This window comes from Tachypleus tridentatus, chromosome 11, assembly GCF_004210375.1.
Source record: "Tachypleus tridentatus isolate NWPU-2018 chromosome 11, ASM421037v1, whole genome shotgun sequence".
NCBI classification, from domain to species: domain Eukaryota; kingdom Metazoa; phylum Arthropoda; class Merostomata; order Xiphosura; family Limulidae; genus Tachypleus; species Tachypleus tridentatus.
The window spans coordinates 5,337,601-5,625,958 of record NC_134835.1 but is presented as its reverse complement, the minus strand read 5'-3'; the positions used below and the strand labels follow the sequence as shown (position 1 = coordinate 5,625,958).

The 288,358-nt window shown below is 33.5% G+C and overlaps 2 protein-coding genes and 1 pseudogene across 3 annotated transcripts; 1 reads left to right on the top strand and 2 right to left on the bottom strand.

Moving 5' to 3' along the window:
- Nucleotides 1-46,233: 46,233 nt before the first annotated feature.
- Nucleotides 46,234-185,920, bottom strand: LOC143231632 (protein tiptop-like; annotated as a pseudogene). The gene is made up of 2 exons (XR_013017085.1): nt 185,774-185,920; nt 46,234-51,487 (listed from the first exon to the last, which is right to left on the bottom strand). The product of XR_013017085.1 is annotated as a protein tiptop-like (transcript).
- Nucleotides 185,921-224,726: 38,806 nt separating this feature from the next.
- Nucleotides 224,727-227,685, bottom strand: LOC143231635 (uncharacterized). Its single transcript, XM_076466173.1, has 3 exons — nt 227,558-227,685; nt 226,852-226,936; nt 224,727-225,438 (listed from the first exon to the last, which is right to left on the bottom strand). Exons 2-3 carry the CDS (start codon nt 226,904-226,906, stop codon nt 224,849-224,851), a joined length of 645 nt encoding a protein of 214 aa, XP_076322288.1. The 5' UTR covers nt 226,907-226,936; nt 227,558-227,685; the 3' UTR covers nt 224,727-224,848.
- A 6,856-nt stretch (nt 227,686-234,541) lies between these two features.
- Nucleotides 234,542-288,123, top strand: LOC143231634 (alanine aminotransferase 2-like). Its single transcript, XM_076466172.1, has 14 exons — nt 234,542-234,759; nt 245,217-245,306; nt 251,083-251,191; nt 260,061-260,191; nt 266,295-266,408; nt 268,286-268,415; nt 268,735-268,814; nt 269,236-269,369; nt 269,998-270,106; nt 270,731-270,796; nt 271,618-271,773; nt 279,940-280,052; nt 281,906-281,996; nt 283,299-288,123. Exons 1-13 carry the CDS (start codon nt 234,643-234,645, stop codon nt 281,994-281,996), a joined length of 1,440 nt encoding a protein of 479 aa, XP_076322287.1. The 5' UTR covers nt 234,542-234,642; the 3' UTR covers nt 283,299-288,123.
- The last annotated feature ends 235 nt before the right edge of the window (nt 288,124-288,358 follow it).

The window sequence follows — 288,358 nt, the reverse complement described above, 5'->3', positions numbered from 1 at the left end:
AATGGTAAGGCTACATTTAGAGTATTGTGTTAATGGTAAGGCCACATTTAGAGTATTGTGTTAATGGTAAGGCTACATTTAGAGTATTGTGTTAATGGTAAGGCTACATTTAGAGTATTGTGTTCATTCTTGGCTCCTTTCCTAAGAAAATGCACTGAATTATAGGAAAGGGTTTAGGAAAGGCTACTAGGATAATACCTGGGATGGAAAGGTTGTGAGGACGGTTAAGATCTCTAAACTTGTTTGCTCTTGAAAAAAGAAGTAAAATCAGGAGATAAAAGTAGACATTTTGGTAGGGTATGAGTCACTTTCAGCTAAGACAGCTTCATTTTTCTAACAGAGTGGTTGGCTTTGAAGTGGATTTCTTTTTTATATGATGGATGCAGTTAATTTAAGGGAATTTAAATGAGAAGTCAATAATTACTTGAATGATAAGGGCTATCGTTGAGAATTTTGTGGTTTAATTTCAGTTAATGGATAAGTTGCAAACATCTATAGTGGCAGAAAACTGACACACAGCAGAAAGATGTTTGTTATAGAACTACAACTCATTCCGCAACAACACCCTTATCAGCAGTGAAAGAGATCCTTCTGACCTAAAGGGCCATAGTAGTGAAGCTGAATGTATATAGTGTATATTTTGATGCCATTATAAAGACACTAAACAAAACCTTTAATTTAACAAGGGCTCACAAAACAAAAGCATTACAAACTTTTGGTCACATATTCGAGTAGTGAAGCTGAATGTATACAGTGTATATTTTGTTGCCATTATAAAGACACTAAACAAAACCTTTAATTTAACAAGGGCTCACAAAACAAAAGCGTTACAAACTTTTGGTTACATATTCGAGTAGTGAAGCTGAATGTATACAGTGTATATTTTGATGCCATTATAAAGACACTAAACAAAACCTTTAATTTAACAAGGGCTCACAAAACAAAGCGTTACAAACTTTTGGTCACATATTCGAGATCAATGGCTGTTCTCATAAAGACGTAGACCACAAACCTGTAATCACACCACATCATTCTGTCAAATGCTTCAACTTACCCAATCATCGTCGATCAATTATCGTGCATTTGGCCTGTCTAGTGAATGATAATAACTCGCGAAATCAGAATTACAACAAAGTCATTGCTGAAGTTAATGAAAAATTATACTTGAGATTTAAAGTGAGAATTTTAATAAAGATGTCGGAACTAGATGAAACATGTTATGTTACAGGACTGCGTTTACTGTTCTTACTTCACATTGCTGTTTCGAGGTATGCTGGTACTTACCAGTTACAAGTACAGTAACACCTACATATAACACAATATTATCAATTACAAGTAGTAACACACGAAGATAACCCTAAATTATCAGTCACAAATACAGTAACATCCGAAGATAGCACTATATTATCAGTCACAGGTACAGTAACATCTGAAAGTAACACTATATTATCAGTCACAAGTACAGTAACATCTGAAAGTAACACTATATTGTCAGTCACAGGTACAGTAACATCTGAAAGTAACACTATATTGTCAGTCACAGGTACAGTAACATCTGAAAGTAACACTATATTGTCAGTCACAGGTACAGTAACATCTTAAAGTAACACTATATTGTCAGTCACAGGTACAGTAACATCTGAAAGTAACACTATATTGTCAGTCACAGGTACAGTAACATCTTAAAGTAACACTATATTGTCAGTCACAGGTACAGTAACATCTTAAAGTAACACTATATTATCAGTCACAGGTACAGTAACATCTGAAAGTAAGACTATATTATCAGTCACAGGTACAGTAACATCTGAAAGTAACATTATATTATCAGTCACAGGTACAGTAACATCTGAAAGTAACACTATATTATCAGTCACAGGTACAGTAACATCTGAAAGTAACACTATATTATCAGTCACAGGTACAGTAACATCTGAAAGTAACACTATATTATCAGTCACAGGTACAGTAACATCTGAAAGTAACATTATATTATCAGTCACAGGTACAGTAACATCTGAAAGTAACACTATATTATCAGTCACAGGTACAGTAACATCTGAAAGTAACACTATATTATCAGTCACAGGTACAGTAACATCTGAAAGTAACACTATATTATCAGTCACAGGTACAGTAACATCTGAAAGTAACACTATATTATCAGTCACAGGTACAGTAACATCTGAAAGTAACATTATATTATCAGTCACAGGTACAGTAACATCTGAAAGTAACACTATATTATCAGTCACAGGTACAGTAACATCTGAAAGTAACACTATATTATCAGTCACAGGTACAGTAACATCTGAAAGTAACACTATATTATCAGTCACAGGTACAGTAACATCTGAAAGTAACACTATATTATCAGTCACAGGTACAGTAACATCTGAAAGTAACACTATATTATCAGTCACAGGTACAGTAACATCTGAAAGTAACACTATATTATCAGTCACAGGTACAGTAACATCTGAAAGTAACACTATATTATCAGTCACAGGTACAGTAACATCTGAAAGTAACACTATATTATCAGTCACAGGTACAGTAACATCTGAAAGTAACACTATATTATCAGTCACAGGTACAGTAACATCTGAAAGTAACACTATATTATCAGTCACAGGTACAGTAACATCTGAAAGTAACACTATATTATCAGTCACAGGTACAGTAACATCTGGAAGTAACACTATATTATCAGTCACAAGTACAGTAACATCTGAAAGTAACACTATATTATCAGTCACAGGTACAGTAACATCTGAAAGTAACACTATATTATCAGTCACAGGTACAGTAACATCTGAAAGTAACACTATATTATCAGTCACAGGTACAGTAACATCTGAAAGTAACACTATATTATCAGTCACAGGTACAGTAACATCTGAAAGTAACACTATATTATCAGTCACAGGTACAGTGACATCTGAAAGTAACACTATATTATCAGTCACAGGTACAGTGACATCTGAAAGTAACACTATATTATCAGTCACAGGTACAGTAACATCTGAAAGTAACACTATATTATCAGTCACAGGTACAGTAACATCTGAAAGTAACACTATATTATCAGTCACAGGTACAGTGACATCTGAAAGTAACACTATATTGTCTGTCACAGGAACCGTAATACCAGATTATACCACTATATAATAAGGAAGTAGTTAGTGGATGATTGAATTTTGTGTTGCTTTTTTCATATAATATATTTTGGTTTACAATATATAGCGGTTTCTGTTAATCTGTGTTACGACGTTTCAGTTTTAGAATAGTATGTCGGTGGGACAGAGGTAGATCTAAGAACTTACAGCGATAAAATCTGGGATTCGATCCACCAAGATCGACACAGCAGGTAGCTCAGTGTAACTTTGTTTTCACGCTTAAACAAATTATAAAACTTAATATAAAGGTTAAAACAGAAGACAGACTACAAGTGGTTGAAAGTCAACATTTCGCATGATATTAAATATTTTTGTATTGTTTTGTAAATATACTTTATTTAGCTTATTTGTTCTCATAGTGGATTACAACACAAATAATATCTCATGTTACCATTGTAGTTTTAAATATGACAAAACATTTAATATTTTTGCTTGATTTGTAATATTAATTTCAATTGGGTGTTTTATTTCATGGTAGACCGGTAGGCACAACATTTTAAATTATTTTCTACACTTAACACGTTTTTAAGGAATTACACATCTATATATATATTTATTATTTATTGACCTTCCAGCCGTGTCAGATTAATATTATAGACGTTACAATAACGCGACACACGTGCATTCATATTACTGTTTGTTTTGTTGGTTTGTTTTTTTTTAATTTCGCGCAATTTAGCAGCGTAAGACTAGAGGGAAGGCAGCTAGTCATCACCACCCACCGCTAACTCTTGGGCTACTCTTTTACCAACGAAAAGTGGGATTGATCGTCACATTATAACGCCCCACGGCTGAAAGGGCGAGCATGTTTGGCGCGACCGGGATCCGAACCCGTTACCCTCAGATTACGAGTCGCACGACTTAACACGCTTGACCAGGCCGGGCCCCTCATATTACTGTATCCAATAGTTTAAAGCTTATCTTTAAAATGTATCTGTCTTGACTTTGTTCTAGTAGACTAGTATTTTGTAAAATACATTATTACTATTTACAAATAAGTTCTTAACTTTCAATTATTTTCCTTAAAATGTATAACTGTAATAAAGAAGTACAGAAGACTATGATCTTTTCTACTTACGACATTTGTACTGTAGGTGTACGTATAAATGAAAGAGGTTGGTACGGCCGTACAGTAGGTGTAAATATAAATAAAAGGGGTTGGTACAGCCGTACAGTAGGTGTACATATAAATGAAAGAGGTTGGTACGGCCACACTTGCTTCCAAAAAACGTGAGATCGAAAACACAATTAAACAAACTAACGTAAAAATAGTAGTAATACGTGAAACTATACTAACATCACGTGAAACTATACTAACATACTTCTATCAGAAAAAATAGAATAAAAAAACCAGGATATTAATGAAAACTAGCCTCACTGTACAAGCCAAACCTGTTTACAACGAAAATACAAATAGACAGCGACAACTAATGCTAAACAGATGATGTTTTCCTAAACAACCAAATGTATGTTACAGTAGCAAGAATTTGTTGTTTCCCAACAAACCAAATAGATACAGATTTTACTTGATAATATCCCACAATAAAAATTCCATTTTTATAGGAGACAGACCTAAGTAGCAAAACATACGCACTTTAGACGTAAAAATGACAAATGCTAACAGAAGAAAATTTACAGAGTTTATCGATAACACCAATATAGGCTTACTGAGTGATGATATCAGAGTTTATCGATAACACCAATATAGGCTTACTGAGTGATGATATCAGAGTTTATCGATAACACCAATATAGGCTAACTGTGTGATGATATCAGAGTTTATCGATAACACCAATATAGGCTTACTGTGTGATGATATCAGAGTTTATCGATAACACCAATATAGACTTACTGAGTGATGATATCAGAGTTTATCGATAACACCAATATAGGCTTACTGTGTGATGATATCAGAGTTTATCGATAACACCAATATAGGCTTACTGAGTGATGATATCAGAGTTTATCGATAACACCAATATAGGCTTACTGAGTGATGATATCAGAGTTTATCGATAACACCAATATAGGCTGAGTGATGATATCAGAGTTTATCGATAACACCAATATAAGCTTACTGAGTGATGATATCAGAGTTTATCGGTAACACCAATATAGGCTGAGTGATGATATCAGAGTTTATCGATAACACCAATATAAGCTTACTGAGTGATGATATCAGAGTTTATCGGTAACACCAATATAGGCTGAGTGATGATATCAGAGTTTATCGATAACACCAATATAGGCTTACTGAGTGATGATATCAGAGTTTATCGATAACACCAATATAGGCTTACTGAGTGATGATATCAGAGTTTATCGGTAACACCAATATAGGCTAACTGAGTGATGATATCAGAGTTTATCGATAACACCAATATAGGCTGAGTGATGATATCAGAGTTTATCGATAACACCAATATAAAGCTTACTGAGTGATGATATCAGAGTTTATCGGTAACACCAATATAGGCTGAGTGATGATATCAGAGTTTATCGATAACACCAATATAGGCTTACTGAGTGATGATATCAGAGTTTATCGGTAACACCAATATAGGCTAACTGAGTGATGATATCAGAGTTTATCGATAACACCAATATAGGCTGAGTGATGATATCAGAGTTTATCGATAACACCAATATAAGCTTACTGAGTGATGATATCAGAGTTTATCGGTAACACCAATATAAGCTTACTGAGTGATGATATCAGAGTTTATCGGTAACACCAATATAGGCTAACTGAGTGATGATATCAGAGTTTATCGATAACACCAATATAGGCTAACTGAGTGATGATATCAGAGTTTATCGATAACACCAATATAGGCTGAGTGATGATATCAGAGTTTATCGATAACACCAATATAAGCTTACTGAGTGATGATATCAGAGTTTATCGGTAACACCAATATAAGCTTACTGAGTGATGATATCAGAGTTTATCGGTAACACCAATATAGACTTACTGAGTGATGATATCAGAGTTTATCGGTAACACCAATATAGACTTATTGAGTGATGATATCAGAGTTTATCGATAACACCAATATAGGCTTACTGAGTGATGATATCAGAGTTTATCGATAACACCAATATAAGCTTACTGAGTGATGATATCAGAGTTTATCGATAACACCAATATAAGCTTACTGAGTGATGATATCAGAGTTTATCGATAACATCAATATAGGCTGAGTGATGATATCAGAGTTTATCGATAACACCAATATAGGCTTACTGAGTGATGATATCAGAGTTTATCGGTAACACCAATATAGGCTAACTGAGTGATGATATCAGAGTTTATCGATAACACCAATATGGGCTAACTGAGTGATGATATCAGAGTTTATCGATAACACCAATATAGGCTGAGTGATGATATCAGAGTTTATCGGTAACACCAATATAAGCTTACTGAGTGATGATATCAGAGTTTATCGGTAACACCAATATAGACTTATTGAGTGATGATATCAGAGTTTATCGATAACACCAATATAGGCTTACTGAGTGATGATATCAGAGTTTATCGATAACACCAATATAGGCTTACTGAGTGATGATATCAGAGTTTATCGATAACACCAATATAAGCTTACTGAGTGATGATATCAGAGTTTATCGATAACATCAATATAGGCTGAGTGATGATATCAGAGTTTATCGATAACACCAATATAGGCTTACTGAGTGATGATATCAGAGTTTATCGGTAACACCACTATAGGCTTACTGAGTGATGATATCAGAGTTTATCGATAACACCAATATAGGCTTACTGAGTGATGATATCAGAGTTTATCGATAACACCAATATAGGCTTACTGAGTGATGATATCAGAGTTTATCGATAACACCAATATAGGCTTACTGAGTGATGATATCAGAGTTTATCGATATCACCAATATAGGCTTACTGAGTGATGACACCAACGCATACATCGTATGGAAACAGCAACAGTCATATTTTTGACCTGTGCTTAACCTCAAACAACAAGAGTCAGAAGTTTGGAAAACATGTATGACAGACAGTGATCTTTTACGAATCTAGTGTTGTGTAGCAGAGAATGATCTTTTACCAATCTAGTGTTGTGTGACAGACAGTGATCTTTTACCAATCTCGTGTTGTATGACAGACAGTGATCTTTTACCAATCTAGTGTTGTGCAGCAGACAGTGATCTTTTACCAATCTAGTGTTTTTTCAGTCTCATCCCGTATAGAAATATAACCCATCAAACATAAAGAATTAATTACAAAAAAGTAAAATGGCAGGAATATCAAACAGTACTAGAGAACTTATTAACTATTATAATAAATCAAACAGCTACACACCAATCTGAAATAGGTAAGTATTATTAAAGAAGCAGACAAACAAACAATACCATTACACTACCACACAACTGATACCTCTCATCAAAAAAACGAAGACAATACATGGAAAACAGAGACCAAGCAATAAAAACACAAATAGACACAATAAGAAATAAAATACAAACAGAAGTTAAATTGTTAAAACAAGAAAAATGGGGAAAGTTCTGCTCCCAATTAAATGAAAAACAGAATTCAAACAATTCTGGTCACATTTATTAAGAAAAAATGATTCAGAACTAGAGAAACAAAACAGATACAGTAAAAAACCAAAGCCTTGAAATAAGATAGTCAATTTAAATAAAATAGAAGAAAGCTCCAGGAAATGATAATATGCGATCCTTTTCACAAAAACGTTCTGTGAAAGTATTTGAACATCTGACAACAACGTTGAATTTATCCCACTTGGAAGAATGTATTAATGTTACACAAAGAGGGAAAGTCAGCAAAGAAACCAAGTCACAATCAACCAGGCAACACATTCCCAAGTCATAATCAACCAGGCAACGCATTCCCAAGTCACAATCAACCTGGCAACACATTCTACCCATTCCTAGAGATAACATCAAAATTACCTGAAGTACAGAATGGATTCAGAAAATTCAGAGAAACAACCGATCACTTAGTTAGGGTAACTGAATCAATATTAGACAGCTTTAATAAAAGAATGCAATGTCGCATCCCTTTCTCGAAATCAAGAAAGTTTTAGACAATGTGTAACACAACGGTTTCCGGTCCCTAATGACAGAAATGGGACTGTCGCGTGGAATTATTCAGTGGATCTCAAACTTTTTGGAAAACAGAAAATGTAGAGTAAATGTAGAGGAAACCTTTTCAGAGTTATTTACTCTCATGGAGTGGAAGTTAGTTTCATCATGTATGTTAACAACATGCCTATGAACGATCCAAATCATGATTACTCGTCACAGTTTGCTGATGATGTAGAGGTTTGGAAAAGTACCCCCGCACCATCAATAATAACTGCAAATATACAACTCCAATTACATAGAATAAGAAAATACTGCCAAAAATAAATAATTCAAACCAATATACCAAAACACCAACTAGTGGTTTTCACAAAATTAACCAAACACAATAAAGAACAACCAGAGTTATATATAAATGGATCACTTCTTCACACTGCTACATCTGCCCAATTTCTGGATTAACGTATGACTCAAAACAAACATGGATAAACCACCTAAATAATACTGGAACCAAATTTGGCAAAGAAACTATGCTAGGAGTCTAAAAACTGGTAACAGTGGAGAAACAGCTGACAACATATTTAAAATTTACAAAAAAGACCCGTAACGTATAATTGGCCACAAAAGACCCGTAACGTATAATTGACCACATACATAACAAAATAATTAGGCGAAACTATCTTAGTAGAAAAAATTGAGGGAAGACAGTTTGCCATCAGCACCCACCATCAACTCTCGGGATACATTTTTACCAACGAATAGTGGGATTCACTATCACATTGTGACGCTTCCACAGCTGAAAGGGCGAGCATATTTTGTGCGACGGGGATTTGGACCCGAGACATGAATATTACGAACCGAACACCCTTACCATCTGACAATGCCAAGCTAAAGTGATAAAGCTCTAAAGAGCAAAACATGATCACCATTTAGGTCAACACAAGGTACGTCACCATAATCAGAGGAAAACGTGTGTACCATTCAAGTTGACAAGAAGTACTTCTTCAAGAACAGATAACATGAGCGTACCGTTCATGTACATATGTACCATTAAGGTCAACAGAAGATACTTCATTAAGAACAGATAACACATGTGTACCTGTTGACCTTAATGGTACATATGTACATTAAGAACAGATAACACATGTGTACCGTTCATATACATATGTACCATTAAGGTCAACAGAAGATACTTCATTAAGAACAGACAACACATGTGTACCGTTCATGTCGACATGCGAGAATTCATTAAGAACGTATAACACCTTACCGTTCAAGACGACAAAAGAAACTTCATTGAAAAGAGATAAAACAAGTATAGCATTTAGGTCGACAATAGATACTTCATTAAGAACAGATAACGTATGTGTACCGACTAGGTTGACGAGTGTGTGCCGCTTAGGTCGACAAGAAATACTTCGTTAAATAGATATAACACATCTTGTGAAGGACACCTTTACAAATCGAACGTTATCTCTTCTTAATAAAGTGTATTTTGTCGACCTAAACCATATGCATGAGCTATCTATTCTTAATAAGGTATCTCTTATTGACATGGACGATACAAATCTGTTATCTGTTCCTAATGAATTTTCAACCTGTGTAATACACATGTGTTACTCTATTCTTAATGAGGTACGTCTTATCAACTTGAATAGTACTAGTGTGTTACTATGTTCTTAATATTGTAACTTTTGTAGATCTCAACAGTACATATATCTTATATATTTATTCTTAAGGAATTTCCACACGTCGACCTGAACGGTACACATGTGTTAATTGTTCTTAAACAAGTACTTCTTGTCGACCTGAATGGTAGTTAATTTGCCAAATAAACAGCATAATTTACTAGAATAAATAAGTAAGGTATAAAAATGGCAAGTTGGAAATTATTTTTATCTAATGTTCGCTCATTAATCTGCTGTTGATTTGTTGTTTCGTTGTCAGAAGTAAATAAAGTATGTGGCCAAAGTGGCAGAAGTTCTAGCCACAACATAATACTGAAAATTCCCTATTCTTTCAAACGTGGTAACATTTAACTACACTCGCTATTCATTTAAATTAGGTGCATAAGAAAGGCTATTACTAATGGGTGGCCTGTCTCTTACCAGCAGACTTTAACGAATTTTAAATCCCATTATGTGCTCACTTAGCCCATATATTGCATAAGTTGCTGTCCAGGTTTGACATCCCGAGCATCAATATAATTGTTTCCATCTAGAAAACTAAATTTAGCATCAGTTATTTTTTCCATTAACTTTTTACAATACACAGGACCTCTGACATGTTACATCATTGTGAAAATCCTGAAACAATAAACCACATTTTATTTCGTGATGTAGCCCCCAGATGACAGAGGCATATTTTACCATTATATGAGTAATTCATTAAAATACCGTATTAAGATTTTGCCCTTGTTTCTACACAGGAGCCGCTGTTCGCATTATTAACATGCTAGTGTTTGTACTGTTAACTTGTTTTGAGGATATTAAATGCGGGACAGGGAAAAGGCTGTGATTTGATATATTTAGATTTTCTAAAACATTTTGACAAGGTACCTGTTAGAAGAGTGGCTGAAAATAACTTCGGTGAAGGATGGGAAAATGCTAGTTAGTTGAGTTGGACTGCGGTTGGAGAAAACAAAATATCTTGATGTAAATGGAGACTAATTCAAGTCAGAAAACAAAATATCTTGACGTAAATGGAGACTAATTCAAGTCGAAATTTCCTTCCTAGCGACGACGGTTTGTTATTACAATTATAATGTCACTAATCTTTAAATGACGTAATGTTAATATTGAGTTTAGGGCTAAAAATGTCCTTAATATGTAACAATGCAGTGTAAACTTTGCAAGTAAGAACAATATAATTACTTTTAGCGACATTCATTACCAGGTAGACATTTTATTTGTCTTTAAGTAGGTTAGCTGTTTTGATCGGAGGTCGATCCCAGCAATTTATATAAGAATTTCAAATAATATCCTAATCTATCTACGAAAAACAATATTAATATTGCACAGAATAATAGGTTTAAATTATAAGCCTATTTAATAAACGATTTTTATATTTTTGTCTTTTATAACTATAGTTACCTGTTAAATAAAAAAAATAACCTAAACTTAAACCTCAAATTAACTTAAAACCTAAACTACTCTTTTGTGATAAACTGTTAGCACAAAGACCAGGATGACATCATGACACTTTCAGTTTGTAGGATCCCTCTGTGGATCAGCGATAATTTTTTAAACTTACATTGCTAACATCCGAGGTTCGATTCATTGTGGTGGACAGAGTGTAGATAGCCAACTGTGTAGCTTTATTATGAAGAGGATACTTCAAAGTGATGAAACTGGTTTTCCAGCTTTTCTGCAAATATTTTATTCCAAAGCGTGGTTTCATTATTGACGTTAATAATAGTAGATTACTTTTAATAATGTTAGATCTCAGAAAAGGAGAAAAATCTCTACGTTTAGGGTTTTAGTATATTTTATCGAGAACTCCATTAAACATGTTCTAAAAAATAATATTCTGTATTTATAAAACTGTTTTACATCCGTCTTCTTACAGCAAGGTATACTGTCCAGTCTGTTTGTTCGCTATCTCTTTCCATAGTTTTTGTACGGCAAGGTATACTGTCCAGTCTGTTTGTTCGCTATCTCTTTCCATAGTTTTTGTCCAATCTTCATCAAAGTGAGCCAGGATAGTAATGCTGTCCCAAAGAGTGTCCTAATGGACTTAAATGTTAGAATTACGTTCGTGAAATAATCAAACTCAAACGCAATTAAGTGAGCAAGATGTGGGTGCTCAAGCTCAGAATGTTTCACATCTATATCACCCTTCACTGCCTGCAGTAATTTCTATTTCTAATTCTAATTATATTACTATTATTTATTTCTTATGTGAGACTGGCGAATGGAAGTTAAGACTGATAGACGGTGTATCCCCACCGCTAAGTGGGTCCTACTTCTCAGTCACCTCCAAAACCTACGGTACATTTTACAATCCCACATTGTAGCTTGTACCCGAGGATCTTTTCAGTTCATTCGTCTTTTTCTGTTTAATTTGTTTTGTTTCGGCTTGTTTTGAGTTAAAATAGCATATTGAGTATATAAATATTCATAAACTCTTTTAGTTATTTGGGTCTCGTTTCTTTTACACACTGGTTTAACATGGGCTGGTAATTCGGACATTCAACTCGCAATTCGTGGGTCGTGGGTTCAAATTCCGTCCCTGAACATGTCCTTCGGCCGTGGAAGTGTCATAATATAACAAGTATGTCTGCTTGTAGTTCTAATAGATAAACTTAAGTCTGATTATTTATTTCCTTTCTTTCCTGTTATGCCGCTTGTGATAATTACCGAAAGTTATTGATGGGTGTTCTTCATGCATAAACTATATCTAGTTACTATCAGGTGTCTTATAATATATCACTATGAAAAAATTTATCCCAATTACCGCCAGATGTTTCTATAAACTATTTTCATTTTCTATAAACTATTTTCATTTTCCATAAACTTATCTCAGTTACCACCACTCTTGTTTAAGTGTCAGAAAAAGTGTACCATTGGTTGAAGCAGTTATGTATTATGTAATGACAGTTTAAGACATTTGTAGTTACTTAGCAACATGTGCTAATGTTAGCTGGTTTTTAGTGAAATTATAGTTCTTCACACAATTCAAACAGGCACATGTCTTCTTTCAAATTTAGCCCGAGTTTCTGAATGGTATGGGTGGTGGTTGGGAGATATACTTGTTTGGACAGCTGGATGGGACTCTTCATGCTGGTATAGTTCGTTTGCTGTGTTGTCAGTTAGTGCATATTTGTCATATTGGGGACTGGAATGCTAGCATCTAGAGGTAAGTTCTCATCTTACTTACCCACAAGTGGTAGTATCTTATTTCTTTATTCTATTTTATTTTTTATTTCAATTAATTCTTTACTTGGGAGAGCTGTAACCTTCCCACAAGTGTCTGCAGGCAACGAAGGGTGATATAGATGTGCGACGTTGTGGGCTTCACCACCCACATGTCACTCTCGTAATTTCTATTTCTAATTTCTGTATCTATTGCTATTCTTTATTTCTTATATGAGACTGGCGGGTAGAGGTTAAGACTGATAGATGGCGTATCCCCACTGCTATGTGGATCCTACTTCTTCAGTCGCCTCCAAACCCTAGGGTACATTTTATAATTCCACATTATAGCTTGTACTCTGGATTTTTTCTTCTGCTTATTTTCGAGTTAAAATAACGAGTTATATATATATATATATATCACAGATTGGATTATCAGTTAATTCCATTTCAGTTCATGTGTGAGATCATTATAATTTCATTAAAAACTTAATTGTTTTATATAAGTGTTTTGGGTTTAGTAAAATCTGCACTACTTCAAATTGTGATTATACTTTTAAGTGTTTGATGCAGTGCATTACGTAAATTGTTGAACAAATGTTGGTGTTTAAAATAAATTGGAACAATACACATGTGTGTGTCTTCTTTATATTAGCTATTTTAACCTTGTAGCCAATACTCTCTAAATATATCCCGAAATAAATTTAAAACTTTTAAGTGTTTCGACGGTATTTTCTACAATTCTTTCCTCAATAAAGTTGTTTTAGTTATGTGATAATGTACCTAATACTCCAGAGATGGCGCTGCATGCATTACGAAATGTTCCAATTAAAACATCTTTGGAATACCGATATTTTATGAAAGGTCAGATTAAAACTACATATTTTCTCATCACTCGTAAATTTCAATTATGAAATTGTATTAATTCTGATTTATCAGTTGACAGAGGAAACCAAGAACAATTTCGAGATACAGAAATGTGCACAATGAAGAAGTACTATGAATGTGTCTCATTCTCTCAACATTAAACTACGGAAATGTAAGGCTCACTTTATCACTACCATGATTCGCTATACTAAATTGTACTGGTTTCGAGTAACTGTACCCCTCAAACAAAATATTTGTAATATCCAGACATTAATTTATGTTAAAATCAAAAATCTAACGGGGAAGATAGTTCAATGTTACATGGAATACGACTCATTGTAATGAAAAATTCGGTTCATTATAACTAGGATATATGTTTATTTATAACCAATATGACAGGTCAAAATTACCAGGAACATACCTCATTATAACTGGTAAGACAACTCAAGGTTACCATGAATATGTCCTCGTTATAACAAGGAAGTGTCTTTATTATAAACAGTAGGAGAGTTCATTATAACTAGGAATACATTTCAATGTTATCACGAATATAATTTATTATAATGAAGAAGCTGGTTCATTATAACCAGGGAATGAGTCGTTATAACCAGTAAGACAAGACAATGTTACCAGGAATATGTCTCATTATAACAAGTAAGTCAAGCCAATGTTACGAGGAATATGTCTCATTATAACCAGTAAGACAAGCCAATGTTACGAGAATCATGTCTCATTATAACAAGGAAGACGACTCAATGTTCATAGATTGTCGTATTTTAGGAAGTTAAGTAATTATTTAGTTGCTTCTAAATATAGAACAACGAAACAATATATATATTTTTAACTAGAGTATATCTTGTTATACCATATCTGTAAACAGAAAAATTAAATTATGTTTATGAACGAATGAGAAAAAAAAGATATAAAAGATGGTTATTTTGTATTTAAATAAATGTTTACATTTGGTATATTTACTGTTTTGCTGTGTATATTTGCTGTTTTGTTTTTCCAAGGCAGTATTTCCGTGTTAGAGCTTTTACTTCCAACTAACTACCCATTTTATGTTGAGCTGATGGTACTCAAACAATCCAACTAACCATTTTATGTTGAGCTGATGGTACTCAAACAATCCAACTAATCATCTTATATTATATTCAATTAATCATTTTACGTTGAACTGAGGGTACTCAAACAATCCAACTAGCCATTTTATGTTGAGCTGATGGTACTCAAACAATCCAACTAATCATCTTATGTTATATTCAATTAACCATTTTATGTTGAACTGATGGTACTCAAACAATTCAATTAACCATTTTATGTTGAACTGGTGGTACTCAAACAATTCAATTAACCATTTTATGTTGAACTGAATGGTACTCAAACAATCCAACTAACCATCTTATACTGAGTTGCTGGTACTCAGAGAATTCAAGTAATAACATTATACTGCATTACTGGCACTCAAAGACTTCAAGTAACCATTTTATGTTGATTTACTGGAGCTCAAAGATTTCAACTAACAATCTTATGTTGCATTAGAACCTGTGGTCCTATGGCCCACATTTACAGGAACATTAAAATGTAAATTTGATACTTCAAGTACAATTTTTTTAGTTTAATCATTACTGCTATAATACAAATTTAATTTATTTAACCAAGTTATAACAGTAGATAATATATTTACTTATTTACGTGCTGTAATGTAAATCAGTGCCAAATTTGGGTTCCGTATTAGGAGAATCCTGTAAAACATTTCTCTGAAATAGCCGGGTTCTTTAAGGGGTTGGAAGAAAAGTTTAATTTTTTGTAAACTACGGAACCGAGACGATAGTCTGGAATCCAAGTCGGTGAATCCAGCAGTTTAGGAGAAAGGGTTTTAGAGAATTCCCGGATCCTCTAGGGAGTGGAAAAAATATTATCTTTATGTAAACCTCGGAACCGAAACAGTTAGTTTTGTACCACTCAGAAGCTGGCAGGAAGAGTTTTGTAAAATAGACATTGAATCTTATTTTATCAACTGTTAGTACTGAAAGCTATTCACCTTTATGGCACAAGCAAAGTCTCCCCCTTCATTTAAACTTTATAATTTAAAAAAAAATTATTGTTAAAAGTTGAAGATAACTTCTTAATGTTTCAAACAAACCCAATAGTCTAACCACCAGAGCTGTAGTAGACAGATATATGACAATGATGTGGAGTGTTTCGTGACGTACCACTGGGCTTCATCAATGAGAATTAGCTTGAAAACTTTACTGTAGGGCAGAGCGAAATGGATCCTACGGGAACAAACAGGTCAATTGAGAAAGAATATTTGATGGGATTTATTTTCTTCTGTTCTAACAAGCTCTCGAAACGACGCCCCAGTGACAGGAACGAGGAAAATCACCGAGTGATGAACTCTCGACGTCTTAACTTCGATAATTACATGGAAAGAAGAAATGTTAACCCCCAACGGTGGTCGTTTTCGATGCACTCATTTTGTTCTTACTCATTTAAATCAGATTACACTGGTAGAGGGCAAAAGCTTTTCGAATTACTACATCAGTGCAGTACTATATAGAAAATTTTACTTAAAAACAGCTGTGTAAACGAAAACCTTTAGCAATGAGCCTATTGTGTTCAGTTTACGAAAATTTGATTAGAACGTTTCATACATACAACAAGAGAGAAGCTAGAATACAGCGATTATCAACATAAAGAAGTTAAATACAATAGGAACCACGTAAAGATGAAATATAAAGTTAACAACACACACAGAATACTTTTGATCATGTTTTATTCTTATTCCCACTGGGTCGGGCTGCAATTTAAATATGAAATGTAACTAATTTTTCTCCACGTTTTGTGTCTTAACTTACTTTTATATTACATCTTTAAATTAGCCATTCTTATATACAACTTTGCTCCTCTTTTCTCAAGTCACATCACATAATTCTCTTACTTCACACGGTTGTCTCACATTACACATTCACACGTTCCTTTTATATTACAACTTTACATTGCTCTCTTACATTACACCTTCAGTTCGTTGTTGTATATCACACACTTACACAGTTCTGGTATATCACATCTTTACTTGGATGCTGTATATCACACCTTTACACAGTTCTCTTATATGATTCTCCTCTTCAGTCTAACTTGACTATTTTTGTACATATAATATTTTTTAATCACCTATCAACGTTTGTGTTTTTATTATAATTTTCAAAAACAGAAAAACTTGAATTTAAAGAAAAGCATTTTCTTCTATTTTCGTACAACTTGGTTTTAGTAAATTACGAACTTCAGGACAACAGAGAAAAAATATTGTATCGACGTCTGTGGAACAGAATGACCATTGGAACAGAATGACCATTAACACCTTTGTTATTTTTTCTATTTCATTATCACACATATTAAACCAAGCAAAATTTCTTATCTTAAATCAGTTTTCATCTGTGAGGGGTTTGTGCTCATGTCCTCACTTTGTTTATTTTAGAATTTTTTCTACAACTCTTGATGGACAGGTATGAAAATAATGAAGATATCTGATATATCTCTTTTCCTTCTTATTCGACCTTTCTCTTCATCAGGGGTCACCGTTCTTCGCATTGTTACCTATCTCCAATCGTCTCTGTTCATTGCTGTTCCATTTCTTTGATCCAATCTTTACTTATCTTTTCTGTGTGCTCTTGACGGCTACTTCCACCTCCTTAATGTTCATATCAATCTTTTCTCTTTCAACGACATCTACAATAATTATTTCAGCAGCTTAATTTGTATTCTTATCAACAGACCTTTTTGTTTTCTCATAAGGGTCCAGGTTTCGGTTCCGTAGAGAAGCACATGTCTAATCCGGATCGTTTTGGTTTTCAGTGACCTTTTGTTAGAGACGGCATTTATAAGATACGTATAGACAACTCAAACAAGATTGAAAAACATCGCCATCCAAACGATAAATATGTTTCGCTAATGTTAATATGGTATCATCAAATACTTTAAACAACAGAATATTTCAATGTACCTAACTGTGACGTAATGAGCATAACTTTGATTCTAAATTAAGTATGAATTTTCTCCTTCCATTTTATTTATTGTAGACAGTTTTGTTATAATAACTTCTTTTCGATAACAAACTTCATTTTTACCTTGATTAAAATCTCAATATCAGTCTCTTTAAACATTGTAACTGATACTGAAAAACAGATATAACAATATGGTTATAATATTTTAAAACTAATTTAGAAAAAGATTTTCGTCTTATGGAATTCGAATTTCCACTGTTTTCATAGTATATTGATACAGATTTAGACCCTCATTTTACAATTTCTCTCACCTCCTAGCTACTGAAGTCAAGTCATTATGGTTATTTAACAATAACCTTCCTTCAGGATAATATACAAAAACTGAATTTTATTTGATGTACATTTCCTTTATTTACTTGAAGTGTTGAATCTTCAAGAAGGACAGTAATAAAAACAATAACTGAACATCTTATTGATAGCTAGTTTCTGTTAATCAAATGTATGTTTTCATTGCGATGTAAGAGTGTTTCAATCTGTTCAAAAATATGAGAAAATGATAATTTTAGCATCTGAACAAACAAGACGATATCCAAAGGCTTGACAAACAGTTCAATCCCGCATATTCATGGAAGTGTGAGTCAGTCTTTCTAATGTAGCTGAAGCCTATAGATTTGAAAATGTAGGTTTTCATCAGACTCAGAAAAGGAGCTGTTATTAATCTAACAGATCAGAAACATCGTATGGAATGAGCAGGAAGGATCGTAACAAAAGACAACAACAACCACCGAAACACAGATTATAATAAGTGGACACATCTAAATGTTTGTTTGTTTGTTTTGGAATTTCTCACAAAGCTACTCGAGGGCTATCTGTGCTAGCCGTCCCTAATTTAGCAGTGTAAGACTAGAGGGAAGGCAGCTAGTCATCACCACCCACCGCCAACTCTTGGGCTACTCTTTTACCAACGAATAGTGGGATTGACCGTCACATTATACACCCCCACGGCTGGGAGGGCGAGCATGTTTAGCGCGACGGGGGCGCGAACCCTCGGATTACGAGTCGCACGCCTTACGCGCTAGGCCATGCCGGGCCCACATCTAAATGAACACGTTTTATAGTTTGTTATGTGCAATTATTCGGGCATACGTCAGGCAATAAAGAATACAATGTTACAATGGATTTAAGCTTAGAAATAATGGTTAAAAATAGAATAGAACCAAAGTTATAATTGCACGTGTTAAACATAGTACACAGTGTTAAAATGGCTTAAGCTCAGAATTAACGTATGCCTCCGAATTTAAAATTCATAAAAGTTGTTTTGATTTAATAACGGATTTTCCTTAATTCATATGTTACGTAAGGATTTTATATAAATCGTGAAGAAAAAAAACTCTTACTTAGATCAAATTTACAACATATTTACCACAGACATAACAGAATATGTTGGGGTAACTTACACAAACTCTTGTTACCATAGAGACAAACAAATAATATTGATAAGAAACAAAAATCAAAGTGCACACACAAACAAAAACTATCCAGAAATGACACCTCATGCAGCATGTTAATCGTTTATATACTAGCGGTGTGTTTCTCAAGGATTCTAGAACTATCAATAAAACTCTCACATCACAATGGACCAGGGATTCTAGAACTATCAATAAAACTCTCACATCACAATGGACCAAGGATTCTACAACGATCAATAAGACTCTCACATCACAATGGACCAAGGATTCTAGAACGATCAATAAAACTCTCACATCACAATGGACCAGGGATTCTAGAACGATCAATAAGACTCTCACATCACAATGGACCAAGGATTCTAGAACGATCAATAAAATTCTCACATCACAATGGACCAAGGATTCTAGAACGATCAATAAGACTCTCACATCACAATGGACCAAGGATTCTACAACGATCAATAAGACTCTCACATCACAATGGACCAGGGATTCTAGAACGATCAATAAAACTCTCACATCACAATGGACCAAGGATTCTAGAACGATCAATAAGACTCTCACATCACAATGGACCAAGGATTCTAGAACGATCAATAAAATTCTCACATCACAATGGACCAAGGATTCTACAACGATCAATAAAACTCTCACATCACAATGGACCAAGGATTCTAGAACGATCAATAAAACTCTCACATCACAATGGACCAAGGATTCTACAACGATCAATAAGACTCTCACATCACAATGGACCAAGGATTCTAGAACGATCAATAAAACTCTCACATCACAATGGACCAGGGATTCTAGAACGATCAATAAGACTCTCACATCACAATGGACCAAGGATTCTAGAACGATCAATAAAATTCTCACATCACAATGGACCAAGGATTCTAGAACGATCAATAAGACTCTCACATCACAATGGACCAAGGATTCTACAACGATCAATAAGACTCTCACATCACAATGGACCAGGGATTCTAGAACGATCAATAAAACTCTCACATCACAATGGACCAAGGATTCTAGAACGATCAATAAGACTCTCACATCACAATGGACCAAGGATTCTAGAACGATCAATAAAATTCTCACATCACAATGGACCAAGGATTCTAGAACGATCAATAAAACTCTCACATCACAATGGACCAAGGATTCTAGAACGATCAATAAAACTCTCACATCACAATGGACCAAGGATTCTAGAACGATCAATAAGACTCTCACATCACAATGGACCAAGGATTCTAGAACGATCAATAAAACTCTCACATCACAATGGACCAAGGATTCTAGAACGATCAATAAAACTCTCACATCACAATGGACCTAGAGAAATCTATAGCTAGTGGTTCTCAACATTTTAAGCATAAGAAAATGTGACCCGATTTCATTCAAAATTATTCACTTATGTAAAAGTACATGCAATGGTTTGTGAAAAGTGTGGACGCGATAGAGAATAATGGGTGTCATTTTCAGAGTTAGCATAAGTTACTGTAGAACATGTAAGAATTTCAAAACAATAAACTATCGTAGGCCTCTGTAATTGTTAAAAGGTAACATAATACAAAGGTTTTATTTGCACGTGTTTAGCGTGGTAAACACAAACAAAAATGCTATTAAACTTATTACGTAAACAGCATCAAAGTTAGCAAGATTATGAAAAAAAAATAGAAGCATTCTATAAAAAAGAATAGATTTAGAAATGTAAACATAGAAAAATAATAAACGTAAGTTCGCAAAATAATAAAGCAATAAAACTGGAAACAAAATACAGAGGAAGAATTATGGAAAGGAGAAGGAAATTTGGTTAATGTGGAAGATGTTAAGAGAAGAAAAATTATAAATAATAGACAAAATTAAAATTATATAAATAACTAAATAAAATATTCATAATGTTTTTGAAATTGATATGGAGGCTAATATTCATGCTATATGAGAGAATGAATTGATATGGAGGCTAATATTCATGCTATATGAGTGAATGAATTGATATGGAGGCTAATATTCATGCTATATGAGAGAATGAATTGATATGGAGGCTAATATTCATGCCATATGAGAGAATGAATTGATATGGAGGCTAATATTCATGCTATATGAGTGAATGAATTGATATGGAGGCTAATATTCATGCTATATGAGTGAATGAATTGATATGGAGGCTAATAATCATGCTATATGAGAGAATGAATTGATATGGAGGCTAATATTCATGCTATATGAGTGAATGAATTGATATGGAGGCTAATATTCATGCTATATGAGTGAATGAATTGATATGGAGGCTAATATTCATGCTATATGAGAGAATGAATTGATATGGAGGCTAATATTCATGCCATATGAGAGAATGAATTGATATGGAGGCTAATATTCATGCCATATGAGAGAATGAATTGATATGGAGGCTAATATTGATGCCATATGAGAAAATGAATTGATATGGAGGCTAATATTCATGCCATATGAGAGAATGAATTGATATGGAGGCTAATATTCATGCCATATGAGAGAATGAATTGATATGGAGGCTAATATTGATGCCATATGAGAAAATGAATTGATATGGAGGCTAATATTCATGCTATGTGAGTGAATGAATTGATATGGAGGCTAATATTCATGCTATATGAGTGAATGAATTGATATGGAGGCTAATATTCATGCCATATGAGAGAATGAATTGATATGGAGGCTAATATTCATGCTATGTGAGTGAATGAATTGATATGGAGGCGAATATTCATGCTATATGAGTGAATGAATTGATATGGAGGCTGATATTCATGCCATATGAGAGAATGAATTGATATGGAGGCTAATATTCATGCCATATGAGAGAATGAATTGATATGGAGGCTAATATTCATGCTATATGAGTGAATGAATTGATATGGAGGCTAATATTCATGCCATATGAGAGAATGAATTGATATGGAGGCTAATATTCATGCCATATGAGAGAATGAATTGATATGGAGGCTAATATTCATGCTATGTGAGAGAATGAATTGATATGGAGGCTAATATTCATGCTATATGAGTGAATGAATTGATATGGAGGCTAATATTCATGCTATATGAGAGAATGAATTGATATGGAGGCTAATATTCATGCTATGTGAGAGAATGAATTGATATGGAGTCTAATATTCATGCTATATGAGAGAATGAATTGATATGGAGGCTAATATTCATGCTATGTGAGAGAATGAATTGATACGGAGGCTAATATTTATGCCATATGAGAGAATGAATTGATATGGAGGCTAATATTCATGCCAAATGAGAGAATGAATTGATATGGAGGCTAATATTCATGCCATATGAGAGAATGAATTGATATGGAGGCTAATATTCATGCTATGTGAGAGAATGAATTGATATGGAGGCTAATATTTATGCCATATGAGAGAATGAATTGATATGGAGGCTAATATTCATGCTATATGAGTGAATGAATTGATATGGAGGCTAATATTCATGCTTTATGAAAGAATGAATTGATATGGAGGCTAATATTCATGCTATGTGAGAGAATGAATTGATATGGAGGCTAATATTCATGCTATATGAGTGAATGAATTGATATGGAGGCTAATATTCATGCTATATGAGAGAATGAATTGATATGGAGGCTAATATTCATGCTATGTGAGAGAATGAATTGATATGGAGGCTAATATTCATGCTATATGAGTGAATGAATTGATATGGAGGCTAATATTCATGCTTTATGAGAGAATGAATTGATATGGAGGCTAATATTCATGCTATGTGAGAGAATGAATTGATATGGAGGCTAATATTCATGCTATATGAGTGAATGAATTGATATGGAGGCTAATATTCATGCTATGTGAGAGAATTAATTGATATGGAGGCTAATATTCATGCTATGTGAGAGAATTAATTGATATGGAGGCTAATATTCATGCTATATGAGAGAATGAATTGATATGGAGGGTAATATTCATGCTATATGAGTGAATGAATTGATATGGAGGCTAATATTCATGCTATATGAGAGAATGAATTGATATGGAGGCTAATATTCATGCCATATGAGAGAATGAATTGATATGGAGGGTAATATTCATGCTATATGAGTGAATGAATTGATATGGAGGCTAATATTCATGCTATATGAGAGAATGAATTGATATGGAGGCTAATATTCATGCCATATGAGAGAATGAATTGATATGGAGGCTAATATTCATGCTATGTGAGTGAATGAATTGATATGGAGGCTAATATTCATGCTATATGAGAGAATGAATTGATATGGAGGCTAATATTCATGCTATATGAGAGAATGAATTGATATGGAGGCTAATATTCATGCTATGTGGGTGAATGAATTGATATGGAGGTTAATATTCAGGCTATATGAGAGAATGATGAAAAAGCTATAATTTTTCGAAGTGATGTTTCATTAAGACCTCAAATGGAGCCACAAATTGCAGACATATAAATAATTATGAGAATGATGGATGATTTTTGGGTAATAATCGAAAGTATTGTTAAAGGGGGAACTTTCTGCCAAATTATTAAAATAAAACAGTTTGTTCAAGATCTTCCTTCTGAAACTGTTCTGAAAAAGAGTAGCTACTAATGTGACTCTTAGTGTTAACATAAGGTGAGGTTGAAGAGGAAAATTTTATCAGGAGTAAGAGATAAGAGAAAGCACATAACTAAACGTTTCACCCTTTAGCTGCTGTTGACATAATATGAAGCAATCATTTTGCGAGTAGCATTTGAACGGCTCGTTACAAACGGCGTGGTAGTCAAACGTACACTGTCATAAATGAAGAGAGCAAATTTTGATAAAACTTTAACGGAATTTTATAATTTTAATTTCGTAAGAAGACACGGTATTGAGTTGGAAGATACGACGGTATACAAAAGTTTTTTTCTAAGTTAATCTATTTTCATTTGTATTACAATATCATTAAGCATAATGGTTACTTTTGGAAAGTCTTATGATCTGGGTGTATAAATATTTTGCAACCAAAACGATTATTACTTTTCTCAAAAGCAGTAATTTTTCTTTTGCAACACACTATCTACAAATAATGTCAGAATGTGGTTCTCTTATATGTCATATTTCCACTGCGAATTCATATTGCGTTGTATTTCTACGTGACTGATTTGCGTACTCGAATGTGTTTCAAAAGAATGTATTCTCCACTATACGTAGTACCTTTGGATCGCAAACTGTGAATCAGTTTACATTAAATAAAATAATGACTTACATTAAATTTGAAATAAACTATTGTTATATGTAAAAATGAAGTATTTGTTTGTTTGTTTGTTTTGAACTTCGCGCAAAGCTACATGAGGGCTACCTGCGCTGGCCGTCCCTAATTTAGCAGCGTAAAGCTAGAGGGAAGGCAGCTAGTCATCACCACCCACTGCCAACTCTTGGGATTCTCTTTTACCAACGAATAGTGTGATTGACCGTCACATATACAACGCCTTCACGGATGAAAGGTCGAGTATGTTTGGTCTGACGGAAATTCGAAAGTATCTGTTTAGTAGTTTCTACGTTTGGCGATGTAAATTACTCAATTACTTTTATATGTAAAACAGCTCATTGTTTAATAACTTTACCTGTAAAAAGGGTCTATGAGTTACAGTTTTATCTTTAAAAAGATTATAGTCGCTATTACTTTATTTGTAAAATGACTCTTAAGTGCAACAGCTTCTGTGAAAGAAATAACAAGTTCAGATGAACAGTTTAAATTTTTGTGAAATAACTAATTTCTTGCGTTATTTTATATATCTGGTGGCTAAGTTTTGTTACTCTGAAACAGTAAGTGTATTCTTAATGTTTATATTGTTACATTTATTTTTAGTATGATAATTTTTGTACATGGCTTTCCTACAATATTCATGTACAAACTCTTATTTCAAACTATATTCTTATAGAATGAAAGATAACAGTCTATTGTGAGCCACTGATAACTTTGAGGACATAGAACATAAGAACCTAAGATTCGGTTTCTCGTGTAGACAGAGCTGAGTGTAGCTTTTTACTAGAGGAAAACAAAGAGTTAGTTCACAAATTAAGTGTTTAAACCAATCACCGTCCTGTGATATTTTCAACTGTTCCATAAAAAACGCGGTTTTACGTTATTCAATTCTGGAGAATGTTTTCAACGGTGTAAATGTTAGTAACATTTATGTTACTAAATTGAAGATTTGATACAGAAAAAACAACAACCCATACACAAAGAATATTAGCTTATTAAAACATTTAGCAGGTAAAAAGTTGGTTCACAGTCACTTCATTCCGAGAAGAGTGGGTTAACATTTCTGGGTTGTCTAACTACAAGCTTCGTGACTTGTATTTTTGTAAAAAACGTTTCCCATGTTCCCATCGAGCGATATGAACCTATCATAAAGAATTTTCATCATGTCAGAGGCAGGACATGTTTCTAGAAACACGACATAAATTTGAGTGACAAGATGTACAGTGTTCCAACGTACCTGATCTTTTGAAACTGTCGAAGCGGATGATGGATGGTTGATCTTCCTAGACTGTCATACTTCTCTGTTGGTATGGTATTAAACGTGTTGTTTGGTTGCTCATAGTGAGCTGTTGCTAATGTTGACATTGCATGAAAATTCATTACTGAAGGAACAGAGCCAATCTCGAGTCATATATATGTGCAGATTTACTTCTAACGACTCGGTGATAGAAAATTCATCAAACCCAAACAAACATAAATACAAAATCTGGAAAATGCATCACGATTCATTATAGCAACTCCACTAATAAATAACTCTATACTGTATAGCTGGTTGTTTTAAAACCAGTAACTGGAAACTCTATGCTGTACAGCTTCGTGTTTCAAAACCAGTAACTGGGAACTCTATACTGTATAGCTGGGTGTTTTAAAACCAGTAACTAGAAACTCTATACTGTATAGCTGGGTGTTTTAAAACCAGTAACTAGAAACTCTATACTGTATAGCTGGGTGTTTTAAAACCAGTAACTAGAAACTCTATACTGTACAGCTTCGTGTTTTAAAACCAGTAACTGGAAACTCTATACTGTATAGCTGGGTGTTTTAAAACCAGTAACTAGAAACTCTATACTGTACAGCTTCGTGTTTCCAAACCAGTAGCTAGAAACTCTATACTGTACAGCTTCGTGTTTCAAAACCAGTAACAAGAAACTCGATACTGTACAGCTTCATGTTTCAAAACCAGTAACTAGAAACTCTATACTGTACAGCTTCGTGTTTCAAAACGAGTAACTGGAAACTCGATACTGTACAGCTTCGTGTTTCAAAACCAGTAACTGGAAACTCGATACTGTACAGCTTCGTGTTTCAAAACCAGTAACTGGAAACTCTATACTGTACAGCTTCGTGTTTCAAAACCAGTAACTGGAAACTCTATACTATATAGCTGGGTGTTTCAAAACCAGTAACTGGGAACTCTATACTGTACAGCTTCGTGTTTCAAAACCAGTAACTAGAAACTCTATACTGTACAGCTTCGTGTTTTAAAACCAGTAACTGGAAACTCTATACTGTACAGCTTCGTGTTTCAAAACCAGTAACTAGAAACTCTATACTGTATAGCTGGGTGTTTCAAAACCAGTAACTAGAAACTCTATACTGTACAGCTTCGTGTTTTAAAACCAGTAAATGGAAACTCTATACTGTATAGCTGGGTGTTTCAAAACCAGTAACTAGAAACTCTATACTGTATAGCTTGGTGTTTCGAAACCAGTAACTGGAAACTCTATACTGTATAGCTGGGTGTTTCAAAACCAGTAACTTGAAACTCTATACTGTACAGCTTCGTGTTTCAAAACCAGTAACTAGAAACTCTATACTGTACAGCTTCGTGTTTCAAAACCAGTAACCAGAAACTCTATACTGTACAGCTTCGTGTTTCAAAACCAGTAACTAGAAACTCTATACTGTACAGCTTCATGTTTCAAAACCAGTAACTAGAAACTCTATACTGTACAGCTTCGTGTTTTAAAACCAGTAAATGGAAACTCTATACTGTATAGCTGGGTGTTTCAAAACCAGTAACTAGAAACTCTATACTGTATAGCTTGGTGTTTCGAAACCAGTAACTGGAAACTCTATACTGTATAGCTGGGTGTTTCAAAACCAGTAACTAGAAACTCTATACTGTATAGCTTGGTGTTTCGAAACCAGTAACTGGAAACTCTATACTGTATAGCTGGGTGTTTCAAAACCAGTAACTTGAAACTCTATACTGTACAGCTTTGTGTTTCAAAACCAGTAACTAGAAACTCTATACTGTACAGCTTCATGTTTCAAAACCAGTAACTAACTCTATACTGTATAGCTGGTGAAACCAGTAACTGGATACTCTATACTGTACAGCTTCGTGTTTCAAAACCAGTAACTAGAAACTCTATACTGTATAGCTTGGTGTTTCAAAACCAGTAACTGGAAACTCTATACTGTACAGCTTGGTGTTTCAAAACCAGTAACTGGAAACTCTATACTGTATAGCTGGGTGTTTCAAAACCAGTAACAGGAAACTCTATACTGTACAGCTTGGTGTTTCAAAACCAGTAACCAGAAACTCTATACTGTACAGCTTCGTGTTTCAAAACCAGTAACTAGAAACTCTATACTGTATAGCTTGGTGTTTCAAAACCAGTAACTAGAAACTCTATACTGTACAGCTTCGTGTTTCAAAACCAGTAACCAGAAACTCTATACTGTACAGCTTCGTGTTTCAAAACCAGTAACCAGAAACTCTATACTGTACAGCTTCATGTTTCAAAACCAGTAACTAGAAACTCTATACTGTACAGCTTCGTGTTTCAAAACCAGTAACTAGAAACTCTATACTGTATAGCTTGGTGTTTCAAAACCAGTAACCAGAAACTCTATACTGTACAGCTTGGTGTTTCAAAACCAGTAACTAGAAACTCTATACTGTATAGCTTGGTGTTTCAAAACCAGTAACTAGAAACTCTATACTGTACAGCTTCGTGTTTCAAAACCAGTAACTAGAAACTCTATACTGTATAGCTTGGTGTTTCAAAACCAGTAACTAGAAACTCTATACTGTACAGCTTCGTGTTTTAAAACCAGTAACTGGAAACTCTATACTGTACAGCTTCGTGTTTTAAAACCAGTAACTGGAAACTCTATACTGTACAGCTTCATGTTTTAAAACCAGTAACTGGAAACTCTATACTGTATAGCTGGGTGTTTCAAAACCAGTAACTAGAAACTCTATACTGTATAGCTGGGTGTTTCAAAACCAGTAACTGGAAACTCTATACTGTACAAAACCAGTAACTAGAAACTCTATACTGTATAGCTTGGTGTTTCAAAACCAGTAACTGGAAACTCTATTCTGTATAGCTGGGTGTTTCAAAACCAGTAACTGCGAACTCTATGGTGTACAGCTTGTCTTTTAAAACCAGTATCTGGGAACTCCAAATTCTACAGTTTGGTGTTCTAAAATCAGTAACTCTGAACTATATACTGCACAACTTGGTGCTTAAAAATCAGTAACTGAGAAATCTATTCTGTACAGCTTGGTGTTTTAAAATCAGTAACTGATAAATCTATTCTGTACAGCTTGGTGTTTTAAAATCAGTAACTGAGAAATCTATTCTGTACAGCTTGGTGTTTTAAAATCAGTAACTGAGAAATCTATTCTGTACAGCTTGGTGTTTTTAAATCAGTAACTAGGAACTCTAAATTCTAGAGCTTGGTACTTAAAAACCATAAATTGGAAACTGTAAATTCTACAGTCTGGTGTTTTAAAAAGTAACTGGGAACTCTATTCTGTACAGTTTGGTGTTTTAAAACCAGTAACTAAGAAATCTATTCTGTTCAGTTTGGTGTTTTAAAATCATTAACTTAGAACTCTAAACTCTACAACTTGGAGTTCTAAAACTAGTAACCCTGAACCCTATAGTGTACAATTTGGTATTTTAAAACCACTAACTTGGTAGTGTAAATCCACAGCTGGGTATTTTAAAACTAGTAACTTGGAAAGCTATACTGAACAGCTTGTTGTTTTAAAACCATCAACTGGAAACTCTCAACGTTAAAACTTGTTTTAAATCCAGTCGCTGGGAACTCTATATTGTACAGCTTGGTGTTTTAAAACCAGTAACTGAGAATGATATACTGTGCAGCTTCGTGTTTTAAAACAAGTAACTGGTAACTCTATTCTATACAGCTTCGTGTTTTAAAACCAGTAACTGGAAACTCTATACTGTACAACTTGGTGTTTTAAAATCACTAACTTGGAACTGTAAATCTACAGCTGGGTATTTTAAAACCAGTAACTGGAACTCTTTTCTGTACTACTTGTTGTTTTAAAACCTGTAAAAGAACCTTTATATTGTAAGAATTGGTGTTTTAAAATAGTAATAATATTCTCTATACTATACAACAAGGAGATTTAAAACGAGAAACTGGGAACTCTAAACTCTACAGCTTGGTGTTTTGAAACCAGTAATTAGGAACTATATAGTGTTCAGCTTGGTGTTTAAAAACCAGTAATTATGAACTATATGGTGTTCAGCTTGGTGTTTTGAAACCAGTAATTAGGAACTATATAGTGTTCAGCTTGGTGTTTTGAAACCAGTAATTAGGAACTATATAGTGTTCAGCTTGATGTTTTTAACCAGTAATTAGGAACTATATAGTGTTCAGCTTGGTGTTTTGAAACCAGTAATTAGGAACTATATAGTGTTCAGCTTGGTGTTTTGAAACCAGTAATTAGGAACTATATAGTGTTCAGCTTGGTATTTTGAAACCAGTAATTAGGAACTATATAGTGTTCAGCTTGGTGTTTTGAAACCAGTAATTAGGAACTATATAGTGTTCAGCTTGATGTTTTGAAACCAGTAATTAGGAACTATATAGTGTTCAGCTTGGTGTTTTGAAACCAGGAATTAGGAACTATATAGTGTTCAGCTTGGTGTTTTGAAACCAGGAATTAGGAACTATATAGTGTTCTGCTCTGTGTTTTGAAACCAGTAATTAGGAACTATATAGTGTTCAGCTTGGTATTTTGAAACCAGTATTTAGGAACTAAATAGTGTTCAGTTTGATGTTTTGAAACCAGTAATTTGGAACTATATAGTGTTCAGCTTGATGTTTTGAAACCAGTAATTAGGAGCTATATAGTGTTCAGCTTGGTGTTTTGAAACCAGACTGAGAGCTGTGTATACTACATCTTAGTGTTTTAAAACCAGTAACTTGGAACTCTATGCTGTACAGGTCTTTTATAAATCCAGTAATTTGGAACTGTATACTGTACAGCTTGGTGTTTGCGATTACTAAAACATAGTTGTTTTTTCATCCAGAACGAGATCAAACTCCTAATTAAAATACTTTATCGTGATTGTGGTTGACAACCAATGGGGAAAAGGTCGGGGACATGGAATGGCATATAGACTTTTCAGGATACTATCGTTGTTTATAGTACATATACGTGTTGATAGGAATAGGGTGTTTTAACACGAATTTTTAATGATGTTTATCGTAATAGAAATATTTAGTGATCACACTGAGTGCCATTCCTGGCCAATAACAAAACTTTTCTGTATAAGGAATACACCGTGCATCAAACTGTCTGTTATTCGCTACAGACTATTGTGTCTCTAGCAACAACATATAGACGTCATTGCCAGTAAAGAGAACGAGCAGTATTACAGAGATTTTCATGCCACGTGAAAAGAGTTATGTCTATGAAGACCTCGTTGTAATAACTTGTTTGGAGCTTAATTCAGAACGAATTGATAATTTTTGGCAGATTTCAAACTATTTAGGTGCATCTAGAAATTAAAGAGAAAAACTGTCTTTCACAAATACAGTGATATCTTTGCTTTTAAGCAAATCATTCTGTTACATTAGGAAGTTCATATTTCCCGTCAGTAACGGTCGACAAGTACATTTACAATACAAAATGCCTCCCCGTGGCACACTGGAATGTATGCGGAATCACACTGCTAAGAACCTGGTTTCAATACCCGTGATGGGCAGAACACAGATAGCCCATTGTGTAGTTTTGTAGTTAATTATAAACAAACAATACAAAATTGTACTTATATAAATATAACTACTGTCTGTTGCGTGTTCATATAACTACTTCACAGGGTGTAGATGGATCTTCACCAAAATTGATATAAAGGTTCATTAGATCCATATGGAGGTACATATAAAAAGTTTCAGTTTTGTAACGGTGTGTTTATTACCACTACTGAGTACCCTGTAAACGGACCCTCACCAAATTTGATATGGAGGTTTAATGGGTACATGGGGAGAAACATAAACATATTCAGTTTCACAATTTTGTTTTTGCAGTTTTTGTTTGGGCGTTTTTGCTATTATATACATGTTAAGGAACTTTTCATGTCCTAAGATAATCTTTCATTAAACACGAACTTACGTAACTTCCATTCAGGTGAGCAGCGCTACAGCTAGTTACAAATATTTTACTAAAACGTGGAAAGTCTAAAGGCATACTTTCGACTAAATACATTACTAAACATTTAACTACAACATACGAAGTTGTTAAGCTTCAAATTTTGTTTATGATGCATGTTTAGTAGTTTGGTTTGATTTTTTTTGTTAATTTCGCGCAAAGCTACTCAAGGGCTATCTGCACTAGCCGTCCCTAATTTAGCAGTGTAAGAATAGAGAGAAGGCAGCTAGTTATCACCACCCACCGCCAACTCTTGAGCTACTCTTTAACAAACGAATAATGGGATTGACCTTAACATTATAACGTACCCACGGTTGAAAGGACGAGCATGTTTAGTGACATTTGTTTAGTAAAAAAAATGGAATAAAATATTTGCTAGAAAAAATGTAAAACAGAAATGTGACATTTGGCTAAATTATACGAGAGAACCGAAACGATAATTGAAATAATCGTTTTAAAGAATCTAATACAATGAAAACATTAATTTTAATAATTGTTTAAAGAAAACTAGTATCATTTAAAATTTAATTTCAATAATTGTTTTCTAGCAGCTGTAAAGTTTGTGGTCCACTTTCAGTAAACACGCGCTGATGATTATACAGTAGATTACAATAGTACTATGGGTAACGTTTTACTGATTCTTCTAGAATAAAAACCATACTTTCAGTAAATATTTATTGATGCTTCCTGAATGTAAACCATACTTTCAGTAAATATTTACTGATGCTTCCTGAATGTAAACTATACTTTCAGTAAATATTTATTGATGCTTCCTGAATGTAAACTATACTTTCAGTAAAGTTCCATTAAACAAAGAATAGTTATCTAGGTGGGAAATCTACAGCAAACACTAGAAAGATATCTAGGGAGGTTCTCCACAATAAATTCGGAGTGGTTATATGGAATTTATTCCGCAGTAAATAAAGAATGGTTATCTAAGTAGGGTCTTCACGGTAAGAAGTGAATCTTCTGCATAGGTTCTCTACAGTAAAATGTGAATGGTTATCTAGGAAGGCTCTCTACAGTAAAATGTGAATGGTTATCTAGGAAGGCTCTCTACACTAAAATGTGAATGGTTATCTAGGAAGGCTCTCTACAATAAACCCGGAATGGTTATCTCGGAATGTCCTCTATAATAAACCCGGAATGGTTATCTAGGAAGGTTATCTACAATAAACCCGGAATGGTTATCTCGGAATGTCCTCTATAATAAACCCGGAATGGTTATCTCGGAATGCCCTCTATAATAAACCCGAAATGGTTATCTAGGAAGATTCTCTACAATAAACCCGGAATGGTTATCTAGGAAGGCTCTCTACAATAAACCCGGAATGGTTATCTAGGAAGGCTCTCTACAATAAATCCGGAATGGTTATCTAGGAAGATTCTCTACAATAAATCCGGAATGGTTATCTAGGAAGGTTCTCTACAATAAACCCGGAATGGTTATCTAGGAAGGCTCTCTACAATAAACCCGGAATGGTTATCTAGGAAGGTTCTCTACAATAAACCCGGAATGGTTATATAGGCAAACAGTAAGTAGTTATCTGCGTAGGGTCTCTATAGTAAAAAGTTAATGGTTATGTAGATAGGGTCTCTACAGTAAAGAGTTAATGGTTATATAGGCAGGATCTGTAAAGTAAAGAGTTAATGGTTATGTAGGTAGGGTCTCTACAGTAGAGTTAATGGTTATGGAGGCAGGGTCTTTATAGCATAAACTGAGTGGTTAGCCACTGAGCTGTCTTTACAATAAATAATAAATGGTTATCTAGTAAAAGTCTCAACATTTAACAGTGGTCCTCCAGTGACACAGTAGCATGTCTGTGAACTCACGCTGCTTGAAACCGGGTTTCGATACTCGTGGTGACTAAAGCACAGATAGCCCATTGCGTCGCTTTGTGATTAATTCTAAACAATCAATCAGTTAACGGTGAAAGGTTATCTTGGAGGACTCTCTAGAGAAACAGTAAATGTATATGCAACTACTGCCACTTCAGTAAAGTGAGAGTAGTTTCTTAGGTATAGTCTACAGAGTAAGCAGTGAAAGGTTATCTTGGAGGACTCTCTAGAGAAACAGTATCAGTTAACGGTGAAAGGTTATCTTGGAGGACTCTCTAGAGAAACAGTATCAGTTAACGGTGAAAGGTTATCTTGGAGGACTCTCTAGAGAAACAGTAAATGTATATCCAAGCACTGCCACTTCAGTAAAGTGAGAGTAGTTTCCTAGGTATAGTCTACAGAGTAAGCAGTGAAAGGTTATCTTGGAGGACTCTCTAGAGAAACAGTAAATGTATATGCAACTACAGCCACTTCAGTAAAGTGAGAGTAGTTTCTTAGGTATAGTCTACAGAGTAAGCAGTGAAAGGTTATCTTGGAGGACTCTATACAATAAATAACAGGTATTTATCTCGATAGGCTTTCTAGAGTGAAGGATTATCTGTTTGGAGTCTCTAAGTTAAACAGTGATATGTTGTCTAAGAAGGCTCAGTATAATAAACAAGAAATAATTATCTTGGTAGGGTATTTACATCAAACAATGAATGGTTATCTAAGTAGGATCTCTATAGTAAAAGGCGTATGGTTATTTAATATGTTTTTTTTTACTCGAAAGAAAGAATTGTCTAGTTAAGGTCCTACGTTAAAGTTTGGTCTCTAGAGTAGTGAATGTTTATCTAGGTAGAATGTCTACAGCATAAAGTGAATGTTTATCTAGGTAGAATGTCTACACTATAAAGTGAATGTTTATCTAGGTAGAATGTTTACAGTATAAAGTGAATGTTTATCGATAGGCTTTCTAGGTGAAGGAATGTCTACAGTGATATGTTGTAAGAAGGTCAGAATGTTTATCTTGGTAGGTAGAATGGTTATCTAAGTAGGATCTCTATAGTAAAAGGCGTATGGTTATAAAGTGAATTGTCTTAGTTAAGGTATACGTTAAAGTTTGGTCTCTAGAGTAGTGAATGTTTATCTAGGTAGAATGTCTACAGCATAAAGTGAATGTTTATCTAGGTAGAATGTCTACACTATAAAGTGAATGTTTATCTAGGTAGAATGTCTACAGTATAAAGTGAATGTTTATCTTGGAGGACTCTATACAATAAATAACAGGTATTTATCTCGATAGGCTTTCTAGAGTGAAGGATTATCTGTTTGGAGTCTCTAAGTTAAACAGTGATATGTTGTCTAAGAAGGCTCAGTATAATAAACAAGAAATAATTATCTTGGTAGGGTATTTACATCAAACAATGAATGGTTATCTAAGTAGGATCTCTATAGTAAAAGGCGTATGGTTATTTAATATGTTTTTTTTTACTCGAAAGAAAGAATTGTCTAGTTAAGGTCCCAGTCTACAGCATAAAGTGAATGTTTATCTAGGTAGAATGTCTACACTATAAAGTGAATGTTTATCTAGGTAGAATGTCTACAGTATAAAGTGAATGTTTATCTAGGTAGAATGTCTACACTATAAAGTGAATGTTTATCTAGGTAGAATGTTTACACCATAAAGTGAATGTTTATCAGGTAGAATGTCAGGTACAGTATAAAGTGAATGTTTATCTACAGTATAAAGTGAATGTTTTTACCAGGCAGTAGTATAAAGTGAATGTTTCTCTAGGTAGAATGTATAAAGTGAATGTTTATCTAGGTAGAATGTCTACAGCATAAAGTGAATGTTTATCTAGGTAGAATGTCTACAGTATAAAGTGAATGTTTATCTAGGTAGAATGTCTACAGTATAAAGTGAATGTTTATCTAGGTAGAATGTCTACAGTATAAAGTGAATGTTTATCTAGGTAGAATGTCTACACTATAAAGTGAATGTTTATCTAGGTAGAATGTTTACAGTATAAAGTGAATGTTTATCTAGGTAGAATGTCTACAGTATAAAGTGAATGTTTATCTAGGTAGAATGTCTAGAGTATAAAGTGAATCTTTATCTAGGTAGAATGTCTACACTATAAAGTGAATGTTTATCTAGGTAGAATGTCTACAGTATAAAGTGAATGGCTATTTAGGTAGAATATTTACAGTAAAGAGTGAATGGTTATTTAGGTAGAATGTTTACATACTAAAGTGAATGGTTATTTAGATAGAATGTTTACATAGTAGAGTGAATGGTTATTTAGATAGAATGTTTACATAGTAGAGTGAATGGTTATTTAGGTAGAATGTTTACATAATAGAGTGAATGGTTATTTAGATAGAATGTTTACATAATAGAGTGAATGGTTATTTAGGTAGGATATATATAGTAATGAATGTATTGTTATTTGTGATGGTTCTATCCAATGAATTCGTAGTGGTTGTCTTGGAAGCGGAGTTCCTAGAGTAAAATGTAAATAGTTAACTAAGTTGTCTACAGTAAAAATTATATGTTTGTTTGGAATGAAGCACAAAGCTATATGTGCTCTACCCACCACGGGTATTAAAACCCAGTTTCTATGAGTGTAAGTCCGCAGACATACTTGTTAGCCACTGGGGAGGTGGGTAGTAAAAGCTAAGATGCTATTCATAGAAAATTGTCTAACATATACTGAGATTTAGATGTCTGGTGAATAAAATTAGAGTTTTTCATAAAACCAAAATTATATTTTAAATTTAAAAAAAAATAAGAAATTTTCAATTATTAATGTCTAGAAATTTTAGTTATAGAATATACATGACACAAATAAATCTATGCTGTCATGATTTCTGTTGAAAGTTGGTGTTAGGGCTTTCAGCCTAATATGCGTTTCGAAATTCCGGTTTTTATTCAGGTTGAGTGTTTTCTTTAATGTTTTAATACTTAATACTTTATTGTAACATTTTTACGTTTTGTCCTCTTCCATCATACTTTAAGTGACCACGTTATATGTAACAGTGACGGGTGAAGTTGACTGGTCACTCTAGCTGATTGGCATATAGATTGTGAAAGTGCACGTTAAAGGAAATTACAAAGGTGTTACCTTGGTAACAAGCAGGGTAGGGCTACATGTGAGGGCGGTACCCTGCACGAACTGTGTCAATTAAGAGGAGTAGCTTTTTGTGCTTACAGCGCGTGGCCGAGTGGGTGGAGTTTGATCACGAGCAAAATATGTAGGCCAAGAGATGAACCCTAGACTCTCAAAAAATACAAAGATAATATTAGTTTAAGATGATATACCAAAAGCAGGTGTTATAGCATGAACATAGAAAATAACGTTGGTAAAGAATCAGTTTTCCAGGGATGTTTGACTCATTTTTTGAAGCTTTAAATATAATGGCCTGTGAGTCGGATTATCTACGGTTTTAGTTATATATTGCTCAAGCCACCTATGGGCATAGTTGTGCATTACCACGTCATAAGTACAAAAGAACAAGGCATTCAGGGCGTAAAGTTAACCGTTTAGTCAGTGGAAAACGACAAAAAGACTATAACTTATAATAGTATATTATAACTTGTCTTGTAGAAATTTGGATCCTCACTAACTGGTAGCGGGGAAAGAATGATCAAATGTGACAATGTCATAACCGGGGGAAGAAGAACCATGCAGGACAATATAATAGTCAGACGTAGTTATAAGATGCGAAGAAGAACCATGCAGGACAATATAATAGTCAGGAGTAGTTATAAGATGCGAAGAAGAACCATGCAGGACAATATAATAGTCAGGAGTAGTTATAAGATGGGAAGAAGAACCATGCAGGACAATATAATAGTCAGGAGTAGTTATAAGATGGGAAGAAGAACCATGCAGGACAATATAATAGTCAGGAGTAGTTATAAGATGGGAAGAAGAACCATGCAGGACAATATAATAGTCAGGAGTAGTTATAAGATGGGAAGAAGAACCATGCAGGACAATATAATAGTCAGAAGTAGTTATAACATGGGAAGAAGAACCATGCAGGACAATATAATAGTCAGGAGTAGTTATAAGATGGGAAGAAGAACCATGCAGGACAATATAATAGTCAGGAGTAGTTATAAGATGGGAAGAAGAACCATGCAGGACAATATAATAGTCAGGAGTAGTTATAAGATGGAAAGAAGAACCATGAAGGACAATATAATAGTCAGGAGTAGTTATAAGATGGGAAGAAGAACCATGCAGGACAATATAATAGTCAGGAGTAGTTATAAGATGGAAAGAAGAACCATGCAGGACAATATAATAGTCAGGAGTAGTTATAAGATGGAAAGAAGAACCATGCAGGACAATATAAGAGTCAGGAGTAGTTATAAGATGAGAAGAAGAACCATGCAGGACAATATAATAGTCAGGAGTAATTATAAGATGGGAAGAAGAACCATGCAGGGCAATATAATAGTCAGGAGTAGTTATAAGATGGAAAGAAGAACCATGCAGGACAATATAATAGTCAGGAGTAATTATAAGATGGAAAGAAGAACCATGCAGGACAATATAATAGTCAGGAGTAGTTATAAGATGAAAAGAAGATTCATGCAGGACAATATAATAGTCAGGAGTAGTTATAAGATGAGAAGAAGAACCATGCAAGACAATATAATAGTCAGGAGTAGTTATAAGATGAGAAGAAGAACCATGCAGGACAATATAATAGTCAGGAGTAATTATAAGATGAGAAGAAGAACCATGCAGGACAATATAATAGTCAGGAGTAATTATAAGATGGGAAGAAGAACCATGCAGGACAATATAATAGTCAGGAGTAGTTATAAGATGGGAAGAAGAACCATGCAGGACAATATAATAATCAGGAGTAGTTATAAGATGGGAAGAAGAACCATGCAGGGCAATATAATAGTCAGGAGTAGTTATAAGATGAGAAGAAGAACCATGCAGGACAATATAATAGTCAGAAGTAGTTATAAGATGAGAAGAAGAACCATGCAGGACAATATAATAGTCAGGAGTAGTTATAAGATGAGAAGAAGAACCATGCAGGACAATATAATAGTCAGGAGTAATTATAAGATGGGAAGAAGAACCATGCAGGACAATATAATAGTCAGGAGTAGTTATAAGATGGGAAAAAGAACCATGCAGGGCAATATAATAGTCAGGAGTAGTTATAAGATGAGAAGAAGAACCATGCAGGACAATATAATATTCAGAAGTAGTTATAAGATGAGAAGAAGAACCATGCAGGACATTATTCAAGATTTATATCAGTAGGTGATATAAAGGGAAGAGACGGACGAGAAATAATAATTTCATAAGCAGGATCAGCTACAAGTTTACTGCAGGAGATATGAAAAGGACAGAAGGGCCACAAATGATATATTTATAAGAGGATAAGCTATGTGTTTGGAATAGATGATTATGAGAAAAGAAGATCCACAAATAACATGTTTGTGACGAAGAGCGACTAGAAGTTTCTTGTAAATGATGATGAGGAAAAATAGACCACATGTAAGAGTATTACAGTTAGGAGCAACTAGTAGGTGACCACATGTAAGAGTATTACAGTTAGGAGCAACTAGTAGGTGACCACATGTAAGAATATTACAGTTAGGAGCAACTAGTAGGTGACCACATGTAAGAGTATTACAGTTAGGAGCAACTAGTAAGTGACCACATGTAAGAGTATTACAGTTAGGAGCAACTAGTAGGTGACCACATGTAAGAATATTACAGTTAGGAGCAACTAGTAGGTGACCACATGTAAGAGTATTACAGTTAGGAGCAACTAGTAGGTGACCACATGTAAGAGAATTACAGTTAGGAGCAACTAGTAGGTGACCACACGTAAGAGTATTACAGTTAGGAGCAACTAGTAGGTGACCACAAGTAAGAATATTACAGTTAGGAGCAACTAGTAGGTGACCACATGTAAGAGTATTACAGTTAAAAGCAACTAGTAGGTGACCACATGTAAGAATATTACAGTTAGGAGCAACTAGTAGGTGACCACATGTAAGAGTATTACAGTTAGGAGCAACTAGTAGGTGACCACATGTAAGAATATTACAGTTAGGAGCAACTAGTAGGTGACCACATGTAAGAATATTACAGCTAGGAGCAACTAGTAGGTGACCACATGTAAGAATATTACAGTTAGGAGCAACTAGTACGTGACCACATGTAAGAATATTACAGTTAGGAGCAACTAGTAGGTGACCACATGTAAGAATATTACAGTTAGGAGCAACTAGTAGGTAACCATATGTAAGAGTATTACAGTTAGGAGCAACTAGTAAGTGACCACATGTAAGAATATTACAGTTAGGAGCAACTAGTAGGTGACCACATGTAAGAATATTACAGTTAGGAGTAACTAGTAGGTGACCACATGTAAGAGTATTACAGTTAGGAGCAACTAGTAGGTGACCACATGTAAGAATATTACAGTTAGGAGTAACTAGTAAGTGACCACATGTAAGAATATTACAGTTAGGAGCAACTAGTAGGTGACCACATGTAAGAATATTACAGTTAGGAGTAACTATTAACTGACCACATGTAAGAATATTACAGTTAGGAGTAACTATTAAGTGACCACATATAAGAGTATTACAGTTAGGAGCAACTAGTAGGTGACCACATGTAAGAGTATTACAGTTAGGAGCAACTAGTAAGTGACCACATGTAAGAGTATTACAGTTAGGAGCAACTAGTAGGTGACCACATGTAAGAATATTACAGTTAGGAGCAACTAGTAGGTGACCACATGTAAGAGTATTACAGTTAGGAGCAACTAGTAGGTGACCACATGTAAGAGAATTACAGTTAGGAGCAACTAGTAGGTGACCACATGTAAGAGTATTACAGTTAGGAGCAACTAGTAGGTGACCACATGTAAGAATATTACAGTTAGGAGCAACTAGTAGGTGACCACATGTAAGAATATTACAGTTAGGAGCAACTAGTAGGTGACCACATGTAAGAATATTACAGTTAGGAGCAACTAGTAGGTGACCACATGTAAGAGTATTACAGTTAGGAGCAACTAGTAGGTGACCACATGTAAGAATATTACAGTTAGGAGCAACTAGTAGGTGACCACATGTAAGAATATTACAGCTAGGAGCAACTAGTAGGTGACCACATGTAAGAATATTACAGTTAGGAGCAACTAGTAGGTGACCACATGTAAGAATATTACAGTTAGGAGCAACTAGTAGGTGACCACATGTAAGAATATTACAGTTAGGAGCAACTAGTAGGTGACCATATGTAAGAGTATTACAGTTAGGAGCAACTAGTAAGTGACCACATGTAAGAATATTACAGTTAGGAGCAACTAGTAGGTGACCACATGTAAGAATATTACAGTTAGGAGCAACTAGTAGGTGACCACATGTAAGAATATTACAGTTAGGAGCAACTAGTAGGTGACCACATGTAAGAATATTACAGTTAGGAGCAACTAGTAGGTGACCACATGTAAGAATATTACAGTTAGGAGCAACTAGTAGGTGACCACATGTAAGAATATTACAGTTAGGAGCAACTAGTAGGTGACCACATGTAAGAATATTACAGTTAGGAGCAACTAGTAGGTGACCACATGTAAGAGTATTACAGTTAGGAGCAACTAGTAGGTGACCACATGTAAGAGTATTACAGTTAGGAGCAACTAGTAGGTGACCACATGTAAGAATATTACAGTTAGGAGCAACTAGTAGGTGACCACATGTAAGAGTATTACAGTTAGGAGCAACTAGTAGGTGACCACATGAGTATTACAAGAATATTACAGTTAGGAGCAACTAGTAGGTGACCACATGTAAGAGTATTACAGTTAGGAGCAACTAGTAGGTGACCACATGTAAGAATATTACAGTTAGGAGCAACTAGTAGGTGACCACATGTAAGAGTATTACAGTTAGGAGCAACTAGTAGGTGACCACATGTAAGAATATTACAGTTAGGAGCAACTAGTAGGTGACCACATGTAAGAATATTACAGTTAGGAGCAACTAGTAGGTGACCACATGTAAGAATATTACAGTTAGGAGCAACTAGTAGGTGACCACATGTAAGAATATTACAGTTAGGAGCAACTAGTAGGTGACCACATGTAAGAATATTACAGTTAGGAGCAACTAGTAGGTGACCACATGTAAGAGTATTACAGTTAGGAGCAACTAGTAGGTGACCACATGTAAGAATATTACAGTTAGGAGCAACTAGTAGGTGACCACATGTAAGAATATTACAGTTAGGAGCAACTAGTAGGTGACCACATGTAAGAGTATTACAGTTAGGAGCAACTAGTAGGTGACCACATGTAAGAATATTACAGTTAGGAGCAACTAGTAAGTGACCACATGTAAGAATATTACAGTTAGGAGCAACTAGTAGGTGACCACATGTAAGAATATTACAGTTAGGAGTAACTAGTAAGTGACCACATGTAAGAATATTACAGTTAGGAGTAACTATTAAGTGACCACATGTAAGAGTATTACAGTTAGGAGCAACTAGTAGGTGACCACATGTAAGAATATTACAGTTAGGAGCAACTAGTAGGTGACCATATGTAAGAGTATTACAGTTAGGAGCAACTAGTAAGTGACCACATGTAAGAATATTACAGTTAGGAGCAACTAGTAGGTGACCACATGTAAGAATATTACAGTTAGGAGTAACTAGTAGGTGACCACATGTAAGAATATTACAGTTAGGAGCAACTAGTAGGTGACCACATGTAAGAATATTACAGTTAGGAGTAACTAGTAAGTGACCACATGTAAGAATATTACAGTTAGGAGCAACTAGTAGGTGACCACATGTAAGAATATTACAGTTAGGAGTAACTATTAAGTGACCACATGTAAGAATATTACAGTTAGGAGTAACTAGTAGGTGACCACATGTAAGAATATTACAGTTAGGAGCAACTAGTAGGTGACCACATGTAAGAATATTACAGTTAGGAGCAACTAGTAGATGACCACATGTAAGAATATTACAGTTAGGAGCAACTAGTAGGTGACCACATGTAAGAATATTACAGTTAGGAGCAACTAGTAGATGACCACATGTAAGAATATTACAGTTAGGAGCAACTAGTAGGTGACCACATGTAAGAATATTACAGTTAGGAGCAACTAGTAGGTGACCACATGTAAGAATATTACAGTTAGGAGCAACTAGTAGGTGACCACATGTAAGAATATTACAGTTAGAGCAACTTGTAGGTGACCACATGTAAGAATATTACAGTTAGGAGCAACTAGTAGGTGACCACATGTAAGAAAATTACAGTTAGGAGCAACTAGTAGGTGACCACATGTAAGAATATTACAGTTAGGAGCAACTAGTAGGTGACCACATGTAAGAATATTACAGTTAGGAGCAACTAGTAGGTGACCACATGTAAGAATATTACAGTTAGGAGCAACTTGTAGGTGACCACATGTAAGAATATTACAGTTAGGAGCAACTTGTAGGTGACCACATGTAAGAATATTTCAGTTAGGAGCAACTAGTAGGTGACCACATGTAAGAATATTACAGTTAGGAGCAACTAGTAGGTGTCCACATGTAAGAATATTACAGTTAGGAGCAAATAGTAGGTGTCCACATGTAAGAATATTACAGTTAGGAGCAACTAGTAGGTGATAACAAAAAGAAAAAATTACAAGTGATAATATCCAATTACAAGCAACTACACGTTTTTATTAGGTAACACAAAGAAAAATAAAGGGCCACAGATATTAATATCGTAATCAGAAACAACTTTTAGAAAAGAAAGGCCACAAATAAATAATAATTTCATAATCAAGAACAACCACAAGTTTTAAATATTTTACAACGTGAAAAGAACGGTCATATATGATAATACTGTAATTACGGTACCTGAAATTTCTCAGTAAGGGATATAATCAGAAAAAAACGGTCGCATAAAATATATCATGAAAAAAAAACACTCTTAAGTACATATAAGAATTTTTATTTTTTCTGGTAAACTTTTCTAAATTAACAGCATGTTTTTCCTACTTGTTAATGTTCAAATTGTAATTACAGGCACTGTCTATCAGATAAAAATTTGATTCAACAGTTTTTCACTGGAACTCTGTCATGCGACTGAAGTTTAAGTTATAAAAGATTTAAATATGGTAATCGGAGATAGATTTTCTTGTTTGATTTACCTAACTATAAAAATAACGGAATAGTTTCCGCAAATGAGTTGTCAAATTTTTATCGTTGTTTGTTGTTTAGCACACAGCTACAGAATGAGCTATCTGTGCTCTGCCCACTATGGGAGTCGAAACCCGGTAGTTTCTAGCTTTGTACGTCCACAGTTGTGTATTGTGGTTTACTGCTATCTGTTTTGGTTGTAATTATTAAATACACTAAAGTGTTAATTTCATTTCATTTGTGTTGTTTTCTGTACATTTGTGGATATGATACATTATTCTGATAAGATTGTGGTTTGTTCTGTTTGTCTCTCCATCAAACAAAATAACAATACAGCATTTATCACGACTGCTATTTGATGTACCTTCACACTTGTAGCCGTTTAGAATGGAAGACAACAGGTCATTACTTATTGGTCCAACGTATTGAATCAATGTATTGTCGAACTAATGATTAGAGAGTTTGACTCGCAAATTGGGAGCGGTGGGGTCGAAATCCGTTGCCAAACGTACTTAACCATTCAGCCGTGGAGGTGTTATAATATGAAGTTTAATTCTACTATTTTTTAGTTAAAAAACAGCCCAAAAGTCGGCGATAGATTTTGTTCCTTCTAGTCTATCACTTCAAAATTAGGAACGGTTAACGTAGATAGCCCTGGAGTAACTTTGCTTAAAATTGAAGAAACAACACTCTTTTGGCAGCCACCGGTGCCACACCATAGTGACTCAATTCAACGCGACATCGAAATTTCGTGACGTCTTTACCTAATATGTTGTAGTCTGGCATGGTTCGACTCGCGAAACATGTTTTCCCTTTCTGCTATGGGATTGTTTTTATGTTACGATCAATCACACTATTCGTTGGTAAAACTCAGTTGTTGGCGGAGTGGTGGTAATGGCTAGAAGCCTTCCATCTAGTCTTTCACTGATAAATTAGGTATGTCTATCGTAGATAGCTCTTCTATAGCTTTGACACTTGGAAATTGCGTTAGGACTAGCTTGTTTGCCAACACACTGAGCTCCTGATTGCTCGTTAAACCAGGCGTTGAGCGTAGAATATTTTCTTTTTCTAAGTATCAATACATACTTGAATTTTATATTAGCATTAACAAGACAGTATTGAGTATTACTGACTTATTAATAGAGGTTTTGTATCTTTGTAAGTGAAACAAAAGTTTAGCCTACGTGAAGCAGACAGAACGTGTAGTGATACACAGTTTCGTACAACAAGGATTAACATCTTCAACCGTGTATAACACGTAAAAATCATTAGTCGCAGAACATCTCCAAATTCTACGAAACATTCTTTTGCTTACACTGTTTATCTAAGTAAGTAATATATATACATATCTAAGTTATATGTGTATATATAAGAACGTTGAACTAATACTTAATGACAATCACTTAATATCATTAAAAACGTTCTATAGACGGTGTGAAGTGGTTGTTATTGTAAACGTCACACACTTATATGTAAATATTTCTGTCTATATAATAAGTTTTAAACGTAACTGATTTGTTTTATATTTCTGCTTTGGTGTTATTTCTTAGCGTATATCTTTATAACAAATTATCTACACTTCATAAACGTCATGAAACTGAACCCTGGATTTTAGCGTTGTAAATCTCAACATTTAATTTGATCCACCGGCAGGGAGCACTTCTGCTTAAAGATATTATTTAGTTCTAACTCAAATATGTTATGGTCTTGTCTATATGCTTGTTTGCTTCTAACAAAGCCACATCGGGCTATCTGCTATGTCCATCAATGCGAATAAAGTTGTGTAAACATACAACTGGTAAGTGGATTTATAATGAGTTACTATTAGTTTTTTCGTTTTACCTAGTTTTATTAATTAACTGTATTCATATGCAGGTTATACGATCATGACTTCTAATGTCATTAATAAACATTTAGTACTAACTGAGATTTCCAGACAATACCGTGTACATAAACTATGGAATCTAAAGCTGTAGTTAATACTCAGCTGTAGAAGATACTTGATCAGTGTTCACTGAATGCAAAAAAACAAACCAAAACTATGTCTAATTAACATTTTAAAATTAAACCATTTAATTTTCTCAGTAAAAGCATACATAAACTAATGCGTTCTTGTTTTAATGAACGTCGATTTTAACCCTTTACTTTTTAATAGCATGTAATGTGAAAAGCAACTTAAAAGTAACAAACACCAGGCAACAACTTTTGACAAAACATTCTGTTTAATAATTCATAAGAAACACCAGTGGGTGAGATAGAGTAATAAATAACAACATTATCAAGGCTTACACTCTCGAAACCATGGCTATTTACAGTGAGATTAAACAGGTGGAAGCACTTGGCAAATGAGAATTTTTCAGCTAAAATTGAAGAAAAAATTAAGTACAAGTGTTTACAAACATCCACACAACCTTCTGTGTTATATACAACAATCTTTTATCGTTTTCATTACACGCTAATCAAAGTAATGAAACTTATAGATAAACCAATATATATATATAAATATCCAGAAACTGATATGATTCCTCACGTGCAGAAAAACAGATGTTGTTTTCTATACGATTTTGTAAATGTGTTCTATTTGTAAAAATGGTTATAAATATGCTCCAAAAGTTATATATATATATATATATATATATATATATATACCTTAAAACACTAACACAAAACTAAGCTATAAAAAACAAACATGCTTCTATTCTGCCTGCATCTTATTGAAAGCCGAAAATAAAATGTTCAAAATAATGATCATTGTGAACTGCGATCGACAAACATCTACGATAACCTTGATATCCTATAGTAGTTTAAATATAAAAACAAATAAGGGGTAGAATCTTATCGCCCACTGTGAAAGATGAAACATTCATTATTATGAATTGTGAAATCTATTGAATTTTTCAAAATTGCGTATACATAGATTCTACAGTTTATCAAATTTGTTCGTCACTTTCTTCATTCAGAAGATCTGCAATTTTTGGAAATTGTATAATTTACGAATTTTGCAACTTTTCGAAATTCTTCATCAAAAACTAACAGTAATATTTTAACCTGTAAAAAGAGTGACGTATGTTAATATGTAATATGTTAATGTGTGACAAGTGATCTATATAGTATTTTGTTTTGTTTTTAAGGAACATCACATATTTTTATCCAAAATGTCTTCATTTGTTACAGGTTTATCCACTGCTGATCTCGTGTTTTCCGTAGTGGAAAAGAGAAACCAAATTGTCGCTTTGTGATGAAACAAACCATTAAATAAACAACATTCTTACACATAATGAAACAAGTTATTTTCAGATCTAATGTTTACACTATTACATTTCGATATTTATACAGCAGGTAACCATGGGGGGGGGGCGTGAGTTCGAATTCTCGTCCCACCAAACATGCTCGAAGTTTCAGCCATGGGAACGTTATAATGTCACAGTCAATCCTACTAGTCATTGGTAAGTAGTGAGTGGCGATGACTAGCCCTCGCGTAGATCTTCACAAAATACAAAATAAACAAACCAAGACTTAGCCTACTAACCAGATATGGATACTTTCATAAAATTATTTATGGATTTCAATCATCTCTAAAACTGACAATGAATACACGGCTGTTAAATAAACCCATGATTTCAAACAGTTATTTGATAATTTGACAATGTGGAAAAATATCGACAATTTTATAAAATAAAATAAAAATAGTTACCAGTCAGAGAAATCTCTGTAAGCTAAAAAATACTGTTCCACTCACTTTACCAGTTGAACATTTGAAATTTCGATATATTTCCGACACTAGATACTAATGATACAATTCCTTGTTCTTATCGGCAAGTTGACTCAAACCCTGATCATCTATTTCACACCCAGAATTCACATTTTCATGCTTGTCAAGTAGCTTAGAAAAAGAAACAATTCTTAGAAATATTAATTAAAATCAAATTGTAAGAAGTCCTACAAATTATTTTGCACTTTTATACACAAAAAAAGTGTTTAGGATCAAAATTACATATTGAGCTGACCACATGATTATTAATGGTTTAAACCTGTATATATTTCTTAACAATTACGTAATCAATTTTGTTTTTGCTCACAATAAGTTTGATTAAAGCATGTTCTTATTAAGCTTTAGCATATTTAAATCATGACAGTAATGCTAAGAGAATGTTAAACGGAGAGCATTTCTTAAATCTTCAAAAAAAAAATGTCATCGTACTGTCTATAGATGCCTAACGTTTTCAGTCTTTTAAAAATTACAAAGTTCCACGTTAATAGGTTCACACGTATTTGCTCGATAATTGTTTTGCTAATTCCGTGTACTTTATAAACTTATAGTGAGGACTTTCTTCCGTAGACTGTGTGGACTCCTTCACGAGAGCGGGAGGCTCATGAAAGTCCTTTAAGTTCCAAGAAGAATCATATCCATCTTTAACAAAGTGGGCTTTACTTAGATGGTGCCTGTAGGCACCTTTAGAAATAAAATGGGTGTCACAGAAGGCACACTTCATAAGTGAGTCTGAAGCTGCCGCTTCATTACATGCCCAAGAAAATTCGAGGATCGAACCTTGTGATATCTCGTGGTTAGGTTTGGTAACTCTAACATTAGTTTTGTCTAAAAGTTTTTGCAGCTCTTTCAGAGGGTGCTCTGATACTTCTTCGTGTCTTTTTTCTTTTATGTGGTTTAATTCTAAAGGTGGGGATTCTGATGAGATAAATGGCGGGTTTTTCTTGCTCGAAGAGCCTCTACCTTCCACTGTGGTAGGATGTATTTTTTCACTATTAAGTGCTTCACTATCTCTTACTGTGGTAGCATATAGTTCTTCACTATTAAGTACTTCACTATCTCTTACTATGATAGGGTGTATTTTTTCACTATTAAGTAATTCACTATCTCTTACTGTGATAGAGTGTCTGTTTTCATTATTAAGTACTTCACTATCTCTTACTGTGGTAGGGTGTATTTTTTCACTATTGAGTTCTTCGCTATCCTGGTGTTCGGAAATTGAAGGCTTAGACGAAACTGAGATACTACTTGCGCTGGATCTGGATGCACTACGTACGTCAGTAATACGGCTAGAGCCTCCAGTTTCAGAAAATGCTTCTTTACAATCACTGAAACTATCACATGCTGATGGACTACCTGAGTCCACATCAGATTCTGCTGGAATTGGAACTGTTAGACTGGCATATGGGCTAATCTTCGGTGATTCTGCACTGATCGACTTAGTATTGGAAGTAAAGTCATCATTCTCAAGTTGGTAACAAACCGTCTTGCTATTAAATGTATCTACAGCAAGTGAATACGACCAGGATTCTTGGTTGTTAGCTGAAGTTTTTGAACATGGTGGCGAATGTGATGATCTTCCTCGGAATGCTAACAAATAACTTTCTTCGAGTCGAGTGTTTCCAGATAAGGATGCCTCTTCTTCTGTTGATATTGGGTCAGGTGTTGTGCTCTGACCCTTTTCTAATCCTGCTGAGGAGACCAAAGATCTAGAGTTTTCAGTAACATACTTCGAATTCTTGGGTTTTGTAGAGATTCCTAAAGAATGCCACGGAGGGTAAATGTCTTCATCAATACCTAACCTTTGTAATATTCCAGTAGAACGGAAATTATTATTCTTGCTTTTATCTTCAAAACTCTTTTCTATCAATTTTTCGATTTTATTTAATACTGAAGAACAACCAGTTAAACCACCTTCACGTTTGTCTATCACTTCGACTTGTTCATTTGATGACTCTTTTGTGATATCTTCAGTCTTTTTTATCATATCAGATTTAACTTGATCAGGACTAGAACTAGGAACAAACACAGCTGTTTGGTCAATCTGCAAGCTTCCAGGACTGTCATACTCACTTGCATTGTTGGACTGCGTAATTCCTATGTCTTGTGTTTTGGAACTTTGGGAACAACTTTTGATATGATATATGAAATCTTTTGCGTCCACCTTTTCCCCACATTCTTCGCAAGATATTCTTCCTTGAATGGGTTTTATTTTGGAAAATGTGTCGTTATCTTGACCTTTTACTCGAGCGGATGTGTGTAACTCCATACGTTCAAGTTCCAAAAGTTTTCGTACAGGAAGGGATTTCTTCCTCCTTTCCTTGGTCTGTCGACGACGACCTCCTCCTTCTGTGATTGAACGCAGTATATGTTCTTTATAGTGGGAATTTTTCACAATATGGTAACTTAGCTCTTTAAGGCTTCCAAAGGTATGATCACACACTTTACAAGTAAGAACAGCGTTTAGATTAGAATGGGAGGCCGCCTTGTCCTCTGTACTCCTCCAGGAGACGAGCTGATCTTGACTGATGATATTTATGTAGTGCTGGGTGATCCGCATGTGAGTCGTCATGTCTGCCAAACTCTTGAATGACTGTCCACACCACATGCACTTTAAAATCTCCTTTGTTTGTTCTGCACCTTTACCAAGCCAGATATCTTGCCCCGAACAAGTTTTCGGGGAAGTGTCATGGACTCTTTAACCAAGAAATTTCTGCTTCCAATTGAAGTTGAGCCTTTCGATCCATGAATTAGAGACACAGATGACGACGGTGTTGTAGGGGATAAGCAAGGGTCTTGAATGCCAGCCATGCCACAGCGGGAACTGTTCTTCATATGTTGTGTCATATCTGCTAAACTCGGAAAAGAGTCATTGCACCACACACACGTGAAGACATCTTTAGTCTGCTCTCCGCTTTTACTAATCCACTGACTTTGCCAAGGATTCTGTCGGGTCCTTTGTCGATAACCGTCAGTTTTAGATGACACCTGAACTACCGAACTGATCTCCTCCAGGGTACTGCTACTCCTGATGTTAGTGCACAAAGGCTGATTCTGAACGCCTGGATACTGCATACTGGAGCATGGGGATGTTAAGTCAGACTTGGAAACTGATTTAAATGGTGAGTTAGAGAAATTAGAAAGTTTACTAGGACTCAGTTTACCACCCATTTCGAAGGCGTTAAAATGAAAACAGTTATCGTGGACAATAACTTCTGCTGAACTATCAGTCCATGCGTCATTGGGATTGGTAGAGTTTACTTCAGTACATTTCACCTTAGTACGAACAGGACAGTTATTGTTTACAACTTTTCTCCGCGAGACAGACAAATCTAGTGGCGCGTCTTGCGTCTCCGAACTGTGCCCATTTTCAATAGATCTCGAAAATCGATTATTTACTCTTGGCTTTGGAAAAGCTCCTCTTCTCAAGCTAAAGTCTAATGGACTCTCCTCAGCCATCAGTGAATAGTTCAGTTCTAAGCTCGTATCGTTACAAGGTTCAGTTTTCTTACGTTCACATATCCTAATCATAGAAGTTCTTTCTACTGAGGATCTTAATGTTACTTCACCCGTAGTTTCCACAGCAGTAGGTTCAGTGAATGGTGTAAAACCGAGGTCCGGATTTGAATACCTTTGGACATCTGTTTTTTTGTTCATCTGTTGATTTGAAATAATTTTCGAAACATTAGAAGGCACTAATGTCGTGGACTCGTCGTTTCTTCCGTAATCGGCTTCTTCAACTGAAAAGTAAAAACAAAGGTGTTATTACATGATTTATTTAATGAACTCTATAGGAATATATGAAGCAATCCAAGTTAAAGCACTTATTATCACTCTAAAATCAATAATATTGAAACTCGCGAGGTCTCCTGCTCTGAAACTTTATTACGTGGCGCAACACTCTTAGTCTTACGGATACCCAATACTACAACATTTACACTTTATTAAAGGGTGTAGCCGGGTGCCCAGTACTACAACATTAACACTTTATTAAAGGGTGTAGTCGGGTGCCCAATACTACAACATTTATACTTTATTAAAGGGTGTAGCCGGGTGCCCAGTACTACAACATTTAGACTTTATTAAAGGGTGTAGCCGAGTGCCCAGTACTACAACATTTACACTTTATTAAAGGGTGTAGCCGGGTGCCCAGTACTACAACATTTACACTTTATTAAAGGGTGTAGCCGGGTGCCCAGTACTACAACATTAACACTTTATTAAAGGGTGTAGTCGGGTGCCCAGTACTACAACATTTATACTTTATTAAAGGGTGTAGCCGGATGCCCAGTACTACAACATTTACACTTTATTAAAGGGTGTAGCCGGGTGCCCAGTACTACAACATTTACACTTTATTAAAGGGTGTAGCCGGGTGCCCAGTACTACAACATTTACACTTTATTAAAGGGTGTAGCCGGGTGCCCAGTACTACAACATTTACACTTTATTAAAGGGTGTAGTCGGGTGCCCAGTACTACAACATTTATACTTTATTAAAGGGTGTAACCGGGTGCCCAGTACTACAACATTTACACTTTATTAAAGGGTGTAGCCGGGTGCCCAGTACTACAACATTTACACTTTATTAAAGGGTGTAGCCGGGTGCCCAGTACTACAACATTTACACTTTATTAAAAGGTGTAGCCGGGTGCCCAGTACTACAACATTAACACTTTATTAAATGGTGTAGTCGGGTGCCCAGTACTACAACATTTATACTTTATTAAAGGGTGTAGCCGGGTGCCCAGTACTACAACATTTACACTTTATTAAAGGGTGTAGCCGGGTGCCCAGTACTACAACATTTACACTTTATTAAAGGGTGTAGCCGGGTGCCCAGTACTACAACACTTACACTTTATTAAAGGGCGTAGCCGGGTGCCCAGTACTACAACATTAACACTTTATTAAAGGGTGTAGTCGGGTGCCCAGTACTACAACATTTATACTTTATTAAAGGGTGTAGCCGGATGCCCAGTACTACAACATTTACACTTTATTAAAGGGTGTAGCCGGGTGCCCAGTACTACAACATTTACACTTTATTAAAGGGTGTAGCCGGGTGCCCAGTACTACAACATTTACACTTTATTAAAGGGTGTAGCCGGGTGCCCAGTACTACAACATTTACACTTTATTAAAGGGTGTAGTCGGGTGCCCAGTACTACAACATTTATACTTTATTAAAGGGTGTAACCGGGTGCCCAGTACTACAACATTTACACTTTATTAAAGGGTGTAGCCGGGTGCCCAGTACTACAACATTTACACTTTATTAAAGGGTGTAGCCGGGTGCCCAGTACTACAACATTTACACTTTATTAAAAGGTGTAGCCGGGTGCCCAGTACTACAACATTAACACTTTATTAAATGGTGTAGTCGGGTGCCCAGTACTACAACATTTATACTTTATTAAAGGGTGTAGCCGGGTGCCCAGTACTACAACATTTACACTTTATTAAAGGGTGTAGCCGGGTGCCCAGTACTACAACATTTACACTTTATTAAAGGGTGTAGCCGGGTGCCCAGTACTACAACACTTACACTTTATTAAAGGGCGTAGCCGGGTGCCCAGTACTACAACATTAACACTTTATTAAAGGGTGTAGTCAGGTGCCCAGTACTACAACATTTATACTTTATTAAAGGGTGTAGCCGGATGCCCAGTACTACAACATTTACACTTTATTAAAGGGTGTAGCCGGGTGCCCAGTACTACAACATTTACACTTTATTAAAGGGTGTAGCCGGGTGCCCAGTACTACAATACTTACACTTTATTAAAGGGTGTAGCCGGGTGCCCAGTACTACAACATTTACACTTTATTAAAGGGTGTAGCCGGGTGCCCAGTACTACAACATTTACACTTTATTAAAGGGTGTAGCCGGGTGCCCAGTACTACAACATTTACACTTTATTAAAAGGTGTAGCCGGGTGCCCAGTACTACAACATTTATACTTTATTAAAAGGTGTAGTCGGGTACCCAGTACTACAACATTTATACTTTATTAAAGGGTGTAGCCGGGTGCCCAGTACTACAACATTTACACTTTATTAAAGGGTGTAGCCGGGTGCCCAGTACTACAATACTTACACTTTATTAAAGGGTGTAGCCGGGTGCCCAGTACTACAACATTTACACTTTATTAAAGGGTGTAGCCGGGTGCCCAGTACTACAACATTTACACTTTATTAAAGGGTGTAGCCGGGTGCCCAGTACTACAACATTTACACTTTATTAAAGGGTGTAGCCGGGTGCCCAGTACTACAACATTTACACTTTATTAAAAGGTGTAGCCGGGTGCCCAGTACTACAACATTTATACTTTATTAAAGGTGTAGTCGGGTACCCAGTACTACAACATTTATACTTTATTAAAGGGTGTAGCCGGGTGCCCAGTACTACAACATTTATTAAAGGGTGTAGCCGGGTGCCCAGTACTACAACATTTATTAAAAGGTGTAGCAGTGGTTGATATTTTGTCGACATCCTCCTTGACCATAATTTGCGTTAAAATCACAAACCACTTCCGGCCCACCAACCTCCACTTCTTAAGTTACTCTACTAGGGTGAGACGTGTTGTAGCAGGTCTTAACTCACAAGAGCTCTTAACAGTCCCGCCAGGTACACACATTAGAGGGTGGCATGGGATCAGGCACAATGACAGAGAGCTTTCAAGGAAAGACCTCTTTCTATGGTATAGATTGTAAATTATCGTCACTAACTCTTATTTGTATATTCGTAACGTGGTCGTTCATAATAAACAACCCTCCAGCCATAACGAATCAAAGTTCTAGAAGAAAACAAAAACACGTTATATAGTGTAAATTATCCCTAATTTTAACCACAATGTGGCAGACGTGAAGATCTACGTTAAGTGTTTGTCATAACAGCAGGTGTCAATTCATGCAAATCATTCATGTGAACTAGTTGTACTGTTAAGCAAAACCGTTTATAAAAATAACTGTTGCTACTTACATTATTAACTACTGTCACATTCCACATTTGTCAAACTCCTTGGCCCAGCATGGCCAGGTAGTTGAGGCGTTAGATTAAAAATATAAGGGTCGCGGGTTCGAATTCCCGTCGCACCAAACATGATCACCTTTTCAACTATGAGAGTGCTATAAAGTGACGGTTAATCCCACTATTTGTTGGAAAAAGAGTAGCTCAACAGTTGGCGGTGGGTGGTGATGACCAGCTGCATTTCTTCTAGTCTTACACTGCTAAATTAGGGACATTTAGTGCAGATAACCCTCGTGTAGCGTTGTGCGAAATTATAAAAAAAACAAAACCCCTTTCACACACGCAATCTTATGAATTTAATGTTTTTATGTCGAACATCATAAACAGTGTTTGGATACATTACCACGAGCTTCATATACTATCAGTACGTAGATTTTTTTAGATACATCAATACGAGTTTTGTTTGCTGCTACTGTATAATATTGTTGAGACACATTAACACGAATTTCATATATTGTCAGTAAATAGCATTGTTGAGATACATCAGTATGAACTTCGTACATTGTCAGTAAATAACATTGTTGAGATATAGTAACATGAATTTCATACATTGCCAGTTAATGGTATTGTTGAGATACATTAACACGAGCTTTATATATTTTCAGAACACAATATTGTTTATATACATTAAAACCAACACACTGCAAGTACATAACACTGTTGAGATGAGGTTTATTTACTGTTCATACGTAATATTGTTTAGATGCGTTAGCACGATCTTTGTTCATTTTAGTTAAATTTTTTCAGTCATCTTCTTTTATAAAACAAATATTATTTCAATACATTGCATCAGTCATTTCTGTTTTTATTATAAGTTTCAGTGTTAGTGAATCTCCCTATCTTTTATCTCTCTCTGTGTTTGTGTTTCTATCTGCCCGTTTATTCATTTAATAAAGATGCGATGTTTGCATGCTTTAGTTTTCTGACTCCAAGGGCATATTAAATACTGCCACGTCTGCAGCACCAATGACTTACTATTGGCCGTGAATCAGCATCTAATATCGTGTTATCTTTAAGAGAGTTAGTACCAAGCCAGGTGAGGGTAAACAGGTCCTCACGAACTTTTTAACCTCCTAAGCGATTGATAAACATCAACAAGCACGCTAGGATACCTGTTTCTTTAGGCACATGTAATCCACTTCAAAATGTACATCATTTCCGATTTGTACAAAGTCCTTCTTTTTACTTGCTTCAATTTGTTTTACAGTCCAGGTGAAGCTTTAAAACATGGCTTTTTACATGATGCTAATGGGTTAGTATGTAATTATTTATAGAGATTTCTATTGTGGGTATAACAGTTACTTCTTCGATAAAGTAATATATTTTACACCTCTAGTGAAAATCAGTGAAATATATGCTTCCGTTCATAAACCTTAACAACCAATCTTCCTCTTTAATACTTTATACAAATAACCACAAAATAAATTAAGTTTAATGAGAGGGAAATTTGATATTCTTAATGTTAAACGCAAATAATAAAAACTACAAAACTATATAATAAAGCATAGGTTATAATACGAAATAATACATTCTTTTAACAGAACTGAACGCTTTTTCCACACCCTACAAGTATAGTTAATTTTCGCTACGAAAAGACATTTTAAAGATTGTACTTTGCAAAGAAGAATAGCAGTAAAAAACGGATTACATTTGTTTGCAAAATCATTTTCGAATTACTTAAGAATGAACATTAGTAGTTGCTTCATTGCAATGTGCAACTTAAAACAACGTCATCATAGTTGCTACTAATTGCAACGTAAAACAACATCATCATAGTTGCCACTAATTGCAAGTTAAAACACGACACCCTAATAGTTGCCTGCTGGTTACAAGTTAAAACGACACCTTCATAGTTGCTACTAGTTACAAGTTAAAACAAAATCCTCATAATCGCTATTGGTTACAAGTTAAGACATGACATCCTCATAGTTACACCTAGTTACAAAGTAAAAATGACATCCTCATAATTGCTGGCGGTTGGTTACAAGTCAAAATACAACATATTCATAGTTTCTACTAATTACAAGTTCAAAATACTTCCTTGTAGTTGCTTGTAAACTTGTAAGTTTTAAACATAAAATTCAGAATAAACAAAAAACAACAATAGAATATTTTACTCTTCAAGATATCACTAAGTTTTGTCCTCACATGAATGAATAATTAGAGAACAGTGTGTGGTGTTGATATCGTATCTACTGATTTCATCTCACTTCTGTCGCTTGATGATCGATGTTTCCCATTCATCACCAAAGACAATATTTAAACTATGCATTTTTTGTAAGGTAAATGGTCCAGTAGTGCAGTCAACAGCTGTCTTTTTGATATTATCTTCAGTTCAAACAAGAAAAACTGGGTCATAGTAATATTTCCGAGCGATAGCTTCTAGTATTGTAACTGAGGGACAGCTTCTAGTATTGTTACTGGGGGACAGCTTTGTATTGTTTCAGAGGGTCAGCTTGTAGTATTGTTACTGTGAGACAGCATACTCAGTATTGTTTCTGAGGGATAGTTTGTAGTAATGTTCCTGAGGGACAGCTTCTAGTATTGTTACTGGGGGATGGCTTCGTATTGTTTCGGAGGGTCAGCTTGTAGTATTGTTACTGTGAGACAGCATCTTCAGTATTGTTTCTGATGGACAGGTTCTAGTACTGTTACTAAGGGACAGTTTCTAGTAATGTACTGAGAGAACGTTGCTCATGTGAGTTTTTACAGAGGATGGTAAACACACTTCGTTTTTTTTTCTTTGACAGGTAAATACAGGAGCAATCTTTACCCAAAACATACGACTAATTTTGTTTGTTCATGTAATCCTATTCACTTTAGAGTCACACGAATGTTACTGTACAAAACAAATTAATTGGCAATTTTTAAGTTTAAAATCTACTAATATAGTACGAGTTACATTAAACTTGATTAAAATCTTCACGAGAAGGCCTCCCCACACCTGAGATAATACATAACGTTGGTGGCTTGTCGTGGATATCAGTTCGTGACCTTAAAACTGGATACTCATTCGACTTATACGCGCATCCATCTTTAAAAAAAAAACAGACAGATAATGTTCTCCAATAAATTCAGGAAACGTTAATCAAACAGTTCAACTTTCCTTAAGACAACGGAGAGAATATTTTCTGTACAAAAGGTTCAGTAAACAAAGCTCAAATAATGTACATGAAGTTTGATACAACGGAGAGAACATTTTCTGTAAAACAGGTTTAGTAAACAAAGCTCGAATAATGTACATGAAGTTTGATACAACGAAGAGAACATTTTCTGTAAAAAGGTTTAGTAAACAAAGCTCTAATAATGTACATGAAGTTTGATACAACGGAGAGAACATTTTCTGTAAAACAGGTTCAGTAAACAAAGCTCAAATAATGTACATGAAGTTTGATACAACGGAGAGAACATTTTCTGTAAAACAGGTTTAGTAAACAAAGCTCGAATAATGTACATGAAGTTTGATACAACGAAGAGAACATTTTCTGTAAAACAGGTTTAGTAAACAAAGCTCTAATAATGTACATGAAGTTTGATACAACGGAGAGAACATTTTCTGTAAAACAGGTTCAGTAAACAAAGCTCAAATAATGTACATGAAGTTTGATACAACGGAGAGAACATTTTCTGTAAAACAGGTTTAGTAAACAAAGCTCAAATAATGTACATGAAGTTTGATACAACGGAGAGAACATTTTCTGTGAAACAGGTTCAGTAAACAAAGCTCGAACAACTAAAACAATTTTATAAAGATGATCAATGAAAAAAACAAACCGTGGCAGTTATTTAGTTTTTAAAGGAAAGATACACTTGTCTAAACTTAGGTGTTCAAGGATACTAACATCATTAATATCTTCTGCTGGCGAAAACTAAACATTTGTTAAATTCATTGAGTTAAAAGTTTTTTGTATGACGCATAAATTGTTTTCTATATAATAGATTCAGTAAACAAAGCTCGAACAATTCAAAAATTGTTTTATGACACAGAGAATGTTTTGTAAATCTCAAAGAATTCGCTACAGAACAATCAAACAAGGAGGGACACTGGGTCTAGTCCTATCATAAGCGATTAATATACACGTTATTTGTAAGGGGAGTTGCTTGGTTCACAAAAGAAGGAGTTGTAGTATATCGTACATTAGCACTTGAAGCTCGCTGATATGCATAAAAATAAAGTTTATTTTAAACACCTGTAACCATGATCTTATAATCTCCTTACTGTTGACCGGCTAACAAATATGACGTAAGGATTTAAATACACCCCAACAATGCTTATTTTTCACACCCATCCACGTGAATTAATTCTAGCTTACACCATTTCTGAAAGGCCTAGGAAGGTGATGGCAGTCAGTGCCTTCTGTAATTCGGATAGGTTAAACATTATTTTAATGAAGCTTGTTGCTTATTTATTTAGTGACGGTGAATAAATTTAAAGTTAACAATTTATACTTTAAATGTAGGGGCAATGGTGTGCAATACATAACGCAAAAAGTATATATGTGGAAAAATAGAATGTACGTCTGAATGAAATCTGAAAGTTATTATTATAAAATAACACAATATCATGTGTGTGCAGCAGTTAGAAAACACAAAGTAGCAAAGTAAACGGAATAAGCTATTAGCAGTATTTATATCAGTGAAACCAGTTTCGAAACATTCACTAAAAATACTCTACAGTCTCATGTTGTCTTATGTCAAGAAAATGATTAACAATGCTCACTAAAAGTATTTTGTAGCATTATACGTGAGGTTAAAACAAGCCACACGAACCCATCTCGAGTCTCTAGTGTAAGATGCATTATTCTGGTTCATTTTCTATGAGTTTGTTACACTCTGACCAGGCTTAACTGCAAAACAACTATCAGACGAGCATAACGCCTCATACAGCGAGTCAATTAAAACCGAACCCATCAAGGTACGCCCCCAGTTAATCCTAACAGGCTGGTAGAAAGTCACGAACACATTTAAAACACAAAGATTGTTCAAAAAACTTCCTTTACGAGTTCATAAGAATCAGTTTAATAAACAAACAAAATTATCTTGTCTCAAAAATTGGCTTGTTTCTTAACGGTGTGGTAAAAACAGTAATGTGCTTTCGTTGGAAAATATATTTCGTAAGAAATTTACTAAACAAACAACAAATGTTCTTACTATTTGTTAAATTATCCTATAAGCACGCTTGTAACACTCATAAGTCACTATTTTATAAAAAAAGAATTGCTTAGTTTCCACTCAAATATATACTCTGTATCTTTTGAGTTTTTCTCATAAATTACGACATAACATACTGGGAAAAATACGTTTCTCGGGTCATCATAACTGTTCGAAACAAAACCACCAACTAGTCTCTCAAACAATTTTCGTTTCCATTCCATACATTTGCATAATATATTTGATTTCAGTGCTTTAGTGTAACAACATCATTGAAATGTTGAAATTGACCACTTTAGAAGAATACGTAGGTTCAAGAAGTCTTCATAGAAATGAATTAAAAATACTGCAAATGAGTGCTTTCGAAAAGTAGACCCTTGTTCTTCAACGGCAAACTCAAATATTGATATTTATGGAACTCAAATTAATGTGATACTCGTCAAGTGTAAAAACAACACTGGCGTATTGATACTGACAGTCTTATGCAAACAAGGTACTCGTTCAGTGTAAAAATAACATTGGCGTCTTCATACTGATAGAACCTGTTGAAATAAACTACTCGTTTAGTATAACAACGACATTGGTGTATAGATACTCATAGTACTTATGCAAATAAGGTTCTCGTCCAGTGTAACAACAACACTGAAGTATTGATACTGATAGTACTTATACAAATAAGGTTCTCGTCCAGTGTAACAACAATACTGAAGTATTGATACAAACAGTACCTATACAAATAAGGTTCTCGTCCAGTGTAACAACAACACTGAAGTATTGATACAAACAGTACCTATACAAATAAGGTTCTCGTCCAGTGTAACAACAATACTGAAGTATTGATACAAACAGTACTTATACAAATAAGGTTCTCGTCCAGTGTAACAACAATACTGAAGTATTGATAAAAACAGTACTTATACAAATAAGGTTCTCGTCCAGTGTAACAACAACACTGAAGTATTGATACTGATAGTACTTATACAAATAAGGTTCTCGTCCGGTGTAACAACAACACTGAAGTATTGATACAAACAGTACTTATACAAATAAGGTTCTCGTCCGGTGTAACAACAACACTGAAGTATTGATACAAACAGTACTTATACAAATAAGGTTCTCGTCCAGTGTAACAACAACACTAAAGTATTGATACAAACAGTACCTATACAAATAAGGTTCTCGTACAGTGTAACAACAACACTGAAGTATTGATACAAACAGTACCTATACAAATAAGGTTCTCGTCCAGTGTAACAACAACACTAAAGTATTGATACAAACAGTACCTATACAAATAAGGTTCGTCCAGTGTAACAACAACACTGAAGTATTGATACAAACAGTACCTATACAAATAAGGTTCGTCCAGTGTAACAACAATACTGAAGTATTGATACAAACAGTACCTATACAAATAAGGTTCTCGTCCAGTGTAACAACAACACTGAAGTATTGATACAAACAGTACTTATACAAATAAGGTTCTCGTCCTATTGTTAATGATTGTACTTATAATGTGATATGGATGATTAACAAGTTAAAGATTGCAAAAAGATAAATGCACTGATGCACTGATAACTTGTTAAGTTATAGTTTTAATTTATACATAGGTATGTTTGAGGAGGGGTATCACAGGGAGAAACAGTATAGGGCGGAAAAATATATCCAGGTGGCCTGGTCGTAATAGCGCCCCCAATGTTGTGAGTTGCACCGTTCATAGACCATGCTAGTTGTCTAGTAGCCTTGAATGACTGTGATGACCTGACATTTGTTTCATAGCATAATTAATATGGATGTGTTGTTGTTTTTCATAGTGTTACTCTTTATAAATCCATACACAATACAATTTTATTCGCTGTTTGAAAAATGTATTTGTGCTCTAACACGTCTGTATAGGACAAAGACGCCACATGTTAGGTTAACAAAAGGATTGGTTTGTTTTGAATTTCACTCAAAGATTCTCTTGGGCTGTTTGCGGTAGTCGTTCCTAATTTAACAGTGTAAGACTAGAGGGGAGGCAGCTGATAGTCATCATCACCCACCGCCAACTCTTGGGATACACTTTTACCAACGAATAGTGAGATTGGCCGTGATATTATAACGCCCCCAAGGCTGAAAGATCGAGTATGATTGGTGTGACGAGGATTACGAGTCGAGTTCCTTAGATTCCTGCCATACCGGGCCTTTAACAAAAAGGACGAATTTCAAATAAATAGATCCTGGTAACAAGGTTTATCATTCAATGATATTACACTAATAATTTAAATATGATTTATTTCAATGACATGTAAAGGTTTATCAATAAATCATATTTTATGATCGGATTTCCCGCTCATGAAGCTAATAAAATTGTTTCAAATTCAAATTAATTATTTCGAAGGAAGGGGAAATTATCTTCGAATTTGTCTAGTAAGGCACAGTTACGACAGAAAGTGTTCGTACCCCTGCGTCCCGAGTGGTTTTTTTGCTCATAACTTAAAAAAGTATCACGATTAGGCTAATAGAAGTATAATATATTATGAATATTATACTAACATACATCTATATAAATTTTATGTAAATTAAACGACAAATAAACTGTTTATAAACAAATAATCAAAAATAGGAGGAGCAGAAAGTGTTCGTACAGTGAAGAACGTGTGAAAAAAACTGATATTCGCGTAAAAATATTGTTTAGTTTGACGAATACACTACATTATACCATTCCAGAACTAAATACTGGGTTCATAATTATTGGAATTTAGTTAGCAAAAAATGTACTTCTTTAGCGCCGTCTTCGTCATTATCTGCTTGGTCATCATGGCGAACAGGAAACAACTGTCCAGCGATTTAAAAAACCGAATTATTGTAAAATAAAAGTCTCGTGTGTCTCTTTCCGGTATTGCTACACAACTTAATGTGCCAAAAGCTACTGTTCAAAGCATAATTGCCAAGTTTAAGCTTACAGGATCAACTGCTAACCTCCCTCGTTCCGGACGCCCCACCAATATTCCAGAGAAACCCAAGAGGAAGGTTCTCAGAAAAGCTAGTAGGAACCCTCTTTTAACACGTAATGACATACAGAAACTGGTAAGGAAAACTGAGGTCGAAGTAAGCACCTCTACAGTTACGAACATGTTACGCTCTTCTGGGTTTAAAGCATACCGTCATCGTAAAACTCCATATTTAAAGCCTGTTCATTTAGAAGCACGATTGAGGTATGCAAGACAGTACGCAGATAAATCATTTACCTACTGGAAGAGTATTCTTTGGCCAGACGAGACTAAAATCGAGCTTCGCTATATTTTCCGTAGAAAGGGGAACGAAATCTTCCAAAGAATACAGTCCCTACAGTTAAACACGGAGGTGGCTCGATCATGCTATAGGGTTCCTTCAGCTCTTCTGGTGTAGACAGCCTTCACCGCGTCAACGGAATCATGAAAAAAAAAAGAGTACGTTGATATATTAGGCACTTATATCAAGAATGATGCTCGGAACTTGCGGCTTGGGCGTCGTTGGATCTTCTAGCACGACAATGACCCTAAGCACACATCGAAATATGTGCAATCCTGGTTGCAGAGGAACCATATAAGCGTTCTGGAGTGACCATCGCAGTCACCCGATCTCAACCCAATTGAAAACGTTTGTCATCAGTTGAAGACCAGGGTTCATCAGCGTCATCCAAAAACTTGCAAGAGTTGGAGGCCTTCTGTAAAGAAGAATGGAAGAAAATACCAGTCGAGTACTGTCAAACGATCATGGAGGGCTATGAGGAGAGATTGCGCCAAGTAATTCACCTGAAAGGCTACACAACTGACCATTAAAGTAGACACACGAACACTTTCTGCCCCTCGTATGTTTGGTTATTTGTTTATAAACAGTTTATTTGTCGTTCAATTTATATAAAAATTTATGTAGATGTGTGTTAGTGTAATATTTATAATATAATTTACTTCCAATTTCCTAATCTTGATACTTTTTAAGTTATGAGGAAAACACTACTCACGACGCAGGGGTACGAACACTTTCTGTCGTTACTGTAGCCCTGGAAAACATATGTGTATCAAATTACGTATGTGATGAGACTAGGAAAAGTTGTTTAAGTCTACAGGTTTCATAATACTGTGATAAGACTGAGTTATAGCCCCTGACAGCAACGTGAGCATCAACTTCCTGTTTCACTTCGGACTCCGAGATGTAATAAGTAATTTTCACGACTTTTTCTGACACGACGTCTCTGATAAAGAATTAAATATATGCACATATTTTTTTCGTTTAACCCTCTAATTAAGCAGTACTCTACTCGTAGCTTTAAATATTCAAGAGATCATGAACGAACTGACCTAAATAAACTCATGTAAAGACCACAAACGAACAACTGGGACGCGACTAACACTGAAGAGGTAATTGTTCAACTCCAAAGTTACCGGTTCTAGGTGGTGACCGAAAGTAACGAGTCTTCAAGGTACACAAGCCATCACGTGCGTGCATACACAACACTCACTTTCCTCGCATGTCACCTACAGGTTTTCATAGTCACACCCGCTCAATTTCTAGCACCTTATCAGTAGCTGAAGAGATTGGGATTTGGTTGGTCAAGCTCTGAAACAAGGAGATTGCAAATTGCCAGATGAAGGGTTTTGTGTGGAAGACGGTTCAGTAAAACTCACAGTAATAAAATATAAACAGAAGGATCTTAAAGCCTGACGCCATATCAGATGTGTGAATACGTCACACCTTGGTTACATAACAATCTAATAAAAAACACAGCCGGTGTGAAACATAATGAGGCCGAAAAGGAATTGAACGCGCGACTTGAAGTTGATGGTCAAACTAGTAGCCAAATGTGTTGCATTCATAAGACTTTTACAGTAAACATTCATTCAGTAATTAGTTAGACTGCGTATTTTTTATATTTCTCCACATGCTCAATTATTTTTTGTTCACATTGAGGTGTTTTTCATTAGATATCACGGCATTTTCTCATTACACACCAACAGAGCAAAGCAAGTAAGAAAATGACACTTGACAGTGACCAAAATTAGCTTTAATATCACAACCCTATTTTTCGGAACATACTTAAACCTTACAAAAACAACCAGATTTTTAAAAGTATGTGGTGATCATATTTTTATCTCTAAAACAGTGTCAATAAGGTTCTTTGTAGCAACACCGTGAAAAGTAAGTTAGCAGTTTCATGTCATCACCCGCATGCACTCGGTACAGCTGTATCGAGCAAAATTATTTGTATTAATTGCTTAAACTAATATCACATGATACTAAATGTTTCATGAGAATTTCATAACATTTAGCAACTTTATGACTAAAAGTTGGCAATGAATAATCAATAACAACCATCCACTCATATGATTCTGATGAAAATGTGAGCTAAAAACTAGTTTACTTGGCCTAATCAACATTTATGAACCTCCACGTGCTTTCACAGTGTAGCTTTACTACTGTGAGTTAGCCGTCTTTAGTCCGATTGACAAAAAAACTGCAAATATTTACCTTTACTCTTAGATTAAGTTGTATGAAAAACTTTACATCACAAGCTCACGTGAATATTTGGGTAAGCGTGTGCACATATTTTCGTTAAATTTGAGTGGTTTTTGTTGAATAACTTTGCACGTGTGGCTAATATTTACATCAAATTTCAGACCTAATTGTAGTTGTAAAAATCTACCAGTGTAACAACTATGAACAAAAATTCATAAAACTTAAGTATGCTTTAATATTAAATAAAAATTCAATAACAGACGGATATTTTATATTTCATGTATTTTTAATGGATTACTTTGAACTTTTGTATGGGAAGTAAAGATCCACTAGTGAATATTCACAGAATCGTTTGGATTACCACATCTTCCAAGTTACAGAAAGTAGAAAACTGTTAAACTACACAGTGTGTCCACTAGAGAATATTCACAGAATATATGATCGTTTGGATTACCACATCTTCCAAGTTACAGAAAGTAGAAAACTGTTAAACTACATAGTGTGTCCACTAGAGAATATTTACAGAATCGTTTGGATTACCACATCTTCCAAGTTACAGAAAGTAGAAAACTGTTAAACTACACAGTGTGTCCACAAGAGAATATTCACAGAATCGTTTGGATTACCACATCTTCCAAGTTACAGAAAGTAGAAAACTGTTAAACTACATAGTGTGTCCACTAGAGAATATTTACAGAATCGTTTGGATTACCACATCTTCCAAGTTACAGAAAGTAGAAAACTGTTAAACTACACAGTGTGTCCACTAGAGAATATTCACAGAATCGTTTGGATTACCACATCTTCCAAGTTACAGAAAGTAGAAAACTGTTAAACTACAGTGTGTCCACTAGAGAAGATTCACAGAATCGTTTGGATTACCACATCTTCCAAGTTACAGAAAGTAGAAAACTGTTAAACTACATAGTGTGTCCACTAGAGAATATTCACAGAATCGTTTGGATTACCACATCTTCCAAGTTACAGAAAGTAGAAAACTGTTAAACTACATAGTGTGTCCACTATAGAATATTTACAGAATCGTTTGGATTACCACATCTTCCAAGTTACAGAAAGTAGAAAACTGTTAAACTACACAGTGTGTCCACTAGAGAATATTCACAGAATCGTTTGGATTACCACATCTTCCAAGTTACAGAAAGTAGAAAACTGTTAAACTACAGTGTGTCCACTAGAGAAGATTCACAGAATCGTTTGGATTACCACATCTTCCAAGTTACAGAAAGTAGAAAACTGTTAAACTACATAGTGTGTCCACTAGAGAATATTCACAGAATCGTTTGGATTACCACATCTTCCAAGTTACAGAAAGTAGAAAACTGTTAAACTACACAGTGTGTCCACTAGAGAATATTCACAGAATCGTTTGGATTACCACATCTTCCAAGTTACAGAAAGTAGAAAACTGTTAAACTACATAGTGTGTCCACTAGAGAATATTCACAGAATCGTTTGGATTACCACATCTTCCAAGTTACAGAAAGTAGAAAACTGTTAAACTACACAGTGTGTCCGGCCGGTTGTTTACACACTACCATGTGTTGAACATTATATAAATAGAGAGCAGAATGTCAGTTCAACAAACATTACAACTGTTCCAGCATTACTCAACTTTATCAGCTTATAAAATTGTCATAAGTTTTGTTAATACTTATCCCTGGTTTTGACATGCTTTATTAGTACCTATTAAACATAAGCACGTTTTTTGTCGGTTGCAGCTGTATTTAATAAATATTTCTTCTTAGCTGATAAAATAGAAGGAGTTGTTACTAAACACTAATAGACGTTAAACACGTAATGATATTACTGGCAGTTCTCGTGAACTCGGAATCACTTTTATCACAGAGCTAACTAATTACGATAAGAATACTGTTTTTTAAATGCTAACCAAACTTTAGTTTATATTCACTTTGCAAAGAAGGACCACAATAACTATATAAATATAACAAGATAATATGAATGTACAGTACCAACATAACGATTGTTACAGTTCTAACCGGAGTGCATATGAATGTACTTTACCAACATAATTACCGTTACAATTCTGACTGGATTACATACGACTGTACTTTACCAACATAATGACCGTTACGTCTAACTACATCGCATCACTGCACATTAAAATAATGATTATTACAGTTCTAGCCAGATTTCATACCACTGTACTTTACCAACATAATCATCGTTACTTCTAACCGGATTATAAATGACTTTACCAGTATAATAATGCTACTTCTAAGTGGATTAAGTCTGAGTGTAATTTTATAGTATATTTTGCCGGGTTTTCATATATTTTAGATAACTTAAATTTATGAAAGATATAAGCTGTACCTTTGTCTTTGAAGGTTATTCGAATAAAATTGCAAAATAATGTAATGTTGGAAGCAAATATAAAGTTCTCTACGGACTAACAACTGCAACAGCTGTCTTTATAATCAGTAGAGACTGAAGTTTAACCCGGTGTAAAACATATATATATGTAGGTTCACAATCTGAAGAATCATAATTAGGCCTCATGTACTCGGTGGAACCACACTTGATAAGTGATTTGAAAATGTCGTTGCAACTGTGAGCCAGGTTTAGCATTTCTAAAGTTGATTTAAATAAATTTGTAGAATTCCATGGCAAAATGGCGCAAGGTTGGAATTTCTGTTTGGAAGAATATGTTACAACCAATTTCGGTATAAATATTTGTGTAACGAAATTCGTAGCACTGTACTGCTTGAGCACAAAACGCTGAGAAGAAGGTACCCATGAGTACTTTCTTTGTAAACTAAAAATAAAAAACTTGCAAGAGAAACATCCGTGATAACAACGAAACCATGCTGTATATTCAAAACATCTTAATCCACATATAAAAAGATGTGGTTACAAACTCTTTGACTCAACAACAATTGTGATGACGCTGACGTTGTTACAAAACCACAAATGAGGACAAAAAGCCGACTAATGCTTACAATTCAAAACTTTATAAGCTTCAAACTTAATACATTAGTTTTTTTCTTCCCATCAGTTTAGTCCACTGGATCATCCATTCCAGACAGTTTAGTACGGATTGGAACTATCTTAGGTGGCACCATGGTCCTAGGAAGTTCTGTCTCCTTAAATGTTTTCTAGGCGACATCAATATGTAGGGAAGTTTAACTCGTTTAAGGATAAACCCCTTCGACTGGACAGCGGACTAACAATGCTAAACTCCGCGGTTCGATTCCCTGTGGTGAACACAGCAGATAGTACAACGTGGCTTTGTTCTAAAACAAAAAAATAAGCATAACACGGTCTTCAAGGTTTCAACTATACCCTACATGTGTTTCAACTATACCCTACATATGTTTCAACTACACCCTACATGTGTTTCAACTACACTCTACATGTGTTTCAACTATACCCTACATGTGTTTCGACTATACCCTACATGTGTTTCAACTACACCCTACATGTGTTTCAACTATATCCTACATGTGTTTCAACTATATCCTACATGTGTTTCAACTATACCCTACATGTGTTTCGACTTGAGAGACTAGATATGACTCTGACAACTCATACTCTAAATGGCGTTACGACAACCTTAGTTGTTTTTAATAGATATAACGTACTCGCTAAGGCAGTAGTAGGCAACGCACAACACGCGTGTGGTCTTTTGAGATGAACCTGAAACCACCCTACACCCTACACCCTGGAATTATTTCTTATACAGCTCATTTTTATTCAAACGTACGATGGTTGGTTTGTGATCGGTAAAAGGGTTTTGTGATCCTTGGGGTGGTTCAAGACAGAACTTGCACCCCATGTATTGTTAGGTTCCAACTAACTATAAAATATCTGTAGATGAAAAGAGGTTAATATTTCAAGTGATAACATGATTTCTTAGATTACGGCTTCATAACTAAAATATTTTATATAGTTTTGAGTAACACTCTTTATGGCTTTAGGGTTAGAATATTTTTTTATATAATTTATGTAAATAATTGTTACGACTTTAGAACTAGAATAATTTTATAAAGTTAATACTATAGTTGCTTTCAGTAGATAACGTGCTCTCTTATATATTCCAACGAGCCTGTTTTCAGTGGATAACACGTTTTCTTATAGGTTCCAACTACCATAGTTATTTTCAGCGGATAGCATGCTTTCATAGGGATTTCATTACTCCAACTGTTTTCTGGGATACTATACCCTCTCAGGGTTCCCACTACCTTATTCTGACAGTGACTGTTGAAGTGATTCCAAATATCTTATGAAGTGTTCTAGACGCTCCTTATCTTTAATTACGTGAAGGGCAGAATGTCGTGATATTGAAGTAGTTACGACTATTACTGAGTCTTACTACACAAGGTCGTCTCATGCTTGCGGCATTTTTTAATTGGCCTAAGCATTAACCCTTTAAGCTGAAATTATTCGTCGTGTCAAGAAATCAGCGTGGTCCTTAAATTTATTAGTTAGACTCAGTTGTCTCAACAGGAGGCAATACTAGGCCTAACAACAACCAAGAAGGCAAGTACTGAGCGTGAGAGAACCAGGACCCTGTCTTCAAAACATTTAACTTTTAAATCTCGTTAGAAGGTTTCTTTTGGGCTAACGTTTACTTGCCTTTATACTTGATACTACTAGGCATCTTATTCGTGTTAATATAACAAATGTGTGTGTGTGTTTTTTTTTCTTATAGCAAAGCCACATCGGGCTATCTGCTGAGCCCACCGAGGGGAATCGAACCTCTGATTTTAGCGTTGTAAATCCATAGATATACTGCTGTACTAGCGGGGGTCATAACAAATGTGACAACGGAAGAGAAACTCAATGTTTTATCCACAAATAAAATATTGCAGTAGTAAGTACAGTAATTTCAAGTGGTTTATTTTATTATGATTCTGAAGAAAAAAAACACATGTACTTCAGCTAATATGACAAACGTTAACTTTACACTACAAATAGACATCTTCATAATTTTGTAGTCAAAACTGCTGAATTTATTTTTCATAATCAGAGGTGTCACGAGGTGCTTCAAAGATTCGGAGCTCAGGCCAATGAATCCTGGAATTTTCGGCGTTTCTGTATGATATCCATTATGGTTTTCTATTCTAATTTTGAAAGACACCGATTGGGAATTCGGGGCACGAGCATCGCGCGCAAGTGCCAAGCGACGTCTCTGTTATTAAGATAATGAGTAATTTTCTAGTGGTTTAAATCTATCTTATTATTGTCTCTGTGAGAGCCAGAAATGAGATATCAGCAAAATATAAAATGTACGTAAAGTTCTTGCTTTTGTCACTGTATATTAGGCTTAGTTGAGCTATACCCAAACTAGAGTTTGGAGTTTTATGCACATCTGTATTGAGAATTATTTTTTTAAAAAAAAGTATGGATAATTTAAGAGAAACAAAATCGTTCATAGTTTCTTTGTAAAAAATTTCCAAATTAATTATAAACCTGATTTCCGAGAGTAAATCTAGAGTTTGTAAATTATGGAAAACAAGCATAATATACGTTACTCGTTCATGAGAGATTATTACGTTTAATCACTTTAAATGACTGCAAATATTCTAGTTCCAATATCTGAAAGGATATTGTAAACTTAAATTACAGCCAACAAAGCAACCAAGTGCCCGAACGCGTGAGATTGCTGCATTAATACCACCATGAAGCAAACTCTGCTATTCTACCTTACACACACACACCCTTGTGATTACTTATAGTCCTGCTTACGTTTTATTGCTTCCTACGCCTATGGACTGCTCTTTTGAAAATGAAATGAAACGAATAGTGAGAACCTCACGTGAGAGCTTAAGATTGCTTCTATTTTCTGTAAACCAACTTAAAACTCACTAGTCGTATAAAGCTGTTTTCTAATTACACAGCACGATTTCAAGTCTACATTTTTATTCTTCTTTATTGTCTTCTGTTGACAATAAAGCTCTTTTACAAGGTAAACAAAGGCTATTAGTCTACGAAGGAATTGCAGATTAGTCTACGAAGGAATTGCAGAAGATACGTGTCCGGTCGTCTTACAATGTATTCTGATATTGGTTAGACTTTAATTTTAATACACAAAGAGATATAAAGAATTATCTCTCTCGCCAAAAGCAGCATCGAGAATTCGTTGTTTCGAATTAAGTATTTAATCAGAGAGACAGACGTATAAAAGTGTACTGAAAGGAATAACTGAATAACAGAGAAAATAAAAATAAAAGTCACAATTTTTACTAAATAAAATGATGCGGACAATAAATGTAGAGAAAATTTTAAGATGAAGGTGTCACAACTAACTAGCTAGTTTACATTAAATATAATAAAGATAAAAATAAGACTGTCTCAGTGGAATTATCATATAACAACATTGGATATACATACCTAACGAAGACCTAAACTACCGTGGTGTTGACATATATATATATATATATATTTAATACATAAGTAAAGTATAAAAAATACAATAGCTCAATATAATTAACTTCTAACACCACTGGTCAAGTAAAAACACAACATTACTGGGTCAGTAAAGTCAACAAAGAACAACACCAGTTCAGTGACCTGGAGACGTAACACCACTAGTTCAGTAATATGAGGAACACCTAACTGTACTAGAGTACTTAGGTCAGCACTCTATTATCCAAAGGATGACGCCCTATGTTGATTGGCTGCCTGAGGGAGGGGAGATGATGCCATCATAGATGATAAAGTCATAGTTTCACATGGTTTCCAAAGGAACGTTGTTATGGATGCTGTGCCACCATGACGTCATAGACCAACAAAGTGCTACCAGATGGCGCAGTGATATTAGATGAGCTGAAATTATACTTCGATACCAGACAGACGGCTATGAAGAAAATAGTTCCAAGAAATAAACATAGCTCCACTGAAATAGTATTAATTGGATGAACATGACTATAATTGCTACAGTTGATTTAAATCACTAATTAAACTTTCTGAATATTCATATCTAAATCATCCTAGTTTATTAACACTAGTTTATTATTAGTTCCACACATTTCCTGACCACTTAAATCATCTTAAAAGGATGACATCATAAAATAATCAAAACTTATTATCTGATGTATAAACATAACTATAGCTATGTTAAACATTTATATGTCCTAAAATGGACGATATCATGAAATATCATACATTAATTAAAACTTACACTTTCACTGGTTTGACTCTATAATTAATATAACTTGGTAAAACAATTCATTTACATATGTTTTACAAAGGTGAATGATGTTCTACGTATACATTGTATTACTAAAGCAAATTGTTTTTCAATTTGTGTCAACATTCCATACGTCATCAACAAAACATTTATTAAATATCATGTAATAATTAGTCTTATTCTTTTACTAATTTGACTTTATTTTATAACATATGACACTTTATATTTTTATTTTATGTAAGTTTTACAAATGTGGACACTATGCTACTACATTTGATGAACGTCTATATTAAAACCATTACTTTAATGACTGTCCACAGGACTTTAATCAACATCCTGTGACAGCATTACTATTCTTATACATGTGATTACATCATTGATGTCTAAACTTAGTTATGGTAACAACATTATTTGGCATATTTTAACATCTGTGTTAATAAAATTTACCCCAACTACAAATAATAAATGAATCACTTCCTGTTTATCCTGTTTACATTTTCTGTAAACCTATTTATCGTTGACAAAACACACCTTCAAACTTCTTTGGTTACACAAATCTTGTGAAAGTATAAAATATATTTCTAAACTGTTCATAGCTTCTTTCAGATAATATTTAGGTTTCACAAGTAAAACCTGAATATTGGCGACAATTACTGGAACTATAACGTCTTCGTCTTTGTTTGCATCATCCATGCTCACCATTTCCATGAGGCACACAATCCCTGTGAGATGACATTCTTTTGACGGAAAGTGGAGCCCTAAATAATTACTGGTTCAGGAAAGTGAACACATGGTACTATTGGTCCACTAAAGTGAACATATAATACCAACGGTAGAGTGAAAGCACAACACTACAGGTTCAGCAAAGTGAACATATAACATTGCTGGAACAGCAAAATAGATATATCACATTGTTGGGTCAATAAAGGAAACATATAAATTGGCCACATAACGCTACTGGTTCAGTAGAGTGAACATATAACCCTGCTGGTTCAATACAGGGGCTACATAACACTACTGGTTCAGCAAAGTGAACATATAACATTGCTGGAACAGCAAAATAGATATATCACATTGTTGGGTCAATAAAGTAAACATATAAATTGGCCACATAACGCTACTGGTTCAGTAGAGTGAACATATAACCCTGCTGGTTCAACACAGGGGCTACATAACACTACTGGTTCAGCAAAGTGGACGTATCATGTTGTTAAGTCAGTAAAGTGAACATATAACACCACTGATTAAAATAAAGTTCAATTACTGCTTACAGATTCAGTAAACATATAACACTGCTTGTTCAATAAAGTGAAAACATAAATCTGCTGATTCAACAAAGCAAACACATAATACTACTGGTTCAGCAAAGCTGACACATTACACTACTGGTTCAGAAAACTGAATATATCACATAGTTGGGTCAGTAAAATGAGCATATAACTCTGCTGGTTCATTAAAGTGGACATATAACGCTGGTAGTTCAATGAAATGGACACATAACGCTGCTGGTTCAGTAAAGTGGATATATAGCATGGTTGGGTCAGTAAAGTGCACATATTGCCTACATACTCAGTGAAGTGAGCATACAACACTACGGGTTTAACAAAGTGGACATATGACCTTGCTGGGTAATTAAAATGAACACATAACCCTGCTGATTCAGTAAAGTGGACATATCATCTTGATGGTTTAATAAAATGGATACGTTACAATACTGGTTCAAAAAAGTAGATATATCACATTGTTGGGTTATTAAAGTGAACATATAACACCACTGATTAAGTAAGTTTTACATTCTTCCCACAGATTCAGTAAAGTGGACATATAACATCACTGATTAAGTAAATTTTACATTCTTCCCACAGATTCAGTAAAGTGAACATATAACACCACTGATTAAGTAAGTTTTACATTCTTCCCACAGATTCAGTAAAGTGAACATATAACACCACTGATTAAGTAAATTTTACATTCTTCCCACAGATTCAGTAAAGTGAACATATAACACCACTGATTAAGTAAATTTTACATTCTTCCCACAGATTCAATAAAGTGGACATATAACACCACTGATTAAGTAAATTTTACATTCTTCCCACAGATTCAGTAAAGTGAACATATAACACCACTGATTAAGTAAATTTTACATTCTTCCCACAGATTCAGTAAAGTGAACATATAACACCACTGATTAAGTAAATTTTACATTCTTCCCACAGATTCAGTAAAGTGGACATATAACACCACTGATTAAGTAAATTTTACATTCTTCCCACAGATTCAGTAAAGTGGACATACTACATTACAACGGTTCAATTAGTCTTGAGTGCAGTTTTATTCATTTCTCTTTTATCATGAAAGCCAAGTGTATTAATTAGTTTGAAATTTCAATCAAATATTAATTTACAAAGTTACATCATTCTTATCGAATGTTAGTGTTCCTTTATTTGCAGCACTTTATTACTCGTCTTATCTTTGTTATTAAATTACACCATTATCCATCAAAGTTTTATTCTACTATTGAATATTAGTCATTATTTTTTACACAAGTCTCCAACAATCTTACTCTTATTTTTATCATTTTTATATTTTTATTTATCGAATTATGTAAGTCTTTGGTAGTGTTCCATTTAATATCATTATTTGTATTGAATGATATCAGGCTTTGGCGAGGTTAATTTATTTTAGATAGATCCTCATTTCATGTTGAATTAGATAAATCCTAGTTTTATTTTGAATTAAATAGGCTCTCATTTCATGTTGAATTACACAGGTCCTGATTTTATACTTTGATTCATGACTGTTGTTTTTCATTATCAAACTATACCAAACTTCATTAAGGTAAGTTTTGCCCTCTTCTTTTTAGATAGTTTAAGTCAAAACTAGTGACTAATTTGCATTCTTAAGAATTTTTTATTATTATTATATTAAACTTGCACTTTTTTATGCTTTCAATTACTGATTTATTTGCTTTAAGATGATTACGTTTATTATACAAACAATGTATATATATTTTCTTTTAACATTGAGTGTTAGAAAAATTAACCTTGGAAGTCTTAAAGATTCCAGTATACACTCTAAGAATCTATATTAAATGTAGCCTTGACGCAGTAGAAGTATCTACACATTTATAACATAGATTTTCCATTAGAGTTACATTGGCTAGTGAGAGTTAAAATAACACGTTTACTATACAAAACATAAATAATTATTAATATTAAAGACAACAGTCATGTATTTGAAACTATCTAGTGTCCTAATAGCAAACGAAACATGTTATCTGTTTCACAGCAAGAAGACACTTTTACACTATCTTTACACGACGTAAAACTACGATCATCTTTTTTACAGACCTTTCTTTACTTCTTTTGTTTCTTACTGGTTGGTAGTGAGGGTCTGTTAGCCCGAGATCCAACGTACTAGTTGGTAGTGAGGGCCTATTAGTCTGAGATTAGATGTACTCGTTGGTAGTGAAGGCCTGATACTCCGATATCCTACATACTGATTGGAAGTAAAGACCTGATTGTTTGAAATCCTACATACAGGTTGTTAGTGAAAGCCTAATGGTCTGAGATTCAACATACAGGTTGTTAGTGAAAGCCTAATGGTCTGAGATTCAACATACAGGTTGTTAGTGAAAACCTAATGGTCTGAGATTCAACATATAGGTTGTTAGTGAAGGCCTGATGGTCTGAGATTCAACATATAGGTTGTTAGTGAAGGCCTGATGGTCTGAGATTCAACATATAGGTTGTTAGTGAAAGCCTAATGGTCTGAGATTCAACATATAGGTTGTTAGTGAAAGCCTAATGGTCTGAGATTCAACATATAGGTTGTTAGTGAAGGCCTGATAGCTTGAACTCCTATATACTGGTAGTTAGGAAAACATGATGGTCTGAGATCCTACATATTGGTTTTTAGTGAAGGTCTGATGACCTGAGATCGTACAACCTTCTACAGCTTGAATGCTTCCGGAATCTGTCAGGTCTATTAAGGTTTGCGGATTCCGCCAACACACATTCATAGCTCGTGTGGCGTGCGCTAGTTACCTGACAAAACCTCGTGGCATCAAGTGACCTTCCATATAAGCACGAGTACGCATTATTGACCGAACTTCTCACTTTGCTGAGATTGTAAACGATGCTTCATTGGTTCGTGCACATAGGGATTTCGATCGCTGCTTATCCATCAGTCTATGAAAACGTTACGTAGAATCTCTGTAGTTAACCCTCCTCCCACTTCAGGTTCTTTGGTTCTTAGATTACACCGGATAGTTACACTCGAAATTGTGTTGACAGCTTCAAGCACCTCTGGCAGTGTTGACAGTTTATTTTAGGGGCTGTGAACCTCTTGGCTACCGAGCGTCAACACGGCACTTTATAATCTCTTGAGTGCTAAGCCCCACCAATAATTTCAGTACACGAATTATTACTTTAGTTGTTTCTTTAAAGAGAAATCTTCGCGACGTTTCTCGATTGTGGTAGATTTACTTAAGGCAGAATCAGTTTTCTTCTAGCATTAGGATTACTTGACAAAACAAGGTTGTTTACGAGAGATAGTTGGATGAATTTATTGATGGGAATGAGATGCACCATATAGTGCTACTGCAGCAACTGTGACGTCACACAAGTTCTCACTTTTTATAATCACAACGTATATGTATTGTGCCTCAAAGGTGACACCACACTTAACCCGCAAATCACTCACTTGTTTTATTATACATTTCGCTATAAACAGGGCCCACATATTGCTTTTGTTACGTATTATAACTTATCTCGGACGAATCTCAGATTTATTACGTTATGTATTACGATTTAAAATAGGCAGAAATTTTAACCTTTTAGTTAAGAAATTAACTGAATGTCGATATTTATCAAATTAATGATATTTGCCAATAAGATTGATACGCATAACTTTCTTTCTTAACACAAATATATTTTAATGTACAAACAATTATACAATTTATATTAACGGTTCTATATACAAAATTTTACAGACTTACCAACAACATTAAGTTTTTTGCCCGGTCTGGAGCTGAATATTTTATCGACGGTTCACGACGAGCGAATTAATTCTATGTTGATACACAGCTACATTTTCCTTTACGGAAAGCTAGCTACCTTCTTTACACGTGAGTGGTTTTTTTTTTGTTTTTCTTTCCGACAAAGAATCTAATGTTCTCGTGGAAATACTAACATACGGAGTTACTTCACTGAGTTAAACAGTTTTGTAATATTCGAAATCTATAAACGTTCCTGGTCGAATTGTGGTAGTTTCCCGACTGAAAAACGTTAACAGGATCCGAGGCTTATAGTATACTAACTGTAGCAAACCAACAATATATAAAACTGTCTCTCCGCGTTGTGTTGATTTCCTTTTATAAGCCTTAAGGCGAAGTTCTCGAAAGTTCAGTTGGCAACAATATTCGAAGATACGCTAGTGCTTTCGTACAACATATATTGTTAATTCTTACGTTCGAAAATCTTTAAAGATTTAAATAACAGGCGGAACATTTGCAAAACAGATTTAACAATATAAGTCAGACGCATTTCTAAAAATATATATATAACTGAAACAAATATCGTACTAAAGTAAATATACATTAGGAAAATCTGTTACACTTTGTTTGTATACTGTTTACTCACAAACAGAACCCATCTATTGCTTTTATTTTTACACTGTTTACTACAGACAGAAGCCCCATGTTGTTTGTTAATATGGTTATTTTTTTCTGTTACAATACTCAGTGAAAAAGAACTTGGTAAAAAAATATTGGATGAGATCGCTGGTGTTCTACTTGAAATACACAAGCAGTTATTAGTTAAATTAATTGCGTAGTATTTCTATGTTAGTGTTACGTTGTTAAGAATCCAGTAATTAAGTTGTCTGGTGCATAAAAAATAACTTATAAAAATGTGTTTGAAAACCCTAATGGGTCCATATGATTCGTGGTTCTTTCTAAGATTGAATGCTTGGGTCTGTATAAACGGTATACAGTGTTTGGAAAGTGTAATTATTTCTGTTTTGTTGTAGAAAGCTTGTGTATGTAATGTAACGCTGCTGGAAGTCAACAGAAACGGTGTCACTTTCATACTTTAGAATTACACTATTCTAGGTAGTTCATATTATAACACTTTTAGTGTGAAAAAACGACCCGTACTTCACAATATAACACTTGTTTGTTTGGTGGTGTCAAACACAATGCTACAGAACGAGCTGGCTATTTGTTCTGTGCCAACCGCAGGTATATAAATCCCGATTGTTAGCCTTATAAGCCTTCATACTTGCAACTAAGTCACTGGGAAGCCAAAAGTTTTATATCTCGCAATATAACACTTTTAGTGTGAAATATTGTGTTCTTCACACTGTAGCACCTCGAGTGCGAAACATTCCCTACTGGCAGTATGAAGCTTGTAGTATAAAATATTCCGTATTTCAGAATATAATACTTCTAGTATTAAATATTGTAGTATTCCGTATCTCAATCAATATAACACTTCTAGTGTTAAATATTGTGGTATTCCGTAACTCAATCAATATAACACTTCTAGTGTTAAATATTGTAGTATTCCGTATCTCAATCAATATAACACTTCTAGTGTTAAATATTGTGGTATTCCGTATCTCAATCAATATAACACTTCTAGTGTTAAATATTGTGGTATTCCGTATCTCAATCAATATAACACATCTAGTGCTAAATATTGTGGTATTCCGTGTCTCAATCAATATAACACTTCTAGTGTTAAATATTGTGGTATTCCGTATGTCAATCAATATAACAAATCTAGCGTGAAACTTACTTCATAATACAATACTTCTAGTGTATGTTTATAATATCTGAAAGTATAACGGTCGTATTAACGCAATACAAAAGTGATCTGGATTTTCTTCTCTACAGGTCTTCAGAAACTACATATGTAAAGCCACCCGGTATATTCACAAAATCTCTGGTGTATACGCAGCTTTTCAGGCGTTCCGCAGTCGAAAACAGGCGAATAGCCCAAACCAACATTTCTTATTTTCGTTCGTCTAACGCCTACCTAGTTTTAGCTATGACGATAATTTTATCATTATGTGATAGATTGTTTTGAATTTCGCACAAAGCTACTCGAGGGCTATCTGTGTTAGTCGTCCCTAATTTAGCAGTGTAAGACTAGAGGGAAGGCAGCTAGTCATCACTACCCACCGCCAACTCTTGAGCTACTCTTTTACCAACGAACAGTGGGATTGACCGTCACATTATAACGCCCCCACGGCTGAAAGGGCGAGCATGTTTGGTGCAACCGGGATTCGAACCCTCGACCCTAAGATTACAAGTCGAACGCCTTAACCCACCTGGCCATGCCGGGCCTATGTGATAGAACAAACAGCCTTTACAATATGTGACCAGCTGTATTACTATTAGCTCACAATAGAGCTCTTCTAGTGTGAAATGTTCCGATAAAATCCGGCAAATTAAAGGAACGATATTCCGTTAATTCTGACGTGCTTTGTGAAAACTTCAGTATGTAACACTTGTGTAGCACCTTTAGATATAAGTTATATGTTGGTAACATAACTGTTTCTTGTTGATTATTTTTATGGCCATAACTGTTATCGTTTGAATCAGCATTCAACTCAAAAGTCCAAAAATCGTCAGTGTTAACACAATAAATATTATTGAATGATAGAAAGTAAATTTAACACGATAGAAATACAAAATAATTAGGAAAAAAAGCTAACTGAATACCAATGATATAATTCAACATACACATCAATGTTACGAATAATGGACAGTCTAATAGGTGGCTATAGATTCGGTTATTTCCTGGGCCACTTTTAGTATTTTTTTTAAAGTTAACATATATTACACATGTAAAACATCGCAATTCATCAGTAGGTTTCAACTGGATTTTTGGATTTTAAATGAATTTGTCTGGAAATACTTTTTAAACATTGGCTTAAAATCAGATAACCAGGCTATTAACTCCAAATCGCCTAATTTCACTTATTAATGTGTTGTCTTTAAACCGGGTCATCAACACTAAAACACCTAAATTTAACTTTCCAATTTGCTATATTTAAACCGGGTCATCAACACTAACACACCTAAATTTAACTTTCCAATGTGCTATATTTAAACCGGGTCATCAATACTAAAACACCTAAATTTAACTTTCCAATGTGCTATATTTAAACCGGGTCATCAACACTAAAACACCTAAATTTAACTTTCCAATTTGCTATATTTAAACCGGGTCATCAACACTAAAACACCTAAATTTAACTTTCCAATTTGCTATATTTAAACCAGGTCATCAACACTAAAACACCTAAATTTAACTTTCCAATGTGCTATATTTAAACCGGGTCATCAACACTAAAACACCTAAATTTAACTTTCCAATTTGCTATATTTAAACCGGGTCATCAACACTAACACACCTAAATTTAACTTTCCAATGTGCTATATTTAAACCGGGCCATCAACACTAACACACCTAAATTTAACTTTCCAATGTGCTATATTTAAACCAGGTTATCAACACTAACACACCTAAATTTAACTTTCCAATGTGCTATATTTAAACCGGGTCATCAACACTAAAACACCTAAATTTAACTTTCCAATTTGCTATATTTAAACCGGGTCATCAACACTAAAACACCTAAATTTAACTTTCCAATGTGCTATATTTAAACCGGGTCATCAACACTAAAACACCTAAATTTAACTTTCCAATTTGTTATATTTAAACCGGGTCATCAACACTAAAACACCTAAATTTAACTTTCCAATTTGCTATATTTAAACCGGGTTATCAACACTAAAACACCTAAATTTAACTTTCCAATGTGCTATATTTAAACCAGGTTATCAACATTAAAACACCTAAATTTAACTTTCCAATTTGCTATGTTTAAACCGGGTCATCAACACTAACACACCTAAATTTAACTTTCCAATGTGCTATATTTAAACCAGGTTATCAACACTAACACACCTAAATTTAACTTTCCAATGTGCTATATTTAAACCGGGTCATCAACACTAAAACACCTAAATTTAACTTTCCAATTTGCTATATTTAAACCGGGTCATCAACACTAAAACACCTAAATTTAACTTTCCAATGTGCTATATTTGAACCAGGTTATCAACATTAAAACACCTAAATTTAACTTTCCAATTTGCTATATTTAAACCGGGTCATCAACACTAAAACACCTAAATTTAACTTTCCAATGTGCTATATTTAAACCGGGTCATCAACACTAAAACACCTAAATTTAACTTTCCAATTTGCTATATTTAAACCGGGTCATCAACACTAACACACCTAAATTTAACTTTCCAATGTGCTATATTTAAACCGGGTCATCAACACTAACACACCTAAATTTAACTTTCCAATGTGCTATATTTAAACCGGGTCATCAACACTAACACACCTAAATTTAACTTTCCAATGTGCTATATTTAAACCGGGTCATCAACACTAAAACACCTAAATTTAACTTTCCAATGTGCTATATTTAAACCGGGTCATCAACACTAAAACACCTAAATTTAACTTTCCAATTTGCTATATTTAAACCAGGTTATCAACACCTATACACCTAAATTTAACTTTCCAATTTGCTAAATTTAAACCGGGTCATCAACATTAAAACACCTAAATTTAACTATCCAATGTGCTATACTTAAACCGGGTTATCAACACTAAAACACCTAAATTTAACTTTCCAATGGGCTATATTTAAACCAGGTTATCAACTCCAAACAATTTAAGTTTTCATTTCCAAAATGTTTTTGAACCAGGTTTCCAACTTTTAACCAATATCAAACACAATTGGATTCACCCCCAACCTTGCGAGTTATTCGTCTTTCGTAAAATAAAAATTCAAACTTATTTAACATAAGCCAACACAGTTAGCTCATTAATTAACTTGTTCAAAGAATCTCCTTCTGACAGGTTATCGTGTTCTACTTGGCCCATACTGTCATATGTACTTATAAGGAGTAATCAATAAATGTTTACATTATAAAACGATAACTTATTCTTTAAACGTTGTGACATGAAACTTCACAATACTTAGACGGCCACTAGTATTGTATTTATTATATACGGCTCTCGAAAAAGACAGAAATGTGGTCGTATATCCACAGCTATCAAAGGACACAAGAACTGTTTTTGTCAATAGGATGAGAAATGAAAGTCTACACATGTCCACCAAGTTTTGATGGGGAAGGTAACAACACTATAACACATTCTACTGCATGACTTCGTCAGTATATTTTAGAAAAGGAAACACGTCACAACGTGATAACTGTCAACACATGTTAAGAAAGTATTACTAAGAGGCACATTTCTACATACACTAAAAACGCACTATTACGGGACTCATTTCTACATTCGCTAGGAACACTATTATGTGGCACAGTTCTACACACACTAAGAACGCGTTACACATTTCTGTATGCGCTAGAAAGGTGCTATTATTCCTCCATATACTAAAAACGTGTTACTATGTGATTCATTTCTACAGCATTACCATGTTATGTATTTCAACACATTATTTTAAAATATTATTATATAATTCCCCTTTGAATACACTTTAAGTAAGAGTTAACAGTGACCTATTTTCACATATTTAAGAAAAGTTAATAGTGACATATTTCACTATGCTTTGGGAAAAATACTATGCAATACATTTCAACACACTCTTAGAAGGCAATATTGTTTGGTTTTTTTAACTACGCGCAAAGTTACACGAGGGTTATCTGCGCCAGCCGTCCCTAATTTAGCAGTATGAGACTAGAGGGAAGACAGCTAGTCATCACCATCCATCACCAACGCTTGGGCTACTCTTTTACCAATGAATAGTAGGATTAAATGTCACATTATAATGCCCCCACGGTTGAAAGGGTGAGCATGTTTGGTGCCACGAGGATTCAAACCCGCGACTCTCATATTACGAGTCAAGCGCCTTAACCACCTGGCCATGCCGGGCGGCAATACTACGAGGCACGATTAAACATATCTTAAACATTTTATATGAAACATTTCAACACATTCTAGGAAAGTCTTACAATATACATTCCAACAGACTTCAGGACGTGGTAAATCGCAGTGTAACTCAGTAAGTATTACTACATAATATGTTGTTATTATTTTAGGACATTATTTCCTTCTGGATCACTTCACTGATCATATTACAGGAATTTAACATGCGATACGTTTTGTAGAGCTTTATGTAACAAACCAAAGTACGTTTTAAAAACTTACACATTCAATAAAATATGTAACAATTTATAACACTTTTCAGTTAGAACAATGACAAAACGGATTCGAAACTCAAAATTCTTTAGCGCAGATGTCTCGTTATCTTATGGTATCTTATGAATAAGATATGTTAGTGCAGTGTATAAAACAACTTTGCATTGTAAATTGTTTTCGTTTTTCATTCTACTATTGAATGAATCGCTATAGGTTTACGAACCTTAAATATTTGCTCCAGTGCGTTCACAGTTTAAAAGTTATTTGATAGCTTTGAAAGCTTCTGTGGAATGTTTTGTTGTTGCTGATTAGAGAAACAATGATAGCAATCAGGCAACAGGGATATCTCGAGAAGGAATTAGAATTACCGTTAGCCTGGAGCAGTATCTTCAATTACTGCTAGCCTGGAAAAGGACCTTGAAATACTGTTAGCTTGGAGAAAGACCTTATAATGCTGTTATCCTGGAGAAGAATTTTGGAATACTATTATATTGGAGAAATACTTTGTAATACTGTTATCCTGAAGTCGGATTTTGTAATACAGTTAGACTGGACATTGTAATACTGTCAGCCTAGTAAAGGAACATGGAATGCTGTTAACCTGTAGAAGGATTTTGGAATACAGTTAGACTGGACGTTGTAATACTGTCAACCTAGTAAAGGAACATGGAATGCTGTTAACCTGTAGAAGGATTTTGGAATACAGTTAGACTGGACGTTGTAATACTGTTAGCATCTTATTCTTTGTAATTATAGCCCACGTTTTAAACACCAAACTAATTACATTATTTTTGAAGTGTATAGCACTAGCGACAGAAAAATAGAATCTTGTTTAAAGTAAAATATTACCAAATACAGACTTACAGGATCGTTAGGCAGAAAAAAAACCAACAAGAAACGTTTCTAAGGTTACGGATTGCGATCTGTGGGAGATTATTTTACTTTTCAAACGACGGCGGCTTTAAGTATGACTTTGAAGTCTTGAAAATAAGGCTTGGTGAATATTCTTGTTCTTCTTAATATATATATATATATATATATTTATTTTCAATAAATCCATTAGAGGATCTTAATAGAAGTACAATTTACGATTTTGGCTCTGTTATGCATGTATATATATATATATACATTTTTATAGATTTAGATTTTATTGTTTCTTGGTACAATTAATTAGGAAATAGTTAATATTTTTTCACATCTTAAGTAAAATTTATTGATGCGTTTCTTCTCAAGCGGTTGTTGTTCTGTTCTTCCAGACTTTATGTTACATTTATAGTAATGTAAAAGAACAAACTCTACATGCACTCCATGAGTATAACTTAACCATTAAATGGAGTTGCTAATGAAAATATAACACTCATGAAAAAAAATATAAAACAATGAGAGTCCGTTGATTATGGTTCAGTAAACGAGCCGTTATGTATATTTTACACAATAATTCCAATAACACCTCACTAGGTTCAACCAGGTTAGAAGAATTAGGCTTGTCCTAAATCCATATGCTAAGCTAACAATGCAGAGTAAAAATTATAATAATATATAAGATATATAAATATGTGTGTGCGTGTGTATATATAAATATTAAACATTTCAACATTATAAGCAGAAGAAAAAGTTTTATTAATGGTAGAACGTACCATTTGTTAGTACAGATTAATATCTGCCTACCTTATTATAACTGATACTGTAAGTGAAACAGATTAACGAGAGAGTGGAACCAAAGTTACTTACGAAACGCAGGACTAGTTGCTTACTTCCAGTGAGTTTCTAACAACACTTACAACAAAATTAGCAATTATTCGTCCAGAATAGCAATTCAAGTGTAAATTTAAACAAATAAATATTCACTCTGACAAAGATTTGTTTTAAATGTCATACTAGTGGTACTCTGGTGTTGAATATGTGAAGATTCGGGTGACTGTATGGGGTAGGGCTGATTGTAAACTAACAGAGTCTATAATCAATCATCACCACCACTTCATCCACCAGGGTTTAGTGATCATTTTCATCCCCCCCCCCACACACACACAACGCACGTTTTCTCTCTCCCTCTCCAAAGGAAAAGGGGGAAGAGACAAAAACGTTTGAAATGACGCCAGGTGTATATGTCTCAAAGTATAAATCATTTATATCTAAGCCGGGTTTCTTTGTCACTATTTTGTAAATTACAAAGCACAACAAAGACCAGAAATAGATGTTGGCTTTAATTCTATGACACACTATTCCCACGAATGCTTAAAAAGACGCCCACCAGAGGGCGTTTAAAATAAATAGCTGATAACAAAGAACATTGATTGTGATGAACCATATTTTTAAGAGTAAATTCTTGATTAGATACTGTGGTTGAAGGTTTAGGTAATTTGTACCAGTATATGTTTTGTTTTGTTAAAAAGGGGAATAAAAAACTACGATTAGTAAATAAGTTAGTTGAAGAGTTTCTGTTAGTTTGATAGCAACATATAAAACCAGCTAATATTAACCACAACATATAAGCAATTATGACTCCATCAGCGAATGAACCACTGTTGACACCATACAAACTACAGTCAGACTAACGAGTAAATCCATTACTAGGTCTAAAAAAAAACAGTCTCTTTCTTGTGCATTCTGAATTCTAATGTTAAACATGAAACTTATATTGTTTTGTAAACTTTGAATATTATACGATGAGAAACAAAGTAAAAAAAGACGAGAGAATAAAATGTCTGGTGTAAGAACTATGTTTCAGTTGATTGGATTTATGGCCAGGGTTGTCGATAGTCAAGTGGTGGCTTACTTGACATTAGATAAATTGTGTTTTGTTTCACCGTTCTGAAAGCCAAGAATCATACATTCCAGTTGCTGAACTGACAAGTTCAAACCGACCATGTATATTCAGACGTCTATAAAAGGTGTTTCTTTCGTTTTTGTTTTCACTCTTGCTCTGTCTTTCGAGTTATGCAAAAATGAATAAGACACGGTAACAAAGTATCTTAAAAAACAATTAAAACTACTTATATAGTGTCAGACACACTTCTGACGTCACTAGCTTCAGCATCCTTGCTATCATTAACAGTTTCTAACACAAGTGTAAAAAGGTCTGCTATACGTGTTAAAAGTATCTGATATACAGGTATGTGTTAGAAGTGTCTTAGATGTGTGTAAAAAAGTGTCTGATATGTGTACAAAATCATATGTGTGTTAATAGTATCTGATGCATGAGTAAAAGGTCTAACGTGTGTTAAAAGTATCTGATATATATATATGGAACACTTGTATGATGTATGTGTTAAAAGTATCTGATATATATATATGGAACACTTGTATGATGTATGTGTTAAAAGTATCTGATATATATATATGGAACACTTGTATGATGTATGTGTTAAAAGTATCTGATATATATATATGGAACACTTGTATGATGTATGTGTTAAAAGTATCTGATATATATATATGGAACACTTGTATCATGTATGTGTTAAAAGTATCTGATATATATATATGGAACACTTGTATGATGTATGTGTTAAAAGTATCTGATACATATATATGGAACACTTGTATGATGTATGTGTTAAAAGTATCTGATACATATATATTTTTAAAGAGACACACACAATGTTTGTAGAAAAGAAACAATATTTCAATTAGAAGATAATCGACAAGGTCATATTTCAAATTGGTTTAAAAGTTAAATTTAAATCATTAGCTCATGTGTACCAGTCATCATTGTTCTACCAAATAATTGTCTTACAGTTGTCGGCTGTTCCGAATATCTTACATTCAGTATGCACTATAAATAATTTTACATCTTGCTACAGGTTTTATCCAGTCTGTACACTGTTAGTTTTGATACGTACACCTATCTTATCCTTCGTAATATAAGCTGATGTGTCGTCATACTAATTATTATAAGTTATTTTTCAAATGCATATCTTATTATCTTACGTCTAATGAGATAAACAAATGGCATCCATTGTTTAATGTAGCTTTAGTCACCCACATCCAACTGTAATAAATACGGATTCATTTGAGCATCTCTCTCTTCTTAGATGGATGAAAGAGTGAGTTAAGTGACAACATATAATACACGAATGCACATTAAAGTGATATACGTGTTGTAATAATAACTTATTATTTTCGTTAACGATAAATATATCAGGAATGTTAACTTTGCCTTTCTGCACAATTAATTCCATCATAATTCTCCCCTCTCCTAAAAGATCACTTTCGCCCACATAAGGGCACGCTCAACACTTTGGGAAACCCTAGATTATGGATTGTTTTATTTGGTGAGGTTATTGTGGAGGCCTGTCTTAAACTTCCAGCTGATAATTAGTTCTTCAAATATTTCCCAAAAAAACAGTTATAAAAAACATTTTATGTCATGTTCAAACAACCTCAGTAAAAAGCTTGAAGGCACGTATTCCTAACAATCGGGATTCGTATTAACAGTTGGCACAACTCGGCAAGCCCACAGTGTATTTGCACTGTTGAAACAGTGCAAAAATAGACAACTGCGTATTGGTAAAAAAGTATTAAAGTACCGACAACGTATAGTTCGTGATAAAGTCATTTTAACTTTGTTTTATCACGAAGCGTGTACCTTTACATTACTTTAATCATTCATTATAAGTACACTGTTGTTGATTTTTGCAGTGTTTAAAAACTGGATATTCCAGGGCAAACGTTTCTATTGAGCAACAGTAATAATTATTTTTTATGGATTCTTTGTTACCTTTACAAAGACATGTTTGCTGTTTCAGATATCCGAGAAGTACTACACAATAGCTATTTTCGATAATCGTTCATAGCTCTTGAACTGATAGGCAAGAGGAATGACAACTATTGAACAGAAAACACCAACAAGTTTTCAGAGCTACTCTGATAGGATAAAAGTATTTGATCATGAACACCATAGCGCGCGCACAGCTTCGTGTTATGCTGAATGCGTTAGTTTCGTTTTTGTATTGACGGGACGCTATACTTTGTTATTTCTGAAATTCCAAGCTTAATTCGTTACGTGTCAAAGGTAAACATATTTACTTGTTCATACTACAGTTTGAATTTTCTTGAGTTACAGCTCAGATTAAAGCCAATATCACACCAGATGATGATCAATGTAACACATTATTCAGTCTCTACATTTTAGCGTTCTATGCCACAGTATACATAAAGTAGTAGACAAACTGTACAAGTTCAACACAACAAGTACTAGTATACATAAAGTAGTAGACAAACTGTACAAGTTCAACATAACAAGTACTAGTATACATAAAGTAGTAGACAAACTGTAAATGTTCAACACAACAAGTACTAGTATACATAAAGTAGTAGACAAACTGTACATGTTCAACACAAGTATTATTAATGTTTGGGACTTCTGTGAAGAGGGAGATTACATCAAAACTGGCCATTAAGGCTTTATGATTTAGTTGATTAAGAATAGATTTAAAGTTAAAAGAGTATTTGAAAAAAAGGAGCCGGTTGATGTTACATATTTAGAAAATGACCACGGTATATATGTACCGAGGTTGTAGTTAAATGATTCATAGGTTGACATTATTGGTCGTAGTGGACAATCTGGTTTGTGAAGTTTCGGGTGCCGTATAGCTGTGGTGTGCGTGAGTCGGTCTTTCGTAGGTAAGAATAAAGGTATTCTGAGATCGTATTGTTGTTTTTCATTGGTAGTAGTATATTGTTTACTTGGTTTTCATGTGTTTTTGTTGGATTTCTGTGTATTAATTTAAATGTTTTAGTATCTGATAAGATGTTCATTCTTTGAATGTAGTCATTTGATTTAACTTCAACGGATTAACATCGAACATTAGTATTTTTACAAAAACTTTATATAACTTCAACGATGAAACAGATCAACGTGTAGCTAGCGAGGAAAGAATAATAAAGAGCTAGTTATCTGGTTTACATCTGTACCTACATCAACTTAAATAACATCTCTCATTGTGAACCTTCGATAAGATATTAAGGAAGTTCCAAACAGATAGAAGGCTCAGTATTGTTTGTAATTACGTAAAATTTGTGTACTTTTGTAATAATAGTTACTGTAAATTGTGTTTTCGTTTGTATATTAAAATATATTTGCATTACAAAGAAAACTCTATGTATCAGTATCGTTGGCAAGTATCATAGATTGGATAATTTCAAGTTAACACAGCATCAGGCTATTTAAAAAAGTAATACATAATATAATAAACGGAAGGCTCGTCCATGATCTGAATCAGAGACAAATTCGATCTAAATTCAAATTCAAATCTTAATTCAATTTATATTTATCAGTGCCAACAAGATTCGATCATGTCTCATTAAAAAGGTTTTCTTGGATTACCTTCCCTCGAACAGCTGGAAAAATATAACAAAAGTGAACTACTGAAAACTACCAAAGTTTTAAAACTCGACGTTACGAAAGAAATGAGAAACAAATGAATTAAAAATGTATTATTGAAATACTAGTCGGTGATGATTTGTTGTCTGAGGAAGCATTATGGGAATATTGTAGTGTTAATGGTCCTTTTCATAATATTTAATTAACATCAGACCTAGTTTCGGAACCAGTTGTGGTTGGGGTAAGGTCCACTCTGCCAATTATGGATGTATCATCATTGTTGGGAAACGACTTGATTGTAGGTAAAAGTTGTTGCCGAACCCAAATTGGTTCGCAAGCTAATCACTTTGTCATTAAAGGATGATGCTTTTATTGAGGAGAGTCCCAATGTAATTCCTCTGTGTGCTGTGACTCGAACTCAGAATAAGAAATTTAACGAAAAACAAATGATAGAAACGTATTTAGAGGACGATATTATAGATATGTCTCAAACATTTTTTGGATCCTACGGGAATCTTGTGGATAAATATCCTACTAATAATTCCTCGGTGAGTGACAATGATGGACGTGAGGGATCTGTTTCAGCTAGTGACGTTCCGTTTGCAAAAAGTTGTTACATATTATATATAATTAATCTGGGACGAGTCTCCAATTTATTATGTTACGTATACTACGTATTAATATTTAAAATAATCGGAAATTTTAATTTAGAAATTAATTAAATATTCACATGTATCAAATTTATAATATTTGCCAACAAGTTTGATACACACAATTTTCTTTATTAACATAAATATATTTTAATATACAAAAAACAATACAATTTATAATTGAATATTTAATCTACGATCCAGGCCCACGACGAGCAAATTAATTCTTAGTTGATAATGTCACACCTCACTTAAGCTAGTTAATTTCGTTGTCCTTAAGTTCTTTATAAGTTGACTTTTTACTGATGACGATATTAAGCATCCTCGTAGAAATACTAACGGTTTGTAATGTTCGAAATCTATAAACTTTCCTGGTCAAATTCTTTAGTATTCCGATTAATAAGCGTTTATCCCAATTATAGCTTCCAAGAGTTATAATATTCTGACTGTATCTAATCAACAATTTTCTATTATTGTCTCTCGACTAGCTGCTTTTATACGAATCACGCGAGATTCTAGAATGTTCAACAATGTTCGAACATCTTAGCGTTTCGTAAAATAAATATTCATGATTCTTATTCTCAAGAATCTTCTACATATTTAGAGAACAGTCGGGACTTGCGTAATATACATCTAACAGTATACATCACATTCATCAAACATATAACGGCAAATCCGTTACAATGTAAATTGATTGTCTAGCCAGAAAATTATCCAGAGATGTCTTTGCTATTTAAATATGCACTCTCAAAATGTGAACTATGAAAGGTTCCAAATGACTAATTTTTGCAAAAATTGTGTGCTTATGAAAAAATGTAGCCTACAAGATGTGCCAGCTTAGAGGACTGGATCATAGTTTATCAGATCGTTGTTCCTCAAATACTAGAAATACCTGGACAAAAATTCCTGTTTTTCCTTTGAAATCTATCACAGTTTTTGAAGAACTCTTCAGTAACGTGATTGTGGATTGTGTTGGACCTTTACTAAGAAAACTCGATAATCAGTATTTGTTGACTACCATGCGCATATCCACTCGATTCCTTGAAGCTATATTTTAGAAAAAAAAATCTCTAAGGCTTTGATTAATTTCTTTACTTTTGTTAAAAGAAGTTGAGTGTGATCGACTTTCATGTCGGGTTCTTTTAAAAACTTGTTCATCAGCTCGGTGATAAATAAATCAAATCTAGTTCCTATCACCCAGAATTGTTTAGTGCTCTTGAGAGGTTATATTCTACCTTGAAAAACACTATGCATACACACTGGATAAATAGAAGGACTGCAATGACGGAGTTAATTTATTATTATTTGCTCTTCCTAAGTCGGTTCAGGACTTGTTAGGGTTTAGCCCGTTTCAGTTGTTGTTTAGCTATTCAGTGCCTGGACCTTTAAAGCTGCTGAACGAACAATGGTTAGAAGGTAACCCATAAGAAATGCATATATTGGATTACGTTTCCAAGTTTCGTCTCGACACATACGCGCTTTGTGATTTGGCTCGATAAAATTTGAAGTATTCCCAAGGTAAAATTTAAAATGTGCATGACTAAAGAAAGTAAGTTCTGTCCCGGTGACATGATCTCAGTATTGTTACGCACTATGGAACATCCAATCAAAGCTAGATATCATGATCCCTTCGAGGTTGTTAGTTAGTTAGTTATCACCATTAGATTCCATCAAGGAACATAGGGCCGCAATCGCTGGCGGATTCTTCAACAGGTATTTAAGTGAGTAGCCCGCTGCACCGAGCCGTCCCTAATTTAGTAGTGTAAGACTAGAGGGAGGGCAGCTAGTCATCACCACCCACCGCCAACTCTTGGGCTACTATTGTACCAACGAATAGTGGGATTGACCGTGACATTATAACGCCCCCACGGCTGGGAGGGCAAGCATGTTTAGCGCGACACGGGCGCGAACCCGCGACCCTCGGATTACGAGTCGCACGCCTTACGCGCTCGGCCATGCCAGGCCCCGAGGTCGTTCTGAAAATTAATTATATGTAGTTAATACAGTTGGTCGTCGAAACTTCAAATCTTTAATTTGCCCTATATTGATGACATCTGACTTTGATAAACCTTTGAGATCAGCTGTTGATGCCAGCTATTGCAATCAGACAACAAGTTATTTAATATCCTTCTTATTATTTTTCTAAAATCTTTAGTGTCACCAGAAGAACTGTTCAACTATGGAAAAGGAAACATTGGTTTTAGTGTTAGCTTTAGAACATTTCAGTGTATATGTACCTGCATCATAACATGTACACTGATCATAAAGTACTGATGTTTTTTAACCAAATCAAGGACAAAAACAGAAAGCTGTTAAATAGGAGTTTAAGGCTACAACAGTATGATTTGAAAGTAATCTATTTCAAGATGGTTTTGATAACATATGAAAGTACATCATCACTTTCAGATAGTATGTAATTTTTCTGATCGTAGGTTACTTGTGTTATACATGCCATGATAATTAGAGTTCTATAATTTTTCGATAAAGTATTGTATTTAATGTATTATTGTCAATGTATGTACATGTATATAACATCTTCGTTTAAAACTGTCAAAGAACGAAGATGTGACGGATTTACTATCATGTATCTGGCTTAATGTTTGTTAAAGTTAAATTTATATTTATAAATGTACATAACTTATACTCTAAAATGTGTGTTGCGAAATTCCAGTCTGTTCACTAAACTTCTAGAAGATTTTCGAGTGTAAGAACCAATAATATATATGTATGTGTACATAAACATATGTGTATCATCTGTATTGTTGCGCAGGCTAAAATTACTAAAAGCTCTCCTCAAGTCTATAATTCTAACCAATGCAACGCGCCAAAAGACAGTATACATTATTGGTTTGCTATAGTTGGTGTACTGCAAAATTTGGAAGTTGTAACTGTAATTAACACTCATTAATCGGGAAGCTACAAATAAGATATCAAGAAATTTCCAGGCCAGTTAAAATATTCAATATTGTTTGTAATTGTTTTGTACGTACATCATTATTTCTACTAATGGTTGTTATAAATTTTGTTATTGTTTGTATATTAAAACATATCTGTCGAAAAAAATAACTTTTTGCATCAATTTTGTACGCAAGTATCGTAAGTTGAATACGTATCAACATTATTTTAACTACGTTATCAATTAGATAAGTCTCACGCTATTTGAAATTGTAATATATAACACTACAGTTGTAAGCAAACTTTCAATCCAACAAGTACTGATATATATATATATATATAAAGTAGTATAAATAAATAGAAAAATACGAAGGATTAAAATAAACGAATTAGACTTTTATAAACAAATCACCGTTACAAATTATGGTAATAATTTATTAACTTGGCGACGTATAGAGGAAACTCCTTTTATAGCGAGAAACAAGAGTGTTGGTTATTAACTTGGTGACGTATCGAGGAAACTCTCCTTTTATAGCGAGAAACAAGAGTGTTGGTTATTAACTTGGTGACGTATCGAGGAAACTCTCCTTTTATAGCGAGGAACAAGAGTGTTGGTTATTAACTTGGTGACGTATCGAGGAAACTCTCCTTTTATAGCGAGAAACAAGAGTGTTGGTTATTAATTTGGTGACGTATCGAGGAAACTCTCCTTTTATAGCGAGAAACAAGAGTGTTGGTTATTAACTTGGTGACGTATCGAGGAAACTCTCCTTTTATAGCGAGAAACAAGAGTGTTGTTATTACCTTGGTGACGTATCGAGGAAACTCTCCTTTTATAGCGAGAAACAAGAGTGTTGGTTATTAACTTGGTGACGTATCGAGGAAACTCTCCTTTTATAGCGAGAAACAAGAGTGTTGGTTATTGAAAATTTAAGGAATGTTTTGAAACTAAACGATACACGAAAAAGAACGTGAAGCGAGATAAAACAACGAGTATCAAACAAAATGGTAAAAACATTATAACAAAAAACTCGTGACTAAAACACAGTATTAACAAGTATTAGAAATACGAAACTTAACACAGCAAAGAAAGAAATAACTTAAACATTTTAAAATGGTAAAAGAATGTTTGTTTGGAATTTCGCACAAAGCTACTCGAGGACTATCTGTGCTAGCCGTCCCTAATTTAGCAGTGTAAGACTAGAGGGAAGGCAGCTAGTCATCACCACCCACCGCCAACTCTTGGGCTACTCTTTTACCAACGAAAAGTGGGATTGACCGTCACATTGACCCTTGCTGCATGGGGTCGTATATTATCCTGGTGTAACATAACACCTTTACACTTGACCAAAGCAGGCCTCTTTTCTCTCAGTGCAACATTTAAGCGCTATAATTGTTGACAATTTAAGTCTGATGTAATCGTTACGTTGAGTGGTAGCAACTCAATATACCACCAAACGCTTAACAAGACTTTCCTAGGGTGGAGGTCCATTTTGGGCTGTGCTTTATCCAGTTTATCTGCACTGAGCCAATGTCTGCGGCGCTTTATATTTTTACAATATAGCCAGTTTTCATCTCCAGTCACTAACCTGTTCAGAAAACGTGAGTTACGTTTACGAGAGTGCAGAGAAGTGCAAATGTCCACTCTTCCTCTAAGGTTGGCGTTTGTCAAATCATAGAGGACTCATTTTCCAAGTGTTGACAACTTTCCAAGCTATTGCAGATGACGGTGAACTGTTGAATGTGTTGAATAAAGCTTCTGTACTAGTTCTTTAACTGTTACAGCACAATCTTCATCAAGTGTATCCAGCAGCAAGTCAACGTTAAACTCATCAAGATGACCTGAACGTGGGGCATCACTTAAGCTGTAGCCACCTGATCTGAACTTTTGAAACCACCTTTGACATTTTCTTTCATCATGAGACTCCGCACCATCAACACCTTGAACGTTTCATGTAGTTTCTGCTGCACTATTGCCTTTCTTAAACTTATAAAACATTGTATGTTTAATGTGCTCCTCAAACACATCCATCTTCATAAGAGTTTATTTGATTAATGATCTAAAAAAGTGAAATTGGATGAGTTTCTTTTATTTGTCTGAAGATTTTTATACACGTCCTACTATATATTTTACTCATTAAAGCCTTCTACAAAAACAGAAATGATGGTGCACTTTGTGCGTTAAATTTTCGGACATTACTTATGGGATGATCTGATATCTTATCTTTAATGTGGTAAAGAATATAAGTAGAGTAGCCACGTTTATTGTTAGTATGTATATTATATTTAGTGTGGTTAGAAATATAAGTAGCATAGCCACGTTTAGTTTTCATATGTAAATTATCTTTAGTGTGATGAAGTAGTGTAGCAACGTTTAGTTTTCATATGTAAATTATCTTTAGTGTGATGAAGTAGTGTAGCAACGTTTAGTTTTCATATGTAAATTATCTTTAGTGTGATGAAGTAGTGTAGCAACGTTTAGTTTTCATATGTAAATTATCTTTAGTGTGATGAAGTAGTGTAGCAACGTTTATTGTTTTTATTAAATTATCTTTAGTGTGATGAAGTAGTGTAGCAACGTTTATTGTTTTTATTAAATTATCTTTAGTGTGATGAAGTAGTGTAGCAACGCTTATTGTTTTTATTAAATTATCTTTAGTGTGATGAAGTAGTGTAGCAACGTTTAGTTTTCATATGTAAATTATCTTTAGTGCGATGAAGTAGTGTAGCAACGCTTATTGTTTTTATTAAATTATCTTTAGTGTGATGAAGTAGTGTAGCAACGTTTATTGTTTTTATTAAATTATCTTTAGTGTGATGAAGTAGTGTAGCAACGCTTATTGTTTTTATTAAATTATCTTTAGTGTGATGAAGTAGTGTAGCAACGTTTAGTTTTCATATGTAAATTATCTTTAGTGTGATGAAGTAGTGTAGCAACGCTTATTGTTTTTATTAAATTATCTTTAGTGCGATGAAGTAGTGTAGCAACGTTTATTGTTTTTATTAAATTATCTTTAGTGCGATGAAGTAGTGTAGCAACGCTTATTGTTTTTATTAAATTATCTTTAGTGCGATGAAGTAGTGTAGCAACGCTTATTGTTTTTATTAAATTATCTTTAGTGTGATGAAGTAGTGTAGCAACGTTTATTTTTTTATTAAATTATCTTTAGTGTGATGAAGTAGTGTAGCAACGCTTATTTTTTTATTAAATTATCTTTAGTGTGATGAAGTAGTGTAGCAACGCTTATTGTTTTTATTAGATTATGTTTAGTGTGATGAAGTAGTGTAGCAACGCTTATTGTTTTTATTAAATTATCTTTAGTGCGATGAAGTAGTGTAGCAACGCTTATTGTTTTTATTAAATTATCTTTAGTGTGATGAAGTAGTGTAGCAACGCTTATTGTTTTTATTAAATTATCTTTAGTGTGATGAAGTAGTGTAGCAACGCTTATTGTTTTTATTAAATTATCTTTAGTGTGATGAAGTAGTGTAGCAACGTTTAGTTTTCATATGTAAATTATCTTTAGTGTGATGAAGTAGTGTAGCAACGCTTATTGTTTTTATTAGATTATGTTTAGTGTGATGAAGTAGTGTAGCAACGCTTATTGTTTTTATTAAATTATCTTTAGTGTGATGAAGTAGTGTAGCAACGCTTATTGTTTTTATTAAATTATCTTTAGTGTGATGAAGTAGTGTAGCAACGCTTATTGTTTTTATTAAATTATCTTTAGTGTGATGAAGTAGTGTAGCAACGTTTATTTTTTTATTAAATTATCTTTAGTGTGATGAAGTAGTGTAGCAACGCTTATTGTTTTTATTAGATTATGTTTAGTGTGATGAAGTAGTGTAGCAACGCTTATTGTTTTTATTAAATTATCTTTAGTGCGATGAAGTAGTGTAGCAACGTTTATTGTTTTTATTAAATTATCTTTAGTGTGATGAAGTAATGTAGCAACGTTTATTTTTTTATTAAATTATCTTTAGTGCGATGAAGTAGTGTAGCAACGCTTATTGTTTTTATTATAATATCTTTAGTGTGATGAAGTAGTGTAGCAACGCTTATTGTTTTTATTAAATTATCTTTAGTGCGATGAAGTAGTGTAGCAACGCTTATTGTTTTTATTAAATTATCTTTAGTGCGATGAAGTAGTGTAGCAACGCTTATTGTTTTTATTAAATTATCTTTAGTGCGATGAAGTAGTGTAGCAACGTTTATTGTTTTTATTAAATTATCTTTAGTGTGATGAAGTAGTGTAGCAACGCTTATTGTTTTTATTAAATTATCTTTAGTGCGATGAAGTAGTGTAGCAACGTTTATTGTTTTTATTAGATTATCTTTAGTGCGATGAAGTAGTGTAGCAACGTTTATTGTTTTTATTAAATTATCTTTAGTGCGATGAAGTAGTGTAGAAACGTTTATTGTTTTTATTAAATTATCTTTAGTGCGATGAAGTAGTGTAGCAACGTTTATTGTTTTTATTAGGTTATCTTTAGTGCGATGAAGTAGTGTAGAAACGTTTATTGTTTTTATTAAATTATCTTTAGTGTGATGAAGTAGTGTAGCAACATTTATTGTTTTTATTAGGTTATCTTTAGTGTGATGAAGTAGTGTAGCAACGTTTATTGTTTTTATTAGGTTATCTTTAGTGTGATGAAGTAGTGTAGCAACGTTTATTGTTTTTATTAGGTTATCTTTAGTGTGATGAAGTAGTGTAGCAACGTTTATTGTTTTTATTAGGTTATCTTTAGTGTGATGAAGTAGTAGCCATGTTTATTGTTTTTATTAGGTTAACTTTAGTGTGATGAAGTAGTGTAGCAACGTTTATTGTTTTTATTAGGTTATCTTTAGTGTAATGAAGTAGTGTAGCAACGTTTATTGTTTTTATTAGGTTATCTTTAGTGTAATGAAGTAGTGTAGCAACGTTTATTGTTTTTATTAGGTTATCTTTAGTGCGATGAAGTAGTGTAGCAACGTTTATTGTTTTTATTAGATTATCTTTAGTGCGATGAAGTAGTGTAGCAACGTTTATTGTTTTTATTAAATTATCTTTAGTGTGATGAAGTAGAGTAGCAACGTTTATTGTTTTTATTAAATTATCTTTAGTGTGATGAAGTAGTGTAGCACGCTTATTGTTTTTATTAAATTATCTTTAGTGCAATGAAGTAGTGTAGCAACGTTTATTGTTTTTATTAAATTATCTTTAGTGCGATGAAGTAGAGTAGCAACGTTTATTGTTTTTATTAAATTATCTTTAGTGTGATGAAGTAGTGTAGCACGCTTATTGTTTTTATTAAATTATCTTTAGTGCAATGAAGTAGTGTAGCAACGTTTATTGTTTTTATTAGATTATGTTTAGTGTGATGAAGTAGTGTAGCACGCTTATTGTTTTTATTAAATTATCTTTAGTGTGATGAAGTAGAGTAGCAACGTTTATTGTTTTTATTAAATTATCTTTAGTGTGATGAAGTAGTGTAGCACGCTTATTGTTTTATTAAATTATCTTTAGTGCAATGAAGTAGTGTAGCAACGTTTATTGTTTTTATTAGATTATGTTTAGTGTGATGAAGTAGTGTAGCACGCTTATTGTTTTTATTAAATTATCTTTTGTGTGATGAAGTAGAGTAGCAACGTTTATTGTTTTTATTAAATTATCTTTAGTGCGATGAAGTAGTGTAGCAACGTTTATTGTTTTTATTAAATTATCTTTAGTGCGATGGAGTAGTGTAGCAACGTTTATTGTTTATATTAAATTATCTTTAGTGCGATGAAGTAGTGTAGCAACGTTTATTGTTTTTATTAGGTTATCTTTAGTGTGATGAAGTAGTGTAGCAACGTTTATTGTTTTTATTAGAATATCTTTAGTGCGATGAAGTAGTGTAGCAACGTTTATTGTTTTTATTAAATTATCTTTAGTGCGATGAAGTAGTGTAGCAACGTTTATTGTTTTTATTAAATTATCTTTAGTGTGATGAAGTAGTGTAGCAACATTTATTGTTTTTATTAGGTTATCTTTAGTGTGATGAAGTAGTGTAGCAACGTTTATTGTTTTTATTAGGTTATCTTTAGTGTGATGAAGTAGTGTAGCAACGTTTATTGTTTTTATTAGGTTATCTTTAGTGTGATGAAGTAGTAGCCATGTTTATTGTTTTTATTAGGTTAACTTTAGTGTGATGAAGTAGTGTAGCAACGTTTATTGTTTTTATTAGGTTATCTTTAGTGTAATGAAGTAGTGTAGCAACGTTTATTGTTTTTATTAGGTTATCTTTAGTGCGATGAAGTAGTGTAGCAACGTTTATTGTTTTTATTAGATTATCTTTAGTGTGACGAAGTAGTGTAGCAACGTTTATTGTTTTTATTAAATTATCTTTAGTGCGATGAAGTAGTGTAGCAACGTTTATTGTTTTATTAAATTATCTTTAGTGCGATGAAGTAGTGTAGCAACGTTTATTGTTTTTATTAAATTATCTTTAGTGCGATGAAGTAGTGTAGCAACGTTTATTGTTTTTATTAGATTATCTTTAGTGTGACGAAGTAGTGTAGCAACGTTTATTGTTTTTATTAAATTATCTTTAGTGTGATGAAGTAGTGTAGCAACGTTTATTGTTTTTATTAAATTATCTTTAGTGTGATGAAGTAGTGTAGCAACGTTTATTGCTTTCATTAAATTATCTTTAGTGCGATGAAGTAGTGAAGCAACGTTTATTGTTTTTATTAAATTATCTTTAGTGCGATGAAGTAGAGTAGCAACGTTTATTGTTTTTATTAAATTATCTTTAGTGTGATGAAGTAGTGTAGCAACGTTTATTGTTTTTATTAAATTATCTTTAGTGCGATGAAGTAGAGTAGCAACGTTTATTGTTTTTATTAAATTATCTTTAGTGCGATGAAGTAGTGTAGCAACGTTTATTGTTTTATTAAATTATCTTTAGTGCGATGAAGTAGTGTAGCAACGTTTATTGTTTTATTAAATTATCTTTAGTGCGATGAAGTAGAGTAGCAACGTTTATTGTTTTATTAAATTATCTTTAGTGTGATGAAGTAGTGTAGCAACGCTTATTGTTTTTATTAAATTATCTTTAGTGCAATGAAGTAGTGTAGCAACGTTTATTGTTTTTATTAAATTATCTTTAGTGCGATGAAGTAGAGTAGCAACGTTTATTGTTTTTATTAAATTATCTTTAGTGTGATGAAGTAGTGTAGCACGCTTATTGTTTTTATTAAATTATCTTTAGTGCAATGAAGTAGTGTAGCAACGTTTATTGTTTTTATTAGATTATGTTTAGTGTGATAAAGTAGTGTAGCACGCTTATTGTTTTTATTAAATTATCTTTAGTGTGATGAAGTAGAGTAGCAACGTTTATTGTTTTTATTAGATTATCTTTAGTACAATGAAGTAGAGTAGCAACGTTTATTCTTTTTATTAAATTATCTTTAGTGTGATGAAGTAGAGTAGCAACGTTTATTGTTTTTATTAGATTATCTTTAGTGTGACGAAGTAGTGTAGCAACGTTTATTGTTTTTATTAAATTATCTTTAGTGCGATGAAGTAGTGTAGCAACGTTTATTGTTTTTATTAAATTATCTTTAGTGTGATGAAGTAGTGTAGCAACGTTTATTGCTTTTATTAAATTATCTTTAGTGCGATGAAGTAATGAAGCAACGTTTATTGTTTTTATTAAATTATCTTTAGTGCGATGAAGTAGTGTAGCAACGTTTATTGTTTTTATTAAATTATCTTTAGTGCGATGGAGTAGTGTAGCAACGTTTATTGTTTTTATTAAATTATCTTTAGTGCGATGAAGTAGAATAGCAACGTTTATTGTTTTTATTAAATTATCTTTAGTGTGATGAAGTAGTGTAGCACGCTTATTGTTTTTATTAAATTATCTTTAGTGCAATGAAGTAGTGTAGCAACGTTTATTGTTTTTATTAGATTATGTTTAGTGTGATGAAGTAGTGTAGCACGCTTATTGTTTTTATTAAATTATCTTTGTGTGATGAAGTAGAGTAGCAACGTTTATTGTTTTATTAAATTATCTTTAGTGCGATGAAGTAGTGTAGCAACGTTTATTGTTTTATTAAATTATCTTTAGTGCGATGGAGTAGTGTAGCAACGTTTATTGTTTTATTAAATTATCTTTAGTGCGATGAAGTAGTGTAGCAACGTTTATTGTTTTATTAAATTATCGTTAGTGTGATGAAGTAGTGTAGCAACGTTTATTGTTTTTATTAAATTATCTTTAGTGTGATGAAGTAGTGTAGCAACGCTTATTGTTTTTATTAAATTATCTTTAGTGTGATGAAGTAGTGTAGCAACGCTTATTGTTTTTATTAAATTATCTTTAGTGCAATGAAGTAGTGTAGCAACGTTTATTGTTTTTATTAAATTATCTTTAGTGTGATGAAGTAGTGTAGCAACGCTTATTGTTTTTATTAAATTATCTTTAGTGTGATGAAGTAATGTAGCAACGTTTATTTTTTTATTAAATTATCTTCAGTGTGATGAAGTAGTGAAGCAACGTTTATTGTTTTTATTAAATTATCTTTAGTGCGATGAAGTAGTGTAGCAACGTTTATTGTTTTTATTAAATTATCTTTAGTGCGATGAAGTAGTGTAGCAACGTTTATTGTTTTTATTAAATTATCTTTAGTGCGAAGAAGTAGTGTAGCAACGTTTATTGTTTTTATTAGATTATCTTTAGTGTGACGAAGTAGTGTAGCAACGTTTATTGTTTTTATTAAATTATCTTTAGTGCGATGAAGTAGTGTAGCAACGTTTATTGTTTTTATTAAATTATCTTTAGTGCGATGGAGTAGTGTAGCAACGTTTATTGTTTTTATTAAATTATCTTTAGTGCGATGAAGTAGAGTAGCAACGTTTATTGTTTTTATTAAATTATCTTTAGTGTGATGAAGTAGTGTAGCACGTTTATTGTTTTATTAAATTATCTTTAGTGCAATGAAGTAGTGTAGCAACGTTTATTGTTTTATTAGATTATGTTTAGTGTGATGAAGTAGTGTAGCAACGATTATTGTTTTATTAAATTATCTTTAGTGTGATGAAGTAGAGTAGCAACGTTTATTGTTTTTATTAGATTATCTTTAGTACAATGAAGTAGTGTAGCAACGTTTATTGTTTTTATTAGATTATGTTTAGTGTGATGAAGTAGTGTAGCACGATTATTGTTTTTATTAAATTATCTTTAGTGCGATGAAGTAGTGTAGCAACGTTTATTGTTTTTATTAAATTATCTTTAGTGCGATGGAGTAGTGTAGCAACGTTTATTGTTTTTATTAAATTATCTTTAGTGCGATGAAGTAGAGTAGCAACGTTTATTGTTTTTATTAAATTATCTTTAGTGTGATGAAGTAGTGTAGCACGCTTATTGTTTTTATTAAATTATCTTTAGTGCAATGAAGTAGTGTAGCAACGTTTATTGTTTTTATTAGATTATGTTTAGTGTGATGAAGTAGTGTAGCACGATTATTGTTTTTATTAAATTATCTTTAGTGTGATGAAGTAGAGTAGCAACGTTTATTGTTTTTATTAGATTATCTTTAGTACAATGAAGTAGTGTAGCAACGTTTATTGTTTTTATTAGATTATGTTTAGTGTGATGAAGTAGTGTAGCACGATTATTGTTTTTATTAAATTATTTTTAGTGCGATGAAGTAGTGTAGCAACGTTTATTGTTTTTATTAGATTATGTTTAGTGTGATGAAGTAGTGTAGCAACGTTTATTGTTTTTATTAGAATATCTTTAGTGTAATGAAGTAGTGTAGCAACGTTTATTGTTTTTATTAGAATATCTTTAGTGTGATGAAGTAGAGTAGCAACGTTTATTGTTTTTATTAGATTATCTTTAGTGTGACGAAGTAGTGTAGCAACGTTTATTGTTTTTATTAAATTATCTTTAGTGCGATGAAGTAGTGTAGCAACGTTTATTGTTTTTATTAAATTATCTTTAGTGTGATGAAGTAGTGTAGCAACGTTTATTGCTTTTATTAAATTATCTTTAGTGCGATGAAGTAATGAAGCAACGTTTATTGTTTTTATTAAATTATCTTTAGTGCGATGAAGTAGTGTAGCAACGTTTATTGTTTTTATTAAATTATCTTTAGTGCGATGGAGTAGTGTAGCAACGTTTATTGTTTTTATTAAATTATCTTTAGTGCGATGAAGTAGAGTAGCAACGTTTATTGTTTTTATTAAATTATCTTTAGTGTGATGAAGTAGTGTAGCAACGCTTATTGTTTTATTAAATTATCTTTAGTGCAATGAAGTAGTGTAGCAACGTTTATTGTTTTTATTAGATTATGTTTAGTGTGATGAAGTAGTGTAGCACGCTTATTGTTTTTATTAAATTATCTTTTGTGTGATGAAGTAGAGTAGCAACGTTTATTGTTTTTATTAAATTATCTTTAGTGCGATGAAGTAGTGTAGCAACGTTTATTGTTTTTATTAAATTATCTTTAGTGCGATGGAGTAGTGTAGCAACGTTTATTGTTTTATTAAATTATCTTTAGTGCGATGAAGTAGTGTAGCAACGTTTATTGTTTTATTAAATTATCTTTAGTGTGATGAAGTAGTGTAGCAACGTTTATTGTTTTTATTAAATTATCTTTAGTGTGATGAAGTAGTGTAGCAACGCTTATTGTTTTTATTAAATTATCTTTAGTGTGATGAAGTAGTGTAGCAACGCTTATTGTTTTTATTAAATTATCTTTAGTGCAATGAAGTAGTGTAGCAACGTTTATTGTTTTTATTAGATTATCTTTAGTGCGATGAAGTAGTGTAGCAACGTTTATTGTTTTTATTAGATTATCTTTAGTGCGACGAAGTAGTGTAGCAACGTTTATTGTTTTTATTAAATTATCTTTAGTGCGATGAAGTAGTGTAGAAACGTTTATTGTTTTTATTAAATTATCTTTAGTGCGATGAAGTAGTGTAGCAACGTTTATTGTTTTATTAGGTTATCTTTAGTGCGATGAAGTAGTGTAGAAACGTTTATTGTTTTTATTAAATTATCTTTAGTGTGATGAAGTAGTGTAGCAACATTTATTGTTTTTATTAGGTTATCTTTAGTGTGATGAAGTAGTGTAGCAACGTTTATTGTTTTTATTAGGTTATCTTTAGTGTGATGAAGTAGTGTAGCAACGTTTATTGTTTTTATTAGGTTATCTTTAGTGTGATGAAGTAGTGTAGCAACGTTTATTGTTTTTATTAGGTTATCTTTAGTGTGATGAAGTAGTAGCCATGTTTATTGTTTTTATTAGGTTAACTTTAGTGTGATGAAGTAGTGTAGCAACGTTTATTGTTTTTATTAGGTTATCTTTAGTGTAATGAAGTAGTGTAGCAACGTTTATTGTTTTTATTAGGTTATCTTTAGTGTAATGAAGTAGTGTAGCAACGTTTATTGTTTTTATTAGGTTATCTTTAGTGCGATGAAGTAGTGTAGCAACGTTTATTGTTTTTATTAGATTATCTTTAGTGCGATGAAGTAGTGTAGCAACGTTTATTGTTTTTATTAAATTATCTTTAGTGTGATGAAGTAGAGTAGCAACGTTTATTGTTTTTATTAAATTATCTTTAGTGTGATGAAGTAGTGTAGCACGCTTATTGTTTTTATTAAATTATCTTTAGTGCAATGAAGTAGTGTAGCAACGTTTATTGTTTTTATTAAATTATCTTTAGTGCGATGAAGTAGAGTAGCAACGTTTATTGTTTTTATTAAATTATCTTTAGTGTGATGAAGTAGTGTAGCACGCTTATTGTTTTATTAAATTATCTTTAGTGCAATGAAGTAGTGTAGCAACGTTTATTGTTTTTATTAGATTATGTTTAGTGTGATGAAGTAGTGTAGCACGCTTATTGTTTTTATTAAATTATCTTTAGTGTGATGAAGTAGAGTAGCAACGTTTATTGTTTTTATTAAATTATCTTTAGTGTGATGAAGTAGTGTAGCACGCTTATTGTTTTTATTAAATTATCTTTAGTGCAATGAAGTAGTGTAGCAACGTTTATTGTTTTTATTAGATTATGTTTAGTGTGATGAAGTAGTGTAGCACGCTTATTGTTTTTATTAAATTATCTTTTGTGTGATGAAGTAGAGTAGCAACGTTTATTGTTTTTATTAAATTATCTTTAGTGCGATGAAGTAGTGTAGCAACGTTTATTGTTTTTATTAAATTATCTTTAGTGCGATGGAGTAGTGTAGCAACGTTTATTGTTTATATTAAATTATCTTTAGTGCGATGAAGTAGTGTAGCAACGTTTATTGTTTTTATTAGGTTATCTTTAGTGTGATGAAGTAGTGTAGCAACGTTTATTGTTTTTATTAGAATATCTTTAGTGCGATGAAGTAGTGTAGCAACGTTTATTGTTTTTATTAAATTATCTTTAGTGCGATGAAGTAGTGTAGCAACGTTTATTGTTTTTATTAAATTATCTTTAGTGTGATGAAGTAGTGTAGCAACATTTATTGTTTTTATTAGGTTATCTTTAGTGTGATGAAGTAGTGTAGCAACGTTTATTGTTTTTATTAGGTTATCTTTAGTGTGATGAAGTAGTGTAGCAACGTTTATTGTTTTTATTAGGTTATCTTTAGTGTGATGAAGTAGTAGCCATGTTTATTGTTTTTATTAGGTTAACTTTAGTGTGATGAAGTAGTGTAGCAACGTTTATTGTTTTTATTAGGTTATCTTTAGTGTAATGAAGTAGTGTAGCAACGTTTATTGTTTTTATTAGGTTATCTTTAGTGCGATGAAGTAGTGTAGCAACGTTTATTGTTTTTATTAGATTATCTTTAGTGTGACGAAGTAGTGTAGCAACGTTTATTGTTTTTATTAAATTATCTTTAGTGCGATGAAGTAGTGTAGCAACGTTTATTGTTTTTATTAAATTATCTTTAGTGCGATGAAGTAGTGTAGCAACGTTTATTGTTTTTATTAAATTATCTTTAGTGCGATGAAGTAGTGTAGCAACGTTTATTGTTTTATTAGATTATCTTTAGTGTGACGAAGTAGTGTAGCAACGTTTATTGTTTTATTAAATTATCTTTAGTGCGATGAAGTAGTGTAGCAACGTTTATTGTTTTTATTAAATTATCTTTAGTGTGATGAAGTAGTGTAGCAACGTTTATTGCTTTCATTAAATTATCTTTAGTGCGATGAAGTAGTGAAGCAACGTTTATTGTTTTATTAAATTATCTTTAGTGCGATGAAGTAGAGTAGCAACGTTTATTGTTTTTATTAAATTATCTTTAGTGTGATGAAGTAGTGTAGCAACGTTTATTGTTTTTATTAAATTATCTTTAGTGCGATGAAGTAGAGTAGCAACGTTTATTGTTTTATTAAATTATCTTTAGTGCGATGAAGTAGTGTAGCAACGTTTATTGTTTTATTAAATTATCTTTAGTGCGATGAAGTAGTGTAGCAACGTTTATTGTTTTATTAAATTATCTTTAGTGCGATGAAGTAGAGTAGCAACGTTTATTGTTTTTATTAAATTATCTTTAGTGTGATGAAGTAGTGTAGCACGCTTATTGTTTTTATTAAATTATCTTTAGTGCAATGAAGTAGTGTAGCAACGTTTATTGTTTTTATTAAATTATCTTTAGTGCGATGAAGTAGAGTAGCAACGTTTATTGTTTTATTAAATTATCTTTAGTGTGATGAAGTAGTGTAGCACGTTTATTGTTTTTATTAAATTATCTTTAGTGCAATGAAGTAGTGTAGCAACGTTTATTGTTTTTATTAGATTATGTTTAGTGTGATAAAGTAGTGTAGCAACGCTTTATTGTTTTATTAAATTATCTTTAGTGTGATGAAGTAGAGTAGCAACGTTTATTGTTTTATTAGATTATCTTTAGTACAATGAAGTAGAGTAGCAACGTTTATTCTTTTTATTAAATTATCTTTAGTGTGATGAAGTAGAGTAGCAACGTTTATTGTTTTTATTAGATTATCTTTAGTGTGACGAAGTAGTGTAGCAACGTTTATTGTTTTTATTAAATTATCTTTAGTGCGATGAAGTAGTGTAGCAACGTTTATTGTTTTATTAAATTATCTTTAGTGTGATGAAGTAGTGTAGCAACGTTTATTGCTTTTATTAAATTATCTTTAGTGCGATGAAGTAATGAAGCAACGTTTATTGTTTTATTAAATTATCTTTAGTGCGATGAAGTAGTGTAGCAACGTTTATTGTTTTATTAAATTATCTTTAGTGCGATGGAGTAGTGTAGCAACGTTTATTGTTTTTATTAAATTATCTTTAGTGCGATGAAGTAGAGTAGCAACGTTTATTGTTTTTATTAAATTATCTTTAGTGTGATGAAGTAGTGTAGCACGCTTATTGTTTTTATTAAATTATCTTTAGTGCAATGAAGTAGTGTAGCAACGTTTATTGTTTTTATTAGATTATGTTTAGTGTGATGAAGTAGTGTAGCACGCTTATTGTTTTTATTAAATTATCTTTTGTGTGATGAAGTAGAGTAGCAACGTTTATTGTTTTTATTAAATTATCTTTAGTGCGATGAAGTAGTGTAGCAACGTTTATTGTTTTTATTAAATTATCTTTAGTGCGATGGAGTAGTGTAGCAACGTTTATTGTTTTTATTAAATTATCTTTAGTGCGATGAAGTAGTGTAGCAACGTTTATTGTTTTTATTAAATTATCTTTAGTGTGATGAAGTAGTGTAGCAACGTTTATTGTTTTTATTAAATTATCTTTAGTGTGATGAAGTAGTGTAGCAACGCTTATTGTTTTATTAAATTATCTTTAGTGTGATGAAGTAGTGTAGCAACGCTTATTGTTTTTATTAAATTATCTTTAGTGCAATGAAGTAGTGTAGCAACGTTTATTGTTTTTATTAAATTATCTTTAGTGTGATGAAGTAGTGTAGCAACGCTTATTGTTTTTATTAAATTATCTTTAGTGTGATGAAGTAATGTAGCAACGTTTATTTTTTTATTAAATTATCTTCAGTGTGATGAAGTAGTGAAGCAACGTTTATTGTTTTTATTAAATTATCTTTAGTGCGATGAAGTAGTGTAGCAACGTTTATTGTTTTTATTAAATTATCTTTAGTGCGATGAAGTAGTGTAGCAACGTTTATTGTTTTTATTAAATTATCTTTAGTGCGAAGAAGTAGTGTAGCAACGTTTATTGTTTTTATTAGATTATCTTTAGTGTGACGAAGTAGTGTAGCAACGTTTATTGTTTTATTAAATTATCTTTAGTGCGATGAAGTAGTGTAGCAACGTTTATTGTTTTTATTAAATTATCTTTAGTGCGATGGAGTAGTGTAGCAACGTTTATTGTTTTTATTAAATTATCTTTAGTGCGATGAAGTAGAGTAGCAACGTTTATTGTTTTTATTAAATTATCTTTAGTGTGATGAAGTAGTGTAGCACGCTTATTGTTTTTATTAAATTATCTTTAGTGCAATGAAGTAGTGTAGCAACGTTTATTGTTTTATTAGATTATGTTTAGTGTGATGAAGTAGTGTAGCACGATTATTGTTTTATTAAATTATCTTTAGTGTGATGAAGTAGAGTAGCAACGTTTATTGTTTTTATTAGATTATCTTTAGTACAATGAAGTAGTGTAGCAACGTTTATTGTTTTTATTAGATTATGTTTAGTGTGATGAAGTAGTGTAGCACGATTATTGTTTTTATTAAATTATCTTTAGTGCGATGAAGTAGTGTAGCAACGTTTATTGTTTTTATTAAATTATCTTTAGTGCGATGGAGTAGTGTAGCAACGTTTATTGTTTTATTAAATTATCTTTAGTGCGATGAAGTAGAGTAGCAACGTTTATTGTTTTATTAAATTATCTTTAGTGTGATGAAGTAGTGTAGCACGCTTATTGTTTTATTAAATTATCTTTAGTGCAATGAAGTAGTGTAGCAACGTTTATTGTTTTTATTAGATTATGTTTAGTGTGATGAAGTAGTGTAGCACGATTATTGTTTTTATTAAATTATCTTTAGTGTGATGAAGTAGAGTAGCAACGTTTATTGTTTTTATTAGATTATCTTTAGTACAATGAAGTAGTGTAGCAACGTTTATTGTTTTTATTAGATTATGTTTAGTGTGATGAAGTAGTGTAGCACGATTATTGTTTTTATTAAATTATTTTTAGTGCGATGAAGTAGTGTAGCAACGTTTATTGTTTTTATTAGATTATGTTTAGTGTGATGAAGTAGTGTAGCAACGTTTATTGTTTTTATTAGAATATCTTTAGTGTAATGAAGTAGTGTAGCAACGTTTATTGTTTTTATTAGAATATCTTTAGTGTGATGAAGTAGAGTAGCAACGTTTATTGTTTTTATTAGATTATCTTTAGTGTGACGAAGTAGTGTAGCAACGTTTATTGTTTTTATTAAATTATCTTTAGTGCGATGAAGTAGTGTAGCAACGTTTATTGTTTTATTAAATTATCTTTAGTGTGATGAAGTAGTGTAGCAACGTTTATTGTTTTATTAAATTATCTTTAGTGCGATGAAGTAATGAAGCAACGTTTATTGTTTTTATTAAATTATCTTTAGTGCGATGAAGTAGTGTAGCAACGTTTATTGTTTTTATTAAATTATCTTTAGTGCGATGGAGTAGTGTAGCAACGTTTATTGTTTTTATTAAATTATCTTTAGTGCGATGAAGTAGAGTAGCAACGTTTATTGTTTTTATTAAATTATCTTTAGTGTGATGAAGTAGTGTAGCACGCTTATTGTTTTTATTAAATTATCTTTAGTGCAATGAAGTAGTGTAGCAACGTTTATTGTTTTATTAGATTATGTTTAGTGTGATGAAGTAGTGTAGCACGCTTTATTGTTTTATTAAATTATCTTTTGTGTGATGAAGTAGAGTAGCAACGTTTATTGTTTTATTAAATTATCTTTAGTGCGATGAAGTAGTGTAGCAACGTTTATTGTTTTATTAAATTATCTTTAGTGCGATGGAGTAGTGTAGCAACGTTTATTGTTTTATTAAATTATCTTTAGTGCGATGAAGTAGTGTAGCAACGTTTATTGTTTTATTAAATTATCTTTAGTGTGATGAAGTAGTGTAGCAACGTTTATTGTTTTTATTAAATTATCTTTAGTGTGATGAAGTAGTGTAGCAACGCTTATTGTTTTTATTAAATTATCTTTAGTGTGATGAAGTAGTGTAGCAACGCTTATTGTTTTATTAAATTATCTTTAGTGCAATGAAGTAGTGTAGCAACGTTTATTGTTTTATTAAATTATCTTTAGTGTGATGAAGTAGTGTAGCAACGCTTATTGTTTTATTAAATTATCTTTAGTGTGATGAAGTAATGTAGCAACGTTTATTTTTTTATTAAATTATCTTCAGTGTGATGAAGTAGTGAAGCAACGTTTATTGTTTTTATTAAATTATCTTTAGTGCGATGAAGTAGTGTAGCAACGTTTATTGTTTTTATTAAATTATCTTTAGTGCGATGAAGTAGTGTAGCAACGTTTATTGTTTTTATTAAATTATCTTTAGTGCGAAGAAGTAGTGTAGCAACGTTTATTGTTTTTATTAGATTATCTTTAGTGTGACGAAGTAGTGTAGCAACGTTTATTGTTTTTATTAAATTATCTTTAGTGCGATGAAGTAGTGTAGCAACGTTTATTGTTTTATTAAATTATCTTTAGTGCGATGGAGTAGTGTAGCAACGTTTATTGTTTTATTAAATTATCTTTAGTGCGATGAAGTAGAGTAGCAACGTTTATTGTTTTTATTAAATTATCTTTAGTGTGATGAAGTAGTGTAGCACGCTTATTGTTTTTATTAAATTATCTTTAGTGCAATGAAGTAGTGTAGCAACGTTTATTGTTTTTATTAGATTATGTTTAGTGTGATGAAGTAGTGTAGCACGATTATTGTTTTTATTAAATTATCTTTAGTGTGATGGAGTAGAGTAGCAACGTTTATTGTTTTTATTAGATTATCTTTAGTACAATGAAGTAGTGTAGCAACGTTTATTGTTTTTATTAGATTATGTTTAGTGTGATGAAGTAGTGTAGCACGATTATTGTTTTTATTAAATTATCTTTAGTGCGATGAAGTAGTGTAGCAACGTTTATTGTTTTTATTAAATTATCTTTAGTGCGATGGAGTAGTGTAGCAACGTTTATTGTTTTTATTAAATTATCTTTAGTGCGATGAAGTAGAGTAGCAACGTTTATTGTTTTTATTAAATTATCTTTAGTGTGATGAAGTAGTGTAGCACGCTTATTGTTTTTATTAAATTATCTTTAGTGCAATGAAGTAGTGTAGCAACGTTTATTGTTTTTATTAGATTATGTTTAGTGTGATGAAGTAGTGTAGCACGATTATTGTTTTTATTAAATTATCTTTAGTGTGATGAAGTAGAGTAGCAACGTTTATTGTTTTTATTAGATTATCTTTAGTACAATGAAGTAGTGTAGCAACGTTTATTGTTTTTATTAGATTATGTTTAGTGTGATGAAGTAGTGTAGCAACGTTTATTGTTTTTATTAAATTATCTTTAGTGTGATGAAGTAGTGTAGCAACGTTTATTGTTTTTATTAGGTTATCTTTAGTGTGATGAAGTAGTGTAGCAACGTTTATTGTTTTTATTAGGTTATCTTTAGTGTGATGAAGTAGTAGCCATGTTTATTGTTTTTATTAGGTTAACTTTAGTGTGATGAAGTAGTGTAGCAACGTTTATTGTTTTTATTAGGTTATCTTTAGTGTAATGAAGTAGTGTAGCAACGTTTATTGTTTTTATTAGGTTATCTTTAGTGCGATGAAGTAGTGTAGCAACGTTTATTGTTTTTATTAGATTATCTTTAGTGTGACGAAGTAGTGTAGCAACGTTTATTGTTTTTATTAAATTATCTTTAGTGCGATGAAGTAGTGTAGCAACGTTTATTGTTTTATTAAATTATCTTTAGTGCGATGAAGTAGTGTAGCAACGTTTATTGTTTTATTAAATTATCTTTAGTGCGATGAAGTAGTGTAGCAACGTTTATTGTTTTATTAGATTATCTTTAGTGTGACGAAGTAGTGTAGCAACGTTTATTGTTTTTATTAAATTATCTTTAGTGCGATGAAGTAGTGTAGCAACGTTTATTGTTTTTATTAAATTATCTTTAGTGCGATGGACTAGTGCAGCAACGTTTATTGTTTTTATTAAATTATCTTTAGTGCGATGAAGTAGAGTAGCAACGTTTATTGTTTTTATTAAATTATCTTTAGTGCAATGAAGTAGTGTAGCAACGTTTATTGTTTTTATTAGATTATGTTTAGTGTGATGAAGTAGTGTAGCACGCTTATTGTTTTTATTAAATTATCTTTAGTGTGATGAAGTAGAGTAGCAACGTTTATTGTTTTTATTAGATTATCTTTAGTACAATGAAGTAGTGTAGCAACGTTTATTGTTTTATTAGATTATGTTTAGTGTGATGAAGTAGTGTAGCACGCTTATTGTTTTTATTAAATTATCTTTAGTGCAATGAAGTAGTGTAGCAACGTTTATTGTTTTTATTAAATTATCTTTAGTGCGATGAAGTAGTGTAGCAACGTTTATTGTTTTTATTAAACTATCTTTAGTGTGATGAAGTAGTGTAGCAACGCTTATTGTTTTTATTAAATTATCTTTAGTGTGATGAAGTAGTGTAGCAACGCTTATTGTTTTTATTAAATTATCTTTAGTGCGATGAAGTAGTGTAGCAACGTTTATTGTTTTTATTAAATTATCTTTAGTGTGACGAAGTAGTGTAGCAACGTTTATTGTTTTTATTAAATTATCTTTAGTGCGATGAAGTAGTGTAGCAACGTTTATTGTTTTTATTAAATTATCTTTAGTGCGATGGAGTAGTGTAGCAACGTTTATTGTTTTTATTAAATTATCTTTAGTGCGATGAAGTAGAGTAGCAACGTTTATTGTTTTTATTAAATTATCTTTAGTGTGATGAAGTAGTGTAGCACGCTTATTGTTTTTATTAAATTATCTTTAGTGCAATGAAGTAGTGTAGCAACGTTTATTGTTTTTATTAGATTATGTTTAGTGTGATGAAGTAGTGTAGCACGCTTATTGTTTTTATTAAATTATCTTTAGTGTGATGAAGTAGAGTAGCAACGTTTATTGTTTTTATTAGATTATCTTTAGTACAATGAAGTAGTGTAGCAACGTTTATTGTTTTTATTAAATTATCTTTAGTGTGATGAAGTAGTGTAGCAACGTTTATTGTTTTTATTAGAATATCTTTAGTGTAATGAAGTAGTGTAGCAACGTTTATTGTTTTTATTAGAATATCTTTAGTGTGATGAAGTAGTGTAGCAACGTTTATTGTTTTTATTAAATTATCTTTAGTGCGATGAAGTAGTGTAGCAACGTTTATTGTTTTTATTAAATTATCTTTAGTGGGATGAAGTAGTGTAGCAACGTTTATTGTTTTTATTAGAATATCTTTAGTGTGATGAAGTAGTGTAGCAACGTTTATTGTTTTTATTAGAATATCTTTAGTGCGATGAAGTAGTGTAGCAACGTTTATTGTTTTTATTAAATTATCTTTAGTGTAATGAAGTAGTGTAGCAACATTTATTGTTTTTATTAGGTTATCTTTAGTGTGATGAAGTAGTGTAGCAACGTTTATTGTTTTTATTAGGTTATCTTTAGTGTGATGAAGTAGTGTAGCAACGTTTATTGTTTTTATTAGGTTATCTTTAGTGTGATGAAGTAGTAGCCATGTTTATTGTTTTTATTAGGTTAACTTTAGTGTGATGAAGTAGTGTAGCAACGTTTATTGTTTTTATTAGGTTATCTTTAGTGTAATGAAGTAGTGTAGCAACGTTTATTGTTTTTATTAGGTTATCTTTAGTGTGATGAAGTAGTGGCCATGTTTATCGTTTTTATTAGGTTATCTTTAGTGTGATGAAGTAGTGGCCATGTTTATTGTTTTTATTAGGTTATCTTTAGTGTGATGAAGTAGTAGCCATGTTTACTGTTTTTATTAGGTTATCTTTAGTGTGATGAAGTAGTGTAGCAACGTTTATTGTTTTTATTAGGTTATCTTTAGTGTAATGAAGTAGTGGCCATGTTTATCATTTTTATTAGGTTATCTTTAGTGTGATGAAGTAGTAGCCATGTTTATTGTTTTTATTAGGTTATCTTTAGTGTGATGAAGTAGTAGCCATGTTTATTGTTTTTATTAGGTTATCTTTAGTGTGATGAAGTAGTAGCCATGTTTATTGCTCTTATTATATTATCATTAGCGAGAGGAAGTAGTGTATTCACTTTTATTTTGAGTATGAAGATTATTTTTAGTGTGATGAGGTAGGGTAGGCCCATTTATTGATTTTATAAAGATTATCTTTAGTGTGATGAAGAATACAGTAGGGTAGCCACGTTTTTTGAAAAAGTTGAGTATATTGATATATTTGTTATAGCAGTTGTAGTGTTTACTTCAACGCCTGTGTAATCTGGTGAGCTGGGATTTGGGAATGTTTCTCTTGACATACTGAAGACGATGCCTGGAGTGAAAATGTAACTAGCTATGTTTGTCCGCCGGTTTTCAATGTAAAGATTGTCATTACGAGTCGCGAAAATATTTATAAATAAATGAAATAGTTTGGTGAGAAACCTAAGACGTGTTTTGGAAAGAAAGAAAACCAGTATATCGTCAGTGTATGTATCTACACTGTAAATATAATCAATATATATATATATATATACACACACACAGTATTAAGTAGAAAGAGTGCCTGGGTAGTTCCTATATGTGCGATCTTCAATATAACCAACAAATATACTCTTTAAAAAAAGAAACGCAAAAGGCAAAATTTGAGACAAATTGTTAACAAGTTTATCCCGGGTAGTTCTGTATGACATGTGCGAAACTTTGCACATTCACTGCTGAACATCCAAAGTCTACAAAGGCGAAGTCCACGCTCATTAGTTGAAGTTTAACGTCACTCAACGTCAATAACGAGTATGCCCCCCGTGAGCATCAATAACTGCTTGGCATCTCCTGCCCATGGAAGCGATGAGATGACGAATCACATCCTGTGGAATGGCTGTCCACTCAGCCTGCAAAGCTGCTGCAAGCTGAGGTGGAGTCTGCGGTTGAGGTTGTCGCCGTCGCAGACGTCGGTCCAACTCGTTCCAAAGATGTTCGATGGGGTTTAAATCTGGTGATCTGGAGGGCCAGGGAAGAACGTTGATGTTGTGGTGTCTCAAGAAGACAGTGGTGAGTCGGGCTGTGTGAGGACGGGCGTTGTCATGTTGAAAAACGTCGTTGACCTTCACCATGATGGGTTGCACATGGGGCCTAAGAATCTCGTCGACGTATTGTTGAGCCGTAAGATTCCCTCGAATGTGCAAAAGGTCTGTTCTGGCATTGTAGGCGATGGCAGCCCACATCATGACGCTGCCACCACCAAATCTGTCAACATCCTGCACACAGTTTGCTGCAAAACGTTCACCTCGGCGACGGTAAACACGGGTCCTTCCATCCTGCCTACGAAGCATAAAACGTGATTCATCGCTGAACTAAACATACCTCCATCGTCGATGAGGCCATACCCGATGTGCCCGAGTCCACTGCAGCCGTGCTTGACGATGTTGCTGTGTGAGGATGACGCCTCTGACTGGACGTCGATGTCGGATTCCTGCATCTCGTAGACGGTTGCGTACGGTCTGATCGGAAATTCTATGCAACCCTGGTATGGTTGAGGCAGTAGACGTCGCAGTGTTGGTCCTATCATGAAGGTGACGTAACCAGATGTTGCGAACTTGTGCGGGTGTGGTCACACGAGGTCTGCCAGATCGTGGACGGTCACAAGTTGATCCATGTTGTTGGTGACGATTCCATAGCCTTGTGATGGTGCTTGGGTGGACATTCACAGCTCTGGCAACATCTGATTGAGATTTGCCTGCTTCCAAGCGACCAATGACGTTGTTGCGTTGTGCTTCAGTCAGTTTAGGCGTAACTGTATTGCGTGTCGGTGGCTTAACACTGAGCTATGGAAACCGAGAACCTGTCACTTTTATAGCGATTTTGCACATGTTGCACTTGCAGAACATGCAGATCTCTCAAACAAATTTATTGGACACGCATGCGTTTTGGCGAAAAATCCGATGTTTTCCTCCGTTTTCGAAGTGCACAACTTTTATTGTCATTTTGGTCGGACAATCAGTGCCTTAACACGTGTAACATCACATACTCTGAGCTTGTAACGTTATTACATATATTTCTCTTTAAAATAAAAAATATCCCTTTTGAGTTTCTTGTTTTGAAGAGTATATATTAATCAAGGAACGACCCATTTTATTTTGAATGGCTACACCCTTCACTTGTTCATATGATATGGAAAAGGGGTACAGCGATACAACCCAGTAAGTTAATCTAATCTGGATTTCAGTAGGGTGGTAGGGTATCTCTTCTGTGAAGGTATGGTTTTAAGATCTTGGGTCTATTTTTATGTGGAATGAACGTATACAATGAGATTAGTTCTGAATAAACTAATATATTGTGATTTTGGCTTAAAATTTTGTTATTGTTTGTCAGGTATCATTGATGTCTTGAACGTAAGTAGGTTGTTGATGAACTAAGGGGTTTATGATGGAATCAAGAGAACCAGAGATAAGTCTAGTTTATTTATCTTAAGTACAAGATAGAATACATAAAGCCTTGGAATGTTTAACAATGAAATACTTAGTTCTAACCGAAGGTAGTTAAATCGTGTCATTAGTTCTGTGGTCGAATTGACATTCTGTTCGTATTAATCAAGAGGATAGTTATCACACATGGACATTCTGTTGGTATTAATCAATAGGATAGTTATCACACATGGACATTCTCTTGGTATTAATCAAGAGGATAGTTATCACACATGGACATTCTGTTGGTATTAAACAATAGGATAGTTATCACACATGGACATTCTCTTGGTATTAATCAAGAGGATAGTTATCACACATGGACATTCTGTTGGTATTAAACAATAGGATAATTATCACACATGGACATTCTGTTGGTATTAATCAAGAGGATAGTTATCACACATGGACATTCTGTTGGTATTAAACAATAGGATAGTTATCACACATGGACATTCTCTTGGTATTAATCAATAGGATAGTTATCACACATGGACATTCTGTTGGTATTAAACAATAGGATAGTTATCACACATGGACATTCTGTTGGTATTAATCAAGAGGATAGTTATCACACATGGACATTCTGTTGGTATTAATCAAGAGGATAGTTATCACACATGGACATTCTGTTGGTATTAATCAAGAGGATAGTTATCAAACATGGACATTCTGTTGGTATTAAACAATAGGATAGTTATCACACATGGACATTCTCTTGGTATTAATCAATAGGATAGTTATCACACATGGACATTCTGTTGGTATTAAACAATAGGATAGTTATCACACATGGACATTCTGTTGGTATTAATCAAGAGGATAGTTATCACACATGGACATTCTGTTGGTATTAATCAAGAGGATAGTTATCACACATGGACATTCTGTTGGTATTAATCAAGAGGATAGTTATCACACATGGACATTCTGTTGGTATTAATCAAGAGGATAGTTATCACACATGGACATTCTCTTGGTATTAATCAATAGGATAGTTATCACGCAAGACATAAGATGATTGGTCTCATTGTTGTCAATGAGTTTCCTGAGATAAAGTTCTTTCTTCAAAAAAAAAAAGACTATTCTTTTGTCAGTTTGTTTAATTAGAACGTCGTTATGGGAAAGAAGATTACGTAAAGCTGTTTCTTCATTTTTAGAGAAATATCTAACATTGTCATTGTTGTCGAATCTAGGTTGTAAATTTCCTGTCGACTCCATGTAGTAATCAGGAGAAAAAAATTCTCTGGCTGGGGAGTCAAGTGTTGGTTTGTTCTGTAGCTCAGATAATTGTGATTTATTGTTATTGATTTGTTTCTGTAGCTGAGGTAATGACGACTTTGTGCTGTCCGTTTGTTTCTGTAGCTGAGGTAATGACGACTTTGTGCTGTCCGTTTGTTTCTGTAGCTGAGATAATAGTGACTAAATGTTGTTATTATCTCAGCTACAGAAACAAACAGACAGCAGTAAGTCGTCATTACCTGAGCTACAGAGACAAATGTTGTAGGTTTGCTTTTGTAGCTGAGATAATTGAGACTTTTTTGTTTGCATGTTTCTGCAGCTGAGGTAAAGGTGACTTAATGTTGTTGGTTCGTTTCTGTAGATAAGATAACGTCTTTTGTTGTTGTTTGTTTATATATCTGAGATAATGGAGACTTACTGTTGCTGATTTCTCTCTCTAGCTGAAATAATGGTGACTTTTTTGTTCTTTTGTTTCTGTAGTTGAGATAATGGTGACTTACTGTTGAAGGTTTGTTTATGTAGCTGAGATAATGGTAACTTAATATTCTTCCTGTGTTTTAGTAGTTGAGATAATGGTGACTTGTTGTTCTTAGTTTGTTTCTGTAGCTGAAATAATGGTGACTTACTGTTGTTGGTTCGTTTTTGTAGCAAAGATAATTGTGACTTTTATGTTGGTTTATTCTGTAGGTGAAATAATGACTTTTGTTATTGTTTGTTTCTGTAGCTGAGATAATAGTGACTAAATGTTGTAATTATCTCAGATATTATCTGAGATAATGGAGACTCACTGCTGCTGGTTTGTATCTGTAGCTGCGGTAATTACGACTTACTTTTGTCGGTTTGTTTCTGTAACTGACCTAATGGTGACTTTTGTTGTTCTTTGTTTCTATACCTGAGATAATGGTGAATTGTTTTTGGTTTGTTGCTTTAGATGAGGGCCCGGCATGGCCTAGCGCGTAAGGCGTGCGACTCGTAATCCGAGGGTCGCGGGTTCGCGCCCGCGTCGCGCTAAACATTCTCGCCCTCCCAGCCGTGGGGTGTATAATGTGACGGTCAATCCCACTATTCGTTGGTAAAGAGTAGCCCAAGAGTTGGCGGTGGGTGGTGATGACTAGCTGCCTTCCCTCTAGTCTTACACTGCTAAATTAGGGACGGCTAGCACAGATAGCCCTCGAGTAGCTTTGTGCGAAATTTCCAAACAAAACAAACAAAAAGCTTTAGATGAGATTATGGTGACTTTTTATTGGTTCGTTTCTGTAGATGAGATAATGGTGACTTACTGTTGCTGATTTCTCACTATAGCTGAGGTAATGACGACTTATGGTTGTCGGTTTCTTTATGTAACAGAGATAATGGTGAATTCTTTCTTGGTTTGTTGCTTTAGATGAGATTATGGTGACTTACTCTCTCTGTACGTGACATAATGAGTTTTGTTGTTCGTTTGTTTCTGTACCTGAGATAAAGGTGACTTACTGTTGATATGGTTTGTTTCTGTAAATGACGTAATGACGACTTACTTTTGTCGGTTTGTTTCTGTAGCGAAGATAATGGTGACTTTTTTGTTCGTTTATTTCCGTAGTTGAGATAATGGTGACTTACTGTTATAATTTCGTTTCTGTAGATGAGATAATGACTTTTTTATTGTTGGTTTCTGTACCTGAGAAAATAGAGACTTACTGTTAATGGTTTGTTTCTGTAGCTAACGTAACGGTGACTTTATGTTTTGTTGTGTTTTACTTTTTGAGATAACGTTGACTTGATTTTGTTACTTTGTTTCAGTAGCAGAGATAATGTTGACTTGTTTTTGTTAGTTCGTTTCTATAGCTCAGATAATGACTTTTGTTGTTGCTTTCTTTCTGTACCTGAGATGATGACTTTTCTTGTTGGTTTGTTTCTGTAGCTGAGATAAAGGTGACTTATTGTAGTTTGTTTGTTTCTGTGGCTGAGATAATGGTATTTATTTTTTTAGTTCGTTTCTGTAGCAAGGTAATGACTTTTATTCTTGCTTTGTTTCTGTACCTGAGATAATGACTTTTGTATTGGTTTATTTCTGTACCTGAGATAATGACTTTTGTATTGGTTTGCTTCTGTGCCTGAGATAATTATGACTCACTTTTGCCAGTTTATTTCTGTAGTTGAGATAATGGTGACTTTTGTTGATGGTTTGTTTATGTAGCTGAGATAATGGTAACTTTTTTTTTGGTTCGCTTCTGTAGCTGAGATAATGGTGACTGACCGTTGCTGATTTGTCTCTACAGCTGAGGTAATGACGACTTACGGTTGTCGGTTTGTTTTTGTACCTGAGATAGCGGTTACTTACTGTTGCTAGTTTGTATCTGTAGCTGAGGTAATGACAATTTATTGTTGTCGGTTTGTTTCTGCAGCTGAGATAACCTTCACCTATTTTTGATGGTTCATTTTTGTAGCAGAGATAATTTTGCCTTTTTTGAAGGTTTTTGTTTTCTGTATTTGAGATAATGATGACTTAATATTGCTAATTTGTCTCTATACCTAGGGTAAAGACGACTTCCTATTGTCGGTTTGTCTCTGTAGTTGAGATAATGGGGACTTTTGTTGTTTGTTTGTTTCTTTACTTGAGATAAAGGTGACTTACTGTTGTTGGCTCGTTTCTGTAGCTGAGATAATAGTGACTAAATGTTGTTATTATCTTAGCTACAAAAACAAACAGACAGCAGTAAGCCGTCATTACCTGATCTACAGAGACAAATGTTTTAGGTTTGTTTCTGTAGCTGAGATAATTGCGACTTTTTTGTTTGTTTGTTTTTGTAGCGGAGATAATGGTGACTTTTTTTCTTGGTTTGTTTCTGTAGCTGAAATAAAGGTGACTTAAAGTTGTTGGTTCGTTTCTGTAGATATGATAACGTCTTTTGTTGTTGTTTGTTTATGTACATGAGATAATGGAGACTTAATAATGCTGATTTCTATCTCTGTAGCTGAGATAATGGTGACTTTTTTGTTCTTTTGTTTCTGTAGTTGTTATAATGGTGACTTTTTTGTTCTTTGGTTTCTGTAGTTGTTATAATGGTGACTTTTTTGTTCATTTGTTTCTGTAGTTGAGATAATGGTGACTTTTTTGTTCTTTTGTTTCTGTAGTTGAGTTAATGGTGACTTACTGTTGAAGGTTTGTTTCTGTAGCTAACATAACGGCAACTTATTGTTGTTGTTGTGTTTTACTTTTTGAAATAATGGTGACTTATTTTTGTTAGTTTGTTTCTGTAGCTGAGATAATGGTGACGTTTTGTTGCTTTGTTTCTTTAGCTGAGATAATGGTGTCTTATTGTTCTTAGTTTGTTTCTGTACCTGAAGAAATGACGACTTGCTGTTGTCGATTTGTTTCTGTAACTATATAATGGAGTCTTACTGTTGTTTGTTTATTGTTGTAGCGGAGATAATGTTGGCTTTACATGAGGTAAAGGTCACGTACTGTTGCTGGTTTATTTCTGTGGCTGAGATAATGATTACTTGTTGTTGTTGGTTGGCTGCTGTAGCTTAGATAATGGTGACTTATTTATTGTTGGCTCGTTTCTGCAGCTGAGATAATGACTTTCGTTGTTTGTTGGTTTCTGTAGCTGAGATAATGGTGACGTACTATTGTTGGTTTCTGTAGCTGAGATAATGGTGACGTACTATTGTTGGTTCGTTGCTGTAGCTGAGATAATGGTGACGTACTATTGTTGGTTCGTTGCTGTAGCTGAGATAACGGTGACGTACTATTGTTGGTTCGTTGCTGTAGCTGAGATAATGGTGACTTACTGTTGCTGATTTCTCTCTCTAGCTGAAATAATGGTGACTTTTTTGTTCTTTTGTTTCTGTAGTTGAGATAATGGTGACTTACTGTTGAAGGTTTGTTTATGTAGCTGAGATAATGGTAACTTAATATTCTTCCTGTGTTTTAGTAGTTGAGATAATGGTGACTTGTTGTTCTTAGTTTGTTTCTGTAGCTGAAATAATGGTGACTTACTGTTGTTGGTTCGTTTTTGTAACAGAGATAATGGTGACTTACTGTTGTTGGTTCGTTTTTGTAGCAAAGATAATTGTGACTTTTATGTTGGTTTATTCTGTAGGTGAAATAATGACTTTTGTTATTGTTTGTTTCTGTAGCTGAGATAATAGTGACTAAATGTTGTAATTATCTCAGATATTATCTGAGATAATGGAGACTCACTGCTGCTGGTTTGTATCTGTAGCTGCGGTAATTACGACTTACTTTTGTCGGTTTGTTTCTGTAACTGACCTAATGGTGACTTTTGTTGTTCTTTGTTTCTATACCTGAGATAATGGTGAATTGTTTTTGGTTTGTTGCTTTAGATGAGATTATGGTGACTTTTTATTGGTTCGTTTCTGTAGATGAGATAATGGTGACTTACAGTTGCTGATTTCTCACTATAGCTGAGGTAATGACAACTTATGGTTGTCGGTTTCTTTATGTAACAGAGATAATGGTGAATTCTTTCTTGGTTTGTTGCTTTAGATGAGATTATGGTGACTTACTCTCTCTGTACGTGACATAATGAGTTTTGTTGTTCGTTTGTTTCTGTACCTGAGATAAAGGTGACTTACTGTTGATATGGTTTGTTTCTGTAAATGACGTAATGACGACTTACTTTTGTCGGTTTGTTTCTGTAGCGAAGATAATGGTGACTTTTTTGTTCGTTTATTTCTGTAGTTGAGATAATGGTGACTTACTGTTATAATTTCGTTTCTGTAGATGAGATAATGACTTTTTTATCGTTGGTTTCTGTACCTGAGAAAAGAGAGACTTACTGTTAATGGTTTGTTTCTGTAGCTAACGTAACGGTGACTTTATGTTTTGTTGTGTTTTACTTTTTGAGATAACGTTGACTTGATTTTGTTACTTTGTTTCAGTAGCAGAGATAATGTTGACTTGTTTTTGTTAGTTCGTTTCTATAGCTCAGATAATGACTTTTGTTGTTGCTTTCTTTCTGTACCTGAGATGATGACTTTTCTTGTTGGTTTGTTTCTGTAGCTGAGATATTTGCGACTTTTTTGTTGGTTTGTTTCTGTGGCTGAGATAATGGTATTTATTTTTTTAGTTCGTTTCTGTAGCAAGGTAATGACTTTTATTCTTGCTTTGTTTCTGTACCTGAGATAATGACTTTTGTTTTGGTTTATTTCTGTACCTGAGATAATGACTTTTGTATTGGTTTGTTTCTGTGCCTGAGATAATTATGACTCACTTTTGCCAGTTTATTTCTGTAGTTGAGATAATGACGACTTACTGCTGTCTGTTTGTTTCTGTAGCTGTAGATAATAGTGACTAAATGTTGTTATTATCTTAGCTACAAAAACAAACAGACAGCAGTAAGTCGTCATTACCTGATCTACAGAGACAAATGTTGTAGGTTTGCTTCTGTAGCTGAGATAATTGTGACTTTTTTGTTTGTTTGTTTTTGTAGCGGAGATAATGGTGACTTTTTTTCTTGGTTTGTTTCTGTAGCTGAAATAAAGGTGACTTAAAGTTGTTGGTTCGTTTCTGTAGATATGATAACGTCTTTTGTTGTTGTTTGTTTATGTACATGAGATAATGGAGACTTAATAATGCTGATTTCTATCTCTGTAGCTGAGATAATGGTGACTTTTTTGTTCTTTTGTTTCTGTAGTTGTTATAATGGTGACTTTTTGTTCTTTTGTTTCTGTAGTTGTTATAATGGTGACTTTTTTGTTCTTTTGTTTCTGTAGTTGTTATAATGGTGACTTTTTTGTTCATTTGTTTCTGTAGTTGAGATAATGGTGACTTTTTTGTTCTTTTGTTTCTGTAGTTGAGTTAATGGTGACTTACTGTTGAAGGTTTGTTTCTGTACCTGAAGTAATGACGACTTGCTGTTGTCGATTTGTTTCTGTAACTATATAATGGAGTCTTACTGTTGTCGGTTTGTTTCAGTATATGAGATAATGTTAACTTACTGTTGTTTGTTTATTTTTGTAGCGGAGATAATGTTGGCTTTACATGAGGTAAAGGTCACGTACTGTTGCTGGTTTATTTCTGTGGCTGAGATAATGATTACTTGTTGTTGTTGGTTGGCTGCTGTAGCTTAGATAATGGTGACTTATTTGTTGTTGGCTCGTTTCTGCAGTTGAGATAATGACTTTCGTTGTTTGTTGGTTTCTGTAGCTGAGATAATGGTGACGTATTATTGTTGGTTAGTTGCTGTAGCTGAGATAATGGTGACGTACTATTGTTGGTTCGTTGCTGTAGCTGAGATAATGGTGACGTACTATTGTTGGTTCGTTGCTGTAGCTGAGATAACGGTGACGTACTATTGTTGGTTGCTGTAGCTGAGATAATGGTGACGTATTATTGTTGGTTAGTTGCTGTAGCTGAGATAACGGTGACGTACTATTGTTGGTTTCTGTAGCTGAGATAATGGTGACGTACTATTGTTGGTTCGTTGCTGTAGCTGAGATAATGGTGACGTATTATTGTTGGTTAGTTGCTGTAGCTGAGATAACGGTGACGTACTATTGTTGGTTTCTGTAGCTGAGATAATGGTGACGTACTATTGTTGGTTAGTTGCTGTAGCTGAGATAACGGTGACGTACTATTGTTGGTTAGTTGCTGTAGCTGAGATAACGGTGACGTACTATTGTTGGTTTCTGTAGCTGAGATAATGGTGACGTACTATTGTTGGTTCGTTGCTGTAGCTGAGATAATGGTGACGTATTATTGTTGGTTTGTTGCTGTAGCTGAGATAATGGTTAGTTACTGTTGTCGATTTGTTTTTTAGGTTGAGATAACGGCGACTTACTTTTGTTGGTTCATTTCTGTAGCTGAGATAATGTTAACTTACTGTTATTGGTTCATTTTTGTAGCGGAGATAATGGTGACGTACTATTGTTGGTTCGTTGCTATAGCTAAGATAATGGTGACGTACTATTGTTGGTTCGTTGCTATAGCTAAGATAATGGCGAGTTGTTGTTGTTAGTTTGTTTCTGTAATTGATATAATGTTGACTTACTGTTGTTGGTTTGTTTGTGTAGCTGAGAAAATATTGACTTACTGTTGTTTGAAGTGTAGAATGGTGTTTTGTATGGAACTTATTAATTTATTTCTTAATGGATACAATATTTAGGCCTATCTTTGAAATAGCGATCTCACTTTTGTTGACTTTAAGTCTTGGGATATTTTAACAACTGAAATTGGTAGTGTGTTCACTGTTACATCATCATGAGTAATATATGGCGATTTTTTTATATTTTGACGAAGGTAAGAAACTCCCATCCGATACACAGACTTCAGATTAAAGTATTGGTTGAGTTTAAATTCCCCATTCAATTGTAATACAGATATTCAGTTTATATACTTTATTATGCAAGTTTTGTGCAATAACGTGATCAGTAGGTTCGTACAAACGACAATAATGATAGCAAAGTTCAAGTGTAAAAGTTTTTCTTTTGGAACAAAATGTCATTCATGTATCACGCATCAAATCAATAGAACATTTCTTCAGTCTATTCTCTACTATAACTTTATCATGTGGAAAGAGGTAATTGAATTTACGTTTCACACCTCGAGGGATTAACCTTAAAGATGAAAAAACACGGAGAAGAAACACGTGACTGCAGTACTTTGTGTTTCAAACATGTAACTTTCAAGTGAGGAAAAGACGAGAACGAGACAGTTGAGTAGGGTAGTGACGAAGGTGGTTAATCATTTTATTACTAAGGCTGTTGTATGTTCTTATAGAAAGTGACAAGATGTTGAAATAGTCGCCTATGAATGCAGCGAATAAACAAGTAGAAAAAAACGAAGATAATAAAATAAAGAAATCAGACTTTTAGAGAAAAAACACTTTTAAAACCTGTGTTAATAATTTATTAACTTAGCCACGTGTTGAATAAACGCTCCTTTAAAGCCAGAAACAAAACTTTCGGTTAATGACAACGGGAACGTTTCGAAAGTATTGTTTGTTTGTTTTTGAATTTCGCACAAAGCTACTCGAGGGCTATCTGTGCTAACCGTCCCTAATTTAGCAGTGTAAGACTAGAGGGAAGGCAGCTAGTCATCACCACCCCCAACGCCAACTCTTGGGCTATTTTTTACCAACGAATAGTGGAATTGACCGTCTTGGGCTACTTTTTTATCAACGAATAGTGGAATTGACCGTCACATTATAACGCCCCCACGGCTGAAAGGGCGAGCATGTTTAGCGCGACGGGGATGTGAACCCGCGACCCTCGGATTACGAGTCACACGCCTTAACACGCTTGGCCATGCCGGGCCGTTTCGAAAGGAAATAATATACGGAATTTTAACACAGCTGATAAATTGTCTTTAACATTTTAAAGTTCTTGTCTTACGTCATGCCCTATCCAATACCAATAAAAGAACCAGAATTGAAAACAAAATAATTTTGAATCGGGTTGTTCAAGTCATTTGGTTCAGTTTTTTATAATATTTTTAAATGCCTATCTTTTATTATCTTAAAATGTTTAAGTTATTTCTTTATTTGTCATGTAAAGTTGTTTTATATTTCTAATAATTGATAATACTGTTTTTTTAACTGCTAACTTTATTATATTGTTTAATTCTCGTAGTTCTATCACCCGTTATATTGTGTATTGTGTATTGTTCCATTTCATTCCTGTAATTGTCACTAGCCGACATCCCTAAATTCGGGATACATATCAGCATCTTAGAATCAAACAAATATACTTATGTCCTTGAAGGAAGGAAAAACCAGCGAATAAGCCAGAAAACTATAGACCGATCACTTAACTATTATATACAATATTTGGCAAAATTTTAGACAGAATAATTAGCAACATGATCTCAACTTTTCTAGAGGTCACATCAAAATCACCTGAGTTTCAAATGATTTCAGAAAATTTCGGCGAACAACTGATCATTTAGTTAGGCTTACTGAAACCATAGCAGATACCTTTTACTGAAACCATAGCAGATACCTTTTACTGAAACCTTTTACTGAAACCATAGCAGATACCTTTAACTGAAAACTTTTACTGAAACCATAGCAGATACCTTTAACTGAAAACTTTTACTGAAACCATAGCAGATACCTTTAACTGAAACCTTTTACTGAAACCTTAGCAGATACCTTTAACTGAAAAGTTTTACTGAAACCATAGCAGATACCTTTAACTGAAACCTTTTACTGAAACCTTAGCAGATACCTTTAACTGAAAAGTTTTACTGAAACCATAGCAGATACCTTTAACCAAAAGAAATGCGCTGTCGCTTGTTTTCTCAATGTGGATAAGGTATTTGACACTGTATACCATAATGATTTAGTATTCAAATTAAAATAAATAAAATTACCAACAGAAGTTATTCGGTGCTTATCATTCTTTCATGACAAGAGTAAATGTTAAAGGCACCCATTCGGAGCATTTTACTCCAGAGGTGGGTGTTTCTCAGGGAGGGGTGGTTAGTTCTATCTTGTACAAGTCATTAAAACAATATTATTTGTAGTTCGGCTTCACAGTTTGCTGATAATGTGACAGTTTGCTGTTAAAGTGACCATCTGGAAGAGCTCAAACACACTCTCAACAGCAGTTAACAGTCAATGTTAAAACAAATAGTCGAATACTGCCAAAAATTACTAAAAAAAATAAAACTAATGTTATTCGCAAAATCGAACAAACTTAGCAGAAACCATCCGCAACTAGATATAAATGGAGCTTTTCTTGATGTCCGGTCATCGGCAAGAGGTATTGGAACAACTTGTGATTCCAACAAACGTGGGTTAAACATACTTTTGAAAAAAGGAAATATGTGAGACAACTAGAAAACTATCTCATAATATTAATAAGCGAAACGAAGAAGCAAAAAACAGAAAACGTAAGTAAATTTCTACACAAAATATTAGACAAGTGATCGAATATACATAACCAGCATGGCTGAATGTAGTAAAAAGAAATTTTAAGAAATTATAAACCATTCAAAATTCTATAGTACCACAATAAACTAATTCAACATTTTCACTTAGTAATATAAACGTAATGCTGCTACTTTAACAAAGACTTATACAAAAATGATTTCCTATCCGAAATAGATTGTAATATCATGGATTAAGTTAATAGGGTTAAGTGCTTCTCCTCTATAAATTTCTACTTTAAGAAAAACCTCACCAGCACTTGACATTAAAATTGTCACGAAGATTTAGATACCACCCAAATATTTAAAAAAGGGTATTTTGTGTATAAATACCAGCTGATCAATTTATCTTATGAACAAGACTGGTATGATTTCCGAACTGTTTGTGATCTTACACCATCAAATAAAGCGAAATACTACGGTATGACTGTATGCAACTGTGCGTGACCAAATTAAAAAAAGAAACGTTTAAAGTTGCTACATTATATTAAAGACCCTGAAATGACTAAGATAAATCGGTGGTCAGTTCTCGGCCAAGTATACGAAAAATTCCTGATGTTTCGAATATTATTAGTAGCATTTGTCAGTCTCAAATAGAATGGAGGAAGAGGTCGCTTGAAATCTGGTGCTGAATATGCGAACCGACATTCTTGAAAAAGACATTATTTTCTAAAGTTGTTTTCTTCTCTAAAATACTATTTTTGTATATAAAGTAGCAAAACAAACCGTATAAATATTTAACAGAAAAATGTTCTACTACATAAAGTAGTATAGAAGCTAGATACGTTCAACACAATCCCTCGTTCTACATACATTAGTAGCCAAACTGTAAATCTTCAACACAACAAGTACTGGTCTAAACATATTAGTAGACAAACTCGATATGTTCAGCACAAGAAGTCCTGGACTAAACATATTAGTAGACAAAAATCAATATGTTCATCACAACAAGTACTGGTCTAAACATATTACTAGACAAACTGAATATGTTCAATAAAACAAGTACTGACATACATACACTAGTAGACAAACTGAATATGTTCTATAAAACAAGAACTGGTTCAAACACATTAACAGACAATCTGAATATGTTCAACACAACAAGTACTGGTCTAAACATATTACCAGACAAACTGAATATGTTCAATAAAACAAGTACTGATATACATACACTAGTAGACAAACTAAATATGTTCTATAAAACAAGAACTGGTTCAAACACATTAACAGACAATCTGGATATGTTCAACACAACAAGTACTGGTCTAAACACATTAGTATATACACTTTATATGGCCAATAAAAGTTCTGGTATACACGCATTAGTAGACAAACTGGATATGTTCAATACAACAAGTACTGCTCTACACACATTCGTTGGCAAACAGAATATGTTCAATAAAGCAACTACTGGTCTACTATACACAGCAGTATTGTAACGGATTTACTGTTATATATTTATTTTAATATCGATGTGTCTTTTAATTAAAAATATATTTAAAAATGCAATTAACTTATACTGTTAAATGTGTATTTCGAAAATCCCGCCTGTTCTCTAAATTTGTAGAAGATTCCTTAATGTAAGAATCAACAATATATCATGTTTATATGTAATACTGGCGTTGTCGGTATTGTTCCCAACTGAACTTTCGAGAATCACTTCTGACTAATATAAAAAAATAACAATCTCAACCCAGAGAGACGATTTATATTGTTGTTTTTTTGCAGCTGATATAATGTAAACCTCGGAAACTATAACGTGATTAACGTTATTAATTGGGAAACTACAGAAACTTTACTACAAACATTTATAGTTTCAGACTTTACAAATAGTCTAACTTTGGCGGATCAACATTGGACGTTAGTACTTTTAGAAAACCAATGTATAACTTCGGCTGTAAAAAACTCACGTATGATCAGTGAAGAAGCTAGCTAGCTTCCCATTAAGTGAATTGTGCCTTCATCAACTTGAAATTAATTTACTCATCGTGAATCGTCGATAGAATATTCAGTTACAGACCAGGTAAAAAATTCAGTATTGTTTTTATATTACAATATTTAAGTGGTAAGAAAGAAATATTGTATGTATCAATTTTGTTAGCAAATATTATAAATTTGAAATATATCGACATTTAATTAATTTCTTAATAAAAATTACAGTTTTATTCAGTTCAGGGTGTTTGACATCGTAACATAATGTATGTAACCATAAAGTGGAGACGCGTGCCAGATGAATTATAATACGCAGCAGTATACAAAGTACTGGAAGTCCAATATTGCAGAACAACGTCCAGTGTAAAAGTATTGTAACAAAACTAGGTTTAATAAATTTTTTTAAGCATTATCAGCAACTCCTAACGAATACTTGACTTCTCAGCCTTGAATTTTTTTCGTTGTTGTTATTACATTTAGATGAAAGGAACATTCAACTAACCTTTACACGTACTTGTGAAAACAATGTAAAACTGAGGATTTTAAAATTAGCATGTACGCCCTCACTTCTTGGGTACACGTGCGTTTTCTTGTAAGTCGTCTTTTCACACACGCAGTTGTTAAAATATATATATATATAGGTTCACTGTAATAATCGTTATTCTATTACGAAAGCAAAACTATGTAGGCTGCTGTACGTGTGTGATTGTTTGTATGACTTAGTTTAGAAGGACGATTAAAAGCAGAAACAAATAAACGAACAGTAATTGTACACAATTTCTATTAATAAACCTCAATCTATAAATTATATCATACTGTATAGAAACCATATCGAAATAATATAAACTAAATCAAAAAGAGCGTATCAGTGTTGAAATCTACCTTAGAAGAAAGAACGAACTGTATAGGAAACTTTAACTACAGAAGAAATGAGGTACATCAGTTCTTTTCATCTTTGTGTAATCTACATCTTTATCCCTAGTTCCGTTTTGTCATTGTAATATTCTTCTTCATCACTAGTTCACTTTCATCTTTGTGTAGTCTACATCTTTATCACTAGTTCTGTTTTATCATTGTAATCTACATCTTCATCATTAGTTCTGTTTTATCATTGTAATCTACATCTTCATCACTAGTTCTGTTTTATCATTGTAATCTACATCTTCATCACTAGTTCTCTTTCATCTTTGTGTAATCTACATCTTCATCACTAGTTCTCTTTCATCTTTGTGTAATCTACATCTTCATCACTAGTTCTGTCTTATCATTGTAATCTACATCTTCATCATTAGTTCTCTTTCATCTTTGTGTAGTCTACATGTTCATCACTAGTTCTGTTTTATCATTGTAATTTACATTTTCATCATTAGTTCTCTTTCATCTTTGTGTAGTCTACATCTTCATCACTAGTTCTGTTTTATCATTGTAATCTACATTTTCATCATTAGTTTTCTTTCATCTTTGTGTAATCTACATCTTCATCACTAGTTCTCTTTCATCTTTGTGTAATCTACATCTTCATCACTAATTCTGTTTCATCTTTGTGTAATCTACATCTTCATCACTAGTTCTGATTTATCATTGTAATCTACATCTTCATCACTAGTTCTCTTTCATCTTTGTGTAATCTACATCTTTATCCCTAGTTCCGTTTTGTCATTGTAATCTACATTTTCATCATTAGTTCTCTTTCATCTTTGTGTAATCTACATCTTCATCTCTATTTCTTTTTGATCTTTGTGTAATCTACATCTTTATCCATAGTTCCGTTTTGTCATTGTAATATCTTCTTCATCACTAGTTCTCTTTCATCTTCTTCATCACTAGTTCTCTTTCATCTTTGTGTATCTTTATCTAGTTCCGTTTTGTCATTGTAATCTACATTTATCACTAGTTCTGTTTTATCATTGTAATCTACATCTTCATCATTAGTTCTCTTTCATCTTTGTGTAATCTACATTTTCATCATTAGTTCTCTTTCATCTTTGTGTAATCTACATCTTCATCATTAGTTCTGTTTCATCTTTGTGTAATCTACATCTTCATCTCTAGTTCTGTTTCATCTTTGTGTAATCTACATCTTCATCACTAGTTCTGTTTCATCTTTGTAATTTACATGTTCTTCACTTGCACCCACCGCCAACCTTTTGGGCTACTGTTTTAAAAGGAAGAGTGCAATTGACCGTTACCTAATAATTTCAGAAAGGTAAAAAGACGAACATGTTTGTTGAACGGGGATTCGAATCCACGGCCGTCACGTGCCTTCTAACCAACTGATAGCTTTATTTTCGCTCTGAAGGTTCTATTGCACACTTTCCTCAACTAACCGTTGTCAATGGGTAATTCAAGAACACAAAGATGTGGAAATTGGAAATAGAAATCCGACGAATACTGACTAGTGAAAGGCAAGATGTGTGTAACATAGACGTTTCTTACATGGACGAACAATTAATGAACAACATAGTTTGAGAATCCGATTTATAAATGATGAACTACCTCGACAACCAGACATGAGCTTTGTTAAGACAGGAAACTCAGGTAGGTTAGACCCTGAACTTACTCATCCCTGGAAATAAACTGATTTATGTGTTTAGCGCGAGCATTAAACAAGGATTTAAAAAAAGGAATTAGAGATAATAACTACGAGGATTCCTGGTGACGAGACATGCAGATAACGAAATAAACTATGTTCTTGGTGCTTAGTTATGAACTTAACTGTCCTGTACAACTAGCGGATGTATGTCAGAAAAACAAAACAAAAACATGTAAGTGGGGCTGTAGCACGTACGACGAACATACGTTCAAATCATTTGTGCCTTGACATAATAAAATACCGAATGAACTCACCAAACACCTACCAAATAGTGAACAAGTATTTTGAAACACCAAATACTGCGAAACTGGTATTCCAAAATATATAAAAGACATTTGTTGTACTTTCTTAAGTAATATAAAATCAAACATGTCATAATCCATTTTCCAATAAAACATCACACCTGTCACACTTGACTACTAAATAAAAATCCAACCCACATAAATATCATGATATAAAAAAACAGTCTACTAATCTGTATGAACACAATATCTACTTTACTTTATTATGGTGTATTCTACCAGCTTACATGAAACACAACATATTCTCTACATCCTTATGACGATGTATTCTACCAGCCTACATGAAACATAACATGCCCTCTACATCCTTATGACGGTGTATTTTACTAGCCTGCATGAAACATAACATGCACTCTACATCCTTATGACGGTGTATTTTACTAGCCTACATGAAACATAACATGCCCTCTATATCCTTATAACGATGTATTCTACCAGCCTACATGAAACATAACATGCACTCTACATCCTTATAACGGTGTATTTTACCAGCCTACATGAAACACAACATGCACTCTACATCATTATGACGGTGTATTTTACTAGCCTGCATGAAACACAACATGCCCTCTACATCCTTATGACGGTGTATTTTACCAGCCTACATGAAACATAACATGCCCTCTACATCCTTATGACGGTGTATTTTACCAGCCTACATGAAACATAACATGCACTCTACATCCTTATGACGGTGTATTTTACTAGCCTGCATGAAACACAACATGCCCTCTACATCCTTATAACGGTGTATTCTACCAGCCTACATGAAACACAACATGCACTCTACATCCTTATGACGGTGTATTCTACCAGCCTACATGAAACACAACATGCACTCTACATCCTTATAACGGTGTATTTTACCAGCCTACATGAAATACGTGTCCTCCATATCTTTATTAATGACCTAATGTACTGTATTCTACCTACCTATGTTTTCACATTTGTAATAACCTCTGTCTTATATTACATTGTTTTTATTGTAACTAAATAACTGTCATAACAAAATGCTAACCTTTTATTTCAATACGGTAATTCGCTGTAATAAATCTTCATGTAAAACTATTGAATTTAAATAATGAGCTGATGCATATTGGCTTTCGGCCTGGCATGGCCGAGCGCGCAAGGCGTGCGACTCGTAATCTGAGGGTCGCGGGTTCGCGCCCGCGTCGCGCTAAACATGCTCGCCCTCCTAGCCGTGGGGGTGTATAATGTGACGGTCAATCCCCTATTCGTTGGTAAAAGAGTAGCCCAAGAGTTGGCGGTGAATGGTGATGACTAGCTGCCTTCCCTCTAGTCTTACACTGCTAAATTAGGGACGGCTAGCACAGATAGCCCTCGAGTAGCTTTGTGCGAAATTCCCAAACAAACAAAACATATTGTCTTTGAATTTGTTTATATCAATACTTCCAGTTTTTTCTATGTTCTGTGGTATTTGTTTTTTTATTAGAGATCCTGTTAACTTGGTGAGTTCATGTTCCGTGTTTTTTTTTTTTTAAACAGAAATAAAAATGGACAAATACAGCTGTATCCAAACTATACATACGTAATAAAAACATAGTTGGGGACGCAAATATAAATAAAGATGGACAGACAAAGCTGTGAATTTTTATTAGATGAATGCAGAAAAAAACTGACGCACTTTATTGGCAGATGCACCGACAATAAAGAGAGAGTGAGTTGGAAATGCACAAACATTGGCCAAACTTTGATCGTGGGCACACACAGAATGGTGGGATCAAAACTGACGGATATTGTCAAGTATGGACAGACCTGAGTGGATGGATATGCAATTTATAAACATAGCTGTAAAAATTGATATTAATAAATGGCTAGAACTAGGTAAGTAGGTATACAGGTGATAATTATATATGAATAAATGGGTATACAAACTATAGATAGAGATTGGTGGATGGATAAAAAGTGATAAAATTATTGGGATAAATGCATATATCAGCTGTGGATAAAGAGGTGGATAGATTAATATATGTATGGAAATGCTAAGAGTGCAAATGTTTACCAAATCATGACATTTTTCACAACGTGGAAAGTTACAGCGCAGAATTAACATAGCAAATAACAAATAACAACCGATCACAATTATTGTACTTCGGTCTCGGTGTCACGTGATGTCTGAGTTTAAGCGTACTCATCCAATTCAACACTAGCTAGATTCTTCGCATCACCATGACGTAAATCACACGCTGAGTGGTTTTCGCCATTTATTTCCACTAACTCAGCCACAGAACTGGCATAAGTAACAACATAATTATTGTTAGTGACAAGGTAAATTACAGAATATATAAGCCACTTCTATTTCTTCTTTGCCTGGTAATAACTTTCTGTACAAAATTCCCGACTTTCTGTTGTGTCAACACTGAACTTTAATTTACAACAGAATTTTTCCACACCAAAGTTAGCTTGCTACAAGGAATATCAGTGTGCTAGATGGCTTGTAATACTGATTTACGTGAGTTTATAAAAGTGTTTTGCTTAAGTTATAAGAAGCGTTTCAGGCGACGAGTTGGTGAGTTTAATTTTTGACATTCTAGTTGAATCATAACTTTCACTAACAGTAAGTAATTCTTATAAAAACTTAGGCCAAGAAATATTACTCATAAATAATTAAATTACATTAATATTTAACATCAAAACTGAAACGGAAAGTGCCTGATAACCAAAATGCTTCAAGTTCCCACACGAGAACACTGGCAGGAGAAATTGATTATTAGATAAAACTTGTAAGAGTGACCTTAGGATCAAACCAAGGAAACAACACATTGAATACAAACACAAAACATTTTCACAACAAGCAGTAAAAAGATTGATTGTTTGTTTCTGAATTTTGCGCAAAGCTACACGAGGGCTATCTGCGCTAGCCGTCACTAATTTAGCAGTGTAAAACTAGAGGGAAGGCAGCTAGTCATCACCACCACCGCCAACTCTTGGCCTACTCTTGTACCAACGAATAGTGGGATTGACTGCAACATTATAACTCCCCCACGGCTGAAAAGGCGAACCCGCGACCCTCAGATTACGAGTCGCACGCCTTAACCCACCTGGCCATGCCGAGCCCAAAAATATGGAAGTAATGTTCAAGTAAAAGAAAACGAATTGATTGAAATTAAAGTGGATTTAACAAAAAATTAAAAGAACGTTCTTATATGTTTGAGACCAAAACTACACTGAACTATCTGTTCTGTACACTACTGGAATCGAACTCCAGATCTTAACATTGTAACTCTTTAGTTTTGCCTGTGTGATCGTGAGGGATCAAGAAAACTTCTGTAACTGAATTTAAGTGAGTTTAAAAGATGAAATAATTCATGTAAACATAATAGGAACTTAAAATAGGAGACAGTAATCCTGACATCAGGCAGGGTGGCAGTAAAACTACGAAAAACTCACCTGCTTCGTGGAAGCAATTTGCCTGACTCAGATGTTAAATTTCATCTTAGAAAGCCTGGAAATTTCCACCCAAGAAGCGACAATTAAAAGAATTTTACAAAACGTTTCTTGGAGTAAAAGAAAAAAAACTGACAAAACGTTGACCACCAAACACAGGGTATCCAGAGAGAGTGTTAGCCACCAAACACAGGGTATACAGAGAAGGTGCTAACCACCAAACACAGGGTATCCAGAGAGAGTGTTATCCAACATACACAGGGTATCCAGAGAAGGTGCGAACCACCAAACACAGAGTATCCAGAGAGAGTGTTAGCCACCAAACACAGGGTATCCAGAGAAGGTGCTAACCACCAAACACAGAGTATCCAGAGAGAGTGTTAGCCACCAAACACAGGGTATCCAGAGAAGGTGTTAACCACCAAACACAGAGTATCCAGAGAGAGTGTTAGCCACCAAACACAGGGTATCCAGAGAAGGTGCTAACCACCAAACACAAGGTATCCAGAGAGAGTGTTAGCCAACAAACACAGGGTATCCAGAGAAGGTGTTAACCACCAAACACAGGGTATCCAGAGAGAGTGTTAGCCACCAAACACAGGGTATCCAGAGAAGGTGTTAACCACCAAACACAGGGTATCCAGAGAGAGTGTTAGCCACCAAACACAGGGTATCCAGAGAAGGTGTTAACCACCAAACACAGGGTATCCAGAGAGGGTGTTAGCCACCAAACACAGCAGAGAAGGTGTTAACCACCAAACACAGGGTATCCAGAGAAGGTGCTAACCACCAAAACACAGAGTATCCACCAGAGAGTATCCAGAGAGAGTGTTAGCCACCAAACACAGGGTATCCAGAGAAGGTGTTAACCACCAAACACAGGGTATCCAGAGAGGGTGTTAACAATTTAAGGAAATAAAGAAGAAGTTCTGTTTACAACAACAGCTGGAAGTTCAAACGTTTCGAATATTCGAGCAAAGCTACACAAGGACTATCTGTGCTAAATTGTACCTAGTTTTGTGCTAACAGATTAAAGAGAAGAAACGTATTCAGCAACACCCACTTCAAACGCTTTGGCTATTCTAATCGAATAGTGGGATTTTATTGCACCCACAACTCAAAGGCGCGAAGTGCATTTTTATTGGCAACAGGACACAAATTACGAACCCATTATATTCACAGTCGGCACGCTAACCTTTGAGCCACACCTGGGCACACTTCTGCTTAGTAACCAACCTTCTAAGATCGTGTTTCATATCTCATGACTATATCCAGGTTTAAGAACTATTGAAGAAAGAAAACTTTCAAATTTATGTTTATTACTTCACTAGTTAAATTGGTAAAGTAATGAAGAGAATGAATCATCACACAAAGTTATATATAAATGACTGAACAGTAAACACATGTAAGGTTAATCTCACCACGCAAGGTTATATATAGATAACTGAACAGTAAACACATGTAAGGTTAATCTCACCACACAAAGTTATATATAGATGACCAAACAGTATATATGTGTAAGGTTAATCTCACCACTCAAGGTGATGCATGGAAGACTGAACAGTGAAAGTTGTGGTTACGAAACTGAACCATTCAGCTCAAAACGATTGTGTGACGAAGTTGGACGTACAGTCATGTGAAAAAGTTAAGACACCCTATGAAAGCCTGTGTATTTTTGTAACATTTTTGGATATATAGATATTTAATCTCAATTTTAACAATACTGAGAGATTATAGGAATATAACTAAACAATTAAAACTGAAGAAAAAACTTTTTAAGATCTTCTGTAAATGTTATGCTACAAAAATGTATATTCGAACTGAGGAAAAGTTAGGACACCCTACCCCCTAATAGCTAGTGTTACCCCTTTGGCTGAAATAACTGCAGTGAGACGCTTTTTGTAGCCATCCACCAGTCTCTGACATCGGTCGGAAGAAAGTTTGCCCCACTCCTCAATGCAGAATTCTTTCAGTTGTGAGATGTTTGAGGGGTTTCTTGCATGTACAGCCCGTTTCAAGTCACCCCACAGCATCTCAATGGGATTAAGATCTGGACTTTGGCTCAGCCATTCCAGGACTCTCCATTTCTTAGTTTTTAGCCAGTCCTTGGTGGATTTACTGGTATGTTTTGGGTCATTATCGTGTTGCAGGGTCCAGTTCCGCTTCAGCTTTAATTTTCTTACAGATGGACTCGCATGTTTTCTCAAGCACCCTCTGATACACAATAGAATTCATGGTGGATTCTATGAGCTGTCCAAGTCCTGCTGTGGCAAAGCAGCCCCAAACCATGACACTTCCATCTTCATGCTTCACAGTTGGTATGAGGTTCTTTTCCTGGAATGCTGTATTTGGTTTACGCCAAACATGTCCTCTGTTCTGGTGTCCAAATAATTCAGTTTTGGACTCATCTGCCCAAAGAACATTATTCCAGAAGCCCTGGTCTTTGCCTACATTCTCCTGACAAACTTCAGTCTGGCCTTGATGTTTCTCTTACAGAACAAAGATTTCCTTCTTGCACACCTCCCATGCAAGTTAAACTTGTGCAGTCTCTTTCTGATTGCAGAGGCATGCACTTTCACATCAACAGTAGCCATGAGTTTTGCTGTAGGTCTGATCTCGGGGTGAACTTGCTTGACGACTAGACCTGGGCATGTTGGCAGTTGTTTTGAAACCTCCACTTGTTTAGCATCTTTAGAATGGGTCAAAATTTTGGGGTCTTTTTAAATCCCTTACCAGACTCATAAGCTGCTACAATTTTCTTTCTGAAGGCCTCAGACAGCTCCTTTGCTCTCACCATGGTGTTCACTCTCACTTCAACAGTCAGGAACACACCAAACTTTGTCTAAGGTTTAAATAGGGCAAGCCTCATTCACAATGCTGAGTAACGATCTTCTAATCACGTGCACCTGGTGTGATACACCTGTGTGTGGGTTGAGCCATTTTATGTGGATATAAATGTGGGGGTGTCCTAACTTTTTCCTCAGTTAGAATATGGATTTTTGTAGAATTACATTTACAGAAGATCTTTAAAAGTCTTTCCTTCAGTTTTAATTGTTTAGTTATATTCCTATAATCTCTCTGTATTGTTAAAATTGAGATTAAATAATTATATATCCAAAAATGTTACAAAAATACACAGGCTTTCATAGGATGTCCTAACTTTTCACATGACTGTATCTCCAAGTACATTATTAATATAATAAAAGAGGACTTGAAATTGACGAAGATTCCTGAACCGACTGTTTACATGCTTTCATCCACACCTACAAATCATAGCCAGTTTTCAAAGATTGGTAAAACTGGAACTTGAGAAATTTCATTTCACCACATACCTATTAAATCCTGTAAGGGACTCTTGCAATTGTATCCACTTAATTTCGGTTTTTCAAGCCATCTTCCAAGTATACATTAAGAATGTAGGCTCTATGGAAAGTTTGACAAGAGGCATGGTCCATACGATGGACTTCAGTAAGCATTGCAATAGGTTGTTAGTATAGAAATTACAACATTGGTAATAATGCGTATTGTGGTTACTCGAATAAAGCTAGTAGATGTTAGAGGAAGTAGGTAGAAGAGAAGCACTATATATATATATATATATATATATATATATATATGGAACTACATATTCACGAATTATGTTCAAACTACAGCTTTGTACTCGATAGATGCCGTTTTATTCCTTAATATGTTATAAGCATCTAAATTAGAGTACTAAAAACTAGCTGTATTACACAGACTATTTTGAAATGCACACATCAACATAACTAATGCATTGTTTATAAGGGCATATTGTTTCTATAGTATTGTAAATACATGGTATCAACATGAACCTGAAGAGGAAAGTTAAACAACCAGAAATTAAGAATGGCGTCTGTTCCACAAACTGCGCTGGATAGTAGAATCTTTAGTTTAAATTATAGTATTTGGAACTGTGCTGTACACATCTGGTTCTGCAAACAAATACACCCAACACGTCGCCCTCTACCAGGGACTTAGTGGCACAAGAAATTGTCATAAATATTAATAAACAATGATTATTTGTTTGTCAAGATGTAGTTTTGAATAGACGACGTAGTTCACCAACAGTGAGGCTAATATCAACAGCAGGAGTCACGTTCTGTTCCTACCGTTGAATTGGTAATAAGTAAAAGCTATGGAGAATTGGTCTAATAAAATGAATTTCGTGAAACTGTGTTCTATGTAATTAAACAAGGCAAACTTTCATGTTTTCCTAGTCTTTTACTTTTATTTATGGAAAATGTTCATGTGTTGATTCTACTTTTTGTTAGACAAACGGACAGGAAAGCTTGTGTATCAATGTATTTATTGTAACTTTGTTTGTTTATCGTTAAACAGAAAACTACACAATGTGATATCTGTACTATGGCTTCCACGAATATCAAAACAGCGTTTTTAGCGTTATAAATTTTGAAACTTACTGATGAGATACTGGTAAGATGGAAAGTATTGTAACGAACCGACTTTGTAAGAAAATAATTAGAATAAAATATCACATTGATAAGTTCAGAAAACTCTCAGCCACAATGAACGGCCACAATGAACGTAGAGTAAGAAGCCAGAGTACGTAACTATTTTCACAACTGTAGTCTGATGTTATCTATTATAAAATATTCACTATTTTAAATCAACGTAATTATTATTACAACGGCTATAAAATAATCATAGAGTAACAATGGTGACAACCAAAACTCACTTAAACTAAGGACGTGGTGCATAAGTAGAAATGAAATTGTTTGTTTTTTTAATTTCGCGTAAAGTTACACGAGGGCTAACTGTGATAGCCGTCCCTAATTTAGCTATGTAAACGTCAAGAGAAAACAGCTAGTCATCAGCACCCGCAGCCAGCTTTAGGAATACCCTCTTACCAATGAATAGTGAAATTGAATATGACATTATAACGTTCATACGGTTGAAAGAGCAGGCATATTTAGTGTGACGGGGACTCGAAATCCCTAACCAAATAGTCATGGGGGCCCATTAGATAAAAGAAACAAACTTGAATAAGCCGTAAAAACTCTCTACATATATATATGTATATCCAGCAAACTGTGAAGAGTGGACAAATATCGGTGAATCTACTTCTGGAGAGCATGTGTCATCATGCTATGTTTATTTCCTTCATATTCCGTGAAACAGGATACAGGTACAATATTTTAATAATGTTTCGAGACAGCTTGAACAGCTAGTGAAAAAAGATGTACTTCGAGCAACAAATGTATAACGTTTGTGATCATCAGATGCTAATGTTGTTTTAAATATGATACATCAGAACGCAGCAACGTAAACTTAAATGTCGGGTTTGATGTTTAGAGTCAGCACACATTGCACAAGTAGTCTAAGTTCACAAGAAGTCTTAGTTAAAAGTGGCCTAGGGAACAAGTAGTCTAGGTTACCTAGCAGTATAGATCACAAGTAATCTAAGGTGCAACTATTCTAAGCGTAGAAATAATCTAGGTTACAAGTAGTCTAGGTCACAAGTAGTTTAAAGTACAATTAGTCTAAGTTTATAAGTAGTCTAGGTTATAAGTAGTCTAAGTTTACAAGTAGTCTAGGTTACAAGTAGTCCAGGGTACAAGTAGTCTTAGTTAAAAATAGTCTAGGCCACAAGTAATGTACGTTTAAGAGTAGTCTAGATTACAAGCATTCTAGGGTACAAGTAGTCTAATTTTATAAGTAGTCTAGGTTAAAAGTAATCTAGGTTACGAGTAGTCTACATCACAAGTAGTCTAGATTACAAGTATTTCAGGGTACAAGTAGTCTTAGTTAAAAATAGTCGAGGCCACAAGTAATGTAAATTTAAGACTAGTCTAGGCCACAAGTAGTCTAAGTTTAGAAGTAGTCTAGGTCACAAGTAATCTAGGGTATACGTAGTCTAAGTTTAGAGGTAGTCTGGGTTACAAGTAATCTAGAGTACAAGTATTCTTAGTTAGAACTAGTCTAGGGTACAAGTAATCTAAGTTATAAGTAGTCTAGGTTAAAAGTAACCTAGGGTACAAGTAGTATTAATTACAAAAGTCTGAGTTTATAAGTAATCTAGGTTAAAAGTAAGCTAGGGTAAAAGTAATTCTAGTTTCAAGTAGTCCAGGTCACAAATAGTCTAAGTTTACGAGAAGTTTAGGGTACAAGTAGTCTTAATTACAAGCAGTCTAAGTTTATAAGTAATCCAGGTTAAAAATAATCTAGGGTACAAGTAGTCCAGGTTACATGTGGTTTAAGTTTACAAGTGATCTAGGTTATACGTACTAAACAACAGCATTTATGAAAATATTGTTCTAAAATACTTTTAACCAAGTTCTTGTTTTTTCAAACTAAATTTGTACAAATCTTAGAAACGCCATTTAACAGACTTAAAACAGTTAATTTTTAAACGTAACACAATAATGACTTTGTTAAAGTTTCCAATAATAACGATGTGGGTGATACATAGACATATAAAAACAAAAATCTCCCATATGCTTGGGAATGCTTTCTAAATCAAACAACATCGAGAGAGCTATATGTGCTAGCCGTATGTAATTCAGCATTTGTATACTAGAGCACCTGGTAAGTAGTGCAATAAATACCCAATAAACCAAGGATATCTTATGTCCAGAATACATGTTTTGACACTCTTTTGAGTAACCATGCATACAACAACTGAAGTGCACTGTGGTTAAGTTGTTTCTCTTCTGCTCTCGAAATAGATGAATGGAAAGATAGATAGGTAGGAAGATAGACAGGTAAGCAGACAGACGAGAGACGGATTGACAGACAGACAGAAGTATTAATGACAATAGTAGAGAACAATTATTGATTATAATTTACAATTTCCATGGAAACCTAAGATTCAAAGACGTGAATGTGTAATTAACAAACAGGAATCGTAAAACTGGATACAATGCGGTCGAAAAATACATCATAATATATATCGTAATTACTACTTATTAAAATCTGGGGAAAGCTCTAAATTCATGGAAGGATAAGATTACAAGACATTAAATATACAACGTTTTTCTTATGACCATTAAGCCTTTAGTACGATTGAAACAGAAACGATACATTTATGTTTATTTTAAAAAATAACATTAGTTTTAATATAACGGTCAGGGTTTTCAGTTTTCACCGGCCCGTTTGATGACTGGTCAGTCACAGACAAATGATCTGCCACATTATTAGTGTCTTTGTAGTCGCACGTTTATCTATTCAGTCGTAATGTTTGGCTTAAGCATAGGACCAGACATACTTATTTTAAAACCATTCATACCTGTATCAATTCTACAAATATTGTGGGTTATTGTAAAACCACTGTCACCTGCATTATCAATTCTCTGAACAAATGAATTGTTTCTTTGTTTATTTAATTTTGAATTTCGCACAAAGCTACACGGGAACAATAATTTAGCACCGAAAGATTAGAGGGAAGGCAGCTACTAAACACCACCCACCGCCAACTCTTTGGGCTACTCTTTTATCAACGAAGAGTGGGATTGACCGTCACGTTATAATGCCTGCATGGCGGAAAGGGTGATCATTTTTGGTGACGGGGATTCGAATCCGCAGATTGCAAGTCCAGTGACCTAACTACCAAGTCATAACAGGCCTTTGGGCATTTGTTGTGTGTGTGTGTTTTTCAACAGGAAAATGCTAATGCATTAGACAATCAAGTCGTTATAACACAACCACCCATAGGAAACTTTATTTTCATTATTTCTTAACATAAAATTTTGTGTATACGCTCAAAATAAAAGTCACAGAACATTAAAATTATATGTGAAACCACTTCATAATACGTTTATGTTTTCTTTTTATTCTGATAGAACAACAGTAAGTTTACGAACTTATAACGCTAAAATCTGAGGCTCCATTACCCGCGGTGGAAACATCAAATAGTCCAATGTGGTTTTGCTAAAAAATAACCAACCGACGTTTTTTTTTCTCTTTTACACACCAAGATATTCAAACATTTTAATAACATATTATTGTATCTTGTTTTAAACATTTGTTAATAAAAGTTTTGAATATAACGCTACAGGGGCGAAAGTGTTAATTAATAATACACTTGTAAAGATCGTCCACTGTCATAGAGAGTACTTAATAAAAGTTTTGTTTTAACCACTTAATGGTCGTACCTGGAGAGCTAACGTTTTTTGTTTATTAAGGTTTTCTATACTTTGTCAAATCATATGATTTAAAAATAAAGGCCACAAATATAAGGATAAGCATTAAAGAACGATTTACAAAACGACTTCCCACGGAGAGGACAGACACTAACTGTGGAGGACATGCTCGGGTGCTTTACTATGGCACGCGCCAACGGACAACTGTGTTGCCATGACAACAACCTTCAGGAGGCAGATAATGAGCCAGTGTAGACTGCAAGATAGACAGGAACTATAAATCACGGTGCACTGCTGCTAGTTTGTATTTACTGCTGTTGGCCGACAGTACTTATGGACTATCACCCCTTTGGGAACCTTCCCACAAGCCTTTGCTCTCAGATTTCGTACGAAGAGTCGCTGAAGAGCGATGCATTATTTGTAACTATAAATACTTTCAAGTCCGCGCGACCACGTGAATGATGGATGCAGGCCTCGGGGAGTGGCATCAAAGCGCGTGTTCTGTCACCTCGTGCTGTCACATGGTGACACGAGAGCATGTGTTTGTGTGTCTGTGGGGAAGTGGATAAAAAGGAAAGTTATAGAAAACCGTGTGTGTAGATTGATAAGCAATTTCAAGTAGCAGCATTAAAACGCAAAAATAAATCTTTGTAACGGGACTTAACTAAAGTTTGTTGTTAGTTAAATATGGTAGCTAAACTCTTATCTCATTTTATAATTGTTTCAGATTCTGTTTACTTATACTAAATTTTCTCTCACTTAAAAAAAAACAAACAATAACTAGATATCATGAAATTAAAGGAAAGATGTGACATTCAATTCTTTGTTTGTAAATCGGTCACACCAAACATGATCGCCCTTTCAACCGTGGGGGCGTTGTAATGTTACGGTAAATCCCACTATTCGTTGGTAAAAGAGTAGCCCAAGGGTTGATGGTGGGTGGTGTTGAGTGGCTAACTTCCCTCTAATCCATCACTACTAAATTAGAAAGGGTTAATACAAACAGTCCTCGAAATTTAAAACAAATAACCAAAATATCGGTTAATATAGTTATTAAAATCAATTTTAATAGTTAAAATATTAAGGTAATTTAATAGCTATATTAATTTTAATAGCTATATTTAAATAGTTTGGTTTAAAAATAATTTTTGAGCATATCTAATTGTTTCCCAGTTTACGAGGTTCTTGCTACGAGAATTTTGTGTGAAAAAAATTGATTAGCAAGCTTTTGACTTAATAAAGAATTATCCAGGGATTCCAACATTGAACTAGAGGAGGGGGAGTTAAGCAATATCATTGTAACGTCTTCTTTTGTTTTACAGTTTTGTTTTGCTTTCAGATTATTCGTTAAAAGTTGAATAATGTAAAGTCCAGTCCACTTAATTAAAACAACGAAATATCTTTGATTATCGGTTGTACAAATAGAAAGTTCTAATTAATTAATGACGGGCCTAATTGTACGAATAAATGACGCCTAAACAGAGATTCCCTTTAATCACAAACTTTCTCATAACCTTGTTTATTCGTTATTAAGCATAAAGCTATACTATGGTTCTATATGGACTGTGCCAAGTGCAAGTATAGAAACTCAGTTTTTAACTTTAAAGGCCCTGGCATGGCGAGGTGGTTAACGCACTCGACCCGTAATCTGAGGGTCGCGGGTGCAAATCCCTGTCACACCAAACATGCTCGCTCTTTCAGCCGTGGGGGCGTTATTATGTGTCGACCAATCCCGCTATTCGTTGGTAAAAGAAGAGCCCAAGAGGTGGGTGGTGATGACTTCCCTATACTCTGGAAAATTAGAGAGACAGCACAGATAGCCCTCGTGTAGCTTTGCGCAAAATTTAAAAACAAACAAACTAAACTGTACAACGTCAACGCGATTTGTCTTGGCTATTATTAATGTTATCATAAATCACAATAATTTCCATTTCTCTCATTAATTATATGTCACTACAATCTCCATTTTTCTCACTAGTTCCTGTCAGCGGGTCTGGCATGGCCTAGCGCGTTAAGGCGTGCGCTTTGTAATCTGAGGGTCGCGGGTTCGCGCCAAACATGCTCGCCCTCCCAGCCGTGGGGGCGTCTTTATGTGACGGTCAATCCCCTATTCGTTGGTAAAAGAGTAGCCCAAGAGTTGGCGGTGGGTGGTGATGACTAGCTTCCTTCCCTTTAGTCTTACACTGCTAAATTAGGGACGGCTGGCACAGATAGCCCTCGAGTAGCTTTGTGCAAAATTCCAAAAAACAAACAAACAATCCTGTCAGCGGACTCAGCAGATAGCCCGATGTGGCTTTACTATAAGAAAACATACATTCTCACTTGTTATATGTCACTATAATCTTCATTTTCCTGGCTAGTCATATGTCGTTACAATTTCCCTTTTCGTCACTGCACTCCTACGTCATCCTCAGCTATTATAGAAACAAGTGCCATATTACATTTTCTCTCCTCGATACAACACTGATGGTGAAAGAAAAAAAGCAACAAATACAGCGATTATGGTGGTCCAAATAAGAACCATTTAGCATACACGTTTCTAGCTTCTCACCAGAACAACACTGTTCTGATGGAGCTGAGAAAAAAATCAATAGGCATCACTGATACAAACTGTACGTTATCTGAGTCTTATAATAATCTTGTCGTACAACTTTTAAATATGCTGCTTAGATACTGAGGAACTAAGAATAACAAAATAGATATTTAAAATCACGTTTTGGAAGACAGAGAAATCACAAAATATGGTTTACCGAATACTTTTTCTTGTATTAAGAATATTACAAATTAAAATATGAACGGTTAGTAAATTTAGTTTTCATAAATGACTTTCAAATATTAACTACCGTATAAAGATCTAAAGACTTTATCTGTACAGTCGCCTAGGAAGAACAAATAAAATATTTAGATTTTTATCTTTTTAACTTGTTCTACTTTAATCATTAAACGAACCATAATACATTTATAGAGAAAATTCAAAGTTACCCTATTCCTTTCATCAAGGACTGAACAGATAAAAAAAACCTTTAGTGAGAAGAGAGTAAATCAGCTATGCTTAGTTATTAATCGAGTCTCAACTAGACAGAAAGAGCATTTGTTGAATTGAAGGAGGAACATCAACAGCCCATCCTTGGGGTTCTCTAATCAAATAGTGGGGTTTGATCCTGACTCTTATATCGCACTTAAAACCACATAATGAGGAGTGCAAATTTGAGGCAACAGAAAGCAAGTCATGGTATTACTGTCCGGTAAAAATGCCCCTTGACCATGTCCGAACCACAGTACGTTGTATAGTAAGGTTTTGTGTCTTTACGTTCTACATTCTACATAAGTACCATTTTTGTGTTTGTTTTAATTTTCTTTATTGCAAACAAAAGTTGTTTGAGGAAAGAACAGTAATGTAGAGGTATCGGTTTCTTATTTTTATCTTTTCTTTTTATCATTTGGGTTTTCCAAAAAGTTCTTGTTAACATTACGTAAATCCAAAGAACTACATTCAATCAATGCGATTCGTATTAATTTTGTAATTATTTTAAAACACTACTACATTTTAAGAAAATGTCCTTCTATTCTTATTTCGTAGATTACAGCACGACTACTTGTATATTATGAAAGTTAACTCTGACTCAAGTTATAATCAATATTTATTATAGATAACAATATTTTAGTCTTTCATTAAAAAAGAAGTAAACAAATGGAAACATTTTACTCATGTTTTGAAACCCCCATCGACCCTAAATTTACTCATGTTTTGAAACCCCCATCGACCCTAAATTTACTCATGTTTTGAAACCCCCATCGACCCTAAATTTACTCATGTTTTGAAACCCCCATCGATCCTAAAGTTACTCATGTTTTGAAACCCCCATCGACCCTAAATTTACTCATGTTTTGAAACCCCCATCGACCCTAAATTTACTCATGCTTTGAAACCCCCATCGACCCTAAATTTACTCATGTTTTGAAACCCCCATCGACCCTAAATTTACTCATGTTTTGAAACCCCCATCGATCCTAAAGTTACTCATGTTTTGAAACCCCCATCGACCCTAAATTTACTCATGTTTTGAAACCCCCATCGACCCTAAATTTACTCATGCTTTGAAACCCCCATCGACCCTAAAACACTTCAAAAGAGAATACACTTAACGTATACTAAAAATATTGTACACATCAACTGGGATCAAATTCTTTAAAATCACATGTACTTTAAAATCCCCATCGACCCTAAAACACTTCGAAAGAGAATAAACTTAACGTATACTAAAAATATCTGCGCACCAACTGGGATCAAATTAATTGAAAATGTCACGTACTTTAAATCCCTACGGATCTTAAAACATTTCAAAAGAACGCAATCGTAATGTATAATGAATGCATTTTGAAAACTACAAACGCTGTTTCTAGATGGTATTGAACAAAGATGTTAATATTTTTTAAACTTTTGTTAAAAATATAGATGGTGTGTTGGTTTAATCTTGTCTGTTGATGTTGTTTTTCAGGTAATGATACACGCGCGTGAATTAGTCTCACGTTTACACGACCTCATATTTATATTAAACAGAAATAAAATTCAGCATTCTATTCCACAAAGCTTCACACAACATTCTAGCTCATCGCATGGAACAAAACACAAAGACAATCAAGTAGTTTTACAACACAAGCGCTCGTATTTTAGTTACTAAAATGTTGAAGTGTGACATGAAACTAATTCATACTATTGTTAAGTTAGCTAAGATGTTGAAGTGTAACATGAGACTAATTCATACTATTGTTAAGTTAGCTAAGATGTTGAAATGTAATGTGAGACTAATTCATACTATTGTTAAGTTAGCTAAGATGTTGAAGTGTAACATGAGACTAATTCATACTATTGTTAAGTTAGCTAAGATATTGAAATGTAATGTGAGACTAATTCATTCTATTGTTAAGTTAGCTAAGATGTTGAAATGTAACGTGAGACTAATTCATACTATTGTTAAGTTAGCTAAGATGTTGAAATGTAATGTAAGACTAATTCATACTATTGTTAAGTTAGCTAAGATGTTGAAGTGTAACATGAGACTAATTCATACTATTGTTAAGTTAGCTAAGATGTTGAAGTGTAACATGAGACTAATTCATACTATTGTTAAGTTAGCTAAGATGTTGAAGTATAATGTGAGACTAATTCATACTATTGTTAAGTTAGCTAAGATGTTGAAACGTAATGTGAGACTAATTTATACTATTGTTAAGTTAGCTAAGATGTTGAAATGTAATGTGAGACTAATTCATACTATAGCTAAGATTTAATAAAACTGATTAGAAAAGAAATATAGAACAAGCTACTGTTGAGAGAAACCAACAGTTGTTTGCTGTTTAAATCCACACCTAGACGTATGTAGACGTTTGTGACTATTCTCACACACCGATGGATGAACTAGTGAAATCCACATAGGAAATATATCTCAAAAAGTATACCAATATTTTGTTACTGATTCTTCAGTTACACATGGCTCCAGTATGAGTAGATGTCTATTTAATTCACTAGAACAACTGTGACTATTCAGTTAAAACTGATTTCCTAACACTTATAGTGTGGCTGTAGGTTGTTTAGCATCAACGATAGGTACCTCTGGCGTGTCAACAGTAGATGGGAAAATTAAGAAAGTAAAGCGTTCACTTTAGAACAAACAAATACGGTTTATGATTTTTACAAACAATAAAAGGTTATATAATATTATAATAACAATTAATTAACCAAAGTAATTCAATAAAGAGAAGCTACAATTCCTGGCGTTTTACGTAGGGGATAGAGGGGGCTCAGCCTTAGAGCCCGTGATCTTAATGGGAGCCCATTGATAATTTTATTCTATGTACATTTGCATGGGATGTAGCGCCCACAAAAAATTGACTAACCCCTGAGCCTACATACCCTTAAATCCGCCACTGGTTATAATAGTTATCTGATAACAAAGTGAAATTTTGGTTTATTACAACTCTACAACCTGTAGCTAATGTCACAATAGTTACCTGAAGTGGACCAAAACTTGGTTTACTACAACTCTACAACCTGTAGCTAATGTCACAATAGTTACCTGAAGTGGACCAAAACTTGGTTTACTACAACTCTACAACCTGTAGCTAATGTCACAATAGTTACCTGAAGTGGACCAAAACTTGGTTTCTACAACTCTACAACCTGCAGCTAATGTCACAATAGTTACCTGAAGTGGACCAAAACTTGGTTTGTTACAACTCTACAACCTGTAGCTAATGTCACAATAGTTACCTGAAGTGGACCAAAACTTGGTTTGTTACAACTCTACAACCTGTAGCTAATGTCACAATAGTTACCTGAAGTGGACCAAAACTTGGTTTACTACAACTCTACAACCTGTAGCTAATGTCACAATAGTTACCTGAAGTGGACCAAAACTTGGTTTGTTACAACTCTACAACCTGTAGCTAATGTCACAATAGTTACCTGAAGTGGACCAAAACTTGGTTTGTTACAACTCTACAACCTGTAGCTAATGTCACAATAGTTACCTGAAGTGGACCAAAACTTGGTTTGTTACAACTCTACAACCTGCAGCTAATGTCACAATAGTTACCTGAAGTGGACCAAAACTTGGTTTGTTACAACTCTACAACCTGTAGCTAATGTCACAATAGTTACCTGAAGTGGACCAAAACTTGGTTTACTACAACTCTACAACCTGTAGCTAATGTCACAATAGTTACCTGAAGTGGACCAAAACTTGGTTTGTTACAACTCTACAATCTGAAACTAATTTTACAATAGTTACCTGAAGTGGACCAAAACTTGGTTTGTTACAACTCTACAACCTGTAGCTAATGTCACAATAGTTACCTGAAGTGGACCAAAACTTGGTTTGTTACAACTCTACAACCTGTAGCTAATGTCACAATAGTTACCTGAAGTGGACCAAAACTTAGTTTGTTACAACTCTACAACCTGTAGCTAATGTCACAATAGTTACCTGAAGTAAACCAAAACTTGGTTTGTTACAACACTACAACCTGTAGCTAATGTCACGATAGTTACCTGAAGTGGACCAAAACTTAGTTTGTTACAACTCTACAACCTGTAGCTAATGTCACAATAGTTACCTGAAGTGGACCAAAACTTGGTTTGTTACAACTTTGTAATCTGAAACTAATTTTACAACAGATACCTGAAACAAATGAAAAGTTGGTTTCTTACAACTCTGTAATCTGAAACTAATGTCTTAATACCTGAGGTAAGTCGAAAGTTGGTTTATTACAATTTGACCTGACAATATGACAATAGGTATTTCAACTTAATCAGAAGGTTGGTTATGAGATACACAGCCTAAACTTAGTTTAATTATAGTATTGATATTTTAAATATCCAAGAGTTTGTTTTAAACCATCTCAAAGGACAACAGTATAAAAAAATACCAAAGTGCTAAGAACACTTTTCAAAATTCTTGGTGTCAATAAGTTTGATGTCTTTTTACTACACGCTTGTGAACGTGCATGACTACATACAAACCAACCAATCAGGGTATATCTTCAGGTTTAGAAGGATCGTGCCAGACTTTACGGTCTAGTAATTCACAGCAGTGTTTCCAGTACTCGATTGAACACTATTTATTGCACGCATGAATCCCATGCGTTCCATGAAGTTCAGTTCGATTTCAACTCAAAGACGTTTCAATTGCAGTGAAATCTCTGACTACAAAAAAGAAGACCAATAGTTGTTGAGTATAAGTGTGTGTTGAGTATTGGAATACATTAATTATGCTTAATGTGAGTGACATTTTCCGCTAAAACAGCTACCACTAGAGAGAAACGTATAGAAGACTAAAGTTTGACATCATTTGTGTGTCCTACGCTAGGCAAAATTTTAAACTTTGACGTGAAATTCATTTTGAAAGGGAACAACAAATATTCCATATACAAACTCGTTCATCATGTACGTGTCATACGCTAAGGAACATTTTAAATTTGACGTGAGCTTTATTTTGAAAGGGAACAACAAATATTCCATATACAAACTCGTTCATCATGTACGTGTCATAAGCTAAGGAACATTTTAAATTTGACATGAGCTTTATTTTGAAAGGGAACAACAAATATTCCATATACAAACTCGTTCATCATGTACGTGTCATAAGCTAAGGAACATTTTAAATTTGACGTGAACTTTATTTTGAAAGGGAATAACATTTCATTTATCGCCCAAGAGTTGGTGGTGGGTGGTGATGACTAGCTGCCTTCCCTCTAGTCTTACACTGCTAAATTAGGGACGGCTGACACAGATAGCCCTCAAGTAGCTTTGTGCGAAATTCCAAAAAACAAACAAACAAACATTTCCTTTATCATCCAAAATAATTAATTTCTCCCTCCACCATGAGGATAAGACGTGACCGTAGAAGTTGGAGTCATATTCAGAAGAGTAGTTTATGCACAACATAAGTCTTTCAGAATAATCACTATATTAGAGACATGTAAAAGTCTGTATACATATCCCGATTAGAGAAAGAAATCATATATATTGTTTTGATCTAAATATGTTACTAGTTTTACATTTTCTTTCTTTCCTCTATTTCACATTGGCCCGGCATGGCCAAGCGTGTTAAAGCGTGCGTTTCGTAATCTCAGGGTCGCGGGTTCGCATCCCCGTCGCGCCAAACATGCTCGCCCTTTCAGCCGGGTGGGCGTTATAATGTGACAGTCAATCCCACTATTCGTGATAAAAGAGTAGCCCAAGAGTTAGCGGTGGATGGTGATGACTAGCTGCCTTCCATTTAGTCTTACACTGCTAAATTAGGGACGGCTAGCACAGATAGCCCTCGAGTAGCTTTGTGCGAAATTTAAAAACAAACAATATATTTCACATACAACACTAAGTTATAAGATTAGTTTCGTTGAGTATGAAACAGTTCTGTTGACAATACTGAAATGTTTCAATAGACGATCAACATTTCGTATTATCTTTCAGTTATTATTATTTTATAATTAATTAGAAGATTCGTTGTGCCTTTTGAAACAGTTATTATTTTGTTTCCTTACAGCACAGATATTTGACCTGCCAAAGCGTGGTTTTATTATTCAGTTCTAATTACAGTTCGATGTTTCCTCCAAATAATTACAAATCACATTCCTAATGTTAAACACTTTCTTATTATTTGCTTCCACTTTACCGCTGTATTTATACTGTTCCTGCTAAATTACAACGTCATTTGTTTTTCAACTAACTGATAAGATATAGTAGTATTTTTATTTCACTTTCACTTCGATTCTACTAAATACATTTTATTTTGTTATTGAAAAGGCCACACAAGTGTGAAAAGTGCAGATGGTGTTTGATTTTATTTCCGTCTTTCAGTCAATATTTTGCAGACCCTTCTGGAATGAGGGCTCGCGGGCATGGCTCGAACTGCCCAAACGATAGCGATGCTACGACTAGGAAATCCGATATCAGTTTTCTACTACACTACCACGTTTATATCATTTCTACAAATTATTACATGTTCAATTTCCCAGTAACAGATTACATTTCATTGTTATACTATGTTACCACTGTTACTTTATTTCTACCAATTATTACATGTTCAATTTCCCAGTAAGAGATTACATTTCATTGTTATACTATGTTACCACTGTTACTTTATTTCTATAAATTATTACATGTTCCATTTCCCAGTAACAGATTACATTTCATTGTTATACTATGTTACCACTGTTACTTTATTTCTACCAATTATTACATGTTCCATTTCCCAGTAAGAGATTACATTTCATTGTTATACTATGTTACCACTGTTACTTTATTTCTACAAATTATTACATGTTCCATTTCCCAGTAAGATATTACATTTCATTGTTATACTATGTTACCACTGTTACTTTATTTCTACCAATTATTACATGTTCAATTTCCCAGTAAGAGATTACATTTCATTGTTATACTGTGTTACCACTGTTACTTCATTTCTACAAATTATTACATGTTCCATTTCCCAGTAAGAGATTACATTTCATTGTTATATAATGTTATCTCTGTTACTTTATTTCTACGAAGTCATCAGATATTTTTTCAGCAATTGTTTTGATATAACATAGAATATCTCTCCTTGGATATCTCAACACAAACGTGAATAGTTACCAAAGTATTCAAAAACGCAATATTATTGAATTTGCGTCTGTGTGTTTAAATAGCATTAGGTATATTAAACAATCAGATGCTGTACATATAGATGTTTTGAAAGCCGATTATTTACTTGATACATTATGCAGAAAAGAGAAAAAAAACAAAAACGATCACGTTCACTACTTTGGACGTTATAAAAGTAACAGTCAAAGCCCACTACTCAATATGACAAGAGTAACTCCAGAATTGTAGGTTGATGGTCTTGACTATCTGTCTTCTCTATAGAATATAAGTTCGATGTTAAGAACTGCTGGTGGCCGTAGTTCTCGTGAAGCTTTGCGAGATATTTTTTAAATGAAAGCAAATAACGACGTATCTTGTGTATTTATTGTTGTTCCTAGAATCCTTGAGGATTTATCTTAGGATTAATGCCGCTCTCGTATTAATTTATAATCTACCTGACCTTTATCTCACAATCATGAGAATTTGTGTTTGTTTTTGAATTTCGCGCAAAGCTACATGAGGGCTATCTGCGCTAGCCATCCCTAATTTGGCAGTGTAAGACTAGAGGGAAGGCAACTAGTCATCACCGCCCACCGCAAACTCTTGGACTACTCTTTTACCAACGAGTAGTAGGTTGATCGTCACTTATAACGCCCCCACGGCTGAAAGGGCGAGCATGTTTGGTGTGACGAGGATTCTAAACTGCGATCCTCAGATTGCGAGTCAATCGCCTTAATCACCTGGCCATCTCGGGCCACCTGAGAATAGCCCCAAAGCGTAGTTTCAATTTCAAAAGGATCGTTGTAAGTCTGTCATGTCCAAAACGGTGACAATCCTTCTATACATAATCCATCTCTCACACAAAAATAACAGTTTTCTACTGCTAGTTTTAACAGTCTGATTACACAAAAATTTAAAGACGAATGGAGTTGTACGTCTTTACATTGAATAATATGTGCATCTGATTATTTTCTACAGCTGCTTGAAGTCTGCAACAGTTGAACAAGAAGATATGACCCCAAGTTTTATCTAGGGAAACAAATACTCTGTTCTTTGTTTTTTTATTATGTTTCTTTCTGTTGCCTGGGGAATATTTTACACATGTTCTTCCTGTTATAAGACGCCTTAATTTCTTTTCTCTTTTGCCAAGGTTGTGGTACGATTTGTTGGAGGTCTTTTTGTGGGTTGTTCTGGTGCTTCAAGGTGATTCATACTTCTTTGTTTTCCCACGTTATCAAGTGCAAGGAATATTCCCATACTGGAATTGCGAATACTCATCTGACCATATGTTTATGATATCGGTTTATGAATATTTTGTAGAAGGCCATTAGTTGCTCTCCATGCGACCAATCGTTGTCGTTGGTAGCAACACACTGCACATGAAAATGTCAAAATGTGGTTGTGATACATGTCATTTCATCACGAAGGTATGTCCGTTATAATTGTTAGGCGACTTACTGATTTGCGTATTCAATATAAATTTGATATAACGTACTTAACTTTGTATCATAGAGTGCAAATGTCATATGGTCGGGGGTGATATCAATATACATAATGTCACTGATATATGGCCGCGGGTGATATCAATATACATGATGTCACTGATTCTTGCAACATTGCCAGATATAGGTTTGCAACCTCCAAAAGGCTATACAATCAGGAACTCTGGGAAAAAATATGATTCAGTATTTGACTTCGATGAGCTAAATAACTCAAAATTAAACTTAAATGAGCACATAAATGAAATAGTACAAAACATAATTCAAAGTTTACGATTTATCATCTGACATTTACAAACGTTTAAGTAAGTGGCAAACAGTTATTGTGTTATATAGTAATTTTTCAGGACTTAATTTGAACATAACTTTGAATCCAAATTATTGTAACCAGTAATGTTCCCGAGCTATGTAAGGTAACTATTCCACTGGCTATACAGGAGCGGAAGGACTTCATGCATGTGAGTCATTCGCCGTATGTCTTCTGATCGCTAACATAAGAATTTCTGAAAATTATTCAGTGGCGTTATCTGAACTTTCAGATGCCCTAGAGAGCTGGGCCATACCCACAAATGTTTGAGAGTTTCATTGTGATCAGAGGTTGGAAAACTAAAACATTTTCAAAACGCACATACAAACACTCCTTTTATTGCACATAACTGTGTGTCGCGGCAAGTTTGTGAGGATGTTGCGAAAGTTTCGCCAAACGACTTATTTACTTGTTTTTTATTTTAATTCCCGTCACACCAAACATGCTCGCCCTTTTAGCCGTGGGGTCATTATAATCCCACTATTCATTGGAAAAAAAGTATCCCAAAAGATAGCGGTGGGTGGTATGAACTAGCTTCCTTAGCTATTAATAGCTAATTATAGCTAATTCTATAAATTAGGGACGGATAGCTCAGATAGCGCTCGTGTAGCTTTGTGTGAAATTCAAAAACAAACAAACATTAGTCCAGAATAGAGCAAAGCCATGATGAATCAAAGTCAGGATTTTATCGATATAAGTCTACCGAAGTACTACCAGGGAACGTCAACAAACATGGAATATTTTTAGAACATAAAAAACAATAAAACTGTTATATGTGGTAGCAGAGATGACGCGCAAATCAAGGGGAATGAATTAGGACGTCGTCAGTGAAAAAGGCTGGAAACCAGCTGATTAAAACACAGTAGTAAAGACAGTACTTAAATAGTTGTATTAGACATGTTTATTACAGAAAGGTAATAATTATTCTCAGTATATTTACCACCGTATTTTTTATAATGAATTTAGGGGGAAAAAATGTTTTATTAATGACATTAAAGTACAGTACGTTCACCGTCGATGATGAACTGAATGGATGTTGGGTGCATTCATTTACTTTGAAGTGGAGGTCTGGCGAAGTTGTTTTTTTTTTAGTTTATTTTTGTAGCTTGGTATAAAACTTTTAACGATGAATAATCCGATGATTATCACGTTTTATAGCATCTTTTAAATACATATGTAAATGTACGAAACTCTTCTCATATTTTGAAATGTAACGTAAAACACTTCCTTACGTATATAACCAGTAGTAACAATACCAGAAAATCAGTATCGATGTTTGAAGTAATACAGTCTGCAGTAACAATACTGGAAAAATAAGTAGCAATCTTTGTTGGAACACTTCCCTTCCGTTCTGCCACTTCTTTCTTTTCCTCCACTGATCTGCAATCATCAGTGAAATATAAACTAACATTTTCTTCATTCACTCCACTTATTTATCCAGTTTTACACTGCAAGAAGGTCAAGGATCTAATATGGAAAACGAAGTTTCGTGTTGCTGACATCGAAGAGTAAAAATCAAATAACCGATAATTTCATATATAATTCCAAAATGCCTCTAGTGGCAGAACTAGGGAAATGATTTCAATACCCGTCGTGGGCAGAGTACAGATGGCCCATTGTGTAGCTTTGTACTTAATTCGAATCAAACAAACAAATCCGTAATTATATTCGGGGGTGGAGGGGAGTGCAGGTGTTTATCCGCCCCGTTTCACTTTAGAAACAAAGATGTAGAGACAATTGATAACAATATTTAGAGTTTCATGTATTTACGTTACATATTGCCATATATTCATTTAATATCAATATTTAAATACGTTTGTTTGTTTGGAATTAAGCATAAGGCTGCACAACGAGCTATCTGTGCTGCTCTCACCACACGTATCGCAACCTTGTTTCTAGCGATGTTACACTGAGAGCATTTAAATACATAAAGGTGCTGAGTTTTATGTTTTCTTTTGTTATAATACACTGTGTCTATAAACTAATCAATTATATTTTCACATTAAATACTGAGTTATTATTCTACTATATCATTATATGTGCATTGGGTCTATTAAGTAATCAATACTGTTTTCACATTAAAATTTATTGTTCTACTCGTCCATTATATGTATATTATGTTCATTATCTAACCAGTTCTATTTTCGCAATAAATACTTAAATGTGAGCAACTTCTTAGCCCAGACTGAAAAGCACGCCATAGATACAAGTCCCGGATTGCAGTACGTTCAGAGAGTCAAAAAAAATCTGAGGTTCTTTTCTGCTCGTTGAATGAAGACAGTTTCAGAAGATGTGACACTGTCGTCAATAGCTAAGAATCGTACATGTGATTACTGAGTTATATACAGAAAAGAACTGAATAACACATGAAGATTGGTGTCTCCTGTGGTGGAAGACACGAAACCTATGGAACCATAAAATCTGGTTTAATTTAGAGCACTTTATGTTGACATTTTCAGGCTTCTAGTTTTGCCAGTAAACAGCGATGATAACATTACTTCCTTGTCAAATCTATTACAATAGTTTTTTTACGTCCAACACATACTTACCATGGTGCATAAAATAGATGAAGTTGATCGTATCTATTATATTTTAGTTTTGTAGAATACTCAAAATAATGCTTGGAGGAACTACGAAGACACTTATATACCATTTGAAAATAACAAGCAGGAGAATATAAAGGGGAAAAAATGTAAAGGGAAAAAACACAACTAACTGTTTACACTAAAGTCAGGGGAATGTGGACCAAAAAAAAAAAGAGGGTAAATATAAAAGATAGGAAAACTTCATCACAGTTAACAAGTTAATAAAGAAATGGAAAAATGGAACTGTAAATAGAAGAAAAAGTGATGTAGGGGGCAGAAAAACATAAAAATTAAGGAAAATAAATGTGAGGAAAAAAATAATTCGTAGAACTTTGTGCTTAAACACAATCATGAACAATAGAACTTGAAGTACACGAAATAATAGTTATCATAACACAAACAAAACTCAGAGTATGTGAAAAATGCCTCATGTTTTTAATATTAACGCTATCAAACGCTATTAAAGCTAATATTGACTCTTTGAAGCACTATTAATGTTCATTTTGACTCTGTGAAGCACTGTTAGTGTTAATATTGACTCAGTTAAATTAAACAGTTAATATTAGTATTGACTCTGTGGAACACTGTTAATGTTAATATTGAATCTGTCAGACACTGTTAATATTTATACTGACTCTGACAAACATTGTCAACGCCAATAATGACACTTTCAAGCACTGCTAAGGTTAATAACGACATCTCTAAACACTGCCAAAGATAATAATGAATCTTTCAAACACTGCCAAAGTTAATAATGACTTTATGAAACATACTAAGGTTAATAATAAATCTACTAATAATGGCTCTGCCAAACGCTGCTAAAATTAATAATGACTCTACCAAGCACTGCTAAAGTTAATAATGGCTGTGCCACATACTAATCAGGTTTAAGTCGATTTTTTAAACTTAATAAATGTTAATAATGACTCTGACAAACGCTGTTAATGGTAATATTGCCGTCATAAATTGTTAGTGTTAATAATGACTGTGTCAAACACAGTTTAGGTTAATATTGACTCTATCTAACACTTTTAAGGTTAATAATGACTCTTTCAAATATTATTCAGGTTAACAATGCTGTTAAGATTATTACTGAGTACTGATTCTGACGTACACTATTTAGGTATATTGACTCTGTCAAACACTGTTAATAGTGACTCTGCTAAACACTGTGAGGGTTTTACTCTGTTAAACATTTCTGCATATATTAGAATGGGCTCAGGACTATGTTTCCATGATACCTAGAAGGTTCTGACAGAGCTTCTAAAATGGTCCTAAAGTTTGGTAGTGGTTGGAGAGGTAAGTGGCAGCTACTTCTGAAAAGAAATATTCATACAGTGTCATTATCAAATGATTTACAGACAAGGAACACGATTTAGAAGAAAACAAATTTGTCCAGCAGAACGTTTAGAACAAAACGAAGTTACGAAACCTCAGCCAAGGCAAATGAAAAGATAAACATTTACCTATAAAATGAAGGCTATTGTTACGAAAGAGGACTCTCCAACTCAAAATGACACTACGTGAAAGTTTAATTTTTTGGGAAAATCAAAAATGTAATAAGAATTTCAGGTTAACAAAGTTCGCTTCTAGCTATTGTTTGAAACCAATGGCTGTTTTTATAAACATTATTGAGAGTTAAACTAAAATTGCAGCAACATCAGTCGATGTTATACACGCCAGTATCTACACTGGATTTTTGTGTTTTTGATCTACTGACGCTTGGACATGGAAGTAGTAAGCCTAAGACCAGTTTGTTAATGTTGTGCGAGAAAGGAAGTTGTACGTTGAATACGATCGCGAGATAAAAACAAAAAATCAAAAGAAACCCGATCTCCATAACTAGTATATCAAACTCAGCTACAGCTTCCAAAAATTGTAAGTTATATTCCACGTAATGTATCCAAACATGTTTCCGACGAAAACGGAACAACATTATGGTTTGATCAACAATGTTCTCTTGAAATTTTTAATAAAACATTTGTTTTCTTATAAAAGTACAGCTAAAATAGGACAACTGTTAATTTATGCGATAAAATACTAGTACGTTTTAACAATCTAGCGAAATAAAACACCCTTAGCTTACATACAAAATTAGATTACATAAAACGGGTTTAAAACAATACTTGTAAGGTATAAAAGTATATATGAATTTAACATAATACGCCTCACATTTGCTTAACAGTAAGTCCAAAGGCTTAAAATGCTAAAATTCGGGTTTCGATACCTGTCGTGAGCACAGCAAAGACAGCCTATCGTGTAACTTTGCACTTAACTACAGAATCCACACAATACCCATCAGAATCAACACATTATTAAATATAAATTAATTCAATACAATACCGGTCAGAATTAAGTATAAAGAGATTAAACAAAGCATTCATACGTATGTGTCTATAGTCAAAAACGAAGATACAAAACGTGCTATTGGCGTTGTGACCTCCGCGATTATCCAATTCCGAAATTTAACGACACCAGCAATTGGTTTGGTTGTTTTCAATCTCGGGCAAAATTAAACGAGAGCTAACTGTGCTAGCCGTCCCTAATTTAGCAGTGTAAGACTAGAGGGAAGGTAGCTAGTCATCACCACCCACCAACTCTTGGGCTACTCTTTTACCAACGAATAGTGGGGTTGATCGTCACATTACAACGCCCCCACGGCTGAAATGGCGAGCATGTTTGGTACAACGGGAATTCGAACTCGCGACCCTCGGAAACGCAAACAAATCCTCAAGTGTATCTTCGAGCCACTGTGAGGAAGCGCTTTTTAATAAATATTTTTAAATGTATATATTTAACATATAAAAGTGATATGTTTGTTTCTAACATTTATGCAAAAATACACAAAGGTATACGTGATAGTTGAGGTTAATTTTGAAACGACAGTCAAGGAGGAAATCAGCTAGTCAACAGCACTTATTACAACCCTTAAATTACTATCTTTTGACCAAATAATGGGACTCGAATGTACTTTAATAAAGTGGGGAGCGATTTTGAGGTAAATGGCAAGAACCATAAAACAACACTGTAGCAATTAGGCCTCGCCAGGTCCAAAAAACTATGTTTGCCAACGTTCTTTGAATTATTCGATTGTTAACATGACTTGAAACCTACACCTAACAATAGAGTCCTCTAGTATTTAATAAATTTAAAGCACAAATTATAAATTAACTCAATACAATACCGGTGAGAATTAAGAATAAAAACAATAAAAAAGATTACTAGATTATTTAATAGACATTAGAGTTTATATAACCAAACACTAGGATCTCTCTTTGTTTGTATATCTCAATGTGTATACGTGTGAGTTTCTGTAATTTCAGTGAGGACTAAAAAACACACAAGATAAACACACTAAATAACACATAGTTGTGTTATTTTTAATAGTCTAAAATGAAATGCCATCCAACCCGACTTTTCTCCCCAGTCAGCAACTTGAAAGCAGATGAAAGTCACTCACTGATCGCAGACTAAGAATATATGTAGAATCCAGAATTCGACAGAATTAGGATATAGATACCTTAATGTGTTTCTAATCTGATATTCGTACTGATATGCACAAAGTTAAGACACATTTATTACCCAGTGAGTTGACTAATAACTCATTGTTAGCTCTGTCAGTGCAACGTGTCAGACAACACGCTCTCTCTCTACCAATTGCACAACATCTACTGCAGATAAAACGGAATGTTTGACATCTACCAAAGGGTCGCCCGGATAACTCCACGGATCCAAATCCGTACTTTCATTCCGTCGTTATTTCTATCATTTCCGCTAGTCTATTATTCAGCACTCAGTATCTGAGAACGAACTTTATTTTCTGTGCGTGACTCCGTATGGTTAAAGAATGATACAGATGTACCTTCTGCTTTACCAAGAACCTCTCATTCTGCTCTCAGTGTTATTATATTTTGGCTTTACGCATGCGCACACGCACGCTTCCAGGTCAATGCAAAGTCGATTGTGGGTCCCCAGATAGATCTTGGCTCGTGCACAAAGGGATGACGTGAGCTAAGACCATTAACAAAGAAAAAAACTGAGCTTGCTGACCGCCGAAACAGAACGAAGAGGGGGGGGGGGTTGGCTGACAGCTGTCAGTTATTGAAGGCCGCCAAGATAAATAAGGCGCCATTAGTGAGCTGGCAGAAGCTTACCAAGCAAAACCTTTCCTGACACCAAGATCAGAACGTTCTGCGATCACGGTTCTCCTACCAATCAATCTGGCAGACAACAAGTTTATTCTTGCTGGCCCTCGGTCAATGCCAGTTTTAACAAGATGATATCAATGTTGACATTCGACTTTCTGTTTTTTTCCCAAGAAACGTAAAAAGTCTGGATACGCTAATAATTTTACTGTTAAATCTATGATGTACAAATAAAGAAAAAAACGTATATTTTAAAAAATACATGTTTTGTTTTTAATTTTTACGAAAATTCAGAAGGAGAAAAAAAAAAAGAAGCCATTGAAATACGTAATAATAAACAGTTGCGTTAAGTGTGCGAAGTCAGAGTTTTAAACACAAATTCGTTTTTCGATAACATTGACAAAGAGAAGGTTCTAATTTACTGCATCAGATTGGAAAACTTTATCACTAACTACAAATTTCAGTTGACGCTAATACACAAACACACATAATGTGTTTAGACCAGGAAAAACTAAGAAACAATCATCCACAAGTAGATACACCTACGTGAAAACTATAATTGTAAAACGACAGATGTTTATTTCTAGGAACCGAGAACGTTAAGATGAAATTGAGACCTCTCATTTCTTACTTGATGTGTTAATTTATCATTCGCTACTAACTTCACTGAAAAAGGGAAATTATATATTACCCTAAATTAAAAAATTGATTGGCAAACCTTTCAAACAGCGTAGAGAAGTACAAGTAAAATTTCCAGCAATCAATATGCCAGTACTTGTGCAAACGTTCTGCACGTGTCTTGTTGTTATAGATACCTTCTGCACGTGTCTTGTTGTTATAGATACCTTCTGCTCGTGTGTTGTTGTTATAGATACCTTCTGCACGTGTCTTGTTGTTATAGATACCTTCTGCTCGTGTCTTGTTGTTATAGATACCTTCTGCTCGTGTCTTGTTGTTATAGATACCTTCTGCTCGTGTCTTGTTGTTATAGATACCTTCTGCACGTGTCTTGTTGTTATAGATACCTTCTGCACGTGTCTTGTTGTTATAGATACCTTCTACTCGTGTCTTGTTGTTATAGATACCTTCTGCACGTGTCTTGTTGTTATAGATACCTTCTGCTCGTGTCTTGTTGTTATAGATACCTTCTGCTCGTGTCTTGTTGTTATAGATACCTTCTACTCGTGTCTTGTTGTTATAGATACCTTCTACTCGTGTCTTGTTGTTATAGATACCTTCTGCTCGTGTCTTGTTGTTATAGATACCTTCTGCTCGTGTCTTGTTGTTATAGATACCTTCTGCTCGTGTCTTGTTGTTATAGATACCTTCTGCACGTGTCTTGTTGTTATAGATACCTTCTACTCGTGTCTTGTTGTTATAGATACCTTCTGCACGTGTCTTGTTGTTATAGATACCTTCTGCTCGTGTCTTGTTGTTATAGATACCTTCTGCTCGTGTCTTGTTGTTATAGATACCTTCTACTCGTGTCTTGTTGTTATAGATACCTTCTGCTCGTGTCTTGTTGTTATAGATACCTTCTACTCGTGTCTTGTTGTTATAGATACCTTCTGCACGTGTCTACTTGTCAAGAAAAAACAGTACGCCTGTAGTGTTAAACAGTAGTGTTAATTATAGCTTCAATTTCAGTTATTGTTTCTACAAAAGCATGAAAGTGTAACAGGCCATGGTGTTGAGACAGGACTACTAGGGCTACCTAGTAACCAGATAAGCGGGGTAACCAAGCTGGTTATTAATGTTGTTAACACGTTAACAACGCTTGTACTACCGCTGGGTGCATAGCTTGGACTTACTGCTAAGTGAAATAATGATGTTATGCCGGATCAAGTCAATATATTAATAATGAACTAAGGGAGAAAAAACCCAAGCGACAACCAATAGTCAAAACGGAAGAAACTATGATTGACTTAAAGTCGATAGTGTTAAATTGAGTTGAGAAACATAATAACACAATAAGCAAAAATGGATGTCTGAGCGTTCCACGTGCTGGTCATTGATTCAGTCTTCCACAATTCAGGAATATTTCCAACCACAAAGTAAACAAATTATAAAACGTTTTGTTGAAATAAGTACATATTAATGTAAGACAATTCCGCATAACAAAGTAACTAGAATACCTTATATTATAACTCAATGTAATGAAAACCTAAAACCTATAATAATTAAACATAAGTTCACCATCTCGATAACATCGTTGGTAACGACACTTTCGGCATTAATCCCAATATCTTCTGAGATTCGGCTTTTTTAGGAAATTAGGTAGGTCTGAATTTTAAACAAAAAGTCATTAATGCAAAATATTTAAGTATAAGATAATAATAATTACGAAAAACTATTTATAAAACATGACCGAAAATATTTAACGAAACTAACTATATGCCGGTCTTTTCTATTTAAATCACACATCTTACCAATCTACATGAACCTACTTGTAAACTTTCAAAAACTGCCAGTCTCTATATAGTAGTTGTTACTAACATTTATAAACAAATTTACATTAGTTGACTAAACGAAACATGTTTGATTGTCATATTACTGACTTATTAGTTAAATTTGATACAAGATATAAACGAACCTTCATCAAGTGATCTGATGGGTGGGGAGATCTGTTATCCTTATACAACATTGTTAAGTAGACCATTTTGATGGTGGTTCAACTATGACGAAGGGAAACAACATTATGAAATGGTCTACACACATCAATTTGTGCTTCTGAAGTACGAATATATTATTAGCGTGGCACTAAGACTCTTAAAAGTAGTATCTAACTTTAGCTTAGTTGCTAGAGTAGATTCTCAATAGTAGTAGCTAACTTTAGCCTAGTTGATAAAGTAGATTCCCAAAAATAGCAGCTAATTTTTGGCTAGCTGGTAAAGCAGATCCCCAATACCAGTAATTAACTTCAGCCTACTTTTTAAAGTATATTATCGATATCAGTGGCTACCCTTAACCTCGTTGTTAAAGTAGAATCCCAATAGTTGTAACTAATATTAGTCAGATGTTAAAGTAAAATCCCAGTAGTTGAAGCTAACATTAGTCAGATGTTAATGTAGGATCCCAGTAGTTGCACCTAACATTATTCAGATGTTAATGTAGAATCCCAGTAGTTGTACTTAACATTATTCACATGTTAATGTAGAATCCCAGTAGTTGTAGCTAACATTAGTCAGATGTTAAAATAGAATCCCAATAGTTAATTTTAACCTATTTGTTAATTTAGATTCCTAATAGTCGCAGCTAACTTTAGCCAAGTTCTTAAACCAAATTCCCAATAAGTGTACCTAACTTCAGCTTAGTTGTTACAGGAAATTCACAACAGCACTTGAAAACCTTTACTCTGACTGGGAGGACAATTTGCCAATTGTTGCAGCTAAACATTTAGCTCCGTTTGTAGAGGAAATTCACAACAGCAGTAACTAAATCTTTATTTATTTATTTTTTTAATTTCGCGCAAAACTACACGAGGGCTATCTGCGCTAGTCGTCCTTAATTTAGCAGTGTAAGACTAAAAGGAAGGCAGCTTGTCATCACCACCTACCGCCAACTCTTAGGCTACTCTTTTACCAACAAATAGTGGGATTGACCGTCACATTATAACGTCCCCACAGCTGACAGGCCAGCATGTCAGGTGCGACGGGGATTCGAACCCGCGACCCTCGGATTACAAGTCAAACGCCTTAACCCACTTGGTCATGCCGGGCATAAATTTTTATTAAAGTTGCTAGAGGTATTCCCAATAGCAATTTTTAACCTTTTAGTTCACTTGGCACAACACATTTCCAAAACAAGAAAATATAAAAATGGATTGAGGAGTAACACAAATTTCTCAAGAACATCGCCTGATCAAAAATATTCCCTTAGGTGTAGTGTACATTAATGACCGAGAAGCGTTTTGCCATAATTAATTCCTGAACACCTGTTTTGCCAAACGTAACTCCTATAGACAAATTAATTCAGTTAGACCTAGATTTTAACGACTTGAATACAAAGTGACTCCTATAGACAAGTTAATTCAGTTAGACCTAGAGTTTAACCACTTGAATTTGAAGGAATTCATGTCTCATTGGCTTTAACCAACAGCAAAGTAATTCACTATTCCATTTAGCTGATAAAAACAAAGTTCTTGTAATGTATTTCTACAAATACGTCGTACTTAACGTCAACAACAACATTTTAATAGCCAATGGTGGCAGTTCAATTTTTTGTTTCCCCATTGGGTAAGCAGTAAGTTTAAGGTTGTACAACGTAAAAACTCATGGTTCTATTCTCTACGGAGGATAAAACGCAATGTGTTTGTGAGTTCTTTACGCCGCTTCGCGCTAAAGAACGCAAACTGTTATTAATCTGTCTTGGCGTTTTCTAAAAGATGGTCATACAGAACATATGTGAACATTATAAGTTACAGATGAGACGGTTATACAAATTACGTATGAACATAAGCATAACACAAATAAAGGTCTATCTCTGCTCTGCCTACGACGGGTATCGAAACCTGTTTTCTAGCAATATAAGTCCACATACATATCGCTGTGCCCCTGCCGGGCACAAAACATAGATAAGTAGGTTATAGGTAACATGTGTGAACGTTTTAAATCATAAAGAACAAAGTTATACAAAATAACCTGTGTAAATACGTATAACACAAATAAGGTGTATCTGTAGAACATATACGTATAACATAGACAAGTATGTCACACAAAACATGTGAAATTCAAGTATCTGTTAAAAAAAGGATATCACAAGTAAGAAAATCTCAGTTGTGTCCAGCAACACCTAATGCGGTCAGCTAAATGGATGTGACAACATTTCTCCTGATGTAACAGACATCATGAGCTATTTCATATTTCTTGAAATATCAGTGAGTCAAAAAGATTTCTCTGATACTTAAAGCAACAGTTCATAATCTCTGTGGTTACTCGTGAGTCCAAGAATGCTTGCATTATGTATACAGCTGTCATTTACTGGGCCTTTATCACGTGAGCCTAACTCATTTGTGACACGTTAGCACAAGAATACCACAACAAAAACTACAAATTTCATTGTTTTGGACACAGTCAGACCAGAACTTCCTTCAAGACAAGAACCTTCACAATATTCGTTTGTTCTAGCCTGTCGATCCAAATTAACGAATTCTCTTGTAGGCCAGTCACAAAAACATTATCTTATGTCACGTGCAGCCCCCTCCAACATTAAAGGTCACTGAACATCAATACAAAATTAAATTCCTCTATGTGAAACAAAATATTTTATTTGATCATTGGCCATATTTGATGGTAAAGATCTGACATTTTCCATAGATTTTCTCTGAATCAGTTATCATAAGCTAGTAAGAAAATATTAACACTCCTACGAAAAGACGTTTCTAGTCCTGATTTCTCCAAGCCCGTTCCCCTGGCTGTGGTTTCGCTAGATAGTAGATAGGAACAGTGGGAATCTCGTTAATCCATTCATTACTGGATTTAAATGGCAATTTCATTTAAATACAAAATTATTAGACTAATATTAATAACCTTTCAAGTTGCTCTGGGGCCTATTAGGCCCCAATTTTCGTAGGAGTGTTAATATCTGACACTTTGTATGAGCTACACAAATCGACTTCATGTTCTGTGATTATTCACCGGATCAACATGACCTTTCACAAACACCTTGCAATGAGTCAGACGTAACAATTAATTTATATTTTCCCCTTGGATCATCATAAGATTAATGTATTTCATCATCCTATCAGTCGATTAGCAAGGTTTCATAATCAAATCTTAAATCACTCAGGATTAGTGTTAATTCGTATTCACTCTTATTAACGCCTGGGATTAACAATAAACTACAACACCCCGATGGCCCATCAACAGATTAATATTAATTAACATCCATTCCCTAAATTAACTACAGATCAACTTCATGAATGTTATAACCATCCTTGTGATTAGTCTGAAAGTAGTTAACCATTATCTTACCTATTCATGAATACAAGAACGCCTGTGCTATAGCTATCTTTTATTTTGAATACCTGTTCTTTTATATTTACCCAAATATCTAATGTTTATCCAGATTTTAGATTAACTCTTAATCTTATTTGTTCTTCAGATTATCTAAGGTAAAAACCAAACACTCACAAGATATTGAAACGAGTTTGACGAAAATATAATGACAACAAGAGATCATTCACCAATACGGAAATAAATTCACTAAACTTAGAGCTTTAGAAAAGTTTATCATTTACCTTATTCAGGAGTAAATGATCCAATTTTCCAAAGTACTGGGATTATTAGGCATATTTCTAATGCGAACTTGTTTCTGTTCATCTTTCTTGCTTTTGGATGTCTGGAGCGCATAAAATTATCTTGTTTTGTTTTGTTGTTGAATTTCGCGCATAGCTACGCCAGGGCTATCTGCACTAGCCGTCCCTATTTTAGCAGTGTAAGGCAACTTGTCATCACCACCCACCGCCAACTCTTGGGCTACTCTTTTACCAACGAATAGTGGGATTGACTGTAACATTATAACGCCCCCACGGCTGAAAGGGCGAGCATGTTTGGGGCGACCGGGATGAGAACCCGCGACCTTTAGATTACGAGTCGCACGTCTTAACCCACCTGGCCATGCCGGACCTAGAATTATCTTAAAGTTCTCACAAAACTAAACTAGATTTTTCTTTGTTTTTAATTTTTCTTTTTTTTTTTTTAAATAGTACTCTGTGTACTTTAAAACACTGAAAAATTTTGGATTTTTTCCAAATATTCCATTATTCGTTTTTTGCATATGATCGAATTCATTCAAAATGGCGAAGCACCCCAATTACGTTCAGAAATATAAAGAACAAAACAATAAAAACTGGACCTCAATAGACGTAAACAGAAGCATTGATCGTTGAGTAACGGTCGCTCAAAAATATTCTGTTAAAATTATACTTTAAACTCTGACAAATATACGTGTACAAACAAAAATAAAACAAGGGAACGTGTAACTCACACTATCAAAACACATCTGAATCAATACCACACAAAAATCGTGTAATATTTAGTAATCACAGTTGAATTGATGGACGTTTTATGGACAGCTTGACTGACTGCAACGTTCGGCTTCTTTTTAACATTGAACTAGTTTCTCCACCTTAAATATTCTTAAGTAAACGTAAATAACTACACTGCACAAGCCATCTCCAGAGAGAACTTGACTGACATTATGGGATGAAGTACACAGAGCAAAAAGCATCTACAGCAATTCCCAAAAGAAGAGCCATATTATAACTATGGTTATGTTTCAACAATGACTGAAAAATGAAGTTATATTATAACTAGATTTTAGCGATGTCAGAAATCATTTCTAATTACTACTCACTTTTGCACACTTTTTTAAATAATTCATTAAACACCATAGACTGTGGAGTACTGTCAGAAGGACAGTGTTCGAAATATAAGTACCTAAAATCACAATTATTTCATGTTTATAATAATTTAATTTGCCTCAGTCATTAAAAAGTGAGTTTTTGCAACAACTTTGTGTAAAACAAACACTGACAGCTAACTAAAAACCAGTTTTATCAATGGTTGGTGGAGATAACAGTAGGCTTTGAGGGATTCAGCCCCCTCACGTGCCTACATTGAGGCTTCCAAGAATTCTCGACCTGGAATCGTTCCCTCATATGCATGATTTTGTTTTAACAACAGAATCAAAACTAATATAAGTTATAACACTGGTAACGGAAGTTCGAGAAATGGCTCAAGAAATTTATTTTTTCCTGAATATATTAGTTGATTATCACTGCGCATGCGCGTGCTTAGCAACACGTCAATACATAATGTATGAAATGTAGTGAAGATTTAATTGTTCACGGACATTGACAAAGGGACGTTGTGAATACCAATGACCTGCCTCTCGTTATCACATTAAATCTAAGGTGTTGTGAGCATTTAATTAATAACTACCATATTCGGAATAAAACCTTGGATAACGAAATATTTTTGGAATCTCAAGTCATTTTAATTCACCTTATAGTAACCTAAATTAACTTACATACGTGTAAAATATTATAACATTGCATGAAATTTATTATTCAGTGTTATTCAACGGACTGGCAATTTAACGGTTACATTACATATTCCTTTTAGTTCAGCCAGAGTTAAAATAGAAAATATAATGTGTCATAGGTATAATAAATATTTTAATTCATCATACACTGCTGAATAAGCGATATTATTAACCATAGACCACTGTAGCCAGACATTTATTTATATACGAGTACGATATTATGGTTACTTGCTTCTTAAAAATATAGCGATTTCAATAAACTAAAGAAATAGAATTCTTTATTAACACATTAAATAAAATACGTGGCAACTGTCGTGTTTCACAAAGTAGTGTATTTAATATTTAAAGGTAGTGATTACAAAATACAATGTCATTATTCACACGGTTCCTGTGAAGCACGAGAAGCGCAGAGTTCAGAATCAAACCAGTTTTCTATTGTTCACACTTATGACATTAACGTTTGGACTACACATTAGTAACACATTGAATTCTGAACTATATAAGCACTGAAATAAGAAAAAAAAAGTCAATCCTAGTGGTACAATATGATGAAACATGAGTTTTATACGAGCAGAGTAAATGGAGACTTTGTTACAAACTGATATTCTTGAGGTGTAATTTATCATAAAAGACTAAGCTAGACATGTGTAGGTCAATAATTTATAAGCTAAAACCTCAGGGTGGAAATTGGAGAACACCTGGGTGCAAATGATCGTTGTTCTATTAGGTTCGATGATTTGCTGCACATAAAGATAAGAAATGCTGATATTTTGGATACAAATTTGGATGCTACAAAAATTATCTGTTGTGAATTGCAAAGCTGAATTGTATGGAGACGCTGATGAGATGAGGAAAATTTTGTAAATGTTTTTTTTATATATTCAAGAGAAACATGTTCCTTACAGACAGAAAAGGGTGGCTTCAAGTGAATCAAAACAGATTACCTCACAAAGAATGTGAGATATAAAACTTAAGAAATTTAAACTGACTGCTTTGAGAGGGGACTTAGAATATCATAGAATATCAAGAAAAAATGGTGAAACAGAAAGTTAGGACATCGAAAATATTGGCTGAAAATGTAGAAAATGACAGTAAGGATTTATTTAAATACACTGAGGGTAAATAAAATGTTAAAATTAGGTAGGACTCTCAAGAGATGATAAAGAAAGACTCGTATCTTGTAATTATGAGATGACCAGGTTACTATGCTTTGTTTTCCTTCGTTTTTTACTAATGAAGATTTAAGAACAGTCAATAGATGAAAAAAGGTTTAACAAGTAGAATGTATTAATTTCATATTTGCTAAGACAAAATTTGAAAATTTAAAGATATTTCTCCAAGAATATTCAAAGAGGTTAAAAATGGGATATTTGAGCCACTTGCTACTATTTTTTGCCAGTCATTGAATAGTGGGTAGGTACCACTGGCTTAGGAACTAGTTAATGTAACTACTTTATTCAAGGGAGATGTTTAAAATTGTTCCAGTAGTTATAGACCTGTTAGTCTTACATCAGCTGTGTGAAACGTTTTGAAAAGTCTAATAAAATATTCTTTGCAAAGTCACTTAACAAATTTTAGAAATTTATTGGATAGTGAGCATGGTTTCACTGGGATAAAATATGTTCTTAAAAAATTCTACATTTTTCGAAAAGGTTACTGCTTATGTAGATGAGGGTAAAGGTGTATATATCTGATATATTTCTATTTTCATAAAACATTTGGCAAGGTACTGTGCAAAAATACTTGTAAAAATGTATATATAGGCGTGGAGAATAAGCTAGAAAATTGGATAGAAGAGTGGTCTGATGTTAGAAAGCAGAGAGTTGTAATAAATGGAGTTCAACCAAACTCTATCAGTGTCATAAGTGGAGGACCTCAAGGCTCAGTCTTAAAACTTTTGTTGTTTTGATTTACATCAGTGACATCAATAAATGTATAAATAAAAGAATTATCAACAAATTACTTAAATTTGCAGATGATATTTAGGCCATAGGTGTTGCCAGCTATAAAGAATATGTTGCTGATTTAAAAAAGGATTTAGTGAGTTGGTCAAATAAATGCCAAATGGATTTTAACTATAATAAATGCAAGATGTGTTATTATACTTTGAATTACAAGTATAATTAGAATGGGAATAACCTTAACAGTGTATTAAAAGAAAAGTATCTTGATTTAACAGTTGATCAGTCCTTAAAGCCATCCAAGCAGTGAGCTGTTGTTAATGGTAGGGCAAATAGGATTTTAGCTTGTATCTAGAGAAATATTGAATATAAGTCGAAAAACGTAAGCATTTCATTATAGGTCACTGGTTAGGCCACATTTTGAATATTATGTTCAGTCCTGGGCTTCTTACCTTAAAAATGACGTTGAATTGCTGGAAAGAATTCAGAGAAGGGTCACTAGAAGAGTGCCTGGGATGAAGGTTGTTGTTTTTTTCATTCGAGGAGATGTTGAAATCTCTCAAATTGTTTTCGTTTGAAAAAAAGAAAATTTGTGATAATTGATTGAAGTGTTTAAGATTATAAATGGAATTGATAGTAATTATACATCACATTTTTCATATTTAACATTGATAAAAGTAGGATCAGGGGACACGAATATAAAGTTTGGCAGAGTAGGAGTCATATTTAACTAAGACAGTTTTGTTTTTCTAAAAAGGTGGTTGACCTTTGGAATGAATTTCCTTCGAATGTTATGAAGGCAGTAATATTAAATGAGTTTCAAATATATCAATGATATAGGTTATTTTTAGGGTTTTGCATATTAATTTATTAATATATTTAGTTTAGTTTAGAGAATGGAACAGCCGAAATGAACCAATGTATCACGAACTTTTGTTAACTGTTTCAGTACGTGTGATAAATGTATTATTTTGAATTTATGATTTCACACTTAAAAATTGATGAACAATTATAACATGTGATACGAATCTTATTACTATATAAAAGTAAAAAAATAGACTGATTGTTTAAACTGAAATTATCAACACTACCCAAAAACAACTAACTTTGTTACAATTCATTGTACAATGACATATCTTGTACATCACCTGTTAATATCTGACAGACTACTGAGTAGGAAGCAATAATTGTACGCTAACTGAAACGTCCAATCAAATACTGAGAAATATAATATTGTGAATACACATTTAGTGTTTTGTATAACTATGTTTAGTAACTCTTAAATTCAGTGGCATACTAAAGCTCTATTTAAAGTATGATGAACATTCAATATATGTAGAAAATACATAACTATGTAGAGTTTGAATCCTTTCTTCAATATTAAATTTATTGTAACTACATAGATAGTGACTTGTACTACATAGTAACATTGTAACTACATAGATATGACTTGTAACTGCATAGATAGCGACTTCTAACTACATAGATATGACTTGAAACAACATACATGGAGACTTGTAACTACATAGATGGCGACTTGTAACTACATAGATATGACTTGAAACAACATACATGGAGACTTGTAACTACATAGATGGAGACTTGTAACTACATAGATGGAGACTTGAAACAACATACATGGAGACTTGTAACTACATAGATGGAGACTTGTAACTACATAAATAATGACTTGTTTAACTTTTGTTTAAGTAAAATTTGTCTGCCATATTGATCATCCTTTTCTTTTAGAAAAACTTTGAGTCAGATATTACAACTCTTAAATCAGGGGTTCGTTTCCCCTCGGTAGGCTCAGCAGATAACCCGATGCCCCCCCGGTGGCTCAGCGGTATATCTGCGAATTCTCAATGTTAAAATCCGGGTTTTGATACTCGTAGTGAGCAGAGCAGAGAGAGCCCATTGTGTATCTTTGTGCTTAATTCAAAACAACAACAACCTTGAGTCAGATATAATGCTCTACATTCAACCAAAATCATTATCTGGTTTAGCTAACATAAAACATTAAAATATTTTCTCAACTTGACGTATTGCCCTGTATATATTTTCTAAAATCAAAGTTTATCGAGCTGGTTAGTGGTCTTGAATATCACAAATATGTCAGGTATAGGCTAAGAGAAACCAAGCTAAGTATAAACCATACGCAGTTAGTAAGGAACGAGTTCTAGACAAAAAGTTATAACAGTAATTGTTATTTGCATAGATTTTTTTAAACTCAATTGAATTACAATGCTAAACATGAAAATAAGCGTCCTTTACAGGACATTCGTGTGCTAAACATAGAAACACTAAGTTTACTTGTTATCATAACACTGTTTTCTATTTATCGGCTATATTTTCTGAGCGTATGAAAAGTTATAACGTGATAATTAAATTGAACTTCAACTGATTGTTCACAATCATTTATAAACTATAAAAATATTACACACTGAGCTGGAATAAACATAATTTATCTGGACGCTAATCCAATAAAATTATCAGATGTGATTCTCATAGCACCTGAAATGTTGTAAACTATTTATGAGAAGGAACTGGGCTGTGACAAAACGTGAATGCAAGGACCACATACGTGTATGTGTGGACAATATAATATGTATTATGCTTGCTATTATTACTGAAATGTGTCGAAATTAAAGCTCCTACCTACAGTTGGATCACGTAAAGTTACTACTGATATATTTGTTCATAATTTGTTTACAAAAGTTTTTCCATGTAATTACGTTTTTAACGGACCTGTCTTTTTATGCAGATCAGATTGTAGAATATTTATTTTGAGAAAACTGATAAAGTTTTAACAATAAATATCTTGTGTGGAATCTTTTCTTGTGTTACATCAATAATAGTTTTAGATGTGTTTAATCTAGACACTGTTGACACATTGAGACAATGAGCACATCACTCTTTGTTTAAAGACAAGTCCTCATGTGGCTTTGCACGAAACTAAAACAAACAAACAAATAGTCCCTGGACTTCCTGTACAAGTGCTGTAACAATTAAGTCATTAGGCCTATTTATTGTGAATCAATCAAATTATGTTTATTTTATATTGAACTTACAAAACTCATACAGAATCATTATAACAAGCACTGAGTATAGATACACCGGTTAAGTAACCATTACAAAACCTCAACTGTATAAATCAAGGCTTAGGAAATAATATTACTGTACCCCTGCTTCGCTTCACGTGTGCATCACTTCATTCATTATGATATTGTACGGTATCACCTGGACTTTACATCAAGCGAACGATTCGTCTGCTACTGTCCCAGACAATGGAAAGGGGTTGTCATCGCCCACTTATAGCATTACTTTTTAAAGTCGACATTTCCAGGTACCTTGCTAGTATTATCAAAATTATCTATTAATTATTTTGTCAAATAGTTTGGTAACACTGTCTGCACGTGTTACCACGTGACGACCTTCTAACAACATCTGTCTTGACGTCAGACAATTTGAAGTTCTATAAAAGAAGAAATTTTAATCTCCAAGTCAATGTTCTATATAAAAGGTATAGATAAACATTACGTACGCGTCATATTCATGACCTCAACAGTATGTAAAGTAATTTATTGATTATAATACCTGTCTCATTCAAATAATGATAATAAAGACTAATATATATTTTAATAGTGGTCTCGTTGACTTCTGAAAGTGAAACATTAGTGGTGTCCTATGGAATGTCTACCTGAAGTAACACTATCCTTATTGATGATAACATCTTTGGCCCATAGGAAATTTAAAAAGTGCATAAGTACATATCTTACCAGGAACATAGTTATACATACAAAGACAAAATAGTGAAAGTGCATGATATTTAAATAAGCGTCCTTTTCAGATTTTAATTATAAAATTATGCTTGAATATAGGAAATAAAATTATAATCTGTATGTGTTAAATGTGTACTAAATCATACAAAAGCAACCGGCTGTCTTGTTCAATATTTATAAAATATACTAAGTATGATAAATTCCTTTAAGATGTGTATTAAAAACATTATCATCCTATATCAAACTTGTATGTTGTCCTACAGAAGTATAGAATTACCTTTGTAAAATGTGCACAATTAAACATGAGTTGAAATCCATATACAATCCTTAGTAACATTGTCCACCATTGCAAAGCACGTGCAATATATGAAACAAAACAAAAAACGTAAGTTGAGACCTGTCTGCAGCTCTATGGGACTTTTCACCTTTGTAAGTTATATTTAATGATATACTTATGTAAAATGAAAGTGTAAACATATGGTTATAGAATTACAATAAGGTATTAGTTTTAAAACTTTGTTAATACAATATAATTTTGATCTAAACCCACCATTATGCCCTCTGATTATACTTCGTGGAACTAGCAACACGTTTTTCTGGACAAATCTTCCTGTTGTTATTGCCGCTTGTCATGGATGTCTAGCAAAGCGCCCTCTCGTGATAAGTCATAATCTACAATTTTTTTGAGCTGGCATACTTTTGGTGTTCTATAGCAACATGTTGCGCTATCTCTGCCGTAACTACTAATCGAATTACAATTATACTGTTTGTCATAAAATCAAGTTACAGTTGTATTTTTTTTATGAAACCAGTTTATAACTGCACTGCTTTTCATGGAAACGAGCTACAACTGTACTCCCTTTTTCATAAAACCAGATACAACTGTACTTTCCTTCTCATGAATTATAGTTACAACTATATTATTTTAAAAAAGTGTCAAACTGATTGTCATCTAATCTGTGTTAAAACATTATTTCTAATTAAACGATTATGTTTTTAGATATAATATTTTCTACATTTTTCTATAGCAGTCGTGTATGAAACATCACTAAAGGAAAGAAGTGAGCCTCTTTTTACTAAATGTCTTGAATACATCAGCAAAACTTTCTTTACTACATCATTTACCTTTCTCAGGTGGAAGTTAGATTAAACTAACATTTCTCTTTCTCCACTTCTATCAGCGGTGGGGTCGTCATAATGTGACGGTCAATCCCACTATTCGTTGGTAAAAGAGTAGCCCAAGAGTTGGCGGTGGGTGGTGATGACTAGCTGCCTTCCCTCTAGTCTTACACTGCTAAATTAGAAACGGCTAGCACAGATAGCCCTCGAGTAGCTTTGTGGAAAATTCCAAAATAAACTTCTTGATCAAAGGTTTTATAAGCTTTTTGTTAACTAAGAAGTTTCTGATTAAGGAAAATAAAAATAGCACATATCTACGAGTTGTTTTTTTTTCTAACAAACTGTATTTTTATTTTTATTTTAAGCACACATTTGTATCCTTTACTAACGTAGCAACATATAAGAAAAACACCTAGTTACTTAATTAAAGTCATAGGACAAAATTGTTTCTCTATTGATTTAATACATGTAAATAATAACGTTCATAATGTGGTAATTTGTAGTGTGAGGAAAACGATAGAGCAAACTCAGTAAAAAACATTACCTCTCCTAATGAGGAAACTTGTTTTTCTGTTGCTGTGCATGAAGCTACTCAATGAACTGAGTGTGAAGTACTCATCGCAGGGATCTAATCCCACAATGTAATGTTATAAGCCACCAGGAGGTATTAACAAAGAAAAAGTAAGCTTCCATACGGCTGATATAGGTATTAAAACTTTAGTTAAAATAAAGTACAGAACAACGTTTCGACCTTCTCAGGTCATCTTCTTTGTTGACCTGAAGATGACCTAAGAAGGTCGAAACGTTGTTCTGTGCTTTATTTTAATTAAAGTTTTGTTTGTTTGTTTGTTTGTTTTTTAATTTCGCGCAGAGCTACACGAGGGCTATCTGCGCTAGGGTCGCGAGTTCGAATCCCCCTCGCACCAAACATGCTCGCCCTTTCAGCCGTGGAGAAGTTATAATGTGACGGTCAATCCCACTATTCGTTGATAAAAAAGTAGCCCAAGAGTTAACGATGGGTGTTGATGACTAGTCTTACGCTACTAAATTAGGGACAGCTAGCGCAGATAGCCCTCGAGTAGCTTTCATCGAAATTAAAAAACAAACAAACAAATCATCATAACATTAAAATAACAAACGTTCTTAGAGCTCTGATATTTTCCATAGAATATATCCATAAGTAGAGAAAATCTAAAATACTCCTTAAAACACCATACAAAGGCTTAGCGTTCTATAATGTCGAAAATGTTTTTCATTTATGGGAAAGAAAACTTAAAATTATTGACAAAATTGCAGTAGTCTTTTAATTAGTCACAGTTGAGACAAAACTAGCTGATTTAGCTACTCCCTAACAATTACGTTGCCGATCACGTACTTAAGGAAGATGGTGTTATTACAGAAGTTTCGCGCCACTTTTCACGATGTCCCAGCATGCCACTCCTTCTCTATTACAGGTGCTCTTAGATAACCACATTTTCTAACAGAATTACTCCAGCTAATCCGTAATAAACCATGAAGTTTGGCAGCCTAGCTAGCTAGAGAAATGTGAAAAGGGTCACTTTCTTATTGCGCTGGCCGGCGGTGCCACTAGAAGTGTTAATACTTACATAAATCGCCATATGGTCTCAAATTTCTGATGACCACCACCACACAGTGCATGGTTATCACCTGATTAGCTACAGACGGAAGTGGTTATTCTTGCTCCGAGAGAGATAACAAAAAACGTCTTTCAGTAATAACTCTAAAAACGTTTATTTCACAACAATTGTGAAAAATAGTAAGCATGATAGGATGTCAAAATGTTACTTTTCTAATGGGTTTTAACACAGTTTTCATCGTTATAAGTCTAAGTACCTCCCACACCAGTCACTCCTTCATTAGACTACAAAACAAAAAATCAGACACGGGTTGTCCACACAAGTGTGTCATTTCTTCTTTAGATACGTTCCAGCAAACAATGACGTACAAACAGCTTGCCTCAACATTTCCATGAACACTTCCCTTACAAAAGTTACATCAAACAATGATGTACAAGTACATTGTTTCAATATGTGTGTGCGATCTTCATTTAGTTAAGTTTCATCAAGTAATGGTGGGCAAATTGGCTGTTTAAACATGTCAGTCAACTCTTCATTTAGTTAAGTTTCATCAAGTAATGGTGGGCAAATTGGCTGTTGAAACGAAAGAATGATGCACAAACATATTTTACTCTAATAGAAAGTAGATAAGAGCTCTACCAAAGAACGATGTACAAACATATTTTACTCTAATAGAAAGTAGATAAGAGCTCTACCAAAGAATGATGTACAAACATATTTTACTCTAATAGAAAGTAGATAAGAGCTCTACCAAAGAACGATGTACAAACATATTTTACTCTAATAGAAAGTAGATAAGAGCTCTACCAAAGAACGATGTACAAACATATTTTACTCTAATAGAAAGTAGATAAGAGCTCTACCAAAGAACGATGTACAAACATATTTTACTCTAATAGAAAGTAGATAAGAGCTCTACCAAAGAACGATGTACAAACATATTTTACTCTAATAGAAAGTAGATAAGAGCTCTACCAAAGAACGATGTACAAACATATTTTACTCTAATAGAAAGTAGACAAGAGCTCTACCAAAGAATGATGTACAAACATATTTTACTCTAATAGAAAGTAGATAAGAGCTCTACCAAAGAATGATGTACAAACATATTTTACTCTAATAGAAAGTAGATAAGAGCTCTACCAAAGAACGATGTACAAACATATTTTACTCTAATAGAAAGTAGATAAGAGCTCTACCAAAGAACGATGTACAAACATATTTTACTCTAATAGAAAGTAGATAAGAGCTCTACCAAAGAACGATGTACAAACATATTTTACTCTAATAGAAAGTAGATAAGAGCTCTACCAAAGAACGATGTACAAACATATTTTACTCTAATAGAAAGTAGATAAGAGCTCTACCAAAGAATGATGCACAAACATATTTTACTCTAATAGAAAGTAGATAAGAGCTCTACCAAAGAACGATGTACAAACATATTTTACTCTAATAGAAAGTAGATAAGAGCTCTATCAAAGAATGATGTACAAACATATTTTACTCTAATAAAAAGTAGATAAGAGCTCTACCAAAGAACGATGTACAAACATATTTTACTTTAATATAATGTAGACAAAAGTTCTATTACAGAATGGTGTACAAACATATTTTACTCTAATAGAAAGTAGATAAGAGCTCTACCAAAGAACGATGTACAAACATATTTTACTTTAATATAAAGTAGATATTAGAATAACAATATTGAGAACTTTGCGTTTAGCTGCCACACACGTCAAGACATGTAAATTTACTTGAAAACATACAGTATAAAGTATGTGACGGTCGGTTAGCCAGTTTATATCAATCTCAGTTGATAACCAAAAAATTAAAACCAGTGTTGGCACTAGTGTTCATTCTGTAATATATATATTTGTGAGACACTCAGGTCTTCTACTTTAATACTATCAGCTATGTGAGTTATGATACAACGAAGTTCAACCGCAACTTTAATATAAAAAGTTTGACTGTGCTTAACTTTCTTCATTAAGAATTCGATTTGTGAATTACTATTTCGAAAAGTCTGTGAGTTTGAAGTTAAGCACACAGTTACACAATAGACTATCTGTACTCTGCATGCTTCGAAATCCAGTTTCTAGCGTTGTAAATCCACAGATATACTGCTGTGACACTGGGGCGTTTCGAATAGAAAGGACTTAATCTGTTGCACATAGTGAAATTTATCGTACTGTGGAAATTATTTTGTATAATCTTCTATCATTGATGTAAGACTTTTATATGGTTCGGTTCAATGGCAAGTGATAGTGTCGAAATGTCTTTCAAATGTCCGGCATTTTTATTAAATTGAATTGAAACAGGTTTTAAAAGTTCTCTGTACATTGATATAAAATCAAAATTCTAAATAAGATAATTCCCATGAATTGTTATTCGATCAATGAGTGATATTCGCTCTTCTCCGTAAGCTAGCTGGCTTTAAAGTATGGTTTTAATTTTCCCAATGTTGGCCTTAAACAATAAATGGTATTTTATTTTCTGTACCTTATGTTATATTGTAATTTGCAATATTATGTTAAATATCACAACATTCAAATAAATTAAAATAAACTCAATAAACAACTAGAAGTGTCCAACTGAAGTTTTATTTAAATTACCCACAAAGCTACACAAGAGCTATCAACGCTAGTTGTCTCTAATTTAGCAGTGTAAGACTAGAAGAAAGGCGACTAGCCATCACCATGAACAGCCAACTCTAGGGCTACACTTTTATCAACGAATAGTGGGATTAACTTTCACTTATAACGTCTAAACGGCTGAATGGGCGAGCGTGTTTGGTGGGATAGGAATTCGAACCCTCTACCCTCAGATTACAAATCGAGCACCCTAACCACTTGGCCATGCAGGGTCCGTCCAACTGAAGTGGTCTGTCATAGGCTGGTAGTTGAGGCCTGGTATGGCCTTGAGGTTTGAGGTATGAACTGATGGTTAAGGTCTGGCGTGGCCTGGAAGTTACGGTCTCCCATGCCCTGGAGGCTAGAGCTTGACATGGATTGTTAGTTAAGTTCTTGCGTGGCCTGAAACTTTGGCCTGCCATGGTCTGATGGTTAGGGTGTTTTATTGTCACCTTGATAATTCTGGGTTCGAATCCCCATCACCGAACGTGCTTGCTCTTTCTGTCGTTGAGCGTCATAATGTAACGTTCGATCCCACTATTAGGTAGGCGATGTTAAATAGCTCCCTTCTCTCTGCCATTGCTAAATTAGGGAAGACTACCTCAGACTAGATTAGGGAAGACTACCTCAGACTAGATTAGGGAAGGCTACCTCAGACTAGATTAGGGAAGGCTAGCTCAGACAGCTTCCGCGTAGCATTAGGGGAAATTACAAACAAATCTGATATTTCACTAGTCTCGACCTTCCTTTGTACTCTTTTAAAAAATAATATTTAATTCTGCCAAAGTTTTTCAGTTTAATAATTGACTTTTTTATATCTTAGTTTAGAGAAAGTTGTCTTTCTGGTGAAAAGTTTTCATAAATTGTACAAGGTATTTTTGATTTCCAGTTACAGATATCAGTATATTAGCTTTGTAAAGTAAAATAAGGTGCAAACAAAAAAGAAAGAATTATATAAAAATGTTTAAATAATGCAATGACATTTGATGATTCTTTAAATTATACTTTAGCTTTGATGAAGAAAATGGAGAAACTAGACAAACTGTTAACAATAGTTTAAGTGTCTTAGTACAGTTGATAACTAAACAATAAACATTTTTATCTTCAACATGCAGGAATTTACAACAGGCATATTTCAAAATGTCCTGATCACATGGACATAAAAGTGATTCGTTATTACTGGCCTGCACTAATACGAGAAACTACGTGCATATCTTAATTATTCATCCCTTCTGACATAAGAAACTATACTGGCTAACTTCAGCTGGTTGTACCTTCTTACACGAGAAACTAAACTGGTTAACTTCAGTTGGTTGTACCTTCTTACACGAGAAACTAAACTGGTTAACTTTAGTTGGTTGTACCTTCTTACACGAGAAAGAAAACTGGCTGTCTTCAGTTAGTTGTACCTTCTGACACGAGAATCTAAACTGGTTAACCTCAGTTGGTTGTACCTTCTGACACGATAATCTAAACTGGCTGTCCTCAGTTGGTTGTACCTTCTGACACGAGAATCTAAACTGGTTAACCTCAGTTGGTTGTACCTCCTTATATGCAAAACTAAACTGACTAGCTTCATTTGGTTGCATCTTCTGACATGAGAAACCACCCTGTTTTTCCTCATCTATTTTTACCTTCTGACATGAGAAACCACCCTGCTTTTCCTCATCTATTTTTACCTTGTGACATGAGAAGCCACCCTGTTTTTCCTCATCTATTTTTACCTTGTGGCATGAGAAACCACCCTGTTTTTCCTCATCTATTTTTACCTTGTGGCATGAGAAACCACCCTGTTTTTCCTCATCTATTTTTACCTTCTGACATGAGAAACCACCCTGTTTTTCCTCATCTATTTTTACCTTGTGACATGAGAAACCACCCTGTTTTTCCTCATCTATTTTTACCTTGTGACATGAGAAACCACCCTGTTTTTCCTCATCTATTTTTACCTTGTGACATGAGAAACCACCCTGTTTTTCCTCATCTATTTTTACCTTGTGACATGAGAAACCACCCTGTTTTTCCTCATCTATTTTTACCTTCTGTTGTGACAAACTAAACTAGCTAACATCACTTTGTTGTATCTTCAGACATGAGAAACCACACTGTTTTTTTCTTATCTGTTTTTACCTTTTGACATGAGAAACCACCCTGTTTTTCTCACCTGTTTTTACCTTCTGTTGTGACAAACTAAACTAGCTAACATCACTTTGTTGTATCTTCAGACATGAGAAACCACACTGTTTTTTTCTTATCTGTTTTTACCTTTTGACATGAGAACCTGGCGCACCAATGTTATTTGTATACACCTGATTAAATTTGATTATAAAGCAGAATCGTTGTGCAGTTGAATATAAATGAGTAACTCTATTTATTGAAGTAAACTAGATACTAATTATTTTCTGGAAACCGCTGCTGTTATATTAGACACAAATAAAGCCACGAAACGCGCTTGACGTTGTTCTTCGAGATAATTTATAACGAATGTCTCAAGAGACTATGAGAAGAAAGTTATTATATACTAAACAAAGGCTCTAAATCATTTTGGTTTGGTAGATAAGAAGACTTCTGTCACCCAGCCCGGACGTCGTCATGATGCATGACGTTATTGGTGTAACCATAAATCTGAAACAAAATTCGAGAATATATGCTTCATCTCTGGTTCCGTGGCTACAGCAGCCGTGCAATGCCAGGAAGGCCCATTAAAGAGCCCGGGACCTGACGATCTGCGCCTCTTTGATGGATGATAATGTAGTTGCAGCGGCACGAGGCCGACAGGTTTAGCCCCGGAACAGTCCGAAATATTCCCTGACTCTGTTTTTATTTTTACATATCTGAGGAGAGACTGTATTTACCAGGTCTGCGGAAACTTTGATTTTGTGTAATAGGTTTTCTATGATGGACGGTGAGGTAGCAGACAAAACTAGAGTAGCGTTTGATTGACAGTTTCGCTGGATAACATTGATTGATATAAATTATTACGGCAGTTCGCTTACTGGCCTTTTGCAAGACCACTACGTCCAAAGGAACTCTAGTTGATTTAAACATATAAAGATCATGAACGTTTTGACGACTTACACACATCAATTCAAACAATTTTAAAATTGAAAGCTTAATGATTCAGTGAAACTGACAAACACGCTTCACCTATATGTGTTAGTTAGTAGCTGACATTCACACTTACTCTCTTCAAGTTACTTACGTTTCATCCGTTTCGGTTGGTGTTGTTTACGTCTAGGCATACTGTAGTGTTGCACGGGAAAAGTTCGCTAAGGGCGGCAGTCTTTCACAGCAAAAAGCCCTCCTAAAGCAGCGAGAGCACCCACCACTTCCCACTGCTGACCTTCCATTCGGTACACTGAGAGTTAAACCTGTAACGTCAGGAAGACAGACGTCTAAGAATCATGGGCATTCCTGTCGCCGTAAACACTTACATTGCCATCTAGTGAGTACTTTTTAAAGTGCAACATAATATGCTGTAAAAAAAAAAAAGAGGATATAATTGAGGTTTAATGCTATACTTTGACTGTGTACACTATGAATGAATTTACTGTATGATATAATTAAGAGACAAATCTAAAACCTTAATACTCAGCTTGCTAAAAAACGACAGTTCATTATAAATTTATTTTTTTGAAGAAAGTTTGGTTTTTGCTACAATACCATTTCTACTCTTACGTAAGAAACAAACAAAGAAATGTGTCATTTTAATCGTCACTTTAGTCTAATTTGCTAACAGAGCTCAGACTCAAAATATAATTGTAATTCTCTGTTATTTGATCACTAGACGGTATGCATCATTTTCATGATAAATAAACAAATGATTAAAGCCTCCACTTTAGTTGATTGTTTTAAAATTAACTTCAAACGTATAATCAAGAGAAATAAATTTATTCAAGAGGTTTTATCTTTACCATGTACTAATTTTACATTTAAATCATTAGCAAGTATAATACAGATTTCAGTCGAGGACATTCAAATACTCAGGACGTAAAGGTAAAAAAACCTCTGATGTATCTCTGTGAGTCCTGATTCCTATTTGCCACACTCCTCCTATGCTAGAGTCAAATTACGCAACTCACGTAAATACGATTTGTATTTCTAGTGTCGATTGTTAAAAGAAAACTCTAAACTTTCACACGTATGTGAAAAATGTATACAATACGTGTATGAATAACTTGTATTTCGAGTTCCTGTCGTTATGACTAGTGAGTGAAAATAACGTGACTACATTAGTTTCTAGTCATGTAGAGAATGTATCTAAATAAAGTGAGAACATTGGTCCTTTATCGCCTTAAGAATAGTTATCTGAGATTGTTACATGAGTTCCTGAGTGTATAGGTCAATATGACTTCATGAATTCCACGTCACATAAAGAATATTAAGTAAAAACAATTGACTACATAAGTTTCTGGTCGTATAGATATTCTATGTAAATAACAAGGCTATAGGAATTTCTGACGTCATACAAAACTAGTAAGTAGTGAGACTGCATTACTTTCTGGTGTTACATATTACGATTTATCTCGAACAAGCCTCTACTTTATTACGTTACGTATTACATTTTAGAATTTAGAATAGTCAGAAATTGAGTAAAATGATAACTCATTTTTATAAGTTAAATAAATGCCGATATGTGTTAAAGTTATCATATTTGCCAGTCATATTGGTCAACATAGTTTTGATTCTTAACACAATTATAGTTTAATATACAATCATTAATACAATTTATAATATCGGTTATTACAAATAATGATTTATGTGCAAAAGTTTCACTAAATTGCAAACAATATTGAATCTTTTATCTGGTCTGAAATTGGATATTGTATCGAGTGCTCACGATGCGTGAATTAATTTTGAGTTGATATAGGTACAATTCACTTAACAGGAAGCTATTTAGCCCTGCGTCGAGTTTTTTACCGATGAAGGTATATAATGTTTTCGTAAAAAAAAAAACTGATGTTTGATGTGAATCCACTGAAATTATAGGGTTTGTAATGTTCAAAATCTATAAACGTTCCTGGTAAGGTATCTGAAGTTCCCGATTAATAAGCTTTAATCACAAATTTATAGAATTCCGAATGTAACAAACCAACAATATATACTGTTTCTGACGCGTCGCGTTGTTTATATTCACACGCGTAAGAAGAGTTTCTACATATTTCAGCCTGCACAACAACACTGATCACAAATTAGTGTTTATTTATAAACACACATTTTTAATTCTTACACTCGAGAATATTCTATAAATTTAATGAGTAGGCGAGAATTTCGCAATAGAGATTTAACAGTAGCAGCCATGTACATTTCTAAATATAAATGTAACTTAAACAAACTTCGATATTAAAATAGATACATGAAAGTAAATCTGTCACTCTGACCAGTTATATAATGCGTGTAAATAAAGATGAGTTACGGATCGTATAGAGAACATGAGTAAATAACGTTATTACATAAGTTTCTGATCATATAGAGAAGGTGCGTACATTACATGACAAAATGAGTTCCTAATCTTATAGAGAATGCATGTAAATAACGCGTGAGCTTGATCGTACAAAAAATGAGTCAAAATCACCTGACTACATAAATTCCCAATCGTATGAGGAAAGTGTGCAAACAACGAGCTTACACGAGATACTGATCGATGAACGCTATGTGTAAATTACATGAGTTCTTTCTTGTGTAGATAAGGTTTGTAAATAAGGACTCTATATCATGAGGTCCTCGTGGTATAAGTAGTATTATTACATGACTTACAAGTCGAATAAAGAATGCATGTATATAACGTGTTACGTGACTCTAATAAATAACGAAATCATATTTCTGATCATATAAAAAGTATCTGTAGATAAAGTTATTGTATGAGTTACTAGTCGAATAAAGAATGTGTGTAAATAACGCGAGTCCATAATAGTACAAGGAATATGTGTGAGAAACGTGAAACCATGAAACCATGTGTTATTAACTCTATAGACAATGTGAATAATTCATATGAATTACATGACTTCCTGATCGTATAAAAAGTGTGCAAATAATGTGACTACATCAGTAGAGAGAATGTGTGCAAATAATGTGTGTATCATATGTTATAATAACTTGTGTGTATCACATGTTATAATAACGTGTGTGTATCATATGTTATAATAAGGTGTGTGTATCACATGTTATAATAACGTGTGTGTATCACATGTTATAATAACTTGTGTGTATCACATGTTATAATAAGGTGTGTGTATCATATATTATAATAACGTGTGTGTTTCACATGTTATAATAACGTGTGTGTATCATATGTTCTTGTTTTATTTCAGAAAGTGTAAATACATGAGTTCCTGATCCTACAGAGAGTATGTTTAATATCATGTATTATGTATTACTTATTATACAGAGAATGTGAGTGTAATTAACCTAACTAGATGAGCCACTGATCCTATAGAGAATGTGTGTGTAATTAATCTAACTAGATGAGCCACTGATCCTATAGAGAATATGTGTGTAATTAACCTAACTACAAGCACCACTGATCCAATAGAGAATGTGTGTGTAATTAATATAACTACATGAATCAATGATCGTATAGAGAATATGTGTGTAATTCACCTAACTACATGAGTCACTGATTCTATAGAGAATATGTGTGTAATTAACCTAACTACATGAATCACTGATCCTATAGAGAATGTGTGTGTAATTAACCTAACTACATGAGTCACTGATTCTATAGAGAATGTGTGTGTAATTAACCTAGCTACATGAGTCACTGATTCTATAGAGAATGTGTGTGTAATTCACCTAACTACATGAGTCACTGATTCTATAGAGAATGTGTGTGTAATTAACTTAACCACATGAGTCACTGATTCTATAGAGAAGAATGAGTCACTGTAGAGAATGTGTGTGTAATTAACCTAACTACATGAGTCACTGATTCTATAGAGAATGTGTGTGTAATTAACCTAACTACATGAGTCACTGATTCTATAGAGAATGTGTGTGTAATTAACCTAACTACATGAGTCACTGATTCTATAAAGAATGTGTGTGTAATTAACCTAACTACATGAGTCACTGATTCTATAGAGAATGTGTGTGTAATTAACCTAACCACATGAGTCACTGATTCTATAGAGAATGTGTGTGTAATTAACCTAGCTACATGAGTCACTGATTCTATAGAGAATGTGTGTGTAATTAACATAACTACATGAGTCACTGATCGTATAAAGAATGTGTGTGTAATTAACCTAACTACATGAATCACTGATCGTATAGAGAATGTGTGCGTAATTAACCTAACTACATAAGTCACTGATTCTATAGAGAATGTGTGTGTAATTAACCTAACTACATGAATCACTGATCCTATAGAGAATGTGTGTGTAATTAATATAAATACATGAATCAATGATCGTAGAGAGAATGTGTGTGTAATTCACCTAACTACATGAGTCACTGATTCTATAGAGAATGTGTGTGTAATTAACCTAACTACATGAGTTACTGATTCTATAGAGAATGTGTGTGTAATTATCCTAACTACATGAGTCACTGATTCTATAGAAAATGTATGTGTAATTAACCTAGCTACATGAGTCACTGATTCTATAGAGAATGTGTGTGTAATTAACCTAACTACATGAGTCACTGATCGTATATAGAATGTGTGTGTAATTAACCTAACTACATAAGTCACTGATCGTATAGAGAATGTGTGTGTAATTAACATAACTACATGAGTCACTGATTCTATAGAGAATGTGTGTGTAATTAACCTAACTACATGAGTCACTGATTCTATAGAGAATGTGTGTGTAATTAACCTAACTATATGAGTCACTGATCGTATATAGAATGTGTGTGTAATTAACCTAACTACATGAGTCACTGATCGTATACAGAATGTGTGTGTAATTAACTTAACCACATGAGTCACTGATTCTATAGAGAATGTGTGTGTAATTAACCTAACCACATGAGTCACTGATTCTATAGAGAATGTGTGTGTAATTAACCTAACCACATGAGTCACTGATTCTATAGAGAATGTGTGTGTAATTAACCTAACCACATGAGTCACTGATTCTATAGAGAATGTGTGTGTAATTAACCTAACTACATAAGTCTTTGATCGTATAGAGAATGTGTGTGTAATTAACCTAACTACATGAGTCACTGATTCTATAGAGAAAGTGTGTGTAATTAACCTAACCACATGAGTCACTGATTCTATAGAGAATGTGTGTGTAATTAACCTAACTACATGAGTCACTGATCGTATAGAGAATGTGTGTGTAATTAACCTAACATGAGTCACTGATCGTATAGACAATGTGTGTAAATAACAATTAAGAGTCAAATTACCTTACTACCGGTCAAAGTCATACCAATTAAATGTAATACTAAGCATGTTATTCTATGGTAAGTAACCTCACAATACATCACGAGTTACTGAGCATGTAGAGAAAAGTGAAGAAACTAACTGTATCATGAGTTCTTATAAAGATTCCAATTTACATCGCGAAGTTTAACGTTATAAAAAACATGTGTGCGGATAATTTTTTGTTTTTGCAGACGTTGATAGAAAAACTAAGCTGAACAGCATCAACTGATTTGTTTTAAAAAACAAAGTACCTTTATCGGTAGAGAGTTCTATCAACGGACCTAGAAACCGGCTTTTGATACTCGTGATGGGTAGAACACGGATAGTCTTTCGAATAGTTTTGTGTTTAACAATTAATAAACAAAAATAACTGAAATAGACTACTATATAAATAATAACACTAATATTTAGTTTTAATTAATTCTATCCTCAATTAAACACAATGTTTCAGTTCCTGATAATTACAAATTAAATACAGGGAAATGCCTTCTCGTCAAACATCCACAGTCCAGTTGTTATCTCATAATACAGTGAAATGCCTTCTCGTAAAACATCTACAGTCCAGTCGTTATCTCATAGTACAGTGAAATGCCTTCTCGTCAAACATCCACAGTCCAGTCGTTATCTCATAGTACAGTGAAATGCCTTCTTGTCAAACATCTACAGTCCAGTCGTTATCTCATAGTACAGTGAAATGCCTTCTTGTCAAACATCCACAGTCCAGTCGTTATCTCATAGTACAGTGAAATGCCTTCTTGTCAAACATCCACAGTCCAGTCGTTATCTCATAATACAGTGAAATGCCTTCTTGTCAAACATCTACAGTCCAGTCGTTATCTCATAGTACAGTGAAATGCCTTCTTGTCAAACATCCACAGTCCAGTCGTTATCTCATAATACAGTGAAATGCCTTCTTGTCAAACATCCACAGTCCAGTCGTTATCTCATAATACAGTGAAATGCCTTCTCGTCAAACATCCACAGTCCAGTCGTTATCTCATAGTACAGTGAAATGCCTTCTTGTCAAACATCTACAGTCCAGTCGTTATCTCATAGTACAGTGAAATGCCTTCTTGTCAAACATCTACAGTCCAGTCGTTATCTCATTATACAGTGAAATGCCTTCTTGTCAAACGTCTACAGTCCAGTCGTTATCTCATTATACAGTGAAATGCCTTCTTGTCAAACGTCTACAGTCCAGTCGTTATCTCATAATACAGTGAAATGCCTTCTTGTCAAACATCCACAGTCCAGTCGTTATCTCGTAATACAGTGAAATGCCTTCTCGTCAAACATCCACAGTCCAGTCGTTATCTCATAATACAGGGAAATGCCTTCTCGTCAAACATCCACAGTCCAGTCGTTATCTCATAATACAGTGAAATGCCTTCTCGTCAAACATCCACAGTCCAGTCGTTATCTCATAATACAGTGAAATGCCTTCTCGTCAAACATCCACAGTCCAGTCGTTATCTCATAGTACAGTGAAATGCCTTCTTGTCAAACATCCACAGTCCAGTCGTTATCTCATAGTACAGTGAAATGCCTTCTTGTCAAACATCCACAGTCCAGTCGTTATCTCATAGTACAGTGAAATGCCTTCTTGTCAAACTTCCACAGTCCAGTCGTTATCTCATAGTACAGTGAAATGCCTTCTCGTCAAACATCCACAGTCCAGTCGTTATCTCATAATACAGTGAAATGCCTTCTCGTCAAACATCCACAGTCCAGTCGTTATCTCATAATACAGTGAAATGCCTTCTCGTCAAACATCCACAGTCCAGTCGTTATCTCATAATACAGTGAAATGCCTTCTCGTCAAACATCCACAGTCCAGTCGTTATCTCATAGTACAGTGAAATGCCTTCTCGTCAAACATCCACAGTCCAGTCGTTATCTCATAATACAGTGAAATGCCTTCTCGTCAAACATCCACAGTCCAGTCGTTATCTCGTAATACAGTGAAATGCCTTCTCGTCAAACATCCACAGTCCAGTCGTTATCTCATAATACAGGGAAATGCCTTCTCGTCAAACATCCACAGTCCAGTCGTTATCTCATAATACAGTGAAATGCCTTCTCGTCAAACATCCACAGTCCAGTCGTTATCTCATAATACAGTGAAATGCCTTCTCGTCAAACATCCACAGTCCAGTCGTTATCTCATAATACAGTGAAATGCCTTCTTGTCAAACATCTACAGTCCAGTCGTTATCTCATAGTACAGTGAAATGCCTTCTCGTCACAAAAAAACTCTAATTCATTTTAACTTTATACAATGAATTATTGTGAATACTGTTGAAATCGTCAGCTGTATCTAAACTTTATTGTACAAACGTTAATAAATATTTGCATTACTTCTAACGAGTGTTTTCAATAAACAAGCAAATCAAAACGAGAACTACAATGTTACAGAGTTATTGCTGGTTCATGAAACGAGAATTTTATATATTTCTGTAACATTAACATTCGGAAAAAAAGAACGTCATAAGGTTTAACAGACTCACCAATATATCAGATATAATTAATAAGAACATTGGTAATTGGGTACTTTTGAAAGAATTAAAGGAAATATAATGGTACTCCGTTGCATTCTGTTGCCATGGAAACGCAACTCTATTTTGGAACCTGGGTGCTTTATAAAAGAGTCACGTGAGCTTTGTAGTTATCTTCCAATTTTATACAACGTATTGTACATGTTAATTGTTTCAATCACGTGTTAGTGGCACTCCTAATTAGTTCATAATACCTGTGTGATTGTTTTTGTTTGCCGAAACTTTTAATATGTCACTTTTTAAAGCACTTTATATTAAAGTGACTTTGAATTTGCAAATCGCCAAATCTGTGATACCCAACTAATATAAAATCGTTGTGGAACAATATATTGTTGTTGTATTTTTTGTTTAATTTAGTGTAATGCTACTTGTGAGTTATCTGCGCTGGTCGTCCCTAACTTGACAGACCAGAGTGAAGGCAGTTTGTACTGGCTATCCCCCCCCCAAAAAAAAAGAGAAAGAGATTGACTTTTACTTTATAATACTCTCACAGCAGATAGGATTACTACGATCGGCAACAGGTTTCCACCCCGTGGCCCATGACTTGTGATATATCAGAACTACATTTTGATGTTGCTTGGTATTTAGTTGGTAATGTTATGTCGTCGAAAATTGTTCGATTTAGTGAAAGATATGTAATAGCCATTTGTGACGCAAAATGTTATCACACTCAAATGATAAGGAACTTCCAAAAGTGGGATATTCTTGTACTTAATGGTACTAAATGGTACTTTATTCCTTTTGAATAAAGAAAGATCAGCCTGGATCTCCCATGTCCATCCAGAAGAGACCTAAGACAAGTTGCACCCAAGCCTTAGTCAGATAAGTGCAGCAAAAATTCTTGTAACAGGTGAGAATCAAATAATACAAAGGTCAGCATAAAAGCCGTTCACGTTCCCCATCCAACAATACACAATATTTAACAATATTAACTGTAAAAGCGATACAAATCATATGTATACAATTTGCTTATATGGGATATCTGTTCCACTACTGGTAAAAGATTAACCCAAGAGTTGGCGGTGGGTGGTGATGACTAGCCGCCTTCCCTCTAGTCTTACACTGCTAAATTAGGGACGGCTAACGCAAATAGCCCTCGTGTAGCTTTGCGGGAAATTCCAATAACAAACTGTCGTCCCCCGCTAGTACAGCAGTAAGTCTACGGATTTATAATGCTAAAATCAGGAGTTCGATTTCCCTCGGTGGACTCAGCAGACAGTCCAATGTGGCTTTGGTAAAAGAAACACACACAGAGACATATAAAATTAATTATTATACGTTCTTGCTGTATTTTTACCATGTGCATGTTAATAGCTACTGAGACCTGTGTAACTTACAAACAATGTTTTATATGCAAATTTCAGAAAATATGACTGGGAAAAATTTTCAAACATGCAGAAAACATCCTTTATGTATCCTAAGTATATCTATGTACATATATCATTTATATTTTTAGAATACAAAATTCGTGCTGAAAGGATTAAATATTTAATCCCTATGAAAACACCTACTTTTTCAGGTGTGATAATCACGCCGCCAAGCGGCAAGAAATTAGCGACCTTAGTAAAAACAAGCAACTTGAAACCTTAAAGTAAGATTACATATGTGTATACGCTATCTTTATTGCATAGGTATAATAACAGAATATATTTTACAAAAATATCAAATATGATTCATAGTCAGTTGAAACATTGGAAATTTCGGTTTAAGCTTATCTGTGAATTACTAATACACTTAAGTAAAATTCTAACCATGATCTAAAGTACAAGTGAATTTGTTCAGAATACTCTTTGTACATTCATAGAAAAACTAGGCGAGAACGTTGCATTGTTTTAAATCTATATTTGACGAGTCTCTACACTGTGATGACGAAATGTGAGAAAAACATCCGTAAAATACTTTGCTGGAAGTTCAAAGGATCATTTGGTATCAGAAGAACCTACAAATATCAGAAGAACCGTTTAATATTAGAAGAACCATTTGATATCAGAAGAACCTTCAAATATCAGAAGAATCGCTTAATATTAGAAGAACCTACAAGTATTAGAAGAACCATTTGGTATCAGAAGAACCTACAAATATCAGAAGAACCGCTTAATATCAGGACATCTGCTTATAGTAATAAAATTCTTCAATCATAACTTCTATTGTTATTAACCAGTCTATACTGAGTTGGAAGGATGCCGACAACTGTAAACATGAACAAGAGGAGAGATGCAGGAAGGGGGCTTACTTTGATGCAAGAAAGGACACGTAACGTCACAAGTCCATATAACGATGCCAAAGGGTAGTCATATATCATACAAGTCGGCCCCGGCTTGGCCAGGTGGTTAAGGCACTCGACTCGTAATCTGAGGGTCGTGGGTTAAAATCCTCGTCACACCAAATGTGCTCGCCCTTTCAGCTGTGAAAGTGTTATAAAGTGACGATCAATCCCACTCTTCGTTGATAAAAGAGTAACCCAAGAGTTGGCGGTTGGTGGTGATAAGTAGCTATCTTTCCTTTAGTCTTATAACGCTAAGTTAGGGACGGCTGGCAAAGATAGCACTCGTGTAACTTTGCGCGAAATTCAAAATAAAAATCATAAAAGTTACGTTACAAAATACAAAAAAAACTACTATTTCATCGTTGTATTTTTTAACACAATGGTACTTTTGATATTATCGTTAGAGTAAATGATATACATTTACTTTGATATCCGTAATAAAGAAAAAAAGCATTTTAATACTTCAAATTCATATTTTATGTTTTGTTGTTTGGTCAGTTGTATAGCGTACCTAAAGGTTTACACATATATCCGTTTATTTTACGATTTAGTCCTGAAAAGAACTATTTTTTTCTACATAAAGTATTCACATTCCAAATATTTATTTTATGCATCATACTCTTATTAAATTTACATCCTCGGTAGTACTGAAGCTGTCTGTTTCACTCTCTTTTTCTTTTCAGTAAATCTCCAGGCTGTACACAAATATCATATTACCTAAATTAATGCGGTACGTTCTAACTTTACGGTTTACCTATATTACTATACATACACTAAAAATGTTTTATAAAGCACAATATCAGTGTCACTATATTTAGTTGGATCAAACTGATCATACGAAGTTTATGGGTAAAAACAGAAATGAGTGTGATGAGCATGAATATATAGGTCATATTTAAATAAATGCAGACGTAATACTAGTTTATCATTTTAACGTCCCCTTAGTATAGCTTTAAGTCTACGGAATTACAATGCTGAAATCAGGGGTTCGATTCCCCTCGGTGGACTCAGCAGATAGCCCAATGTGACTTTGCCATAAGAAACACATATAGACGCTAGTTGGACATATTGTACACCTTTTACTTTATATGATCCAGACAGTAATATCTACAGCTTGATCATATTGCTTATAAAGAAATTTGAAATAGGCCGTTTCAAGTACGTGTAGACTGTAAATTAAATTAGTACATGGATACGAATACGATGTATGTGATAAATAACTAGAGAGTTGATGCTTTAGGTTAACACGAAAACAAACTCGTATTCAGGAATTTGTATTCGGAAAATAAACTAGTTTATGTAAAGAAATGTATGCAAACTGTCACCTGAAACTATACTAAACAATTAATAAGCTGCTTGTTTGAAGCTTTGTGATGCAAAGCAGCAAAATTTATAACCTTCTAGGACTAAATTTTACAAAAAATAAAAGTTGTACCTAATACTTTTCAGATGGCGTTAGTGACGTGAATATTTTTAAGTACATTCTGTTTGAGAACCAGAAGTGCTTTGTTATTATTAGTCATATGAAATAATTTTAGTGAAATAGGTAAAGAAAAACACAATACTTTAATTCAATGGTTATATTAAAACCTTCTTTGCTCCATTGTGTAAAAGTCGTCTTCTGAAGTTACATGTAACAATTTCCTATGAACACGCCCCATAGTGGCTCAAAGGTAAGTCAACTTGTAACGTTAAAAATGAGATTTAGATACCCTTGGAAGACACGGGATGGATAGATCGTTGTGTAGCTTTTTGCTTAACTACAAACAAATAAATATATAAACAAGAATTTCTCAGAAATTTGTGTATATCTAAAACCATACCACTATTGAGTACACATGCTAACTAGTTTTTTGAACATCTTTTGCTTCTTTGTTCACGAAATAAAATTTTCTAATCTTACACCTGAACGGAAACACAGCTGATTAAAGAAAAAATAGCAGCAAAAAGTAGCTACTTTATCTTGTTATTAAATATAAAACTATGAACTAATTATGCTGTGCCTACTGCATGAATAGAACCTCGCATTATAACTTATCTTACTGCCCCAAATATAACTACCTGCTAGCATCGACTTGAAGAACACTTAAAACTAATTAAACTAATTACAACTAATTAAATCAGTACCAACACATATATACATTATCAAAAGTGTGGCAAAAGAGGGTTTAATTTATGAACATTTAAACTATAATGCACCAAATGTACTAATTATTACAGAAATTTGTACTTCATTGTCTATTTGTCCGAACAGAGTAATCGTCTTAATATTGAGTGCCAAAATACCGCACATATATTCGTTTATGGATATGTTTAGAAGATGTTAGATTTGAATTATAAATGGATTGGTTTTGAATAATTGTTGATTTTTGTAGAATATTGTACATCATTGGGTTTAACACTTCCTTCTTGAGACAATGTGTGATTAAAAGATATTTTTTCACTATTAGTATAAGGGATATCAGATAAAATTAAGTAACTTTAACTACGGTAAACAAACGTTTGAAAGCCTTTCTTTAGTGACAACTACTGAATGAAAAGTATGTGTTTTTGAAGAGGAATTAAATACTTGTGTACTTCATTAAGTTTGTTTGTTTTGTTGTTAAGCACAAATCTTGCCGTTGAGTCATTGAGAGAAAAAATAGATTGAGCTTTTCATATTTAACACTAGATGGCAGAAAAAAATGAAACATTGAGATATTTTTTCACAAATGTTATCGATACAAAAGATCTTTTCTTGATGTGCCTGTCTATGCATATAACATTCAAAACCAGATTTCGATATTTGTGGTGAGCAGAGAACAGATAACCTACTATGTGGCATTATCTTTGACAACAAATTAACTTTTTCCGATGTCTTATTCCTTGGTTGTTAAATTATGTAACTCATGAGTTTTAGTTGTTCTTAAATTAATCAAAATTTTCAAAGCATATTCACAATCCATCCAATATGTGACCATATAGATCTATAAAATTATTTTATTGATTGAATGTTTGTATATGGAGATTTGTATAACGGTTTTTACTAAGGTTTTAAATATGGAATGTAACATTGGCTTGAGTAAAACACTATAAACTAATTGAAATTATTCTATTGTTGTTTTGTGAAAAGCAGAACAAAAAATTGACTTAGTTTTTACTTAGTTCCTGTGGTAACATACCACTGAAACAAATTAATAAAAAATGTCTCGTTCATGTGTGATTTGAAAATACAATACCAGCCATAAAACAAAGAATGTCCACCATTTATACAGAATTATGTTTATACCTATATTTAGATACTTATAGGAAAAGGTAGTACACACATCTATTTTCAAATAGAAGTACAATTGTTGTGTTTACATATATCTAACTAACGAAGGAAGTCCAGACATTATTGAATATATGTACAATATTTTCTCAACCCAAACGAGCCGTTTTTGCATATATAATTTTCTACAAGTGGGTTTTCTCGACATCACTGATGAATATAATATGATATTCTATATTTATTATTACTGAAAACAATAACGACAGAAAACATCTTTTTAATATTTGCTGGGTTAAAGGAGTTAATACTTTCAAAACGCGAATTAAACAATGTTTTGATAAAGATAAGTTACATAAGAGAAAGGAACGTTCGGTAAGGAATGTTTAGAGAGTTTAAAATGAAATAATAATAATTCTATACTGACCAGCATTTATTTTATGTTTTCGGCATATTCGACTGACGCTTGGTTAAAATTTTGACAGTTTTAAGAGATACAGATAGTTTTGTGTGTTTTCTTTTGGAATTTCACACAAAGCTACTCGAGGATTATCTGTGTTAGCCGTCCCTAATTTAGCAGTGTAAGACTAGAGGGAAGGCAGCTAGTCATCACCACCCACCGCTAACTCTTGGGTTACTGTTTTACCAAAGAATAGTGGGATTTACTTTTACATTGTAATGCCCCCACGGCTGAAAAGGCGAGCATGTTTGACGCGACGGGGATGCGAACCCGCTACCCTCAGATTACGAGTCGCACGCCTTAACGCGCTTGGCCGTGCTGGGCCCGATACAGATAGTATACAGTTTTATGTAACGCCCAGTACAAAGACTTAATATAATAGTTTGAGTATAATATGGTATCTCAGACATTAGATGTTGTTAGGCTACTGTGTCTAAGGAAAACACACTTCATTTACATTTCATTGTTTATTTAAATCAATGCGGATATTTGATTACAAAAAAGTTTAGCGCCATCTGTTGACATATTGGCACACTTTTCTTGCTTACAGGTTGTTTGTGTTGTTTCTCAACACACAGAAATAATTCGTTACAAAACTATTTTTCACTAAATTTATTTAACATTTACATCTCATAAGAAAGACAAAACAAACTGAAAAAGTATGATAAATTATCCAATGAAATTAACAGAGGAAAAGAGGTTACTATAGCACACATCCTAACTTTTACGCATAAGAGCAGTGGAATGAAACAATAAATCAGACAGAATCTGCTAGTTCAAGTAGTTACTCTAGTAAACAGTTACGTTGTCCTTTATATTTAGAAAACGAAACAACACAGGTTGTTCAATAGTGGCAGTGTTTAAAACTAATAGATATTAGATAGGTTGGTAATTAAATTGACGTAATACGGACTTACAATACTAAAATCCGAGATTCGATTTCCCTCGGTGGACATAGCAGATAGTCAAATATGGCTTTGCTCTAAAACAAACAAATACATAAACTTAACAGGTGAAATGCGAACTATAATCATACTTAAAAATACGAGGAAGATTGATTAAACCATTAATGCATTTATATAAAAACCAACGTAAACAGAACTTAAGATGTTTTGCCTGACAACTAGTTACAAACATGGCTGTAGATTTTGTGACGATCAGGATAAAAATTATACATTTTATAGAAAACATAAATAATAAATTGATTTTGAGTAAATAAAATGCTATTAATATGTTCGAACTAATAGGATTAGCATACTCACAATTAAGCACATAACTAATTTTTATTGTAAGTAAAGAAACAATCAGTAAATATTTACTGTTTCATATTATGAGACTGTATTTACTATTATTTCAATATGATTCTCATCAAATTAATTACCAAGATCCTTAACTGCAGAAATAAATCCTAAAAGTCGATCCACCATAGTATGGAAGCGATAACTTTATTACGTCTATAAAAATTAAATACTATAACAATTATACTTATTCAGATACGCCACCTTCGTATACTGAAAAGCTTAAGCCTATTTATATTTTAGCTTGCAGTTCAATACAATACTTTAAAGTACTGAATTATTTTATAAACATTTGAATTCTTTACAATCAATTGTAACTCAGAATAAAAAATAGAATTAAGAATGTCATCCCTAAACGTTTTAAAAAGTAATAGGTCCAAATTAAAGCCCTGGATATATCTATTAAAACGGTATATTAACAGAAAGTTGAGAATGACGAACACCGCCCGATATGGCCACGTGGGTTAAGGCGTTCGACTTCTATTCTAAGGGTCGCGGTTTCGAATCCCCGTCGTACCAAACATGCTCGCCTTTTCATCCATGACGGCAGTATAATGTGACGGTCAATCCTACTATTCGTCAGTAAAAGAGTAGCCCAAGATTTAGCAGTGGGTGGTAATGACTAGGTGCCTTCCCTCTAGTCTTACACTGTTAAATTAGGGACGGCTGACGCAAATAGTCCTCATGTAGCTTTGCGCGAAAATTAAAAAACAAACGACGAGCCTACTTTTTAAAAAATAAAAGTTTTAAGACGGCTTGACTGAGTAATGAAAAACTTTATTATCAATCAAACGTCGCACACTTCTTATAAATTTTTTTTTCATTACCCAACCAAGTTGTCTCAAAATTTTTATTGTGTCTCAATAGATTTTACAGTCTGGATGTCATTTTGAAAAGAAAGATTGACAAAAAAAAATGAAATAGTGTTTAAAAAATACACACATTTATTAAGCCTTTTCTCAATACACACAAACTAACAAATTAAATAGTAATAAGGCAAGTTCGATTGGAAAGAAAACTCTTCTTCACATGATAAACTAAGCCTATAACAGAAAATCATATTTCTCATAGTCTTAAAAACCAATGTTAATATCAAAGAATTAAACAACTGTAATCAAGAAAATAATATTTTAATTCTATATTATTTTATTATTAATACTTGTAATTTTTATAGATAATAATGAAGGTGATAACTCCATACACGATAATATAGAAAGAATGAAATAGGCGTCTTCTTCGCAGATTATATTTTCAATTTTACCTTTAGTTAAATAAGAGAACTTGCAATACAATTATTAATTTATCGAATAATAACTGAGACTTATGCCACAATATTCAAAAACTCAGTTAATGCTGTTACGTATTCTAATTTCATTCAGCCTAAAACTGAGTTAAATGATAATTTAGACTTTCATTTTAAATAAATGTCGATACGTATCCAATTTATGATGTTTGCTAACAAGGTTGATATACACAGTTTTTTCTTTTCTAAAACGAATATATTTTAACATACAAATAATTATATGTATAAAATTGTATATATACAAAAGTTTGGCAAACTTATAAACAGTGGTGAGTCTTCTATTTGATCTGGAACTTGTTTGATATCTTATCGATGGTTCACGTTAAGGAAACTAAGTTCGAGCTGATTTAGATACAATTCACTTACCGGGAGTTAGCTAGATCTTCGCTGATCACATATGAGTTTTTCACAGCTAAAATTATACATTGTCTACGTAAAAGTACTAACGTCCGATGTTAATCCGCTGAAGTTAAATTGTTTATAATGTTCGAAATCTATAAACGTTTCTGGTCAAATGTCTGAAGTTCCCGATTAAAAATCGTTAATTACAGTTATAATTTTCGAGGTTTATATGATATTAACTATAACAAATCAATAATATATTTTGTCTCTTGGCGAGTTTCTAGAAATTTCAGCCTGCACCAACAATACTGACGACACACTAGTGTTTGTGAACAAATATATATTGTTGAATCTTACACTCTGAAATCTTCTGCATCTTTAGTGAATGGACGGGAATTTCACAATACAGATTTAACAGTATGGCTTGTGTATATTTATAAATACAAATTTCAATCTTAATCAAACATTGGTATTAAAATTAGTATATAATAGTAAATGTGTCACACCTCCCTTGCTAAATAATTAAAATTAGTGTTAGACAGTTTTTAACTAAAATATTATGTATAAACATTGCGAATAATAGATTAAATATAATACATTGTCAAATAATTATAAAACCTCAGTAACCTTGACAGTATACAACATAATCGATGCAAATAACTTTATGATTATAAAATTTGATGGCACGTGAAAGTGCATCAACACAAATGTTATTAACCCCTTTAAAATGGATTATCTTCAAGCAATATTCTTGTAATGATAAACTCAGTGTAAATAACAATAAGTTGTTGTGTTTCAGATATTCACACATTGAAATGTTCTAACACTAAAGCCAATGTTTCTTTTTCTACAATAGAATAATTATTTTAGTGAAAATTAGACTTTTCAAAAAATAACAAACAGGGTGTTCAATACGTTTATCGTCTGATTGTAATAGAATGGTATCAATAACTAATGCAAAAGGCTTATAAAAATTAGGTACCATCAATACAGGACAAGTGCACAACAAATATTTGGCCGTTTCAAAAGCAGATTGGCATGTTTCAGATCACTTGAACTTTCGATCTTTCTTCAATCGGTTTATTAATGGTAATATAATGTTAGCAAAGTTTTTATAAACTTTCCTATAATAACTAGCCATTCTCCCAAATCTCAAACTTTTCTTGTTGGTAGGAAATGAATAATTCACAATACAATCAACTTTAGCTTTCATGTCAGAATTACCCAGTTTTATGTTCCATCAATTTCTTATATTTTGAAATTTACGAGTATCTGAGTGAAAGTAACTGTCTTCAGATAAGAAGAACACTCATTGGATTAAATATTTTGGGGTGCATCTTGAAAGTGATAGGGATTCAACATATTAAAATGAAAGAACTGGATAGCCTTTTGACAATCAGGCGTTTTTACAATATAATTCAGCATACTTAAATTTCTAAACAACTCCATATGGCCCATGATACCTGTCTTTTAATGTATTTCTCACAGTGGATAACAATACTATAAACATGTCACTAGAATGGTACTTATACTCTTCAGCCTTGTGAAGAGTATATCTCATTTTATCATGGGATAACTTCAAATTTTCTCGAGCAAATTCATAAGTAGGTAAGCTTCTGGACTGAAATTTGGAAATGTAGTACAATAAGTGCATTTCCTTCGGGTCATTTTCTAACCATTGTTCCTTCAGCAACTTCAGAGGTCCCTGTAATAAGTGGCTGAGCATCAACTCAGATACGCTAAACCCTAACGACTCGTTGAATTAACTGACGAACAGAAAATAATAACAAGTTAACTTCTTCATCCCAATCCTTTTTTCATCGAGACTGTATCATATCTATTAAGGAAGAATGAAATATTTCAAGAGAATCTTGAAATTCGGAATGCTATGCAGTAGAGTTGATCTGTTTAACATCAAAATGTATACAACCCATTCAACCAACCTAGACATAAAATTCAAAATCTGATCAGATTGATTGTTTTTAACAAGCTAATAAAAGTAAATAAATTAATCCAAGCCTTAAAATATTTTGAGCTGAAACGTTTGTCAAAGGGATAGCTTTAGGGAATCGAGTGGATGCACTCATGATAGTCAAAAATACTGGTCTTCTGATCGAATGTTTGATACAGGCCCAACACAATCCACAGTCACACTACCGAAGAGTTCTTCAAAAACTGGAATAAGTTTCAAAGGAGCAACAGGAAGTTTTGGTTGTGTTTTCCGAACAACTAACATGCATAATAAGTTTTACAAAACTGAAATCATCTTGCCTAATTTTTGTCCAAAAGCAATGTTTCATAATTTTGTCACGTGTCTCGTTGATACCTAAATGACCTCTCACATGATGTCATTTAGGTGTCAACAAGACATCTGAATCTCACATATGATGGTCTCTATTTCCTCACAAGCACCACATTGTTGAAAAAAGTAACCACGTGCAATTTTTCCAAATTTAAATATTGAAGAGATCTTTAGATCTTTTTATTGCTTGATGATCAGTTTAATTTTAGCAGAAAGAACTTCTTCAGCTGAATCATATCTCTCACATATATCGTACTCACTCACTGAGGAATCGTCAGTAAAATAACTATTCATAAGGATCCAAAAAATGTCTGAGCGAAATCTATAGTATCATTCTCTGAATACGTATGTATCATGGTTTTGACTGAATTTATGAGCCTCAGCTTGAATCACAGCACATGAGGGAACACATTGGGATTTTCCTCAACAACAATATCGTCTTCACACTAAACAGTGATTGGTTCGCTAAACATTTTTGTTTCGGCAATACTTTTTCCGAGCCAAAATATTTCTCAAAAATAATGATACATTCTTAATTGGCAGAGTAGATCTTACACCAATCACGTCCACTCCCCAAGCTAGGGCTGATGTTAAATAAATGTTATAGAAAGTGATATTAAGACCCTGAGCAGTAACAGACTTACCACTGCCAGAGCTCGAATCCAAAGGCAATATACCTTCTATCAAAAATCACTGAGTCACCCGAGTATCATATAATATACGTATTGGTATGAGATTACCAACGTCATTTGTCAACAACACAAATCCAACAGACACAAAAGGTGTAAACTCCTCCCTGGCTGAATCTGTCTTTATATCAGTGGCCAATCATCAACACTGGGCGATCTGGTAAAACTATGCTCATATATGGACACTAACGCACAGGGTGTTGCCTCATTTGGTTTCTTCTTTTTCAAACACCAACAACTGGACATAACATGACCAAATCTTTTATAAAAATGGCAGACAAACCTTGATGGTTTTGATGAAGGTTTATACTGAATATCAGAATTTTGCAATACAGATTTAAGAGTGTAAGTTATGTACATTTATAAATATATTTAAATTGAACTTAAACAAACATCGATATTAACATTTATATAATAATAAATCCATCACAATACTAAAAACTAATTAATATTCTTGTGTTTATGTTCGCGCAACTTCTCTGATTCACGAACATTATTCATGGAAAGATATGTCGCTCATTGTGATCTAATTAAGAGATCTAACTGTGTTGAAAGGGAAGTAGTTAGTTTTAGCACAGTCATGTCACGTTCTTTTCACGTGCAGTTCTCGGGGCTTTTTTCTCTTATTTGAATCTTCATAAGATTGTCAACTGACATATATGATAAGTAAGGTATAACATTTATTGTACTACTAATTACACGCATATTCGTTCATAAGATCATAGAAATAAAAAGTAATAACTGTTTCAGCATATTACACAATGACACGAACTTCAGCACAATAACTGTTGAAAAGCAGGATTTTTGAAATATAGGAAAATTTAACCCACTTCTTTTTGTACAAGATGTTAAGAAATCAATATTGAATGCACAAGATATTGAATGTAAAACATCAATCTATTCTTTACAGATAAAAAGTTTCACTAATAAATAATGTTACAACGTAGACCTGAGCTTCAGCGGCCAACATTGTTTAACATAAACTAAGCAGAACTTAACTGAAGTATAAATCTAGAGCGGGTGTGGATAATTTCTAACCAAGCACATCATTCCTCTTAGAATTAACTGTTTAACGTTGGACGGGTGTTGGAAGCGCTCTTCAATTAACTAGTACTATTATACTTGACCTTATATATAACAAGAGTTTGGATTATTTTTTGTTGTAATCTTTCAGTTTTGTGATTAAGATAAAAGAAGGAAAAAAAGAAGTTCTTTCGGAAATTTCAAAATATACTTTGTCTTTAGCAAAATTTATTTTGAAAGTTTTGGAAAACACAGCAAGCAAGGGTGAAGGAATCAACTACGAAATAAAATCTAAAATAAACATAAATGTAAAGCATGTAAACAAGATAAGGAAAATCAGGAAGTTTGTTTGTTTGTTTTTTGAATTTCGCACAAAGCTACTCGAGGGCTATCTGTGCTAGCTGTCCCTAATTTAGCAGTGTAAGTCTAGAGGGAAGGCAGCTAATCATCACCACCCACCGCCAACTCTTGGGCTACTCTTTTACCAACGAATAGTGGGATTGACCGTCACTTTATAACGCCCCCACGGCTGAAAGGGCGAGCATGTTTTGCAGTATGTTGATTGACACTAACAGCTATAATTCCATCACCTAAATTAGTTAATGAAAGATGGCAAGTTTCCTTAGGAGTTGACCCGGCATGGCCAAGTAGGCAAATCAGGAAGTAGATGATACAATATAAAAAGTAGAATCAAATTATGATAGAAGAGGTAAAACCTAGGTTTTTGAAAAACGGTTAAAGTTGCAAAGGTCGCCTAATACAAGTTCACAGTAAAGTGAGAATAACAGAAAGAAGATGGAATAGAAAGGAAATAGTACGAATGTACAGTAATTGTGGAAAACGTGCAGTGATAACATACAAACAAGTAGAGGACGTATGAAAACTATTCTTTAAACCTAAATTAGTACGGTGAGAACTGAAAATGTATTTATTAAACCAGAAGATGTGTTAATATATTAAAATTGTTGGAAACATGCCCTATAAAAATTCTTAAAAGTGCCAATCAGCATAAGGTTACCGTACAAAATATAAGGCTAAAAAAGTATAGTTATTAAGGGAGTTAATCATGCAGTTAAGATTGAAGATAACCAAGAGTTAAAAATCAAGGCTTGGATAGCACTAGTACTAAAGTTGAAATAATAATCGGCAGGAAGACTCCATGAAGAAAAAACTATAAAAATACTTTTAGTGACTGAAGATAATGCTTCTAGTTTGGTTGAAAATAATTTTAAAATATAATATTGACATTTTAAAGTTGAGGAGTATAAACATTTATTCCAGTTACACATCCTAAATGTCAGTAATTTGAACATGTGTCTGACACTTTTATAAATATTATAACATTAAAAATACGTGAGATGAGTCGATGGTAATCCTGAAGTTAAAATTTGTCCAGTATCAATAGATCAGACAGTTTGTGTGAACTGCGATAGAAATCATCATATATAAGTTCTAAATTTTACAGTTATTATAAATAGAAAGAAGGAAGTAAATATAGAAGCATATCAAAAACCGGTGGAAGGAAAACATGTGCTGGAGTACTTAGAGAACCTCCTTATTGTACATCTAAATGAGTGTTGGAACAAGTTTGAATTATTTAGAATGTGAAATATTGCAGAGCTGGAATCTTAATTAAGATCAAAGACACCAAAAGAAGTGACATGGTAATGTAGGTATGTGATACTTTAATAAATTGGGTAGATCTCAAGTTGGATCCTATAATGGTATATTAGAAAGTCACTACTTTACTTATGAAATCCAATCAACAATTAACACCTGGAATAAATTAAATCTCTGTAGAATAGTTAATTTAGGAACCATATACATTAATATTCGTGGTAATATCTAATATAATAATCTATAAAGGTTGGATGAGTTTCACTATTGTACGAAAGTTAATAGAATTAAAATAATACGTATATCATAAATTATGTTAACTAACTGTAAAACTGTTAAAAGTTGTTTAAAGGTCTAACGTTAGGTTGTAAAGTAACTTTATGTTTATTACTTGATAATATTAAGCACGCTAAAACTTTAAACAATAACTAAAACTACAACGGATACAAGTTAATCTGTAACTTGTAGTGTTAACTTATCTTTTTATCGAATATAGACAATGCTTAATGAAGGCTTAATTAATGTTATGCCTGAGACAAGTAGACATGCAGATTGCGGTCTTTGTCAAACTTTGTTCTATTTTTCTAGAAATCATGTATTTAAAGAAAAGTTGTTACATAAGTGAAAATATTTTGAGTGTTTTCGCCATATCTCTCACATTGTACCATTATCAATTGGCATATTTAGTCGGATAGAATATTATTATCCTTCAGACTTAATACTATTTCGAATAAGCTAGTGTTTGGTAGTAACGATTTTAAAATTTTGGAGGCGCCGGCTGTCGATCCCGGGACCTCTCGCCTGCTAAGGTAGCGCTCTTTTTTTATTATTACTTACAAACCTCTTGAAGAGGCCTCATAATCACGTATATTACATACAAAACAAGTACAAAGATCAAATACACAGTTATATACACTTGAATACACCTAATACTATCTGTAATAGCTCATATCAAAGGACACACAATAATGTAACGTTGTGAACAAGGACGAACAAGTTTAGAATAAACTTGGAAGAAAACATCGACAATATTATGATTAACATACCTGGAATAATCAAAGCGCTCTACTATCTGAACTACGCCCTTGAAATATTTTCTATAACAGTCTTTTATAAATATAAAAGCACAAAATTATTGACATAAGCCATAATCCACGAGCAGAAGTAACCTGTAGCGATCAGAAGTTTTCTTTCTCTTCACCCAGCTGTACAAACACAAATAGTATTTGTAACATGTTGTAACATTTGTAACATGTATGGTAGTTAGGCCTACGTGAAAAGAACGTTATGGACACGTTGTTCCACTGTTTGTTACATAAGCTCTTCGATGTCGACAGCATAATTATATTTATAATTATATTTGTATTCGACTTATCATTCGAATACATTTGTTTTAGAAAGATATCAGAAAAACATTAACGATGTATAAAAACTCAGGCTTACCTCAAGTCATAACTTTTTGTTTGTATAAACTCTTCTGTCACGTGCGGAAGGATGAGCAGATAGGAAAAAAGAATCAGTTTTAGAATTACTAGACCTCCAGGATGTCCAGATTTCGAAACGAGAAAATCTGGAAAGTCTTACCTTTGGCTCTAATTTCAAAATGGTTATTACATATGTGAAATAACGTAGGTTTTAGATAATTTCTTTTAGATTTGTTATATAATAATATTACATTATTATTTATTATTACAGGCGCATGTATTAAGGTGATAAATATAAAATAACTACTTCATGATTAATCCATGGTGACATTTATACCTCAGTATGTGTAATTTAATTACAGTAGTTAGGTCAACACACTCAGTACTTTTATGTTTATGAAGCAATGGTTATAAAGGAATAAAATGTAATTTGAAGATTTATATGAACATGGTAAAAGTTTCTGTAGGTATGTATGTTTACTCATAACTAAGATATTTTTAATGTAATATCAGGTGTGTTGATGAATATATGTCTATCACATGGACCACCTACCACTGCCTTACCAAAGAGGACTTCTATTTATTACATTAATTTGTTTTTCTATTCATTGGATAGTAGATCAAAAGTTCTAAGTTTCCTATCATTAAACTTTCTGTTGTCACAGCCTGGCATGTATCAGTGATATCGGTTGAACGAACATAGTTTTGTTTCCACTACATATATATTTTGTTATGGTTCAAGTATCGTATGTGCTAATTGGATCAAAAGAACAAGACCTAATTATGAGATCAAATTTTGATTCCGTGTTTATAGCCTTGATTTTCTGATTTTATTTTCCTTCATTCAGCTTTAGGCGAACTCATTGGAAATTCTTAATTTTTGTACTATTTGGAGGGTGTATAGAGTATTTTATAACTATTCTCCCTTTAATATAAATTTATTTCAAAATATAAAACCCAACAATATTTGTCAAAATATGTTTCAAGTTTATTAATACTAATAAATTCACATATCGGTAATATTTATACATGTAGAAGTTTGAACACATACATCACAACAAATTGTCTTTCTAAAGTAATTCTTAAACCAGCCATCATATTCAGTCTACTTACTGTAGGTTTACCTACAATACAAACATTCAACAAATTACCGAAATAAAAATTAGTTTACGTTGTAATAAAGTCATTTGACACATCAAAGTTTTATCACAAAAACTAATGGAAAAACCAAGTTAACAAATTAAAACAATTATATATTTTTCTCAGAAATTAAAATATCCTTTATAAAATAGAAGACATGTATCTCAGGAAGCCTTGTATTGGTATTAACGCTTTTACTGATGAGGAGAAAATAACGTTTCGACCTTCCTAGGTCATCTTCAGGTTAAGAAAGAGAGAGTTTTAATGCAATTGTTGACTAACACATGTCTTAGGGACGAGGGTATAAACGGGTACTGGATTGTACGTTGTTCTCTCTTTAACAGTAAAAGTGTTAACACCAATACCGGCCGTTTTGAGATACATTTTTATTTCAAGTGGGTTTTTCTTCAACAAGAAAATACAAGACAGCCCATCTCACTAACAATGGGCAACAAGTAATGGTATTACATTTCATGCTTAACTGACGAAACTCTCATAAGAAACAAAACAAAGAGGATTTGTCAATATTTCTCTCAGACGTTCAAAATTGTATTACTTATGACCAATAGAAAGCTTAGGTCTTAACCGATAAATCGACGTATTATATCACGTTGTTTATCGTACAGAAAAGTGTAGGTTTCTTTATCAGTAAGGACTTTGTTTTCATGGGATGATTTTCCGTGGAAATGAAATTAGAACCGAAAGATAAATTAAGGTTTTCGAATCTAATAGTGACAGTCTAGAAATTTAATGAGTACAAAAGTTGACATTAACACTATTAAATATTATCTAAATCATTTAACGAATATGAATACTATGAAATTGAATTCGAATTCTAATACTTTAATATTCCATACCAAAGTATATCCCATAGCTCAGAAGACAAGTTACCAGACACGACTAGTACTCAAGTAACAATCAAAATGTTTATCTGCTATCTGTGAATTTTTTCGACTGATTCTCATGAGTAGCAAAACTACTGTTGTACAGCGCGCCACTCCACCGACCAAGCATTCAAGGACAAATACTACAGCACCATCTGACGAACTCCACAGTTCTCTCTCTTTCTCTCTAGATATTTGGGTATATTTATTTGTACACCCAGGAGGGTCAGGTACATTAGTCCTCTTCCTCCTAACTTGGCCCAGTGTTAAGGCGTGCGCTTCGTAATCTGAGGGTCGCGGGTTCGCGCCCGAGCCGCGCCAAACATGCTCGCCCTTCCAGCCGTGGGGGCGTTATAATTTTACGGTCAATCCCACTATTCGTTGGTAAAAGAGTAGCCCAAGAGTTGGCGGAGGGTGGTGATGATTAGCTGCCTTCCCTCTAGTCTTACACTGCTAAATTAGGGACGGCTAGCACAGATAGCCCTCGAGTAGCTTTGTGCGAAATTCCAAAACCAAACTTTGAGCTTCTTATTATTTCGCTTGTAAACTGAAAATTGCGGAAGTGGGTAGAACCCACTCGAGGGCTATCTGTGCTAGCCGTCCCTAATTTAGCAGTGTAAGACTAGAGGGAAGGCAGCTAGTCATCACCACCCACCGCCAACTCTTGGGCTACTCTTTTACCAACGAATAGTGGGATTGACGGTTACATTATAACGCCCCCACGGCTGGGAGGGCGAGCATGTTTGACGCGACTGGGATGCGAACCCGTGACCCTCAGATTAGAAGTCGCACGCCTTAACGCGCTAGGCCATGCCAGGCCCGAAGCTCAAAGTACTAAATACAATCAATACATGGTAAAAAAACACCTTATTTATTTGAAAAAAAAACCTCCTCGTGATATCACAGTATCACAGATAAAAAAAAAACAACGTATTTCTGAATACTGTCAACAGTCAACAGTGGTTAATAGAAAGGTTTCACCCGCTAGTACAGCGGTAAGTCTAGGGATTTATAACGCTAAAATCAAGAGTTCGATTCCCTTCGATGAACTCAGCAGATAGCCCAACGTGGCTTTGCTATAAGAAAACACTCATATTAGAAAGGGTACCGCCACTATTCTGATGACACAGACGTAATTTGTTTTTTGTAAAATTAAATGGATAAAAAATGCAAATTGTAAAGGAAGTATAAACTTTATCGAATATCTTTCTTATTATAAAAGTTCGGTTTATATTCGGGCGGACAGGGAATTTCCAATAAACATGTCAAATTTTAACCGTGGGGCTTATATTTAAGCGCGATTATATTCAGTACAATACAATAAATAGGGATTCTGCTACATGATCTTACCTCTGTAGTCACAAAATTGTGCTGATATATATTTCTTGATTTATGTATAAATTTATTATCATCATGATTATTATTTACCTGATTTGTTGGGTTTTAATAATCATATTACTCATACGGCGAAGAAGAAATGTCGACATTATTCTGTTGAGTATCTTGTCCATAGTTCCATCACCAGAGAGCAGTGAGATGCCAGTGTGATTAATGTGTATAACTACAACTGTCTTGTTTGTTTGTTTTTGCATTTCGCACAAAGTTACTCGAGGGCTATCTGTGCTAGCCGTCCCTAATTTAGCAGTGTAAGACTAGAGGAAAGGCAGCTAGTAATCAACACCCACCGCCAACTCTTGGGCTACTCTTTTACCAACGAATAGTGGGATTGACCGTCACATTATAACGCCCCCACGGCTGAAAGGGCGAGTACGTTAGGCGCGATGGGGATGCGAACCCGCGACCCGCAGATTACGAGTCACACGCCTTAACATGCTTGGCCATGCCGGGCCCAACTACAACTGCCAACTTTATCAAATCTCATGCACTTTAAGATAGTCTTTTTCGGACAACTTTGTGAGGAAAATGAAGAAGATTTTCAACACCTTGTAATACATACAGAGTTCTGTTAGTTATCAAAGGAAAATTGTCTTCGTCGGTTTTTTGCACCTTGGGACAGTATTGTGTCATTTGTAAGTGGTAAATAGCTTGGAGAAAAGATCGTTTCTGATAACTGTGACATATTTTATCTATCAGATGTTTTTGTAAAGATGAATTTGTGAATTTGTTGAACAAACAATTACATGGAAAACACTGTAATCTTACATCTTGCAAAGAGGCCATTACTGCTTTTCTTGGAAAATTAAAACTGTACTGGAGTAATATTGAGCATCGTGAGTTCCTTCTTTGGCCACTGTTGGCATTGAACTGCAAGATGACAACTTTTTTGTGTGTATGTGGAGCATTTAAAGTATTTGTATGGTAATATGCAAATTTCGTTCAGCAACCTGCTGGATATGAATATTCCAATGGGTGGTGGATCCATTTGGGGTGAATGCGGTTGATGTTGACATCACATTACAAGAATGTCTCGTTGAACTACAGAGGGATATAACAGCCCAAGCTAGATTTATATATGGCATACATTATTGTTGGGTAAGCAGTTAAATAGCTAATAAGTTTCTACAGTTCTGAAAGAAAGCAAAGCTGTATTTTATCACTTTTCCCACATCTTATCTGGTTGAATCTGACTCTAGACTAGTGAATTATTTGTAATCAAAAATACGTAACCGCCTTGATGTTGTGAAGAGAGGTGACCCTCGCTTATCACTGACCATACTGCAATCGGACATTGAATTAAAAAATGTCAATGAATAAGAGAATATTTTTACTTGTATAATAAAGTGTATGTTATAAACAAAATATTTAAAAACAATACAATATTGTTTAAGTCATATAAGAATATTATACACCAACAATGTGGAAATAAATAAACTTCTTCCATAAGTAACAGTGTCTACGTGGGGTGGGGCCACAGAGGTAAGTTCAACTCAAAACGGGGTCACGAGCAAAAAAAAAAAGGTTGAGAAACACTGACATAAACAGCAGTATATTAATTTTTCTGTCTTTAACACGTGTGTCAGTTTAAAAATACTGCATGTTTTATTACTTGGATGATGAGAGATTTTATCGGCATCTGAGTTACTGAAGAGTTGAAAATAGCATTCGAGTGTGGTTATAAGATTATACGAACTTACGAAATTTATATTTCTTTCTGAAAAATATAGAAATCATTTAAAGGTTATATTGATATGTTTTTGAAAATATATCAGGAAAATTCAGAATGGCCCTTTCACTTCGTTACGTCAAAAGCAAACAGGATAATGTTGAATAGAAAGATGTGCAGCTGACCAACAGAAAACAAAGTTTAATCCCAGCAGAAGGTCAGTTGTGAAACTTTGTCTTAACTCTTTCTGGGGTCGTTGGGTTACGTCTGAGATGTAGTGGCAAGTGACCTATGTAACATATGTTGAACAGTATTACTCTTTAATAAATGATAATACCAAGATTGTAGCAGATGTTACACTAGTTAATAATAAAGTTACTGATCTTCAGTGGAGACATAGGCACACGTATGTACCCAGGGGTATCTTTCTAGTAGTTTTTACTTCTGCTCATGTTCGCCTCAAGTTATACTGTGCATTAGTGATATTACGTCCGTCTATACTCTAAATAACACACAGTTTAGTGTATATTTCAAGTAGAACTCTTGATTCACTTCCAGGTGATTATCGTTATGAATGTACAGCCGAACTGGATAGATAACCCCGGATTAAGACAGGCATGGGCTTACTGGGCTGAGGCCCGGGGCCTCACACTAATTAGGTGGCCTCAAGATATGACTATAAATGTATTGTACGTAGAGATTCTGTTCTAAAATTAAAGTGTACTCTCAGTTTTATCAGTTATGAGAAGTTAAACTTCTCTTTAACAAAGAGTAAAATCTCAGTAAAATTTTAATCATACTATTACTATAACTAACAATAGGAAAATTTGGCGGAACATTAACACTCTATATACCATTAACACAATAGGAGAAACTATTGTACCGTTTACACTGAAAGATGCATTTTATCCAACTTTAACACCCCAGTACGTGATTATTAAATTATTTGTTTTACTTCGTGAGAGGTTAATTCTGTGTATATAAAACAAATAATATTGCATATATCATTGTAGTTTAAGATGTATTATGACTTACAACACCACTTTACTTGCTGCGTCAGATCCAGCTGGAAGTAATAAAACTCAGTTTGTTAGCAATGTGTTATCATATTCATGCTATATTTTTATCCTACTTCAGAAGACAGTGTGTGATTCTATAAAGAATATCAACAGTTACTAATCCCATGCAAACCAAACCTAACATCCATTTTTACATAGGCTTACCTCAACACTTTCATGATTATTTACAACTAGAAATACAAAATCATTGTATAATTGATGATCTTATGAGTGAAAGTGGAGAAAATGATCGAGTGTTTCAACTTTTTACACGTGGAAGTCAGCATTTGTATTTATCTACATTTTATATTGTGCAAGTTCTATTTCATCAGAGCAGAGAAATGCACAGCATTAGATTAAGTTATAAATCCATTATCTTGTTAATGAATTGGAGAGAAATGTCTCAGCTAAATGTTTTATTAAAATAAATGTTTCTGACATATTTCAAACACTTTGAAGAAGTTTATCAAAATGGAACTTTACAACCGTTTCAGAAAGAGTTCATTTCCAGGAGATGATATCCTAGTGTTCGTGTTATATATCTCCACACATTGTGAGGACTTCGGGTTGTGTGTACTGAATGATTTTATCGGAAGGATGGTTCATACATTATTAAAGAACTAGCATTGAAATGTTAAGTTAATGATTATATAGGTGTGTTTTCATCTAAACAACCTTTTCCAAAGCAGTTTATTTGGGATATAGAGTACCATCAATGTTAATGGGGGACTTGTTACATCCTCTGATAAGGAGTAGCTATCAAGTGTCCTTACTTGTGGACTGCAGTTAGATTTTAAGACAAAACTTTTCAGCTGTTTTTTCCCAAGAGGAGTGAAAACACAGAATTGTTGAGAAGTGTCTTCCAACTTCCCTCTTATAATTTGGAGTCAGTTCGTTATCGTAGAGTTAATCAAACTCATAAATCAACTCTACTATGTCCAGTTCATAACCATAAAATAATTTGTCATTGCATTATTAAAAAAGATGATGTTATATGTAGATGGGTTGTAAACTACTTTATAAGCATATGTGTGAATAAATAGACTTATATCTTGTTCACATACACATCATGACATCTAGAGTTAAGCAACACCAGAATCTGCTTCTCGCAGTAACCAAAGTTGTTTGGCATAAAGCTACACAAAGGGTTAACTGTGCTTTGTCTACCACGTGTATAGCAATCCGATTTCTGGTGGTATGTGCCTGCATACATACCAATAAGGGTCCTTAACTAAACCTATAAGTAAACCTATTAAAGGTATAATCACCAAAGCTAAAATTTATTTTATGTCTTCTATTTGAGAACGTGTTTTAAATGTTTTAAAAGGTAACATATCCAGATGTTTGGATGATACAAGTCATTAATGAAAGAGTTGGTTGTCAAGAAAACGTCAGTTAAAGAGAAAAAAAACTCACTAACACAGAAAAAAGGTTTTTTTACTGTTAGTTATACCATCAATACTTTCATTATTAGGTGGTTTCGCAGGACTGACTATTGATAAAGCTTCTAGTGTTTTGAAATTGTGAAATATAAAAAACGAATTGTTCATGTTCCTAAAGAACTGACACACTTCCTTCATCAGTCCAAAATTTAGGAATGATTAGTTCAAAAATGTTTTAAATTCTATAGATAAAGATGTGAAATCTGTCATTAATAATGGACTATCTGTAGATAATAAAGTCAAGATGTCAAGTCAGCTGCAACAACGTCATGAAATCTTTCAATCACTAACCAATGATCATATTATAATGAAATCCCTGACTAACGACAATTTACATATCACAGAAAGCTAATCACTAAAATATGAAAATAAAGCTTAAATACTGTTAGACCTAATACATTCAAATGTATATATGACATAGAATGATCGAGGTGAGGTTGTGATTAATGGAATATCTGTCCTGAACACCAATATAATGTATCTGATCAATGATATGCTATTTAAACGAAAGAATTGTAACCTTACTGAACGAAAAAAACTTGAAGAAAAAATATCAGATATGTAAGTGTAAACAGATGGGCGTACATGAAGATTGTATTGTTAAAAACCCAAGTGAAGTGTATCTAAATGGCTTCATTTGTGATAAACAAAAAATGTATTACATAACCTTCTCTTTTTTGATTATCGTCATGGACTGTTGCCAACCGCTGAATTCTGTTAATATTGTTAAACACCTAAGGTTTAACTTTGCCTGCTGTAAATGTCACATTATAACTACTGCTGGAGATATTGTTGAAAGTAAACCAAATATAAAAATTGGTTCAATCTAATCATCTATAGTAAATAATGTTTGATATGGATAAAACTCTACGATCTGTTTATTATGGTCGTACATGTACTGTTTGTTACAATGGAATGCAACCTTTATGTAGGTTAGTAAAAGTATTAGGTAAACCCTTCATGTCAAGAACTGGTTAAGAAGGCAAGATACCTTCACTTTACACAAACCTGTAAAAATGATTATTTCTTCTGCTGTTGATGAACAGTTGAAGCTGGTTTAGTAGACCTATCTAACTTAAATTATTATAGTATTTTCTATTGGGTAGCGACGTGTTTTATAGACATGCATGAGTTGTTCTCGTCAAAGATAAGAAAATAGTGACAATATGAAAGGCTTTCAATCAATTCATAAATTAAGGTCGAAAAAATATTATAAACTTCAAATTTATGCTGTAGCAGGATTTACTAATGTACTGTTTCAACGTTATATTAACTAACAAGACGGTAGACATCAATCACTCTCATAAGATTGTGATGTGGAACATATTCTACAAACCATCCACAAAAGTGAGTGGTCAAACTCAAATTAGCAAAGTGAAAGATCAATTAGAGAAGGATATATACCTGACCGGTCAGATGAAACATTAACATTTTACAAGTAACTGGAGCGAAATCCCCCAGTGTAGAAACCACAAGACCATTTTGGTGTAAGAGTAAATGGAAAATTTTACCGATCTGAATTACAATGTTTTCATCAATCGGCCAAACGACGTCTGTGCGGTAGAAAAATATAAGGCAAGCAAGGAAAAAGTAAAAACAAACAGTATTTCATTAGATGAAAAGGATATCCATATGTCTTTAATAGCTGGATCCCTTAAGCTGATCTGAATATACTGCAAACAGAAAATGTTATGTATAATTATATTATTTATTATTAGGCATAATGCAGTACCTAACAATAGTTCTATGAACTGTTTTTGCCAGCAATACTCTCACAATTTATTTCACACATCTTTCGAGATCTATTGACTTTGAGGGCTGGTGGGAATTGGCCTTAGCTGAACTAAAGAAGCCACAAAGTTGTCATAATGTATTTGATTGTACAGAATGAGTATACTTCTTTCCTAGCTCTGAAGCTCACAATAAAATCATTGATATTAGGTTGGGTCCTAACAAAAATACTGAAGATTTAATTAGAATGATAAACCAATTAGAAGAGTTAATTTGTGAATCCAACTCAGGTCCTATGACATCATTCACCAGAAAATTAAGTATCAGTATGAAAGAAAGATCGTCTATATTCTTTTATTCCATGTTATCTGTACCACTAGAATTTGAAATTAATCGTATGATATCAGAGTACACTGTAGTTCCACATACTGTTAATATGCATGATGGATTTTATTCGCTCTATGTTTACTAGAATATTGTGGAAGCTAGTATTGTTGGTGACACACATGTAGCACTGTTAGATGTCATTCAAGTTAATAGTCAGGATTACTGATATGTTTACAAATCTTCAATAAAAATCTGTAGCTGAAACAGTTTTAAGACTACTGAAATAAATATAAAGAATGACATTGGTCAACATCTACCATTTGAACAAGAGAGAATCAGCATAACACTTGGTTTTCGTCATTTGTGATGTCATGAGAGTATCGTACTATCATGACATCCATTGCAGCTGCCAGATGGAAAACAGATTACCATATCTTGCACGTAGTCAGTGGCACCGAGGACACAGTTTGGAAGACGTTTTAAGCAACGTATTTCCTTCAAACATACTTGTTCCGAATAAAAAGGAACATTAGCCTTATGAAAACAGAAAGTTGGATCAGGTATAATCTTAGCATCATATGTCATACAAGGAAAACCTCTTTTTGATTCCAAAAAACAACAAGTAACTAAAGGAGTTCAAAACTTGAGGTGTCACACAGACTGATCTAACTAATAAAAACGAGAAACACAAAGAATCTTTAAAACTAAGAGAACATTAAGCACTGGTATTCAATTTCCTAGTATTACCATATCAAATTCTTGGCAATCAATATGAATGTAAGACGAACTCCCATACGACAATTACAAGCCGATTTTGTTTGTACAAAGCTAGGAAATATTATTTTGTGAAATGGGAAAACAGTTTCAAGATCGATGAATCGATACAGTAAATACATAGTGAAGACTTCGGAAGATATACTTTCTTTGTCATTAATTTTGTACCTGATCTATTCACTGGTGATTTGCACTTTAATCCGGCGAAACAGGGAAAATATATAATGACATACGATTTAGTAAAGCATTACTCAATACTGTAAATATTCTAGTCTATTCATCTTTTCAGTACATATAATAAATTGATCAGTCTATAAACATTATCACTGATACCTAAAAACAACGAGAATGGTTGAGATTTATTTTATGCTCTGTCAGGAATTTTGTACACAAAATAAGCTGAGAGGTGATCAACTACTTAACTGTATACAGACACACGGCTGTACGTCATCAACCTGGATCTAACTTATAAACCTAGAGGTCACAGGTTCTGTAGTTACTTTGGTCGAAATGAAAATATTTCAATTTACTAGCCTGTTCCCTTATAACCACAACATAAAACATAAAAAAAAAAATGTTAAATGTAGACTTACAAAAAGAAAATTGTACGAAGACCCGATCCGACAGTGTCTGTTGTATATGTTATGGTATTACTGCTGTATACATGTATCCAAACAATAATTATTACCTAAATTTGGATGTTATAAAGATACAACTTATACATTTGTTCTTGCTTTTGTTACGTGATATGTCTTTTATATAGAACAACAATCAAAACTGTTTTTGTATGAAGAATAATATAGGTTTTAAAAGGCTGAAAATATTGTCTGGGTGATTTACATTAATCACTTTATGTAGGAGATATGAATCTTCTTAAATCAAAATAACTTTAATTGTAGATTTCGTAATGAAACAAAACAACTCTCATTAAAATATTTTTATTTATCATAATATAACAGAATACATTACGTAATCTTTTACGTAATCAGAGGAAATCGGATAATTTTTGATCAAATTCACTATTTTTAACAGTATAAATTAGAATTTAAATTTCCAAAATATCGTATGTTTAGTATACTAGCACTTCTGTAAAACACATCTTGTACATTGTTTCCATCCATTTGAGTCGGAGCATTCCTCAAATATAACCAAATGTCTTCATCATAATCCAACACCATGTATATATGAGCATCTGGACTTGGATAATTGAGTTCTCAAACCCAGAGTTCTCCTTTTTACATATAACAGTGGATATATCTTAAAGTATAAACTATGAATAACATTATAATTCAAGCAATTACATGTAGTTCGTGATACAGTTTGTTTTAATAGATTTAAATACGAATCGATAAAACAAACCTGATCACATAACATATACCATTCAGACTTATTTAAACTTATGAAACTTGATTATTAATATTATATTGGATTGTAAACACATTTCTTGACTTATCGACACTGATAAACATTTCCAATGATCCATACCAAAGTCATCACTGGATTTTAGTTGCATACCCCTAGTTATTGTTACTATCTATTGTTTAAAGTACTGTCAATAAACAATTATAAACAGTACTCTTTCTTTGGAACAGTATAATGTACCATTTCCATAGTCTCTGTATTGCTGAATGTTTGTTTTCACTTTATCATCAACTAGAACAGTCACAATAAACAAGTATAAACAGTACTCTTTCTTTGGAACAGTATAATGTACCATTTCCATAGTCTCTGTATTGCTGAATGTTTGTTTTCACTTTATCATCAACTAGAACAGTCACAATAAACAAGTATAAACAGTACTCTTTCTTTGGAACAGTATGAATGTTTGTTTTCACTTTATCATTTCCATAGTCTCTGTATTGCTGAATGTTTGTTTTCACTTTATCATCAACTAGAACAGTCACAATAAACAAGTATAAACAGTACTCTTTCTTTGGAACAGTATAATGTACCATTTCCATAGTCTCTGTATTGCTGAATGTTTGTTTTCACTTTATCATCAACTAGAACAGTCACAATAAACAAGTATAAACAGTACTCTTTCTTTGGAACAGTATAATGTGCCATTTCCATAGTCTCTGTATTGCTGAATGTTTGTTTTCACTTTATCATCAACTAGAACAGTCACAATAAACAAGTATAAACAGTACTCTTTCTTTGGAACAGTATAATGTGCCATTTCCATAGTCTCTGTATTGCTGAATGTTTGTTTTCACTTTATCATCAACTAGAACAGTCACAATAAACAAGTATTTTCCCGGTTTAACAGAAATGAAATAAAAACCCTATAACCCGAGCGAGAGGTTGACATTTTTCATCAGGGGCAAACTGAAAGTGGTGGTATAATGGAACGAATGATATATAGAGAGGGAGTTTAGTGACATCGTGAAGGTCATCCTGTTTTCCAGGAAATGTTTATTTCTCCATATACTACTGTAAGCGTGTCACTTTCAGTACAATGTAGCTAATGGCGAGAATGTATGTGAATAGGTATTAAGGATATTTTAATTTAGAACTGGCTAAATATATGTATATTTAAAACTATACTTAGATACTTAAGTAAAATAAAGGTGACATGTGGAAACTGATTGAAAAAGATATGTTATACTAATTAATGTATAAAAAACAGATATGAAAAATTATCGTAAACAAATAGTAAGTTTCAGGAAATCCAACTTTCATGTTTAATGAAAAATAAGCAAAGAATAAAATTAATTTACTTTTTCTGACAGAGATGAAACCAGTAAATTGAGGTCACTGATTCCTGGACCAATATTAGTTAAACATGTTTAGATTAACAATCAAATCAGTTTCCTTTATTTCTCTATCTTTTTTAGTTTTTAATCCTGTTTAAATGGTAGTGATAGTAAGTTACATCGTTAAGAGAATGACTGGGTTAATTAAAGTGTTGAGCAACATGGAGATTTCTTTCGGTGTTAGTAGAAGTTATATAGTTGTTTAAACGTTCTCCAAGAGTTACTTTTGTGTTCTACATATTGGTGATTGCGTTTTTTACACTGTTTAAGATAAATGGTATTTTTTTTTGTTTCACAAGTGATTTCTTTATATATTTTAAAGTTTCTTTGGTTGTGCTTGTCACAAAGTGAGTCAGTGGTTTTTATGAGCTTGCAGGTTTGACAACGGGTTTTATTGCATGAACAACAACTATTTTTGGGTGGGATGTAATTCACTTTTGCGAGAACAAGGATAACATTTAGAGTTCTGCTTTTATCGGAAGGAGACAATGGGGACTTCAGAAAGTTGAAGAACATGAAAATGTTTTTTTTCAGAATTCGTGAAACGTTTTTGAGTTTAAATACATAGATAATAATAAAAGGAATTATATTTGAAAGTTTAGTATTGCTCTGATTTAGGACGTGTTTTGTTTTTTTTTCGCTGAGTGTTGTTAGTCTTTTCAATATGTAAGTCGATTTCGGTATCTTTGTATCCTCTTTGTAACATTGTTTGTTTTAGATCCTTAGTATGTGTTCTGTAGTCTGTTTCGTTTGAGCATACTTTCGTTATTCTAAGAGCTTGACTATAGGAGGTGTTTCGTTTAGTATGAGCTGGATGACAGCTTTTATAGTGACGGTACTGTGGTCTGTCTGTAGGGCTTTTTTGTGTGTTTTTGGTACAAGTCAATTTGTAAAATTCTGTTTCTAAGAAAAACTGTCACGCTCAAGAATCTGGGTAGGCGAGTAATCGCAGGTAAACTTGATTGTTTTGTGAAAGGAGTTTGCATGTGTGATAAATGATTTAAGACCGGCTGTCCAAATGGAAAATATGTCGTATACGTAACGTTTCCATATATGAGGGTTTACAGAGCTGAGTTGTAAAAGCTAATTTTCAATATTCAATTTTCGGTTGGGAGCCATTTTGGTACTCATTGCAGTACCGTTAACCCTAGCAGATGCTCGTTATTAAATTCAAAGTTGTTTAGAGTTAAAACTAGGCTGGCAATATATGTTATTGTTTGAGATTCTGATGGGTTAGGAAGGTTTAATACGGGCTTTAGAGTTTCTAGTTCTTCATCATGTGGAAGATTGGTGTGAAGGGAAGAAACATTCATCATGTAAAGAAGACTGTTGGGTGGTAACTGTCCGTCAGTATTGATATCTTCATCTTAAGAGAGTGTTGATCAACAAAAGCAGACAGCTTTTCAGTAGCCATGTTTATATTAGAAATTATGTGCCGACCAGCTACAAAGAAGAATTACTGTATGTATATTTACAAACGTCTTGCAAATAGTCTATTTCAAACACGCTAACAACGACCTTCACGAAAACTTAGAACACATTACCTGAATATGTTAAAGTGCTATCTCTGCTCTGCTCACCACGTGTATCGAAACCCTATTTTTCGCAGTATAAGTCCGCAGACATGCCGCTGTGCCTCTAGAGGGCACCTGAATATATGCGAAACAGATCTATTCTGCACTAGTTGTAGACGAGAAAAATAAAAAGATATTAATATCAGCCCAAATATACTGCATTATTATGTACGGATACGTATGCGTGTTTGTGTTTTATTATAACAAAGCCACATTGGGCTATCTGCTGAGTCCACCGAGGGGAATCAAACCCCTGATTTTAGTATGATATGTAAAAAATTATAGATGTAATATCAAATGAAAACTGATAAGAAAATAGAACTGTTTCTTTTACAAGTTTACCGCACTGTTCTGTAAAATTACATTTGAAATAAAAATTAAATACCAGAAAACTGTAAAACCAGAAAAGGTTTTCACAAACAATATCTTACTTTTGGCGTTTCATTGAAGTTTCCAGAAAAGACGTCACTGAGAAACAAAATAATCAAACGTTACAAAGTTTGTTATTAAATCCTTTATTTATATTTATACAATAATCTCGAATAATTTACTTGTACTTTAATAGCATCATTTAGATTTTTTTCTTAACAATAAAAACAAATATCTGTTTCAATACAACACTCAGACACTTCCTGGGAAGGTAACTTTAGCTAAGGCATCCTTAAGATACCTCTGTAAAGAACTCTCCATACCTGAAACGATTTTCTCTTTTGATTTCTGCGCAATTTTATTAGCAGCATATTTTAGAATCCAATCGAAAAGGAATGAAGCTCCAGACACCTTCGTTATCTTAAATCCATCAAAACGAGTAACTTTTGCGGAAACCAAGGTCACCTGGCCACCGTCCAAAGGAGCGGACAGAATAATTTGTACTGCTACTTCATTCACCCTAGCTTTCAAATTTCCTTTTAGTTTAATAAGTCTGTTCTGTCTGTATCTATAATTACCACTGGCACTAACCCCTGACACTCCGACGTTCGCATTCAAAACCACTTTTTTATTGGCTTCATCATTTGTTAATGTTACATCACCTCGTCGTCCGATACTTGAGAGACCTCTGACAACAACATCAGTAACTCGGATTTTGCTTTCATCTACTGCGGTTCCGACAACAAGAGGATCAATTTTGGAAATGTATTCAGGATTTTGCTTAAGGTTTTGTAGAACTTTGTCGATGTAGTCATTCATGTTTCCAGTCGTGCGAGCAACATCTGCAGACGAAAAGTAGTTATTACTATTATAATTACTATTAATTTGTTTATTATTTTCCACTGGCGGAACAGTGGCAAGTGTAAGGACTTGCAACACTAAAATTCGGAGTTGGATATCCTTCGGTGTAACACAGTACATAATCCAATGTGGTTTTATTACGACACACATTTATTTATTTATTTGAAATAACGTGTAACAAAGTTTTATTATGACACTTAATTTGAAATGAAATTTTAAAAAAATTCTTCGATAGAATTCCTTTTCATTACCCCTCGGACTGCCGACACACCCTAAACAATTTGGGTCTTCTGGAAAATCCCTAATATAATGACGTCTGTCTGTTTGTTTCTTTTTATAGTTAAGCCACAATGGAATATCTGCTGTGTCACAGAAAGAATCGAACCCCACATTTTAGCGGGATAATAAGTTTGGTAGCATACAATATAGTACTTCCTAGAAGTAGCAAAATTCAGCATCGCAAGACTATATAACTACAACAGTTAAACTACTTTTAGCACAAGAAAAACTGAAGTGATGCTTCCTCTAATTACAAAACGCTTTTTGGTATGGAATATGGCTGATACACTGTACAATTAGGCTACATTTCAACTTTACCTGAAGGTATCTATTACTTTGTAAACACTTTCGAAATGATTTTTTGTTTGTATTTTAGAACGACTAGTATGGGTATTAACACTTTTACTAATAAAGCAGAGAACAACGTTTCGTTCTTCTTAAAGCTATCTGGATTAGCCGTCCCTAATCTAGCAGTGTAGGATCAGAGGGAAGGTAGTTAATCATCACCAACTCTTGGACAACTCTTTTATTAACTAATAGTAGGGTTGACCATAACATTATAATACCTCCACGGGTGTTACAGGGATTCGAAGCCACGCCCCTCAAATTACAAGTCGAGTGCCTTAACCACTTGGCCATGCCAGACCGTTTTTATCTAACCAATAAGTTAAAAGTATTTTTTTTTGCATACTATTTCAGCACGAGTCTAAAACCATCAAAATCAACAAATTTTGAGTTGTTAATGTAATATCTTGACGTATTAACGAGTTATGCTAACTTTATAGTAATCATAAATAAACTGAAGGAGAAAATATTTCAAATTCAGTCTTCTATAAAATAATTTATTCATATTTTATGCATGGCAATTCGCTAATGCAAAATGCTGCTTGAAGTATGGACCCAAATTTTATAGACTTCACATGACGAATGTATTGAACAGTGTTCATTCACTCAGAGTTCTGGTGTCTCTAAACACGTTACAAACAGTAAAGAAAACAAATATCAGTATTGAACTAAACGTTTTCGTTCTTTTACTGATACAGATAAGTTGAAAGTTGTACCGTTTGAATCGTTATATTTGAAACCTAAATTAGATTATAAAGACAATAATTTACCTCCTGTTGCTTCCCAAATAGTCACTAGAAGAATGAGAAAACCGAAACACTTCATGGTAGCCAATATTGTTCAGTTGATTAATATCTGAAAAAGTAAAATATCTAAATATCATTTGTGTTTTTATAGCTTTATTATATATTGGTTAATAATTGGAAACGAACTACATTTGTATAAAACCTGTGGTTACCAATGTTCTTTTACTTATTCTAAACATTAATTTATGAAACAACATAATATTGTTATAATATTCTTCAGAAAGTTTTGGTACATATTTGATATAATGTCTGATGGAATTTGATATTACACTTCTGATAACAAGTATAACGAAAAAAAGTGTTACATGTTCAACGAACTTAGTATACAACACTCAATACGTTATAAACTAGTAAAGCCCAACTCAGAAATTAAGGCTAGGCCTGAAACTTTATCAATCAACATATACTCAACACTAAATAAGGTTATAAACTAGTATAACCCTACTTAGAAATTATGACTACGCCTGAAACTTTATCAGTCAATGTGTACTCAGCTCTGAAGAGGGATATAAATTAGCATAACCCTTTGGCAAGGTAACAGCTGCTACAGAACTTTTATCAACCATCTTTGCACTCAACACTGAAAATTCTCACATCAAGTACAATATTTAACGAGTGTTTAAAGAATATAGCACTTTGTGATTAGTATAATAAAAACCAGAATACTTACCAGTATAGTGTAGTTTTTTGTCCTACTTATTCTTGTTACCTCCAAAAGCTGATTTTTATACATTTTATTGTTTCTTATCTGCAAGTGTTATCTCTTCCTTCTGAGAATATAGAAGTGATAAGACTGTTTCAGGTTTTCTTTTCATCGTAGTGTCGTAACATAAAGAAACTAACACTATGTTTTGTTGTACAGATATTTCCACTTCACATTCTGAGTATCTTATTGGTGTTTATTGCACACATTACTTTACAATAATAACATTACAGAATATTTCGTCAACATATTTCGAAACAAACTCTCAAGTATATCACAAAAATCTCTTTTTTTCATGGTGTTTATCATTCATGAACATTGTCACACAGTCTTGTAAAGTTAAAAATATTATTACAGAATAAACCAATGAAATAAACCTCAGACAACTGCTGAACTACAACAAATATCCAGATGTTTCGTTAACTTCAACTGACGTTGTGAACCAAAATAAGTTAAAACATTCCTCTTTTAAATGTATAATTTTCAGTTTATGTTTGTGTTCGTAGCTTGTGTGTTCTAAAACGTTACACATACACAAACAATAAATAAATAAAAAACATAAAGATATAAAATATCTTATAACATTGTTTTGAAAGTATGATTATGTTAAATATAAAATATTTTATAACACTGCTTTGAAAGTATGAATATATGAGGTATAAAACATTTTATAACACTGCTTTGAAAGTATGAATATGTGAGGTATAAAACATTTGATGGTATAAAATATTTTTTAACACTGTATGAATATATGAGGTATAAAACATTTCATAAAGTATGAATATGTGAGGTATAAAATATTTCATAACACTGCTTTGGAAGTATGAATATGTGAGGTATAAAATATTTTTAACACTGCTTTGAAAGTATGAATATATGAGGTATAAAATATTTCATAACACTGCTTTTGAACTATGAATATATGAGATATAAAATATTTTATAACGCTGCTTTTGAGCTATGAATATGTGAGGTATAAAACTTTTTATAACACTGCTTTGGAAGTATGAATATATGAGGTATAAAATATTTTATAACACTGCTTTGGAAGTATGTATATGTAAGGTATAAAACATTTTATAACACTCTTCTGTCAAACAAATATTTTTCTGAAAGAATTAATGTTATCTATACTTTGGTTGAGGCTCTGCACTTTAGATGCAGTGAATGCATTATTCACTAGCTGATAGGCAAATACTAGAATTCAACTGAATATTCACTAGCTGATAGGCAAATACTAGTATTCAACTGAATATTCACTAGCTGATAGGCAAATACTAGTATTCAACTGAATATTCAATACTAGTATTCAATTGAAATAGTCTTAGAATTAATTGTGAGTGCTGTGGCCTAGTTGTCTGTTCTCTAATCTATCAGCTAAAAGTTAGTTGCATTCAGAAATTTCATGTTATCAATAAACAACAGAAAAAGGACGAATTAAGTTCTGAGGTTATATATTTTTTTTAAACTCGTGTGTAATTTTAGCACAATAGAAACATTTTTGTAATTATTTTAGCACAGGAGGGGCTGGGTGATTTGTAAAACTTTTCTAGCCAGCCTTGTGAGAAGAGGTATCTTAAGAATCCTTTAATTAGCATTGTGGAACAAATAGAAAATTCAAGTGTTTATAATCCACTTTGTGACATGAATATGGCAATAGTTTTACTCAACAACTCACTTAGACAGATCAAATGGAAGTGGCCCAGCATGGCCTGGTGATTAGAACACTCGACTTGAAATCTGAGAGACGCGGTTTCGAATGTCCATCGCACTAAACATGCTGTCCCTTTCAGTGATTGGGGTGTTATAAATAACAATCAACCCTACTATTCATTGACAGAAGAGTAGGCCTCTAGATTTTGTTTGTTTGTTTTTAATTTCGCGCAAAGCTACATGAAGGTCATCTGCGCTAGCCGTCCCAAATTTAATAGTGCAAGACTAGATGGAAAGCAGCTATTCATTACTACCCACCACCAACTCTTGGACTACTTTTTTACCAACGAAAAGTGGGATTAACCGTAACATTATAACGCCCCCACGGTTGAAATGGCGAGCATGTTTGGCGCGACGGGGATTCGGACCCGCAACCTTCAGATTATGAGTCGAACGCCTTGACCTACTTGGCCATGCCGGGCCAACTCCTGAGGAAACTTGCCATCTTTCATTAACTAATTTGGGTAATGGAATTATAGCTGTTAGTGTCAATCAACATACTGCAAAACATGCTCGCCCTTTCAGCCGTGGGGGCGTTATAATGTGACGGTCAATCCCACTATTCGTTGGTAAAAGAGTAGCCCAAGAGTTGGCGGTGAGTGGTGATGATTAGCTGCCTTCCCTCTAGTCTTACACTGCTAAATTAGGGACAGCTAGCACAGATAGCCCTCGAGTAGCTTTGTGCGAAATTCAAAAACAAACAAACAAATAATCAACTATTATGCGAAAACTGCACAGACTTAGAATACATGACAAGTTTTCAGAATTTTGTATTAAAATGAGAAGGTAAAAACGTATTTTATGATTACATACAAAACCCGTATATTGTGATTTTTCTTATCTCTTGAGGATTTCCGGCAAAGCTGAGAAGTTCGAAATCGCAAAAAAAAAACAGGACGGTTAGCATGCTGGGTGTGTTTTCTGATGGATGTGTGGTTTGGGTACAAAGGAGACGACAGGACATAAATTTACATATGAAGTAAACGTTTAATTGAGATATTAAAGGTTTACAAAAAGAACAATGCACTATTATACAGTACCAAACAAGTGATCCTACATTTCCAAAGAGGTAAAAATGTATGAATGATAAAAGTGATGAATAATTTATCAAATAATTTGCTCTTGTTAGTAAATGTTAGTATTTGTTTTCTTCGTGTAACTAGGCTGGTATAAAATAAAGAGAATAACAAACAGATGGTGTTTCAAAGTTAAAATGTAACACGTTAACTTAAATTTTACTTTCGCTTCACTAAACAGCAATAATAAACTTTACTATTTTAAAATAGTTTGTGCTGCCCTCTTCTGTGAAGCAACTTATACACTTAATAGCGCCTGCACAAACGAAAATAAAAATTAACTTTAAAATTACAAGGGGACTTAAAGATTTGTCGGGCAGAAAAACTACATAAAAATACAAAAAACGTATTACCAGCTATTCAAGTCCAAAACGAAACCATTTTTATTATTCTACACAGCACAATTTACGTATAGCCTGGGTTAAAATTTGCATCAAATCTCGAAAATATCTAGATAAATTCCATTCTGTAAGGTTCCAACACTGTTCTTAGTATGGCAGTAAATTCTTTAGTTACAGACACATACATAAAAGTGATTGATGTCTGCTAGTTTAGTTGGCCAAAGAATAGTGAAGGTAATGGATGAATCCCTTCTGGGACGAGAAAAAACGTAATTTAGGCCTTTCAGATCAGTTATTTAACCAACAGACAGTAAAAATAATAGACAAGTGCACCCCGTCCACTGCTTTATTCATCAGTAAGAATTAATCAGCTTAAATGCTGATTAAAAAGCACATTATTATTATTATTCTCACGAGTCAGAAACTTGTTCGTTTGTTGTTGTTGTTGGGGTTTTTTTTTTTTGTTATTAGGTAGAAAGCCATACAAAAGGCTTTCCGTGCTCTGCCCACCATGGGTATCGAAATCGGGTTTCTAGCAGTGCAAGTCCGCAGACAGACGACTGTGTCCCTGGGTGGGGAAGTCAGAAAAGTAGACAACTACCAGTTCTTGAGGAAAGTCAAAGCTAGAAAGTTGCTTGAGCTCTCTTGAAAACAAAATGACCTTGGCTGAAATGAGGAATAATTGTGAAGAGACCGAGAACTGTCACAGAAAATAGAATTTGCATCTAAATATATCTTGTTGAATTTATAAAGTATAATAATAGTAATAATACAAAAACAATTTGTTGACATTAGTAAAGCCATTACTCAATACTTTAGTTACAGCAGGTTTAAAAGAGTCAGATTTCATACATGCCTATCAGCTATTTGGTTTTGGTTTTGGTATTTGCACAAATATGCTATATTTGAAGTGATGGGTTAGAAGGAAAGAAGCTGGTCAAAGAAGTAAAAACTAGTCGTAAGCATCTGTTTTTGAGAGCAGTCGATGAAAAAATGTCCACAAAGAAGCAGTTTGCTTTGTTTATCAGCTCGGACATTGGCATTTAACTCCTAATTATTATGGCTTGTAATAATAACTTGGACAGAAGTTAAGGTAATCAGATACCTTGCATTCTAAGTTATCGAGTGGTTATTTGTAATAAGATGTGTGCAGAGCATAAAGGAAACAACATTCCATATTTTAAGAACTACTGAATGGTGGTTCGCTGTAACATGTTTATAGGACATTAGATGAAAAACATTTATTTTATTTCACAGCTAAGGCAATCGTTTGGTTGAAAAATGAACATATTAATGGACTTTACGACTCATACTTTATGAAGATATAGACAGCAAGTCAGACGTCTTCCAGTGATCACTTGATCTGCGTAGATAGGTTTTACATGTGAAACAGATCAGCTAGGATTGACGAAGTTGTTTGATGAAATCCTAGGAAGATATACAGTTGGTTTTCACTGTTTAAAATATCTGGGAGCTCAGACAAACTAGTATGGTGAAAGACCTTTGAATCTTTCCTTACAAAGCATCAAACCTATTTTATGTAGTGAATGTTGACCGTTAAAGCTACCCTAGAGAGCGTAGGACTTTGCATGTAAGTTAATTTAATTTTTATTGTATCGTTTGGTAAGACTGTGCCTGATAATCTGTATAAATTGTATTAAGGACATTGTACTGTAGAAATAAAAAGTATCGTAAAGCGAAATGTATACCATTTTACCAGATGCTTGTTTCAATTATTTTTAGTATATATCTGATTTGATGTAATAACTCTTCTTCACGAACTCTAGATGTTAGCACACACGAGAAACACAATGTTGATCATACAAAACGAGTGATGGGTGAATATGGCAGGAAGATTTGTTTTGTTGTTTTTTATTTATTTCCCTTTATGATCAATTTTATTTTTGCGAAACTATTGAAATTTATTAGCCAATGAATAAATAGATAATATACTGCAGATTTGCGTTGGTGATATGTCATGTTGATATACAGATATAATTATATATGTCTGTGTTAGTACATACATACACAATAAAGACACTGTACTTTAATGTAGCACGAGAATTTGACAGACATTGCACGACTAATCTATACGTTTGGGGTTAAATATGGACTAGTGTACGTATAATTAATTACCTACATTAAAGTAACACACACGAACACAATTTTTGATGCAAATAAAACTTGACTCTGAATATTGAAACATGACTTATTTAGAAGAGAACGAGGTGTTTACCTGGTACTGCACTGATAGGAAAACATGTCATGTTCTGTGTTTTATTAAAACTTGTAAAATATATTTTGATTTAGTGTTAAACTGGAATATTAGTAAGCTTGATTCAGGATCTACACAACACCAAGTGAGAAACATGATGGATTTATTGTTTTCAATTATGTTGGTGAAGGAATATCTTATCTTACAGTTGAAGCTGCTGGGATATTTAGTGTGCTCATAATTTTCAAACACTTTTAATTTTTAAACATGCTTGACTTGTATGATTAGATTGTATGCAGACTTTATGGATATTAGTGAATGTTTTATTTCGATATACATGATAATTTTGTTAGCTGCATTTTTAATACTAGTGTTTGTTGTGACGTAATATTATGTTGGAGACATTAATATAACTCTGGAGTTATTTGGGAAAAAAGGAATACTTTTACCTATTTATTCTGATTGTATTCAGTTTGTTTCAGAAATAAAGACCGAGCTGTGAGTAGACACGTTACAAAACCCATTAAGGATAGAAACTTTTTGTAACTGCATGTGAGGTACTTGGTTTAATTTTAGTTACAAATGTGAGATGTGTATTTGCAGTTACCGTCTTTTTTTCTTGTAGCGACAGAAGGACTTTCGGGAAGAGAGTTTATGCATAGAACTTGCCAGTGACCGAAGCTTCATTTATAAGATGAACGCTATGAAAGATGATTAGCTGTTGACAGAGATGTAAACTGACCAGAATATAATTTGAACCTGCATTCCAACAAAGAAACTTAATCTATACAATAAAATGTGTCTATCACATCAATGTTGGTGATAAATTATGATGTTTCCAGTAATCTTATATGTATTTTTAACAGAAATGCAAGTGGATTAACTAATGCAATAGTTTATGTTTGTTTTTAAGCACAAAACCACTCCTTGGGCTATCTTAGCTCTGCCCATTGGGGTATCGAAATCCCAATTTTAGTGATACAAGCAGTTACCTATTCAAAGTTTTTCTTGGCATATAAAACAAAAGGGCCTGGCATGGCCAGGTGGTTGAGGCACTCGACTCGTAATCTGAGGATCGCGGGTTCGAACCTCTGTCATATAAAACATGATCGCCATTTTAGCCATGGGGGCGTTATAGTGTTACGGTCAATCGCACTATTCATTGGTAAAAGAGTAGCCCAAGAGTTAGCGGTGGGTGGTGAGGTCTAGCTGCCTTCCCTCTAGTCTTACACTGCTAAATTAGGGACGGCTAGCACAGATAGCTCTCGTGTAGCTTTGCGCTGAATTCAAAACAGACCAAACCAACTAAAACAAAAGCCACACCTTTAACTTATATATATACATATATATATAGCCAAAGGAACATGGAATACATACGATTAATGTCGTTTGTCATGATTGTAAAACCTGAATGCACAACTCCTTGTTATAATGTTTGTTAAGGATTTAAAAAAAAAAACTATAAGATGTCTTATGTTAATTGGTATGATTAGCCGTTGTTGTTAATTTCTTTTATTAATTAACCTGACAATATTTACAATTACTTTAAATAACCATTTAGTGAAGGCATCCTCTTGTGGAAAATATCGCGTACTAAAAATATTCTCCCTGAGGTTAAACTGTTCGTTTCGTGTAGCACGTGATCTGTGAGAAAAGGTTGTTTTCACTGATACGGTAAAGTTGTTGGACTCTCATTGCTTAAAAAACATGGCTTGTAAAACAGTGACTTTGGATAATATGAATCCTAACATAATAAAAATGGAATATGCAGTTCGAGGGCCATTGGTAATTAGAGCCAGAGAAATCGAGAAAGAATTGGAAAGGGTAAGTCTTTAAAAGTTAAGCATGCGGTATCATTGAAAAGGTCCGATACAGTGTGTGGGAGCCGGTGCTGAACGCGGGTTTCATTGGCACAGGTAGATGTGAAGGGTGTCACGTTTCATATGGGATGGGAGTACATATAGACTATAATATATAATTTACTAGTTATTATTTTTCAAGCGTTATGCCCTACTGATTACTAGTGTATCTGAATACGACTCGTTCCGAATTTTTGCGAATGATCCCGCCCTGGACTTTATAATTGTTTGCAGTGATTTATACAACTTTTGTGGCTGTTGTATAATTTAAATTACAAGTTTTACTGTTATGAAATTTAAAAATATCGTTGTTTTGGCTGAACAATTCAAGCAGTGATACCTGGAATGATAATATTGTTAATGTAATAGATGATAAATTATTAAATGAAGAGGTAGAGGGGATATAGTTAAGATGATTGAGTATTTTGTGTTGGTATGTCATTTTCTTTCATAATGGCAAAAATTGTAGAACATGACAAAATACAGATTTTGGCATGGTAAGAGGCATCTTTAACTGAGGTATTTTTATTTTTCTGATAACACAGTAGTTGGATTTTGGAGTGTTGCATTCAGATATGGTATATATATATATATATATACAGTCAATTTATGGGAAAATGTGATAAATATGTTAAAAGATAAAGACTAGATTTGAAATTGTTGTGGTTAGTGGATGGGACAGTTTCCCATGCTGTCTTTAAGTGTTAAGTTGACACATTTTATGAGCAAAGTTTATGTTATTTGAAAAACTGTTTAATGTTATTTTTATTAGCCAACCTATAGCAGATTTGCTGATTCATTATTATTACTTCACTTACAACTTAAGAATACAAGAAGTAAAAAGGGCAAGGGAAGAATTTGGCTATGCTATTTTCAGTTAGCATTCTGTTTTAAATTTAATTGCATATGTTTATATTTAGTCCTAATCTGATGTATGTATTCACTTTTATATTAAGTTTCTTCACTGTTGAGCATAGATGAGCCTTTCTTTGCACAGGCTTTCTATTAGAACTGTTTGTTACCATTACAAGCTCTAGTCCTACTGTCTGATGGACTGCAGAGATTTATGTTAATATCACCCGGAGCTATAAATTCCAAACCTTTAACTATTTTAAAACTTTAATCACATCCTTCTGAGCCCTTTTCTATTGTAAAAACATATTTAGTAAATTTAACACCAATATTAAGCAATAACTCCACATATGGAATTATCCTGGTAGCTGTTCTGTGTACCCTTTCCAATAATTCTATATCCTTTATTTTTTTTAATAAGGTGATAAAAGCCTAACTCTGTATTTCAAGTTAACTTTAACCATTATTGATAGAGTGAATTACATGAATTTGAACTCTATTTAATACCTAATACCACTTAAAATTTTCTTTGCCTTATTATTTGCTAACATATATTGTCAGGAGAGCTTTAATTTTTATTTCTTTTAATAACTATACCCAGATTGTTTCCTCATCAATTTCACTTACTTTCTTCAACAAGACTGTAGTAATAATATTGCGGTAACAAACAAAGATGATCTTAGTTTTATTAGAATAAAAAGATAACTGCCAGTAGTTAGATCACCAAATAATCAATAGTTTCTCTGCAAAACATTAGCATGTACAGTTCAGAATACCCATTAATTTAATATAATCTGCAAATGTAACAACTTTAATAGACATTCTATTATAGGTGCCATTGATAAAAATGAGAAATTACAAAGGACCTGTACAAAACTTTGATGTACATTATTTGTAACGGTAGTTCTCTTTAACTTCACCGTATTAAGAGAAAAACTTGCACCTTTTACCACTCACCTAACTTTCAATAGATCAGTTTTTTGGCACCTTACCAAAAGTCCATGTACACCAAACCCATTCCTTAACCTAACATTTTCAGAGAAAGTTGGCAAGTTTTAAAACAAGAATTTTCTTTTTTACGTCTGTTCCAGGTGGGTGGTTAGTTCTTATGAGGTCAAAGTAATCAGTGGGGAAGGTAAATCATGTATATTGCATTCATGTGTCACACTCTCAGTCTTATATTTGAGAAATTTGAAGAACTTGTAGTAAACCATTTACACTGAATAGCTGATGAATGTAAAACAACCTAAAGACAAAAAGAGAACATTTGGTACTTCAAGGCTGTCTTTTCCCACCCACACTTCATCAAAATAAAACATGCTAGTTCCGATGTTTATTGGTATAAATGAAGTGAAAAGATCTTTAAAATAATAATTACTGCCATGGAAAAAAACAGTAAAATAAATAAATGAAAAGTATTTCATTAACTATTTCTGAAATATTTGTTTTTAGCTTTATAATTTTCTTCAAATTTTAGTGATCAATATTTGTATAACTATAATTTTGATAAATTGGTTCCAAAACATACATTTGCTCATGATACAGCTATTACTTGATTACTAGGATTGCTTCCTTTGCCCATCTTAGAATTGGTCAGATTTTTACTTGCTTTTATCAGTCCTTTAGTTGCCCTTAGCAATATCTGTCTTGGGACAGTGTCAACTTGTATATCAGTGCACCCTCTATCTTGATATATAAGCACCTTCTTCTGATAATATTCTCACTTTTTCTCAACAAGGTGTTTATTAAAAATAAAAAGTAAAATCGTTGATTCATTTTTTTTCATTTTTATAGTTCACTATGAATAAAAAATATACATCAACTTCGGTACTTTTACCTAATAATGTAGAACCATGATAGACTAACAAGTAAGAAGACTTTTTTTTTAAAGCATGTTGGTAATTATTCTTTTTTAAATTAAAGTTAATAATACTTTATAAAGAAATCTCTGACAGCATGTTACAAGTCTTGAACTGCATGTAATGATATACTAGTATAAAATTTACTGTATCCTCCCTTGTTATGTTTTGACCAACCATGTTTAGAAAAGGTGTGTTCAGGAAGTCATCAATTATTAAAATCTTATTTGTTAAATGAAGGAGAACAAAGTAAAGCTGAACATAGCTTGTTGGTTGGCTTGCAACTTTTTTGTGTGCAAATTAATGTGAATATATGCATGTTTTAAGCTTCACATATAATTGTTTGAGATTTATTATGGCTCTAACAATACATTTGTTAATACTAATTACTGCACAGCTAATCAGCTCATTTCAGGTTGTTTAGAAATCCTTCTTAAAAAGTTAACTGATTAAATGTCTTGTCAGGAAAATATATTGTATAAAACTAGACAGCATGCTATTTTGGAATACTAGTTGTGAAATTAAGTTGTGGTGAAATTGATATCTATCTAAGAATAAACTGTAAAGCTGAGTTACCATGAACCAGACAACTATTTATCAGCAGTTTAGCATATTTCCTGTTTGGGAGATAGGAGATTGTGCAAGGTTATTTTGTAATATCTTATGCAACTTTTCTAGGGAAAAGACTAGTTCTCTATGCTGAATGTTAGTTTTAAAATTAAAGTTGCTTATTGTAAAATGGTAAATGTAATTGATAAATTATTATGTTGATGTTTGTACTAGTGTAAAATGTTAAAAATAAGCAAATGATGCTTGGGGTATTCACCCAGAAAATGATATTATCATTTAGCACTTTTGTAAAAAATGTGAGATTTGTAACAACAAAAATGTAATTTATTTTTAGTAAAAATTAATCCATTCATCATATACATTGCTTTTAATCAAACTGAAACAAATTAGATCCTACTATTAGGAGTAACAGTCACTTTCTCCACACTTTATATTTCACCTACTAAGTAGTAACTACTAGTTTCTCTGAAGGAACTGAAGGAACCCAAGCTGAAAGCAAGAAATAAAAAGAAAACTGATATATCATCAAAATTTATGTGTATAAATCTTGATGTTTCACTAAGTGGTTAATGAACATTCTGAATACTCTTCATGCTGGTCTTGTTAAAGAATCCTGTGGAATCTTGTTCATGTTTAGAGGGACTTGATTGCAAAGATAGATGTTTAACAACTAGAGGGAAAAAGCTACAAAATATTAAGATTTTTATATGGTAGCATGATTAGGGAAAACATTTTTTACATCTGTTAAGTTTATTACTTTTAAGAAATAGCTTTACATGCCAAGTAAGTATCCATGCTGTGAAAGTAGGCTTTTTTTTCATAAAGGAAAACAATTGAAAATGAATTATTAAAATGAGCCCAAAATGACAACTTTAATTTTTTTACAATTTTTTTTTACTACATCAGGGTCCCAACTGTTAGCCTGAACTTAAAATATAGGGTGCTGAAGTTGAAGGGTTCAGGAGTGAAACCTTTAATAGCAGGGGAAACATTTTCCTATTCTTGTCCTTTTTTATCTCATCTTTTTCATTCTATTAAAAGCTCTAGTCACCTTTTTCCAACTTCAGTTACATAAATGGTAGTTTTTGGAACTTTTGCAAATCAGAATAGGTATTTTATGGGATGAGCAGATACACTAAATTTCTTGTTTCTGTTAATGGCCACATTATAATAAATAAATGATACCTGCCAATTCATTACAACAACTAGTTTCCAGTCTGCTGCTGTGTATTGTAAAATGTTTTTTTTCTAAAGTATTTTAAATTGGTGTAGAACAATTCTAAAAAAATGAAGATAATCATGAATCTGAAGTAAGCATAATCAGTAACTGTTGTATGTCAGATGTTGAGAATAAAAGTAATCTCCTTTGTATATATTCTGAAGGCGCAGTTGTTTTTTGTTGTCATTTAATCTGCAGAAGGATTATGAAAATGAATATTTGGCTAACTATAAAGTTACAACTGTGGAAATGCTTTAGAGAAATTTTGATAGAACTTTTTATGGGAGTATTCTGATTTATAGAAGTGGCTTATTGAGTGCTTCAGTTGTTTGTAATTGGTGAATAATTCCTGATGTCTGTTATCCAGTACATAGGTGCTCATAATGTGGTTAAAAGAAATTGAAATACTTTAAAAGTTGATGAATTTTGAGATACAAGTTTCTGTGGTTCATAGTCTCAGAATGTATGTAAAACTTTTTGATAATTATTTAGATGTGAATATTTTGTTTTCTTAAATAAAATGTAGTTTAATCATGACTAGTAAGATGTGATTTATCATAATTATGAGAAACCAATTTGAAATAAAAATGAATTTTCAAGCTGGCTGGTGTGGGTACTAAAGCGTTAATTAAACCTGCTAACTTGAAGATGACTTAAGAAGGTCAAAAGGTTGGTTTGTACTTTATTTTAATTAAAGTTTTAATACCTGTACCAGCTGCCTTGAGAATACGTGATTTAGTGTGTTATGTATATTGAGACAAACACCATTATTCTATAAGTAATACCCAAAAGCATCATTATCAGACATCCTGTCATCATCTTAATTCCTCAGAAAAGTAGAACCTTCCTCTTCAGGATCAAGTTCTTAAATAGTATAGAAAGCCCATTATTTTACAAAATTACAAAATTGTGATTGGCTGCTAATGAAATAATTAAGAAAAATTAATTTTTATCATAACTATGTAGGAAAAAATATTTCACAAATTTAAAAATTAATGATTAATTTAAGTTAAGTTAACAACACATAAGGACAAGTAGTCCATTTGTATAATTGTGATATATTTATTGAACATACCACAATTTATTATATTTAGTGAATCAACCTGGTTGCTCTGCTCATCTCTTCCCAGTTGTGTTCTTTCTTGGCAGCATTTTGAAACATCAGTGGAAAATAGATTTACTACTTTTGCTCTAATGGAGACAATACAAGCATGTTTAAAGGCAATGGGAATCAAAATTCATATTTTCAATTCAGGATATCCTTCCCTAAATAACCAATATTGAACAAACTAAAAGTTGAAAAAAAACTTAAGGTTGAAATCAGGCATACCAAAGAACTCATTATACATAATAAACAAACCTAATAGCAATATTTTGATTATTTAGAATACTCAAAAATAAGCCTTAATCATCACCTATCACAGAATGTATCTTCTTACTTCATCTACATAAATTGTGCTATACAACTTTACACCCACAAACCAGATTTATTTATTGAATTGAACTACTCAAAGAACATAGCACTTATGATCTTGAATAAATAAAGGCTTATATGGAACTGAATACAGTTTTTATATCAATGCTCAAATTATTAGAAAATCTGGTAACTACATTAGCAATTTCTGGCATAAAGAGGAATGAAACAAGTTTGCTCTGTCTTATGTTGTTGATAGATGAATGGTTGAAGTTCATATATTTCACTTTTACTGTTTGATACAAGTCCTATTTATGATCTTGAAGTTGAAATGTTGAAACTAATATCTTACTACCTATCTCAAAAGAATCTCATGAAAATTGAAAAGAACAAAAGTAGTATATACAGTGTGCCATGCCCTTTTTGAGAAGAGATCCATACGATGAATGTCATGTTCTTTTGAAATAAGAACGTGAATGTCAAATGTGTAGAGATGAAACAGATCACTCACAAAATATTTTGGGATAAAAATTCTTCTCCTACACCAACCAAAAACTAAAAAAAGAAAGAGACTGTTTAAAAGCTACAGAAATCATCAAAGCAAGTATTTATTGTTAAACCTTGATAATGGGCCCCGCCAACATCAGCCGTATTTGGCAATGTCTATTTCTCACCCACACTTATACTTTATCACCTGTTGATACTATTTTCATCACATTTAATCTCTGTGCCTTTTATCTTTGTAACTACATATAAACCTTGTATTGTTCAGTACAGATCACATCTGAGGATGACAGACCAATATCTGCAGAAACATGTAATATGTGTCACCGTAAATAACTCTGCATTATATAAGGTTTTTGCCAAGCTATTGTTACATTAGTATAATTCAGGGTTTTAGTTAACTTGATCTTTTGGCTCCTGTATACAAAAATACTTTGTCAGGACGTATGAGATTTGACCCCCTGGTTACTAAACACATGCCACAAAATGCCCTATATGCAAGGCAAGTGCAAGCACATTGCTTTGAAGTTTATACCCTAATAAACTAAACAGCACACAGCTGTCCACAATCACCTTGTAACAGGTTTCATCAAAGGCTATGTGTGAAGATAAAGCAACATAATTAACCATTTCACCACACGTAGGTCAAAGTGTACATGTCACAACTTTTGCAAAGTTACATTCAAAATGTACTTAATTAACTATTATGTAAGTATTAAATTCTTAGTTTTATAAGGAAAATTAAAAACATTTTCAATCACCTTAGTATGAAAATTGTGATATTTATTATCTAGGCACAGTCATGTGAAAAAATAAGGACACTCTATGAAAGCCTGTGTATTTTTGTAACATTTTTGGATATATAGATATTTAATCTCAGTTTTAACAATACTGAGAGATTATAGGAATATAACTAGACAATTAAAACTGAAGAAAAGACTTTTCAAGATCTTCTGTACATGTAATCCTACAAAAATGCATATTCGAACTGAGGAAAAAGTTAGGACACCCTATCACCTAATAGCTAGTGTTAACCCCTTTGGCTGAAATAACTGTAGTGAGATGCTTCTTGTAGCCATCTACCAGTCTCTTATATCAGTGTGAAAGAAGTTTGCCCCACTCCTCAATGCAAAATTCTGTCAGCTGTGAGATGTTTGGGGGTTTCTTGCATGTACAGCCCATTTCAAGTCACCCCACAACATCTCAATGGGATTAAGATCTGGACTTTGGCTCGGCCATTCCAGGACTCTCCATTTCTTAGTTTTCAGCCAGTCCTTTGTGGATTTACAGGTATATTTTGGGTCATTGTCATGTTGCAGGGTCCATTTCTGCTTCAGCTTTAATTTTCTTACAGATGGACTCGCATGTTTCTCAAGCACCCTCTGATACACAATAGAATTCATGGTGGATTCTATGATTGTGAGCTGTCCAGGTCCTGCTGCAGCAAAGCAGCCCCAAACCATGACACTTCCATCTCCATGCTTCACAGTTGGTATGAGGTTCTTTTCCTGAAGTACTGTATTTGGTTTACGCCAAACATGTCCTCTGTTCTGGTGTCCAAATAATTCAGTTTTGTACTCATCTGTCCAAAGAACATTATTCCAGAAGTCCTGGTCTTTGCCTACATTCTCTCTGGCAAACTTCAGTCTGGCCTTGATGTTTCTCTTAGAGAGCAAAGGTTTCCTCCTTGCACACCTCCCATGCAAGTTAAACTTGTACAGTCTCTTTCTGATTGTAGAGGCATGCACTTTCACATCAACAGTAGCCAGAGTCTGCTGTAGGTCCTGTGATAGCATTTTAGGGTTTTTGGAGACCTCTTTTAGCATCTTGTGGTCTGCTCTTGGGGTGAACTTGCTTGGATGACCAGACCTAGGCATGTTGGCAGTTGTTTTGAAAGCCCTCCACTTGTTTACTATTTTCCGGACAGTGGAATGGCTGATTTCAAAATCTTTGGGACCTTTTAAATCCCTTACCAGACTCATAGCTGCTACAGTTTTCTTTCTGAAGGCCTCAGACAGCTCTTTTGCTCTCACCATGGTGCTCACTCTCACTTCAACAATCAGGAACACACTAAACTGCAGATATTTAAAATTTACATTCAAAGGAAATTATTTTTTAATCTTATCAAGAACACTACTTTGCATTCATAAAGGGATACAACATGCTGTGTACATTTTTTAAGTGAAGTTTTTCACTGAACATTAACCTGTTTTTCTTTTCTCTTGCAGAAGGTAAATATTTAATGTATATTATAAATAAAATTCTTAATTGACACTTAAGTGCTTTTTACTTTTTCAATTTTTTGGATATATGTCTTTTTAGTGAAGGTGTTATTATTTAATTATTTTGCTAGTTAATATTTAATGATTATTTAGTTTTTTAATAACAAGGAAGTTAAAAGTTAATCAGAACCCTTCACTGTGGGACCCTAGTGAGATCTCTGATTATGTACTTTCTTATGCAAGTAGTGGGGTGGTTTATTGATACTTGTCAGTGTAATTGCTGCTCATTTGCTGCTTGATTGTGTTGATAAATCAATTAAATGGCTCAAGGCTAGTGCTGTTGCTGAAATTAAATATCTGACATCAGCTTTAGTTGTAAAATCAGTTCTGATTATAGTTTTATCATGTGGGACAGCTGTTTGGTAGTGCCTTCCAACAAACCAGAGATGCATATACTCTTTCTGGGACATTTTTCCATGGTGTGCTTAGCAGAAATATTCTAAACTTGAAATATCAGCTAATTCATCCATAGAAAAGAAGAATTATGGTTAGAATGAAGCAGGTCAGAGGATTGTTTAGGATCACGTATTCTTAAATAGTCAAATGCAAGAATGATATCAAAGTAGTAGTAACTGCAGTCAAACAGAATTGACAAACAAAACAAGTAGCAAATAGGTGAGAAAAAGAGGGAAAATATGCAAGAAGAATTTCTCTCCTCTTGATTCCCCTAATAGCCCATTGTTTGTAGGCATATAACAATAAAAATGAGATTTTGACACCCATGGTTAGCAGAGAGCACAGATAGCCTATTGTGTAGCTTTGTGTTTAACAACAAATTTAAACAAAAAATCATCTGAGAAGGAACCCAAAATGTTCATGTTCAAGTTCATGAAAGTTGCTGTAGAAACATGATTACTCATTTCTAGCCTCTGTGTATGTTAAATACTGTTTTGAAGTTTGCATACACTTGTACTTGGTGATTTATTCAATAGTAACTCTTTCGTTTCTAATTTTCTTTATGTGTAGTTTTATAGTTGTCAGGTGTTGCTTTGTATTATGTTTAAGTTGAAATTTTAAATGAGGTTTAAATACATGTATGGAAAATACTTTATGGGCAAGCAGAGTAGTGGCATGTTACTGAAATTGGTTCAGGAATTTAGTAAGAAAGTATTACTGGAATCTTCTTCAAGCTCTAATAAGTGAGTTATTACTGAACCAGGCATTTAAGTAGTGTGGTGGTATTAAAATAGGCATTTAGTAATGAGATCTTACTGAAATTGGTTAGGACATTACAGTTTGTAAAGATGAGAGATTGTGTCATTTCAGTCTCACTGGTAAATTGTTTAGCATTATTCTCTCTTTTTTCATTCAGTAAATGTAGTGTAATGTTCACCATTCTGTTAAGTTTTGCCATATTTGTATGAAAATATTATCTGTAGACATATGCATTACTTTGTCAGAAGATATTAATTCTTATATGTTGCTTAAAGGAATACTCCTATGGATATAAGGAATTTGAGCTGTATGCACATTATATTTAACATATAAGTAATCTGTGACATGTGCATGTGATGTTTATGATTTAAACGTCTTCTAAAAGCCTTTGATTTTCAAAGGGGAAACTCCTTTATTTCCTTTTTCTTTTTTGTATAAATATGGGCTGGAATTCCTAAATGAAGGAAAATATAAATTTACTATAAGAAATCAAGAGACAATATTGAATTGAATACTGAATTTTGTATGCTTTTAGACTATATTACTTTCTTTATTGTTTATCATCAGGGTATTAAGAAACCTTTTTCTGAAGTAATTAAAGGAAACATAGGAGATTGTCAAGCTATGGGGCAGAAGCCTATCACTTTTATACGTCAGGTAAGTAAGTGTGTGTTTACAGTACAAGTATATTTTGTGCATTCACTGCAGTTTTTAACGACTTCTTAAAAATGTATGTATAATTAGATGTACGTGTGTATTTCTATCTATATATAAATTTGATTGTTTTTGTTAATCTAGCATGTTTACATCAATTAAATATAATTAATTTATTACAAGCACATTTGGATCAAGGATTCAAACATTTAATTATTTAAATGAGCACTGTTCTTCAGCTTGAAGAGTTGTAATGTTGTGAACTGTGAATTTTACATCTAACCATAGGAAGTTCCAGATACAGTTAGTGGTACAGGAGGTTTTTATCATTAAACTTGTAGGGAGCAGTTTGTACTATAAGACCCATGTTGTTATTGGTCACTAAAGAACGTTCTTATTTATGAGCATTCTGAAAATTATCTGTACTATAAGAGTACATTGGCTTTAGATGTTTCTATGTAAAGTTATTTGTACTATAAGAACACATTGGTTTTAGTTTTCATATGCAAATAGCTGATACATTTAGAAAATTAATGGTGGAAAGAAATGTATGTGAAAGTTATTTTGAAGACACTACTTTGTTTGATACTGAAGTAATTTTAATAAGATCCAAATATATTAAAATAAACCAAGTAGAAATATGTACAGTACCTAAAAGTTTGCTGTAAATGTGTTAGTGATGTTTGTGAAACCTCAATATGTCTTCGACATGTAGTGAACTGCATTCTAGACTAAAGTAAAAGTAAAATGACTTCATATTAATATGAAAAATATTTTATAAACTGGATCACAAACTGGTTGAACAAGATTTTACTGTAGTTTATTTTATGTGTTTACGAATTAAATGCAGGGAACTAGCTGGTTTTTGTCAGGCAAGATAGCTAGTCCAAGAGGAAAAGTGGCCTGGTTCTAATTTAAAATTCAGGGAAATGAAAGTAAAGATTTTTTCTTTGGTGTTGAAAGTATTTAGAGAATATTTAAAAAAAAAACATTTTTTCATATAACATTTTGTTATGCCTGTTTACTTTGGTTGATTTACTTTGAAATAACGTTGATAAATGTACTAATAAGCTTACAATAATTTTGATATTTTGTATGCTTATTACATATATTGCATAGATAAACATATGAAGCATAATCTCTTTTGAGACTTATTTTCTTAGTACTGTTAAATCTTTATTTGAGGTGGATACTTTAATAAAGTCTTAATTTTTATATGAAATAGTTCTGTACTTTGGAAATATTTTTATTTAAAGGTAAAGTGAATTTTTATGTAGAGTTCAGTACACTGTCATAAATTTACCTCAGCATAGTTATAGCTACATATTAGAGACTATAGCATAGTTGGACATCAAAGTGGGTACCACTTATGTGCCAATTAGAGCTGGGTGGTTAATTTAATTAACCAATACAATTGATATCTTTGAATAGTTATTGCATTGGTTAATGCTATGTTATTAATCAAATAATTGAAATTACTGTTTCACATTATTCCTGAAATTGATTAATCTAATTTATGATTAAATTGATTGTCACAAAAATAATCAAGTAATGGTTTCTAATTATAATTTTTTTAGTTCATTTCAGCTATCCAAAGAAAAGGTGGTGTGCATTATGAGTTGAGGGTCTTGGGTTCATTTCTCACTGCCACTAAACTTACTCACACTGTCTTTTTTCATTGTAAAAGTACTAAGTCTATCTGCCACTGTTACTAAGTTTGAATCTGTTGACCAGAATGACGGCAACATCTGCTGCATAGGTTTGCCTATTTAAAGTACATCAGTACAACTTGGGTTATGAAACAAAAGAAATACCAGTAGGTCTCTTATAATAGTGAAGTATATATAATATCAAAACTCCATGGAGAAAATTGGGAGGTTATGTTTTTGACTTATAATTTTGTAATTGTAATTTGTAATGTTGTACTAATAATTGCAGATTTACGGAAGAGCTCCATTTCTTTCAGAACTTAATTATTTAATGTTATTACTTGTATAAGTAGGCACAGACTGGAGAGGATGGGGTCTAAACTATTCCCCCTATTGTTTTTTGAAATTAATATAAAAAGAAAAAATGACCAAGCAGCTGTACACCACATACAGCATCAAAAAGAAACATCACAAGTCAATATTATTATTTGATTGCATTATTAATTAACATAAAACTTTCATGAGGTTTCACAGAATCAACACAGTTAGTCTACAGCAATCCAGTTAAGGAAACAACCAATAACTGGTTATTTGTAAACCAATACAACAATCTGAATATTGATTAAATGATGCTGAGGTAAATTTTTGCTCTTCAAGTTTTTCCAGACACAAAGAATGTGTCTAGACTTTGGAGATTTGTTTTCATCAATGTTAATATTTTTTGGGACACCTGCAGCTGTTACAGCATAAACAAAATTTGATTTGTCATTGTTTAGAATATTAAATTATCTTAAAAAATATAGTTTTTTAGTGATGTTACATTAGTCTGAAGACCCAATAATATGAACTGAAAATGTAAGTCTGTTTTTCAACAGTTAAAATGTTAATGTTTTTTTGGTTAAATTTGTAGAATTGCATGACAAAATCACCACAATATATAACCTAAAAGGTTGCACTTTCACTTGAATGGATAGGTAATGTTTATTATTTTCATTTTTGCATATATAGTTAGCTGCATAACTATGCATTAGGATTGAATTTGGGAATCTTGCTCTTCTGAGAAAATGGAGATTCAAGAGTCTTATTCCATAGTGCTATGACAACAAATGTTATATATTCAACTCATGAAACAAAACTTCCAGTTAGTAAAATTATCTTGACACAAAGTCAATGCAGTGAGCTATACACCAGAATGTCTCTTCAAATATTTCTGTTATTTTTATTGAAAATGAAAGCCAATGAGGTTGGCTGGTCCCCCAAACCCCACCAAAATTAACACTTTAAACTTTTTATTTGGGATTGCAGTCATAAAATAGGGACATACAAATATTTATTCATTTAATTTTGACTTATATTGTGAAAACCAAAAATATGTGACTACTGGACCATCAGAATACTGGGCTTTCACTGTTGTTTTGTGTGTGTGTGTGTGTGTTTTTGGTCTTCTTGAGCTCTGAAATAAGTGAAAATGCAGTTGGTATAACTGTATAGTAAATGTCTTTTTTAAATAATTTTAAAATGGGCATTCTGTTATAGTTTTCTTTCTATTTATAATAATAAGTTATTATAACTGTTTAATTTTAATTAAAATCTTTGAAATGTTTCTTATGAAGTACTTTTATCTTGAATATCACATTTCTAGAAATAAAGATATAAGCCTCCAATTTCTGGATTATAACCTGAGTTAATTGCTTACAGAATATGTTGACATTATATTAACTTTAATTTATTTAAGTTAATTAAAAATTTGTGGTCAGAACTGAACAATCTAAAATATTTTATTAATGTGGAAGTACCTCCTTTAATGTAAAAACTACCAAACTTTAGTTACATTGTTACACAATGAACTGTAAAAATGTTAACTGATATCATACCATTATCATTGTAAAAGTGAACATTACTCCAGCTAGTGTGTAGTTGAACATTATTATTTATTAGTACTATAACAACATATTATCTAAATAGACTTCCTGTTTCAATTTTTATTCATTTTGCAATGGTTTTTAAGCTTTGTAAAATAATATTATATAACTATCAAAAGTTTTGTTTCAGAGAATAAATTTGTTCTAATTTTTAGGTTGCTCGAAGAATATACAAAAGTACCAGATGTTTTGCTTTGGCTAAGTACATGTTTACCTTGTAAATAAAATGAGTCATGTTCATTTGTCTTGACTGGTTACAAAGCATTTAGAGAAACTGCATAGTCATAGAATTATAGCTACAACACTTAAGGCCTTAACAGTTTGAAACAGGTTTATGAACTTGTAAAACAGGACTTGATTGCCTGAAATAACATGTTGTAAAAGTGTATTGTTGGAACAGGTGACTGAGAAGTGAATAAATCATTTATTTTGTCTATGTTAAACAGTGCAGTTTGATTAAATATATATTTTGATGTAGACAGTTTAAAAAATAAATTCTGAATTATTGTGCCTGTAATCTGAAAACAGATTCTTTTTTAATATTTTTCACCATTTAATAAAACATTTTGAGACAAATGTTTTTGTTAATTTTAACTGAAAAATATTTTGGAATTGATATTTTCTATTTATTTAGCTTATTTTATAAAGAAAAATAAAATGTTCATACTTTCATTTCTGCACAGCTGTAAATTATTTTGTCTGTAAACTAGAAAAAACATTCATTAATTTATTTTTAGAATTTTTCTTCATTCTCAAAAGATAACCATCTTTTTTAAGAACCTATCACCCCTTTATAATATATCACCTGTTTTTTTTTGTTTTCTCCTTATATGTAGAGGGGTTGTAGGGGCATGTAACTGATTAATTAGCCCATTGATTAATCAACTAGTAACTACCACTATTTACCAAACTGGTGTCAATAGATGTTTCTGTGATTACTTTTTAACAATTGGAATCTAACAAACTCTGAGACTGTCATATATTAGCTACTTGTTAATTAATCCTTGTACTGGATAGAAACTTTACTTGTGAAAAATTGATATTTTTGTCATAGCTTTTGTTTGTTTTTCATTCTGGAAGTTTTTTTAAGAGTTTTGAAGGGGCTTAAAAAGGGCAAAACATGATAAATTATGGTTTTTTAACATCTACGTGTGAAAACAATCCAGGATAGGCAGTTCTTCATAGAATAGGTCAAGTAATTTTGTAATTATGAGTATTCTTACTTTAGCACTGTTTGAAAGATCAAACAGACATGCTACTATAACCACTGCTGGTTCTTTGTATTACTGTGTATTCAGTATGAATATCAATCTTAATATGATTATTTTAAATATGGATTCTCCCATTTTCTACTTTTAAGCAATACTCTTAACAGATCTGAGCCTAATATCAAGCATTGTTTTAAAGTATGAATGCTGTCCACTACAGCTAAGAAAAGAGTTCAAAATTATTTTAATGATAATCTAGTTCATTGTAGTAGAACTAGCTATTTGTATTTTTGGTTTTTACAGTGATAGTCTATTTTGAAAGAGAAATAATTATTAATTTCTTACCATAGATTAATGATGTCCAAATACAGCAAAGATGCTTCGGTCTTGGTTAACTTTTTTTTAGATTTTCTTTGTAAAATCAGCTGAATATGATGCTTAGCGGATTCAATATATGACAATGTAGGACTAATTGTAGTATTTGCTTCAAAATTTTTCAATTAAATATATTTATATCTAACAACATAAGCCAGGTTAATTTTCTTTTATTGTAATAACTACATTACTCCATAGCATGCAGTCTTTTATCAAGAAGCTCATCTCTCAGTCTGTGACTGGCAGGTTTGAATCTCTCTCAGTTTTAGGGTCATTGCATGATGGTTAATTTCCCTCTTTGTTGGTTAATGAGTAGCTTAACAGTTGGCAGTTGAAAGTATCGAGTAGCTGCCTTTCCTCTACTTTTCTGCTGCTAAATTAGAGATGACTAGCACAGATAATACTTATGTAGCTTTGGGAAAAGTTCAAACCAAACTAAACCTCATAAGACATTTATATTTGTTGTGATTGTAGTTGACAGGGAAAACGAAGCTGTGATAACCTCCCTGTTACACTATTTCCTTCATTTTACTGGTACATCAGCTGTTATATACTGTGTATGGCATATTTCCCTACTTTTGTTCTAGTGTTTTTATTCATTAATATTGTTTGTATGTTTTTATAGGTTTTGACCCTTTGTGTCTATCCAGATCTTATAAAAGATGATCGATTTCCTTCTGATGTCAAGGAGCGAGCTAAGTTAATTCTTTCTTACTGTGGTGGAAAAAGTGTTGGTATGTTGAAGAAAAGTTTTAATATTGTGAAATTATGATTTTTAAATTTGTCTCCCACTTTTTACCCAGAAATTATTCCTCTAAGGATATACACCAAAGTTGTGACTTAGAAATTTTAGTGTTGTAGAATAAAGTATTTAGAATGAATTAATCTCTTCACTACATTTAAAAACTTTTTATCAACTGAATTAAATAAGTGTTTCACAAAGTTTATATCAGTTCATAGTCACCAAACTTTTTATAAACCTGAGCCCCCTTGGTGTGAATTCCTGTAAGTGGTGAGGCGACTTCCAAGGGTAGGTTCTGTTTTTTCAGTTTACCTCCTCTGAGATCTAAATGTCCACCCTTGTGTTTGCTGTGTGTGGTGACCCATGAAGGGGAGAAGAGGATGCTGGTGGTTGAGGGATCCAACCTTAACATACCACTTTGGCCATTAATTCCTGTAAACGGGCAGCCTTGGGGTGGCCCCCATTGGGTCATTTGGCTGGTCAACTTGGACTAGGGTCAACCAAGTACCAGTGTTGGATGTTCTCAGCAGGTGTTGTGGACATTGTATCTGATGCTGGTGTTTGGGTATAGTGCTCACAAAACCCTGGCATTGCTATAGTGTCCTTGTTTGGCATTGTAGGGCTCCATGGTGGGTGAGGATAAACAAAAATGGCCATATTTATACAATGGAACTGTCGAGGTTTACGTTCTAATGTGAATGACATCAAAACACTGATTGCTTCCTACCATCCTATATGTCTTTCCTCACAGGAAACATTTCTGAAACCTACCAATATAATCACCTTTCAGCAGTTTTCTTTGTACAGATATGATGGGCTGTGTAATGACAAGTGCAAGATGGGGTGGCACTGTTGGTTGATTAGCATTTGCTCACCCTGTCTTTGTCACTCAACACACCCTTGGAGGCCGTAGCCATCCGTGTTTCTTTGGATCACACCATCACTGTTTGTTCTCTCTACCTGTTGCCTAGAGAGACCTGTGATCAATCAGACCTTGATTCTCTCATTGAATGGCTACCATCTCCCTTTTTATTCCTAGGGGACTTTAATGGACATCATCCCCTCTGGGGAAGTACTGATATTGATAGGAGGAGCCACTTCGTAGAGTGTATGCTCTCTGACCACAACTTTTCTCTTTTTAATACTGGTTCTTCTACTTATTTTCATGCACCTAGTCAGTTCTTTACTGCTATTGATTGTTTAGTTTGCTCCCCTTCACTATTCTCCCACTTTTCATTGAGGGTTGACAATAACCCATGAGGCAGTGATCATTTACCTATAATTTTGAGAGAGACTGACTGTGGTCAATGTCACCCAACTCATGTGCCCATGTGGAAGCTGAATCAAGCAAACTGGCCCTCTTTTACTCCTCTCACAGAACTTGATCCTGCCATCATCTATAAGCCATCAATAGATGACTATGTGGCAGCAGTAACTGACTATATTATACAGGCAACTGCTTAGTGTATTCTGAAAACCTTGAAACATTTTCCACGATATCCTTGTGGTGGAATCCTGCCTACCACATGGCACAGAAGGCTCAAAAGCAGGCCTAGGATTCTTTTCATAGGTATCCCACCCTCTCACACCGCAAGCTTTCCAGCAGGCTCGTGTATATGTTTGGTGGGTAAAACATCAATGCCAGAAGGAATCTTGTATCCAGTTCAGAACCAGCATATCTTCTACAACCAGTTCCAAAGTCATATAGGACAGGATTCGAAAGGTCAGTGGGCAATATAATTATGTGTCCCTCCCCCTCTCAATCTTTCTCTCAGGCCAGGATGTAGCTGATACCTGGAGCATTGCCGATACTCTAGGTGAAAGCTTTTGCCAGGTATCTAGCACTTCTGCTTCACTTTCTTAGCCATCAAGACTCAGACAGAGCAGTCACCTCTTTCTTTTTGAGCTGATTGTCTCTAAGATTATAATTGTTCCTTTACACTGGTGGAACTCAAACTGGCCCTTCATTGATCTGGAAGTACACATCTTGATGATGTACACTATGAAATTCTGTGCCATCTATCTCCTGCTTCTCTTGCTATTCTTCTGATTGTTTTTAACCAGATCTGGTGGAAGAATGTTTTGCTGATACCTGGTGCCAGGCTATTGTCCTATCTTTCTCTGAGCCTCGGAAGGATCCCAAGATTCCTTCAAACTATTGTGTGGGCTCTTATGACAGGGCTCTTCCAGGGACCATTTGATTTGACTTGAAACGTCAATCAGAGAAGCCTTTCTAAGATGGCAACATCTTGTATCAGTATTCTTTGACATTAAAAAAGCTTATGACACAATATGGAGGTATGGCATTTTTTCAAGAACTCCGTTTATGTTTGTTACATGGTCATTTGCTAATTTTTATTAAAGTATTTTATAATAGACAGGCGATTCCAAGTTCATGTGGGTTCGACACTTTCCACTTCTTTTCTACAGGAACTTGAAGTCCTTCAGGGCTGTGCTTTGAGTGTCACACTTTTCGGTATAAAGATTAATGCCATCACTGAACAACTCCCTCTTACTGTTGCAAATGGGCTTTATGTTGATGACTTTCACATCTCCTGTCAGTCATCGAACATGAGGTATATTGAGTGGCAGCTACAGACTTCCCTCAATCATTTACTGAAGTGGACCACAGCAAACGGTTTTAAATTCTCTCTCTCTCTCTAAAACCATTTGCATGCACTTTTGTTGCCAAATGAGTATTCTCCCTGATCTGGGGTGAGAAGATTATGATTGAAGAAAGTAAATTACTGTCATTCTAATCTTGCTATCTGTTCACAACAAGATGAGTTTTTTCCTTTCATAGATCAATTTTTAAACTGTTATATGATTCTACATAAGTAATATTACAATGCAATGCATTGCTAGACCTGCCAAATTTTAAGGTTTAAGATTTTCTTTATATTTTATGTTAGTCAGCTGTCCTGAGAGTGTGTAAACAATTTATTTTGTTTTATACTCCTAAATTTGCGTGAACTCTGTCCATGTTTTTTCAGTACTTATTACAGTTGTGGTAAAAATAACTTCCGAGACCACACCAGAAAACATTACTGGCTAGACAACTTTAAAGAAATGTACAGCAACTTATAGGTACCATGTGTGATATTAAATCACAATTAATAATTACCACTATGAATATTATAGAATTTTTTAGCAGTTTACTAACTGTACCAATGATTTAGAATTCAAGTATGTACTTACTGTAAGGCTTAGTCATAATGAGACATGTTAAATATAATAATTATTTTTATAGATTTATGCACATAAAATTTCTTAAATTATTCACAACACAAAATGTTGCCAATACTTTTAGATAAATGGATCTTCCAAAGTAGTGTAAAACTTTACAGGCAGTTTTAACAGCATTTTTAAAACTGGTAGCATCAGTAAAAGTAGCATCATGAGCAGAATCAATATCTACTTCAATAACAATGAACCCACCAGTATCAGTGCAGTGGGAAGAATGAACATTGACTTAAGTAACAATAAACCTGTCAGTATCAACATCACAATGTGCAGCAGTAACGTCCGTAGCAGTGACAAAAACATTAGCAGCAAAAAGCAGAACTTTCCATGGCTTGAATTCAGATGTGTGATACAAATGATTTACTTTGTTGTGTATGTATGTGGACCATTCAAAGTAATCTCTTTATGTCCATCACAACATTCTTCAGTTTCCACATCTGCATGGGTAATATAATGGAATGATTTTAGAATGAGCAAGGATGATATATAAAATCAAACCATAACAGAAGTTGGAGTCATAACAAGTCAGACTACAAAAATCATTATCAAAATACAGGATGCAGCAGCAAAGTATGTGAGCAACAATAAAGTTGAAAGACAGAAGAGAAGTAGGAAAGCACTTGATGTGATTTATGATGCTGGTATATATTGAGGAAGGCAAGTTTTGGCATACAGGGTTACTAAGGCTCGTGAAGGAACCTTTATGGAATTGTTGAAGCTGGTGTCACAGCACAATCTGTAGTTTAATGGTCATTTTTCTTTACATGGCTATAATGAGTACTGCAGTTGGGTCTCACAGAATGAAATTATGAAACTCGCAGCTCATAATGCCCTTTGTGATATTGTGAAGGTTGTTAACAAAACTGTTTTTCGGCATCATTTGTGTGAAGTTTGTAACTCTATGTCAGGAGCAATGTGCATGAGATATGTTAATGATGATTTAAATCTATGTTATAAATGGATAGCATTCTTTGTGTTTAGTAATGCAGCTGTTGAAAACATTACAAATACAATCAAATAAGGACTTACCATATGAATTAGATAATTAGTTTGCACAGAGTTATAATTCAGTCAGCACAACAAAAGTTCAGAAAAAGTAAAGAAGCAATGTGAATTTCTGATCTGGTCATGAACAGAAGTTGATGGTCCAAAATGCTGTAAATTTGGAGAAGTTACAAGAAGTTCTGTAACAGGTTGTCACATTTATTGCACAGTAGGACATCATATGAAGTCTTTACAATGGATTATGTCCATTCTGCCACTTTTATGACCTTTGTGTTCAACATGCTAGGTTTTGTGAGGCAGTGCCATGATGTCATTTATTTCTTAACATACCAGTTTGTAGATTGCTAAAAGACTTGTAATGTATGTGCAAGCTCATTGGTTTTTTAATAGATGTAGAAGACCAGAATTGTTTTTGGTCTGAAGCTGTTTTTAATAACTCAAACAGTGCATATTCTAATACAGTCATTGTACATTTATCCATTCAGAAACTGGAGAAATGGCTTTTCTTCTGCAGGTAGCTAATGATGCTGGCATTACAACAGTTTTACAAATACATTTTATCTGATTAACTCTATAAACATTGAAGAATCTACATTGTACAGAGGTGCAAATGTCAAGCAAACTGTAGAAGTTGAATTTGTCCGTGTTTGCAACTACTGTTGAATCAGCTTCCATAGGATATCCTATAGATAATTTGAAGCAGGTAGAAGTGATGAAGAAAGCTCTACACAAGCAATCTGCAACAAGTATTAGTGAAGTGTACAACATTGATCAAGATAACCTGGTGTTATTAAAATCAAGGGACTGTATGAACTATGAAGAAGTACACAGTGTCTTTACTGAGAACTCTCCATATTTATTAGAAGTTTATGTACATTATTTTTGTGAAACAATGCAAAGAGATCCTGTGCTTAAGGATGTCTGTCCATTTTTCACTCTACTCAGTCTATATGGTAGCTCCAGCAGCTACATGAACTGCAGAAGGATGATTTTATGCCCTAAGGAAGATGAAAAGTTAATAGCACCTTACCATGTTAGTCTCTCATGAATCATCTTGCTTGGCCCCATATCCTGAAGAATGAAATGGATGAATTGGATTTAAAAAAGTTATTAACAAATTTATTAGTGTCATTACAGCTTGTCTAAATGTGTTGTCTATTTAAATGAAAGTTCATTATGTATAAAGTATTTATTTAGTTGATTTCCTGGTTGGGGCAGCATGTCTAGCTGAGTTCAGTAGGTATGCAGTTAGTTTAGAAAATTCCATGAACTGGAGAGGAAATTCTTAGAAATTTCTATAAAAGACTATAACATTCCCTTATTACACTGACTTTTATAATAAAGAATATTGTATATAAGTGGTATTATTCTTTTACATGTATAGCTTGACCAGCTACACTTTTTTTCATTTTTGAAAATCTTCACTGTCCATTCAGCAAGTGTTCAACATCAATTGTGTTGTAACCCTAACGTACAATTCCAGATGCTATTTGGCTTTGTATCTCCATTTTATTATTACATGTAACTAAAAAGTTGTTATGCACACCATAGAGATGTGATATTCTACATGTCTGCTAGTAGTTATCTCTAGTGGCTTGTTGCTTCATAAGCATGTTCTTCCCTGACTGTACACTCAAACGCCAACACTAGTAAAGCAGACAAAAATTGCTGCCCATCTCTGATGCTCCATAGCATTCAGACTATCTCTCCATGTACCTGATGTACAATTTCAGATGGTACCAGGTTTTGGTTGATCAACTCCATCAATATGGTATCTTTGCTTTTCAAAATAAGATATTGAGGTCACCCACTGAATTGTCTCCAAGTGCTGCAGTCCTCTGGACTCTCCATTGTATCCCCCCTTTCTAGTGGAGTATAGAAATCCTTACTACCTACCAGTTCCTAACCATTGGAGTGGTGAATCATGCAGGTCTGTCCTCCTGAATGATATATCATACCACTGAGTTGAGAGTATGGTGGTGACATTCTGCAGGTGTCACTGGCATATCACACTTGCTACAATGGACCTGATGTATAATTCCAGATGCTGTCAGATTTTGATTGTAACTCTGTGCTGTATACCTGTCTATATGTTTTTTTTTCTTGCCATTCTTTGGATGCACATTCCTGGTGAGTCTGAATTTCATTGGAGATGGGCTAGTTATGGTTGTTGTCATGTGTAGATGGTGTGATGCTCTTCCTACTGTGGAGCTGATCTCCAGTTCCAGGCACCACCAGGTTTTTGCTGAAGCACTCTGCCATGTCAGAAATTGCAGTTTACCCCTTATACTGGGGCATTCATCCTCTTTATAATCTTTGGAGGTACATTCCCAGTAGGTCTAGTGTTATTTGGAAATTTTCTAGCTACTAAAGTCTTCACGTGTGTGCTGATCAGTATCCTTCTTCATACAGTGTACTGGATGAGAAATGCCAACTGCCATAAAGTTTTGGACTGGTGATGCATCCCAGATTTGCAGTCCCTCTTCCAATCATATGCTAGATATCAGTTCCCGGCAGATCTGGTATTGGTTGTAGCTAGACATAGAACACATTTTCCTGCTTGTTTATGGGTGGTGTAACAGATTTGCTATTATACATTTAATCTAGTATCTGCATTTGTTTAAGAGTGTTGCTTGTAACATATATTGTTGGATGTGTATTGTGTAAGTCCTGCTTATTCTGGCCTGGCAAGGCCAGGTGGTTAAGACACTCAACTTATAATCTGAGAGTCACATGTTCGATTCCATCATACCAAACATGCTTGCCTTTTCAGCAGCAAAGGCATTATAATGTGACAGTCAATCCACTGTTTGTTGGTAAAAGAGTAGCCCAAGAGTTGGCAGTGGGTGGTGATGACTAGCTGCCTTTCCTCTAGTCTTACACTGCTAAATTAGGGATGGCTTGTACAGATAGCCTTTGAGTAGCTTTGCACGAAATTCAAAACAAACCAAACCTGCTTATTCTATAAATTTGTAAAAGCTTCTCAAGAATAAGAATCGACAATATATGTTTTATGAAAATGCTAGTATATCTCCAAATATTTTTGAACTTTTAAGAATCTTACCTAATGATATAAGAGCTATCTGTTGTAAAATGTGGTGATAGTAATAGAATATTGTTTGGTTGCTACAGTCAGTATACTCTAAGCCTAAGGAGCTATATTTCTGAATAACACTTATTAATCATAAAACTACAGAATCTGACCAGGAACATTACAAGCTACTGAACTTAATGAATTAACTTCAAATGTTAGTATTTCTGTGAAGCCATAGTGTAATTTTCTCAGAAAAAAACTTGCATGTGAAGAATAGAGCTAACTAGCTAGCATTCCCATCATGTGAAGTGTATGTGTATCAATAAAAAGTGATTTGCATCAAGAAAATATTTGGTTTCAGACCCATTGCCATCAGGTTTTGGACTGGAGATGTCTTCCTTCCAGGGTTTTTCACCTGCATACCATTTTGGCATTAGTTCCTGGCAGATGTGGTGTTATTTGTGTTGGAAATGCATACAAATGCAAGAGAATATTTGTACAAAAGCTTGTCTTTACTAAGAATTCCTGTTTTGAGGTGAAGAAGTAGATGATCTTCCACCTGATGTGAATCTGCTGTACCATTCCAGATACTAAATAAATTCGGATGAGGTTGAAATACCATTATGGCCTGCTACACCCTAGCCACTCAACATTCAGGAGTCCCATTCATTTGTTATACATATTTTCCAATTCCATTTTGTTTGTTCATGATACTGTCATAAAAAGTGAAGAGTATGCATGGATCAGATGTGGTGTGGTCTCCTGCTGAAGTGTGATGTTTTATCTTTTTGTTCCACACCTCCTGGTCTCTCTTGGGGCAGTTACAGAAGGGTTTATTTTTTGTTGTTTTTTTATCAGCCCTCCACCAATTGATCATGGGATCCTAACTGTTTTGTGAGGGGAGGTATTGTGTTGGAAGTTAGCATTTCCTACACTGAAAATGTAATTTCAGTAGAAACTTTTCTCCTTTCACATTTTTCGTTCAGCCTTCCCACTTCCAATGGTATGTGGCATAGACCTTCTGACCAATTTCAAAGTGATTAGCAAGTGCAGGTTTGAAGAGTACAATGGGAGTGGTGTTACATTGTCATTGTTGAAGAGCTGCTTCATGGTCATTTGCATTTTGATACACAGATGGGGGGAAGTGGAGGGCCAGAGGAATGCATTGAAAATTTGCACTGATAAAGGATATTGCTAGTCAAGAAAAGCTATTTTGTGGGTAGATGTATGTATCTATCAGAAATACATTTTCAGTTTTAAAAAAATTCTAACTTTAAGCCATATTCATGTGCCAGATTATAAAGAATTAAGTTTAGTCTCTTCTTTAGAACTGTAATGTATGTATATTCATTGGTTATTAGTTTAAACATTCAATAAAACAAAGCCTATTTCAAATCATTTCTTTTTATTTAATGAGTTGAAATAATTTTATGATAATTCTTTAAACCAAGATTCTGATAGGAAGGATGTTAAAAATATTCTCCAAATTTTACATTGGAAAATTAACAGTTAAATTTGTTTCATTTTATGAAATACATGTGTATAAAATTAAAATGATTTAATTGCATGTGTTTTCCAGGGTCATACAGTGACAGTGCAGGTATTGAAATAATTAGAAAGCATATAGCTGCTTACATTGAAAATCGTGATGGTGTACCATCAGACTACCTTAACTGCATTCTGTCTACAGGAGCAAGTGAAGGTGTTAGAGTAAGTACTGAGAATGTTTAATATTATACATGTAGGTGTACTTTTTTTTTCTGAATTACATGTCACAAGAAATAGAATAGTAATATAATTTCAACACTTGGAACTTATCTTGAACATGTTAGATGCTGTAAACAACAGCAAAACAAAAAAATTTTGTAAGTTGTGATGGTGGCGATAATTTGGCAGATATAGAGAAAATGGCCTGATCTGATTTGAAATGGTTGTTTGTCCATTACAGATTTGATACTTGCAGGGAATTAGTTCATTAGAAGTTTCAACACAGTTTTCCACAGATTTTTTCTGTATGTACAGAAGCACTGCTCTATTGAGTGCACTTTGTGCATTCCAGAAAAACTGGAAAAGCTTCTATTACTCCACTAGATCATCAGTTGAGGTACTCACACTGGTAGTGATCTTTTTGACTCTTAGTTTTTGAAGAGATTGAACCTGCTCTGTAATCTCTTTAGTTTTAAAATCTGACAATATCCCAGTATTTTTACCTTAAATAACTTATTTTTCTGTGTAAATGGCAATATTTGACAACTTCCCACTATATTCTTATGAAATGTTTGTAATAATAAATGATACTATAGATGAAATACTTATTCATGCCACAGTGTTTTTGATGACATTAAATTTCATGGCTTCTAACTATTAGTAATAATTACCCTTTAGTACAAATTGTATACATTTTTACGCTCAGGGATTTTTTATCTTTGTTAAAATCCAAAAGTGGTTTTAAGCTTACATTCAAGAGCTATAAGCATGGTGTTAGAAGGTACTAACAGAACATAAAGAATACATATCTTGGTTTGTTGTATGGTATCAGTTTGATCCTGAAATTAAAGGTAAATTCCAAGTGAACCCAGTGAAGAATAACTAAGTAGAGATATGTAAAAAAGGTTTTTCAAGTTTGATTTGATTTTGCTTATGAAACTACTTAAATTCACACTTTGATCTGGAAAGATTTTGAATAAACACAACTTAGTAAATGCACAATCAAAAGTGGCTTCCCTTTCCTCTATATTATTGTCATAACTATAAACAAATTACACTGCACAACAATTTTTTTGAGAAGTTTTGCTTACAGAAAAGTTTTTTGCTGATTGTGACAGGTACCTGGTGGGTATGCACAAATATAGTTTTGGTTTTGCTTCATCACGTAGGAACTCTAAGAAATAGACAGTTAACTGTTTACCAGCAATAATGTATTTAATTGCGTTTATGTTCCTAATGCACTATTAAGTTCAACATAATTAAAAGTGTTTTGCTCCTGATTTTCTTTTGTGTTCAATGTCCGGTGCATCACATTGCAATATCCAACAGTCGTCAGCAAGCATTCTCTGATTCCAGTTACCCTTATATCATTTTTCCATTGTAGCAAAACTGAAGATTTCTATGAAACGGTACGTGATGGGCAAATTTGGATGTGATTTTTGTGATCAGCAGCCAAAAATCTATAAGGAACACCCAACAGTGTTCAAGAAGCAAAAACTTTGTTGTGCAGTGTTATTCATCTCCAAACAGCCATGTTAGCAGATATTAGAGAAACAGAAACACTGGTAGTGAATGTTGCAAGTGAGGCATTTTTTTGGTGGCTTCAAATAATTGTGTTGATCAAGTTTTATGTAGGGTGTTCAGATGTTCTACTGCCAACAGTTTTGGATTATGGTCTGCAGAGAAACCCTATATCATCTCAGATCACCTGTGACCTCACCTTTAAAAGAAATTGGTAGATGAACTAAAGAAAAGTAATTCATGATATGTAATGTTGGATGATAAAACCACCACTGGTCAAGAGGTGAAGCAGTTGAATGTGTATATTAAATATTGAAAAAAAAAAACATAACCAAGGAATACCTTCTTTTCATCATGCCAAAATAAAGCAAATATCAGAAACAAATCCTGGATTTCCTTAAAGATTAGAAACAGTTGTCTTTCTGAGGTTTCTTTGAAGCATATCAGGTGATGACCCAAGTTTCAACAGTACTAAGTAATAGTAATGAGGTCATTAATTCCCTGAAGGAAGAGATCTGTAAAAGTTTTCTCCCTTTCATCCTCGAAAACCTTCACATTATACATAATGCATTTAGAGCTGACCTAGATATATAGGCTATTCAAATGTATGCTTTTTTTAGTGTTCTGCCAGCACCTATACAAATGTAAATATATAGTTTTCATGTGAATTAAAACAATTGATTAAGGTATCCAGACATTATTAGCCATGGCAAAGTGGCTCCTAGGATGACTCTGAGTTTTCTTTTCTAGTACAAATCCTTAGCTCATAGCTCTATTTCCTGACCAGTATAAAACCTAATTACAGCTGTTGTTATTAAGGATTTACTTGTTAGTCCAGTTTGTTTATTTTTTTACTGTACTCGCATGATTATCTTTTGTTATTGTCCTATTATTTAGTGGATTCCTATGTTATCCCTGATTGTTGTCTAGAATCAAGTAGCAGTTCTGTTATGTATTTAACCCATTTATATATTTAGTCAAATAGTAATTTGTCAGTTTGAAAGTAAATGATAAATAAATTTATAATCTAGTACAATGGATGAATAGTAATTTTTGACAATAAGTGTTTAATATCAACAAAAGGATCTGTTGCTGAAGGAAGGTTAAAAGATGGCGTATAAGACTCACAGAACTAATTTTCATTTATAAATTCTAATAAAAATTCCTAACATATAAACAAAAACTAGACAAATATAAGAACAAAACAAATTAAAAAACAAAGAAATTGTTGTTTGTTAGGCCTTCTGAAACTTGAATTGTGGTGTTTCAATATGTAATATAGGTATTAAAGTCATGTACTGTAACGTATTGTGAAGTTATGTTCGTATGACCATACAATTGTCAACAGTGGTATAAGTATACTATACAGTTCTCACAATTGTGGGGGATGGACAAAACCAACCAGAATTATAAATACAATTATGGAAAAATAAATGTAGGGGACCAGTTATTTTTTAAGTGGTAGGAGGGGTCATGTTTTGTAGTTTTGCTACTGGTTGTCAGTAGTAAATTGTATATATATGTATGCTGACAATGGGTAGCAAAGAGAGGTGCCAAATTCTCACGATCTTACAGGAAAGGCATACAGGGCTATTTAAATTTCTTTATTCAAATCAGAAATTACCAAATTAAGAACGTGTGTCTTATGAAAACAGGCCAAGAAACTTATAATTCACATCATACCATTATGCCTATCATAAATATAAAATTAGCATATCAAAATTATAAAAAAAGACTTGCACAGTTATAACCCACACCACCATTCAAGCAAAACAAAACCTGAATGTAAAATATAATACTACATTATGCCAATCCTACATGAAAGGTTTCTTAGGTGAAACTGGAAGAATTGTTATGGCTTGCTGAATATAAAAAAGGCATTAAATATGGAAATACAAAAAGTGTCATTTTTCTTTATATACAAGAGATTCTGGCCATTCAGTCGATTGGAAATCAACAAGATAACTACATAAAATGAAGGATCATTGAAAGTTGCTTAATGGAAAGTTTGTTTAATTTCAACATCTACAAAAGTCACTTCAGTCTAAACTTCCTGACCAACTTGAGGGGATTTAAAATTTTAGAATCATGTAAGCAGCATTGTCCAATTTTTCTGCCACAAGACAAGTGAGACCTAAAAGTGTGTCAAAATTAGTTTTTATAATATCAAGATGTCTGATGGTTTATTCTATTTATTGTTATTTTTCACTAATGGTATTACCATTCAAATCATATTACCATGCCAAGAACATTATTATGCCATTTTACAGAAGTTTTGGGGACCACAATGATATAATGGCTATTAGAATAGTAGCATATTACATGCACATACTGTAGGATTTTATTTAGAGGGGCTATGCTGATAAACTGCCTCTGCTAACTTGGCAGTCATGGTAACAATGTTTTACCTTTAGAAAACCTAAAACTTTAACTTTTAACAAATGCCTCACTATTTAAGACTTAAAATTATATTGCCCTTTGTTATTTTTCTAATTGTCAGTGTTTAATACAGGGATAGTGTTATTAGTAACAAAAAAGTCAGACTGCTCAAGAAAGCTAGGTAAGTTTTTGGTGTATTTCTGAAAGTGATAGATCGATACATGTACTCATTTATGTGTGTGTGCATGTGTAAAAATATCTATGATAGAGTTTCAAATGTGATGTTGGTGTGTTGTTTGTTGTCTTAAATTTTAATGGATATAAAAGCAACAACATGTCAACAAAGGTTTGGTGTCTGATCAATGATACAACAATACTTATCATTTTGTTTATTACTCTGTTTTTTGTACTGTTTAAAATTGTGTGTGTGTATGTGTGTTAATTTCTATGTTCGAGAATGTTGTGAATTTACATTTCATAAATAGACAGACTTAAATGATAATTAGTTCCATGCAATATTTGTGATGCAAACATTTAAAGCAATATATGTATATATTAGAATTCTATTTTCTAAACTTTTTTTTCTGCTAGTGTCATATTTTATGTGACTAAGAACTCTTTTAAAAGCTGGAAAACTTGCAAGTAAATAAAACTTCTATATTTCGTTATTGTACTTTAGCCAGTAATTGTTGTTGTTTTTTACATATTTTAGGAATGACACTTTTATGTTCTTGAGAATATCAATCTCATCAACCATGTAATTTGTGTAAATTTCTTGAAACAAACTCAGGAAAGGGGGTACACTTATGATTTGTGAGAGTCAACTTAGTGCTAATCTTTTTAAAAGTGCCTACATCTGTTTCAACTAACAGTTATTTTTCTTTTCTCATCAGTGATTGGCACTCCATTATACAAATGTTTGTGTAGCACACCTACGTTTCAATTTTACGTGACGGCACTAAATAAGATGGTGTGTAACACATGTGCATCAAGATCAATCATCTTTTTTGTGTAACTCATCAAAACTATGGTTGACTATTTATAAGCCCAATGGCCATGATTGGGTAATTTGCTTACAAAATTCAAAGACAAAATTTCATTTTCTCAGATTTTGTATAATGCTAGCTTATTCTTAAAAATTAAAGTTGTTATTGCTAAATGACCAGTTGAGGTAGCTGTTTCAAGGCACTTTAGTTATAAAACAAATTAAAGTTGTTATTGCTAAATGACCAGTTGAGGTAGCTGTTTCAAGGCACTTTAGTTATAAAACAAAATAAAATTGAATAGTTACAGAACATCACATACTTTTTGCACATTATTATTTTGTGTTGTTAGATGCATATTTCAAATATGAATTATTTTATACACTGTTACAAATTTATAAAAAGAAAATGCTTAAGTTTCATCTCAAAAGCATGAAAAACAAACAACGCTGAAGGTAAATTCTGAATTTCTTGTTTTTATTTCTATTTTCACTTATTATTATACAAGCAATGAAAGTGTAAAACTTTGAAATTTTTTATTAAATCAAAAAACATAAAACAGTTATAAAAATTAATTTTTTAGTAATTTTCACTTGTGTTACATGTAAAATTAGATGAGGAAGAGAGTTTAAAAACAAAGCATTACAACTGTAGATGTAGAATGTGTATATCATAATAAATGGCATATGAAACATTTACTGATGTACTAGATTTTAGTATATGAAAGAATTGCTTTAGTAACAATTTCATTTGGGATATTTTGAAAGTGGCAGAGTGAACTCAAGACAGTGTTGCTTATAATGCTTTTTACTTAACCTTTATATCCTAGAACATAAATGCAGATTTTTTTCTTGAAACAATTACATGTGTGATGTTTTTACGTTAATTTTAATAAAAGTCTTTGACATGTTTGTCACAGAACACATTATATAATGTCACATACATTGTAAAAATGTATAACTATTGAGTATATTTTCAAAATTTAAATTTCATCAATAAATTACTTCTGATGTTTCATGAAATAGTGTCTAATACATGCTATTTTTCAAAATGGTTTAGCTTCTTCTCAAAGGAGGGTAGGTTACTGTCTGATTCTCCAAGCTCAGTTGCTGTGGTCACTTGTCATGCTTTTGATTCAGTGGCATCCCTAATATACATATTTGTCTTGTATAATCCAATAAAGCTCTTATACAAAACTGTAATTTTTTTTTAATATATTCCAGACTGTGATTAATATTCTGAATCACTCCACAAGTGGAAAGCCTCCTGGTATCATGATTCCTATTCCTCAGTATCCTCTGTACTCTGCCACTCTTGCAGAATATGGCATGTATCAGGTAAGACCTACCATCCCTTTTCATGATTTTCTCTTCCTCAGTATTTGGAAATGCTTGCTGAATATGGCTTGTATCAGGCTTTCTCATTTGGCTGTCAGTAATAACTAACACTAGATGGCTTCATCTTGTATTATGTTTTTTGCTCCTTAGATTCATCTATAACTAGAAATATTAACAATAAATAACATTAATAAGGTGAAACTTACATCAACAGCATTCTTGTACTTGTACAACATCCCCTATGCTTACTGACACATTAGCTGGATCCTTATATAGTGACATAGTTCTTGTTTCTTAGTATAAGTAATTCATTCCTGTTTTTTATTATTGATTAAACATATCAACTAGCTGAAAACATCATGTGCAGGTAAGATTCTCTCCATATGTTAAAGTAATTTCTACTTCTTACAGTTGACTGACTTTATTAACCCTATGAGCCATGCCATCGTATTTGTAGACTTGCATTCAAAATTTTATTCAACTATTATTTTATGAATATATGTCAGTAAGTTTGGTATTATATTGTAGATTATAATTCAAATTTATATGCTATATATTAGTTAGTATCTTAATTTAAAAGTAAATATTAACTCTTGCATTAAGGGTTGGGTGGAATCCACCCAGTTCATGACCACAAAAGTAATTACACTATGATTTGTGATAATGTATACATATCTGTACAAAATTTTGCATGTTATTGGTAAACATTACAAGGCTTTCAAACACAAAATATCAGGCTTTTAAATTAAGTATAAAGATTTTATTTAATTAAAGCTTTTCTTGTAAATGTTTCCATTTAGAATGTTGACTATCCAATATGCAAAGTGATTTTGATTGCAAAATTAAAAATATTTTTTGTGCATCAGAACCTTTTCAGATTTCACACGCAAAAGAGTTTAAGATAAAAACTTTATATTTTACATGTTATTTTCACTACTGTACATAAATCTATGGTTATATTTGACCAACTCCGTAACCTCTAATTAGGAAATAAATATAATTGTTTTTCCTTTCTAGAATGACCACACATTATAACATGAAAACACAAATGTTTAGACTAAATAACTTAAATTTCATAACATTATACATTTATTTATATATATACATATTTTGTTGTTGTTGCTATTACATTGACCTTTCAGCAGTGCCTGCAGCTAACATCATAGAAGTTGCAATGATGCAGTGCACGTGTGCTTATGTATATAGAACTGGCCTTTAGAAAGCTCACTGATGTCTTACCTTACTACTTTGAATCTAGCATGAAAAGAAAGTTTCCCATGCAAATATTTTGCAGAAGCTGAGAAAACCACTGTGGGGATTTTCTGAGCTGTTGATTGGTTATATACACATCATTGTGAGAAGTAGGTGTACATAAGTATTTTAAAAAATGGAAGAGGCAGGCAGGGCCATCTTATTTGATTTAATAAATATATTAACATCTCAGCAAATATAAAATGTAAGAATTTCTTATCTTATAGTTAAGCTTTCCAGTATTGGCAAATTGAGTATCTAAATCATAAGAAACTACAGACTTTATATTCTGACATCACAGACATCTAATTTGAACCAATGTTGAATTCAATATACCACAGGACACACACAAATCAATACTTAGGATTTAATATTTATTTTTAAAAATAAGAAATTAACTGGCATAGAATGCTAAAATTCAAATTATAATATGATACCAAACTTATTAACACACATTCACAAAATAGTAGTTCAATAAAATGTGTAATGAGAGTTTAAAAACATGATGACATAGCCTCTGACCTGAGATTATAGAAAGACCTTACTCAGTAAGGTTAAAAAGAGGTTTGTTATAGTATAATTACAAAACTATTTAACTGTTGTTCCATCTCTTATCTGTTTGATAGATCAACTACTACCTTGATGAAGACAATGAGTGGGCACTTGATATCAGTGAGCTGAAACGAGCTGTGGACGTAGCTAGAGACCATTGTGAGCCTCGAGGACTAGTAGTAATAAATCCAGGCAATCCCACTGGTAAGTCATGTTGAAAGTAAAACCTACATGAACATAAACAAAATATAAATCACAACTTCTAACCCATGGCATTAGCACAGAACAATATTGGAAGAAGTTTGCTCAACTAACTGGTGTTAGTGTCACTTGTCTAACATATTAACTATTTATTTTTTGTATTGTAGTTTAGTTTTGATTTTTGTGCAATATCTTTTGTTTTTATCTAAATTTTTAATATTTTAAGGAAATATCTGTTTCAAGTTCTGATACTTGCAGAATCTTTAGAAGTAAGAAAAAAAGTCGAATATTTCTTCATTTACTTTTATTATGTATTTCGTAGGTTCTGTGTTAACAAGAGAAAACATTGAAAAAATTGTAAAGTTTGCTTATGAAGAACACCTCTTTCTTATGGCTGATGAGGTAAATGTCTAAAACTAGTTTTAAAAAACTCCCTAACCAAAATCTTCATGTTGTCTTACCCATGTGTGGGAAAATAATGAAAATTTTATATATGGTATTAATGTGTAGTAGACATTTTAGATCTGATAATTTGTCATGAAAACAAAATTCAAATTAAATCTTTCTCAATGTAAGGTTCAGGATATTATAAAATATGATGTCAGTCTAGCCTTATAGTCTGAACTGAAAGTCTTATTTGAATTCATTCTGTATAATTCACTACAGCTTTAGAGACTGATTTCCACAACATCCTCAGAGATTATAAAATCTGTTGTACTTAGTTATTCTGTGTATTCAATTACAATTTCAGAGATTAAATTCATATATACATGAGTCAATTTTTTTTGTATTTGGTCAGTGTAAAATAACATTTTGTTTTTAGGTTTATCAACATAACATCTATACAGAAGGAATGGAGTTTCATTCCTTCAAGAAGGTCATTACTCAGATGGGACCACCATACAGCAATATGGAATTAGCATCATTTATGTCTGCATCCAAAGGATTCATGGGAGAGTATGTTCAGTTTGTCTTACTAGACACACTAAAAATCATAAAATATATTCTTATTCCAATAATCCCAAGTATAGGACCACTTTCAGCTAGTAAATAACTTACCTTATCCAGTAGTGAGTAATTTTGTTATATCCTAATATCATGTTGTTTGAGTGTAGGGCAATATTAGGAGCAACTAGGCTACTTTCTGTTCATGTTTAAATTATTCTTACAGTAAATTATGTCTACTGTTAAGAAGCAATCTTTACTAGCTGTTTACAGTTGAGTGGCACTTGGTGACAAGTAATTTCAATTTAATATTTTGTTTGCTGTAGTATGTTAGTTTCATTCACTTGATGTATAGTTTTAAATTCTTGAGTCATTGATGATGCCACTGTCTTATAACTGTTGAAAGCATGTAAGTACTAAATGTTTTTAATAATTTACTCTGTTTGTTTTCCTGTCCTCGTTGTAATCTCTGTGTATGGTTTGTAAATTTTTGTTAGGTTGGGGTTTCTAGGAAACATTGCAGAGTTTAAGAGGTGTTAAAGATATTTATTGCTATTTGTAAGAACATCAGAACTTAGGTGTGTGTAATTTAAAGAAGGTTTTGAGCATATTTTACCAAGGTTCTATTTTTCATTACCAGATGTGGTTTGAGAGGAGGCTACTTTGAACTTGTTAATATTGATCCTGAGGTGAAAAAGATGTTATTAAAGTCCATCTCGGCCAAACTTTGTCCCAGTGTTCTAGGTCAGGTAAGTTCTCTGTTCCCAAATGAACTGCAAAGACATTTTTAGAAACTTCATGACCCAAAAGAGAAGAGAGTGGTATTAAAACATGACCTATTCAAGATTTGTCTATGCATTCTTGTTTAGGCATTGTGGTCAACAATAAGTTACCTACACAGATTGAAACTAAAAATAATTTATGAGGTAATAAAGTTTATTATATACAACAGAAAAGAACTATGTAATATATTGATTCAGAAGTAAAAATGAAATACTAAGCTTACAATGTAAAATAATCTTCATAAATGTAGAAATTTGTAACAGAAAATAATACTACTCAAAAGTATTTGAAAAGTCATTCTCTCTAATATTCATGCAACTGGCTTTAAAGCAAAATGGAGGATGTTATATTTGATGTATGAAAATCAGTTGTTGCATCTAAACCAAATAGCTTGCAAATACAAAAATACTGTTCATATATTTACAGAAGTACAAATCAGTTAACAAAATGGACCAAACTTCAAGACAAAATCTAGGTTTCTTTGCACCACACTGTTGAAAATCATTGTTTTTACTGTTATGCAAAAAACTTAATTGTTGCAAGTGTGCTCAGTATGTTTTAAAATATTTTTGTATCATTAACTTAAGTAGATAGCCATGGACTGTGTGATTAATCCACCTCAGCCAGGAGAGCCTTCTCATGAGAAGTTTGTTAAGGTTAGTTTTACTGTTATAGATATCTACTATAATTATACCTATTATTCAAAGTGACTTTATTAAGAAACAATAAATTTAGTGTTTTTTGTTGTTTTTCATAAAGGTGTATTTTGAATATAGACAAATCCACCTGATGAAGTATCTCATTTTCATTAATGTTTTTAGTTATTTTCAATGGTATAGTAAACTGAATTGTGTGTTCTAATTAGTGTTTGTAAAAATAATTAATAAGATAAAGCTGGTAATCAATCAGTTTTAAACAATTAAGTGGGGAAGTGTTTCATCACAGAATGTTAGATTTGTGACTATTTTGTGAGACAAGTAGTCTTAGTGCTATAAACTATATTTTGCAAAATTTGTCTTGTGGTCAGGGTTGTAACTACATTTGAGACCACCTTCATGGATCCAAACAATATATATGCATGTGCACAGAGAGAGAGAGAGAAAATTTGATTTTACCTATCATTTCTCTATGTATTTAGAGGAATATAACTGAAATTAACAGTTCCATCCAAGTTAGCATGGGAAGGAAGTTAGGAATAGACAGGAATATAAATACAGCAGGGATTTCAACATAACACACCATAAAAGTGGGTATAGAACATGCTAGATACATCACAAAATAGTTTCATTGGTAAAAGAATCTTGCTTTATGGGCCTATAGTATCAATATAATGTAGAAACTGTTGCAGTACCATAGTAGTGTAGTGCAGAGAAAAACAAGTTATTTTGTTTTATGGTAGAGTAAATGGTAGACTTGTCTCATGTTTTAACTTGAGTAACTTATTACATGGCTTATGCTCATTATGTGTGTTTCACAGGAAAAGAATGAAGTGCTACAGTCACTGAAAGAGAGAGCTGTTCTTGCTGCCAACACTTTCAACAGCATTGAAGGAATGCAGTGTAACAAAGTAGCTGGAGCTATGTATGCCTTTCCTCGACTGATTCTTCCAGAAAAGGCCATTGAGAAAGCCAAAGTAAGATATGTTTATTACTCTTTGTTTAATGTCAAAACTAAAACTTTTATAGTCGTACAATGACTTATTGAAATATTTTTCAGTATAATGAATTGTCATATATTATTTTCTGAACGTTTTCATTCTAGTAGCCATCTTTAGGATCTTTTGGGACATACATATACCACCTGAGCAGAGTACAAAACTTCTTCCAACTTCTTATTGGATCAATGAATTACTAGTTGAATAAACATTTAACTATCATCCTTTCATCTCTTGAAAGATTTATTAAACATACAGATTGTCAACACCATTTGTCATAGTAATATAATTTATTTTCTCAATACTCCAGTGAAAAGTGCTAGAAGTAGAAATTGAATCAATAACCAAAAACCTATAAATACAAGTGTAACAGGCAGGCTCTTAGGCTAGTTGTTGGAGCTGCAACATTATTGCCAATTATACCAAAGTTATTTGAGTTACACTAAAGAAAACAATTCTGAAACTTCAACACAATACATAATCTTCCAAATGACATACCCCTCATGTGGATTTCTGTATGCGATGAGGGGACCTCCTAGGAAGGTTCTGTTCTTTCAGTTTATCTCCTCTGGAAACTAAACATTCCCCATGTGTTTGCCATGTGTGGTGACCCCTGAAGGGGAGGAGAGGATCCTGGTGGATGAGGGGTACAACCCTAACACACCACTTTGGCCTTGAACTACTGTAGACAGGCACCCTTGGATTGGTTCTCCTTGGGTCAGTCGCCTGGTCCACTTGAGCTAGGGTCAACCAAGTACCTGTGTTAGATGTTATCAACAGGTGTTGTGGACATTGTATCTGATGATGGCATTTGGGTATAGTGCTCATGAAACCCTGGCATTCCTGCAGTGTCCTTGTTTGGCATTGTAGTAAGTCCCCTTGCAGGGCTTCATGGTGGGTGGGGTTAGTGGGTACTGAAATATTCCTTTTTTATGGATCCTCAAAAAAAAAACTTAATTAAAATAGTGAAAAAAAAATCCATAGGAAAACAACCACATCTTGAAAATTCTGAGCAGCAATCTTCAACATCTGTAACACCTGTATCTCATTTTCTTATACCACATTCTCTTTCAGACAAACCTTTAGGGCAAATGTCTCCCTTTTTCATTCAGAAGGGACTTCCTGGCTCTCCAAAGTCAGTAAAGAAGCTTCAATCTGGTAACATATTGGGGAAAACATCCACATCTCAACACAGTGAACTCCTTTTGCATTCAAAGGCAATTGAGGTTACACCTCATGCTACATTGAATTCACCACAAGAAGTTATTGTTGAGAAGGATTTGAAGAGTTGGAGATTCTTGGTGGTTTCTCCACCCAAGGAGTTTTTACAGTGAAGCATATCTCCACTCACAAAGATGGAATTACAATGATAACCAATGTCCTCCTTCTGACATTTATATCACCATGTCCACCTGCTACCATCAAGGCAGATTATCTTAATTTCAGGGTATGGCCATACATTCCAAACCCTCTCTCAGATGTTTCCAGTGTCAGCAGTTTGGTCACTCAGAGGCATCATGTCATGGTTCCTTGATGTGTGCTCATTGTGGTGGCAAGGACCACGATGCCTATGAGTGTGAAATGGACCCTCATTGTGTCAATTGCAGTGGCTCTCACCAATCCTACGTTTGTTCTTGCCCTAAATGGTTGGAAGAAAAAGTGGTGAAGCATTTGAAAACAATTCATAACATTACTTACCCTGAGGCTTAAAAGTTGTTGTCCACCACTTTATCTTGGATGTATGTTGCTGCACTTCGTTCCACTACAACAGTGGGAGTGTAGACGGACCTCTCTCTGCCTCCAAAAGAATCGTTCTCAAACCAAATGAAAAGTATTTTGACTTCCATGCTTAAAAAAGTTGATGAATCAACTTCAACACTCATCTCTGTCCCTAACATACATTTCACCAAATCCCAAAATCCACTTCCTTTGGTTCCAGGTACAAGCATTTCCTTGAATACATCTTCTTCTCCCACCCCAAGATGCAAAAGGATCATTCATTCATGTCCTCAATTGCTGGAATTCTCTTCCAACAGCAAAGACTGCCCAATGACCCAGGGCAGGATCCATGGGGGTCGATGTTGATAGGAGGGGTTGTTCCGTGGAGTGTATGCTCTCTAATCACAACCTTTCTCCTTTCAATACTGGTTCTTCTACTTATTATCATGCACCTAGTCAGTCCTTTACTGCTATTGATCTCTCAATTTTCTCCCCCTTTATTATTCTCCCATTTTTCATGGATTGTTGACAATAATCCACGAGGCAGTGATCATTTTTCTATAATTTTGAGAGAGACTAACCCTGATCGATGCCACCTGACCTGTGTGCCCCAGTGGAAGCTGGGTCAAGCAAACTGGCCCTCTTTCACTGCTCTTGTAGAACTTGATCCTGCTGTCATCTGTAAGCCAACAGTAGATGACTGTGTGGCAGCAGTAACTGACCATATTATACAACCAGGTGCTCAATGTGTTTCTATAACTTTGACACATTTTCCACGATATCCATGTCCATGGTGGAATCCTGCCTGCCACATGGCACAGAAGACTTAAAATCGGGCCTGGGACACTTTTTGTAGGTATCCCACACTCTTGAACTGAATCATTTTCTAGCAGACCCTCGCACATCTCATGGGTAAGATGTCAAAGCCAGAAGGTATCTTGGATTAAGTTCACAACTGGCATATCTTCTACCATCAGTTCCAAATTAATATGGGACAAGATTTGAAAGGTCAATGTGCAATATAATTCTGTCCCCCCTCGATCTTTCTTTCTGATGGCCAGGAAGTAGCTGATACCTGGAGCATCGCCGATACTCCATGTGAAATCTTTTGCCAGGTATCTAGTACTCCTTCCTCCTCCTCCTTCTTAGCCATCAAGACTTGGGCAGAGTGGTCACTTTTTTCCTATAATCTCTATGACTGTAATCGTCCCTTTACACTGATGGAACTAAAACTGGCCTTTCATCAGTTTGGCAGTACATCAGTTGGACCTAATGATGTACACTATGTAATGCTGTGCCATCTATGTTCTGCTTCTATTGCTATTCTTCTTATTGTTTTTAATTGGATCTGGCAGGAGAATGTTTTTCCTGATGCTTGGCTCCAGGCTATTGTCCTACCTTTCTCTGAGCCTAAGAAGGATCCCAAATTTCCTTCATACTACTGTCTAATTGCTTTGATGAGCTGTCTCTGTAAGACCTTAGAAAGAATGGTTAATGCTCATCTTGTTTGGTTCCTCAAATCAAATTATCTCTCGTCCACTCAGTGTGGGTCTTATGACAGCGCTCTACCATGGACCACCTGATTCAACTTGAAACATCAATCAGAAAATCCTTTCTCAAATGACAACATCTTGTATCAGTATTCTTTGACATTGAGAAGGTTTATGGTACAACATGGAGGTATGGCATTTTGCAAGACCTCCATTTATATTGGTTATGTGGCCATTTGCCCATTTATTTTAAAACTTTTTTTAATGGACAGGACGTTCCAAGTTTGTGTGGATTAGACATTTTTCTTTTCTTTTCTACAGGAACTTGGAGTCCCTCAGGGCTGTGTTTTAAGTGTCATACTTTTCAGTGTAAAGAGTAATGCCATCACTGAACAACTCCCTCTTACTGTTGCAAACAGGCTCCATGTCAATGACTTTCACATCTCATGTTAGTCGTTGAACATGAGATATATTAAGCAGCAGCAACAGACTGACCTCAGTTGTTTACTGAAGTGGACCACAGCAAACGGCTTTAACTCCTCTCTCTCTTAAACCCTTTGCATGCACTTTTACCACCAACAGGATATTCACCCCGATCCTGAACTCTGTATCAGTGAAGTTGTGCTGCCTGTGGTCCCTGAGACAAAGTTCTTGGGGCTTATCTTTGATCTATAAACTGACCTTTATACCACACATGAAGCAGCTATAGGTCAAATGTACAATAACACTGAACATCTTCCATGTCCTCTCTTTATCACTTGGGGAGCGGATTGATGTTCTATGCTAAAGATATATTGTGCTCTTATTCAATGGAAACTCGACTATGGATCACTGTTCTATGGCTCTGCCAGACTCTTGGCCTTAAAGATGCTGGACCCAATTCATCATTAAGGACTTTGGCTCTGCACTGGGGCTTTCCACCACAGTTCAGAGCTTATACATAGAGTCTCATGAACCTTCTTTGCACCTCCACCATTTGCAGCTGTCTTTACTATATGCTTCAAAACTTGTTCCTTACTAGAATATCCCACCTGACACTTGATTGGTTGATTTCTGCAACTCATCAGGCTTTTGCAAAATAAGGACAAAAACTCTTAGATAACTGGTCACTGTGATAGTGAGTGAATTGGTTGCCTTCTTACTTGTACCACTACTCCAGTCTGTAGTAATGAATCTTACATCAGAGTGTTAACTTTAGATGCTATCATAAACTTCTTAGCCACATTTGTTCTACTAGATTGGTATCAGTAACTCATTACTGTCAAACTCGTGACTAGTGTTTTTCTCACTCTTAAGTTGCTAAGTGTTGGTTCTGCTTTTTATAACTCTTTAACTTGTGATTCTTAATACTAGCTAACTATTCTTCACCTATTGCTTAACCTAATTTCACAATATAAGCATTTTTTATGCCATTTCTTCACGTGTGTATTAAAAATGCTATTTGCTTCACAAGTATATACTTTAATCAATGATTACTAACAATTATTTATGGAAATATTTTAAAAATTTCTAAAGATTCTTTCAGATGCTTTAGAAGAGGTTCAGAAAAATGTACATCTTCCTTCCTAGTGGGAGTCATTTCAATTTTAATTGTTCATATTATTGTAAGGTTGTATTAATTTTATGAACTTAACTGTTTAGACTTGGCTGTCTCCATATAGCAACTAAATAATGAGGTTTGAATTTCATACTAGAAATGTGAAATGAGCACACAAAATCAGTAAATAAAGCATACTCTGCATAGATAACTAACTTGATCACTGATTCATATCCAGCATGGCATGTGTTGCCATTCACAACATCAGTATTTCTTGTATTTGAAAATTGTTTAATTTTTATGAAAAAAATTAATGTATAATAGTATAAAATCACTAATATTTTTACATGTGAAGAGACAACTGAACTTGTGTCACTAATTTGTGATGATGAAAACCACTTGAAGTAAAAGTGTATTCTCAAGGCTGCTGGTATGGGTATTAGTACTTTAATGAACATGAAGATGACTTAAGAAGGTCTAAATGTTGTTCTGTACTTTATTTTAATATGCAGTATAGGTCTACAGACAACCACTTTGCCACTAGGGGGCTTTTCAAACTGTTTGATAAGCAAAACTAATTTGTTTCCTAGTTACTTATTTAGTAGAAGTGCAGATTGCTTACTGTTACTTACAAAAAGTTAATGTCTTACAGTAGTCTGTGAATTTTGCATTCTCTGTGAGTATTCTGTATTTCTTTATATTTTGGCATTTCCAGGTTATTACTAACATAGTTTCAGATTATATCACATTATAGAAGTTCTGGGTTAACAAGTGTTTATATATGAGATATGAAATTAATTATTATACAAGATAAAACTGATATTCACTTAAAAAATTGTGTAAATTATAATTCTGAAAATTGCCAACAAAGCTTGCAATGTTTGTCTATTTGAAAATTTCAATTCTTCAGATCTACCAAATGGAATATGTTGTTTATTATGGAAGTTAGTGCTTTCATTAGCTGTAATGAAGATTTCGATGCTTGAAGATTCAGAACGTATCATGAATGTTTGAACCTTCAATAGAACTAACTTGCATAATTCAGTGATGTTGACATAACTAGTATTTTTTATCGAATTGAAAACGTATTTTACACATAATCCATGTAAATTAAATTAAACATGTACATGTGGTTAAAACATTTGTTATAGAATAGTAAAACGAAAAGACATTTGTCTATTCTAAACTTGAATTCAAGAGCAATCAGTTGTGGCCAGTTAAAAGACCTGCAGATGACGTAAGTAAAATAAATCATTATTTAACAGTCATAGTTCCAAGCAGGTTAACAGTTAGTCAGTATAACATAAAATTGTTCATTAATTTAACATACCTAATAAACATGATAATTAATAACCACATAAAAGACAATAATAAAAGTTACAGGACAAATTGTTATTATCAGTCACGTTTTCATGTAAAAATATTGTTGATTAATATAACCCTCTTACTACAGGTATCCTTTTCCATGTATGCCATGAGGTTTTATGGAGTTGCATTCAATATTTAATTAAATTACTTTCTTGTCATATTATACAAATAAACTTAACATAAAAATATAACTAGTAATACAGCTTTTAATATTATACAAATCTTAAGTTCTTAACTGTATGAGACAATATTAAAAAAAAATCAATTTCTCCTATTGTGACAATCCTGACATTTGACCTCTAAGCATTCACTCGTCTCTTATTTACCACACCTCCAAGAAGTATGAAATATAAAGTAAATTACTCATTATAATGTTTTCATTGCTTAGGCAATGCCTAATTTTTATAACTTAATGTAATTCAATAGGGTAATGTAAGCTACATGTCACCAAGTGATTTAAAAATAGTATTGTGGGAATATAAGTAAGATACAGTTCAAACAACAATAACACAAAATTTAAGCACAAACAGATATATACTGTTAAGAGTTTAAAGCTATTTAGGATAAACAAATGTCATTTCATGTTAGTTTGAAGAATAACTAGAAAGAAAAAAGTAGTTATTTTTTTTATGAGGTTGTAGTGAGTTAGGGTAGAGAAAGTAACAGATGAAATATTTAAAATATGTCTAGGGAGTGTTAGAGAATTTGGAAATGAAATTTTAGGTTTTTCAGATGAAGCAAAGTAATTTTAATATTTAACATGAAAATCACTTTAAATTCAGAACAGTCAACACTTTGTATTCATGAAGAAATACTTCTTATTGCTTATTGAAAACTTGCAAAATTTTGTGAAGATGTACAAATGTATTAGAAGTTGTAGTATGAAATCTCTAAAAGTCAATTTGAGGTAAGTTTTTAGGTTAAATCAACTGAGCCCCTTATGAGAGTTATACAAATACCTTTGATAAAAGTGTCTGCCAGATGAATGGTAATAAATGGTAATGGCAAATCAGTAATGGTATGCTTTGATGGATGTAAGGAATTGTTACATGTAATGTTTCGGAAGAGAGTGAAGTTTTCTTTAATTAATACAAGTAGTGGGTATTATACTTATGAAAAGGTTGAATTTTCCAGGTAGTGACATTTAATGTGGATTACTACACAAATAACGTCTAACAGTTTCTGTTAATCAGAGAGAAATATCTGATACTTCAGTGCCACTTGATGAACATTCAAGTGTCTAGAACTTTCTTTTGGTACATTCCTAGTTTGAATTTGTTTAAATAGTGCCCTCTATTTCACTGTGTAAAACCTGAGCTGTAAAGTAATCATTCCTTTCTACACTCAGCAGATTTTAGGTTTCAGGTCATTTTTTTTTATATTACAATTGTTTTATGTTTTTTTTTATGGAAATTAAATTTTTAGTGATTCTTAGGTTAATTTTCTTGTCATGTTTTAAGATTTCTTGGTGATAAACCTGAACTTAGTCTCTAACCTTATCATAAAATTGTTTTTGATTATTAGAAAAATAGCTTTTTCAGGATTATGTCATTTTTCACAAATAAAGCAATGGTATTCTTACTTAACAATACATGTGTTTTTTTTATCATATCTTAACTACTTTGTGTTCACAAAAACATTCTAAAGTTAGGATTTTCTTGAATGCTGAATCTGAAACAGTTGTATTTCATGGATGTATATATCTGTGTTAAATAATTTTCAAAGGTTTATGTAGTTACTCATAAATGAGTGCATTCACACTGCTTCATGCTGTTTTTGTCCTTAACAGTGTCCAACCCTCCAAGATGGTGATAAAAGTGTGTGAGGGGTCAAACATTCCTAGTCTTATTGTTTAAGTAGTGCCCCCTACATCCACATTTTGTGCTCATTTGTTTCTTTATGTATGATTCATAAAACATTTACAATTAAAATAATTTGGAAATAGTTTAGGTCTAATCTGTGTTGTCATGGATTTTCTTTATTATTAATCCCTGTATACTCTCATATTACTGTTTTGAAATCTTTTATCAGTCTCTAGGTCAGGCACCAGACTTTTTCTTTGCCATGCAACTTCTAGAGACTACAGGAATATGTGTTGTCCCAGGCAGTGGATTCGGACAGCGACCAGGAACATACCATTTCAGGCAAGTAGAAAACAGGAATTTCTTGTGAAAATATGTAACTACTTTAACATGATATATGTTACAATTATTTTCTTTCTCTGATTGCAGTGTTATGTAGCAGATTTTCAGTGGGATGTTTCTGTGATTGATACATTAACAACAGCAAAACATACATTGTGTCTCCATTATATACACTCTTTCATTTCATTATCAGTGTTCACCAGTTACTACCCATGTATGAAATATTGCTGACTTATTTTGTTACAAGAGCATTCTAATGTCATTGACTACTTTTCCAATAAATATAGTTTACCAATTACAGCAAATATTTTTAAAACAACATTGTTTCCTTACTAGAGTGTTAACCCTACCTCCCTGTGCATATCATGAGAGATTTCATGAGTTACTTTCACAATTTAAACTACTTTTTGTTTTTGTGTTATACATATTACTATAGCATAAAATAGTAGCTAATAAGTCATATTTCAATAACATATAAGGTGCATTTGAATGAATTGGGTCTGTCCTTGGATAACATTGTATCCAATGGTCAGCCCATCCCACCATGGCTTATGTGACCTTTCTTTGTCATTTGAGAAAAGCAGATACTCCCAATTAGAAATACTGTCTGCTGTTTGCTGAACATCTTTTGAACCATCCTTCTATTCCTATTTATACAGATGGTTCGAAATCTGGTGACTGTGTGGGCTGTGCCATGGTTTGTTGTGGTCTAGTGATTGCATGCTGAATCCCCTCTACAGCTTCTGTGTTCACTGCTGAACTGTATGCCATTTCTTTTGCCCTGGATCACATAGAAGCTAAGCATGTTGATATTCGCAGGAACAAGCTCACCAACATCGCAGCTAAATCTATCTGCTCTGGCACTATCATCACTGTGCCTGTCCCATACATGGACTATGGACCTGTAAGGTCCTGTTTCTCTTAACACTGTAGACTAGATGTAAACATTGGTTTTATGCTATCTATGTTTTTTTTAAACTTTGTTTTATTTTACCTTAATTTCCTTTTATGAATTTTACTAAATTTACTTTACTTTTAACTTTTTTACTGGATGTTTGGCACAGATAGCTTATCTGCTTTGTGCCATGAAACACTAAAATGACTAAATCAACCAACTAACCCAAATTGCCCCTAGTATAATAAATGTGAAATTTTTGTCTAGACATATCCTCTTCCCTAATTTATTCAACACCCCTTCAGTGAGTAGAAAATTTATATCACACATTGTGTTATTTTTATCACTCTCACAAAGCATAATTTTATTAAGCTTTAATCTTTTTTTGGTTACAAGCTTTGTTCCCAGAGGGAATATATCATGTGGTCAGTTAATTTGACAAAGCCCATCTAGAGTGGACCAAAATTTTCCAGAAATGCATTCTCCCGAAAAACGTAAAGATGGTGTTATCTAGCTTTGTTTCAGACATATGTTCCACTTTCCAGGAACACATCACAACATATAACAGGAACATAATCTAGGTATACTTAGTATTAAGTATCAAAATACATAATGAAGAACTTGAGGCCAGTGGTGAATTATGTAAACTACAGAAACATGTTAAATCAAAATGCAAGAATTATATTTTCAAACCTACAAGTAAGGACTCAAAAAATAGTAAGCAAATTAAGCTGGAAATAGTGTGTACATTATTTTGAGCCTAGTTTTTTAGCTAGTGTTATTAGCATTTGCATTTATTAAGTACAAGTATTTGTGGAATAAATATTTGGGTTGGAATGTCAGCAATCACTTGACCGTAGGCTCCCTTAACAGACTTAAATCAACTTCTGAGTAAAATGTTAAGACTTTCATATTGTTCGAAAATGAACAGCTTTTTTTCTTTCTTCCTGTCACTTAGAACAACAATTTTACCTCAGCCAGAGAAACTCAAAACTTTGTTGAGTCATGTGAAGGATTTTTATGAAAAGTTTATGAAAGAATACCAATAGGTGAGTGTATATATTTAGATTTATGGTAGTTTTAAAATGTCTAGAAATAATTTTTTTTTTAAGCTTTGTGCTTCACCCTAGATATAAAAATACTGTAGTTTGTTTTATTAGGGAACCATAATTTACTGAGTTATGAAATAATTCATATAATTTTTTAACTTAATTTGATCTTATTTTATTAGTTATTAGTTAGCATATATTTACCCAGGTGAAATTCAGTTCCTTTGTTAATAATGGCGAATGGCTGCAGCTTCAGTAGAATAAAATCCTAGAAAGTCATTTAGCTAAAGTGTGGGCACATCTTTTCCTCTTCCCGTTTTTCCTCCCTTCAGCGATTTTAACTGTTTTGTTAGTTTTACAAGATGTTAATTAATGACTCGCATAGTTTGAGATAAGTGATCATGCTCTACATTGAACTTAACTCTTTCAATATGGACTTAGTCCCAGAGACCAACCTCATAACCATTTTATGCTTTTTGTAGGTTTTCATGCTATAATACATTTTAATAAATTAAGCAAATCTTTACAGATCATCAGTAAACATTATAATACTTTTCTATAAAAATATCAGATTTTTGTATTACGGTTTACAGTTTGTAAGTAATGATTCGTTTGTTTCTTGTTTTCCAGTGTTAACTATCCAGCATGCAAAGTAATTTTGATTTTAAGATTAAAAATAGTTTTATACATCAGATAGTTTTCAAATTTCACATCAGAAGTCTGTATAATCTCCAGGTAGTTATCAAAAGTGTTTTTTATAAAAACTTTATATGTATTTGATCTGTTATTTTCACTATTATATCTCTGATTTTGGTTAATTTTAATTTAAGTTCCTAAATTAGCCTTTGAAACTTAACTCTGTATCATTGACAGTTTATCCTTCATTCACAAAACCTTAAGATGTATTCAATTAAATAAGAATTTAAAACGTGTAACTTACAGTTATAGTGGAATCCTAAAATTGTTTACCAGGTTCTGTATTGAATCTCCATCAACTTTATATAAAAAAATGTTTTTTCATCTATAACTGCTGATTATACTGTTCCTAATAATATACTTTCCCCACAAAAATAAAATTAAAATACCATTAATATTGTAATTTATCCTTTATTATTGTCAGTTGGTTCTCCATGTATAAAAACCACTGTTTATCAGGTTTGTTTGTTTTTTATCATTTTGATGCAGCATGTTAGTTATTGGATAAATGTAATAATGAAAGCTTCAGAGATCTATAATATATAGTGTGTTGTTTGACAATATTAGTGGTAAGCCTACAAAGTTGTCTGTTTGTTTTACTTTCAGGTAGAGAAGCTCCAACTTCTTAATATATCGTGACATATCGATATTTTATTTTGCATGTGACATTAATGTTTCACTTTGCTGGTGCTAAACTTAATTACGTAGAGAACAAGGCTACATATCCCCAAGATACTGTGGATAATTATCTGCTCTACTCTGAATATAGTCTTAAAAATACCATATCACTGCCATTAGCTGTTAATTATGATAATAAAATTCACAGTTGTTTAATGATACACAGAAAAAAGATCAAAACCTTGTTGTATGAATGTTTGAGAAAGAAAACACCACATGTTATTTGTAATCCGTGAAATGACTTTTTTTTTCAATATATTTTGAGTGTTTTACGTCTACTTTTTTTTGCAGTCTGTTAGATGAAATAAATAAATATGCTAAAGCAACTGTTATAAGTTAAACTTTTCTCTTTTATGAAACATATAAATATTACAGTAGTGTTTCATATTGTTTAAATTTTAACAGAGGAATTTGGGTTAATATTTTATTGAGCAAACCTGCAATAACATCACTTTTCAAAGCTTTCTAGGTGATGAAATGTGTTTTTTATTATAAAAAATAATTTAAGGTATGATTTCATGAGTTTTCAGAATTTTTATTTATGAAATTTGTTTTGGATAAATAAATAGTTTTTGTGTTGTTTTTTTAGTTAACATTCAAAAGTTAATTTATGTAACCAGTAAAAAACAATGACTTCATTCTGGGAACAACCTTGAAATTTGTGAAAACAAAATTGCTCAAATGTTTTTAAAAACTTTTAATGTGTCAATTTGTTTCTTAGTCATAAGTTTTTCATATTATTTGTACCAGCAAAAATCAGTGTGTTTTTTTTCTAATAGTCTACCCATTGTTTATGAATATTTGCTTAAGATTTTTTTTTCACTTGCTGCTTTAAGTTTTACATTCACAAATACTTTCTTTAGTTTGAGATCAAAATTGATAAGCTGAAAATATCTCTAAATAATTAAAATTTCCATATTTTATAGTTTGTTTCTTGAAAGGGGGCTAGAAATATGAAAATGTCCCTAAATTAGGTTAATAGTTTTAGATTTGCTGGACACCACTAGAAATATAACATTTTCTTATTGTTAGGATAGGGAATATAAAATAAACAAAGTACTGGATAAGCCAAGTTAATACTGAGAAATATGTAAAATATAGCTGATGGGTAACTGGGTCCTTCTAAAAATACAGCTCTAGCTGTGGAAAATTAAGCCATTTTTCAGGGTAACTGCAACGAAGTCAATGGTACTTGTGGAACAGTAGACCATTACACATGGTTACTTCTACAAGTGCAGCTCAAATTTATTGGTACGTACAAAAAGACAATTCAAGTAGAATTGTACAAAGTTAGGTTTAGCATCTGAAATGTTTGCATTCACTCATTACAGATCAGACTGCTAAAAAAGTGTTCAATTAGATAAGTAATTGGTCTGTTAGTCATTTGATATCTACTATGTAAGTTGTAAACAAAATATACTACCTCAAATATAATTCCAAATTCTAATAATTAACTTATTTTGGGTAAAACTAAAGTCTGATAATAAAGGTAGGCAATAAGACAAAAAACTTTGTTATTTATAAAAGGTTAAGATGTTTAGGAATACACCTGTACCGTCTTCAGTGAAATCTGAAAATAATGCTATGTTTATACATAGTATCATCACAATATTTAAAACATCTGAATAAAAAATTAAAAGAAAGAAATGTACAGGCTGTTTAATGGAAATAACAAATACAGTCACTTCGATTATCTGGACTTTTTCAATTATCCAGACCTTTTTCTCTAATCACAGTTTTTTATGAATATTAATAAACTATAATTACAAAAATTCCTAACAGTAAAAATAATAATAATTTTTACAATATATTATTATCTTCTATTTAAATTTGCATTAAAACTCCAAGTACAAGTACAGAATTAAATTTTATTTTTTTTATAATTTATTCAGTTGTTATTTATGTCTCATTCATATCTTTGAACATCCAGACTATTTTATGAGTCTCAACAAATCCATATAATCAAGATTTGACTGTAGTGTGAAAATGAGGCATCAAGTAAAGGTATTGAGAATAATGAATTTTGTAAGTCATTAAGAGCTGGTAGTCTTTTGTTATGAGTTATCTTTCTTTTATATGAAATTCAAGGGCTGAAGGTCCTGTAGTTACAATGTTAAAACTATGAAGACTTGTAACATTTACTTTCAGGTGTTGATGAAGATGAAGTAAGTGTATTCCAAAATGTTTGACTGTTTGTGAATAAAAATGGTTCTGTAGCAGTTATTAAGTCCATTCCGTGTTTCAAAAAACAATTGTAGAAGTAACTGTTGAGAAAATTCCAGATTTGTACACTGAAGAGTACAACAGAAGAGAATTCAGCATTAAACATTAATACTGTTATGTATGTTGTACAGATCTTCAAAAGTCTTGCGTTTGTAGTGGCCTTTAACGTACATATTTATTTATGTGCCCGCCCAATGTGAAATATTTGCTGTAGAAAAAAGGGTTTTAAGTTTTTGCCATAGTTGAAAGAAGTATTTTTATATGTGTGTATGTATCTCAGAAATCTTGTTTTGACTTGTATAACACTTTTTAACACGCTAATGGAAATTGTATTTTTTCTGTGTATAGCACATTTTCAATTATCACAATTTGTCTGACTTGGAAAAAGGGAAATTCCTAGTTTGAGTTTTAAAGTATTGTATTGAGCAGTTTCACTTTTATATATAAAGAAAGAGAAAACAATAAGAGTGAATACTAATGAAGAAAAAAAGGTGTAATAATATAATTCATTGGCATGATATCATTGCAAAAAATTTATATTAATAAAAGGTTCTACTTTCAGGTTGAACAGATATGGTTAATCATATAATCAGTGACCACCATGTCAAATTTGAAAATTAATATTAATAACCTTATTTCAACATTTTTTAATTAAAAGTATTCTGAGCTCATGCTTTACTTTGTAAGATTTATTTAGAGTGATTGCAAAGTGAGTAAAAAAATAACCCAATTTTCTACACCTAGTTTTCCTTGTAAATAAGGGATTTATCTTCTATTTTTTTCAGAACTTTCTTGCCCATTCTAAAACATACATCTATATTTACTAATAAACTAATATCCCTTGAAAATACATTGAATCATGTCTTGTTCTTCAGGTACTTTTCCTTCTCTGTTTTATTATGACACTACTTGATTTCCATCCTTGTTAATAACATGTCTGAACATCTAATAATTTAGCTCATCTTTGAAAATAAGCAAAAGAATGTTAAAAGTTGCATGAATAAATCAGATTATAAACTGTTTACAGCTATATAAATAATGTGGTTTCAGCAGTAATTTGTAGTTTTTCAAAATTAATATTAGCCATCCATAACTCCTATTGCAGAGTGAACAAAAATTCTGTGACAAGTTTAGTACATTTAGGACCAAACCAAAAATCTAGGAATTTATTTTATATTTTATTTTAGCTAGTCTACTCATTCCTGAAAATAGTTTTGTTAAATTACATCTGTTTGAAACCTACAGAAAGTTTTCTATGAAAACTTAAGGTAAACTTAATTATAATAGGAATTAGTAATATTATTTAATAAATACTTATTTATTCAAAAAAACAAACAAAAAAGAAACTACATTTATTAAATACAAATTGATCTCTTAAAACATACTGTTAGCAAAAACCATATTAGCAGGACTGATAAAGGAAGCAGTAATGCCACATTGAAAGGTAAGGTACTAGATCACCAATAAATCTGTTTCAGTTTTTACAGTTTATAGCTAGAAGTGGTGATTACTGCAATCAGTAAAATAAAGTATTAAAAGAAATATTAGAGTCAATCCAGTTGAAACTGAATACATAAAATATTTTCTGATTAACAATAAAAATAATTTAAATCATGTATCAGAGAAATTTTGATCTATATTTCACAATGTAAAATATAATGGATATAATACATTGCTGTATGAATTTTTTAAAGCTAAAACTGCTTACTATTTAGTAAATGTGTACCAAATGTCAAGCAGTTTGGTTTGGTATTTTTACTATGAGGAGGAGACAAAATCAGCAAACATTAGTGACAGTTTTCTGATCCTGAAATTAAATCTTGCGGGATGTATTTGAAAATGTGCATTTTAATACAGCTTGTAATTTCATGTTTTAATAATCTACATAGATTTACAAATATCTTTTGGAATAAATTTTGAATGAATCATTAAGTCATTTTTACTGGTTTACTACTGTTTTTAAATGGAATGAAAAACATATTTTAAAAATTATTATTTTTGGACGATTTATCAAAATTCTTTACTGGATCACTGTATTCAAGTTTTTAATAACTGGTGCATTTTAGTAACTTTTTCTCAAAAAGTAGTTTACATATATTTGGATATATTATAATAATTTTGTTTGTTAACAAAGAGTAGCTTGATCATCTGGTACGACTAAACCAGTAAAGTCACAGAATAGTATAATCATTTTGCATATGCATGTCTATTAAAGCCATAATTAAGCCACTTAAAATGGCTAGATTAGGTTACATGAGCATGTTCAAGAAAGCCAAAATTTATTGTTAATAAGTTTAGTTGTGATCTTAGCATATATGTGTAACAGATGAGATGTGTCAATGGTAGTGACTTGTATCACTGTGACTACTAACTTAGTCTTCCATGTGGTTAATTTTCTGTTTTGTAGCATGGTTGATCTATTCACATGTTTCAAATATACTTGAAATTGGAAGCTTTAATAGGTGAATTATTTGTTGTTATTTCTATAAAAACTTATGGTCGTAGTTGAAAATAAAAGTTAATACTGAAACAATAAGTGTTTTGTATTTGAGAAATAATTAAAAACATTACTCTGGAAATAAACAACTCGTTTATAGCTTGTTAATAAATAGTGTATAACTACTTCAATTATTTGAAAAAAAACAATCCTTATAATTCCATATTAAAGTGAATTTGAATGTGAAAACCAACATGCCACATGACAACCACGGCTTAAATAGTCATGGTGGAATGGAATATGTCAGAACTACACTTCGGTATTGATT

Excerpts from the sequence above, each read along its gene's own strand:
- LOC143231635 (XM_076466173.1), bottom strand. The coding sequence starts at position 226,906 with ATGAAGTGTTTCGGTTTTCTCATTCTTCTAGTGACTATTTGGGAAGCA. Across the intron at positions 225,439-226,851 it reads TATTTGGGAAGCAACAGGAG|ATGTTGCTCGCACGACTGGA; the intron begins GTAAATTATTGT and ends TTTCGTCTGCAG.
- LOC143231634 (XM_076466172.1), top strand. The coding sequence starts at position 234,643 with ATGGCTTGTAAAACAGTGACTTTGGATAATATGAATCCTAACATAATA. Across the intron at positions 268,416-268,734 it reads AAATCCAGGCAATCCCACTG|GTTCTGTGTTAACAAGAGAA; the intron begins GTAAGTCATGTT and ends TGTATTTCGTAG. Across the intron at positions 270,107-270,730 it reads GTCCCAGTGTTCTAGGTCAG|ATAGCCATGGACTGTGTGAT; the intron begins GTAAGTTCTCTG and ends TAACTTAAGTAG.